General features: G+C 45.0%; 1 protein-coding gene and 1 pseudogene across 3 annotated transcripts; both read left to right on the top strand.

Moving 5' to 3' along the window:
• Positions 1–56,085: 56,085 nt before the first annotated feature.
• On the top strand, positions 56,086–203,555 carry AMOTL1 (angiomotin like 1). 3 transcript variants are annotated; one of them, XM_053923911.2, is made up of 17 exons: positions 56,086–56,192; positions 57,031–57,099; positions 62,438–62,515; positions 77,929–78,061; positions 89,146–89,196; positions 135,720–135,869; positions 140,085–141,009; positions 155,976–156,267; positions 161,849–161,993; positions 163,459–163,548; positions 181,912–182,057; positions 185,610–185,759; positions 189,538–189,728; positions 193,788–193,913; positions 194,581–194,807; positions 197,689–197,964; positions 198,892–203,555. In XM_053923911.2, exons 4-17 carry the CDS (start codon positions 77,977–77,979, stop codon positions 198,996–198,998), a joined length of 2,961 nt encoding a protein of 986 aa, XP_053779886.1. In that variant the 5' UTR covers positions 56,086–56,192; positions 57,031–57,099; positions 62,438–62,515; positions 77,929–77,976; the 3' UTR covers positions 198,999–203,555. The 3 variants fall into 3 exon arrangements, with proteins under 3 accessions (XP_053779886.1, XP_024430418.2, XP_024430419.2); XM_024574650.4 differs by lacking the exon at positions 57,031–57,099 and having other exon boundaries at positions 56,088–56,192; XM_024574651.4 differs by lacking the exons at positions 56,086–56,192; positions 57,031–57,099; positions 62,438–62,515; positions 77,929–78,061; positions 89,146–89,196 and adding an exon at positions 107,868–108,165.
• A 3,262-nt stretch (positions 203,556–206,817) lies between these two features.
• On the top strand, positions 206,818–207,070 carry LOC128781146 (U2 spliceosomal RNA; annotated as a pseudogene).
• Positions 207,071–261,367: the final 54,297 nt, after the last annotated feature.

The raw sequence follows: 261,367 nt of genomic DNA, 5'->3' as shown, positions 1-261,367 counted from the left end.
CCCCGCCCCTTGTTTTCATAAGTAAGCCCTGCCTCTGCGCTGTGGAGGGCTTTCCACCTGTGCGCCCACTCCCGGTCCCCACCACCCCACAGCCCCCGCCCCCAAGGATCCTGGTCTAGCACTTCTTCCCTCTCCCCTCCGCATCATCAGTTGCCCCCTCACACCAAGTCATTCCCACCAGCATGGTAATATGCTGCTGTTTTTTTTTCATTTAATAAACTATTTCTCCCTCCAGTTCTTCACTTTATAGAAGAACTTCTCAAAAGAGTAGTCTATGCTTGATGTATCAAATGCCTTACTCCAATCAGAGTTTCACAACCACCACATTAAGGTTGTTTTTGTCCAGGTCACCAGTGACCCCCGCTTTGTGGAATTTGATCATCAATTCTAGGTCCCCATTTTGCTCAGCCTCTTACAGCATTTGGCCTATTGACTGTTGCCTTCATCTGGAGACGCTCTGCGGCCTCGAGGATAACGCGCTCTTGGCGTCTCTCCCGCTGCGTTAGTCACAAGTCCTCAGTCTCTTTGCTGGTTTCTCCTCATCCCCTCATCCTTTTCACGTGAGATGCCCCAGGAATGAGGACATGGCTACATGCAAGATCTATTTGGATGAAGGAAATCAGAGTTCTACATTCTCTTCACAGAGAGAGATTACATGGAAGACTATAGTCAAGGGGAGTGCGGGGAGCCGAAGATTCTCTCTGAGGGGTGAGAAGCAGACCCCAATGCAGAAATACTATAAGGTGGCACTGAGAATATTCTTGTCTCATTTGAAAGTTTTTCCAGGCCTGGCAGCATGGTGCATTTCAGTAATAAGAGTGATAACCATTTGTGAACGTGAGGGTGGAGGGGGTTAATACATTCCAGGCAGAGCGCCAAGCCCTTTCCTTTCACATTTAGTCTTCACAGCATGTGTATGAGTTAGGGCTAGAACAACATTTTACAGATAAAACTGAGGATTAGAGATGCTATGTGGCTCACCAAAGTTTATAAGATTAGTAAATTGTAGAGTTAGAATTTGTCCTTGGGTGTGTTTGACTCTAAAACCTGTAAGATGAACCACAAGACTCTACTACCTTAATAAAAGGTGTGGTAAGATTTTAAAATCTTCTCCCTGAGTTCTTAGGCGAGGGAGTGCCTCCTGGTTTAAAGTTGGCAAGCAGAGGCAAGGCACTGCACCAATCCAGAGTGGTTGTGTTCCTGTGTTGATGAGGGTGTCTACTCCTTCCAAGTACGAGGATGCTGTAAAGCACCACCACTTACCAGCCGGCTTAAATAAAACTACATGCCGCATTTGGATTGATCAATACAGTAGCCTAGAGAGCTTTTTACCCTTCAAGTTTTGCCCAAGATAGTACTCCCTTGCCATTTTAGCCCACCAGGGGGCAGACAAGGACTGTCTGCCAGCAGAGCCCTTCCCCTTCGCAGGTGTGGCGCAGCAGATAGTGGCAGAAGGGTCCCTGTCAAGCTCCCACAGGGCTACATGGGATTAGGAAACTCTTCGTTTGACCTCTGGTTCAGCTGTGGGATTCTCTCTCTGAAACTCAGTTAACCAATCTGTTACAGAATAGACATTTAAAAGCTTTAAAAAAAATACACCAGATGCTGGTTCCACCTCCAGGAATAGTGATTTAATTCTAAGATGAAGCTAGGTGATTCTGAAGGTTAGCCAGAGTTGAGGACTTACTGGTCTAGGGCAGGACTGGGTTTGAATCTCAGAAAAACCACTTAGTAGCTACCTGTACATGACCTTGGGCAAGTTACTGAACTTCTCTGAGCCAGTTTACCTGTAAACAGACTTAACTAAGTCCACATAGTAGGGTTGTTGTAGGACTAAAAATACCAAATCTAAAGTATCTGGCTTTAATAGTGATGCATTATTACACCTCACAAAAGGAAAAGAATCAAATACCATATTTATTTTATTTTTTAAATATATTTTGGTTATGCTATTACAGTTGTCCCATTTTTTCCCTCCCCTTTATTATGCTCTACCCTGTACCCACACCCCTCCCACCAGCATTACCCCACCTTAGTTCATGTCCATGGGTCATACATATAAGTTCTTTGGCTTCTCCATTTCCTATACTATTCTTAACCTCCCCCTGTCTATTTTGTACCTACTATTTATGTTACTTATTCCCTGTATCTTTTCCCCCATTATCCTGCCTCCCCCTCCATGCTGATAATCCTCCAGGTGATCTCTATTTCTGTGAATCTGTTCCTGTTCTAGTTGTTTGCGTACTTCGGTTTTGGTTTTGGTTTTGGTTTGGTTTTTTTAGGTTCAGTTGTTGATAGTTGTGAGTTTGTTGTCATTTTACTGTTCATAGTTTTTGATCTTCTTCTTTTTCTTAGATAAGCCCCTTTAACATTTCATATAATAAGAGCTTCATGATGATGAACTCCTTTAACTTGACCTTATCTGGGAAGCACTTTATCTGCCCTTCCATTCTAAATGGTAGCTTTGCTGGATAGAGTAATCTTGGATGTAGGTTCTTGCCTTTCATGACTTTGAATACTTCATTCCAGCCCCTTCTTGCCTGCAAGGTTTCTTTTGAGAAATCAGCTGATGGTCTTATGGGAACTCCTTTGTAGGTAACTGTCTCCTTTTCTCTTGCTGCTTTTAAGATTGTCTCCTTATCTTTAATCTTGGATAAAGTGATTATGATGTGCCTGGGTGTGTGCTTCCTTGGGTCCCAGTTCTTTGTGACTCTCTGAGCTTCCTGGACTCCCTGGATGTCTATTTCCTTTGTCAGATTGGGGAAGTTCTACATTATTTGTTCAAATAAGTTTTCAATTTCTTGCTCTTCCTCTTCTCATTCTGGTACCCCTATGATTAGGATGTTGGAGCATTTAAAGATGTCCCGGAGGTTCCTAAGCCTCTCCTCATTTTTTTGAATTCTTGTTTCTTCATTCTGTTTTGGTTGATTATTTATTTCTTCCTTCTGCCTCAAACCATTGATTTGAGTCCTGGTTTCCTTCCCTCCACTCTTGGTTCCCTTTATTTCACTTTACATAGCTTTCACTCTTTCTTCTATTTTGCAACCATACTCAACCATTTCTGTGAGCGTCCTGATTACCAATGTTTTGAACTCTGCATCTGATAGGTTGGCTAGCTCTTCATCACTTAGTTGTATTTTTTCTGGAGTTTTGATCTGTTCTTTCATTTGGGCCATATGTTTTTTTGTCTCAGAGCACCTATTACATAGTAAGGAGTGGAGCCTTAGGTATTCACCAGGGCAGGGCAACCCACGTTGCTGCATTGTGGCACTGTATGTGGGGGATCGGTCCGAGAGGGAAAAATGTGCTTGCTCAGCTCTCAGCAGGCTTTCAGTCACTTCCTCTGCTACCCACAAGCAAATTGGGCCCTTCTGGTCCTGATTCCCAAGTTGGTGGGCTTGTATATATTCAAGGACCCTGTGGGTTTCTCCAGTTAACTCTCCTGTGAGGTTGGGAGTTTCTCCCACCGCTCCACCCCCCACAGATTTTTACAGTCAGAGGTTATGAGGCTATCTCCCCCACACTGGACCCCTGGATTGCACCATCTGTTTTGCTCCCCAGTTGTTCCTCCCACTTTATCCACATGCAAATGTGGGACCGTCCACTCCGCCAGCCGCTGCCTTGCCCAGTCTGCCAGATGCCGCCTCACCTGTCCCAGTCTTCCAGCTGCCACCTTGCCAGGAGTCCTCTCTGCCCTGGCTGCCCATCTCTGCCCCTCCTACTGGTCTGAATGAATGTTTCTTCTTTAACTCCTTGGTCTTCAGACTTCCATACAGTTCAATTTTCTGTCAGTTCTGGTTATTTTTTGTTTTTAAATTTGTTGGTGTCCTTCTTTTGACTATACAAGGAGGCACAGTGTATCTACCTAGGCCTCCATCTTGGCCGGGAGTCTCAAATGCCTAATTTAGTCAACAAATACTCATGGGTGCATATAATGCACTAGGCATGGTGCTAGGTTCTGAATTCTTCCACAGTCCTGCTTTAGCAAAAGCTTAATGTTTTCTCTAGATATAAGTAATCTACTGCTTGCTGTTTTATGGAGGAGGTTTTGGTTTTGCTTTTATTTTAGGGGGTGGGATGGAGACTCTTGAAGACTCTGCACCAACCCTAAGCTGCTGACAGCTTCTGGGTGTGGACAATGACTCAGCGAGAGAGGGCATTTAGAGGTAGCAAAAGTGTGCTCAAGCCCTAGTCTCTTTAGGAAGAAGGTTAGAGGTATTACCTTGACATTTCACTAGAAGGTAAAGTTAAAACGCATCTGGGTATTTTCTAAAAAAACATAAAAATTCTATCCATTAGTCTAGATTACTGGAAAGAAAGAAAAGAGGATAAAAGATGCCATCGATTCAATTGAGGACAAGAAAAGAGGAGACTACAGAAAAAAGAGCATGATAACTGGAAACACCCAACCAGATGGGACATATATTCAAAATTATAATTAATTAAAGAAAAAAATTATTTCACTTATCACTGAAGACTGAGAGATTGTATAAAAGGCACATCTGAAATAAAACAATATAAAAAGTTTTAAAATAAAACAGTAGGAAAAGATATACTTTGAATTGATAGTAAACATAAAGCTGGAATAGCAATATTGATATCGAAACAGAATTTAGGGCTAAAAGTAGGGCTATTACACATTTATAAAGGTAGCAAAATAAAAAGTGCAGGATGATGTTACAATCATAAATGAGTAGGCCTGGATTAGCATAACTTTGAGATACAAAAATAAAACTGAAAGAATTACAGAAACTTAATTCACAACTAAGTGAGACTAATGTATCTTTCAAAAACTAATCAAAAAGATGAAACAATTAGAAATTATATACATTATTGGAAAAAATAGCAAATATGATTTAATAATAGACACAAAGCAAATCTGTACAAATCCAAATAATTGATATATCAATACATTTTTTAACACACTTCTAACTTCGTGGCTTAAAGAAAATCATTGGAAAATTTTTTAATTAGAAAAGAGCACTACATAATACAAGATGTAGGATAAAGTTAAATTGACATTTTCAGGGAAACTTGTAGCTTAAATATGCATAATAGAAAACAAGAATGGAAATTATTTGAGTGAGCAGTTAAATGAAAGAAACTGAAGAACAGAGAAACCCCCCAAAAATAATTAGAAAACAAAGGTAAAAGCATATATGAGTTAAAAAAAATAGCATGGATTTTTTAACTAAAGAGACATTATGAAAAATAATCTGATTATTTTATTTATCTTTGTTTGCTTTTTATTGTGGAAATTTCCAAACTTTGATAAAACTAGAGAACAGTGTAATGTGCCTGCATTTTCCAGGCCTCCCCAGTCACCCTGTGACGGCCCACCTGGTTTCCTCTACACTCCCAGTCACTCTCATAGTCCTCACTGTGCCATTTTAAGCAAATCTACACATCTTTTAATTAAAATCTGGCTCTTTGGGGTGGGGAGAGTCATAGGACAAAGTTTTAACAAAGTTTTCATGAAGAAAGAAGAGAAAACAGAAATAAAAAAATACCTATTAGGGATAAAAAACAGAGGTTTCAAAATATCATGTGAATATTATAACACTATGCAAATAATTTTGAAAATTTGAAGGAAAGTTATAATTTTCTAGGAATGTGTAAATTAACACAATTTGCCCCAAAAGGAATAGAAAGATTTCCGTCTAGTGTAATGGTTAAGAACAGAGATTCTACAGCCAGACTGCTTGGGTTTGATTTTGGCTCTGCCACTACTGTGTGAACTTGAGCAAGCGACCTAACCCCTCTTTGCCTCGGTTTCCCGATATGTGAAATGGGAACAACAAGTACGCCTTGGCCGCTAGACTGTCGTTGTGTTGATTAAATGAGTAGTCGTTGTTGCAATGCTCCAACTGCAGCAGGGGCTGCTCTGTGTGGTGCGGCCCACTTCCAACTTGGGGTAAGAGAATAGGGATTGCTTGCTAGTCAAGCGCCCTCCTGAAGAAGGAAGCAGCCAGAAAGATTTACAATTGAGTTTTACTATAGTCAAGGAACAGACCATTCCTATCCTATACAAACTGTTCCAAAGAGTAGACAAACAGACAAAGATGTTGAATTTATTTTACGAGACAATATAATTTGATGCCAAACCCAGTCAGACAGTATAAATAAGGAAACCATATGCCAACCTGTCTTATAAACATAGATGTAAAAAGTCCAAGTACAATAATAACAAATCCAGTTTAGCAGAATAGAAGGACACATTTTAAGAAGAAGACCAAGCATGTTTACCCCAGCAATGCACAGAAGTTTCACCTTAAGAAAATCTCTCAATGGCAGTTAGCACACTGACAGGTTTAAAGGCACAGCCTACACGATCACCGCAGTAAGTACAGACCAAACACTCAAGAAAATGTAGTACTCATTTGTGATTTAAAAAGACAATTGTTAATGAAGTATATAAAAAGAAGGCAACTTAAACATCCTTGACTTGAAAAAAGGCATCTAACAAAAATCTATATCATATTATAATAAATTTATCATATATCAAAAATGCTTAGATGTTTTCCCATTAAAGTCAAGAACAGGACAAAGATATCTACTACCATATTGTTAATACTATTTATAAAAATATAATATGTAACATATCATCAATATATTATTATGTCTAGAATATGTACTTTATATTATAAAATGTTTATATTATAATATACTAATAATATAGCTATTATCAATACCATGTTAGAACTTCTAGCCAATGAAGCAATAGAGATACATAGATCAAAGAGAAAGATACAAAATTATTTACTCATGGTTTCATTATCATGGTATTCAATGATACCATGAATATCATGGTATCACTATTTATTCATGGTTTGATTGTCTATTTAGAAAGTCCACGAAGTTCTACAGAACAAATAAAATAATTCCACAAGGCCTTGGCTGGTATGACTCAGTGGTTGGAGCGTTGTCCCGTAATCGAGGGGTTGCAGGTTCAATTCCCGGTCAGGGCACATGTCTAGACTGTAGGTTCATCCCTGATCCGGGCTCAGGCATGGACATGTAAGGTCCCTGGTTCCAGTGTGGATCCCCCAGCCTGGGTGTATAGGGGGCAACTAATTGATGCTTCTATTGCATCGATGTTTCTCCCTTCCTCTGTCTCTAAAAAAGTAAATGAAAATGTCCTCTGGTGAGGGAGGAAATAAATAAATGAATAAATAAATAAAATAAGATAGATCATATAAAACTATCTTCAAAAACAAATAGTATTTCTATGAGTTAGTATTACACAATAAATTGAAAAAGTCTAATTTAACAATAAAAATAATTTGATGCATAAGAGTAAATAAAACAAAAACTTTCTGTAAAATTTGTTGCAGAGGAAACAGCTAAACTGTGCTCATGAGTAGGAATCTTTAATATGATAAAGATGGTAATCTTCCCTCCAATAAGCCTAAAACCAATGCAATTTCAATGAAAATTCTAATATGGTTTATAAATGGTTTATAATAACTTTATAAAGCTTATAAAGTTTTATTGTAAAGTTATTGTAAAATTCATGTGGTACCAAAAATACCCAATACAATTCTGAAAAAGAATAACAAGATGGGAAGGCTTATTCTACCAGGTATCAGAGTTTATTACAAAGCTAAACATAAAACAATGTAGCTTTGGCCAACCTATTGATAAAAGATCAGTTTAACAGATAGAAATATATGGACATATATATTCCTGCATATATGGACACATTTAATTGAGCTGGCATTATTGATCAGAGAGGAAAGAATGAACTACTCAGTAAAAGGTACTGGATAGTTGGACTTCCTACAGAATAAGTGAAAAACACAAAAATTTTCATGATTATTAAAAACAAAAATTATAATAACCAACAGAAAAATGTAGAGAATATTTTATATTTGGGTAGGGAAAACCTTCTTAAGCAATATAAAAAGAGCATAAATTATACAGGAAAAGACTGATAACTTTGACAAAGTATAAGTTTCTGAATGGCAAATGAGATCATAGTAATACTACATAACAAACAAGACTGGAACAATATATCTGTAACATATATATGTCACATATGTGGCCACACACATGAGGATCTGCAAGAAAGGTGATATTGTAGACATCAAGGCAATGGGCACTGTTCAGAAAGGAATGCCCCCCAGTGTTCCCATGGCACAATTGGAGGAGTCGACAGTGTCACCCAGCATGTGGTGGGCACTGGTGTGTGAGGCGAACGTGGTAAGCACTGCACTATGGAAACTCTTGTGGGCACTGTTGTGAACAAAAAATTTAAGGGCAAGATTCTCTCCAAGAGAATAATGTACGTGTTGAGCACATTAAACACTCTAAGAGCTGAGCTAGCGTCCTGAGACGTGTGAAGGGGAATGATCAGAAAAGGAAGGAAGCCAAAGAGAAAGGTACCTGGGTTCAGCTGAAGCATCAGCTGGCAACCCCAGAGCAGCACACTGTGTGAGAGCCGATGGAAAGGAGCCTGAGCTGCTGGAACCCATTCCCTCTGAATGCATGGCATGACAAGTGTAAAAAACAAAACAAAAAAACCTCTGTACTGATTTTAAAAAAAAAGAACAAGGAAAAAAAATTATCCAGTAGAGAACTGGGCCAGTAAATGAATAATCAATTCACAGTAAGGATAACCAAACAACTAATGAATAAATGAAGTGATGGTTAAGTTCACCGATAATCAGGGAAATTCAAAATAAAATACCAGTGAGATTTAATTTGACCTTTACAAGTTTGGGAAAAATTAAACAGTCTCCTAACACTGAGAATGGGGGGAAATAATGCTTGTGTGTGATTTGGTGCAGTCATATAGAAGGCCCAGACCAGGCAAGTCTACCTTGACATATATACTTTACAGAGTCTCTTGTACGCGTGTATGAGAAGGGAATGGATACAATACTACAGAATATTTATAGTCATACTATAGAATATAGCAGTTAAATGAGTTGGCTAGGTCTGCATAGATCTACATGAATCATTCTCAAAAACAGTGTTGAGTAAAAAAAATCAAGTTAAAAAATGATGTGTGTACACTCCTATTCATGGAAAGTTTAAAATACACACAATGCCATATCTTTCCTGGTTGCACAGGCATGCGTGTACACACACATAAAAGGAAAATGTGGAAATGAAACATCACACACGAAATAGAACGATTGCGTCTATGAGGCAGTAGAGTTGTGAGACTGTACATAGGGATGCTGAATGAAGGGACTCTAATTTCAATTCTATTCATTTAAAAAATAAATATTATACAAATCATAACAACTGTTAATTCTGGATTGAGGATATGTGCGTGCTTAAAGTTTAGTCTAAAAATAAGAAAAATATCAGATAGATCCTAATTGAAGAACATTCTACAAAATGTCAGACTACACTCCTCAAAACTGTCAAAGTCATCAAAAACAAGAAGAACTGAAAAAACTGTCATAGCCAAGAAAAGCCCAAGGAGACATGATAACTAAATGTAATATGGTACCCTGGACCTGATCCTGGAACAGAGGAACATTAAGAAATAACTAAGGAAAAGACTGCCGGTCAAGAGGAAGGCATAGGTAAACACGGCTCGCCTCCTCACACAACCACAGCAAAAATTACAACTAGACTATAAAACAAATATCGCCCAGGATTGTCAGAAAATTGAGCTGTATGGAAGTCTGACAACCAAGGAATTAAAGAAGCCACATTCATCCAGACAGGTAGGAGGGGTGGAGATGTAGAGAAGTGTGGAGACGAGGGGAGGCGCAGAGAGGTATGCGGATGTAGAGATGCAGAACACGTGGTCCCACACCTATATGTGGTGGATAAAAATCAGTAGGATACCTTGGAAATGAGGGATTCCAGCTCCACACCAGACAACCCAGCCTAGGATTCCAGTGCCAGGAAGATAAGTCCCCATAACTTCAGGCTGGAAAAACCAGTGGGGGGTTGGGGCAGTGGAAGAAACTGGAAAATTCTCAGGAGTCTCCTCTTAAAGGGCTTGCAATGAACTTAGGACTTATGCAGACTCAGTACCTTGGGCTTCAGCACCAGGGCAAAAGCTGGAAGGGCACCAATGGCATATGGGGAGAAATGAAGTGAATGGTATCAGGGTGAGTGCCAGGAGAGAGCTTCCTCCTGGGAAAAACTCTGGAGGCCAAGCAGTGGGATTGCCTAATACACAGAAGCAAACACAGGGAGGCTGCCAAAATAAGAATACAAAGATATATGGCCTAAATGAAAGAACAGAACAAAACTCCAGAAAAAGAACTAAATTAAATGGAGATAAGCAATCTATCAGATGCAGAGTTCAAAACACTGGTTATTAGGATGCTCAAGGAACTCACTGGGTACTTCAATGGCATAAAAAAGACCCGGGCAGATATGAAGGTTAAACTAAGTGAAATAGAGAAAAATTTACAGGGAGCCAACAGTGGAGTGGATGAAGCTGAGAATCAAATTAATGATTTGGAGCATAAGGAAGAAAGAAAACATTCAATCAGAACAACAGGAAGAAAAAAGAATCCAGAAAAACAAGGATGGGCTAAGGAGCCTCTGGGACAAGTTCAAATGTACCAACATTCAAATCATAGGGATGCTGGAAGGAGAAGAGAAAGAGCAAGAAATTGAAAAATTATTTGAAAGAAAATTTCCCTAATTTGGAAGGAAATAGACACACAAGTCCAGGAGGCACAGAGAGTCCCAAAGAAGATGGACCCAAAGAGGACCACACCAAGACACATCATAATTAAAATGCCAAAGGTTAAAGATAAAGAGGGATTCTTAAAAGCAGCGAGAGAAAAGCAGAGACTTACCTACAAAGGAGTTCCCATAAAACCTGATTTCTCAAAAGAAACTCTGAAGGCTAGAAGGGACTGACAAGAAGTATTCAAAGTGATGAAAAGCAAGGACATACAACCTAGATTACTCTATCCAGCAAAGCTATCATTTAGAATTGAAGGGCAGGCAAAGTGCTTCCCAGACAGGGTAAAGCTAAAGGAGTTCATCATCACCAAGCCATTATTATATGAAATGGTAGAGGAAATTATATAAGAAAAAGGAGGAGATTAAAACTATGAACATTAAAATGGCAATGAATTTACAACTATCAATAATTGAATCTAAAAACAAACAAGCAGAACGGAAACAGAATCATAGATATGGAGATCATTTGGAGGGTTATCATTTGGGAGGGGGGAGGGGAAGAATGGGGAAAAAGGTGCAAGGATTAAGTACAAATTGGTAGGTATAAAAGAGACAGAGGGATGTTATGAACAGTATAGGTAATGGAGTAGCCAAAGATCTTACATACACGACCCGTGGACATAAACTAAGGGAGCAATTGCTGGAGGGAATAGGGGGTGGTACCAGGTGGAGGGGGACAAAGGGGAAAATTGAGACAACTGTAATAGCACAATCAATAAAATATATTTAAAAATAACTAAGAAAATCTGGATAAAGTGTAAATTTTTGTTAACAATAGTGTATCCATATTGGTACATTAATTGTTATGTATGTGCCAAACTAATATAAGATATTAGTAATAGGGGAAACAGAGTGGGATATATGAGAACACTTTGTACCATCTTCCCAACTTAACAAATGTTTTTAAATTTTTTATTTTTAGCTTTGATTTTAGAGAAAGGTGAAGGGAGAGAGAAAGAAAGGGAGAGAAACATCGATGTGGGAAACGTTGATTGGCTGCCTCCCGTACGCTGACTGTGGACGGAACCTGCAAACCAGGCATGTGCCCTGACCAGGAATCAAACGGGATACGTTTCAGTTTGTGGGACAGTGCCCAACCAACTGAGCCACACTAGCTGGGCCCAACTTTTCTTTAAACCTAAAATTATTCTAAAATTTAAAAACTGTATCTAAAAAACAGAATAGGTATACAGTATTATTCCAAGTGTGTGTGTGTGTGTGCGTGCGTGTGTACAAAGAAAAAGATGGCAAAATATCAAAATATATCAGACAATGAGGCTCTGGCTGAGTAGCTCAGTTGGTTAGAGCATCATCCTGCTATGCTAAGGTTGCGGGTTTGATCCTCATTCAGGGCACATACAAGAAGCAACCAATGAAGGCATAAATAAGTGGAACAACAAATTGATGTTTCTCTCTCTCTTTCTCTCTCTCAAATCAAAAAATAAAAATTTGCCTGTGACATAAATATCCTTCTAGTGCTTTAATTTCCAGGATATCTTTCTTTTAATATAAAAAGAAATCTGCATTACTGTGATTATCAACCTGCCAAGAACTGCCAGATGATTTGGCAAGTTGTCTAGATTAAAGGCGGATGAAAATATTTTATTTTGATCTCTCAAGAATGTTCAAGAGTAAACTTTAATTGACCGTAGAATGAATGTAATACATCTAGATTGTCCTTTTCTATTTTGTATTATTTTAGGATTGGATGATTTACTTGTTAATTTTTACACTCAGATGGAGAGTGTTGTGTTTATCAACTCTTCATTTCATAACACACTATCACCATTAGTCCACAGAGGCTTCTCCTTTTCATTTTCTGCGTATGTGCATGTATATCTTTTTTATTTGCATGTGATTCTGCATGTATATACTCATGCATGTGTTAATGCATGGAAGTAAGCATGAATGTTTGTATTCTCTCTGATCTTCATTCCCCAGATCTATTCTTTTACTTTCCATAAAGAACTATTATAATATAAAATAAATAAATAAAATAAAATCATTAAAAAATCTTTAAAAATCAGACAATGATTTGGTCTGGATGGTGGGATTATGGGTGGATTTCATTTTCTCTTTCATTCTTTTACTTTTCTTTATTTTCTCACTTTCTACTTAGTTTTGATGTCAGAAAAAGTGTATACTTTTCAAACTCCTGCCATCCATCCTATGGCGGGCATGATGTATCGATACACGTCATATATCAGGACCTTTATCAAGGCCTGACTTTGTTCCTCACACACATGGGAATTACTGACCCCAACATCCTAACACCTGTTTCCTAAATTTTCCTAGGGTATTTGCTAAATAAAAGTACAGAACTCTAAGCTCTATACTAGAAATTTCTGGGGGAAAGGACTGAGAATTTATTTTTTAACAAGCCTTCAGTGTTTTTGTGTGCGTGTGTGCTGGTTGTTCAGATTAGTTTAGGAAACTGACTCAACTTATTCTCTCTTAGACTTTAAGACTCAGCATAGCTCTGCTATCTGTCAGGCTTTCTCCCCCCCATCACAGGCGTTTAAGATCTCCCCTGTCTGTCCTCACTGCACCACTTATGCATTTATTTCATTGGCTGTTTTGAATATTTTTGTCATCTCAGTGAGAGCATATGGTAGGCTCTCAATATGTATGATTTGGATTGATACACAGAAGGATGGCTAGATGGATGGGCTGCTTTTAAATAAATTGAGCGATACTGAGAGGTCCACCAGCATCTCCTTTTAAGCCCTTCCATCTCTGGTTGCTTTACAGTGGGTGGGATCAGACACTTTATGACCTCTGTAGAGTGAAGCATAGAAGAAGCCACAGGCATGAGTCCATAGGATCTGATCAGCCTTGTTAAGGACAGAATATTGTGGACATCACCCTATATTCATAGTCACAGGAGTCAGAGCTGATGCAATGGCATGTGGCACATAGAGAGAAGCATGGCAGTACTCACTGTATTCCGTATTACATTGCCTTGGGCTTGGATAAAGGTCAGAGAAACTGGAAGCATAAATGTGTTTCTGAATATCTAAGAAACTATTCAAATCTTACCTTGCATTTGGTGAGTAGTTTTTACAGTGAGACAAACTATTCAATGTTTAGAGTGTGCTAACCAATATGGCAGCCTCTAGACACAGGTGTCCTTTGAAATTTAAATTTAAAGTAATTAAAATTAATGAAAGAAAAAATTCAGTGCCTTGGTCACACATTTTCAAGGACTCAAAGGTCCTGAGTGGTAATGGCTATGGGGTGGAAAGTGCAGATACAGAACATTTCCCATCGTCATGAAACATTCCATAGGGGGGCTGGACAGAGATTACTCCTCTTTATCATTCAAACTCCAAGTCAGGTAACTTCACTAATACAGGCCTTTCTTTATCCCTTCCAGCAAAGTTCTGTTTGGTTCACAGTGCCAGACTGCCACTGGGCTCAGCCAGCCAGACACAGGGACTAGATGGGAGGGAGGGAAGAGAGGACTTCTGGGTATTTATTTCTCCAGTTCCCTCTCTGGGGACATGCAGGCTCCTTTCAGGAAATCCTCTCTTGTCAGGTTCTGGTAACTGCTCCAGACCTTGCTCCTTTAAGATGCTCAGGTTCCCAGAACCCTCGGGGCACAGCACTATCTCTGTTGATTTTTCACACTTTGCTCTTTTCTTTGCTGTATTATTTCCTGCCAGGACCCTTCTTGATACAAAGGTTTAAGGTGTTTGTTATTTCTCTGCAATTTTTGTATTTTGAAAACTACACCATATAAAAATTATACAATATAATAAAAGGTGTAGGAAAACAAACGAAAAACTATAACAAAAGAAAAGAAACATTAAAGATATAAGAATTTGAGGGAGAAGAAGCCAAAAAGTATGAAAAACTTCTTAAGGACCTGGGATGCCTTGAGGAACTAGACATGAGGTAAGAAAATAAGGACCCTCATGTTTGTGTTTTATATGAATCGTGTCTCACGCACCCCCCCCTCCTCAGATGTGCCACTCAGGAGTCCTGCCTTCTTTACAGAAAGCCAGGAACATTCACCCCTACACCGTCATCAACTTGACACAGAGCAGAGACGCCGCTGTGAGCCAGCAATGCACTCTCCCTGCTTGGTTTTGTTTAACAAACATGACTGAGCATCTCTGCTCTCTCAACCACTGAGCCAGATGCTGGAGGTACGGACTTGTCCATCACTGCTTCCAAGGGCTTTACTGCCTGCCGGCAGGACATTGCCCCAAGGGACCGGCCATTCCAAAATGAAGCAGATATTTTCATTTCATTTCATTTCATTTCATTTCATTTCATTTCATTTCAGTAAGAATACTTAACCTGAGATCCACCCTCAACAAATTTTTAAATGTACAATACATTATGTTAGACTATAGGTACAATGTTGTATAACAGATCTCTACAGCTTATTTATTTTGCTTAATCGAAACTTTACTCCTATTGATTAGTGACTCCCCACTTCACCTCCTCCCAGCAGCCCCAGCTACCACCATTCCACACTTTGATTCTATAAATACAGCAATTTTAGGTAACTCATGTGAGTGGGGTCACGTAGTATTTGTCTTTTTGTGACTGGCTTGTTTTAATTAGCATAATTTCCTCAAGGTTCATTTGTCTCATATTGCAGAATTTCCTTTTATTTAAAAAAAGAAAAGAATGAGTAGTATTCCATTGTATGTACGTATCACATTTTCATTATCTATTCACCTGTTGATGAATATTTAGATTGCTTCCACATCTTGGCTATTGTAAATTGGGCTGTGATGATCGTGAGAGTGCAGATATCTCCTCAAGATCCTGATTCCAATTCTATTTTTTTAAAGATTTTACTAATTTATTTTTTAGAGAGAAGGGAAGGGAGGGAGAAAGAGAGGGAGGGGAACAACAATGTGTGGTTGCCCCTTGCACGCCCCCAATTGGGGGCCTGGCCTGCAACACAGGTATGTGCGCTGACTGGGAATCGAACAGACGACCCTTTGGTGAGTAGGCCCATGCTCAAACCACTGAGCTACACCAGCCAGGGTTGATTTCAATTCTTTTGGATAAGGATCCACAAAGTGGGACTATGGGATCATATGATAGTTCTATTTTAATTTTTTGAGGAAACTCCATAATGCGTTTCATAGCAGTGCATCATTTTGAATTCCTATGAGGAGTGTGCAAGAGTTCCAATTTCTTCACACTCAAGTGTTTCTTGCCAACACTTATCTTTTGTTTTCTTTTTTTGTTTTTCTATTTACTTTTTAAATGTATTTTTTATCTAATTTATTGGGGTGACATTGGTTAATAAAATTAGGTAGGTTTAAGGTGTACAATTCCACAGCACATCATATGTATATTGTATTGTGCGTTTACTACCCCAAGTCAAGCCCCCTTCCATCACCATTTACTCCCCTTTACCCTCTTCTACCTCCCTGAAGTGTTTTCTTAATAACAGCCATTCTGACAGGTGCAAGGTGACATCTCACTGTGGTTTTGATTTGCATCTCCCTGATGATTAGTGGAGCATTTTTTCATGTACACATTGACCAGTTGTATGTCTTTGGAGAAATGTTTATTCAAGTCCTTTGCCTGTTTTTTAAGTTGGGTTATTAAGGGGGTTTTTTTTGTCTGTTTGTTTTTTACTCCTTAGTTGTAGGATTTCCTGATATATCTTGGAGATTATCCCCTTATCAGGTTAGGTATGGTTTCCAGTCAGATATATATAATTTGCAAACATTTTCTCCCCTTCCACTGGTTGCCTTTTTCACTCTGCTGATTGTTTTCTTTGCTGTGCAGAACCTTTAGTTTGATGTAGTCCCACCCGGCTTTCTTTTGTTTTTGTTGCCTGTGTTTTAATCACTGGGAAGACCAATGGCAGCAAGCTTTTCCCCTATGTTTTCTTCTAGGAGTTCACAATTTCAGGTCTTACATTTGAGTTTTTAATCCATTTGGAGTTGATTTTTGTGTATGGTATAAGATTAGTTAGAACCTATGACAGAGATTTGCCTTAGTCTCAGGAAGCATAGAGTCAAACTCAGTGAAGGCTTCCGTGCAGAAATGAACACTAGGCTGAGATTTACACCGAGAGTGTAATTGTTTTTAGTTCAAGAAATGCCTGTGGAACACAATGTGTATGATCCCGACATGGGTTCCGTGAGGGATGCGGATGAAGTTTCCACCTTTGAGAGCAGTGTCGCGCCCTAACACTTTCTGTGATGATGGGAAAATTCTATTCGCTACCACTAGCCACACGTGCATTTTATGCATTTAACCTGCGACGATTGCAATGAAGGAATTGAATTTTACATTTTAAAAGTTCTCTGTGGCTAATGGCAACCATACTTGACAGCACAGTTCTAGAGGGTCACGATCTACTAGGACAGATCGCAGATTATAATTACAGAGATTATATGATGTGGCAATTATAAGTAATTATTTTTTTTCATTCAATTAACTTGTTTTGAGCACCTAATATGTGCTGACACCATGATATGAAGATGAGTAGGCCTTGACCTCTGTCACTAAGACGCCCCCAAATTAGTGGGGGCCCTAACACCAGCCAGGTCAAATCCTGCCTCTTGAGAATGTTTTTATAACACATGAAACACTCAGATATAAATCAGCCTCTCTGAAACCAAGGTCTTCAAAGCCATGGGGCTGGTTGGCCACTTTGAGCATCAGAATCTTGACTGTGACCATTCATAGACACCATCTCCTCCAGGTGTGCACATTAACACAAATTTGACAGCACTGGAAATGATTCTTTAACTCTGAACCAGATGAATTTGCTGGTAACGCAGCCATGCCCTAGAGTGGGGGCCACACCCAGCTCTCACATCACTATATACATTTATATAAGCAGTTAGAAGACACATGAGGGAATCTGATATCATTCCCTCCCAAGTAAGAATTGGTAAGCTCTCTTAAAGAGCACAGCTGAGTTTAAACTGCTGGAGCCATCTGGGTTATCTTTTCTGTCTCACTTTGTTCTTATTAGAACATAAGCAGTATAGTCTGTGCTGGAACATTCCCTCCCTCCTTCAGGGCTTTTGGTTACCCAGACCTTTTTGCTTTCTGCACTCACTCAAAGCATTCCCTTCCTCAGCCCTTTGTAGGAAAGGTATTGTAAGATGCAGCTGCCGCTGTGCCCTAAATTGGGCCCCCTGTCTCTGCGTTCTTTGTTGTTGTCACTGCATTCTTTCTGTGGGAGGACCTTTCTTTTTTTTTTTTTTCTTAATTTATTTTTAGAGAGAGGGGAAGGAAGAGAGGAAGAGAAACTCGATGTGTGAGAGAAACAGCGATTGGTTGCCTTTCTCACACCGCCACCTGGGAACCTGGCCTGCAACCCAGGCATGTGCCCTGACTGGGAATTGAACCAGTGACCTTTCAGTTCTCAGATCAGTGCTCAATCCACTGAGCCACACCAGCCAGGGCTGGAGGACCCTTCTTTTAAGTGCTGTGGTAATGGGAGGTAGTTCCCCACCCCCTTCAAATGTTCTTGGATCACAGCTATTACAGGAGAGGGATCTTGGGGAGGGGGGTTAGTTTTTTTATTTATGTTTTTTTTTTTTTAAGAGAGGGGAAGGAAGGGAGAAAGAGAAGGAGAGAATCATTGATCAGTTGCCTCTTGCACGCCCCCAACCAGGGGCACGGACCCTGACTGGGAATTGAACCAGTGACCTTCTAGTTTGCAGGATGATCCCCAACCCACTGAGACATACCAGTCAGGGCATGGGAGCTAGTTTAAACTCATTTTGATAGGAGCAGTCATTTCTGGCTGAAAACAGGACCCTGGCTTATGTAGCCCATGGCACCACCCGTGGGATGTCAGTAAACACATCCCACCTGCTCTCTCTGCTGCTAGCTGAAGGGTCCCGCTGCCGGATCATGTACAAGATGATATGGAGGGCGCACATACTGCCCCTGATGACAGTGCCACACACCGTGCAATGGACAGCTTTGGGAAACCCAGCCTCTCTCTCTCTGACTCCCATATTTCCCCCTCTGCCTTGTCACCGTGGCTGGAAGCTACGCTATAGCCTGTGTCGTTCCCACTGTGGCCAGCGATGACTGCACTAGAGATGTGCGCCTGGCCCAAGATTGCTCCTCTGAGTATTTAGAACTGGGGGCAAGGAAAGAGGGAGGGAGAGACAGAGAGGGAGACTGACTCTGCTTACAATAGCATGGGGCTGGAACTGTAGGACATAAATGTAGAGCAGATAAGGTTGATCCACAGAGAGGGACAATGATAAAAGCAAATGCGCAGAGACACAGTTTTCACTGTGGCAGTTCACATCTTAAATTCTGTCCTTCCTCAGGCCAGCTGCATTATTAACCTCGGTCCGAACATCTTCATTTTCTCAAAACAAACTTCCCTAAGTTTGCTTAGGTGAGTTGGAGCACGCATACACACAATAGGAGCTCAGCAAATGCACCGTGTGGTAGGTAGAATTTTAAGATGGCCTCCCTGAATCCCGCGTCTCATATCCATGCTTTCTTGTAGCCCTCTCCCCTTGAGTTGTGGGAAGGAACTGTAACTTGTTTTTGACCCATAGAATATAGAAAAGTGAAGGGAGCTTGCAGTACCTAATCAGTGACTTAAAGTTAACCAAAGAAGAGATTATCCTGGGCTGGTCCAATCTACTCAGGTGACCCTTCAAGGGAAAAGGGTCCAGAGGTCAGAAACTCATTCTTTCCTGCTGGCCTTCGAGAAATAAGATGCATGAGTTCTGCAGCTGCAAAGAACTGAATTCTGCCAACAACCATGTGAACTTGGAAGAGGACCCCAAACCTCAGATGAGCCCCAGGCCTGGCTTACCCATTGATTACATGATCAGGAGGCCCTGAGCAGAGGACTCAGTTACACCATGCCTGAACGTCTGATTATGTTTCAAGCTCTTAGGTTTGTGGCAATTTGTTACACAGCAAAACAGAAAGCTAATACAGAGGGCAAATGAGAGGCTGTGTTGTTGTTTCTTATTCAAGTCCCCCTCTTCCCAGCTTTCTCCTTTAAACAACAACCAGCCCTGTCTTTCAGACCCGATCGGCAAAGACACCAATCTAATTGTCTGGATGGACCCTAAGAGGTCAGTTAGCTGTATTCCTACTTCAGCCTTTTACCTCAATGAACTCTTCTGAAAATCATTGTTCAGTTCTGCTTGCTGTGGAATTGGTGGCTTGTCATCAGGAATATCTCAGCCACTGGCAGCAGTGAGGAGAAAGGTGGGAGAGGGAGATTTTTAGGATACCTAGTGCCAAGGATTAAAACCCATGGGAAATTATACTGGCCCAACACAAAATGTAAACACAATGCGTACTGATGGGACTTTCCTCATTTCTTCATAGACATAGGGCTTTTGGGGAAGGCAGATAGGTACACTGCTTTGTCAGGAAGAACCCCAGCTCACTGCTATGTCTCTTTATCTAGCTCGCTCCCCCACCAGCCAGAATCCCCACGGTATTGCCCCCAGCAGGCCCCTGGCCATTCAGAACATTTCTGGAAAAAGTGAAGGAAAGCGGCTTGAGATTTGGGTATTGGGACTGTTGAATCCTTGAGTAACCAACCCAACTGTAAAAGAGTTATAATATATGATGTCCACATAACATTTTATAGATTCTAAGTTGCTTTAAGCTCCATTTATCATTGAGTTCTCTCAATCGACCTGGAAGCAAGGCAGCTGTTATCAACCCTGGTTTACAGGTGAGGAAATTGAGGCCCAGACAAGTTAAATGACCTGCTCAAGATCACACAGCTGAGTGGCAGAACCAGGATGCCAGGCCCTTCCTTACAGTGAGTCCTCACTCATTCATTCCTTACATGAAGACGTGCCCAGGGTCGTCCAAGTACGGGGCACTGTGCAGCACTCTGGGGATGTGGCAATGATCGGGGCAGACCTGGCCATCAAAGAAACTGCCACAGAAGTAATTAGTTAAAACATGATCCTGAGGGGCAGATGCAAGGTTCCCTGAGAGTCTATTGGAAGAGTCTGTAACTTATTTTGGAGAGTTGGACACGTTCTTTCTGAGGGCATAACATTTAAGCTAAGATGTGAAAGCCAAAAGTTGGTAACCAGGAGAAGATTGGCAGTAGGGATAGCATTCCAGACAGAAGGAATAGCCTGGCACCTCCATGGAAGAAAAAATATGTTTGTATGGCTGCAGGGTAGAGAAACGGAAACATGGGGCAAGATGAGGCTGGGGAGGCAGGCAGGGGCGAGGCCACGACGTGTTCTGAAGTTCTGGTTGAAGATTTTTGCCGTGATTAAAAGCGAAATGGGAAGCCTTGATGGTGTTTGTCCAGGGGAGTCACATACACATACTCAGATTTGTATTTTAAAAATACCACTCTGCCTGCCACGTGGGAGACAGACTAGAGGTTAGGGAGGGTGGGGGCGTGGAAACGGGAAGACCAATGAGGAGCAACCGCCGCAGTCCAAGCAAAGGACAGAGTGCAATGGGGGTGCTGGGAAGGGCCTGGGCTTCTTGACTGGATGTGGTGATGGTGAGGGAGAAACGGGGATCCGGGTATCGAAGGATCGAAGATGTCCTTCTTTGCATCTGTGTGTTATCTCCCAGGCCTAGGCTTCCTCTGCTAGATTTCTATCTCACAGAACAAAGGAAAAACCAGGCCCTTCCACACAGCAGCTGGAACACAAAGGAAGCCCAGCCAGGCCTTTTAGAATCAACTCAACTTTATTTTTTTTTAACATTTTTTCAACTCAACTTTAAAAGCTCTTCAAATGTTCCATTGTCAGGGATTCCCACAGTATCAGGAAAGCAGGCAAAATGTTTCCACTTGATGCTCACCTGTTTGATCAGACTCTTTGAAGATGACATTGAACTTCCCCCCAGGCAGGAAAAATAAATAACTTTTGGATAACAAAAATGGGTAAATGTCATGTTACATAAAATGCTCAAAAGACTATGTTGAGGTTGAGCCCATTAGTCTTACCAGTTTCTGAAACCCAAGACTCTGCTCTTGACAATGATAAGAGAATTGTTTAGAATATTTTTAAAAAATTGTTCTTAAGTTTTCTCCTAAAAATTCTGGGGGAGGGAGAGTTTGTAAGTAAAAAGAGCCAAGACACTACTGAGAGTGACAGGCTGAAAAGAGAAGAGTTAGGTGTCATTCAGTTCATGTCTGACGTCTTGTCGTGTCTTGAAGAGTGATGTACTGGAAAATACATGGGCTTTGGAATCTGAGGTGGGTTCGGATCCTGCTTCTTTCATGTCTTACCTATGTGATGTTGAGTATCAGAATCGCCCTTTCTGTATTACAATTGATAAAAACTGACAGAAACCTCTACGTCATACGTTATGACGAAAAGTAAGACAATACATTTGAAACCAACCTAGTACCTGGCACAGAGTAAACATTCAATAAATGTTAGCGACAGCATTGTCGGCATGCTTAGATTCAAAGGAGACAATGTGTTTTTGGTATATTTTGACTCTGGTGCTAAATAAAAAATTCTTCACTCTTATTAGCAATAATAGAAAAAATAAGTTCATTTGAAATCTAGGGCTCATAAAAGAAGTAGCTTGATTTAAAAAAATAAAAAAACTGTTGATATCTACTATGTGCTAATCATTTTGCAAGGTGATGTGAGAGACCTAACAAGGTAAAAGGCGAATGTACAGACCAGTGGATAAGGCAGAAACACCAAGAAAGGAAGCCCAGTCAGGCCTAGGTTGGCTAAGTTGCACATGAGGCTGGAGCGGGTGGTACTCACATGCATGAGATTGTCTGGGACAGTGGATGGCAGGGTCTAAATGATAAGACCCACTCTCCCCATGTCTGAATGCTACTCCTAACTGCTAGTTCAGAAAAAATAAGGAAGAACATTTTTTCTGAGCAATTAACAATTGTTTTGGAGTGGGTTAGAATAAAATGCAACAGCTTCAGGATGTGTGAGATTACTGCTTTGAAATTTTCTTGCAAAGTCGAAGTCATTTGTCCTATATCTAAAATGTATAACTCAGTGAGTTTTCAACAATAACAAAAAAAAATCTGCTTTAGAAGTAGCTGCCAGAGAAACTCAGCCAGAACGTACCCCACCAGGAGGGATTTGAGAGCTCACACCAATTTTCAGTTCAACTTAAAATCACAAGTATTTTTTGAGCATCAATTCTGTGCCAGACTCGGAGGGCACAATGCTCTGTTGAAGACCTCGTGGGCTAGTGGAGGGAACAGGCATGTGAACAAAATAGACTGTGCGAACAAATTAAGTTATGAAACAGAATCCCGAGTACAGCAGCAGAAATGTGTTCTAGGTTTAGAGGTCGTGCAGAGCATGGGTGCTGTCTGAGGAGGGGGTAGAAGGTGTTGGGGCAAGTTGAAGGGAGGACAGTAGGATTCAACAGAAGGATGAGGGACATGGAGGTATGAAAGGGCTGTTTGGGAATTACAAGCAGCTGGGAACTCTAAATGGGCTTCACTTTGGGGCTGACCCAGCTCACATATGGAGAAAGCTGTGGGCAACCTTTCATGCTTTCTGACTTATAGGACACTGAACCAACTCTGTCCCAAATTCCTGCTCACCATTATTCACTGCATCTACTTTTAGCTTCAAGTTTTGACCCTTGTTCAGAAAACAGACACATATTTTAGGTTGTTGATGCTCATTTGTACTTGAGTGAAGATGACTTCCACATGCTTTCTCTAATGAAAATTCGCGCGGCTGGGTAGCTCAGTTGGCTAGAGCACCATCCTGATGCACATATAAGACGCAACCAACGAATGCATAACTTAAGCAGAACAACAGAGTCTCTTTCTCTCTCCCCTTTCCCTCTCTCTTTCTGACAAATAATAAGAAAAGAAGATTTAAAGAGCAAGAATGCCAAGAGTTCCAAACTATAGATCTTGTTATGTCCAGCTCCTCCCTCCTTCTCACTCCCATTTGCTTCAACATCTTTGCTCAGTAAGGCCAGCTACTAATCACTCACCTATTTGAAAATTTGCAAAGCTGCTGGCTTTTAATGATGTACTGTATTTGTTGTCAATCTTATTTTTCTAGGATACATTAGTAAGAACCTCTGGAAAATATCAAGATGAGTTGCCTAATCTTAATATTAGCCAGAAGTTGGCCTTCAGTTACAGTGTGTTTCTTCCTTTCAGATATAGCCTTCTGAGGAAACAAAGAAAAATATTGTCTTCTTTCTTCCTCTTCTTTTTTTAATTAAAATTACCTGGAAATGTGCACATTGTGCTCCAATTCCTCCTGTGGCTCAGGCCCAGAATCTCAAAGGAGATTATACACCTGTTTCTATTGTTTATGTTACTATGTGAGTTTCCAAGCCATTTTCCCTGCCAGGCAAATACATATTTTGTGACTTGCCAGATATTGTGTGTTATTGTTCTTGGCAAATACTTTGTTCAGGCACTCTCCTGCTCAGTGGCAGAGAGGACAGAAGGACCTAGCAATCTGATTACTCCATATAAGTGTGGAAGTTTCAGGAACAGGAAAAGCATGTTATTGATGTAGCACTTCCATAAGATGTTCGGTGGAAACCTAAGATTGAAGTCTGGGGGAGGTTGGAGCCTTGGGAAGCCTCAGATCACAGCAAGATCGACCATGTCAGAGAAGTGGCGATGTTGCCGGCTTCAGAGAAGGGCTCAGAGAAGGGTTCGGGTATCTCTGGAGGTGGCCATGCACTTGTTGAATTATGAAAGAAACAGAACATACCTGAGATTTGGTGGGAAGAGGGTAGGGGTGTAAATGAAAAACTGACCCTCAATAGAAGGTCCAGAGAATCTAAAGCTATTTAGTTGGCTATTTTTTAAAACTTATTTAAAACTCTTTGAAAGCCAAGAATAATCACATTCTTAAATTCCTTCAGAGTCTTAATCCCTTTTCACCAATTTCAGAAATCACTGGTGCTCTTTGTATGTTCTCTGGTACATTCTTTTGGTTTTGAACATGGGTTGGATTCCTGACTTCACTTGCTAGCTGTGTAAATGTGGGAAAATTACTTCACTTAAGCCAATTTTATTGTCAAATGTCAATGGGAAATTACCAGTTGCTGCTTTAAACAGCACAAGGAGTTGGTAATTACCCAGATATTGCCTGTCTGTCCCCAAACTATTGACAGAGCATGGACTAAATTCACTGTACTCAGTGAACTTTTCCAGGCTCCTTTTCACACCCTCAAAAGAATCTGATTCTTCTTTGTTGTGATTTAGTACAGAGATAAGTCTGATTTTACATAGTTGATAAGTTCCCAACAAGCTGCAAATCCACACTCCATAAACTCAGTTATGTAAAATGAGGAGTGCTCACTCCTAATGAGACCCCAGGAAGGGGGCTTGGGAGTGCAGGCAGCTCCAGGTGTCTGCAGGGCTGTGAGAGCACTGGGTCTCCCACTTCCAGGGGAAGCTTCTCAGACTTCTCAGTAAAATGGGTGAAAAGTATCTAAGTCACAGGTTGCTGAGATTATCTAAAATAGTATATATAAAAATTATTTGTAAAGTACAATAGAGGTCTAAATGTTGGTCTGTGATTAAGTAGTAAAACATTTTCATAAATCGAAATGTTCTTCCCATAATTTACCTACCTTATAAGTCTGGATTTCACATACTAACCTGGATCATATTTTTGTGGTTGTTGCATTTTTATTCTTTTATCACCATTTCAGTTGTGAAAACATCATTTTTCTTGATGAGTTTATTCAAAGAATCAGCGTTGCAGGTCAGCAGCAGCTTTGACTGACAGATTTCTGAGTTCGGGCTTCACCAGATTGTTCAAGTTGACCAGTTTTATGGGTTGAATTCTGTCCCCCCTAAAAGATATATATGCTGAAATCTTAATCCCCAGTACCCATGAGTGTAACTTTATTTGGAAACAGGGTCTTTGCAGATATAATCCAGTTAAGATGAGCTTTGTAGGTGGGCCCTAATCCAATATGGCTGGTATCCTTGTAAGAGGAGAGACACAAACACAAAGGGAAGACCAAGTGACCATAAAGATTGGGGTTATATGTTTACAAGCCAAGGAATGCCATGGATTGCCAGCAATGAGAGAAGTTAAAAAAAAAAAAAAAAAAGCACGGAACAGATTGTCTCCTAGAGCCTTTAGAGAGAGATGGCTCTGCTGACACTTTGATTTGGGACTTCTAATCTCCAGGCCCGTAAGAGAGTAAATTTCTGTCATTTTAAGCCACCCAGTTTGTGGCACCTAGGAAACCAATGCAGCAGTTATCCCATGGGCTTGGTCACTGTGATGGGGACCATAACTGATTTCTCTATGTTTGATAAATGAACTGGCACAAGTCCACAGGACTGGTGAAAGACCAATCTAACCTTGAAATGCGCAGTCGGTCAGAGTAAAGGTCCCATCCATTTATGTTCCCAAGAAAGCAGGTAGCTGCTCATTACCAGCATAGAATCAAACCCTTTGCTGTTTTTTTTCCTATCTTATCACTCTTTTTCCACTTCAGTTATGAATGGTAAAAAAAAGAAAAAGAGGCAATTTGTTGTTATTTGATTTGTCTTACAATGTTAAATTTTTATTAGTGGAAAAAAATTAAAAGGAAAGCTGCATAACGCTATGTCAACCTGAAAGACATATTGTCAGAGAAAAACTCAGAAAGCAACTTAGTGACATGTGGTCTGGTAGTCCACAATTCTGGCCGCCCTTCACAATTGCCCGAGGCCTGTGAAAAATACCATCAGGGGTGGTATTCCACCCCCTAGTGATTCTGGATTAATTGCTATAAGCGGGGCTTAGGCTTTTGTAGTTTTTTAAGGGCCCCAAATGGTTCATATCTGTAGCCAGGAGTGAGAACCAGAAAGCTGGTCCAAGAAGACAATGTTGAGTCCAAGGGGTGCTTAGTGACTTGTCCAGGGTCAAAAAGCCAAGTGTCCTGCGTATGCCATCCTTGTCCCCAGAGTACATGCCCCTCCTTCTTCACCTGGATAATTTGTGGTTACTCATCAAGCCTTAGCTCAAGTATTGATTGCTGTTTGGGGCCTTTCCTGACCGTAGCCTCCCAGGCCAGGTCCAGGCCTCTCCTCTGTCCCTTCGTGTTTACAATTGCTGCCCTCATCCCATATATTGACTCGTAGGGCTTTCTTCCACTTTGGGCAGGAAATAGCCAAGTGGAAGAAAAATCATAAGAACTTCTTCCTTTTCATGTTTAACAATGGAGAATTTCAAATTACCTGCAGTTTCCTAATTTACATATAATTCTTGCCCATTTTCTTGTACTTACTGTTTATTGAGTTTTTCTGATTATAAAAGTAATTCATAGTCATGGTTGGAAATTTGGAAACACTCACAATTACATAGATAAAGTAAAATTCCCACAGAATCACCACTTGAAGGCTCATTGTGGATGTGGCTCCTTGATTAGTGAAACATTTATTGAGCACTTGTCATATGCCACTTGGTGTCAGAACACCTAGGTCCAAGCCAGCCTTTGACCTTTGTGTCCTCACTTTATTTGTAAAATGTTTATTCTCACAATTCCATAAAGTATTATTATTCCCACATGAGCAAACTGAAGCTTAAATAGATTGCCAATGTTTCTTACCTTGTAAGTGCCAGGTCCTGGGATTAGCACCTGGGTCAGGTTCACTCGAAGTCCAGGCCCTTTCCTCTATTAGACCCCAAGTTCTGGCCCCTGCCCACTCTCCAGAGTCTTTACCCTCTATTATCTCTTGTTTGCGGTACTCCTGATTACCCTAAGCTTAGCCATCATGAACTGCTACTTTGCTTTGCTGGTGTGGAAGATAATTCTTCCGCTCTCTGACTAGTTGCTATTCAGCAGCTGCTTCTTCAACAAGGCCTGCCCTGATCCTCACACTGAGTGCCTTTGCTCTGAGTTCTCATATCTTTGTTTTCCATACTTCTCTCAAAAGCAGTGACCAGTCGGTTATTTTCTTGGCTGTCTCAGTATTTCTGTCAGTGCCACCTTCAAGAGAGATCCCTAATCAGATCATTCCAGTGCTACTAGTAAAACACTAGGTCAAGCCACCACCATATTCGGTTTTACTCCCCCTATGTTCCTCCTCTACCTGGCAGTCAGAAGTAGCTTTCTAGGTCTAAATGAAGGTATACCACTCTGCTGCTTAAAACCCTCTATTCCAGGGACTGGCAAACTATATTCGGTTGGCCAATCTGCCCTTCGCGTGTTTTTGTAAATAAAGTTTTATTGAGACACAGCCATGCTCATTTGTCTGTGTATTGACGATGACTGCTTTGGCGCTGCAGCAGCAGAGTTGAGTAGTTGACACAGAACCCCTTTGCTCTGCAAGGCCTACAGTATTTATTATCCAGTCCTTAACAGAAAAACTCTGCCGATCCCTTTCTGTTGGCTTCCCAACTGTTTGAGTTATCTTGTTATATAAAAAAAATACCCTGAAGCTTAGTGGCTTGACAAAACAACAATCATTTCTTTTGCTTATGAATCTGCAATTTGGGCATGGCTCCCAGGAGCAACATCTCTCTCTGCTCCACGTGGGGTCAGCCGGACAGCTTGACTGAAGTGAAGGATTTCACTTCTTTTTTAATTTAATTTTTATTTTTTTTATTGTTGTTCAAGTACAGTTGTCTCCATTTTCCCCTCATCATTGCCCCCCACCCCACCCATCCCCACCTCCCACTCTCAATCCTAGAATTGCCCATGTGTCCATGTCTCCTAGAATCTTCTGATCCATAGTCAGACATGTTATCCATTGTGCCACTGGTCCGCACCTCATGTGTCCTTTATACATGTTCTTTGATGACCCTTCCCTTTTTCCCCCGTTACCCCCTTACCCCGCCCTTCTGGTTACTGTCAGTTTGTTCTTTATTTCCATGTCTCTGGTTATATTTTGCTTGCTTGCTTGTTTTCTTGATTAGGTTCCACTTATAGGTGAGATCATATGGTATTCGTCTTTCACTGCCTGGCTTATTTCACTTAACATAATGCTCTCCAGTTCCATCCATGCTGTCATGAAGGGAAGGAGCTCCTTCTTTCTTTCTGCTGCATAGAATTCTATTGTGTAAATGTACCATAGTTTTTTGATCCACTCATTTACTGATGGGCATTTAGGTTGCTTCCAGCACTTGGCTATTGTAAATTGTGCTGCTATGAACATTGGGGTGCATAGGTTCTTTTGAATTGGTGTTTCAGGATCCTTAGGGTAAAATCCCAGCCATGGTATTGCTGGGTCAAAAGGCAGTTCCATTTTTAGTTTTCTGAAGAAATTCCATACTGTTTTCCACAGTGGCCGCACCAGTCTGCATTCCCACCAACAGTGCACTAGGGCTCCCTTTTCTCCACAACCTTGCCAGCATTTGTTGTTTGTTGACTTGTTTATAATGGCCGCTCTGACTGGTGTGAAGTGGTATCTCACTGTGGTTTTAATTTGCATCTCTCTGATGGCTAGTGATGCTGAGCATCTTGTCATATGTCTCTGGGCCCTCTGTATGTCCTCCCTGGAGAAGTCTCTGTTCAGGTCCCTTGCCCATTTTTTAATTGAGTTGTTTGTCTTCCTGGACTGGAGTCATGTGAGTTCTTTATACATTTTGGAGATCAAACCCTTGTATGAGGTATCATTTGCAAATATATTTTCCCATACGTTTGGTTCCCTTTTCATGTTGCTGATTTTTTTTTTAACCATGCAGAGGCTTTTTATTTTGACAAAGTGCCATTTGTTTATTCTTTCCTTTATGTCCCTTGCTTTAGGGGACATATCAGTGAACACATTGCTGTGTGGAATATCTGAGATTTTCCTGCCTATGTTTTCCTCAAGGACTTTTGTGGTGTCATGACTTATATTTAAGTCTTTCATCCACCTTGAATTTATTTTTGCGTATGGTGTAAGTTCGTGGTCGAATTTCATTTTTTTGCATGTAGCTGTCCAGATCTCCCAACACCATTTGTTGAAGAGGCTATTTTTACTCCATTTCATGCTTTTGCCCCCTTTGTCGAATATTAATTGAACATAGAGACTTGGGTTTATTTCTGGGCTCTCTATTCTGTTCCATTGATCTATGTGTCTGTTCTTATGCCAGTACCAGTCTGTTTTGATTACAGTGGCCTTTAATATAGTTTGATGTCAGGTTCTGTGGTCCCTCCTACTTTGTTCTTCTTTCTCAAAGTTGCTGCAGCTATTCGGGGTCGTTTATGGTTCCATATAAATTTTTGAAATGTTTGTTCTATATCTGTGAAATATGTCATTGGTATTTTAATAGGGATTGAATCTATAAATTGCTTTGGGTAGTATGACCATTTTGATGATGTTAATTGTTCCATTCCATGAGCATGGTACATGCTTCCATTTGTTTGTGTATTCCTTAAGTTCTTTCTTCAGTGTTGTGTAGTTTTCTGAGTATAGGTCTTTTACCTTGGTTAGGTTTATTCCTAGGTACTTTATTTTTCTTGTTGCTATATCAAATGGGATTTTTTTTCCCTGATTTCTCTTTCTGATATTTCATTGTTGGTGTACAAAAATGCCTGTGATTTCTGAATATTGACTTGGTATACATGCTGATGTGTTGCTAAATTCACTTATTAGGTCAAGTAGTTTTTGGTGGAGTCTATAGGATTTTCTATGTACACTATCATGTCATCTACATCAATGACAGTTTTGCTTCCTCCTTTTCAATGTGGATGCCTTTTATTTCTTTTTCTTGTCTGATCTCTGTGGCTGGGACTTCCAATACTGTGTTGAACAGGACCGGTGAGAGTGGACATCCTTGTCTTGTTCCTGATCTTAATGGGAAAGATTTCAGTTTTTGCCCATTGAGTATGATGTTGGCTGTAGGTCTCCCATATATGGCCTTTATTATGTTGAGAAATTCTTCCTCTACTCCTACTCTGCTGAGTGTTTTTATCAGAAATGGGTGCTGAACCTTATCAAATGCTTTTTCCACATCTATTGATACAATCATGTGATTTTTGTCTTTCCTTTTGTTTATGTGATGTATTATGTTTATTGATTTGCGAATATTGTACCATCCTTGCATCCCTGGGATAAATACCACTTAGTCATGGTGTATGATCTTTTTAATGTATTGCTGGATGTGGTTTGCCAATATTTTGTTGAGGATTTTAGAGTCTATGTTCACCAGCGATATTGGCCTATAGTTTTCTTTCTTTGTTATGTCTTTATCTGATTTTGGAATTAAGATGATGCTGGCTTCATAAAAAGAGTTTGGAATCTTCCCTCTTCTTGGATTTTTTGGAATAGTATATGAAAGATAGGGATTAGCTCTTTCTTGAATGCTTTGTAAAATTCTCCTGTGAAACCATCTGATCCAGGGCTTTTGTGGGCCAGGAGTTTTTTGATTACTACTTCAATTTCACTAGCTGTTATTGGTCTGTTCAGGCTTTCTCCTTTTTCTTCATTCAGTTTTGGAAGGTTATATTTTTCTAGAATTTGTCCATTTCACCTAGGTTTTCAAACTTCTTGGCATATAATTATTCATACTAGTTCATTTACAATCCTTTGTATTTCTGTGGTATCAATTGTAATCTCTCCTGTTTCATTTCTGATTGTGTTTATTTGGGTCCTCTCTCTTTTTTTCTTGATGACTCTCTTAAAAGCTTGTCAATTTTGTTTATCTTTTCAAAGAATCAGCTCCTGGATTTATTGATCTTTTGAATTGTTCTTTTATTCTCTATGTTGTTTAATTCTGCTCTGACCTTGGTTATTTCCTTCCTTCTACTTGCTCTGGGCTTTGTTTTTGTTGTTCCTCTAGTTCTTGAAGATGTAGGGTTAGGTTGTTTATTTGAAATGTTTCTATCTTTTTTAGGTAGGCCTGTATCATTATGAACTTCCCTCTCAATACTGCTTTTGCTGTGCCCCATAAGTTTTGGACTGTTGTATGTTCATTTTCATTTGTTTCCAGAAACTCTTTGATTTTTTCCTTGATCTCATTATTAACCCATTCATTGTTTAAAAAGCATGCTATTTAATCTCCCAAATTTGAGTGTTTTAGAGTTTTTTCCTTGAGATTGGTTTCTAGTTTCAGGTCCTTGTAGTCCAAGAAAATGCTTGTTATGATTTAAATTTTCTTGATTTTATTGAGGCTTGTTCTGTGTCCTATCATGTGATCTCTCTCTGAAAATGTTCCATGTGCATTTGAAAGAAATGTATATTTTGCTTTTTTGGGATGAAAGGCTCTCTATATATCAGTTAACTCCATGATCTAGGGCATTGTTCAATGCCACAATATCCTTGTTGATATTTTGTTTGGAAGAGCTATCCATTGTTGACAGTGGGCTATTAAAATTCCCTAGTATAAGTATGTTGCTGTCTATATCTTTCTTAAAGTCCTCCAAGATTTTCCTTATATATTTGGGTGCTCCTATGTTGGGTGCATGTCTGCTTATAACATTTGTGTCTTTTTGATAGATTCTTCCCTTGAGTATTATGAAGTGTCCTTCAGGGTCTCTTTTTATGGCTTTTGCTTTGAAGTGTCTTTAGTCTGATATAAGTATTGCTACCCTGGCATTTTTTCCCCTCTCCATTTGCTTGGAATATTTTTTACAACCCTTCACTTTCAGTCTTTGTAGGTCTTTTGTTCTGAGGTGGGTCTCTTGTAGGCAGCATATGTGTGGCTCATTTTTTCTTAACCATTCAGCTACCCTATGTCTTTTGATTGGAACATTTAATCCATTTACATTTAAGGTTATTATTGATAGGTAGTTATTCATTGCCATTTTACTTCCTTCGTACCTGTGTTCCTCTCTCTCTTTTTTTTATTCTCCTTTTCTTAAAGCAGTTCCTTTAGCATATCTTGCAGAGCTGGATTGGTAGAGGTGTATTCTTTCAGCCTTATTTTGTCTGAGAAACTCCTTATTTTGCCTTCCATTTTAACTGAGAGCCCTGCTGGATAAAGTAGTCTTGGTTGCAGGCTTCTGGTTTTCATTACTTGGAATATTTCTTTCCATTCCCTTCTGGCTTGGAGCATTTCCATTGAGAAGTCAGCTGCTAGTCTGATCAGGGCTCCCTTGCATGTTACTTCCTATTTCTCCCTTGCTGCCTTAAGGATTCTCTCTTTGTCTTTGAGTTTTGCCATTTTAATTATGATATGTCTTGAAGTGGGCCTCTTTGGGTTCCTCTTGATTGGGACTCTGTGTTTCCTGGATTTGTGTGACTTTTTCTCTCATAAAATTAGGGAAGTTTTCCATCATTACTTTTTCAAACAGGTTTTCTATCCCTTGCTCCTCTTCTTCTGTTTCTGGTATCCTTATTGTATGGATATTATTTCATTTCATGTTGTCCTGCAGTTTCCTTAACCCCTCTTCATTCTTTTTGAGTCTTTTGTTTTTTTCTTGCACTTTCTTAGAGTTTTTTTCTACCTTGTCCCCCAGCTTGCTGATTTGATCCTCTGCTTCATCTAGCCTGCTTTTGATTACTTCTACTGTGTTCTTCAACTCACAAATTGTATTCTTCATTTCCTCTTGGCCCTTGTTGATAGTTTCTGTGTCCTTTTTCATCCTGATATAGTTTGCAGTAAGTTCCTCGTAGTTTCCCTGTAGTTCTTGGTAATTCACACTGAGCTCATTGAGCTTCCTTATAACCTTTGTTTTGAACTCAATATCTGATAGTTGACTTGCCTCTATTTCATTTAGCACTCTTTCTGAGGATTCCTCCTTTCCTTTCAGTTGGGGGTTGTTTCTTTGTCTTCCAATTATTTGTGATACTCTTCTTGTTTGCTTCTGCTTCTTAAATTGATCTGTTCTGACTCTCTGACTTTGTGGTTTGAACTTCTATCATAGGAGACCTGTAAGATTCAATGATGTAGTCTCCTTGATCTCCTGAACATGATGCTCTTGGGATGCCCCTTATGCCATTTATGTTGGTTCTCTGGATGTAATTGGGTTTTGATTGTTGTTGGGTTATTCTTTGGTGGGTCCTTCCCTCCAGCTGGTTGGCTGAGGGTCATTCTACTCACCACATCTTGTATCATGTTGTGCAGGTGCTTCCAGAACAAAACCATAAGGCCCAGGAAACAAACCCACATCTGCAATAATAACTTCCCCCTGCAATCCCACTATCAATAGCAAATGAACTAGTATTAATAAGGGTGTAAGGAAATTAAGACTATTATATGAAAGGAGAGAGATAAACTATAGTATAAAATCTAGTGACTTAATATGCACAAACTTGGTGGACAAGAAATGAATGTTAAAAAGCTAAGCAGGAAAGAAAATATTCCAAATTATGGAGAAGACCACAGTGAATTTTGTCTCGGTCATCTCTAATATTTACCACTGTTTTTTCTTTCTGGATCAGCCTCTGGTGATGTCACATGTTGACCCCATCTGACCTTAGGCAGCCTGTTCCAAAACTGCCAGGGATCTACTGTCTGTGGCTAACTCCTTCGGTTAGCCACAGACTAGAGTGACAATCTAGTCACTCTGCACTTAGCAGTCAGGTCTAAGCACCACAGAGCCAGGGCAGAGTCTCTCTTGGGATCAGGGCTACTGTTTCCCCTCAGCCTGCTGCTGCTTGGAGGGGATGGTCTGCCTGAGCAGGATCACTGCCGTGTGGGTGATGACTCACACAGGGATCACAGTGGCTACTCTCTCAGTTCTTGCCCTAAAGCCTCTGTCCCCAGATTCTCCTCAGGTGTCACTAGCCCACTCTGCCCCCATCTTTGCTGGAGACCAGGGTAAGTGGCTGCAAATGAAAATTTATGCATTGGCCCTTTAAGTGGCTCTTTGCATCTCTAGCAGAGAGCAACCTTGCTGCTTTTTGTCACCAGTTGTAATCTGTGTACTTTTGGGGATCTGGTGTTCGAGGCTGGGGATCCCATTTTAGGGTTTAGATCCCACACTTCCCAAGAGGATCCAACCAGTTGCTTAAATATCCCTCTGGCCCTGCCACCTGTGGGCACCCAGCCAGCCCTCTTGTGTCTCTACCACACACCTTATCAGTCAGGTTGTGCTGAAGCTGATTCCTCTGTCTGTCTGAGTTTGTAAGGCTTCTCTCTCGTTATTGTTCAGTTTTTTGTTCTGGGTAATTTCTCCACAATTTAGTTGTAATTCCAGATTTGTCCTGGGAGGAGGTTAGTGTGGCTTCCGTTCACTCCTCTGCCATCTTGCACCTCCTCAGGGTTCACTTCTTGAATGGCCCACTCACATGGCTGACAGGTTGACATTGCCTATTGTCTGGGAGCTCAGCTGGGACTCTTGTTCTAGATCCTCTCTATGTGGACCTCTCCATGGGACTGTTTGGATTTCCTTGTAGCATGGGTTCCAAGAGTAAGTATTCTAAGGGACAGGAGGTAGAAGCTGCCAGTCTCAGATTCAAGGGGAGTAGGTACAGATCCCTGACTTCTCTGTGGAATCATACATAAAATAAAATCAAGGCTCACCCTGGCCAGATAGCTCAGTTGGTTGGAGTGTCATCCCATGGACCAAAAGTTTGCAGGTTCAAGCCCTGTTCAGGGTACATACCTAGCTTGCTGTTTCTATCCCCAGTCAGGGGGCATATGGGAGGCAACTGATTGATGTTTCTCTTTCTCTCCCCGCCTTTCCCTCTAAAATCAATAAACATATCCTTCAGTGAGGATTTAAAAAAAAATCAAGGCTCTCCATGAGCCAACCACTGCCTCCCACTATGCTACCATCTCTGCACAACCCCCTTTATTCACTTTGCTCCAGTCACACTGGCCTTGCTGCCCCTCGAACATGCTGAACAGGTTGCATCTTGGCCTTTGTCCTGGCTCTTCCTCAAGCCTAATCCCTCTGGTGTCCTCCTGTCAGCTCCTTCTCATCACTCAACTCTCAGCTCTGTTGTCATCTCCTGAAAGCCTTCTTCCACCTTCTTAACTAACTCAGTCCCCTGCCACTGTTGGTCTTTCTCAAACATATTACCTTATTTTTCCTTCTTAGCACTTACCAATATTGAAGTTCTCTTGTTTCGTATTATGTAATTTATTTATTTACTTACTTACCTACTTACTTATTGTCAGCTTTCCCTTCCCTCCATAGAGTGTAGATAGAGGACTTCAAGGCAGAAATCCTGTCTCACATTTGGCTATATCCCTATTACCCAAAAGAAGCTGGTTTAAAGTAACACTTGATAAAAATGTGTTGGGACAATGACTGTTTCCCTGACTATATTGTAAGCCACTTATGGGCAGGGGCTACCAAGTCTGGTACAGTCTTGAAACACCATGGGTGCTTAGTAAGTGACTGTTGAGTGAATAGGGTTTTCATGTTCTTGAACCAGAAATGGGAACTACAGGGATTCATATCAATATACCGTTACAGATTAAATTACCACTTACAGAGTCTCTCCGCCAGTAGTTAAGACACGGCTCATAACTGCATGCCCTCTCTCCACCTCCCATCTCTCCCTTCTTATCTTTTTCTCTCTGTGTCTCTCAATCTCAAATGTCTCTGAGGCTGCCTGAGGATGTGGGCCTAACCTAGAGCCTCAGTACAGTGCAGGGGTGGCCCACAGGGTTTTAATAGTGCCCCATGGCTGGGATCTCATAGGCTCTGGGTATCTCTACTGGTCCTGAGATCTTCCCAAGTGTTTGGATTTGCTCCAGGATGGTGCCAAGATGAGCTTGAGACCTAGATCTCTGAGCAAGGCCAGAAATGGGGCCCTTAAATTTCACAAGGTGAGAGTTTCAGTGCTTAGCAATGAGTGGCTTAGCCCAACCAACATTACTGAGTAAGTAAGTGAATACTAGGGACAACCATGGCCCCACTCTGGTCAGATTCTCTATCCTGCGGTTAAACAAGGAAGGCACAGGCCTGGTATGAGTCCCTGGCCAATGGCTGCTCCATGTCTGCCTGGGACTTGCAATGACATGGCCCTTCCCCACCTGTGTCTCCTCCTTTCCACCCTTAGCCACAAACACCCATCTTTCTCCTCTCTATACTGCCCCTTGGGCTGGGAAACCATGAGCTCTGCTGCTGGAAACCTTTGGAAAAGAAAAACACCCATGCACACCTGTCCATTCAGGAAAAAGGGAAGAAATGGGCCAGAAGATCACTCTGGGCTTTTGCTCCAAGAAAAGAACAGCTTCTTTCTCCTTAGAAATATCTGCTCACTAAGGCATAAAGCAGAAGGAGCTTGGCAATTCCATTTTAAATAAAACCCTTCTCAATTATCATATTTCAAATTGGAATAACATCCCTTGCCCCCTCCCCCACCCCCGCTGTGGCCCCTGCCCCATTGCACTTTGTTTTGTGTGAAGACGCAGTGGGGAAATGTGAATTCCACTGATTAGAAGAAACCCGTGATGGGCCTGCCACCAGCTAGCTGTGAAAAGACACATCCAATTAAAACAGACATTTTCAAAGACCCCAGTTGGGCACTGTATCTCCTCAGCATTTTCTCCAACATGTCAGTGTTAACCTGCGGCAGTTCTTTCTCTCTTTTTTTTCCTCTCCCTTAATATAAAATTTAGGTCAGTGACTGCATAATCCACAAAAACAATGCTGGCTGCCTCCTCTCCCTCCTACCTCTGGAGTTGTATGTTTGGAAATACATAATTGGTCCCAAATGTTTCCCCCAGTTGACTTCAGTGTTTTGGGTGAGAAGTCAGCCCCAGGAATGCTGGCCTGCTAGCTGGTGGGCTCTGTGCACACAGGACATGTGACAATAAAAGCCTGGAAAATTGGTTTTGTGATTCAGTAATGAAACCAAGCCACGGTCCCGTGAGCTGTCTCTCCATGAGATTAAATCCTATCCCCTACCCTGAAAATCAATAATGTGGCCTCAGGGGAACCACCAGCCCTCTCTGAGCCTGTCTTTCATCCATAAAAGGAGGTGAGCTGGCCGGATGTCTACACTGCCCTGTGTTGCTTTCTTGCCCATACATCCCGGCTCCCACAGACCCTTTTGGAGGCAGATGCTCTCTCCAGGGGCACAGGCCCCTCCCACTCATTAGCTGAGTGTGAATCGGTGTCCACTTGTTCCTTTGATGCCTCCGTGAGAATCTCCAGATGCCAGAGAGATGGAGAGATGGGTGTCTGCAAAGTGGAGGCCCCCTCAGCCAAAGGAGGTGAGGGAACTGGCTTTCTTCCCACGCTAGCTGGGCCAAGCAAGCACTGGCCATAGAGACAGCACTATTTTCTTAAATAAGAAAGTAAATTCTGTGCTTGGAGAAGTGAGAGATAGAGCAGGCTAGCTGGAGCACGTGCAGGGGAAGGGAAATGTCTTCTCACACTCTTTGGCCAGCCTGTTCTGCACAAGACCTTTGGCATTTGCCAGGTGAGCTTGAAAAACCCTTTTCATTTTACATTTTCCATGGGAGAAAAATAGGAGAGACAGACGTAGGAACAGCCGCCCTGGTTTTGTCTGACAGGCCATCTGATCCAGTACTGCAGCCTCAAGAAAGCACAAGAACACACAGGGGGGTGGTCTATGGTCATTCATCCTCCGAGGGGTAAAACTCAGCTACAGGAACATATCACTGAAAAGATCTTAGGTGTGAGTTAGTCCATTATCTCCAATAGGCAGATGAGAAAACTGAGGCCCAGAAAGGGGAGGTGACTTGCCACATTCACACATAGTTGCTGGCAGAGTTCGTGGACCAGGCATTCCTGACCACCAGGCTAAGTTAATCTCTATTATCTTACAGCTTTCATCCTCTCCTAGTTTCCTTCTTCTTTGTTTGAAAATTAATAAAACTCAATTCAACAAGTGGAACACCTGCCTTGTTCTGGGCATTGTATAGTGTACCAGGGGTAGGGAAGTAACTAAGCCACAGGCCTGACCTCAAGAAGTTCACTGTGTACTAGCGGGCAAATTTCTGCAGGGAAAGAAGTTCAGGTCAGCATGATAAAGCCTCGCCTGAGCTCCCAGAGCATCTATACCTCCTTCAGTAATGGCACTGTCTACCTCGAATTATAAGTGACATGCATGTATCCCCAATGTCCAAGGCAGTGTCTAATACATGGTGGGTGCTTAGTAGATATTTGCTAAAACAAATGGGTAAATGCTTTACTTAAACATAATGCCTTGGCAAGTTATTTAACATTCTTATACCTCAGTTTTCTGATGCATAAAATAGGGATAAGTATTTTATTTTCCAACTCCAGTGAACTGGCTTTATTAAGATAATTCTCTTGCTAAGAACAAGTATAAAAACAGAAATATGCATATATATACTTAATATATAATAAAAATATCAATTCGAGAGTGTATATGTGTATATATTTACATATATATTATTCTTTAAAGATATTGTCAGGAACAAGAAAGTGAGGACTTGAATGGCCCAAATCCTAAAGAAAAGTAAAAAGAGTCATCAGCCCAATACTTGGAGCCAATTTCCCCCTTAAGGTATTTGCTTTTTTTTCTGAGGAGCAGCTAAGGAGCAGCAAATGGTGGTTAAGGGGCTAAGCAGAGCAGAGCTAAGTAGTCACTCAGGTTTCTGGGGAAGTAGAAAATTGGAAAAGGGCCCACCAGGGCCCAGGGAGGAACCCTGATAAACACATGGGAAGGCAACACCCTAGGAGCAAATAGGGATTGGAAACAGCAGGCATTGTGGACTGAGACACACTTCAAATCAGCTTAGTCTCAGCATCCGTTACCCTGATCTGGTCTCCTAAGTGCCTTCAGAGTCGGAAGTCCTCTCTGGAGAAAGATAATGTCATCTAAAATCTTGAAATATCTGTACCATTTTCCATTGAGAATTACTTGCATTTAATCTCAAATCATCAGACATACCTTCTCCCTTCTCCACTACAATACTATTTTAGAATATGGGACTCCAGGAATCAAGAACTAAAAGGATCAAAACCAAGAGAAAAACCGACAAGAGAAATGGACTGATAGGGGTTCCAGGCACAGACTTTGATATATAAAGCAGGTGCAACGGCACTCTGTACTGAAGGAGCTGGCACGTGTTTAATGCTCACAATAATGCCTGCTGCACAGTAAGCTTAATTTAAATGCTTGTTAAATATAAGAAATATTTTGGAGTTATGAGTTATCACTGATGGGGGGAATATCCATCATTCTGTGACTCCTATGAATACCAATAAGGTGAAGACTCAAACTTCAAGATGCTCACAGTTGGACAAAGATAGAAACTTCTCAGTATAGGAGGACCATTTACGGTTGTTCTAAAGACAAGAGGGAGAGAAAAAAATCAAAATATATTTGGCTAATGGATCTAAGTAAACAGAATAGAAAGGTAAATAATACAGCAGGCAGTGTGGCCAGGGGAGAGACAGCTGGAGTCTGACACGTCCCTAAAGCCTTTGGGCATTGGTGGGGACCGCCTCCCATTCCTGAGGCAGCTGTGACAGTTAGTAGCACCCCCACTTTTTACAACAGAAAACAGAGGCCCCGAGAGGTTATGGGATTTGCCCTGCATCAAAGCAGAGTTGCTACTGGAATCAGGACAGACGGTCTCCTGAATGCCATCCTTCTCCCTTCTCCATTACGGTACTATTTCAGAATATGGGACTCCAGGCAAGGCAAAGGCAGGACTCATAGAGCAAGAATCTCTCTAATTGTTTCCTTCTTTATCCTCCTCAACTTCTAAAAGGCTGGGGACCCAGACTGCTTCCCAGCAGAGGGTCTATAGATGGCAGCAGGCCTGCCTGAGCCTCTTTCTGAGCAGGAACCCCTCCAAATCAGGACACACGACTGTTCCAAAAGGCTAGGTGTCAGAGCCATTAACCCTCTGCACGCAATTTGCTCCAGTTTCAAAGAATGTTGCCACGGTCACTTGACTGTGGGAACACAGACCTGGGCCTGGAACTTTCCCCGCTAGCCTGCTGGTTGGAGGAATGGCCAGACCATGGCTGCAGACTGAAGGTTCCTGAGGCTGGAGGCTCCCTTCGCTCCCAGCCCTTACCTGTCGCTGTCTCAACTTGCTCTTGGCTTCTTGACTTGAAAAATAAAAAAGGCTGGGCCCAGAGAGCTGTGCTCCAAGGGAAGATAGGACAGCTTACCACTGTGCCCAGGTCCACCTGGCCAGGGTAAGAAAACATGCCCCAGAATGGCATTTGTGGAAAGTTAAGCCTACTTTGAGTAGAGGACTGTTGTATCTATGAGATGATCTCCCTGCAGGGGCATTGTCAACCCCTTTCAGGCAGTGAAGCGGCAAGCAGAGAGCTGAGCTGGAGGGAGCCCTCCTGAGATGTCAGGTGGGGGTGGCTCTGGGTGGGCGGATGGAAAGGACGAGTCACCCTGCCTCTATTTATGAGAGGACAGTAATATGAGACAGAGGAACATGAGAAATGCCATATGAGGTCACACACATGATGCACTGATTCCAGACACTCTCCCTGACATTTGTCCCTAGGGATTCGCTGACCGTGGAGCCATCTCACGAATGAGTGGTGCTCTCCCACAGAGCCTGGATGGATGTGTGGGAGGCCGGGAGGGCAATTCCAGCTTTGAAGTCCAGCCTCACTGCTTACTTGCTGTGTGACACTAACCTTAACATCTCCGAGTTCCAACTTCCATCCTGTAAAACAAGTATTATGGAACTTGCCCTACCGAACTCATGGAATTTTTCTGAGGGGCACAAAACCCTTGAACTTGGGTGAAAGCATTTGGTAAACTGCAAAGCCGCGGTTCGGTCCGTAGACCAGCTCCCTTGCTACAGACCATTTGTTACTAATTCCACAGAGGAGCTTGTGTCAGAACGTAAACCAGTGGTCACTAAACACACAGTTTAGTCCAGAGGACAGTCTGTTTATAACTAGCCTTCCTTGTTGAAGGAAGCAGTGCTGGGGCAAGTTCCATATCTCCATGTGGATCTGCACTTGGAGTAGCACAGCTGTAAACACTATATGTGTAGGCATCTCTCATCTCAAATGCCCTTGCCCCAGCTACGCTAGTCTCCCCTAGCCCCAGCAGCCTACCCACCTGCAGATCAACACCTCTCACACAGATCCCTGCAGGAGAGCCAGTCTCTGCCTCCCTAGGCCTCCACTGCATGGCAATTAGTAATGCACCATCTGTCCTGCAACTAGTCTGTGACATTTTTTAGGTCATATTTATCTCTGTGCCCAGATACTGGCACATAAGAGATGCTCAGTACGTACTTCTTGAATGAAATAAAGTTTAAAAAATGTGAGGTGTTGCTACCTCTCTGCCTCTTTCTTGGGTGGGTGCCATGAAGTCTGTGAAAGAGTAGGAACAACCTCCAGGTGTGTTGGTTGAGATGCAGTTCTGCCTGGAGGCTGGGAAATAAATGAGGCAATGATCCTTTGAGACTGAAAGATTATATGGAGATTTATTCAATCAACACACAACTATTAGTCACCTGCCATGTGCCAGGCATGGTGTAGAGCATTGGGGATATAACTATGAACTAAATGCAGTAGCTGCTCTCCAGAACCTGCAACACATAGTCTACATGTCAGTATTAGCTCAGAAGGTGGAGTGAGGCCTGTCTCTGATGCCCTGAGGCCCACCATTGGTGTGCCTGCCCCTTCATATTGGGCCAGCTGACTTCTTTGTTGGCTGGGTGTTGATAATATGAAATTAATCCTGAGTCTTGCTTACTGAAGAATGCCTCAGGGTGAGGAAGTACTCAGGGTGAGGAAGTACTCAGGGTGAAGAATGTACTCAGGGTGAGTACCTGCAGGTAAGGAAGAGAACTGTTATTTAGAAGGCAAAAGGGAGAGATAAGTGCCCAGGAAGAGCAAAAAGAGGGTGAGGGGGGACCGAGAAGGTGGAAGGGGATGGACAAAGGAAGGCTAAGCCTAATTTCCTCAGTCCATAGCACCTTTTCCCTTGATCTACCTGGCTATCCCTTGTCCTATGTCTAGATGCAGCCCCTACACTTATCGGTCCTTCCTCCGTAGGGCCGCCTCCCTCTGCACAGTTCACATCATTATGGCACTTACCAAACTCCTTTGTAATTATTTGTTTATATATCTCTTTCTCCTCCTAGGCTGTGAGCTCCATGAGGCACAGGCCAATTTCATTTTTTTAATTATCTTTTTGTCTAGAATGTTTATTTCTTGAATAAATGAATAATTATCTCCACTTATACAACAGAAGACCCAGGTTCAGAAGTGTGTCTTGCCTTATGTCAGAGGCAGAGGCAGAACACAAGCCAGACCTTCTGACTCCAGCCCAGGGCTCCTTTCCTGAGGCCCAGCCACACACAGCAGGGTGGCCCTGAGGACTATAATTAGAAAACCACTACTCTAGATCAACTTTCCTGTTCTGAGAAGTAGAAACTGAGGCCTAAAAGGGTAGGGTGACCCAGGATTTGAGAGTTTGAAAATAATGGCAAAGGAGAAGGCTGCATTAAGTTCTCTGATGTCCAGGTCAGTAAATCTGGAGGTCATTCTTGATGCCTCCTTCCCCTTGTGAGTCATTCCATATTCAATTATCACTAAATCCAATGGATTTAGCCTCTTTAACATCTTTCATTTTCATGGCCATTGTCACTGATTTCATTCAGGCCCTCAGCAGCCCTTTAACTACTCATCCGCCACAGTGATGAGCCTTACTGTTGAGCTTCCATACCACAGCCAGAGTGCTCTCTCTAGGAGGGAAACCCAATCATGCCCCTTCCCTCACTGAAACCTTCCCATGGTTCCCAGTGTCCCAGGGATAACTCTAAAGCTTTAACTTGGTGTCTTTTTCATCTGACTCCTCACATCCCCAGCTCCTTCTCACTATTGAATTCACACACTCAGGCAGTTTCCCAGGTTGCCTTCCTTATGTCCAACTCCAGCCTGTCAAACCCTCTCACTCAGCTCTGCAGTCCCCAGTTTTAGTCCTGAGGCCTTGAAACTAGATCTTTCTCTAACCAGTCCTTTTGGGTTGATAAACTTGCTACACATCTGTTTGGCTTTGGCTATCACTTCAGACTTACCCCGATGCCTCTAACGACCTCTGTGGGTGGGTCCAACGACCTCCCCACCCTTGCCTGCATCCCTACCCCACTCTGCAAGCTGCTCTGGCCTCTGAGTTGCCAGTCTGGATCTGATCATTGCAGCTTCCACATGACTGGAAGGGCTATCAGAGTGAATGAGTCAGTGAATGCAGTAATGAATGAGTAAGTTTCCACACTCTCTCTCCTTCTCCCAGTTCAGACACCGTCATCCTATGCTGTGGTTTTAGATGTGTACTGCTACAGCTCTCCTTCTTCCAGGCCTAATCTCCCTAAATCAGCCATTCTTCGAAATAATCTCAGCCTTCCTTTCTCTATTCCCAAATCAAAATTTCCCTCCCCATTGAGGTGGCTGATATAGGGAAAGGGTGCAGTCATGGGCCTCAAGAGGCATGGGATTTAGTCCCAGCCTTGTTCCCTAATTCCTATGTAGCTCATCAGCAAACTGTTCTCCTTCCCAAACTGTGAGGCTAAGATCATAAATGTAACAAATTGCCCGTTGTGTAAAAGCACAAGGCCCAGAGAAAGGGGATGCATTTCAGAGGAACGCTTTCTTCTACCTGATGCTCCAGGCCTGCCTGGCTTACTGAATTGAAGACCACCAACCCAATGCTTCTTTTCTGCTTTCCCAATTTTCATACCAAAACTAGGATTGGTAAAGTAGCTCTCCCAGTGAGAACTGCTGATAGAGCAAGTTCTAGCAACAGGCTGTCCTAGGCTTCCACTACGGCGCTTTGCCTTGTTTTATCTTTTTTAAAAATATATATATATCTTATTGAATATGCTATTACAGTCGTCCTAATTATTTCCCTTTGGCCCTCTCCACCCAGTACCCCCATTTCCTCCAGCAATCCCCTCCCTTTAGTTCATGTCCATGGATTATGCATATAAGTTTTTTGGCTTCTCCATTTCCTATACTGTTCTTAACATCCCCCCGTCAAATTTTGTACCTACCAGTTATGCTTCTTAATCCCCGGACCTTTTCCCTCACTCTTTGCCTTCCTCCTCCCAGATAATAACCCTCCAAATGATCTCCATTTCTATGATTCTGTTCCTGATTTTGCTTGTTTGCTTAGTTTGTTATTTGGATTCGATTATATTTTTAAGATTGATTTATTTATTTTTAGACAGAGGGAAAGGGAGGGAGAAAAAGAGGGAGAGAAGCATCAATGTGTGGTTGCTCTTGCACGCCCCTAACTGGGGATCTGGCCCCGACTGGGAATGGAACCGGTGACCCCCTGCTTCTCAGGCCGGTGCTCAATCCACTGAGCCACACCAGCCAGGGCATGGATTCAATTATTGATGGTTGTGAATTTATTGACATTTTAATGTTCATCATTTTGATCTTCTTTTCTTATATAAGTCCCATTAGTATTTCATATAATAATCGCTTGGTAATGATGAACTCCTTTAGTTTTACCTTGTCTGGGAAGCACTCTGTCTGCCCTTCCATTCTAAATGATAGCTTTGCTGGATAGGGTAATGTAGGTTGTAGGCTCTTGCTCTTCATTGTTTGAATACTTCTTGCCAGTCCCTTCTAGCCTGCAAAGTTTCTTTTGAGATATCAGGTGACAGTCTTATGGGAACTCCTTTGTAGGTAACTATTTGTTTTTCTCTTGCTGCTTTTAAGATTATTTTTAACCTTTGGCATTTTAATTATGATGTGTCTTGGTGTGAGTCTCTTTGGGTCCATCTTGTTTGGGACTCTCTGTGCTTCCTGGACTTGTGTGTCTATTTCCTCTACCAAATTAGGAAAGTTTTCTTTCATAATTTTTTCAAAAAAGTTTTCAATATCTTGCTCTTCCTCTTTCCTTTTGGCACCTTTATGATTTGGATGTTGGTAAATTTAAAGATGTCCTAGAATTTCTTAAGCCCATCCTTGTTTTTTTGGATTCTTTTTTCTTCCTGCTGTCCTGATTGAATACTTTTCCTTCCTTGTGTTCCAAATTGTTGATTTGATTCTTGGCTTCATCCCCTCCCCTGTTGGTTCCCTGTAGATTTTTTTGTAATTTCACTTAATGTAACTTTCATTTCTGCCCGGGGTCTTTTTCATACTGTTGAAGTGCCCAATGAGTTCCTGGAGCATCCTGATAACCAGTGTTTTGAATTCTGCATCTGATATGTTGCTTATCTCCATTTAATTTAGTTCTTTTTCTGGAGTTTTCTTCTGTGCTTTCCTTTGGGCCATATTTCTTTGTCTCCTCATTTTGGCAGCCTCCCTGTGTTCATTTTTGTGTATTAGGTAGAGCTGTTTTGACTCCCTGTCTTAGTAGGTGGCCCATCTGGATAAATGTGGTTTCTTTAAATCCTTGGTTGTAGGACTTCCACACAGCTCAATTTTCTGACAATTCTGGGTGGTAATTGTTTTGTGGTCTAGTTGTATTTTTTTGTATAGTTGTGTCAGAGGCAAGGCATGTTTACATGCACCTCCATCTTGACTGGGAGTCTACCTTCTTTTATCTGAAGTGATCTTCATAACATCTTTCTGAGTCAGGCAGAGCGTGTGTTATAATATCACCATTATATAACTAAGGAAATCAAGCTAAAAAAGTTGGAAGTACTTGCTCATGATCACAGAACTAAGTGGCAGAACCAGCAGGATTCCATGCTAGGTTTCTTTAACCGAAAACTGTATTGCTGCCCTTTGTAGACAAGGTACTGTAATTGACCAGAGTCCTCACTCCTTTCATTTCTTCCCTTTCTTCCTTCCATTTACTGGAATTCTGGGAACACAAAGAGACAGGCTCAGGGGCATAGGACTTAATCCAAGGTGATGTGAGCTGTCTTTGATAGAGACACAGACTTCACAAAGTAAAAACTTGTGCAGGGTAAGAAGGATGGGCAGGTACCCACTTCCAGTCTTCTCTGTTGGGGTCATTTTTCAAGAGCGGCTTCTTGGCATTGCATTAGAATATGACTGGCATTCCTCTATTAGGCTGACTGGGAGGGGTCTAGACGTATTTCAGCAGCTGTGGGTGAAGATTCTTGGCCCTCCAACCTGCAGAAGAGACTGTGACCAGCTTGTCCAGACAGATTCAGGCAGGCCCCAGACAGCTCCTAAAATGAGTCCTAGGTACCCAGGGGATGGCTCAGAAGTTGTCCTTTTCCAAGGAATCACCCACAGCACCATCTCTCAGCCCAGCTTCCTCCTACACACTCAACTCCCTGTAGCCCTTGAGAATCCCCCTACCTAGCTTATCCCCTTGGCTAGGAGTCCCTTAGACTTTGTGAGCCCATATGCCCCACATTCATTTCCATTTGATTCTAAATGGGTCCAATGATGGTGACACTAGCCCTGGAGCAGCCACTCACCAGTTTTACTTCACACTCTAGCCTCAGTTTCCATAGCTGTGAACTAAAGGGAATGATAAATCTGCCCTGCCCATCTCTCAGGCCTGTTGTAAAGATGAAATAAGGTCATCTAAGTTAAAGTGTTTGACAAGTTATGAGCTGTGATTATGCTGATGATTGTCGGTATTATGTTCACTGATCAGTTTGGGCCCAGAGACCCAGGGAACAAATCCAGGTGGAGTCTGGAGATGATTTGCCAGAAATAAGCCACAAGGGTTATGGGGATGAACTGATCAGAATGTCCCAGATTGCCATTTTTGAGAGAACGAAAAGGGGTCTGCTGTATTCACAGTGGGGTGTGCAACATAGCATTTCCTTGTGCTCTTTCTGGAGGGAGAGAGACGTAATGAAGCTCTGCTGTCGTTAGTTCCCTGCCCACCCCATGCTGCTGAGTACAGCTCCTGCTCCTGAGAACAGCCCCGGCACTTCCCGCTGACACTAATTGGTTCTCAACACAAGTTGGGCTGTTCAGCAGAAGTACTAAATGGCTGGGGAGAGCTCCTATTTCTGAGCCTACCACAAATTGGAGAGGCTAAGAACCCAGCCCCTATGTCCTTGGAGTTCTACTCCCAGAGCTGGACCCACCTGATCCATTAGAACAGGTTCCATCTGTACACAACATACAAGGTTCCCAGTGTAAGAAGACCTAGAAATGCCAACTAATCCATAGTCTGTGGGGCCAGTTTATGAATCACACCAAACTGGGTGGATTTCAGAACCAATTCAAGCAGCCTTATGTTCAAATCTAAGCACAATCTCCTGGAAAAGGTTAATATTAAGAGTTAAGTTTCTAGGGTAAGATACACTTGGATTCAAATTCTCAGTCATCTGGCCAGCATGTTAGGTCACCCATTTGCAAACTGGGAGGATCTAAAACAGTTGTCTTATTTGCCAAATAGCAAAAAAGAACAGTGATAACCTCTTTGGATTATTGTGAGGAATGAATGGATATGGAGGTGACTGACGAGTAGTCAGTAGTCAACAAATTCTTGTGGTTCTGAATTTCTTGACCTTAGATGCTTTCACTCTAGAATGTAGATAAGGTACAAGATTATAATTGTTTGTCATAAGACAATTACTTCAGTTGCCCAAGCTAGAAACCTATGTATCATCCTTGACTCCTCCTTCATCCTCATTCACTGAGGCCAATCAGCCAGGTCTGACTGCCAAATATCTTTCATCTATGTTCCCTTTTGAGCCCTCTTTATCAATCCAAGAAATTATGATATGCCCCCTATATTGTAATTTTAGCCTCTTCATTGATCAGTTTATTCATCAAAGTCATGCGCACAATTAGACAGTTAGAGCTCATCATATGAGACAACCAGTGTTCCCAGAAGAAACAAAATGATGGACTTGTAGGCAGCATGGCCCTGGGTCACTGTACCATTTAAAGAAGGCTGCTGAAATTTCTAACATGACTTGAGGATCCCCTTAACTCCTAGTATAATGGCTCTCTCTCCAGTTTTCCTTTTTGATTCTCCCCCACATGGTACTTTGCATGCTCATCAAACAGAATTACTTGCTGTCTGCTGGACAAACCATGCTTTATGTCTCTCTTTGCATGTACTGTTCCCTCTGCTCTTTAATTTTTCTTTCATTGAAATATAATTGATATACAACACTGTATAAGTTTAAGGTATACAGCATAATGATTTGGCTTACATATATTGTGATGTAATTACCACAATAACTTCACTTAAAATCCATCATCTCTTCCCCTGGATGGTGTGGCTCAGTGGATTGAGTGCTGGCCTGTGAACCAAAAGGTTGCCAGTCGGATCCCTAGTCAGGGTATATGCTTGGGTTTGGGCCAGATTCCCAGTTGGGAGTGTGTGAGAGGCAACAGATGCATGTATCTCTCACACATTGATATTTCTCTCCCTCTCTTTCTCCTTCCTTTCCCCTCTCTCTAAAAAGTAAATAAATAAAATCTTTTAAAAAGTCCATTATCTTATACAGGTACAAAAAATGTTTGTTTTTTTTTTTTTTTTGCCTGTAACGAGAACTATTAGGATCTATTCTCACAACTGCTTTTACTGCCTTTCAGCTTCTTCACCCGGGAAAATCCTACTTGTCATTTGGACTCGGCTGAGATTTTTACTTCCCCTTGGAAGCCCCTCTGGCTTTACCTACCCCCCCAACCTCAAAGATAGAGTAGGTTCTCCTTCCCCAAGTTCCCAGGACATCTTTTAATTCTTTCATAGTGCTTGTAACTCAGTGACCATCAACTTCTTTGCTTATTGGTTTTCCCCTGTAGATGGTGAGCCCCTTGAGGACAAGAATACATCTTAATGCCTCTTCGCATACTGCACTCAGAGTGGTGCCTAGCCCAGGGACAGGTGCTGCTAGCCATGTCTCATGATATCACTGATCTTGGGGAAGAACGTATCAGTTCTAGAATTCCCTCACAGGGCTGCCTTCTTGAGCTGCTTTACAGCCTCTGCCTATTTTTGTAACCACAGGTCAGTGGACAACGGTGATCTAGTGTCAGTTGACAGCCCAGAATACTTCTCCAAGGCAGTCCAATCAGATTGGACTGACTTGAGGCTGCAATTCAGTCTTTGTATTCCTAAGTCTATTTTGAATTTACCCATATTTCTGGGGCATGGCTCTGGAAATGGTAAAGTTCCCTTCTCCTTGACATGGTGAGGTTGGTGAAGTCTGCTCAGCCTCTTATCAGTCACTTTCCCCTTGGCTGCTCAGCGAGACTCCTCACACAGACAAATGCCTTGAGAAGAGAAGCATCTCCCACAGCCACTTTCGCTTTCCTGTGCTCCTCTTTCTCTTGATCCCTTTATTCTCAGCTCCCCCGTCTCTCATCCTAAAAGGACTGAGCTGGCAAATTCCTTGAGGGAAAAGCGACATCAAATGTCAGGCTTACCTCAAGGAGTTTCCTCTTTGCTCAGAGATCCTGGCCCCTCAAGCCCTGGTTTCCATGGTAGCACTCTGATGCCTTCTCCACTTTTTGAGTCTAGCTTTTGTGTTGTGTTTTTTTGTGTGTTTGTCAGTGGGAGGTTTGGCCTGTTGCAAAATAATCTCATGCACCTGACACTGATGAAAGTAAAGTCAGTTGTTTCTCCTTAAAAAAAAGGTTCAGTTCTGGGCAGGTAGCTCAGTTGGTTAGATCATGGTCCTGATATGTCAAGGCTATGGGTTCAGTCCCTGGTCAGGGCACATACAAGAATCAACCAATGAAGGCATAAATAAATGGGAAAACAAATTGATGTTTTTCTCTCTCCCCTTTCCTCTCTCTTTCTAAAATCAATAATAAAAAATAAGAAATAAAAACATTCCACTCAAAGGCAGTTTTCATCTAAAGAAATTCTGGGTGAGCTTTAAGATGATAAAAATTTATCTGAATTGTTGTATAATAATAAAAGTTCATTATGAATCAAATTCAACTATATGCACTTGGGGTCAGAGAGAGGAAACAACCATTTAAATATCATGGGCAATCCTCCTTCATAAACCATCTCACTTAATAGGGTGTTTTCCAGAAGGAATGTGAGATGGGACACATGAACCTCGTGTTCCCTCAGCAGGTCCAGCGCAAGCTTCTTGCTGTACTGAATGTGATTTCAGAACAAAAGAGAGTATCGTGTTTGTCTGTCTAAAAGCCAGCTACCTCAGCTGAATAAATGGCGGTTTACTTCTGAACAGGTTGCCACTGTCATGTTGGACTTTGAAAAGTAGTATTTCAGTCTCCAAAATGACGCCTTTAGAAGAGATTTCCTATGCTATTTTAAATTCTATGCAATTTTCACCTTGCCTGCTAACTCTCAAGGTCTATCTCTGTGTCAAGTTTAACTCAACCCATGGGGCACCCATTTTCTGCTCTAATTAACTCACAAGCCCAGTGCTGAGGAAAACAGCCTTTATGGGAGAGGAGTCACAGCGCCCTTCTAGAAGTTTGTGAGGTGGGGGTCACCATCAGGAATACAAAAGGATAAAACTCTCGAGGCACTTCCTGTTCCCACTTCAATGTGGAGTCTGGAACTGATAAAAAAGCCACTGAGAGATACCATAATCTTTAATTCCCACATTTATCTTTTTGATATCTTCAGCATCTTTTCCTCAGGAGATCAAAGTGAAAAGGGCTTCTCTGGATGGAAGGAGAACCTCGAGGGGTGGGAAGTCACAGCGCTGAGGGTCTGGGACCCACTGCAGGAGTTAGGGAGGGCGGGGAAGGGAGCCTCAGCAGAAAGCCTGGGCTTCAGCAAGTTTTTCCTTAAGATTTGTGGACATATAGTATGAATGTATAAACATTTACTTAAAAAATAATGCCTGGTAAGCTGTTTCAGGTGAAAGTGAGACCCTTATGCTTGATGCAAGATGAGAAATTTGCTTTTCTCTAAGAGGAAGGTGGGGGAATAATGAGGGAAATGGGAGAACACAGGGAGAGGAGACAGGAAGAGAGCCAGCAAGGCAGAGGGGCTAGGACCAGGTGAGTAGGAGATTCCATGCTCCTCCATGCTCTTCCATGCTGGGGATACTGAAGGAGCTTTAAGGATCATGTTTTAGAACATTCCCTTTAAAGCCCTATTGTTAGTTTGCTGGGCCTGCCACAGCAAACTACCACAGTCCGGGTGCCTCAAACAACAGAAGTGTGTTGTCTCACAGTTCTGGAGGCTGGAAGTCTGAGACTAAAGTATCAGTAGGGTCGGTTCCTCCTGAGGGCTGTGAGGAAGATTCTGCCATCTCCCCAGCTCCTGGTAATTTGCTGAAAATCTTTGGCACTCCTTAGCTTGCAGAAGCATCACCCTAATCTCTACCTTCATGTTCACATGAAATTCTTGAGTGTGGGTCTGCCTGCAAACTTCCCCTTTTTATAGGACGTCAGTCATTAGATTAGAGCCCACCCTAATGATCTCATTTTAACTTGATATCCTCTGTAAGAACCTATCTCCAAGTGAGATCTATTATGAGGTACCCGGGGGGTTAGGACTCAGCATCTTTTCTGGGGGGTGTGAGAGTGGAGACACAATTCAGCCCTTAACAGTCTTCTTCTTCCCCCTCACCGAATCACCAGTAGAGCCTGGGTTGTAACAGAAGCCCCACACCAGGGCCATGTGCAGCCAGAGACAGCACGGGCACAGGCAGGGCTTGCGGGAGGGGGCCGTTGGCTCGCAGCAAGCCTGAGGAAGGCTTCTCCTGAGCACTGGCCACCCACTCTGGGGCGCTACAGACAACTCCTCAGAAAATCCAGTTGAAATCACATGTCAATGTTTTACTCCAATCTTGCTGCAAATTAAAAGGCCTCCACAAGGCCAATTCAAAGATTCGCTCCTGGTAGGGGCATTTTGTAGGAAAAGAGAATGATTAGATCATTATTAGGATAAGATACCAAAAGAAAAGAAAAAAGATTGTTTGGTTTAACAACTGACTAAACACAAAGACAACTGACTGACTGACAGTAGGTAGGGGGTTGGGTGATTAGATTCCCAGAACAAAGCTTGATTCATTGAACTGATCAGAAAATTGATTAAGTTAAGCATTTTAGTATGGATGCTCATCTCTTCTCAGAAGTAGATTTAGAATTACATCAATCAAAAAGGTTTGGTCTAGACCAGATTGACAATGTTTTTTCCCTTATAAAGTTTCTCACCTAACAAACCCAGGGGTGAACCCCCCGGGCCGCACTCCCAGGACCCCACGTCCCATGGCACTGGTTTCACAGGCACGTCACGGCCTTTGCGCTCAGAGTCCATCCACTCCACACACACACACACACACCCCCCGCCCCCACCGCTGGCTTAATCCAGCCTGTCCTCACACTCCAAGAGTTGGGAGTTATCCCCTCTTACAAAATTCAGACTCCTTCTCGAGGTCCTGTGCACTCCTGCCTCTGTCTCTTCTCTCCCCTCAGTCTGTCTCCTGTAACCGAAACACAGGTCGGGCTTCTACATAAGCCAATACTGGCAAGCGGTTTGTCTGCAGATGCTGGCCACCTGGAAGATGGGGGACTCACGTTACAAAGCCCATCTCCACCTCTCATTGGAGGCAGAGGTGTTTAGAAGGAGGGGGAGGGGAGCCAAACGAAGAGATCAAGGGAAGGGTTGGAAAGTTCTCTACGTGCAGACAGGCACAGTCCATTCTGATAAGGACAGTGACAGTCCGATAAGGCAAGTGACAGTCTGGTGTGTGTCATCCCCGTTCAGTCATCCTGGAATTCACATCATCCTGGCTCCATGAGGAAGGTCAGGAAATCTCCCAAAGCTGGGATGCCTGAAGGTTGAGGTCTTTTTTTTGAAGTTAGTCCTTAGGATTCTTATGCAAACATGCTACATGTAGAAGCTACATCTTATACATCTACAAGCTACATGTCAGTCAGAGTCAGCACTTACAGAAACACTGTCAAAAGAGTGCTGGGGTGGGTTACAGTTTCCCAGTGTTACAATTTTCCACTCTTACGCTTCCGACTCAACGTCCTCCATCCGCACTGGCCACCCTTTTGCCCTTCATATATGTTAAGCTCTTTGAAGTCTTTGCACGTGCTATTACCTCTGCCTGGAGTGTTCATCCACAGTGCTCACCCCTCACCATTCAGACTCAGTCCCAATGATACCTCCTCACAGAAGCTTTTCCTATCCAAATGCCCCTCCGTCCTTTCATTCTGCTAACTTCACCCATCACCCGATTTATTTTATTTTTTCCTCTTGTCTGTGTCTCCTACCAGATTGTTAGATGCATATTGGGTGTCAACATAAGAAATATCCAAACCTGTAGAGAATTTTTATGAATTTATTTGAGCCAAACAGACAATTGCTGGGAAGCAAAGGTATCAATGGATTATGAAAATACTCTGGAAAATGGCAGCTTTGCACCTTATTTTATACATTAGAATCAAAGGAGAAGACATAAGGGAGTTACATGAAATCCACTGGTGACAGGTTAGGGAAGTGAGAGAAAGCAAAGTGGGAAATCTCTGAGCTTGGGTAAAAGGTAAACTGAAGAGACACATACTTCTTTCACACTGGTGGTTCCAGGAGAGTTACAGTTAACATTTACAGCACATAGAGATGGTATGTGGGAGAACTGGATAACAGTGAGAGGTTCTGTGGTCTCCTGCTCTGGTGGGAGATTGTGCCCTGAAGGGTTTGGCAAAAGTGCATTATTCTGACACTGCAAAGGTATGTTATCTGTTATCATAGACGGAAAAAAAAAAAAAAGACAATAGACAGGCTCAGTTAAGGCAAAGACTGACCTTTGTCAAGGAAGATACCGGGCAAGAACATGACTATGCACCATGGCTCTCCTTTAGTTAGGAAATTTTAATTTCCGACTATCCTATGTGTTTTCTTCTGGTCTCTGAGTAAGTGAGGCCACCACGCAGCCTCCCCTGCACTTGTCAGGTTAAGTAAGTGGTCCCTTTTTCATCCACATGGGATAGAAAATTGTTTACTACAGTATCCAAGTGTCTGGCCCATAAAATACATGCCCAGTAAATTGTTGGTGAGTGTTTAATAAATATGTTAGTGAATGTTCAATAAATGTACGGAGAAACTGTGGAGTAGCTGAGAAATTTGCATAAGATCACACAGCATTAGGTGTTGGAATGGGGAAACTAGTTTGACTCACTCTACAGCCCCTACTCTTTTCACTGTTTCTCTCTGTCTTATTTATGTCTGTAGGTGCTAATTTCCCTCTACCTAGGGGCCAAAAGTCTTCTCTGATGTTGTGGATCTCTGGACGGGCTTGTGATGCCCAATTTGCTCTGAGCTGGTTGCCCTCCTCTTGAAAGCACAAGATACTCACAGGGCGTCCTGCCCACCATAGAAACCTTTCATTCCACCCTCAGGCAACAAACAGTTATTCAAACCCTACTCTGGGCCAGGCTGTGCTGGGAGCGGCCGTGTCATCCCCGCTTCTCTCAAGGAGGGCTTTCTGTCACTGCACTGCTCCATCTCATTTCCTCTCAGTTTCTCTAAAAGACAAATAAAGCAATAACCTCTTCTATCTTTTCCCTTCATTAGCCTCTTCCCTTCAGGGTCTCAGGCCCAGGCCCCTGCTCACACCTGCCTGGTCCTGTCCCTGGGACAGATGCTAGCTGACAGCCCATCCCAGCTTAGTACAAGTATTAGCATATCAAAAACTGATTTACCTTGTTATTACTCCCACTCAGCACAGCACCTGAGGCTCAAACCCAAAGATTCTGAGGCTTAGTGTTTCATGTTTTATGTTTCCACGTAAGGTGTCTGACATGACACAGACACAAAAACCCTGCGGCAAAATCTCCTCAACTTTTCTTTGTAAACTCCACCCCAGATGCAAAGGGGGCAGGCTGGCCTTGCCTGGCCTTGCCTGTGTGGAGAGCAGCCCTGAACTAATATGGCGTCGGTCCTGCCGACCAAGAAGCCATGGTTAAAGCATGAGTAGTAGAGTCTGGGTCAAGAAGGACACTACCGAAGTCGTGCCAGACCCATCTGGCAGGGGAGTGTTCAAGATGCCTGCACATGTGACTGAATAGTCACACCTGTGGAGGTGGAGTGCCCCAGGATAAGCCCACTGGGCCATCCCCAACGACTTATCAAGGGTCTCAGAGAGTGGAGTACACTACCCTCCAGAGTATAAGACGTGGAGACCTCAGACTGCTGCCGAGACAGCTGAGCTGCACACACCAGAGTGCTGCCCTATGCAGTGCTCACCTCCTGGCTGCTGTGCTGCCAGAGGCTCTGCCCTTCTGGACCAAGAACTCTGTCTGCTCCACTGCCCGTCGGTTCTGCTAGATTCTGCCTTGCAAGATCCTGACGGCTCCCCTGCCTTCCCTGCTGTCTCCAGGGACCGCTGACTGAGACTCTAGGACTTGAGTTTGTTTTCCCCCAGTGACTGCTGTGTGTTATGTTCCTCCCAGATTGTTAGAGTGTGGGTAGGATTTTAATGTATATTGTTCTACCGTAAGTGAATTTGCATTTAATAAAAGCTAAGTGAATAGCATAGTTACCTCATGTAACTCTTGTTTATTCCTTGGTGCTGGGTTGCTCCATGGGCAGCCCACGGAACAGTCACCCGGCTGACTTATAGGAAAGGCTATAATGCGACCCCTTCTTCAGGACCCGGTTGGGGGCGGCCTCCGAGCATGCTGGAGACAGCCTGCTCTCAGATGTTAGTTCAGGACAAATCTAAAATTAGCCCCACCCCCTCCTGGAGCTAAAACTTAGCTGGGGCTGCGGCAACAGGGGGCCAGTTACTTTTAGAAACTGGCCCAGTGGGGCTTAGAGCTGAGCAACAGAAACAGGTGATGGAAACTGGGCCCAGAACCTTCAAGGCAGGAAAGAAGAGCCAGATCAAGTTCAGAAGCTAAGATCAGAATGTCAGATCGAGGGACCAGGGCAGCAAATCCAGGCTGATATCACGGTCATGGACAGATCAAGGAGAACAAGCACAAAACCAAGCTGGAGCGGCCCATAGCTCTTCCTGCAAGCTAAGGTAGGGTGGGAACGGGGGGCGCAGAGAGGGCAGCGAGAGGGTGCTTATTAGATACACACTGTGTGCCAGTGTCTTTGTGTGTCATTGTGTCTCAGTGGTAGGTCCTGTTATTTTGCCTCTTTTACTGTCAACTAAATGGAATATCAGAGATGTCCAGTAACTGAGCCAGTGTCACACAACCAGTAAATGGCAAAGCAGAGATTCAAACCATAGCCTGTTTATCATAACACCTGACACTTTGCTCTGTGCTGCCTTCACCAACAGCAGGAGGGGAGGTTTCAAATCCACCCACAGCCCAGGAGGATGGGCCATCGAGTTGCCTCACTGACATTCCTCACCCTGGGTCATATCCTAATTTCCTGGGGCACTTTGACAAAAATACCAGTGCTCCAACGTCATCACCCAGAGGTTCTAAGTTAACTGTTTTGGGGCAGGGCCTAAGAAAAGGTATTTTACAATATCCTGAGAGTTTCTGTTGTGCCACCTGGGTGAAAAACTAGGCTCAGTGCTTTGTTGCTGATGGATTCCCCTGGGACAAGCTGGAGAAATAGGTGCTGATAGATGTTCATGCCCAACTCACTTGGGTTCCACGCCAGCCAGGCTGATCACCTGGTCACCTGGTCACAATTCGGCAGCAATTCTCTGGTCAAGGGTGGTCTTCTCAAATTCTGCAGTCAGGTATAGGATTAAAAAACAGCATTAAAACCACAAAGAGAGAGCAGAGGCCAGGAACCCGGGGACTCAATAAAGCAAAAATTTTTCAAAAAAGGGAGGGGTAGAATCAGCATCATCTCTCATTCTAACGTGTCATTCTGTGCCCCTCTCTCCAACCTGATAGAGGAAACCTTTCTGGAGAGAGGAGACCCAATGCAATCGGCAGGGCTCCGCCCAGGAGCAAGCAGTCCAGGTGAGCTGCCTCTAATTGCTCTCAGGTGCGTCCATCCTGGGACACTTAACTTGCAGCTGCTACGCAGATGAGCACTTGACTATGCATGTTTGGTGTTTTTTTTGACTTCTGTTTTATATGTAATTACTTCAAATTCTATCTCCTCCGAGTTCTCCTGGAGCGCAAGGGCTATGTCACGTAGGGAACCGAAAATGACATCAGAGAAATGTTATAGTCCTGCCTGGGACATCTTCTAGGTCCTCTGGACTGCATACAGTTGACCCTTCCGCAACTTGGTTGTTAGGGGCGCCTACCCCACACAGAGGAAAATCCACATGTAATTTTTTTCTTTTTTATTGAATTTATTGGGGTGACAATGGTTAATAAAATTATATAGATTCTGAGTGTAACTTTTGACTCTATCGTGGGCCTTTTGCATCAGCAGATTCAACCAACCGTGGGCTCTAAAGAGTATTTTTGATATGCGGCTGGGAATGTGAAAATAATGTTTTGATTCAAGGTTGGGAATCTGAAGTTGGAAAACTGTGGCTGAGAATATGAAAATACTGTTTTCCATCCACGGTTGGTTGAATCTGTGGATATGAAACCCGTGGGTAAGAAAGCGCTGGGTGTATTTCTTGAAAAAAAGGATCTGTGTGAAAGGGGACCAGAGCAGTTCAAACCCATGTCGTTCAAGGGTCAGCTGTACTGCCATCCCCTTGGGAATTTAAAAAAATACTAATGCCTGAGTCTCAGTCCCTGAGAATGTGACTTAGTTGGCCTCGGGTGTGGCATGAACATCACAACTTTTCAAAGCTGTGCAGATAATTCCAATATGCACCCCAGGTTGGAAATAAAAATGTGAAGACTAACAAAAAGGTATGTGAAAAAATTGCAATAATGCTGATATCTGAGAGGTAAAAAGTGGGGTGATTTGATTTATTTTTGCTAATCTGTGTTCTATTTGTTTCTCTACATTGGTTATGTAATTTTAAATCATTACTCTAGAACAAAAATTTAACTGGATCAGGTACTCCTAAATTGTCTGCTTTTTCAGGGGTCAATCACCGATGATAACCTGTAGCAGGTCGGGGTGTGTCCCAACCGGACGGTATTCTCATTCAGTTACCAGATACTTACTGAGAGCCTCCTGTGTTTCACGTGAGAGACACTGGCCACACGAGAGTGAGCGTCACACGCATAATCCCAGCTCCAGTGAAGTTTACATGTAATGGAGAAAATTAACCACTAAACAAGCAAATACAGTACTCTGACTTCAAGGAAATGTTCTAGCAGGCATAAACTGCTTAGTATTAACATTAGTTTTGTAAATACCTATAAAAAATTGCAAATATCTGGCTTATGCTGACCCTCCTGTATCCAAGGCAGACACATGTGATGAAGCAGTATATGCTAAAATAATTGCTTGTTGATTATGTTACCCTTTTCTGTTGAAGCTCACTATTCTTTTCAACATTATCAATCAATCTGAGGTGGTGCTTGAAATGAAGCACTTAACATCCCAGGAAAGCACTGTGAATTATCTCGTCGGAGGCAGGCTACATGACTGAACAGGGGACTGAAGCCCACTGAGATGGCCAGCACGCTCCTGTTGGACCATAGCTCTCACACATAACAGCTATAAACTCTGGACAAAATATGAGAACTGGTTGAAGGTACTGGAGAGAGAACAAAAACCAAAACCAGAGGAGAATGAACCACTGGAAGAACAGACTGGAATGGGTTAAGTTTCCTGTTTTACAACTTTTAGTTTAAGAACAGGGCCCACCCTGTGATGTGCAGAGTAGAGGGGAAACCCTACGCTCTGTGGATAACCTCTGCCTAGAACTCCAGCTGACTCCTGACCCATGTAGGCAAGAAACAGAATCCTGGCTTCAGCTAAAAGAGCTGGACTAAAATTCCAGCTGCTCCAGGGGAGCTGCTGTAGGATTTTGCAGTTTGAGTTCAGCCACTTTAAAGGCCTGAATAAAGAAAAGTCAATACTCACCAGAATTGCATAATAGAATCTAGACTTTCTACAACATATCATTCATAACAACCAGGATACTCTCCAAAATTATTCAACACACAACAAAACAGGAAAACATAACTCTTTTTAAATAGAAGAGACAATCAACAGAAACCAACTGTGAGATGACCTGAATGATGGAATTAGCAAACAAGAATTTTAAATAAGTTATTATATCTATGCTCAAGTATATAAAGGGAAATATGTTCATAATGAATGAAAATATAGAAAATTATGGCAAATAAATATAAATTATAAAAAGAACCAAATTAAACTATAAAAACTAAAAAATAAATAGCTGAAATAAAAATTCAATGGAGGTACTTAGAAGCACAAGGGAGATCAAAGAAGACAAATCAGTGAATTAGTAGATCAGCAGAAATGATCCAAGCTGAGGAACGACATTTAATAAATGTACGGACTTATAGATATTTGTAGTAATACCAAAGGGTAGATATATCTATATCATCTATATTGATTTCTATGCCTATATCTATACATATATATCTCAGAAAAAAGGAAAGAATGCCATAGAGATATATTTAAATAAATAATGGGTGAAAGGTTTATAAATTTGGTAATAGACATATTATAGACACTAAAACCTCAATAAACACCAAGAAAGATTAATATCAAAAACAAACAAAACAAATAAAAATACTCAGGTATATCATAGTCAAAATGCTGAAAACCAATGGCAAAGAGAAAAATCAATGGCAAAGAGGAAATCAACAAACCAGTGCTGAGAGAAATTAAAGATGTAAATAAATGGAGAGAAATACCAAGGTAATCGATTGAAAGACTCAATGTTGTTAAGATGGCAATTACTAAGTTGATGTATGAATTCAGTACAATCCTAATCATAATTCTAGTATGCTTTTAAGTCAAAATTGGCAAGCTGATTCTAAAATTTCTATAGAAATGCAAAAAACTTAGAATATTCAAGAAGTCTCAAAAAAAAAAGAAGTCAAGGCGGTAGACTTACGCCACGTGACTTGCAGGTCCTCCTTAGAGCCACGGTAACCGAGGCAGTGTGGTGTTGACCCAAGCATCAGCAAACAGAGTGAGAGGGCAGAGTAAAGAACTCAGAAATAGACCCACATTTACACATTTATTTTATTTTTGGCAAAGATGTCAAAGCAACGCAACTGGGAAAGGAAAGTCTTTTCAACAAATGATGTTGAAATAACTGCTATACCAAATGTCATCAGAAGGATGTAAAACAACTAAAACTCGGGTACATTGTTGGTAGGAGGGGGAATGATATAAGCACATTTTAAAAAATAATTGTAAATAAATATTGAACTTTGGTTAATAACATTGAAGTATTCGGGGAACCTTTAATATCTGCAACTTACTTGAAACACAATAACAAAAATAAGTCACTGGATGAATAGAGGAATGGACAGAGAATCGATATATAATAAAACAAATATAGTAAAATGTTAATTGAAGAAACTACATGGTAAGTATATGGGTATTCACTGCAAAATTCATTCAATGTATCTCTAACTTTGAAAATTATGTGATAGAATGTTGAGAGCAAAAAGTAATTGAAGATTAGAGTCTAGCTGATGTATAGGGGAACAGGGTAGGCAAAATTTCCGGAAATTGACTTTCTTTGCTCTGTTCTAACATTGGCAATGAACCTGGGGCCTGGGAAAAAGCAAATGGCCAAGTACCTCTTGCATTCCTTAAGACCCACTAACTCATGCTCTCTGCAATTGCCTTGTTTACCAGATGGTGACTCAACACATCTGTTCCAGAAATCTGGAACTGGAAGGGGGCTGTCTGCCACTATTTACTCTCTACCTACGGAGCACCTACTGTGTGTTACTCTCTGTACTGGGCTTTGACAAGACTATAAGGAAGCGAATAAAAATGGCTCCTGCCTTTTTATTGATCTAACCATTGATGAAACTCCACCCCCTTCTACTTCTCTCCTTATTTACACCCTGACCAGAAGACTTGAAAGTCCTTTTACATGCCCTGTTGACAGTTTTTATATCTCTTACTGCAAAACCCCTTCTAATGTTCGACCTGAATACCTCATCTACACAGAAAGAGATATTTCCTTATATTACTTTCACTGCAATGAAGCTTGTCACAAGAAGATCCCAAAGCCTCAAAATGGCTCAGCAAGAAATTGAACACATGCCTACTTACCCAAAGTCCCCTATAGTCTCCTGAAGTAGAGGTGCAAGGGACGGGCACTGGGCTGCTAAGTTCAACCCTCTGCCCCACGTCCAACAGAGGTCACACCATTACCATTCCTTGCTCTGGCACCACAGCCAAAGGTCCTGCCCAAAGCGCAGCCCAAGCACACGGCATGAAGAAGTGCCTGGCCTCCTGGATGGCTTGCCCTGACCTTGAATCCCATGTTACAAAGTTGATTGTTCCAGCCTCACCTTTAATACACAAAAGAGAAAATTCCTTAAACACCTCTTTCCCCAAATCTTCTTGGTGCAATGTGAGCATGTATTTATCTGATATATTAATGTTACAAATAACCTTAATTTGGTTGAGTGGTATCATATTTTTAAACAAAATAAAAATTGGTTGTCTTCACTAGAAAGGCGACCACACTTCCTTTCCACAAAGTGACTCATCCCCTTTGCTTAACTGGATACCTCCCCCTCTGCAAAGTACAGGCTGCCGCCTGTTTGTCACCTTTGTACGCTTACAAATCCACCAGCTCGGAAAACTTCTTAGCAAGCTGATAATTTCCAGTTTCTTAATGCCACTCATGAAATATCTTTGCTTCTTCTCTACCTTCCTTCCTGAAGAATTTTTACCTCTCAGGAATTTAAGTACCATATCTTTCAGATTATAAGATGCACCCCCCCAAATCTGGGAGTAAATGGGGGTGTGTCTTATAGTCCAAATGTAGCTCACCTGGCTCATTGCGGGGGTGGGGGAAGGGGCGGCAGTGGAGTGGGGCTTTTTTTCCTATTTTCCTCCTCTAAAACCTAGGTACGTCTTATAGTCCGAAAAATACGGTACCTGTCTTTCCCTAGAAGCTGTTTTCTGGACAGTTGGATTCTTGGGAGAAAATGATATGACTCGGGGAAATAATGCACAGTTTTTCTCTCCCTGGTGCTGATTAAGGTGATTGGTGTTTCAGGACTTTCCGCAGCTCTTTGAAAACTGGGCTAGTCAGATTCCAGAGATTTACCTCCTGGAGGCTGAGCATGTCTGGGCAGCGGCTGCATAATTTGGATGGAGTCATCACTGATGAGGCAGAGTTGGCTCAGCCAGGGAGCACTCGTTGCTCTCTTCAACCCCACAGCACCCAGCATGAAGTCACCTTTCTTCTTTTAAAATCAACAGATTTTTCCTGTGAGTCCCTGTCGCTTCTATAAGAACTTGGAGTTTTTTCTACTGCCGGTCACGAGGACCTTCTCTCAGGTAAGGAAGCTCTTATTTTGTGGGTTTTCATCCAGGAAAGCTTGATTTGAGGGGAACTTTTTAGGGCATCTCTGGGTAAAGCTGGAGTCAGGTCAAGGGACACTCGATGCCATGAGGAGGTCGGTTGGTTCCCAGGCATCTGGTATCCACCTGTTGGGCCGACAGGCCCTGGGCTGACAGAGCAGAGCCTCACTCAGCTGGGCGAGAAAGTGGCAGATTCTCACGCTGGGCCGGGAAACCTAATCTGACCTTGGTTTCAGTGCCTGTTCTAAGAGTAGCGTAACAAGCACACCAGTGAAGCACGTACAGGTGGTTCCCTTTGGGTTGAGACTCTCTTGCCCCATCTGCCTTCCTAAAGATTGGCTTTGTGTTTCAGGTAGAACCTTATAGGGTCTCATGACAAAAGTTGATGTGCAGAAAAGCAGCATCCTGAGAGCCTTTATTTGCTCATTCACTGGCGTAATTGCTTCCCCTGCCTGAGTATAGCAGGAGACAAAGGGGCCCCAGCTTCCTGTCCAGACGTGCAGGCAGGCGCCTTGTGTAAACAATGGCTGTCCTGCTGTGTGGGGCAGAAGTGTGCAAACATGTCTTTGTGCCTGTCCTAAGCGCCAAGAAAATAAGCATGAGTTTTGGGGGTGGGGGGAGGTGCATGTATGTTTGTGTGCAGGTAGACATGTGGTCCTCGGAACCACTAAACTTTCCTTGCGCCACTTTCAGTGGGTTATATGAGTCAGTGTTGCTGATTGAATCGTACATGTCTTATTAGCTTTGGAAGGCTCAATAAAGACATCCTGGTTATGACGGAGGTGCCTGCAGGGTGATAAATGGCTTTTGGACAGAGTTTAACCACTGTGAAGTGAAAACACTGAGACCTGCAAAATCCTTTTATTACTAGACACAGAACCCTACTACACATAGTATCCAGTTCATTCATCCATAACCTCTGAAGGGTGCAAGAACCTCATTAGATAAGAGATGCTTGTTTTGTTATAAATACAATTGTATGCTGTCTGCCAGCACCCACTGGCATGTTCACCTCAAACTTGGTTCACCAGAATTCATCCTTACCTGAAATCTGCTTCCCCTCCTGTGTTCCTAGCTCAGTGAAAAGCATCCGGCTGTCCATAACAGATTTCTGGGCTTTACTCTTACCCCTCTTTTGTCCTCACATTCCCACATCTAGTCTGGCAACACATCCAGCAGATTCTGCCTCCATATTATCTCTCAAATCCGTCCCTTCTCTCACTTCCATGGCTAGTTTCCTCATCCAATAAGCACGTATCGTCTTCTTCCAGGCTCATGAAACTGCCCATTCAGTCTCCCTCTCTTTAGTCTTGCCTTCCTGGTACAGCCAGATGATTCTACAATGATCGATCGGCACCTGCACAATCCAGTCATTCACTAGTCTGGTGATTCTGTCTTTTTAATATTATTCAGAACTTTTCATGCCTCTCCATTCCACCACCACCACCGTGGTCCAACCCACCAACGCTCTTTGCCTTAGTTATTTCAATAACTGACCTTCCTGCTCCCAGGCTCACTCCCTTCCTAATATATTTTAACCTTCTTCCCAAGCTTTTAAAGGACATTTATTTTATAAGAGCAGAACTTGAAACACTCTCTGGGATTTAGAAGCATCAGCATTGTTATGATTCTTGTAGATACTTGAAGGACAGAAGCAGAGAGAATAGGGGAAGATGGCAGGGGGCTGTGTTGCCGTGGGAAGGTGGCCTGAAGAATGTATAAAGCTCAGGCCTTGGAGCCATCCGGGTCTACATTTGAATCCCAGTTCCTCCACTCCTAGTGTGGCCTTGACAAGGCAGTGGAACCTTCTTGAGACACATTTTCCTAAACTGTGAAGTGGAAATAATAATGCCTACTTCACTCAGTGAATGTAAGAGTTAAATGAGAACATGTAGGGAAGGCTCTGAAACACAGCAATTAAGAATTTTTAGTTCCTTTCCTTCTTTCCTTCCCTTTTAAGGCTTATGCTCTCTAACCGTTGTTTATCTCGTAAGTACCTCTGTGTATGTGTGTGTGTGATTATCTGTTTCTGACATGGTAGGAAGAAGGAGTGGCAAAGAAATACTGGGGTGACTAAAAAGTCCATTTAGTTCTTTTTGTAAAATAAAAGACATTTTTTCATTTTCACCAATAACTTTATTGATTTGGATATTTTGAGTATGTCTGCTATCTCCTGCTATTGGCTTCTAGTGGGTAGAGGCCAGGGTGCTGCAAAACATCTTCCAATACACAAGACAGCCCCACAGCAAAGGATTATTTGGCCAAAATGTCAACAGTACCAAGAAACTCTGCAAACCACTTTTGACACAGCTGATCAGTCACGGCACCTTCTCCATATACTGCACAAGTGTTTATTTCTTTTTTGCATTTCAGTTGCATTTTTACCTTTCTTGAAATAATAGAACATAATACACCAAAAATGTTAAATATTTTCTTCTATCTTAAATATTAAAATGGTTATACAAAAATTCACCAATTTTGGTAAGCTTTTTTTTTAAATGCACACTGATATGACAGCTGCACAATACAATCTAGCAAAATTGTTTCAAATAAAGTTAAAAACAAGCAAGCACTACTAGAGCCATCGTTCAGGAAAATCTAAATGAACTTTTTGGCCAGCCCAAAATGTGAGAACTCTCTTAAGGAATTTGCAGTTTACTCAGAGAAGTAAAGCAAACCTAAAGAGTATAAAAGCACGTATAGAACGGGAATTCTGCAGTGGTCACGTGTACAGTGCCAGCTGAGTACATAAGCAGGGAGGACTTGGATAAACAGACCTGTGAATACCCGCAGACAGAGTGCAAATAGATCTATATCAAGCAATTTTTAGATTTAGGATTTTTGAGGACTTAAAATTCATTAACCTCTCTGATGTTGAAATAAAACCTCCCTGAAAGCTTTATACTTTTAGAGTGATGTAAGGATACAGATTAGTGTTTTAGTGATTTTACTCATTCACTCATTTACCAAGTATTTATTGAGTACCTACTCTGTACCATGTCCTCTATTATACAATTTCTTTGCTACTCTTCCTTGGGACATGGACGGTAGTTCTCTTCCTCTGGAATTGGGGCTAGCTTTAGGAACTTGTTTGCCCAATGAATAAGAAGAAAGTGACACCCATGGCTAGGTTCTAAGAAGCTGTGCGTCTTTCTCTTGGGCTTCTTGGCCCACTCACTCTAGGGGAAGCCAAGCACCATGTAAACTCATGGCAACCTGGTTCTCTGGCGGGAAAGGAAAAAGCCTTGATTTGCAATGTTTGCCCATTTTCATGGTGAAAATACTCCCTTGCACCATGACCGATTTCAAGCTGCAAAGCAACAGCACTGAATGCAGAGGTGGAAAGAAGTACACAGAATCAGCTCCTACATGTTGGAACAAGCCAGTCCCAGGGCATGACTACTAATTCCTCTGAGACCACCAGGCTGTGAGAAACCCCAGGATAGCTAGGTGGAGAGGCTCCACACAGACAAGCCCAACCTGCCCCAGAATTTTCAACCATTCACATTTAGGCTCCAGGGAAGAAGCCTTCAGAGGACTCCAGGCCCAGCCACTGACTTCAGCTGTATGAGAGGCTCTGAGTGGGAACTGCTCAGTCAGCCCAGTCAGCCCATTCAGCCCACAGAACCCTGAGAGATAACAACGTGTGTTATCTGTTTGGAGGTAGTTACGCAACAATAGATTATTGGAATGAAGTGGTAGTCTTGTTTACTCAGAGGCAAGTCTAGATCAGAATCCCAGAGGGTGTGGAGGAGTAGGGAGTCCTTTGTTTTTGTATATTCTCAGGCCTTAAATCACTAAGGAAGAAAATGTTTTAATTTTAAAAGCCTGAGAAAGAGATTCGATTATTATACTAATTTGTTTTATCCTTATGACTAAATCAGTGAAAACAAAATCTCTTACACACAGACACACACTCTCTCTCATGCTTTTTTCTCACCATCCACCTCCATCACCTACCCACTAACTATTCACCCAAAGCTTTGCAGGAAGATCTCCCTCGCCTGCTCTTTTCACCCTGCTCCGTCTTCCACATGGAATGTGTTAGGGAAAGCAGACAGAGCAGAAAGAATAAGAAGTCACCTAAGTGTCCAGAGCCCTGAGGTGTGGTGGGAAGCAACTGAGACCTCTGTGAAAGGGCAGCAAAGAGGAGGATCTGAAACAAGCTTTAGGGAAGACACGTGGATTAGTGGTTAGGGCATGAATTTAGAAATCAGATGACTGGGTGCCAATCTGGATTCTGACATTTTCTAGTTGGCTGACCTTGGAGGGTATCTAGACATCTCTCTCCTCACTTGCTTCAACTTTAAAATCTGGATAACAATGCCATCTCACAAAGTTCTCATGGAGGTTAACCGAGATGATATTTGCGGAGTGCTAAGCATAGCGCCTAATATTGTACACCGTGCTGAATACACAGCAGTTGCCAGTAGGAGCAGTGCTAGCGTCGGTGTCTCACGGGCGACGCTGTTGTCACCCATTCCAAAGCCACAGGCTCCCAGCAGGGCCAGAGCTCCAACTGATCACACTATAGGTGCCCAACACATGTTCAATAAGCACTTAATTCAACGAAATATCTATATTCTGAATATTTATTCTACAGCCATATTTCTCTTGTTTGTCTCCCAAACATATTTCCAAATGCTTAAAAGGCATACATGTGCACTATTTCCCCTATATGTTAAATAATAAGAACTAAGACCATGTTTTCCAATTTCTTATAAGTCTTCTTCTTACCTTCTACTGTGTAGCAGGTAGTTGAGTAGTTTAGTGATCAATACATATTAACTATTATTATTTTTAAAATTCTATTTAAGGGAAAATTAAAGTTGGGTGGCTTTTTTGGAAGCTTGAGCCCAGGGTGGTCCAGAAATGTCAGGTTTGCCCATTTACACATGCCATCACTTTGGTACAGCCGAGACAAAGGATAGCAGAGTTCTTGAGAGCAAAATGTGTTGTTTTCTGTATAATAGAGACTTAGAAGTGAAACTGATGGATCAAAGGACATATTAGGGAATATGCCAAATTACCACTTTAAAAGTTATGTCAATTTATTTTTCTACCAAAGTGTGTGAAAACCCATTTCTTCAAAAATCACCATCTCTTGATATTAATCAATGTTTTGAAGCATTTAGATTAATAAAACGTTTTGATTAATAAATATTCATCGATAGAACCCCCGACAGCCTCATTCCCTACAGGTACGAAACTATTGTAGTTTCTTGTGTACCCTTCCAAAATTGTCTATACTTATGCAAATATATATGTATATATATGTGTATATATACACACATATGTATACTGAGGAGTGAGACTTTTTACTGTGGATCACTCTCTATTTTGTATGTATGCTTTAAAAAACAAATATGCAATTCTTTTGTAATTAAAAAAATAGTATATAAATTTTCTGCTAGAAGCCCAAGGCTGTAACAAGGGCATATTCTGGGTATCAATGTTTCTCAATTTCAATTGTGGCTACACATTCGATTTACTTGGGGAGCTCTTAAGAAATGCAGATGGCCAGGGCCCTGCCCTCAGAGACTCTAATTCCAGATGTCTGGGAGAAGGCCTGGGCACCCGCAGGTTTTAAATGTACCTCAGGAAGCTCTAACGTGCAGTCACAGTTGAGAACCACTGTTACAGACGATGTGAAGCTTAAAAGAGTCCCCAGAGGGCCACTGTGATGAGGTCTTTTGAGAGTAATTTTTTAGGAATGCAACCCAAAGTAATCCATCATTTTCCTGTCAGGCGCAGTGTGGGCATGAGACTGAGTGCAAACCAAATCCAGAGGTGGGGGGGGTGAAGACCTTCCCTCAAAACGTGTGCTCAAGCTTCCATCTCTGTGGCAGGCCTTTTTGCTGAACGGCACAGGCTCCCTCAGAACATAAGGGGTTCTTGTAAACTAGTCATGACCATAAGCACACAGGAATCTCATGGAAAACCAGAAACAGGAAAAAATCTGTTCCTCAGGAACCCAGAAATGTGGCTGGCATTGGAAGGTTCCAACAGAGCTCCAGGAGCCAGGATTATTTAGACACCTTCCCACTGGAGCCTTTTACAATTCTCTCATCTGGAGAAGTGCTTTATTAAAATCGAGTGGCTTTCAGAAGGCTGATCTGGAAAACAGATTGAAGCAGAACCAGCAGAAGCCTGAGGGTTGACTGGAAACCCATATAATTATTGCTGTTTCTGTTCTGTGTGTCTTCTTCAGTCGCTTCTCCCCATCCACAGACTGACTTGGCCTCTATATTCCTGACAGAGGCTCTGATTGCCTGGTCCTCATGGTCTGTCTCTGAATGGGTGGGATTTTCCACACCAAGTGATTACATGAATGGATGCAATCGTTCGCAGAGCCACATGCCTACTCTTGGTCAGCAGGGCCAGAGAGGTGGTGGGGAGAAGTGGGTGCAACAAACTGCCTTGGGATTGTAGGAGGCAGTCTCCCTTAGAATGGGAGAGTGGACACTACGTCCACCATGATTAAACTGTCCAGCCAGCCACTGAGTCAGCCCTCTGTGAGTGTTACAATGGAGGATAGTTTGCAATGGGGTATGAAACTGACTAAATTCACGCAAAGATGCTAAACGAAAACCTGTCAGGAATGTATAGATGTCCCTTGCATGTTAAACATCTCCAGAGGTCTTTTCTGGCTCTATGAATTCGGGCTTTTAAAGAGTGTTAACAGCCCAGGAGGTCAGGAGAATGGACTTCATTTTCCCTTGGGATTGGTTCTGCACCAAGTGGTTATTGAGAACTGGAGGTATGGCTCCTACAAAATTACAAGTGCTGTGAGTGAAAGTACACACTGGGTTTTAAAACATTGGTGTGGCCCTGGCTGGTTAGCTCAGTTGCTTAGAGCATCATCCCCATACACCAAGGCTGCAGGTTCCATCTCGGGTGAGGGCACATGCAAGAAGCAACCAATGAATGCATTGATAAATGGAACAACAAATTGATGTTTCTCTTTCTCTCTCTCTTTCTCTTCCTTTCTCTTTAAAATCAATCAATCAATCAATAAAGCATTGGTATGAAAAAAATCTAACATTCTCATTACTGATTTTTATTGTAGGTTGATTAAATGTCAAAATACTATTTTGGATATAGTAGATTAAATAAAATATATTATTAAAATTACTTTTAATCTATTAAAATTCACCTGTATTACCTTTTATTAATTTAGAAAAATTTACAATTATTCATGGGGCCCATATTATCTTTCCAATGGACAGCTGGGTTGCACGGTGACTCTGATATTCCCCTCACACAGGTGGAGCTGTAAAGGTCTGTGTGTGAACACCAGCCCTGTGCTGGGGGGGCCCTGTCAATAGCCTATTCTTGGCTCATAATTAGAGCTGTGGCAGTTTATCTTATTTTGGCTCTTTGTATCTTTGCCTCATAGGCTGCAGCCCAATTCCTTTTCTCAAATAGAACCACTTAATCCTCTCCTGTGGTTTCCCAACATCCCCCACCCTGGCAGCCTTGTTTATGGCTCTGCCTCAGCAAGTCCTCACACAACTTTTCACTGCCTCTTTGCCTCTGCCACTCTTTCCTGCCTAGTTTTCCCTCTTCCTTCCTATTTTGAGCAAAAATTTGAGCAAATTTTTCATGCTTCAATCTTACCCACTCTTCATAGGTTGTTTCCCAGGGAAATGTGTTTGAGCCAGCAGCCGTCCTTTGGGGAAAAATGGCTGTTTCCTAATGCCTCGTCACATTTCGTCCTGTTTCCCCATGGGATGACGTTTGCTGATGGGACTGTCACTTCCAGGGCTGTATGTACTTTAAGAGTTAATAATGATGATAATAAAAACAACTGCTATTGCCATTTATTGAATTTTATTACTGGCCAGGGTCTATAGTAGATTTTTGCATTTAATCCTTATATCAATCCCACAAAAGCGTATCCTATGATCCCTTGTTACAGGTAGGCTCAGAAACATTATATACCTTGCTCACAGATCACCGCTAGGAAATGGTGGACCTGGGATTTAAACCTAGTTCTGTCCCCAAAGTCCTTGCTCTTACCCACTACATTTACACTGCCTCCCACATGCTGTGTCGCCAAGCGATATCTATAAGTAAATTTGCTGAGTGACAACAGTGCTACGCATTTTGCACTGTTTTGAAGATTCTCCAGTTGACATTTGATACTCACAACACTCTGTTAATGATGGAATAAAGGACTTTGTGAGCCCTATTTCACACACTAGAAAAGCTGAGCTTCAGAGAGATGAAGTGATTTGTTCGTGGTTACTAAGTTAAGAAATGATCCCATACCAGGTAAGAACCTAGTTTTTTTAAAATATATATTTACTAATCTTTTTTCCTTTCTCATCCATGTATACTTGGGCATTGTGCTGCTTGGATGGCAGAATATGGTGACAAGCCTTTGGTTATAATTGTTGATTTAACCCTGAGTTATATGAAGAGTTTGCAGATACAAACTCAGTTGAGTTTCTCAGCCATAGGAATGTCAGTTTCATTCATTCAACAAGCATCGTCTGATCCCAAGTCTCCCAGGCACTGTGTGGAAAGAAAAGGGTGAATAAGATATGACTTTGTCCTGAGGAAACCACCTTCTAGTGGACAAGACAATCACTTTGTAAAGAGAACATTACTATCCAATGTGAAAGAAGTGTCTGAATGGAATATAGAAAGCTCTGAGAAGCACAACAGGGGAAGGAAACTCTGCCTGGAAAAGTTTCATGGTGGATCTGAGCTTGGTCTCAATGGATTAACTTGGGAATGAAAAGCCTACATTACTGAGAATTCTGCAAAGAACCTCATAATTTTATAACTTCACTAGGTTTCCTAAAAATATGCTATTGCCACAACTTTTTAGAGGGTAGTAGTATAAATTATTTACTGGAATACTGGAAATATTAACATCAATAAATCCCACAGTAGCTTCACATGTACTCTGCCAGTTGGATAAGTGAATTTCAAATAATGGTCTTCAAGTTACTCAAATGTTCCAATTCTACAACGTTGCTAAGAATTCTTCAAAATAAATAAGAAACCCAGAATAAGCATGTCAACTTTCTAAACATCAGCCATTTCAGACAGAAAAAGACTCTACAGCTCTGGCATTTTGTGTCCTTTTATTTACTTAAGGAGGTGTTTTTTTCAAAGTGGATACTTAGAGTGTTCTACTCTTCTCTTCCAGCCAAGCTTAAGAGTTTCGTATTGTAAGTGCCGCTGAATTTTATCACTTGAATATTAAGACCCAGACATATACTGTGACATGTTTGGACTATTTGGAGCTGGAAGGAAAAGAGCCTTCCAAGTTTAGAAATTGAAATTTATCAGAGCCAAACCCTTGAGGCAGTCCAAGGAGAGACTGCCCTGAGTTCTACTGTGGTCTGCTAGGTCACTGATGATTGGGTTTTTCTGTTAGCTCATACCAGGCTACACCTAGTACAATGGACTGAATGTGTGTGTCTCCTCAAAATCTGGAAGTTGAACTCCTAACTCGTACTGTGATGGTAGTAGGAGGTGGAGCCTTTGGCAGGTAATTAGGTCTTGAGAGGAGGGTGGCTCATGAATGGGATTAGTGCCTTTATAAAAGGGACCCTGGAGAACTCTCTGACTCTCCTTCTTTGATGTGAGGATGCAAGGAGAAGCCAGTAGTCTACAATCCAAAGAGAGTTCTGGCCAGAACTTGACTGTGATAGCACCCTAATCTTGGACTTTCCAGCCTCAAGAATTGTGAGAAATAAGTTTCTGTTGTTTATAAGCCACCCAATCTATGGTACTGTGCTATAGCATTCCAAATGGACCAAGACACCTAGAGCCTAGATAATGTAGATTTTAGCTAGAAATTCTCATTTGAGAAGGAAGATCCCATCATGTGACCTCTTCTCTCTTATGCTTCAATTTAGACGTTTGGTTTGTTTTCTGGGTGTGGCAAGATATATTTACACCCTGTGTTCATCAAGATGGAACGTTCCTTCTGATCCCTGACTTACAGCAGAAAGTCCATATCTGGAAGGCTTGGAGAGCATCAGAACTGGGGTCAAATCTCAATATTGATGGAGGGGTCACCCACCTTCAAGCAGCCTTTGAAGAACAGAACAAGGGGCAGGATGTCCTAGAACAGTTCAGCACCACTGAAAATTGTTGGTGAATATCCATATTTTGTTGAGAATTTAAAAATGAATTGCTTGACACAAGTGTTCACAAATACAATAGGCTGCCCGTGGAGAAGGTGAGCTCCTTCTCGCTGTACTATCAATATTTAAGTGTAGGCTGGCTGGGTATGTAGGGGAGTCATGCATAATTCAAGGGTTGGACTAAAGGCCCTAAGCACCCATCCAACTTCCAGATTCTATTATGTGCATGTCCTTGCTTTACCTTCTGTATGTTTCATGCCTGCACTTACTACATTGTTCTGTAATGTTATATCCAGATATGTGTCTCCCATGCAAGGCTGAAAACTCCTTGAAGGAGGAGCAATATTTATCCTTTTATATCCCAAGCACTTAGGACAGTGACTAGTAGGTAGGAGACACTAAGTAAATATTTATCAAATAAATGAGTAAATTCATTTTGTATATCTCTCTACATTTATGTATATCTCAATTTATAATATAAGTTATCAGGAAATGGACTTGCTTGCGGTGAGGCGTTCATAGTTTTAGAACGCGCGGTTGCTTGCATACCTGAATGTTGGCATACGCCTTTCGACTCCGCAAACATGCCTTTCCTCGGTAATTAATTCCTCCTCTACAGATGGAGCTATATCATGGCAGTTGAGGCAGAATCAAAGCGTAGCCACACTTTGTCTGCATTTGTGTTCCTAAATCAAGCCCCCTCTGTCAGAAATGCCCCTGGAGGTGTTGGTTAGAGGTTGAGGGGGAACTCAGCTGCATTTGGTTGGCAGGTGTCTGCTGTGTTGTTGCATCCCAAGCTTTGGGAGGGAGGCAGGTGTATGAGGAGGTCCTAGTGGCATTCTGGGCAGAGGAGCAGGTGTGCAATCTGAAGTGGGAGCATAGGTGGGCGAATCTCAGCAAGTTAGACTGGCTGAGAAGGTCAGAATGAGGTCAGGAAGCAGAGGCAGATAAGGTGCAGTTTTAGGTGGAGAAATTTCCAAAGAAGTAGAGAAGGAGGGTGGAGTTGCAAAAAGAATACTTTCCAAATGGACACGTTAAACGGAGATATGCTCCTATATTCATTTATTCAATAAATATACAATGAGTGCTTACCTTGTGACAACTACTGTATAAATGCTAGGGATGTAAATAAGTAGGATCTCTGCTCTCAAGTACATAAACTATGGACTAAACTCTAGACATATATTCACAGACAATTGCAGTATAATGTGATACATGCTGTAATGGGGTAAGCACAGGGAAGTCTGGGGAACACGTGACCAAATCTAAGAGGAGAGATGTGAATGGTAAATTGTAGTTAGCACCATGAGGCAGGAAGAACAATCTTGCCAGAGCCCCAGGAATTGCTGAATATACAAAAGACCAAATGGGGGAACTTACTCAAGGATTGCAAACACTTCGCTATTGTTGGACTTTAGATGCCATGTTCAGTGGTCCAGACTGTCTCCTGGAAACGATGAATCATTGGAATATTTTAACCAAGAAGTGATGTGAACATATTTGTGCTTTAAAAATATTACTACAGCAAGGTGTGGAGAATGAGTTGAAAGAAAAGGAGACCAAAGCTACAAAGACTGAAGTCTTTGTAGGATCTTAGCAAGAGATGATGGTGGCTGAACTAAGGCTGAGGCAATGCAAACAGAAAGAAGACGATGCATTCTCGAAACATTTTAAAGTTAGAACAGACAACACGTGGTAATTGATTGGATGTGAGTTGTAATCAAGCAAACAAGGATGGCCAGTTTCTGGCTCAGGCAGCCCAGTGGATGGTTCGCTCTAGAGGCACTCTGAAAAGAGAGGAAGATGTATTAGTTTAAGTTTTCATCATCAGAGAGCCATGGAGCTAAACTTCCTTAAGTTCACTGACCCAAATGAGTTCACATCACTCTCTCAGAGTAGACAGGACTCTTTTGGTAACTCAATGGTATCTAATATCTGACTAAGGTCCTTATCCACTGGTTATAATCATTTATCCACCCATCCAGTCAGCCAATATTTATTAAATGTCAATATGTATTCATAACATTCCAGTACTCCATAGATCCCAGTGTCCAACTATGCAGGTGTTTTAGTTCTTCTCTCTCCCTCTTTGTCCCCCACTTTCTGCTCTTTATTTTGTTTTTCTGCTTTATTGAGTTAAATTTGACCAATAGTATTTTAAGATATTTAAAGTGTACATCATGATGATTTGATATATGTCTGCATTGGGAGATGCTTCCTCCCATCTACTTGACACATCCATCACTTCACTTATTTATATTCTTTTTGTAAAAACATTTAAGCTCTACTCTCTTAAGAAATTTCAGTTATATAATACAATGTAATCAACTATAGTCACCATATTATACACTAGCTCTTCAGTATGTATTTATTTTATAGCCAAACATTTGCACACTTTTACCACCCTCTCCCTATTTCCCCTACATCCCTACCCCTGGTAACCACTTTTCTACTCTCTGTTTCTATGAGTTTTATTTCTTTCTCTTTAGAGACCATGTATAAGTGATACCATGTAGTATTTCCCTCTTTCCATATAGCTGATTTCACTTAGCATAATGTCCTCCAGGTCCATCTATGTTGTCCCAAATAGCAGGATTTCCTTCTTTCTCGTGCATGAACAATATTCCATTGCACACGTGTGTGTTTGTAAATGTAACATCTTAGCCACTCACCTGTTAACAAGACACTTAGGTTATTATCTCCATATGCTGGCTACTGGGAATAATGCTGCAATGAACGTGGGAGTACAGACATCTCTTCAAAAAAGTGCTTCTCAAAGTCAGAATTACAACTGGAAGTTTTCTATCGGCTTTTGTGCTCACGCCGCCCCACCTTACCCTACCTGCATAGCTGGAGCTGCCACGTGCTGCTTCAGAGTAAGGTATTTCCTCACTTCCTATTCCTATGGTTGCATTAATTTTTTCTCTTCCACACCTTCTTCATGGACTTAGTTATTGAGAGATTTTGACTTAACAATTTAAACACACTATAGAAAACCCCAGACACCTTGTTTTACATTGGCCAGTGGCCTGGAAAATATTTCCCAGGCTCCAGAGTTTCATGGGCAACTCTGGGGCTCCCTGTGAGCGAAGCGATTGATAGTGCTAGAGATCCAGTAACAGATGCGATTGATCAAAGTTATCCTGGAAAGACTTGTGTTTGCTGCAATTTCATTTCACACTTTATGCTTGTCTTTCCCAAACTTAGGTGTGAAATTCAGGCATCAGAGAAATCAGCAGGGTTTGCGGGTTGTATTTGTGGGTTGTTCACTCCATGAGTGAAGTTAATACAACACTCAATGTGAACCTGTGTAGTTAAGATTAATAAAATAAAATGCATGGATGTGAGAGCCTGACCGCACAGAGCTAGGGGATGCCATCTTGCAAATCTGTTTCCTAGGACCACTAGGTGCCTAGGCCCCTGGGCCAAGAAGGATGGAAAATTTACTTTGAAAACTACTCTCCACTTCGTCAGTACAGCTCTGTTTTTGTCAAACAAAGCTCTTAGAATTTCACTTCTCAAGGATACTGCAGGGATTAATGAAATGGTTTTAAGTGAGGTCTATTTTAAATAAGTGTTGCTTTTTAAGGGTATAGTGTTTTTGTTAATGTTATTTCATGGTTAGTGAATATGCAAGATGTTAATAGTTGGTTCATTTGATTAAATGATGAGACCAGTGTGATTATGGCCCAAGATTGGATTTCCATTCTAGACATGGAAATCCATGTGCAGAAAATGTTTTCATTTTTGCATAGAGAACATGTTCTCTTCCAATGGTAGACCATCTCTAGCCTCAGTCAGCCACATCTTACCACTGAGTAGTGTGTTAATAGAAAAATAATGTATATTTCTTGATGTGGGTGAAAAGGTTGCCTTTGAATGTAGAAACATTTTATTATAGGCTGCAAGTCTTAAAAGATTAAACAGGCCTTTGACAACATCTAGTCCTAATTTCTTCCTTTAAAATTAAGGAAATTAAGTCTAGAGAATAAGTGGTTTTCCCAAAGTCACCCAGTTAGTGCCAGAGTCAAGACTAAAATCTGGATTTATTGAAAAGTCCAACGTTTTCACCATGGTATTGTGCGATATCCACTCTGAACTAGGATTCCCTTCTAAAATTTTGAGTATTTGGATTGAACACAAATCCCTAGTGAGCCAGTACCCAATAAAGTACAGTGAAATCTTTGGTACCTCCTGATATTATACTAGAGACTTCTGGTTGTTTGTTGTAACTCCCAAGAGTACTACAGTTCTCTAGGCCGACGGCCAAAAAGCAACACATCAGACTGCCAGGTCTGCAGCTGGCCGGCTGTGCAAGAGTCTGGAGGGCGACTTTGAACCACATTCTGGAGACGGAGTCAAGCCAGGTGCTCTGATTACAACAAATGATGATGGCTGCCCATCGTAATTAAGCCAACAGGATTTCTGCCATGTGATGTTCTACGTGCTGCATTCGCTGATTAGGTCAATCAGTCATGTTCAATTATTTAGCCACATCCATTTAATGACCTGCTACCTGCAGAGTATTGTGAAGATCTCTTTGCAATATGGGCAAAGTTTGGCCCTGAGCTGTGATCTTCCCAAATGTAGTTTATAGGTAGACATTCTCCAGGCTGGACTTCTTGGGGGCAGCCAGTGATGTGTCATTTTTAGGAGAGCCAAGGGCCCTCGTGACCTGTGACTTTTTATAATAGTTTTCAAGAGGAAATGCAAAATTAGTCTCTATGGTCCTTCTTGGCCCTGAAATTTTTCTTTAAAATAATATTAATTAAAGATATTTTCAGACTATAAAAAAGAATGCATGTTTATTGTGGAAAATGTAGGAAATTACAAAGACAATAAAAATCACTCATATTTCCAATACAATGGTAGCTACTTCCAACTTTTTAGTTCAAATTTTTTCCAGGTATATATAGTATATACCTACTTATTTTTACAAAATTGAGAACACACTGTATCCAATCCTAAAATTCTAAAAGTCTACAAAAGATGCAGAACTAAACAGTAAGTTCCTTGCTAAAAGCCTGGCATGTAATAGTTGCTCAGTTAACAATAAACATTAGTTAACTGATGGAGAGAAACCATGGTTCCTGGACTTGAGCAGCCTCACTGGAAGATCGTACACTCAGGCCATGACCAAACCTTGACAACAATGTTTGCATGTTAAAGAAACACAATAAACTAGAAACCAGCTACTTTCCTTTAAGAAAGCCTCCCCTTCCCAAGAGAGCATCAGCAGTAATTTATCTCCATTTCTTTTGTGCTCATTATTTATTTTAGGAGATTTCATTTGATGTGAGAACGGCACATACAAGAGACTTGCTGAACATGGACCTCAGTGAAACATGGCCTTTGGAGGAAGGAACCTGGCTGTCTCATGCTGGAATTCATCATTTTGCCAACACCAGAGCGGGTATGGCTGCTTTCGATGTCCCTAACATGTATGCTATCCTTCACCTCCTGCCCTCATAGTGTCAACCCAGCCATACTGAGTTGTAGGTGTCCAGTGCCATTTGTCATGTCAAAAAGAGCCAATAGTGAGGAGAGGGCCTGGGCTTTGGAGTCAGGCAGACCTGAGTTCAGATCCTACTTACAAGCCATGTGGCCTTGAGAAAAATCTATTGTGTCCTCAGCTCAAACGTAAGAGTAAGAGTGCTCACCTTGCAGGGTTGTGATAAGGCCCATGAGTAAAGCAAGCTATCATTAGCTGAGCCCTAGCTGGGTGGGAAGTTAGTCACATATCTATGAACTCCTAATATGTGCCAGGTATTATGTTCCTACTTGTCTCTTCCTTCCCCTCCTCTCCTCTCCTCTCTTCTCTTCTCCCCAGCCTTGCAAGGATTAAGGCTGAGGATAATGCAACCAATATAAACAGAGTAGGTCAGTTCACCTCCATTCTTTTTCTTTGTCCTAGCATCTGATTAATGCAATTTAACATTGAATAATAGGGATGTTGTTACTGTCCTGGAGTGGAGCATAAGTGTAAGAACCATCATCCTGACACAAAGCTGTGGTCCTCTGTCAGGTCTAAGAGTTCAACCTTCCCCTCCTCTGCCCCTCCCCCTCACCTAGATTAATGGAAATCTGCTTTGATGGTAGGAGCCAGTCTATGGGTGGGGAGAGCAAAGCCCACCGAAGTCCACACTGTCACATGATGTTTTTAGTTAGGATATGCCTTCCATTTGTTTGCTTATTCATTCACTCAATAGTACTGAGTATCTACCATGTGCTAAGCACTGGGAATATAAGAGAGAGGGTGAGGTAGACATAGAGATCACCAGCGCACTCTTTCTGTTGTGCCTCGTTTCTAAAATAGGGTAACTTACAGAGCAATGAGCACTTACTAAGCTTCTGCACTGCACCCGCATACATCTTCTAACCAAGACGGTTGTACGCAATGGGTGATCCCCTGATACTCTGTGAGAAGAAGCTTGGATTCAGTCCAGCCAAAAACCAACAGCTGTCCACTCCTGTGCCCTGTCACACTACCACCCAGCCATGATTTTAAGAGTTTCTTAAGCCAGTGTCTCCAACCAGCCCATGGAATAAAGTGGAACCTCCTCCACTCAAACACATAGCCCTCCCTGATCTGACCTCTGCCTGCCTCACTAGACTCACCTCCTATTGCTCATCACTAAAAACAAATCCCTTTCTCAAAATAGTATCAATGCACCTATGAATCCTTATGTATTTCAAGTTCTCACACTTGTGTAAGCCTTTGCAAAGGGAGCCGTTACTGTTTGCCTTCTATTTGGCCAGCTCCTACTCATCTTTGAAGCTTCGGCTTAAGTCATCTGTTCTGGTATCTCTTCCTGCTTCTGCCACCTACTCACCCCATCCTCGTCTGAATACATGTCTCCAGTGTTGCCACAAAACTTGCAAAGTTCCTTGTCACAGTGCTTACCACACTGCATTGTGATTGTCTCTATTCTGGACAGCATGTGAGCTTCTTGAGACAGATGTCTGATTTTATTCTCCTTCACAGGTAGCTTGTCAAATACTTGATGTATATTTGATGACTAGTGGCTCGATGAATGAATAAATGGATGAACAGATGAATTAGTGGTAGCAGCACATCCTCTGCATACCTCTGCTTTCACTATTTTTCCACTGTGGCAACTCCAATGGTTGCACAACCGCTTCTGGCCCCACCTCATCACTTCTCCTTACTTTCAGCACATTATAGCATTTCATTCAATGACCGCAGGCTTGTTCACCAAAGCTGGAAGGCAGAGGACAGAAAGGAAGGAGGTGTGGTTTGTCTGGCAGTGCTTTTGTGAGCTGGCAATAGAATCATCCATCATAGAATTTTAGAACTCAAAGAAGCCTTAGGGATCACTAGAACAAGGGGTGGCTAGAAACTGCTTCTTGTGACTAGCTCCCAGGACTGCCAGGTCCCTCCGTGAGCTCACCATGTCATGTATCTACAATCTTCCGGGCACGGCAGCCTCCTAAGAAGGGGAACCAGGCCTGTGCCTAGATTGCGTAATGGGGAGGCACTGCTCTCAGGTAAGCAACGAGCTCCTTGGTTTGATGGGGAGCTTAGCTCTTGTGGGCCACAGACTCCAGGATATCTGGCCCCTGTTGAGACAATCAGTCTGTGATGATGGAGGTGTCCAAGGATGAGTAGGTAGTATCGCCGTATATGGGTGAAGCACCATAACAAGCAATCGGTGTGGATGAAATTTGAAAATCCTCATGGGCAGCTGGTGTTAGGGTGTTTCTCAGAGGCATGGGCTGGGGTTCGGAGAAATGGCTCAGAGGCAGAGTGCCCAAATGGGAACCTGGTGAAAAGTTGAAGTGGAATAAGATTATCTACACTCAGAAACAAAGTGGAAGCCCCACTGTGCCAGACCTAAGTCAGAACTGGACAAATTACAAAAAAAAAATTGTAATCATTTATTGGGTAGATACATTATACCAGACATTATGCTACACCTTTTTTTGCTATAGATATAGACAATCTCAACTCATTTTCACAACTTCATTTTCATTTTATGAATGAAGAAACTGAGCCAGAGGAGGCTGAGAAACTTGTGCCAGGTCATTCAGCTGGTAAACGGCAGAGTGGAGATTTAAACCTAGATCTGCCAAATGCCAAGTCACTGTAGGCTGTTGCCCCTCAACCCACCCACTAATACTCTACTCTGCCTTCTCAATTTCAGGCTCTGGTGGTCCAGTTACAGATGTTTGTTGCTGGTTATTTTATTGTCACAGTAGAGAAGGGAACTAGCTCTGAGCAGGGCTGGAAAATAAATGTGCAGCGGCAATTATCATCCAAGACCCTCCTTAGGTGGGCCACCTCACCTGATGTATCGCCAAGGCCTTGACCTTCCTGCTTCTGAGTATCTTTCCTCCACACCCACACCCCTGCCCCATCTCTCCCACCACGGGCTTGTACTAGCTCCTCCATCTCTGAGGCCCAATGTGGGCTAATGGGGTTGACATTTCTAGAAGTTTCAGGGAAAGTCCTGAAAGTGTCCAGGCCTTGGGGTTTTTCCTTGGCTTCATAGATTCCTTCGAGAATGGTGCTCTCTGCCAGGAAGGCTCAGTTATCCTGGTGAGTCACGGGCCTTGAGCTGGACCAAATCCACACAACATCTGCTTTTGTATTATCCTCAGAGCATCTCAGGCCGCCATGAAGGTGGGACAGCCTCCAGGAAAGTACATGGGGAGAGTCCAGGAGGTTTGGGGTGATACGAATTTTCTGGAAGGAAAGTCCCTCTACCACTCCTGCTTCCTACATTCATAAAATACCCTCAAGGACTTGGGCCAGTGGTTTTGCAAACTTCTTTTCCAAGTGAAACCACACACAGTCCCTGACACACAAAACAGAAGGGTTGGGCCCGGTCCCCGTTTCTCACTGTTGCATCACAAGCTGATGGGGCTGCTGCTTCAATTGGCTGGCTGCCACATCTCAAGTGTGGGGACTGGTGCAGATGGGGAGGCCTCCACAGCCCTTCTCAGTGAATCTACGGCGCCCTTTTCCTATTACAGATGTGCTCACTCAGCTCTTTGGGATCCTGCTGTCATACACACTTCCCAGGGGACTGTACCTGCTTAAGCTCCTCATTAGGGGAGAGGCAGGAAATCTGGGAAACATACCCTGGCAGTAGGGGCCAGGTGCATCTGGAAAGTCAATGGTGCTGTTCCCATTATGGTTTTAAAACCAGGATGTAGCAGATTTCCCTTCTGGTGCCTCTTAAGGTCAGGGAGAGTTGTAACACATCAGGAAGGAAGGAAGGAAGGAACTTTTTCTGACAGCAGTGTGTGTGCCAAGCGCTGCATGGATATTATTTCATGTTATTCAAATCCTCATTGAAATCTTGTCAAGTAGTTGTTATCTCCATTTTGCAGACAAGGAAACTGAGTCTTGGAATATGGCAAGATAACTAACTCAGGCTCATCCAGCAAAAGCCAGCCGAGCCCACAAACACAGGTCTTCATACTCCAGAGCTATGCTCTGTCCATTTCCGTTCTCCGTCAGTTTCGAAGAGCAGCACTACTTGGCATCTCTGCCTTTCTGTGATGTCGATCTTTTTTGTCTAATTCTTTTGCATAAGGTATGGTAAAAGGACTAATACAGTGCAATCTGCTATCCATGATCTTCAACTGGCATTTGTTTTAAACAAGTTTCATAGAGGCCTGTTCACTTTACAGAGCAGATCAGGGTCCAGGCAGCTTTGGAGACTTATGGAATATTAGTGGCAGAATTCGGGCTGGAACCCAGGCCTCTGCTTCTCCCTCCAGCACCTGTACTATGCTGACTGCTAAGACCTTAGCTTCTTTGAAAAGCCATTTTAACATGAAAGAATAGAGGCCCCTGTGCAGCCAAGAAGACTCTATTTGCAGTCCCCAAAAGAAGCAGTTCCCTGCCAGGCCTCTGTCCAGGATGATGGAATGCAAAATGTGAGATCAGGGTGGTCTCAGCATCTCATGGAAACACACATTCATCCTGGGGATTTCTTTCTTTCTTTCTTTTTTAATGGCTTAGCCATAGATTTCAATTGCTGCAAATGCTTTTTCGCTTAATCTTAACATGGGTTATTTTGTTTGATTTCACTCGGTCGATCTGAGCGTGAGTTGGCAGTGTATGATTTCCCTCTGCAGGGACCTTCTTCAGTGTGTATTTTTGGAATGGTTCTTTATTATGATTCATGTCCACACACACCTTCCAGAAGCTTCTTGGCTCAGCCAGAGTTTATTTCCTTTGATATGATGTTGAGTGAGGAATCTTTTAAATCTTCATCTTTATTCCATAGTTGGTAACAGGAATCCTGAGGGGCTGGATAGATTCAATTTGTTTATATACTTCATAAAACACCTTGTTTTTGTTAATAGCATCTACTGTAAAGTTATTTGAATTTTCTAGAAAACACATTTAGCAAATTTCACCAAAATGAATTTTGTCTTCCTGTCGGACTTAATGTCATATCATCTCTTGGCCTGTATTGTTTCTGCTAAAGAGAATGATTTTTTTTTTCAGGTTAGATATAGTCACCTGTTCTTCCTATAGAGACTGTTTCTTTCTTCTGGAAGTTATCAAGCACTTAAAGCAATTATTTTTCTTTTAAGGGAAATCAAGCAACTATGTTTTTTCTCGTTTTCATCAAGTATTATAAAAATGTGGAGTTGTGCTAAAAGACAAGAATATTAAACCCTAAAAGAAGGAGAAGTGTCCTTTTGGCCAACTGAGCACTGGAGCTAATGCTGTGACCAATTAAGTACAAATTCCTTCTGGATGAAACCTTATGGGTGGACATACATTTGTCCTTGGTGTCCTCTGTTGCTTTGTCCTAAGAGGACACAGATAGGAGATAGGGTAACAGAAGGGAGTCTGGCTGCGCTCAGGGAGCCAGGGCCCTCTCTTCCCTCCACATCAGCCCTGCTCACACTCTCTGGAGAGTGGGGAGGGGGGAGAGGGAGAATTGCTTCTCCACTTGTTCTGCCGTTTACTAGGGAGGACCTCCAGGACACAGGCTTCCTGCAGAGAAGATGCCAGGGAGCAAAGGGCAATGCCAGGGACCAGAGGAAGGCAGAGGGAGGGCTTAGCCCACTTCTTTCAGTCTTTCATGGGGGCTGGGGTTGGGAGGTTGTGTACAGATTCTAGTGGCCTCTGGCTTCCATTCCAATTTGTTGCTATGGCATTTGTAAAGGGTACTGATGATACACCTTAGCTGATAAAAAAAAACCCCAAAACCCTTCTCCCCATGTAGAATTTATCCCTTCACCATCTCTTGGAGGAGAAAACTATGTCCGTGTGAGTCTCATCTCCTCCTCTTTTCTACTGACCAAGGAGCTGTGTAGCCCCTGAGGACCCAGGAGTCACAGCAGCTCAGAAAGGCCACAGCAATAGGGGCCCTGTCTGCAGTCTTTCCTCCAAGCAGAGCCTGCAGTTAAGCAGTGCCTGCCGCCTTTGCAGCAGAGGCCGGCCAGGGGATGATGGCCTCCCAGACTTCTGTGGGCCAGGGTCCTGGCCCGCAGTGCGGCCCCTGCACACTAAGCAGGACGTCGGTAATGGACCTTGTGCTAAGCAGGCCTTTTCCACCCCAAAAAGCATCTGGGGTGGGCTCTTAGCTCTAGAAATAAAACTAAGAATACTTTTGATCCTAGAATTCTGGGATTATATCCAATATTGCTATATGACCATACTTCATTTGCTGAGGATTGAGGGTTCTGAGTTTTCCACGTAACTGAAGCATTACCCTTTAAATGCCTAATTTTTTTTTACACATTTTACTGTTTTCTAGTAGTTGATAAGACGTTTATTCTATGGTGTTTTATACACTTTTTTGCCCTACTAAATAGAAAATAGTCACACCCTACCTTATGATTGATGTTGGACCAATTTTTCATTTAGAAATGTATTATCTAATTTGGAATCTATAATATGATGTCCAACTTTTTAAAAAATTCATGTACGCATTTGGACATATAAGAAGCTGTGGACAGTGTTTCAGTTTGGGGATGGAGACTGGGAGAGGAGGAGAAAGACAACTTTCATTTTTCAGTTTATAACTATCTGTACTCAATATTTTTTCCTTTACCTTGAACATATATTATTTGCTTATATAAATAACATACATTTAGGATTATACATTATAACATGTATCTAATTTTATATGTTATATATATGAATATTAAAGTTAGGGGTTGGGTTCCTAGGCTAACCCCCAAAACCCCGTTTAACTTAGGATATAGCGGTGCAATGGTAAGAGTGGACACGAGACATCAGCCCCCTGTGTTAACTGTTTCCATGGAAAACCTGAGTCCCAGGAATATTTCCTTCTTGCTACTTTCTCCTTACATGTCCCACTGTCTCATAACTACTGCTCTAGAAATAGGAGGAGGGACCTTCCTTCTGTCTGCAGGGGCCATGGCAGCAGGAGGCTCACTTTCCTCCCAGGACAGTCAAAAGAGACATTCAAGCTTGCTGTGTGGGGGAGAAAGGAGCATTCACGAGCATCCACTGCATCCCAGGCAATGTGCTTGTTCTGTCTCATGCTTTACCTGTGTTGCTTCTCCCAACGATCCAGTGAGATAAGTATTATTGCTGGAAACTGAGATGGCTGCTTAACAACTGACAGCGCTGCGATTACAGCCTATCATCTCATGCGCTGTCCTTTACAATTCAGTGACCCTCCAGCAGAAACACTTCTTTATAAGAGGCCCATTAACGTCAAGTGTGGCTGGGCACTCTGGGTATTCCCTGAGGTTCAGTAAGGTCCTCTGTCATGGACTCCCTTATTGGAAGGTGAGCGAGTTGAGGACAGGACCCTGTTCTAATCACCTTTGTACCTGTGGTGCCTACCACAGTCCTGGAATCATGGGAAATTCCCCACAAATACTTGTTTTGATTAACAGGGAATATTATTTGCTTATATTGTTTGAATTATAAGCATTGAATTATATTATATTGTTTGCTTTGCTTTCTCTGATAGAAAATTGGCATCATATGTTTTAGAAAAATTTTCAAGAGCAAATACTGAAACAAGAAAAATATTTTCTCATTAACCACTGGTTGATTAAAAGATTCAAATAACTAAAGTGCTGAAAGGAAAGCTCTTACTTATCTGTTTATAGGAGGAACAAAGGGGAGTCCACTGGAAGAACAGGTGGCAGGTTCCAGAACCTAATCGCCTGGTGGAACATTCTGCAAGGTGCTTCCTATGGGGAATACCTGCTTCCAGCTCCATGTAGCCAACCTTCAAGCCAACTCTTAGGGCCAGGGACAATATAACATTGCCTTAATTTGAAGCATACTCTGTGGTTATTGACTCTTTTCAGTGACTCAAATTTGCTAAAGGAAAGAAAAAAGCTATCTCTCAGCTATAAACTATAAAAAGAATATGCCATTCAATACTAGTTAATATTTACTTGATCTTCACAATGTGACGGTCTATCTTCTGGGGCCTCTATGTGGACTAGTTTTATTGCACTCTGACCACAACCATATGAGTTAGGTACGATTATTATCTCCATTTTTACAAAAACTGAGGCTGGCAAAAATTAAATTACTAGCTAACAGTGGAGCTGGTATTAGAACCGCGGCCTGATTGACCCCAAAGCCCTCTGCAGAGTACAAAGGCTAGTTGCCTCTCCATATGATGGGAAATCAAGGAGACTGATCCTGCCGAAATTCCATCTGAGCCCATCCACTCATGGGATCAGGGAGTCAAAAGATGCTATTAGCACCAATAACTGACCATTGGAATTGGCGATGGCAAGGCCAGTCTTGACCTTGACAAGAGCTACTTTGGATGAGTGGTGAGCTGGAAGCCTGTTTGTCTAAGAGCAAAAGGAAGAAGTAAGTACAATGAATACAGACAATTCTTTCAATGAATTTTGCTGTAAAGGGCACCTGAGCACTTAGAATGGGAGGTGGAGAGAGAGGTGAAGTCACGAAAGAATATTTTTTAAAGATAGAAATATAGTAGCATGTCTGTATATTGATGGGAATGACCTAGAACAGAAAAAAACATTAATTTAGGATGGAAGGGGGAAAAGTCAAGTGAGGGGACACAGGATTTGCTCCACGATGGAGGAGCTGGCCTTAGATGGTTCATCCACAGTAACAGGGGAGCGGGAGAGTAAGTAAGCCAGGCAGATGTGGAGTGATTGCTGGGCTATACTAAGGCCCACTTGAGGTTCATGGTCACAAGTTGAAAATGAGCCCAGGAAGCATACTGGTATGCTTCTCCAACTATGTTTATCTGGATGCTGGCAGAGAGAAAGTGAAGAATTAGATTTTATCAGGGTTATGGTTTTTCCAAGGAAGTAATATGGAAAGAGAGGGACATGGATTTGAGTATGTATATAAATAGAAATGATAATAATGAACATGAAAGCTAAGGTAGATATAGGAGGAAGGAAGGTCACGAGGAGAGTAAGGAACAGAGAAAAGGTCATGGTAAAAGTAAATTATAGGGGCTGTTAGGGTCAAGGAGACATTGAATTAAGGTAATAAAGAGAATATGCTGGGAAGGTCGGAAGTGGTGGTTGGAGAGTAGAAATGCTTGACATTGAGATTTTTGGATGGCACCACTATGAGAACAGAGAGCTGAGACAGTTGGAGGTCAAGAAAGGGAGAGGATGTTGAAGAGTTGAGGGACCAGAGTGTAAGAAGAATCTGTTAGGTAGGCTTAGAAATAAGAATATTCATGGAAATTGTATTGGGGAAATTGACAGTGAGTGGGATGCTATATCTTCAAGGAATGAGGTAGAATAACCCAAGGGTTTGTAGTTGACTGCAGTAAGCAGGATAATGTGGGTAATGTGGTCTATTATTTTCAAGGAGAACCAGGTTTTGATCAGAGTGAGAAATTGAAAGAAACATTCAGATAAAAGGCTGACGATATTGGGAATTTTGCTGGTGATGAACTTCTGGGGGGCAAAAGGGAGGATTCTAGGAGGTGGGAGGGGAAAGAGTGATGTGTGCAAAATTCACCCAAACACATTCACTTCTTGGGGTTGGGAGCTCAGATCATCAGGAGTAGGAAAAAAGAAGGTAGACAGATAAGGTAGGCAGCTCAAGAGTGGCTGGTTCCCCATGAGTGATGCTGGCTAAAGTGGCTTCTTTCCACCCTCCAAGGTAATTTGTGAACCAAAAGCTGACAGTGGGAAAGCCAGAGATGGTTGAGTGTTTGCAGAATTAGAGCACATTGGCACAGGTCCGGGGACCTCAGGTTGCAGCAGTTGGTGATCTGATCACTTTGAGGTTTTAGAAGGCCGCCCAGCACTTTGCCCAGGCTATTGACTCCAATTGTTGGTCTCCAAAGACAAGGACGGGGAAACCATTTGCTATCTTTGTTTCTACCTTCCTCTTAACTCCTGCAGGCTCGCTCTGGGAGAGCACATCCCAAAAGCTCAGGGACCTCCTGGGCAGGGTAGTCGGTTAGTCCTGGAGAAAATACTTAATGCAACATCCCCAGTTATTCAGGCCACTGACCCAGAGAGGGAGATTCCCCAATCGGGCATGCATTACTTCAGGGACTGCGACTCTCAAACCATAACTCCCGTTTCTATATTATGTATTTGAAAAAGCTCAACTCTTTATACAGTAGAAGGAACACTGTTCTGCTCCCCTTAGACAGATAGACCCTATCCGTAAGTTACTTAACTTCCGAGGCTCAATTTCCCTGCCTGTGAAATGGAGACGTTACTTTCCCTGCTTGAACCAGGTGATTTCTTAAGGAGAACAAATATTGTCTGGACTCAATTTAGAATTCGGGTACATGAAGAAGGAGGGTATTGGGGTCATTTGAAGCTCCTCCCCCGTTGCTGCAAGACATATTCAAGCTCTAAAAATCTTGCGTCTCCCCATGAGAAGCACAGAACGAATGGTTTCCCAAGCATCGAAGTAGGGCAGACGCAGTGCAAATGAGCAGTAATCATTTTAGTACTGATTATCTGCCAATTTTTAATAAATGGTCAAAGGGAGTGGGGTGGGAATAAAGAGACGACACACTCCAACCCCGAGTTGGGAGCAAGCGCGCGCTCCGCTGCTGAGCGTGACGGCCGCGGTCGCCTAGCAACGGGCGGCGGGGATGCGCTAGGGACGCCCAGCCGGGTGGGCGCTGAGAGCTCGCTGCCGCCTCCGGGCGCCCTGGGGCCTCTCGGACGCCAGAGGAAACTTTGAGGCTCCTCGGCTCTGCGGCGTTGACGCGAGGCCGGGCAGATGCAGCGATGAGCCCCGCGGGCTGAGAGCAGAGGATGAGGTCGCTGCCCGAGCGCTCGGGGAGCCGCAGGGTCGCACCCGCGGAAAGTTGGCGCGCACCTGGCGCCTGGAGACGCTCGGTCCCCGGGAGTTTCTTCGGCAATTTCTTGTCCCCCATGGATCCGGCTTCCAGAACCCGCGCGGCCCCGGGTGCACGGATCCCGATCGCTGGGAGAGAGAAACCGCGCTTTTCTTAGGGATCTGCGCGGTAACTGATGTTTAATCGATTCGCCCTGAATGGTTGCGGTTCTATACTTGTTTTGTTTTTCTTTTTCCTCCAGACAGTGAGTTTGTGGAAGCCTCTCCCGCGCCCTACAGCTCGGAGGAGTTAGGTAAGTCTGCCCCTTTGCCTTTCTTCTCGAATTCCTCTCCAAAATAGCAAGTTTGGGGGGCGCCCAGAGGAAATCGGTGGGGCGGGGGGCGGGAAAGGGCCAGGGGACACTTTCAGGGCTGCGAGTCCCTTGGAGGTGAGAATTGGCTGCTTCTCGGCGCCTGTGCCCTGGGCTATGTGCCGCGGGAGAGCAGAGGGCCGGGGGTGCGGGGATCGGTGGCGGCAGGTGAGTGATGCTGCTCGCAGGAGCTCTGCGCAGCGAACTTCGGACCTGGGGCCTCTGGGGCCTCTGGGAGCATTCAGGCTCACACTGGCTGGAAGGACGCCGCCCGCGGCGGCCGGTTTGGTCTAGCTACACACCTTCCACGAGAAGGACATCGTGCGGGTATTCCTTAACCCGAATTCAGTAAAGTCGAAGACCAAAAACGGAGATCCAGTAATTAAATTCCAGACCCTGGGAGCTGCATCCCTTCCTGCTTTCTATTCCTCATGTAGCGTGTAGGTGTCTGGAAATAGGTCATTTCATCCTCCTACGGCTCTCCTTGTAAGTGGGGACTTGCGGCCGGTGAACTGCGACACTTGCCAAAGACTTCCTTGTATAAAGGGAGGAAATTCGCCTTGTTAGAATCCGTCTAAGTATTGCTGCCACCCAGTCTCACTTGGTAGCTTAATGGTTGTGTTCTTTTCTTTCCTCTTTTTCTCCTCTTCTTCTTTCTCCTCATCCTTCTTCTCTTCTTTCTTTCTCACTCCGGTTCAGTTTAGCCTCTTACAATCTGGTTTGTCAAGTCTGTCCTTGCTGTTCTCTTATCACCGGTTTAAAAATCTTGCCTTCCTACCAGGAATGACAGCTGTTTAAAACTGTTTATCCACAGTCCGCTTCTCAGCCTTGGGTACTTTGTTTCTGGTCAGCCTCCTATCCCGGGAAGCAGGTCCTTATGAAGTCTCACGCCACCTGAGTAGAATTCCATCTCAGCAAAGGCTTTCACTGACTTCTGGGACAGAGACACCCTAGGACCCAGGTCTGGATCAAGGATGGCATTCCGAGACAGAGAAGAGTACCTTGCGTTATTCAGAAGATGTGTGTCTGACAAGTTGTGAGGCAATCACATCTCTCTAAATGGAATCATAAGTTAAATGCATGGGCCAAACTAGCTTTTAAAGACACACTGCAGTGAATCCTTTTATGAAATGAAAATGACATCTAAACTATAGCTTTGCATGAAGTGACTCAGGAAAGCAAACTTTTAGTAATCTGCTCATGTGTATATAATTAATTGTGTATCAATGACACCAGTATGGCCACTCCACAGTGTGGCGGAAGCTATTTGGTCCTTTTAAGTTACAGATAAGCATAAGCTGTGGCAGGATGCCCATTCCTTGCTCTGAGAAACTGCCTAATTACTAAAACATTTGCATTCACAGAATGATTTAGGTACTGTACCAGAAAGGCTCAGGTGTGTGACCCTTTTGCATCCCCATGTCTGTCTCTGGGGCTGACAGGACTGCCCAGCCAAGTCACTGATAAATAGGGGAGCCCTTCAAATTAGTGGAGAGAATAAGAAAACCACCTTTTTTTCCTACAGCTTCCCTGTGGGAAAAGTCCAGCATTTCATGAGGAAATGAGAGTGTTATAGGACCCATGGGGGTGGGAAATATAAAACGCAAGTTTGAGAGTTTGACACCAGGATTCTAGCCCTCACTCTGCTCCATGTTCCTTAGTAGATATGTTAGCCAGCCTGTTTTCTCATTGTCCAAAAGCTAGCTAGGGTTTTGCCAGGTGATCTCTAAGGTGTTGTCCACTTCTAGCCTTCTCACACGCTGCGAGGGGCCTAAAGCCAGAGGATGCCCGTAGCTATTGAGTATTTATTATTTACATTCAAGTGCCACGCAGTTTGGGTGCATGATGTCTCCAAAGGGTTATTCTCTCCCTAACAGAGCAGATCACTGGGTGATACTGCATTGTTTGCATGCTATTCAGGTCAAAGAGGGAGCTGGCATCTCTCCCTTGGAAAGAATTGTGATAGGTGTTGGTAGGCACGGCAGGAAAAATGCCTCTTATAGCAGTTGATGAGCTTGTCAAGTAGTCACCCTTTCTGGAGCACAGAGGAACACAGGTTCACCCCCCTGGCTGGAATATAAGGGTAGAGGTAGAGGTAAGTCATAAAAACCTAGTTTGAATTGTATCACTGCACTTACTTGTGAACTTGGGCAGGTGACCAAAGTGCTCTCAGCCTCAGTTACCTCATCAACCCACTTGGAGACCCTGCATGGATGAAATGACGGTGCATGTGAAGTGCTATGTGCTGTATATGCAAGTATTCAGGAAGTATTTGTTGCTGTTGTTGTTATTATTATTATTATTGCTATTAATTTGAAAAATATTTATTTCCTATGCGTGAAAGATAGAATAGTTCTTATCAATTGTCCCACCAAGTAACCCAGACCATCTTTACTCCTACAAATTTCTTTGCAACATACCTAGTCTCCAAAAACAGATGCTCGAGGAGGGTGATCAGGTCAATTGAATTATTCAGTGATTTGTCCCTGGAGCAGCATGTGGGATGGTTTTCCATCTGAGGTCTTTAGTGACAATTCTACTACTTTCTTGTGGCATAATCGGCAGTCTGTTTCACCTCCAAATTTTACTTTTGTCTCCAAATGAACCACAACTCGCTCCTTGGGGAATTAATTCTGCGTTGTAGCAAGATTACATAATGATATTAAGTTCCCAAAGAAGGGTTTTTTTTTTTTAAGGCAGTATAAAAAGTGTATCTCTAGATGAATGCTATATTAAAGGCTGCCTACAATGGAGAGTCCAGAAATATACTCTCCATCCTGTGGCAGTTCCATTTTCCAGGGAGGCAAAGTCTACACCTCTTCAAAGCCTTTCTGTAGTCCCATCCACAGACAGAAGTAATCTCCATCTTAGGAGGTAAGAGAGAATGCATGGAGAGTTGGGATGAACTTGGATGTGACCATGTTTGCCATTGTCTAATAACCTTGATCGACCACCCAATACCTAGAGGACTGGTTCGGCATAGGAGGACCATCTGCATTTTCCCCACTCACTGTAACCTTCTGGTTATATTGAACTATGGGGCGGGCCTCTAAATTCAGATCTCTTCCCTTTGTCTGTATGCCTTCCCTCCCCCTTCCCCCTTCCTCCCATGGCTGGCTCCCGGTACTCCCTCGACACTAAGTCCAGGTGTTACGTCCTGCTAGTGATTCTCAAGCCTACACATTAGAATTGGGGGAGCTATTAAAAGTCCTGAGACCAGGTCGTAACTCTGACCAACTATATTAGAATCCTTGGAGTGTAGATCCAAGGACTCTTGGATCAATTGATAAGAACTATTCTATCCTTTATGCATAGGAAATAAATATTTTTCAAATTAATAGCAACCATCAGTGTTTTATCAGCATGGGTGTGTGTGTTTTAACTCACCTCTCAAATGGTTCCAATGTAGACCCAGAGTTGTGAGCAACTACCCTTGATTACAGCCTCCTCATTCTTCTTGGCCAATCTAGCAACCAACCAACACAGTACTTGGCACATGTAAATGTTCAGTAAATGCTTGCTGTACTACAAGTAAATGACACAGTCATTCACGGATACTGTGTCTTTTCATAGTTATATATCTCTAAGATTGGCCTTTCTGCTTGTCGTGACGATGCCTCGGGGACTGAATCCTTTCACCTGTGACCTATCTCTCTCGCTCCTTTGTCATTTCTTTGGCTTATAGGTTATCTTCTAATATTCTTAAAAATTGAAATGTTAAAACCATTTTGGGGGGTTAAGAGCATGTGGGTTTGATTTTTGCTCCCCCTCTTACTTGCTTTACAACCATGGGCATGTCCCTTAATCCCTGCCTGTGTTTCCTAATTTGTAAAATCAGGTGCCAACTATTTTATGATACTCTTCTAGACCCACCTACTACCCTTCAGCACTCTGCTTCGTGCCCTGGAAAACCTACCTTTTGGAATGGGCCATCTGGCTTCCAGTTGGATGTGGCCACTGAGAGGCACTGACAGGATAGGGGAGGGTGGAAAGAAACGTGTCTGCCCCCCTTTAGGCTGTAGAATAAGAAGGCTGTTTTATTCTAGCCACAGCTCTCTAGAGCAACCCTCTCTTACAGCATCAGTGCTGGCTGAGTTCAGAACCTCTGGCTTAGGGGTGGTCACAGCTCCCAACTGTGCCTGGCCCCAGGCCCTTGTTCATCGTTTGTTTTCCCTTAACCCCGCCCATCACACTTGGTCAGCAGTCCCTCCGTCAGAATTCTGGGCACGCCACCCATTTTCTGAGAAGGCCCTGACTGATACATTGGGGACGATAGCCATACCAGCTTCACAGCATGGTTGTGAGGAGTGAATGCACTTTGGGAGGAAAGCTCAAATGGAATAACCATCATTAAACATTTACTATGTTTTCACGTCCCTAGGCAAGTGCTCTGACACCTTCGGCCATGGTCAAAACCTTCTGGAAGATTTAAGTTTTGACATATAATTTAAAAAATGTCACCATTTATTTCCTCCTCCCCACCCCGTGTTGAGAGGATATGTCAAGACGCAACACTTATGAAAAATCTGTTTCAAGTTAATATATCACACATCCAAAGTTTCTTAACTCCCATACATGGGGATGAATAAGGAGAAAGGTCCTAGACTTAATATTCACCTACTTGGTGCCGGGCACTTAACATGTGTAAACAGTCTACTCAGCTTCCCAGCCTGGGGTTTAAATTATGTCACCCATATTAGTACCCTCAATAGAATGATTTCTGAGCACGTACCTCCCCGTATTACTAAGAAATCAGGTCTTTCTCTAAGGTTATCTCCCAAGTTTATATCCAAGTATTCTCAGGGGATGCTCGTTTGCACCCAAAGAGTAAGTTCTGGCTACTCCAGCCTTTTGCCAGGAAAGCTGGAATTCAGACACAGCTCGCTGAGGCTAGTGGACACTGTGATATCTGCTGCAAGTCCTCTCTTCTTCAGAAACCAGTGACCACATGTTTCCGGCCATCACTGCTGCTGCCCCTGCTCACACCAGAACTTGGAGGCATGGCATTCGCTTGCTGGGAGTCTGACTGGTTTCCCATCATCTTACCCTCTGTTGGCCTCAGGGATGAGGACACTACTCTCCTCTATACTCTTTCAGGCTCAGAATGGAACCAGGTCTTTCTAATTCGTACACAAGCCTAGCGCCACTGAGAATCTGGGATCAGGTTGGCTACATGGCTGGCTCTGAGTCAGCTTCCAGACAGCCAGGGCCATGCGCCCCACCCCTGGATCCACCCCAGATCTCACCACCCTTGGAAGATTATTTCTCCTGCCTTCCTCCTCCTGCAGCCCCAGAACATAGCTTCCGAGAGGGAGGGAGTTTCCATCCCAGTTGAACTTTTCTCAGGATGATTGACAGTGGAAAATTCAATTCCCTTCACAGGAAACCTCACCCAACTACAGGGGTGTGGTCTGGCCTCCTGGCTGCGACAAAACGTTCACAGAATTGTTCACCATTGTTAGAGTTCCCTAAATCTGGGCAACTCAGTCTCTTCCATTGTTGATCTTTTGGGATAAACTACTCATTTCATCCTCAGAACAAACTCAGCGAAGCAGAAGAAACTATTTTCACCTTACAGAGGAGTAAACGGGCTCAGAGATGTTAACTTATCTGTGCGATGTCACACAGATAGTTAGAGGCAAAGTTTAGATTCAGAATATAATCTCTGGCTCCAGAGACGATCTCAGTTTCCTGGGGAGGAGAATAGACAAGTTGCCCTCCTCCCAGGGAGATTGGGTTGTGGGTTAAATGAAATAACACGTGGAAGTAACTAGCACAGAGCCTGGCAGTACAGTATATGGCTGGCTGTTCGGTACCTTCTTGTTGAATAAATGAATGGTAGGTACTCAAAGGCATGCATTTTTTATTAGACCATCACATAGTGATCAGTATGTTCTAAAGGAATTTTATGTAATGGGATTTGAAGCAACAACCAGAAGAACTTCTCTCAGCTTCCTTTACTCACTTCCTGCTTTCCTGCTCTGTATTCCCAGTGTAGGGTACCTGGGGCCAGGAAGCCTGTCATGGTTTCTGGTGGCACAGATGCTATTTCTAAAGGAAAATAAACCTTTGCAGCAGCATAATTTGGGGCAGGTCAGTGGAAGCCTGGAGAGAAATCTGAACGCATTACTAAACATATAACTAAGGGCAGGTGGACTCAGTCTCGGGTGTAAAATTCACACCACTCCCCAAAGATGTGTTTTTGTTTTTGTTTTTTTTTAAGATTTTATTTATTTACCTTTAGAGGGGAAGGGAGGGAGGAAGAGAGGGAAAGAAACATCAATGTCCGGTTGCTTCTCACACCCCCCCTGCTCCCACCCACATCCTGACCAGGAATCAAAACAGGGACCTCTTGCCTTATAGGCCCACGCTCAATCCATTGAGCCACACCAGCGGGGGCAGCCCCAAACTTTTGTTTGAGAAGTGATACTACACATTGCCCAGGAGGTGGAGTTTTATTTCAGGGAGAGAATGGAGTAGGAAAGGGAAAATGGCAATAAATTCTGAGACATAAACGTTTGTCTACCTTGGATAAAAAAAGAAAGAGCAAGAAAGATAAGAAATATACATGGACACACTCACGAAAAGGGAAAGGGCATTTTCTTTGCCATAGAGATATATAATACTGTGTCCAGTTATTCCTGAATATGAAACACAACCACGACTATGTAGGAATAATGGCATTCCACCACTTGTTAGGGGCTACTGGGGTCTAAAGAGTGTTAAGTAACCAACTCCATCTGCTCAAGAGTACTATGGTTTCGGTTCCTGCGTCACATTCTTACTGGATGATCACTCTGGAACCCGTCCTGTTCATTTCTGTTTCTCTCAAATCCGTTTTGCTCAAGGTGGGCACATTAGACTGATTTGATATCATTTGTTTCTCTCCCGCTCCCTGGGACGCGTTCCTCTTTTCTCCCCTCTTCCCTCCTGTCCCTCTCTCCCTGCCCCATTTCTGTCCCTGTTTCCCTACGTCAGTCTCCTTCCCTTTCCTTCGCTAGCCCCCTCCTTCCTTTTCCCATCCTAGGTTGGAATATGAACAGAAAAGGCAGTGCTTGCCTTCCTGGGGCTCTCTGCCAGAAAAAGGATAAAAGACTGCTTTTTGGCAAAATGGGGAAACAGATGTTCAGGGTGGTTTCGCTGTCTCTAGCCTGTCTGCTGCCTGCTGAAACGCACTTTTTTCTGGATTGCTAGACACGGACGCTCCTCATCTGGACACACGCGTGGTTGTTTTCATGTCAAACATATACATCTATCTAATGCTGCTTAATTCTCTTCTCCACGTGACCTTTGTACTCGCAAATGCAGAGTTGGCAAGATTTATTTTTATCCTCTTTTCAGAGGGTTTTTAAAGACTACCGGGAAGAGTGGGCAGACACTGTGGCTGCTTTCAGGTCACTGTTTTACAGTCATATTTTACGGAAACTTCAGGTTCTTAAGAAAATAGAGAAAGCACCTTATCTGAAATGAGCCCTACGGAAAGTTTGGGGTTGAAGGAGGCTGAACGAGGAGGGTCTACTGCAGGCATTTGTAACCTGCCGGGGCTCTTTCCTTTCTGTCCCCAGAGGTTTGCTATTTATTTACTGACTGCTGAACAGAAAGAAAAGTCCATTGCTACAGTCCTTTGTGGTTGGCCAGCCAGAGAATTTAGACTATCTCATCCTTTAAAAACTTTTTTTTTTTACTCTAAAAGCCATTCTTCCCCAAAACCCAAAGGAGGGATTCCAGATTCTGAGCATTTGCTGTGGACTATGTCCTTGACGGACACCCGCTGCCTCCACCTCCAGTGGAGTTATTAATAAAAGCAATTATTATGGTGAGCGCAATGAGGGAAGCATGCAAGGGGGCATGGGGCCGCCAAGAAGAAGGGGCTCAATCAGGGAGGTCTGGGGAGGTCAGGCAGGCTTCCTAGAGGAGAGCAATTCTTCACAGTGTGACCTGCAAGAGCAAAGGTCCAGGGCAGGGCAATCACATCTGCCTTAGGATGGCTGGCCGGAGCCACAGTCAGCTCCTCCTCTAGGGTCTGGGTAATGGAGGGCTGAATAATGGAGTGCCAGCGAATGAAACTGAATCTTCTCTCTCATACAGTCTGGGGTTAGCATGGAAACTCTACAACGTGGGGCTGTAACCTTATTAACTCCTTTGTCAAATGCTGTGCGGCTCAAGGAGTCTGTCCCACCAGTAAAAGGCCCTTACTTGGCTCAGTGGGGTTCAGTGGGATAAAATTCATGTGAATTTCACTCTTTTCCCATTAGGGTCATCATTGTACTACCATCGGCTCTGGAGCTGACATTCCACGCTGTTTACCAAATGAGAGACTGAGGAATCCTTTAAAGCAGGGACAGGGACATAACCTAGAGTAGGAAGATATTGTCAGAATTAGCAAACAAAAATACAGGATACAAGTTAAATTTGAATTTCAGGTAAAAGACAATTACTGCTTTTAGCATATTTGTGTCCCCTGAAACATTTGGGATATACTCTGCTAAAAAATTTGCTTATCTGACATTCAAATCCAACGGGGTTTTTTATCTGGCAGCCCTAGGTATGGGAGCAGCATCTGGGCATGCTCAGCTCTTTGCATTGGACTTGAGCTCGCTTTGTTAGGAGGTGGAGAAGCACAGCTCTGTTGCTTCATCAGGTATTCAATCCCCACTGGACTCCATTTAGGTGCTTACAGCAATGAGATATACTTGCTGATGGGCGTCTTGTTTTATCACCTCAGTCAGAAAATGGATGCTGGAAATTAACCCTTCGTACAGCAGAAATCCTAAACAGCTTCAGGAATTTGATGTGTGCTCCATTTTATATAACACATAACATGGACTAGTCCCTCCTGCTGGGTTGGCTCCATGACTTCCGGAGTCTGGATATCGAGGTTTTGATTTTCTCTATTCTCTCTTGTGACAGAAGCTGAGGTCTGATCTACTCCATTTTGAAGAGTCAGGGCATCTTAGTATCCTCATTCCAGTGAACACTCAGGGTCCTTCTTCCCTAATGTGTGGTCACTCAGCCTGTGCTAGATCGTCACCAGAAGGGTGGTTGTATGCATGGGGGAGGGCGCCCTGCTCCTGAGAAAACCCTGTCTAGTGTTATGCAGTGACCATTCTTCTAACACTTTCTTTGCAGGGAGCTGAAACTTGACTCACTCTTCTTGCACGCTGTCCTCCATATTTTGCATTCTAGAGCTTTAAAAACACTTTTTTTTCACCCTGACTGTGTGGCTCAGTTGGGTATCCTCCCACAAAGCCAGATTGAAGAGTCGCCAGTTTGATTCCTGATCAGGGCAGTTCGGCCCCTGGTCGAGGTGCTTGTAAGTGATAGATGTTTCTCTCTTGCATGGATGTTTCTCTCCCTCTTTCTCCTTCTCTTGCCCTCTCTCTAAAAAAATAAAATAATAAATTTTGTTCACTGGGACCCAACATTAGTATACATTTACATTTAGACTCACATGTACAAATTTTAATATAAATTAAACTAAAACTGAAGTTTCGTGGAGTAGCAATTATACCCTTTTAGATGGTTATTTTCTATTATGTTTTATTTTATTTATTTTAAAATGCTGGTTAACCTGTCCAATTGATTTCCACTAATGGGTTGCCAACTACTGCTCTAGAGTGTTATATAGCAAATACAGAATAAGTCTGTCTGTTCCTCCTTTCTTTATGAAAGCTCTCAAAATATTTCAGATTGTATCTTAATCTTCTCCTCTCCATGCTAGTTATCTTTCTAATATGCTCTGGTTTCTCCATCCATTCCCATCCTGTTCAACATCGCCTGATTGCTCTACAGTTGAGGAAAGTTTCCCTTTAACCTGGCACTGAGAACTGAGCACATGACCTCATAATGTAACTCGACCAATACTTGGCAGAGTGGGGTTATCAGACCCCTTGATATCAACCTTCCACCCATGTTAATATCACTCCATGAATCAATGCCCATTAGCTCTGGTTATTTAATTATTTTTAATTTGCCTGGAGTGCACAATCTAGCCCATTTCCCCTCTGCTTTGTCTATAACGGTACCTGGAGATATATTTCTTAATTGGGATGGGGTATGTGAAATCAAGATGTCCATTGTTCATATTTCCTGGATCTACCAACTAAATATTCCAAAACTCATGACACGTAAACAGAAACAAACTGTGTGTCTAGCACAGTCTAGCACAGCAATAATTAAAAGTCTTCTAAAATGACCATATTTTGAAATAAAATGGATGACAAGTTAGAAATAATAGCTAATAATTATGGTGTATGTGCTGCGTGCTAAGCACTGTGCTGAGGGCTTTACAATGCAGTTGAGTCAGGAATTTCTCACAACTCTTTAGGGTGGATACTATTGTTAACTACTGCTTATTAACAGAAGGAAAATGGGGCTTTAGTAAAGTCAAGTAAGTTAGCTAGTCATATAACTAGTAAGTGGCAGAAGGGGAGCTGATCGCAGGCCCATCTGACATCTCAGCCTGTGTTTTAAAATACTTAACTGTGCCCCACAGATTGGGAACCACCTTAGGTGGTTTAGAAAGGGAGGGTGTGTGTAACACGCCTAGCATAGTGCTTTTGTGGAGGCTTAATAGATCTTACTCCCTTCCATAAGAAGGAAAAACTGTAAAAGTTCAGATCCCTAGCAGTGCCTGAGAGTCTGTGAACACCGTGTCCTCCCCTCACTAACTACACTAGGGTCAGGCCTCAGAGTGCTTTCCTGGGATGCTCTCCAGTCTGGAGCCAGGGGGAGCATCACTCCTGTCCAGGCAGGCTGGGAGGAGGAACTGCTTGCTTAAGAGGCAAAGTAATGCAGTGATTAAAACAGGCTTGAATCCTGGCTCTGTCGCTCACACACCACTGATCTCAGGAAATTCACATCATCTTCACCTAGACTCTTTCCTCATGTGTAAAACATGCATGATAATACCTGCCTTTGAGAACATCATGTACCAGTAAAATGAAATAACGTATGAAATCACTTGGCCCAGAGGAGACACTACTCTGTACATGCTAGTTCAAAACTGAAAACTGGGTTTTGATCATTCTTCTGCTATAGTATCTCTTGTCAATTGAGTTCACAGAAAGGTAGTTTCCCTAAATGTGCCACACTAGTAGTTCCCAAGGTATGATCCATGGACCAGCTCCATTAGCATCATCTGAAAACTTGTTACAAATGCAGTTCCTGGGCCCGTCCCTGACCTACTGAATCAGAAAATGTGGGATGGGACCTAGCAGTCTGTTTTTCATTTTTTTTAAAACAAGCTCCTCGGGTGACTGATGCAGCTAAAGTTTGAGAACTACGGCCTTACTAGTACTGAGGATCCTACCCTGGGTCTTCCCTTGTTTGTGTGTTTTTTCCCTCACCTCAGGACATTTATTCATTGCTTTTAGAGAGTCAGGAAGGGAGAGAAAAGGAGAGAAACATCGATTGGTTGCCTCCTGTATATACCCTGACAGGGGATTGAACCAGCCACGTTTTGGTTTACAGGACAACGCTCCAACTGACTGGGCCACACCGGCCAGGGCTCAGTCAAAGCCTCTAGAGAGATCACATCTTTTGTGTAAATATTGTGACCAAATACATAGACTGTGGAGTTTACTTTCAGGTTGTTTACATTTAATCCTTTTACTCTCTTTTACCCCAAATCGGTAATTTCCTAATGTTTCCTTTCTCTCTTGCACTTAGTTTGAAAGTCATTTGTATATACCTTATGTCATAAAAGTTGAATAGAAGGGAACCATTTCCAGACATTGAATAAAGGAGACTGGTAACATTGCTAAGGAATTCTTCCTGGGAACATCCCCAGACCGGATACCTCAAGGTCCTTTCTCCCTTTGCCACATTTAAGTTTCTCACACTCAATGAGCTTGTTTGTGCTTCGAGATCTTTGCACACGCTGTTTGGTTTGCTGAAACGCTCCCTTTCTTCTTTATTGCCTTGGAGAAGCCTTCCCTTTCCACCCACTCTAAGTAGCCGCCATTCTCCTTCATCAGTTTCTGTTATTGCACCCTGCTCCCTTCCTTCCTCACACATAGACAAATTTGTAATTTTATATTTATTTACACACATTTTAGTAGAAACAGAGCCCATACCAGAGTATTTGGGCAACTAGTGGACTGTCTTGTCATTCAGTGTAATTGATAATATTTTTTGAATGAGTGACCCATTGCAGCTCTCACATAGCTCTGCCTCTTTTATACTGTGGTGTGCTTCCAGTTAATTCTTGCAGTTAATCCTTCTGTTTAGGACTTAATTTTTTTCTAGTTATTACTAATTATTTCACCCCCTGCCTTGGACCTTCCTGAAGCCTGTTTTACATCGTGTAACACTGGCTCTATCACTGACACACAGTAAATACTTCCTGATTTCTGGATGAATAACTTACCATTTAAGATGTGAATTTTAACACCTCACCCCACTCTGAGTTTATTCTGTAAAACACATTTTCCTCCTGAATTGAACCATACAGAGGAGCTGAAGCCATTCGGAACGGTGAGAGCTTCCTCATTTCTCTTGCTCAGAGATGAGCATTCCTCATCTCTCATTTCTCTTCAAAGTACAAGACATGCTGGTGGTCATTGCATATTCTAGAAAGAGAAGGACTAGAACTGCTGTATAGGTTGTGGAGGGGCCATTCTTCTCATTGTTCTTACTAGCTGTGGACAGAAAGGACATGTTTGCAGAATAAAACACTCCAGCATCCTTTGCAGAATGGCAACCACAGGGGATCTTGAGTATGAACATTCTGATCTCAGTTAGGTACAGTTATTGTGACAATCCTTATTTTTTTTAGATTATTTATTTATTTATTTATTTATTTATTTTTAGAGAGAGAGGAAGGAAGGGATAAAGAGAAGGAGAGAAACATCAGTATGTGATTGGTTGCCTCTCACATGCCCCCAACTGGGGACCTGGCCCACAACCCAGGCATGTTCCCTAACTGGGAGTCCAACTGGCAACCTTTCTGTTTGCAGGCCAGCACTCAATCCACTGAGCCACACCAGCCAGGACAATATTTGTTTTTATTAGTGATTTTATGTTGCTGTTATTTTAAGAAATCAGTATGATCCCAGTTTTAGGGGGAAAAAAAAGGTGTCTATATCATCATTGGAAATAGGAGAATAAAAATGCTTAGTGTTTTGTTCACGAAAAGAGGAAAAGGAGGAAGCTATGATAGCAGAATATACTGTAGGATAAATGAAACTGAGGCTGCCTCCTACTAGTATGCAATTAGATTCACCCAACAACTCAATGGCATGATCAATACGGGCAGAAACTTGGGATTCTGTAATCTTGGCAATGTTAATTACTCAACTAATTCAGTGGTTCTTATCCAGGGGCAACTTTGCTCCATAAGACACATTTGGCAATGTCTGTGGAGGTGTTATTAATTGCCACAACTTGCGTTGGGGTGGGGGTGTTGCTACTGGCATCTAGTGGGTAGATGCCAGGGATGTCATTAAACATTCTATCATACACAGGGCAACCCTTCACAACAAAATATTCTTAGCCCCAAATGTTAATAGTGCCAAGGCTGAGAAACCCTGAAATAATCAACCAAGAAAAGTATGAGCTTTCAATAGTCCCAAGGGTTTTGTAGGAATAGTGGCAAGCAATAATTAGAATGATTATCACTTATTAAACACCTGTTATATGCCAGGCTCTCTATATTCTTAGCTACTTAGTGTTTCAGTCAGGATCTGACCTCGGGTTTCTTTGGGACTAATGTCTCTGCTCTTCCTCTTTAGCTATTTGATGTAGGTACATTTTCCCTGAACAAGATCATACCTACCCTCTCTTATTTTTCATGTAGATCAGATCATGTGTGTAGTGCATATTGGGTAATATGCGCACAGGAGAAAGCCATGAGGCAAGAAGAGACTGGTGTGTCACTATGGGTGTGAAGCTAGAAACATCCAGACAAACAGGCCCAATCCATAGCTCGCTAATTGAGCCAAACACTTGTGTAGGTTGTAGCACAGATCCTGGCCCTTAGTAGGTACCTAATAAATATTTGTTGGGAAGCTTTTCATAATCAAAGAGTCCCTGGATATGTTTCAAAAGGAGCAGGGTTTCCAGATGGTCCATTCTGTTGTACTACATTTAAATCCTCCAGGGGCACACCTGCAGAGGTGTCTCACCAGTGTATCTCCCACTTGCCTTTCACATCTTCCTCCTCTGAATTTGTCACTCTTCCATTCACAGTCCGCTTGGCCTGGCAAAGGCTCATCCCTTTCACCTTCCCTCTCACCACAGCAATATTCTCCCGGCACCCTCTACTTTAGGCACTCCCAGTATTCCCTGAATTTTGTTCCTGTCAACAGTTTGCAAGATGAGGGCAGGACATGTGTCAGAATCTCCAGAGGAGGCCTGTGTCATGAGAAAAAGCTTATCTGAGAACATGATTTTACACTTAGAACAAGCTGAAAAAATACACAACTATTGTCTTTGTAAAACAGAGGACTGAAAGAAAACTTGGGAAAATTCCCCTAGCCTAGTGATAATACAGGGGCTTATCAAATCTGGGGTTGGTGTGACCATTTGTGTTTATGAAAAGAAGAGATTCAAAGAAAAAGTGCTGAGAAGCAAGGCGATGTGTACTTTCCTTTCTCATGCCCATGCCTTTGCTAGTAATATCCTTCTCTCAGCACTTGGACTTCTTGGAACCTGCCCTCCCCACAGCTCTGCAAAATCAGTCACTCCTTTGTGCTCCCATATGCTTTGTTTTCACCTCTAATATGTCAGCCAATAGTCTTTATCTTTACCATATGAAGCTCTGATGTAGTAAACGCTTCTGAAAGCAAACTGCAAGAGCACCATAACTCCAGTGAGCTGGTGGAGACAGTCCGTGGCGCTCAAACTCCGGTGTGCTGGGAGGCACGACGAGTGGATTCTAAGACTCCAGCCTTAGCGATTCTGAACCTCTAGAATTTGGAGGTGGGGGCATCAAGAATTAAAAATTGTACATGTTTTGGTTTATAAATCATACTCTATGGAGCACTACAGAACTTGGGCTTTAAAAATATCCTTATATGCTCAAGAAGCAAAACAGTATCTTGATTAAGACAGCCTGGCTGTCTTCAGTCACTGGTTTGTTCATTCAACAGGCATTAATCAAGAGCTACTAATTGTAGTATGCCCGGTCCAGGGTGATGCTGCACCCTCTCTGGGACTGTCCCTTATGTGGACAAGCCTTTCCAACTCTCCTTTTGTCATTTGCTGTCTCCCTCCTAGCAAGCTCAGGCCCATTCTTAGGGCCTATTCCAGTCAAAGTAGTAGCTGATAAGGACTTCAAGGATGTATTTCGTCATTCAGAGAAGAGTGAGGGGGGAAGGAGATTTGCATTTTGAAGAAAATAAAATTCCTCATTACTTCAAATCACTGGAGGAGAAGGAAAGGGTTTCTACTATGAATTTCTACTATGTGCCCAGCACTTGACATATATTATCTAATAAACCAGTGAGATAAGTGTCATTCTGAACACACAGAGGAGGAAGCTCCAGTTCTTGTTAGGTTCCTCTCCATAGTTGGAAATAGGTGGAACCAGGACTAGAACACATGACTTACTGTAAGACCAGGCTCATTCTCCTCTGCTTGGATGCCTGTTACTTCACTCTTCTTCCGGCCTCTGTGCTTGTCTGGTGCATCTGGTACCTGCCCTGTTTGGAGACAGTTCTCTGAGCTGTCTCTAAGAGTGCTGAGATTGTTGCATCACTTTCCTACGTTTCCTAGGAATGAGTAAAAGACAGCCCGTGTCACTTTAGAGTGAGTGTGCAGATCCAAAGAAAACACCAACGCTGCCTTGACTGTTGTGGCTCTTTTGGTTGGGCGTCACTCCACAAACCGAAGGGATGTTTCTCTCTCATAGAGATGTTTCTCTTCCTCTCTTTCTCCTTCCCTTTCCTTCTCTCTAAAAGTAAATTTAAAAAATAATTAAAAAAAAAAGAAAGAGCACACATGCTTACTGGTTCACCAGGCTGCTAGTAAAATGGCTTTCAGTTTCTATTGTGAACATGCCTGCCTTCTGTTTGGCCCCTACCATACGTCCGAATCTCCAGCCAAACATTCGGTAAAGTGGTATTGATGATTTCTTGCTAGTCAGATCCAAAGTCTTTTTCTCAGGCCTTAGTACCTGAACAAGAGGTTCAGGTGTATTTGATATAGAGGATTACTCATTTTCCATATTTGATGTAGTGGTCATTAATAGTTGAAGCAGTTAAGGTGTATAGAGGGGAAAATTGGCCTCCAGCAGGTCTCCTTGCCCGTGCAGCCATGCATTTGACTTTTGTGTTACCACTTGGTATCAGTTTGAAGAGTCTAGGCCAGGTCCACCTAAGTGAATCAGAAGATGGTTGAGTCTACAAGCTGTGCCCGTCACTTCATCAGGAGCCAAGGAATCTGTAGCTTTTGAGAGAGGGACCAAATGCCTAAAATTTCCTCTATCTTTCATGCCTTTAAACCTGCCCCGCTCTCCACCCTCTTCTTCCTTCTTCTTTCTCTAATTTTTTGTTGTGGGCATTCTCCAGGTAAACCCATCTTCACAGCTTCATTATTTTCCTCTATACCTCTGTTCTCAACTTCTCACTCAGGCTCTTCTTCCTTATTTCCTCTTGCCCAGAGGACAGTAAGCATCTTAACACCTTCCTCAGACAAGTGTCCTCTCTCAGCTCTGCTTCTTTTGTCATTGGTCCATTGACCCATTCTTCTAAGAATGGTCCATTCTTCCTATGACCCAGGTTCAAAATATGGGTTAACTTGATTTCTTTGTTCTTTCTCCTAAGATTGCTATCTAGTCCATGAAAAGAGTATAATTTTGCTTCAAAGATATGGTATCTTTTTTCATTGTATTTGGTATCTTCAGAGATTTGGTATCCACATAGTATCTCTTCCTTTCCATCTCCTATGCCCAAACCTCACAAGTTATTGCTTCCTGCACCTATTTCCTAGATTCTCTCTGCCTTACAGGGCTATTGGAGGGTTGGTTGAAATAATAACAACAAGTATTTGTGGAGCTCTTACATGCATTGTGATATGTATTCTATGTTTGTTACTTTATTCAGTCCTTACAACCACCCTGTGGGGCTCAGTGCTATTTTCATCGTTGTGGAAACTGAGGTTTAGAGAAGTTAGGTGACTTGCCCAAGGTCACACAGATAGTGAGTGGTTTGCACTGTGACCTAATCTGTGCCAATTTTGTTCCTGGGGATGCTTGTAATTGATAAATTCTGTAGCCTCCTAGGATATAGTATGGTATCTAATAGAGGCCAATTAATAAACGTTCATTTCCTTCTTTCCTTCCCTCTTTTTACTGTCCACTACCTCTTTCCCAGTCTATACCCAAATGCTAACTGCATCTGAGCCCCACCAAACTTCAGTGCTCTCCTTTCTCCTGCATTGAGACCGTGTGTCCACCTTTTGCAGGCGCCTCCAGACCTTGTGTCATTGCTTTCTTGTTTTGTTTGCATAGCTTGTCTTCTTAAATAGATAATCTTTGAAGGGCTGAGCTGTTTCTTTTGTGTGCTGTCAAGTTCTAGGATAGCTGACTTTAAATAGAGTAGGTATTTGGTAAATAATTGTTAAATTACTGCATTTGGCTTTATATTGAAAGGTGAGGTTCCTGTGCTAGCCATCCTGGGAATCAGAAAAATAGACTGGAATCAGAAAGACACACAATTCACCAGGATTAACTGGAGGGGAAAAACTACTGGCAGGTTATTGAGGTAATTGTCCCAATCCTGGCAGGAATACCTAAAGGAATCCTGGTCTAGTGAAAAGGCAAGGAGAGGAGAGAACACCAGAGATGTGACGTGCCTGACTCTCTTACTAACGTCTTCCTCAGCAGCTGCTCTATTACCTGGCCTCTCAATCTCTGAGCAGCAGAGCTGGCCCTTGAAAGCTAGTGAGAAATGTTACGGGGTTGGGGGGGGCGGGAGTGATCCTGCTTTCCAGCTCAAGGCTGCGAAGGTCTGCTGAGTATAATTGAGAATAGGGTGGGTGAATAGTGTTACTTAGTCCGGCCTGATTTAGGAGTAGGGGAGAATCAGCAACATTTTCCCAGAGTCACTTTCTTTGCCTCCACTCTGGCAGATAACAGCTTGGGGGTTTGTGGCCACAGGATGTACCGCTCTCCCAATACATTTAATAGCTAAGGCTGTATGATCTCTTTTAGACCCTCTGCTTGTCAACAGAGCACATCTTAGCAGCATGTCGCCCAATCTCAGCGTGTGACAGAAACACTGGAGCCTGGGGAATGCAAAGAGAAAAGTGCGTGGCCACTTTTCACTTGGAAATTACACTTAAGAAAAATAATCCTAAACAGAACCTAACCTGGTCCTAGAGGACAGACAGATCAGGGAACCGATTTTTGCCAGAATTGGCCTGGTTCGAAGGAAGAGCAAGTCGAAGAAAGGGTAACTGGTCGATCTAACATTAAAAACCGCGGCAGTGGACAACGAGGGAGGCTATCGCCTTCCTAAATCTGGGAGACAACGTCAGCATGAGTTCCCAGCAACTGCAGCAGGCCGTCTCGCGGACCTGAGGGGTGGCGGGCGCCTGCAGACGGGCTCTAGGGCCCAGCGGCCCGGCGCCGGGGCGGGGGTGGAGTGTAGGGTTACATTGACGGGCCCGGACGACCCTCCCCGACCCGAGCTCTAGGAGGGGGGAGCGCGGGCGAAGGAGGGATCGCGCGGGAAGCTCTAGGACCCAGGAGCGGTTGTCCGGTTTGGGGCTGGAGGTGAAGCCCTGGCCTTTCCCCTCTTCCTGCGTGAATGGGGCTGATTGTCGGGCGCCGCTTCCCTGCGCTGCCCCACGCCATGCCCAGCGCGCTGCCTGGCGGCTGCCCTTTCCAACCACGGCGGTGAACTAGCCATGATCGCCTCATGTGGAGGGCAAAGTTACGCCGGGGAACTTGTGAGTCTGCGGTGAAAGGTAACCAGTCCCCGCTCGGGATGCACCTCCGAGGCTTCGAGATCTCCCGCGAGAGGGACCGGCCGTCCAGTGTTCCCTCGCCCCTTGCTGTTCCGGCTGGGGGCTCCTCTTCGGGTCTCCGGGCTGAGAGATAGGCTGGGCTCGGAAAGACTCGGGCGGCCGAGTCGGCGCCAGGGGCCGGGAGTGAACGAGCGCCACCGGAATCTTGCTCTCTTACCCAGATTTTTTCCCCCTTTTCCTTTCCTTTCTTTTTCTTTCATAAAGAGCAGAACTCCGTTTCCGCGCCACCCTCTAGGTCCCCAGTGCCAGCGGGGCGGGTCCTAGAGCCGCGTCGTCCCGTGCCCCATCGAAGGCTGGGAAGTTGAGTCTGCTCGCCGGGCCCAGGACCCCGGGGTGCGGGCGCGCCCCCGACGCGGAGGCCGTCCTTTGCTGAGGGGCCCGGCCATATGGCTGCACTCTCAGGCGCGCCCGCGCGCGGGTCTCCCGGCTGCGGACTGAAGGCGGAAAGGGGGTGGCGGCTGGCTGCTTCCCTCCGCGCCAGACAAAGGCGCGCATACCCACCCGCCAGACGGGCTGCGGTGCTCCGGGCCGGACCCTTCCTGCCGTCGGGGGAGTCTCGGCCTGGAAAATGGGGGCGACGGAAGGGTCGCGCCCCAGAGCCGAAGCTTGGATCACGTTAGCTATTACTCCTTTGTTCTCCCCAGACAAGTTTCTTTGACAAAAATAGGGGGGGTTACATCAGCTCTCCTCTTAGTGATGCCTTTAAAAGAATCTGGTTTCAGGGGGGAAAATATTAAATTTTCCAAGAACTGTTTTTCTTGGAATGTGACATTTGTGGCAGGAGGGAGATTGGCACGTCGGCCTATGACAGCCGAGTGGAGCCGAGGCCCTGCGCTTGCGTAGGGGCCGAACGTGCCCGGTAGTCAGGCAGGCTGGAGGGCAAGGCGGTGGAACTGACAAGCCCCGGCGCGCACCCACCTCGAGGGCCTCCGCCGCCTGGACTGTGCTCGAGGCGACGGAGACAAGTTTACCCCCTTCGAATCCCAGCCTGAGAATCCCGACTCCCGGCCCGCAGCTCCAGTGCCTCGCCACGCCCTGCTCTCTGGTATCTTTGATTGTGGCGTGGAACACTTCCCTTTCCATTTTTGTTGGAAGGCTTTTGCTTTTTTGGCTCGGTGTTGGTTTACTGTCTCCAAGTGGCAAATGCTTTGGAAAATGCCCGGCTTGCATGTAGATAACCTGGACTGGGGCGTCTTGAGTACACATGGGCTCTGATCATGCGGCCTCCAGAGGCTTTGTGGTTTAGACCAACATTTTGGGCCCTTGACCCCTCAGCTCCCTTGCCATCATGATACAGTGCGGACACGGTTGCCCATGATCTCCCTAAACATATTATGAGAGGCAAGTCCTGGGTAGTGGTGGCAGTGGGGTAGGGCTTGGGTAGAGAGCCATTTGTGATACCTGGAGGTGCTTTTGACTATTACAAACATTAATGCTGCTTGTCATGAGCCAGTAAAACCAGAGTGGAAAGATATTAATAGCTACTATTCCAAAAAAATTTCCTTCCATTTCGGGAAGTGAAAAGTCAGGGCTTGAAATATTGAACAGTCACGGCCCTCTGCTTCCAAAATTGCCCCCTGGGTCCCTGCCAAACTAAGATTTCCTCTGGCGGCCCACCACTCCTGGATCTTGTAAGCTCCCTGTGGTGGTCAGAATCAGGTTAACAGGGGTCTCTCTAGGTTACAAATTTTTGAAGAATCTGGACCGATGTGAAATTTATTTCCCATCATATTGCTCTGAGCATTATAGTGCCTTCAATATGATTGCTCTTTATGGGAATTATATGGGAACAATTCTTAAATACACTTTGAACTGTTTTACAGAGGAGTAAAGGATTGGAAACCACTGATTTGACCAGAATGAAAAGGAATAGGACATAGAGTAGAAGGCTTTAAAGATGTCTCCACTCTTCCTGATGAGCTGTGTTAGGAGAGTGTTTAGATTTTGGAGAAATACATTTTCTTTCTTTTTTAAAAAAATATTTATTTATTTATTTATAGAGAGGGGAAGGGAGGGAGAGAGAGAGAAACACAGACCCATCTATTGCCTCTCCCAGGGGTGACCAGGGACCGCCCTGCAACCCAGGCATGTGCCCTGACCAGGGATCCGACCAGCAACCTTTTGCATTGCAGAAGGATGCCCAGCCAACTGAGCTACACTGGTCAGGGCTTGGAGAGATACATTTTCAAGATAAACAAGGAAACCCTTGTAACCTCTGCAAGTGGATAGGAGGGAGAGGAGGTGCAGTACTTATAAAGTCCACTCCCCCTTCCTTTCTTTTTAAAATAGACCAAAGTCTTGGTCTTTTAGGTTCTGTGCAGATGGAGAGTAAGACTACTAATATATGGAGGGGCATGTGGAGATCAAAGCATTTAAGAATACATCTTTTCATGGAAGCTAATGGGGGACTTTCGGCTTAAATGAGATTTTAAAGTGCTGTTGTTAAGAAAGCACATGAATGCAGAAATGTGAGTGTTTTATGGGCAGGCACACTGCTGATTAGATGTCTGCCCTTGGCCAGCTAGTCTGGAGGCTCTTGTGGGTAGTGTTCTGCTTTTTTTTGATGTCTACCCTTGTAGAGAAGTGTGGACCCAGGGCCTAGGGAAAGATGGCTGAACTAATTGAAATTAGATGGCAGCCTGACTGGTGAGAGTTCTGCTGAAAAGTACAGCCCCTAGGTACCAGCACCGTGCTTTTCACAGTAATTTGTGAAAGTGCTTTGAAAATGATAAAGTACTACAGCACCCCCCACCTTCTCTTCCACTGGGTGCCTGAAATTGCACATAGTACTGAACCCTATGTATACTATGTTTTTTCCTATATGTACATACCTATGCTAAAGTTTAATTTATAAATTAGGCACAGTAAGAGATTAACAATAACTAATAATACATTAGAACAGTTATAACAATGTACTATAATAAAAGTTATATGAATGGCTTTGGGGCCATTATTAAGTAAAATAAGGATAATCCCAACACAAGCACTGTGGTACCAGGGCAGTCCATCTGATAACGGAGCCAGCTAAGTGACTAATAGGCAGGTAGTGCATCAATACACCGGACAAAGGGGTGATTCACGTCCTGGGCGGGATGGAGTGGGATGGCGTGAGATTTTTATCACACTGCTCAGAACAGCGCAAAATTTTAAACTTATAAATTGTTTATTTTTGGAATTTTCTGTTTAATATTTTCAGACTGAGGTTGAGCAGGGATACCTCGGAAAGCAAAACCATGGACTACTGTATATAATGCAAGGCATTACAGTATTATATTATATTATATTATATTATATATTATTACAATATATATAATATATATTATAATATATATTAAATATTATATTATATAATAATATATATTATAATATATTATAATATAATACATATGCAGTATTATATTTTAAAAAAAGAAAAAATAATGACTGTGAAACAAGGGAATTGCTAGTGAAAACTGTAGAACTCTGAAAGATTTTCCAGGCCTATAAATTAAAAGAAGTAACTTTGTAATCCCTGTTAGTATTTTTGATATACAGAATTCTCCAAAGTAGCAGCCCCGCTTCCCTCCACTGTGGCTGTTTGCATTTTAAGTGCATGTAGAAGCTCAGGCCAGGAGATTCTCTAGTGTTTTGAGTAATTTTTCTCCTATTTTTTTCCATTCATTTTGGTAAGGTCTTATATCCTAGAATTACTAGGCAATAGAATACTTGGAAAGCAAGGAGTAGTTTGGAGGATATATTTGATTATAAGCTTCGTTGGAAATAGTCTGAGTTTGTTGAAGTTTTTGTTAATTTGCTTAGCAATTAAAATTATTTTGTTGTTTTGATTTTGTTTTGTCTCGGAGGAAAGACAAAATTTAAATCTTGGTCATTGTGGGTAGGACAGGACACGACTTTCACTGGCAGGAAGCAGTGCCCGGGCTTGTTTCTGTATTGGCACCATGCTGAGTTCTCCAGTTTTTGAGGCCCTTGGTCTCCCTTCTTGTGAAACCCTAGGACATATTCTCTCCAAGCACTTAGGACAGGACTCCTGGACTCCCAAAGGGGCGCACACATCAGGCATTGTTTTTGTTTTTATGAGGGGGATGGGGAAATAGCTCTAAGGTGTTAGGAAATACATCCCTGTTAGGACTCTGGAGAATTGGACTTAACTTTTAAAAAAATGAAGTCACACGGTTCTACTGTGTATGTTTAAATCTGTGTTTGGGACCTCACTAGCCATTAGTGCAGTTATATACAACTCTTTTGTGTATTTTGTTTTTAAGTAAAATGCCTACAGTTCACTTTTTAGAAACCTTTTAATCTTGAACTGGTTATAGCTTTATAGGAAGTTGCAAAAACAGTAAAGAGGTCCCCTGTGCTCTTCACCCAGTTCTCCCCATGGGGAATGCTCATATAACCGTAATATAATAGCAGAACCAGGAAACTGACATTGGTACAACCCCCAGAGCACATTCAGATTTCCCAGTTTAACATGCACACGTTTGTGTATGTGTGTGTGTGTATACTTCTGTGCAGTTTTTTCACACAGGTAGATTCCTGTAGCCACCACCACAGTCAAGATACAGGACTCCTCCGTCACCTCAAGGACCTCCCTGGTGCCGGCCCTCTGCAGTAGCATCCATCTTCCTCCCGCCCGCCCGCCCCCTCTCTAAACCCTGGTGACCGCTCATCTGTTCTTCATCTCTGTAATTTTGAGAATGTTATATAAATAAAATCATGTGGTATGTGACCTTTTGAGACTGGCTTTTTCTCTCAGCACAATACTCTTGAGAGCCAACCAAGCTGTTGCATTTTCAATAGTTCATTCCTTTTTATTGCCAAGGAGCTTTTCATGGTAAGGACGTTCAGATGGTTTCCAGTTTGGGGCTCTTAATATTAGATAAATGCCCAGGAGTATGATTGCTTGATTTTATATGGTGAGTGTATGTTTTAGTTTTTAAAGAAATTTCCAGACTCTTTTCCAGAGTTACCTGTATTATTTTACATTTCCACGAGCAATGTATGAGAGGTCCAGTTCCTCTGCGTGCCCATCTGCCTTTGTTCATTATTCTAGCTGCTCCAGTAAGTGTTCTGGTCTTACTGTAGTTTTAATTTTGCATTCCCTAATGGCTGATGATGGTGAACATCTTTTTATGTGCTTATTTGCCATCTCTATTTTCTCTTTGGTAATGTCTGCTGTGTCTTTTGTCCATGTTCTACCTGGATTGTTGTTGTTTTTTTCTACTATTGAGCTTTGAGAGTTCTTTATACATTTTAGATACTAATCCTTTGTCAGATGTGTGGCTTCCACATTTTTTTTCAGTATGTCGTTTTGTCCTTTTGACAGGATATTGTGCAGGAAAAAAGGCTTTTAATTTTGACAAAGTCCAATTTATCAATTCTGTTTTCCTTTTGTGGGTCATGCTCTTGGGGTCACATCTACAAACATTTTGCCTTGGCCCATATCCCAAAGATTTTCTCCTATGTTTTCTTCCAAAATTTTTGTAATTTTGTGTTTTATAGTCAAATAGTAGTTCATTTTTACCCTCTTAAGCATTTGTATATCTTGCTATCCATCTAATAGGTACTTACTATGTTTTTAGAGGTTTGGAAGCTCACAGATGGATCGGGGAGGGCTCCTACTCGCAAGAGCTCACTGATTGGTGGGGTTGTGTGTGGACAGTCCCGTGTATTAAGTACCTCGATGGAGGCCGGGTGATGAGCACTGAGTGGAGAGGGCTTGCTTTGGTCCAGGTGGTCAGGGCGAGCTTCCCTGGGCGTGCTGCCTGAGCACAGTGGGAGTGAAATTGGTTCTTGCCTTTGGTCCAGTTTTTGGACATCTTTATTGCCACAGATTTGTCAGTGCGGGTTACCCTGGTTCTTGAGCATATGCTGAAGGACTTAGGGTAACCTGAGTTGTTGATGACTGTTTTTAAAATTGCATGTGGCATAATAGCTAAAAAAAAATGAAAATGCTGTAGTTAAAACTGAGTAAGATAAAAGAGTATGAAAAAGGTTAAATATATTTAAAGTTTGGATATGTATTTAAAAAAGGAGATAGTATTTTGATTTGTTTAGGAACAAATAGACGTCGTTTGCTTCCTGGTCCTGCATCTTCCTTGCTATGTAACTTCAGGGAATTTGACTTGCTGAAGCCTCATGGGTCAAGTGGAGCCAATAAGAGTTCTTACTTACCTCACGAAGCTGCTTTGAGGGTGAAATGAAGTGATGTATATATAGCACTTAGCACAGTGCTGGGCACATTGAAAGCATTCAATAAATGACTGCTACCATAATCATAATAATTATTATTATCATTAAAATAGGAGAGAGACAAATGGTTTCATGGTAATGTTATGTGTATTCTCATTTATCTCCTTTCTCTGAGAAACTGGAATCCCAGTTCTTACTCATAGAAGTTTACCTTCTCACAGTTGGGAACACTGTATCGTGTACCAAGTATTACTTATTGAATGAGGTTAGAAGCTAGGATACTGTATTCACAATCCAGTACTGCCTATAAAATATACCTTTTCCCACCTAAAACCGAGATTTTTCTGAAGAACAACTTCCTCTCTGCCCCGACCACAGGAAGCGGCAGGAGGCGTAGCTGCTGTTGTGAGCTAGTTCAGAGTTTATTACCTGAGGTTCAGGTGAGCCAGGACTCCTGTCACAGGGCCATGTCCCAGACTTCACAACCAGCAGCTCCCTTTCCTTTCCTGTGTTGACCAAGTAGTTCATCTCCCAGAGGAAGTGGATTAGGCCTCAGATGTACAGTTCTCACCGAGCTGTGCTTCTCAAACATGGGTAAGCATCTGAATTGTTGGGAGCACTTATTTAAACACACTGCTGGGCTCCGCCCCCAGAGTTTCCGTTTCATTAGGTCCTGGATGGGGCCTGAGATTTTGCATTTCTAACAAGTTTTGAAGTGATGTGCTGTTTCTGCCGCCGCCGCCGCCGCCGTTCTGAGGACCACACTTTAAGGACCATTATTTTAGAGTGTAGTTCTCTTTAAATTGAGCCCAGACTTAGGTGCTTAACCCTTTGAAATTGAGTCTATTCATGTTAATGATTGAGATTGAAATAGATTGATTTCTAGGGTTGCTGGTTGATGCACATAACTATGCTCTCTCTTTTAATCACTCTTTTGTGCCTTCCTCCTTCCCAACCCCAAGTTTTTCTTTTCTCAGTTGTCTTAAGACAGGCCAAGTTAGGGTGTATGGCTGTCGTATACGAACCACATTGCCTTAGCCAGTCACTTAACCTCTGTAAAATAAATGTGTTTACTGGATACTTACATCCTAAGGTTCATGAGGCTTAAATGAGAGACTGCATGTGAAAGGCTATGTAAGAGGTAAAGCACGGTGCGCAATCAGTTGTTTATTGTTTTGTGAGATCTCCGTTTGCCTTTGGAATAGTGTCCAAAGGGATTTGGGGATGGACTTGCCTCTCCTGATACTGAGTTTTATTGCTGCTGGGGAGACTTGGTAAAGATTTCATAGATTCAGGGGTGTCATGGAGAGGATCCTGGATGGGCCATCGGGCTCGGGGCGCAGAGTGCCCTCCACACAGGTATTGGAGGCGCGCTGATGTGTAGTTGTAGCAATGACCAAAGAAAGAAGAACTTAGTGCGGGAGCAGATGCTGGGCTATCAAGAGATTCAGCTTCCTTGTAGTCAAGAAATATAATTCTATCAAATTCTTTTTCTGGTGGCTTAGGACAGATGTGATCACACCCCCAGCATTTTTTTTTTTTAAGGTTATAGGTCTACTCTGTCCACAGTAACCACTAGCCAGATGTGGCTATTTGAATTAATTGAAATTAAAACTAAAAATTCAGGTCCTCCATCATCCCAGCCACAATCAAGTACTTAACCCTTTCCATCGACACAGCAAGTTCTGTTGGCCAGTGCCGTTGTAGAGCGGTGCCAGCTCAGTTTGTCTGGGGGCAACACCACTGGCTTTCATACGATGGGACAGGAACACATTTTTGAGTGAGATATATCTCTTCTCTCTCCCTTGGAAGTCTGGTGTGGACCTGATTAGGAGGGATACCAAAGGGTGACTGCTCTATCAGCATGAACCTGATTTTGCCAGTTCTGTCTTTGGAAGGTGAATCAGCAAGGCATTTGAGTTACACTGGGGATGGAGTTTGCTGGGATAGCAGGCTTTCATCAAGAGGTATCTACTGGTTTTGGTAATGTCTGAGGCTTTGGTTGAGTTCATGGGATTCTTCCAGGGATATGGTGCTTCAGAGAAGCAAATAGAAATGCTAGGGTCCATTTAGCAGTAAGAGGTCCTCCTGGAGAGGCTCCGAGGCCACTTGGACTCCTCCACCTTGGGTCTGTTCCACTATTGAACCAGCCTTTGTCAAGCAGAGGCAGGGCGCTGGCCTTGCTTGTCTTGCCAGCCTGGGCTTGCTCAGCTACCACTCCACACTGCGTCATCCTAACAGGTGCCTCCTTTGGAAGTGTCTGTAAATTGTAAAGTTCCTTTCCTCACTTACCCCACATCCAGTCAGTCACCAGGTCCTTGCAGTTGACGTCCCAAGTATTTCTTGCACACCGTCCCTTCCTTTGCATGTCTCTACAACCCAGCCTGTCTCCTGGACTATTGTGATAGCCACATAACAGGTCTTCCTACTTCTGTTCTCTCACACCTCTTCTGATATACTCTGCCCTTCCTTTGTTCCCTCCTTTCCTCCACCTTTTCCTCCACCCTTTCAGAACAGGCAGAGCAAGACAAGGATGAGAGATATCTTGTCCTCCAGGCTCGCTTTGCTTCCTGTGTGAGGTGGGCTTTGCCCACGCCCTGTGGCCCTGTGCCAGGGAGAAAGGAAGGCCTCTCACCTTCAGCTGCTGCTTCTTAGCTGTAACGGCTACTCCAGATGCTGTGACCCCCAAAAGCGGGGGTGAGGCAGATCCTTCCTAACATGAGCTATATGGTTTTTGTGAAGGGCTCTGAGAACCAAATTTCTTATGAATGAGCCCCCTCTGTCTGGGGGATTTGGAGAAAGAAGAGAATGTGAAATTCTCTGGTAAGGCCCTCTGTCCCGAGGTCCTAGTCCCTAAATATCATTGCGCATCCTTTCCTAGTCAAGGGAAAAGGTTGAAAGATAGAAGGGCAGACAAGATTGCCTGTCTGGGGTCTTGTTTGAGGACTGGGGGAGGAAGATGAGGAAAAATAGAAAACGAGACTAGGAAGCCTGCTTTTTCAGAATTATGGACAGTAGGGATGCAGCACCTGGGGACAGCGGTGAACCACCGCGGGGCGCGTGACACCAGTCCAGTTTCAGAAAAGAGAGCTGGGCTGCTGTTCTGTTATCTAGGAGAGTACAGGAAAATGTCTTTTGAAATCACAATAAACTTAAATTAAGACACCTGCGAAAGTAGTAATGTAAACAGCATCACAAAACCAATCATACGAACCTTGAAGATAATGGGAGTATCAGATAATAAGCAGGAAGTTTGTTAAAGGACATAACCCTGTCGGGTTTACCTTGCGGGACGGTGCCTGGCCTGGTAGACCCAAAATGAGTGATGGTGGATGAAAATGAATAAATTTACTTTAGCTAACTTTTAGGTTTGATCCTTCGAAATACTTCTCAAAAAAATTAAGAGCCCTGGCCAGTAGTAGCTCAGTTGGTCAGAGCGTCGTTCCCCAGTCAGGACACTTGTGAGCACCAACCGATGCCTGCGTGAATGGGTGGAACCGCAAATCGGTGTTTCTGTCTCTCTCCCTCTCAAAAAAAAAAATCAATAAAACAAATTAAAAAAAATTAAGAATGTAGGGTCTAAAAAGTTCCGCTCCAACATATGGATTATTTTAGTCCTGGACTTAGAGAAAAAATTTTCCAAAATTCTGAACTTTCTTACCTTCAACTTTCTCCAAAATAAATTCTAGGAACTTGGAGGGCGGGGGGGAAACCTGAAATAAATACAAATGTTTATATTTTAATAGTACTTATTAAATAACTAAGGTCACCTTATTAGTTTAGGAACATCAAATGGGTTATATGTAATTAAGCTTGGTCATGAAGTAAACAGATTTGTAGTATTAAATTTAATAGTTTACTTGGGCAGCTACCACAAATATTCTAATTGAATTTATTTGAAATATTTTCACTTTTTCTTGAGGAAGGTACATGTTTGAATATTAGGGAGCGTGACATTTCTTATTTTTGGACAGAATGTAACTCAGGCAAAAATTTGAGTTCAGGAGCAATCACTCCTCAATAAGTATGTGTTGAACGAGTAACTCTGGATTGTACAAGTCAATACTGAAGTGGAGAATCTGGTGGGAGTGCAAAACCAGAATACGGTTTCTCTATCTGATTTTTCCCCTCCATCTGGCCTTTAAATGTCTGTCAAAAGCCTGGCATTGGACTAAATGTGGGGTATATGCCCTTTGTTCCCATGGAATTTATGTTTTAAAAGGGATGTAATGAAGTAAGATGTTAAGAGTACAGAAGGCAGATGAACTGATTTATTCCACTGTGAGAAAGGCCCAGAAATGACTTATAACTGCCTTTCAAGTGTCCTCTCTTCACTGTGAACTGATTAGGAGGAGATCTGTTTAAATTACAGGCATCGTGACTTCTAGAAGTATGGAGGTGTCCTCTACTGGGGAGCTTAGGCAGATACAGCTGCAGCCACAGAATTACTAGGTGTGGCGGTGTCTCCTTCTAGAGATCTCTTTAAAATGAGTAAGTGTGACTTGACGCGGTCGTGTCTGACTGTGGGACATGGGCCTAATGGACTAGTTGTGATGTGTTTTTCTGTGGAGCTCAATAGTTAAGACCCCAGGGCTGGAAACCTAGATTCACTTCCCACCTGCGCCACTCACAGGTGGGACAATCAATACCTTTATAATTCTTGGACAAATTATTTAACTTCTCTGTCCAGTAGTTTCCTCATGTTAAATAGAGATAATACTAATACCTACCTCAAAAGATCAGTGTAAGGATTCCATGTACTATGTGAATGAAAACATGTCAAGCGCTAAGAACACTATCTGACACGTTGAAGGAGTTACGTGTTAACTGTCATCAGTGTTCCAGTTCCTGTTGCTGTGTAACAAATGGCCGCAAATCCTAGTAGCTTCAGACAACCATTTAACCATGCTTACAGGGTCTGAGGGTCTGGATTTCACGGAGGGCACAGTAGAGGGGGCTTGTTTCTGCTCCCTTGTCCCTGGGACTTCAGGTGGGAAGGAGGCTGGCTGGAGGTGAGTGGGTGGTTTGGGACTGGGTCATGAGGAGGCTTCTTCCTTCACGTATCAGGTACCCGAGCAGGGGTGACCGGAAGGCTAGGCCTGTACACCGAGTGCCTGCAAGTGGCCTTTGCACGTGGCTTGGCTTCCTCGCAGTATCAGGCCAGTCACTTTGTTTATCCACATAGATCTCCATTGAAAGAAAAAAAACAAACTTCAAGCTCATCAATACAGCAGTGAAATTGATGCTTGTGTGGATGAATGTCGTGCTGATTCAGACCTGAGATTCAGAATCTCTAGAAATGTTACATTATGCTCTTATCACATTGATTCGGACTTTTTTCCCAGAGAATTATTGAGTTATTTGTTGCATTGTACACTAGAGAAATGTTCTAATGGGTCTTCTGGTCAACTGGTAGTGCTCTGTATCCTGAAGTGAGATCAGCTGTTTTATTCCTTTATTTTTCATCTTATTGGCCGGGCCATTAGAGGACTCACTGTTTGGAGGATGAAAATAGCTTTTAAATTGCCACCTATGTTATGATCCCGAAGCACTAGGCTTTCTCCCACTTTTGGAAGTAAAGGGGTCAGTTTTTCCTCCATGGCCAGTGGAAGGGATAGATTCACCACAGTAGATGCAGAGAAGAGTTGTAGAGTTCACACCTTGACCTTCTCCTGTTGTACCACAGATAGGATGAAAGATACGGAACAAAAGTGTCCCTGGAGAGGAGCAGTTTTTTCTTATCTGTATTACTTAGTACGGAGAGCCTCTCCTCCCACTCCCAGTAACTACCCTGTTGTCCTTCTGTTTGAAGAGGGAGCCTCCTCGCAGCTGAGGGTATTCTGGTTAGAGTCCTGACACCTTCTCCTAGCCCTCCTAGCCCTAAACCTGAATGCCAAGGTGGCCAGACAAGTCAGGAGTTCTGCTTACTTACTCACTTATTTATTAGCAGGACCACAACATTAGCCTTATTTGCAGAGAAATTGTGTATTTAAGACTTTCCTCATTTCAAATTCTTGGAAAGTTGAAAATGTAATTTTAGTCTAGTTTTTCAGTCAGCTGAACAGTCTGACCTAAAAACCTCTAAAAGCTTTCATCTCTGATCTGCTTGAGCTTCTCGCTGTTTTTTCTTTTAAAAGCCTGCTCATTTGTTCATCTCTTGGAAGTGAACTCTAGAGCGTGATTCCTGCTCCATTTCCCTGTTTTCATAAAAAGAAGCTAGAATTTACTGAGCATTTACCATGTGCTGGAACACAAGTTACAGCCCTCTCTACTGTCTCATTTAATCCTCGTAAGAGCCCTACCTAGTAGGTCCTGTTACCACCCCCATTTACTGAGAAGGTAACGAGCACCAGGAAGTTAACTCATTTGCTCAAGTTCACAAAACTCATAAATGGTAGACGCTGGATTCTTGCATTGTTAAGCAGCAGATTTGCCAAAACAAAACAAAAAGCATGGCACATCTTTTTTTTTTTTTTCCATTTAGAAGATATTTTCTCCTCTATCTTTTTTATTCTTTTAAGTCTTTCTAATACTCCAGTCCTTTGGCTTGACAACCTCGGTCTCTTTTCTCTAAAGTCATCACGTCTTAACATCCTTCCCTTTGTCCAAGGATTGTCTGCCTTCCTGCTGGGCAAGTTATTACAGTTTATTTTCTCCCCACTTCCTAAAAGTAATCTCATGGAGACTTTTTGCTAGTGAAGTGTCATTGTAGCTTTGTATTCCTTTTTATAAAAAAATTCCTTGAGGGCAAGAAGATGCATTCATGTGCAGGTGTTTTCTGGAGGGGCTGCTATCTCTTTTCAGATGCATTTTCTTTAATCAGCAGGGTCCATTCATCTGACAAATAGTGTTCCAGTCACGCCCTCCAACAAAGGGCCTCTGTGTGCCTTCTTCAAGTTCACTGACTTCCCAGGGTGGGGGAGCATCTTCCTTTGCCTAGGCAGGGAGGTGGTAACTCAGTTGTAACTGGTTTGCAGCCATTTTCGTCTTAAAGTTTTCCTCAAGTTTCATACATTTTGGTCTCTTCCCTGTGGAAGAGGCTATATAACACAGAACAGTGTTTCTCAAAGTGTGGTCTGTAGAACCCTGAAGGTTTCTGAGATCTAAAAACTCTTCGTAATAATACTAAGACACACGAGCCTTTTCCACCCCATAGACATCTGTACCGGTGCCCGCAGTGCTCTCCTCACCGCATGCAATGCCGAAAGCCTGTCTTTCACTCATGCTCTTGTTGAAGCAGTACAAAGAATTAATTTTGATAAGTCTCCAACCTCAAGTATATCTTTTTAATGTCTGTGTGAAGAAATGGAAAATATACAGGAAGTATTTCTGCTGCAATCTGAGGAAGAATATTTGTGTGACTGAGTGGTGAGCTTAACTTTTTTTAAGTTATATTTTATTGATTATGCTGTTATAGTTGTCCCAGTTTTTTCCTCTTTGACCCCCTACACCCAGCATCCCCCACTCCCTCAGGCAATCCCCACACCATTGTTCATGTCCATGGCTAATAGTATAAGTTCTGTGGCTACTCCATTTCCTGTACTGTACTTACATCCCCATGGCTATTCTGTAACTACCTATTTGTACTTCTTAATCCCCTCACTCTTCACCCATTCCTCCACACCTCCTCCCATCTGGCAACCACCAAAACGTTCTCCATATCCATGATTCTGTCTATGTTCTTATTTGCTTTGTTTTTTTAGATTCAATTGTTGATAGGTATGTATTTAATGTCATTTTATTGTTCATAGGTTTGATCTTCTTTTTCTTAAGTAAGTCCCTTTAACATTTCATATGATAATGGTTTGGTGATGATGAGCTCCTTTAATTTGACTAATGATAGTTATTCTGAATTGGATATTTGGTAGGTATTTGATCAAAAATGAATAAAGGGAGCCTGTCACTTCAAGAAAGTCAGTGGACAGTATTTGTTGCCCATGATAAAACTGAAGCTTTCAAGTGCAAATCAGAATTTCTGAAAACCCTCATTTGCCACTGTTATCTCGACAGCTTCCCAACACTACATAACAGACTTTCCTGACGATTGGGACCCATGGTGTGTTAACAGATAACGCTTTCGTGGATATTACACCTTATATTTCTCACTGGATAGGAGATCTGCATACTTCAGAGAACCATTTTTCCCAAATGACCAATATATGAAGTTATAAAGCCCTGCCTGGGCAAATAAAGCTCCCTTCAAAGTGAAAGATGCACCAATAGATTTTAATGTAATAGACTATAGAGGCAGATCCATGACATGCTTTTATATTTCGCATTGCAGCTGCCTTTGAGTAATTACCACTGTTGAGTTTTGGTGTAGTTTCAAAGAGTTGTCACAATTTTCTGAAACAGCTATGAAAATATGCTTTCTTTTGCCAGCTACATATTTGGATGAGGCCAGATTTTCTTCATTTACTTTAACTAAAAATTGTATAGGATAGATTGACAACAGAAGCAAATATGAGAACACAGCTGTCTTCTATTAAGTCAGGCATAGAGAAATTTGTAAAATTATAAAGCATATAAAAACAGTACTCCTCGCTGCTTTTTGTTTTAGAAATGAGTTTTATAAAAAGTAGTTTATGTAACTTATAATAGGTTTATTGTTATTTTAAATAAATGAACATATATTTTAATGTTTCTCAATTTTAATTTCAAATACAGTAAATGTTGATAGATATGGCTTGCATGAACAGAAGCTCATTGGGTCCTCAGTAACTTTTAAGTGTGTAAAGGGGCCTATAACCAAAAAGTCTGAGCGCTGTTGGCATAGGGGTAAAGACTGTGGACTCTGGGAGCCAGACTAGCTGGCTTGAATCCTGGTCTTACCCTTTACTAATTGTGTGACTTTAGGCAAGTTACCCTCAGTGCCTTTGTTTCCTCATCTGAAAAGTGAGAATTATCTTCGTAGAGTATTTATGAGGATTAAATGATGTAATGTCAATTACTCAGAATAGTGCGTTTCACATAGAAAATTCTCAACAGTGTTTGATTACGCCTTTCCAAGGCTTCCCGTTGATACTCCTCCAGAACATTTTGTTTTGCAGCATGCCTCCTCTGTTCTCCCTCTCAGCATCCCACTGATTATAAATTAGGGGTTCTTACACTGGGATTTGTAGTCACCCCAGTGGGACTACACCATCGATTTTCAACCTTTTTCATCTCAATGGCACACATAAACTAATAGTAAAATTCTGCGGCACACCAAAAATATATCTTTGCTGATCTTACCAAAACAATAAGTATCATTTTGATTCATTCACACCAGACAGCTGTTGTTGTGTTGGCTGTTACCAGTTTTTCATTTGACAGTCTTAAGGGGAAAGAGGTCAGTGCCCCTGACTAAGTAGTCAGGCATTGCATATTTAAAAAATTCTTGGACCACATTGGTTGAAAATTGCTGTTCTAGACCTAGAGAGAAGCTCTGTAGCTCTTGACAGATTCTTTTAAAGGGGTATCTAGGATCCAAAACAAGAAGGCCAGAGAAGGGGAAGAGGCAGGTGTAGCCACTACACACAGTCCTAGATCCATGTGTGTGCTCTGAGAGGGATGCCAACCCTGCTGTCCCAGCTTGCCACTCCAGGGGACCTGGAGCCCACCTGTGTCCCTGCATCTCCGCACTGTTCAGCAATTGTCTGCTGTCCACATCTGCCTCCCTCACTAGCCTGTCAGATCTGGGTCCCCATACCAGGCACTACCTGGCCCATGGCAGATGCTCAGTGTCCTTTATCTCTGTGGAATGAATGAGTGGATGAATGAGTTACTAATTTGTGCATTTTGCTGCTGATCAAATTAACAGACCCATGACCCTTTATAACTCATAGGAGTTATAAGGAGCCCAAATACTATCACAAATATCTTGGTGTTTAAAAAGTACCACTGAAATTCTGTGGAATACTTTGGAATAGTCAAAATTGAGTTTGCACCTCAAGCTTACAGCTGTGAGCTGTGTGAGCCAGGTCATGTCATTCCTGGTTTTGTTTAGGTAAAGAAGAGATCAATGGAACCCCATTCTCAGGGTTATGAGGGTTTTCTGAGTGTCCGTATCATGTCCTGCTCAATGACGTTACTCCCTACGCCCTCTTTCCCTGTGGTTAGGTAGCTGCTCGTCTGACATGACTGGGTAGATGGCCGTGTGATTTTTGGGTTTCAGATCTAGCAAGCATTTATCACTGGTGGTAGGCAGCTTCACGGGCTTTTTTCTCATGTTGAATTAGATGTTGTTTTTGGTATAATTGCTTTGTTTTTGTATCTTTATAACAGTATTTTACTTGTAACCAAAATAGCTGTATTCCCTTACCAGCCATTCAGGTTAGCCATTATGAATATAGGGCACTAAAACTATTGACTTCAAATCTGAATTTTTGACAAAGTAAAAAACTTATACACAGGCAGTTCCAGCCAAGATGGGGTAGAAACCTTTCACTTCCTCACACGACCAAAAGGAAGATAACAACCAAACTAAAAACAATAAACAACCAGAAGTGCTAGAAAATCAAACTGCATGGAACTCCGACAACCAAGGAATTAAAGAAACAGTCAACCAGCCCAAACAGACCGGTAAGACGGAGGACAGAGAGAACTCAGAGCAAGGCAGCGGACCGCATGGGAGGGGCTGACTCAACGGGAAACTGAGACTCAGAGCTGACTGTGGACTATGGGGAGTAGGGGATTGCCGCTGTGGGAGAAACTCCCAGTCTCACAAGAGTTGGTTGGAAATTGGGGCTAGAGCCGAGCAGTATCGTTCCCTCTTGGACCTCCCCTACAGACAGCGCCGTAGGGCAGCAAGGAGGGTTGCCCTGCCCGGGTGAATTCCTAAGGCCCCATCCCCTTACAACTTACCAGGTGCGCCAGGACAAAGAAATATGGCCCAAATGAAAGAACAGAGCAAAATGCCAGAGAAAGAACTAAGCAATGAGGAGAGAGCCAACCTATCTGATGTGGAATTCAAAACATTGGTAATCAAGATTCTAATAGAACTGAATGAGCTTGGTTGAAAAATGAAAGAACAAATGAAGATACCCAAAGCGAAATAAAGCAAAATATTCAGGGAACCAACAGTGACAGGAAGGAAACCAGGACTCATCTACAATTTGGAACAAAAGGAAGAAATAAACATCCAACTGGAACAGAATAAAGAAACAAGAACTCTAAAAAATGAGGAGAGGATTAGGAACCTCTGGGACAACTTGAAATGTTCCAGTATCCGAATTATAGGGTGCCAAAAGGAGAAGAACAACAGCAAGAAATTGAAAACTTATTTGAACAAATAATGAAGAAAAACTTATAGAATTTGGCAAAGGAAATTGACTTCCAGGAAGTTCAGGAAGCCCAGAGAGTCCCAAAGAAGTTGGACCGGAAAAGGAACACACCAAGGCACATCATCATTAAGTTACCCAAGATTAAAGATAAGAGAATCTTAAAAGCAGCAAGAGAAAAGGAGACAGTTACCCTTAAAGGAGTTTCCATGAGGCTATCAGCTCATTTCTTAAAAGAAACCTTATAGGCAAGAAGGGGCTGGAAAGAAGTATTTGAAGTCATGAAAGGCAAGGACCTACATCCAAGATTACTCTATCCAGCAAAGCTATCATTTAGAATGGAAGCAGATGAAGTGCTTCCCAGATAAGGTCAAGTTAAAGGAGTTCATCATCACCAGGCCCTTATTATATGAAATGTTAAAGGGACTTATCTAAGAAATTAAAGATCAAAAACTGTGAACAGAAAAATGACAAAATCACAACTATCAACAAGTGAACCCCCCCCCAAACCAAAACAAATACTAAGCAAAAAAACTAGAACAGGAACGGAATCAGAGAAATGGACATCATATGGGAAGTTTTCAGTGGGGAGGGGAAGGGGAAGAATGGGGGGAAAGGTACAGGGAAAAAGAAGCATAATTTAGTAGGCATGAAATAAACGGGGAGAGGTTAAGAATGGTATAGGAAACAGAGAAGTCAAAGAACTTATATGTACAACCCATGGACATGAACTGAAGGGAGGGAATGCTGGAGGGCTGGGGGATGCAGGGCAGAGGGGTAATAAAGGGGGAAATCCTGGGAAAACTGTAATAGCATACTCAGTAAAACACACCAAAAAAACCTTACAGCATTCTTCACTTTATCAAAGGACTCAGTGCAGATTAGTTGGTTTGTTTTAGAAAATGTCTCCTTTACTTATTCACCATTATTTAGATTCATGCAATCAACGGATTTTGGTGTAAAATGGGATCTACTTACAAAACAGCTCACCGCAGCTTTTCAGGAGTGCACGTGCAGTGCAAGGGCCTGCGTGCGGAGGGGTACACGCTTCCGAGCCTCAGTCCTCACGCAACTCGCCTGAGGAGGGGCCTGAAAAATTCGTTTCTGGCCAACGCTTGTGGAAAAGTCCTTTTCTGCTCCACATTTGTGGAGATCCCTATATTACAGGTCTGACGTAGGGGCTTGGAAGTGACATTTCTTACATGTTCCATGAGTGGCAGACACAGCACGGGTTTGGGAATCACAGAGAGTAGAGACGCCATCAGAAAGACGACATGCCGCCAAATGGAAGGGATGAGGCAGGGGGCTTCAGAAGTTGCCCTGCTGCTCTGTTCTGGTGACTGGCAGTAGTGCGCTATTATTAGTCTGAGTTTTTATAAGGAATGACTCAAATAAAGTAGCTCTGGCTTCTTCTCTGCCTCATATATGCAGGGAGGGAAGCTTTGCTGGGACCTTCCCTCATTATCCACAAGCAAGAGCATTTCATTGAGACTCTCCCGATATTAGAGCAAGAAATTAGGCAGGGAAAGAGGGTTTAGGATGAAGCGAGGGATTCTTGAGGGCTTTGGGAAGGCATAGTAAAAAGAGCCTTCTTGTTGGAGGGGCTGTGCTGCTGGCTAGTTCTGCGACTCTGGGAGTTCCCTCACCTCTGTGAGCCTAGTATCCGTATGGACAGAATGGGAATGGGGTGGCGATTAACGATAATTTTATATCATCCCAGCACCTAACAGGCCCTCAATAAATGGTAGCTCCTGCTATTATTGATTATATTCGTATTGCTCAAGGGATGTCTAGGTTCTTGGGGAATATTGGTTGCCTTAAATTATGTATTTCATTAGGAGCCGATTTTGACTTCTGAGGGGGGTGAGTGTGGTGAGAAGAAACTTACTTGTCTCTTGAGAGTCCCAGTCCCTGTGAGACGCTGCTGCCTGGCAGACACAGCACTGTCACTTAGCTGTCACAACAGGCGCTGATGGGATCCGGAAAGCTGGAGGAGTCAGGCTGCTGGCCTGTGTGTCTGAACTGCTCCTCCCCTGCCTTCATGCAGGTGAGAGACGGAGCTTGGAGGAGCAGAACTGTGCAGTCACGTTGTCATTTTATGCCATGGGTTTATTTTAAGGCTTTTCGTCCTGTTTGTTTTCCTTTGCTAAAAAAAATATTAAGTACTTACTGTCTGTATACGGTGATAGAAACATGTTTAAGCACTGGAGCTTACCCACTAATAATAATTTTTCTTTCTCAGTGAGAACGTCATGTGCGCCAGGGCCGCCCAAAAGAGTACCTTTTTGGTCCTGAGATGGGTATAACCAAATATGTTTAAAGATGATTTAAACTGCAGTTATTTAATTAATATAGGGCTTATTTATTAAAACTTACCTGAGTGGATGAGTCCTAGAGATCCCCTATACTAACAATACTTCATTGTATACTTAAATTTGCTAAGAAAGTCGGTTTAGTTATGTTGTGTTCCTACCACAGACACACACAATAACAGGGCGGGAGGAGACTTTGGGAAGTGACGGAGATGTCTGTGGTCTTGACGGCGGTGATGGCTTCGCGGGTTGGCTTTCATCCCCAGACTCATGGAGTTGCACAGGTAGATGGGCGCCGCTTTACCTGTCACTCATTCCTCAGTAAAGTGGTTTTAGAAAAACACCTCAGGAAAGGAATCTCTGGAGTCTAGGTACTTCTGGTTTTAGCTAATTTAAGTACCAAATATATCAACACAAAATAGGAATTTTGATGTTTTAAGTACACTTTGAGTCAAGATGTTTAAGTAACCTTTGGATTTTATGTTCAAATCCAAATTTTAAAAATTATTGCCTCTTTGTAGATAAAATCCTTTTATTACGGACAGTCTCGGTGTACTGCTTTCTGTGACTCTGTGTGATCTTCTTGTGACTCTCTCTGATCAGCAGGCCTGGGATGATTTCTCTTTTCACAGTGGGGGAGCACATACCCTCCGAGGTCTCCAGGCTCCGCTCCTGCTCGCAGACCTGTGAAGGTCGCAGGAGCCAAGGGCAGCACTGAGGCACAGCCCTGGGTGGAGTTGCACAGGTGCAGTGAGACCAAATCCTGTAAATGCGAGTTTGTGTTCAAGCTGTGAAATCCCCGTGATGTACTTCCAACGTCATGTACAAAGCCCCTGCGGGAACTGGATCAGGGTTCACTTGTAATTAACCTGCTTTAGCACTAGATGGCTTTTTTTTCTCCCCCAGTAGCTTTTACCGGCCTTGGTCTCCTGAGGAGTTTGAAAGAGACACACTCACCTTTGAGTTAAGCTCTGTAAAATTAAGAATATGTTTATAACTGGTTATTTTTAAATGGGTCTTAATTCCACTGATATTTATGGAGTGCCCGTTTTGAGCTAGAAACTGCTAGGTCCTGCAAACCTCCGCAGACGATTCACTGAGGCAGTAAGTATGCAGTGAGCACTTCCTATGATCTTATTTCGTCTAGGAACTGAGGGAAAAACCTAGAGACATAGGGATCCCACATTCTGTGGCATAAATACGGATGACATGAGGTGGGAGCACCAGTGGGTGGCATGTGGGAAGGGAGTGGCGTATATACTGGGGGAGGAAGGTAGGTGGCTTCCTGGATGAAGTGGCACTAAAGCGGAGCATCAGAAGATGTCCAGAGTCAACTTATGTGTGTCAGCATTCCGTGTGTGCCAAAGCAAGAGTCTCCCTGACTCACAGGGAGAAAGGCCCTCCAGCTGGAGGAAACTGGGAGAACTGCCAGTGTTTCTCTAGGGTTTGTGCAAAGGCAATAGACATGAGTTGCTGTAATTCAAGGCAGATTGTGCAACGTCATTTGGTGCTTGATATAAAAACAATGCTGTGTTCTTAGAATGGGAATCAGTATTGGGAACTGCCCTGCCTGATTTCAGAAGCTGTAACCCCCATGGCTAAGGCTGAGTGAGAGACCTTGGGACCATAAGCCACTAAGGAGACAAAGCTTGTCTCCCTGGCAGGGGCACTGCCTCTGCTCCCTCTGCTTCACCCTGCTTGGCCCCAAGGCTGACCAGTTAGCCAGTGACGGGTAAGATTCCTCAAGGGAGGGATGACCTAAGACAGGCACGGTCATGAAGGGGCCCTCAGGGAAGGACTTAGGGGGCTATAGAAAAAGGGGGTGATGGACCCTCACCCCTTGGCTTTGACATAGTCTGAGTCCTTATTCTGTCTGCAAGAAGTCTCCTAATCTCTTGGCTGCCTTACTTCCCTTGCCTGATTTAAGCCTGAAGCAATGCCAGAGGGCGGTGCAGTCCTTTGCTGGAAAGGGCAGATTCCCCAGGACCATCAGGCCTAAGAAAGAATGCATAAAACCCTGTGAAACCTGCTTTGCTAAGAATGCCCTCAGTTTTCTGATAGGGGCCCAAGCATGAAATGAATTTGCTTCCCAAAGTTATATAGCCCTTTAGCTAACTGACCCTGACTCAGAATAAGCCCTCATAGTTCTTTGTATGTTATCTATTGTTTGATCCTTACTGCCTGACAATGATTGATGAGCTTTACCTGTATTCCTGTGCAAAGTGAATCCAATAAAAGCCCATTGAGGAAAAGGCTCCTGGTCCTTCTCCTTTGAGAGATTGGCCACCTTTCCTCCCCAAGCAGATCATGTCTTGGTAGACTTATTCTCATCTGTGGCGGCTGGGGGTGCCCTGCGGGCAGAGCCCCCCCCCCCAAATCAGAAAGAGTAATATTTTTTAAATTTAAGTCTTTATATCAGTTGGAAGGTCTTGAATAATTAACTTAAGCAAAACAGGAATTTGCTGGGAGTAAGTTGAGCAGCTTATAAATTAATGGGAAGGCTCAGAAAACGGACAGGAACCTATGTGAAGACACCGTGAACTCCGCCTCTTGTGCTGAGGGTGGGACCCACCTCAGACACCACTGCTCTTCCTGGATTCCTGGGGCTAGTGTCATGCACATGATTTGTCAGTGCCCTTTGTCTTCATGACAGTTCCTCAGGATTCAGGGTCTCCAGGTAGAACCTCCAGCTGACTGAGCTGAGGTTGTCCTAACTTCTAGAGCAGGGAGGGAGGTTTGGCTCCTACGGTGGTGGGTAGACCTACCCCCAAGGCTCGCACAGTGAGTGCAGGGTTCCCTAACACCAAAAGTAGAGGTGATTGACTCTCAGGAATATGGTACCTAGTAATTGGAAGTTGAACCATCTAATTTCTGAATTACTTTCTGGTTTTGTAGCGTTATGAAAGTAATGCATACTAATGCTTCTAAAAAGCCCCCTTCACTGGTGGATTCTGGGTCTGTAGATAGAGCTTCATCCTCTTCCTTACCCATACCCCAGCTACACTGAACTCTTCCATCCGTCAGGAGGTGCCGCACTCAGCAGCTGTGCTTCTCCTTTACCCCGCTGGAGCCGGATCTGTCCTCACTAGCACCCTCCCCACCCCCAACAGCAGATTAGCATACATCCTCCTCATTTTTTTCCAGTTCAGCTCACATGTCTCTTTTCCCTTGTCATTTCAACTCCATATCACTGCCCTCAATCAACAGGTAGTAATGAATGACTCCTAGGCCTCCAAAGCATTGTGTCCTGTTAATGGAGCACTTACTCTGCATTGAAGTCTGGGTGCACGTGGTCTGCAGAACCAAATCATAACATCCGCAGGTGGAGGACAGTCTTCCTCATGTCTGCGTTTGTAACTCCTAGCACAAACAGAGAACTCAGTTGCCTTGTGCCTTGTTGAACTCAGTTGTTACTTTAAAGGTTAAGCATACATTCTGCATTTGGGTTCATACTGATAATATCTCAGAGATACGTCTAAATAAACATTACAAAGTTGAACGTCACACAACTTAGATAAAGTTGTTCACCACAAGACATCCCAGTTTGAGAGACCCTAAATTAAATAGTTATTGGTGCATTTATTTCACTTGTTTTCTACGCTAGGTGGATTGGCCCAGAAATTAGAATTCAAGTCTGGTGCCCAGAAGACCGATCCATGTAGGGAATGGAAATCTTGAAAACCTTACCCCCTCCCATCTTGGGTTGCAAACATTGGTTCCTCAGGGCAAGAGAGTGAGAAAGCACGCTCCATTGTGTACTCACAGTTTAGTGGTGGAGCTTCCTGTGTCCTTTTGTGACACATGTGTGTGTTGCATGCGGGTGTTCATGGACCCGGCCTGTCTGTGCTTCACTCAGGCCCCAGCTTCCTGGAGCGTGAGTTGGCTGACACACAAGCCCTTGGTTTCACTCGAGGGCTTGGGAACAGACCAGCCCTTATATTTCTGGTACCCGTCATGGATTCTCTAGACTCCTTCCGAACCTTGCTTGTAGGGCATCTGTCTCTCTGAGCAGAGTATTCCAGTCCCCAGAAAAACCTGCCAGAATCTAAAGCCTTGGTTGCTTATATTTGGCTTTGAGGTCCCCGGTACCCTCAGCAAATTCTTGAGCTCTTTGAAAGGGAAGGTAGAAGCTGCAGAATTGGTTGTCGCTGTAGTTGAAATCTCTAGGAGGTTACACTAATTTAGACTGAAATTGTTTTTAAATGCGCTAGGAGGTTTGGGATTACATGGCGCTGGCTGAAGTCTGTGCACATTGGTGAAATAACACCTGGGAGTGGGTTCGCAGTTCCTGGAGGCTTTGAGGAATGGGCCTCTGGCCTGCAGACCTCAGGGCACCTCTGTCAGCTGCAGAAGGGAGGACATGTGCTCCCCCATTTCAGGGAACTGCACGGTGCGAGGAGTCGCCGTGCTGAATTGTATGCTTTCGGTCGTAATTGCTGTGGCAGTTGAGGGGAGGAAGGACAGTGCAGGACCAAGGTGTGGTGGTCAGCTGAAGAGGTAGATTGACCAGAGAGAACTTTATAGTAGTTTGGAGGGGACTGTGAGGCTAGCGGATGACATTCTTAGCCGGGATTTGGGGAATGAGGGTGACATGTTCGCAGGATGCTGAGCGGCCAGCGAGGCTGATGGAACCTAAAGGAGGGGTCTGACTGTAGATGGCCTTGAACCCAAACACAATTGGAACTCACAGCTATAGCCAGCATGGCTCTGTGCATGCGAGTGGCATTCCGGAAGAGGAGTGTAAGGACAGGTGGTTTCCCAGCTGTGTGAGTGTCAGATGACGGTGACAGTGTGAATGTCCTACAGTGTTCACACCTAAAGGAAACTTACGAGTCTGCTAGGTTGGCCAGGTCACTGATTCTGGGCCTGATCTTAGGGAAGTAAGTTGTTATGGTGGAGGTGAAGCAGATGAGCAGGTCGCCAGGGTTCCCCCAGAAAACTCACTTCATTTTTCCATCAACAATGAGGCCCTTTGTTGTTGCTTCTATTAAGGGGGACGAAAGTCTTGTTCAGGGTCACATTACCTAAAGGCCTCTAGACACTGACAAAGAAAGTAACAGCATAAAACCAGAATGGGAAGGAAGTTTTTAGTGCTTGAGAAGCAAGCCAAAAGCAGTCACACTCATAGAGAGAAAAGCAAAGATTCTTCTTGTTGACAAATGACACGCAGATTTTGTAAAGAAAAAGGAACTGTTCTTGGTGAAATGGGTTATAGTCAATATAGGGCAGAAATGTTGAACTGTCCAGTTAGAATTTCCGAATTTCACCCTTTGTCAAGTGCGATACAAACAGACCTGCAGCTTTCCCTGCGGGGCCGGCCCCTGAGAGCTGCACTTGCCCCTCCCCAGAGGGAGACCCCCAGAGAGCTGACTCCTGGACACTGACTGTAGCTTATTTGCCGTTGCTTTTGCCACTCTCCCCTTGCAGGGTAAAGCTGAGTGAGTGGAAATCCTTAGACAAGGTTGTGGTTTGAAAGAAACAGGCGACGGCAGGTTACTCAGTTCAGAGGACCTTACATGATAAGAGTGTTTGTAAAGCCCCCAGAGGCAACACATGTGCATGTTATATGCTGTTGAGCCAGCAGAGCCCCTGAGTGGCGTGGGCTCCCTTAAAAATCGGACCACTCCTTAGCCCCTGGGCCTGAGCCCAGCTGGAAGGGGCCACTGGTGGGGATGGTATCTTGAGACCCCCTTGGTTTCCCCAGCCTCTTGCTCCCGGGTATGGAGAACAGGGTGTGTTGTGGTGACTAGGGATAGCTTAGCGCAAAGTTCTTCCCTGGGCTCCATGTTAGAAGTGTGTATCTACACACACACATACACTCCTACCTCTTTTATAGGTACATGCACAGGCACATATATCCTTACTTAGGCCTCAATTTTGTTAGCAATCTGCTCTCTGTTACCACTTAGAATTCTTAGTCATGTGACTAGTATGACCCAGAGTTGTAACACGCTGGCACATGCCATTCCTGACCCAGATCCACTGTTAAAAAAAAAAAATTACACTTCCTTTTCTTGAAGTGTGTGGGTCCTTAGCACCTGTCGGACTCCGAGTGGGTAGGGGGTGGTACTCGGGGTGCCGAAAGGTGTTTTTGTGGCTTTTGTTTTTTTGCCTATGAGTACTGTTCTCCACAAGCATCGGGCTTTTCACTGCGGTTGCACACTGGAGGCATTTGAGGAGCTTTATAAAATACAAGTGTGTGGGCGCTGTCCCCAGAGATCTGATTGAAGAGGTCTGGGTGAAGCCTGCGTACTGGGATTTTTTAAATTCCAGCCAATTAATTGTATTGCATGGCCAAGGTTGTACCTTGCCCCTCTCCAATTTTCCACCACCATTTTCCACCTGCCCGAAGTAGAAGCCAGGTCAGGATCAGCCTTTGGATCTAGGCCATTATGACTCCTAATTTTAGCCCTAGACTTTCAGATCCGTTGATACAGAGGATGCGGCCCAGAGGAAACAGTTTCTTTCCAGGGCAGTCCTAGGGGGTTGGCCAAAAAGAGAACGCTGACAGAGAGTTGCCATATGCATCGGACCTGTGATTCTAGGCTGATGTTCACATACTATGTCATTCCCACTTGGTTTATATTCATCTTTAAGATGAAAGTTGCAACTACATTATTTAGTTTTAACTTCATAAGATGAATATTCTCGTTGTCAGAAGTTTTTTTCTCTCTAGTCCAAACACGCCTGTGATGCCTGAGAGCACACATATTAATGCAAGTATTTCATGAGGAAAGAAACTCAGAAAGATGATGAGTAAATCCCCGTCTGTGGCCTCAGAATAATTGGTTATTTACTACTAGCTTTGGCCTTGTGGGAAATGGGTAGATAACAAATCTAGCAAACTTGAAATTACCAGTTTGAAGTGATTGCTGAAAAACATTATTTTTCTCGTAATAGAACTATTGTGTAGGCAAGGACTTTAAATTTAAAAAATAGCATGATTCTTTCCCCCAGAGTAAACTAAGTTACTTTGCCAAAAAGAGCCTTAAACTGGGTGCCCACAGAGAAACCAGTGCAGGGAGAGAAATGGGTGCAGCGGACCGTCCTGCGAAGTGTTCCCACAATGCTGTGAGCAGTATCAGTGTTATGGTGGTAGTATCACAGGGTCGGTCACTGTGGGGTTGAACACAGTGTCACACTTAATTGAAGCAGGAAGCACAGTTCGGTTTGTGTGCGGAGCAGATAAGCTGGAGCCGAAAGTCCAGTGGTTGGCAGAGGGCCGGAACCGTGCCCCAGCTGCATGCTGCCACGTGAGGCTCCAGACACCTCAGAGTCAGACTGAGTGCTCTGCCCTGGGCTGGGACACGCTCCTGCGAACACGCGTCCTGTGGAGTGACCTCCCCTCTCTCCAGTCTCCTCACGTCCCTGTTTTCTGTCCCCCTCCTCGCCTGTCTGGAACTCTGTGACTTCTCCAGAGTTGCAGAGGACTTGACTTTTGTTGCTGGTGCCGCTGCCCTCCACACCGGGTTGTGTGAACGTGTCCGTGCCTTCGCTCAGCAGGTCTTGGAGATTGTTACTTTGACTTCATGGGTCATTTTGGTGTGCGGCTGGCCTGGTGATAATTCTGAGTAGTGAGTTTGGAATTTTATGAATCAAAAAGACAGAGCTCCCAGTGCAAGTTGCAATGTGGGAGAATGCCTCGTGGGCTCTTGTGAGTCACACAGGATGGGGGGGAGAGGAGAACTTTATGGCGCTAATGGGCACTTTGCTTTTTTCTTCCCTGCAGTTCCCGCTCCTGCTTGTTACAGTCCCAGTAGTCCCGTCCAGATTCTAGAAGAGCCCAGTTACTTTTTCCCAGACTTCCCGCTCTATGCTGGGAGGCATGAAGCGCCTGCTTTGACAGTGGAGCCAAACGGTACCATCAGGGAAAAAGTCGGTGAGTTCTTTCACTTCTTCCACTGGCACTTGTGTTGTAAACAGAGTGATCTTATGTGTCCCAGTTTTAGCTCTTTTGGCATAATTTTTTTCCTCTATGCTCATTTTAACAAATCAGCATATGGGGTTATTGGTTGTCTCTTTATTGGCAGATGTCTTATTTTTAATATTTGTGCTATGGTGTTGACAGACTATTTAGCTATAATTTATGACTCTCTCAACAGAGAGTTTCTAGGTATGTGGGAACTTTGGAATTATACCATTATTTTCCCTAACTTTTCTCTAATTCCTAAATATTTTTTGTACTCTTTCCCAGAATCTGTCCTTTTTTTTCCCCTTCTGTACTTTATTGTTATCTTTTGGCAAATAATTCAGAAGTTCAGAAGAAATTCAAAACTACAATAAGGAGGTAACTGCCTCCTTTGTAAAAACTTCCTGTCTATTTTTGAAATCTTTTGGGATTGGTAAAACTATGGGGGAATTTTTAAAACCACTTTAGGGAAGGATCTAAGGGTCCAAATGTGCTTATGAAAAGAGAATTTAGTAGTTTTCATGCTTGAGAAGACCTCATTCCTTTAAAAATATATATTTATTTATTTTTTAGAGAGAGGGTAAGGGAGGGAAAGAGAGAGAGAGAGAAGCATTGATGCCTCTTGTACGTGCCCTGGTCAGTGACCAACCCAAAACCCAGGCACATGTTCCAGCCGGGAATTGAACTGGTGACCTTTCGCTTTGTGGGATGGCACCTGAGCTATACTGGTCAGGGCCCCCATTCCTTTTATTATTCACCTAAAAAATATAATTTTCCTCTGGAAACATATTTTTATTTCAATAGAATTTTTATTCATTTTACTAAAAAATATTGATTTTTATTTGAATTTGCTTGTTCCATTAAGCCTTTTAGATCAGTTATCCTGAGGGTAAGGACTACCTTTTTACTCTCCTCCCCTGGCATCTGTCAGGATGCCTGACTGTCACAGGTTTCGGTCCATCTTTGCTGAGTAAATGATGAACCAGTTCAACCCACACCGATCACCTTTTCCTTGGGTTGTTCATCACTTATTACGATTATTTGGCACTCATCTTGTGTGGACTTTCAGTGGTCTGATTTTACTATTTAAATTTTTTACTGTTGAACTTTGGGTTTATATTTCAGTTACAAGTCCATTCCCTGAAGGTAAAGAGTAAGTTTGAATGTATTCCACATGCAGTCCTTCCGGGCACGTATGAAGTCGGCCCATTTTACAGAGGAGAGAGCTTCCGAGAAACCGAGTGGTTTGCCTGAGGTCACAGAGGTGTGATTTGGGGGAGACAGGGAGAGAGATGTGATCAGAGTTGAGCTTCCGGACCCAGTCTGTGAAGTTCGTTAGTTTCTCAGCGGTTGCTTCCCGAAGGCCTTCTGTGGATCGGGGTAGTATTCTATCTAGGCACCGGGGCGCTGCATTGGCTGTAACAGATACAACTTTCACCCTCTGGTGCTTGAATCCTAGTAGGGGAAGACAGATAACAAATACAGTGTGCATTGAAAAGAGAAGAGGCCAGAAGCAAGAGATACTAGGAGGCTGTTCAGGACAGCTGAGCCACTGCTAAGCAGAGCCAGAATCGGGGAGCAGCTGAGGGCGTGGAAGCTAGGGTTGCAGTCTTCGCAATGGCAGGGACACTGAAAATGTCATCTCCTGTCACCTTTTCTCGTATTTGAATGCCAAAAAGAGTAAGTGGTGCATAGCCCTCGACAGACCTTGCCAGTAAAAGACAGTGAACCTAATGAGACGTCTGTGTGCACGTGCTCACATATATGTGAGTACGTGTTAATTTACACATCTTGCAAGCATATCATACCACCTTTATTTGCCCTCATTTCACTGTGGACTAAGAAAACCTAGCGTGGTAGTTGATTGAATGTAGGGAGCAAAGGAGACAAAGGATCAAAAGTAAATCTGAAGTTTCTATCAGGCTGACTCATATGAGGATGCCATTTATAGGTGTAAAAAAAAAGGGGGGGAAGCCTGGGGAAGAAAGACGGTTTTGGGGGAAATGATGTGTTCTATGTATATACAGAAATAGAGAGCCATCGTTGCCTGGAACTGTAGAACTGAAGGCTGCTTAGAGATGATCTAGTTCATCTTCCCCAATTTATAGGTGAGGCTTTTGAGCTAGAAGAGAGTACGTGATTTGCTCAGGGTCAAGCCAGTAGTGAGTGGTAGAACATTTACTATCATAATGCTGTATGATATCCTCAATATACTACTTACTAGTATTGCTGTGAAATTTTACACTTCGTGGAAATCATGCAGTATTCTTTTACTGGTTAAAGGTTCGATCCCCCTCACTGGGTTGTGTGCTAGGGAGACCCAGATCAGAAGGCATGATCCTTAACTTTAAGGAGGTTAGAGTCTTGTGTAAATAAATAATTGCCATCTGCTGTAGTAATTACTCTACTGAGGTATATGCGAGTGCAGGTGGGCTCAAGCCTGCTGGGCCGCCGCAGGAAAGGCTTTCCTCAGAAGGTAGCTTTGGCGCCATCACATGTAGCATGTCTAGGGATCTCCCAGGAGGACATGGTGAGCCACATCTTTCTAGGCAGAGGGACAATGTGAGCAAAGGCCTAGAGGCCAGAGAGAGCCATCATGTCTGGGAACTATGTATGTTCTTAGGTATTGTTGGAGCTTAAACTCCAAGGGGTTGCTGGTGAGGGTGGGCGGTGGTAGCCTGAAATGTTGCTGGATAGGTACGGCAGTAGCTGCTGCACCGTGGGATAGAATGTCAGTTTCACCCTGTAGTTCATTATTGAGGGGTTTTGTGCAGGGGATCGGTGTGGTTAGGTTTTCCTATTTGAACAACCTTGCAGGGTAGTGCGGAAGATAGGCTGGGGTCTCAGGGGTGGGTTTGGAAATAGAAGTGAGACTAGCGTCAGAGAGATGGATGAGCAGGCTGTTGGAATGAAGGCTCTGGGTATGAGGTGCTGTGGGCTTACAAAGGCATGGAATGAACACATATTTTGTTGTGGGATGAGTCAGGTCCTGGCTCTGTCTCTTCCTACCTCTGTGACCTCTGGGATTTACCTTTTCTAAACCTCTCTCCTCATCTGTAGGATTGGGGAATTAATATCTACCTCATGATTGCATGTGGAATGAATGAATATATGGAGAGAATTTAGTACAGTGGCATATCATGTGCACTTTAAAAATGGTTCTTGTAGTTGTATGGTGGTTATTAGTAATCACATTGGAGATTGGCATGGGAATGAGGAGGAGAGCTGGGAGAGAGATTTTGGAGGTAGAATCGACAGGCAGTCACTGACTAGATGTTGTGGCTCAGGAAGAGGAAGGAATCCTGGAAAACTAGGCAAAAATTAAACAAGGCAAGTGATACGGGATTGGTTGGGTGGGTAAACCTTTCAGGGTGAAGAAGGCATGTTGAGTTTGAAGGACTCATGGGCCATCGGCTGGCAGCTGTGGGAATGCGGGTCGTGGGTCAGTCGTTGAAGGTGAGCAGTGGGTGTAGATGACCCAGGAGATTCTGCCGAGTGAGGGTGGAAGAGCACTCAGGGCAGAGCTGTGAGGAACACCAGGATTCAAGAGATAGGTGGAGAAAAAGGAGCCAGAGGAGTGGACAGAGAAGCAGGAGCCAGGACCTGGTTGCTGAGTTAGGAGAGCATTTCAAGAAGTGGGTGATCAACACGCCAGGTGCCTCAGAAGGGTTGGTTGTGTAATACGAGCACTGGAAAATTCTCACTGGGCTTGGTTACTAATCAGAGCAGGAGGGAGGGCAGTGCGTGGGAGATGGCTTACTAAGGACATTTAAAAGAGGAGGGAAGGAGAGAGGCAGTGTGGCAGTTAGAGGGACATATAGGCCATGAGAAGTAGGGGTTTTTTTGTTTGGTTTTGGGTTTTGCACGTATTTTTCTAAGATAGGAAAGACTTGGCATGTTTATATGAAGACGAGAAGGGGCCAGTGGGGATATTAAAGGGAAGGGAGGGGGTGAAGAATGGAGCTGGGCCTGGGAGGAAGCAGGAGGCGAGGGAAAGGAGAGTATAGAGACAGTTTGAATTGGCAAAACACTTCCATGAGAAACTGCAGGATACATGGAGCTGGTGGTGGATTTGAAATCTTGTTACCTGCTGCTGTGGTTAGAATGTTAATTATTTACACTTACTGACAGACCTATATTCCTGGGCGATAACCTGATACCTTTCTTCCTCTGTTTATCTTTTAGTTGAGGATCCTCTTTGTAACTTCCACTCCCCGAACTTCCTGAGGATCTCAGAGGTGGAAATGAGAGGTTCCGAGGATGCGGCAGCTGGAACAGTATTGCAGCGGCTGATCCAGGAACAACTGCGGTATGGCACCCCGACCGAGAACATGAACTTGCTGGCCATTCAGCACCAGGCCACAGGGAGTGCAGGACCAGCCCACCCTACAAACAACTTTTCTTCCACGGAAAATCTCACTCAAGAAGACCCACAAATGGTCTACCAGTCGGCACGCCAGGAACCGCAGGGTCAAGAACACCAGGTGGACAATACGGTGATGGAGAAACAGGTCCGGTCCACGCAGCCTCAGCAAAACAACGAGGAACTGCCCACTTACGAGGAGGCCAAAGCACAGTCCCAGTTCTTTAGGGGGCAGCAGCAGCAGCAACAGCAGCAGCAGGGGGCTGTAGGTCATGGTTACTACATGGCGGGGGGCACCAGTCAGAAGTCCCGGACTGAGGGGAGGCCCACGGTGAACCGTGCCAACAGTGGGCAGGCGCACAAGGACGAGGCGCTGAAAGAACTGAAGCAGGGCCACGTCCGCTCTCTCAGTGAGAGAATCATGCAGTTGTCATTGGAGAGGAATGGTGCTAAGCAACACCTCCCTGGCTCAGGGAATGGAAAAGGGTTCAAGGCAGGAGGGGGACCCTCCCCAGCCCAGCCTGCAGGTAAAGTGCTGGACCCCCGGGGCCCTCCACCCGAGTACCCCTTCAAGACCAAGCAAATGATGTCCCCAGTCAGCAAGACCCAGGAGCATGGACTTTACTACAGTGACCAGCACCCTGGGATGCTCCACGAGATGGTCAAGCCTTACCCTGCTCCTCAGCCCGCGAGAACAGAAGTGGCCGTCCTGAGGTACCAGCCACCCCCAGAGTACGGGGTAACAAGGTGATTGTCAAGCCTAGCCGTTTCACTCAGCTTTTCAAAATCCAGCAGTTGTGTTTTTAGCATTTGTTAACATTTTCAAGGCATGTTAGGTTTTTGTCATGCTTTTTCTCTTGTATATATTTAATAAGCTACTTTTTGGCCAAAATATATAGAGTGGAACAGAACAGAAGGCAATTGGGGATTCAGGAGTTTAGGGGAGGGGCCTCAGTTGTTGGCCATCCTTAGGAGCTCTGCCTGGTGGCCAGGGAAAGCAGGAATTTTCCTGGCCGCCTTTGTGGAGAACATCCAAACTCCCGGAACATATTAATACTACAGGGTTTTATGGAATCTTTCTTCATAGTAGATTTTAAAGGAAAATGTAGTCTTAATGTTAGAATAGAGGACTTACAGGGACCGTAGAAATCATATAACCCCACCCCCTTATTAAACAGATGACAAGCTAAAGCCTGGAGAGATTAATAAATTTCCACAGTACACACTCTGAGGCAGTTGGGACTCTTGGCTCAAGTATCCTGATTGTCAGAATCTTTCCCCTCCATTGCCCTAATTCCTCTCCTGACTGGTTGATAGGTTCAGCAGCACTCACTGAGAGTGTATGCTGTGCAGCCATGTGCCAGGGTCAGAGATAAAGATATGGTCTCAGGGAAACGGCATCTGAACATTGCAATGTGGTGTGCTGTTTTAGGTAGAAGTATGCAGAGAGCGCTAGGGGACCTGAGGGGATGGTGTGACTCAGAGCTGCAGGGAGTGGGGACAGCTTCACAGAGGAGGTGACATTTGAGTTGGATCTTCAAGGATATGTACGTACGAGTTGTGGCGTAGAGGTGAAGTAATAGGATGGATGGATGTCATCTCTTCAGATAAACCATTTAGGTCCTAAGTTTTGCAGTGCGCTGGAGCGCGCTGCAGTGATGCAGAGTGCGCTGGAGCGGGCTGCAGTGATGCAGAGTGCGCTGGAGCGCGCTGCAGTGATGCAGAGTGCGCTGCAGTGATGCAGAGTGCGCTGGAGCGCGCTGCAGTGGTGCAGAGTGCGCTGCAGTGATGCAGAGTGCGCTGGAGCGGGCTGCAGTGATGCAGAGTGCGCTGGAGCGCGCTGCAGTGATGCAGAGTGCGCTGGAGCGCGCTGCAGTGGTGCAGAGTGCGCTGCAGTGATGCAGAGTGCGCTGGAGCGGGCTGCAGTGGTGCAGAGTGCGCTGGAGCGCGCTGCAGTGGTGCAGAGTGCGCTGGAGTGCGCTTCAGTGATGCAGAGTGCACTGCAGTGATGCAGAGTGCGCTGGAGCGCGCTGCAGTGGTGCAGAGTGCGCTGCAGTGATGCAGAGTGCGCTGGAGCGCGCTGCAGTGGTGCAGAGTGCGCTGGAGTGCGCTTCAGTTATGCAGAGTGCACTGCAGTGATGCAGAGTGCGCTGGAGCGCGCTGCAGTGATGCAGAGTGCGCTGCAGTGATGCAGAGTGCGCTGGAGCGCGCTGCAGTGGTGCAGAGTGCGCTGGAGCGCGCTGCAGTGGTGCAGAGTGCGCTGGAGTGCGCTTCAGTTATGCAGAGTGCACTGCAGTGATGCAGAGTGCGCTGGAGCGCGCTGCAGTGGTACAGAGTGCGCTGGAGTGCGCTTCAGTGATGCAGAGTGCACTGCAGTGATGCAGAGTGCGCTGGAGTGTGCTTCAGTGATGCAGAGCACTGAGGGATGGGGTGTAGTGAGAAGTGGCAGAAGATGGGTTTGGACAGGGAAATTGAGACTAGTGTATGAAGGTCTGTAAGTGTCATGCTAAAAAGTTTAGAATTTATCCAGAAACAACTGTTTTTAAGTAGAGACTAAGTTGATGTTTGATAAAAAGGCTGGCTTCAATGGCAGAAAGGACGAATTGGAGACAAGAGAGAATGGGGGCCATGAGGACCTTCAGGGACAGTCTCAACAGTCCAGAAGAGAATTGCTGAGGGTGCCATGGGTTTGAGGCCACGGTACAGGGGAGCACTACATGCTAAGAGAGGCGGGGAAATAGAATTGACAGGATTTAGTGATTGTCTAGATAAGTTGAGGAATAGGGCGACTGAAAATAAGGCAACTGGAAATCAAGCTCTGAGGAGAGAAATTGGGTCTGAAGATACATATTGGGGATTTCCCAGCATTTAGATGTTGCTAAATTTGCTTATGGGGAGCGTGGAGCATGAGCAGAGGAGACAGGTGGCCACTGTCTATTTATTGGATATGTCTTCATTCTCACAAAGGGCTTTATTTATCTGTTTCTAAATCGAATGCGCTGCGGCTTGTGATGTGACCCCTGCGGCTATATGCAGGGCATACCTCAGCTGTACACCTTCTGCAAAGGGAGTGACTGGGCCTTGGCAGCCAGAGAGCTGGCCCATCATCCACTCACTTCCCAGCACCAGCACACCCCCCACCCACTAGGCCGGGGGTGCCAGCTTTGAAGCATATACTAAGATTTGGACTTCTGACAGGCAGCAAAACATCTTCTTCCTAAAGTGGGCATGGCCCAACTCCACTGGGGATTCCCAGATGGGGCTCTGGGGCTCCTGTTCTTACCCTTTTACAGCTCCTTAAGCCAAAGGAGAAATTTAAACTCAGAAACTGTCAGGTTTGAAGAGGGAAAAAAAGTAATCTTCAAATCTCTGGTATTTGTACCACATTGGTTTATCACAGATTACAGTAATCTATGGTGTTTACCCCAGAATGGTATCAGTGTTTGGTTTGTGACATTACATTTTTCCTGAATGTTTAACTCAACCTCTAGAGCTTGACAAGGTGAAAATACCCCAAATGCAGTCTCTTCCTTCCCTTTGGCTTTACTGTTTGTTAAATGGCAATGCATAATGTGTTTGGTTTGCTGCTTGTTTTTTAGGAAGATATTTATTTTTTCCATTTTTAAATCATTTTTCTTTTCTTTTTTTTTTAAGGTTTGTTTTTTGTCTTTTGGCAGTAGGTGTGATATAAGGTGGGAGACATAGGAAGGGGAGGAGGGAAGCACTGCTTGGAGATCTACCCCGTAATTTGTGGAAAGTGTCATTTGTCTCAAATTCGTGACGTCAAAAAGGGAGGACATGTATGAGGGACTCGAGTCACTGGCCAGGCTTGGCAGCTGGATGGGCATGACATCAGAATATCCCGGGAGACGTAACAGACAGGCCATTGAGGCTGGGCCCCAGAACTACAAGGCCCCTTTGTGAGCCTGGCAGTACCAGCCAGCCAGCATGGCTCCAGCAGCACAGCCCTCGGCTGACAGGGTAAACAAAGTTGCATCCACAGCAGTCCTGCTTCAGATGCTTTCGTGGTGGCCTGAACTCCAGGGGTTGGATCTGAAACTCAGCAGTGAGTGAGGTTCAAGCTATCTTTGCCCCCAAAGATGGGCAGGACTCTTTCCAATTTCATTGACATGTTCCCTTGTGCTTAAAGGGTTATCTGTCCTAAATGGTGATGGTTTAGGAGGCTGCAGGCTGCTGGGTCAATACATCATAGACTTCTGGATGAGAAGGATGGCCTCTGAGTGAGATCACTGAGTCCATCTCCTTGCCTGATGCTGCAGAAATGGGCTGTGTTCTACTAATATTTATTCTCTCACCTGCTCTGATCTGCTAAAGACGGAGATGTGGGTGGATTACTGTAAAGCACTTTAGCCTCCTTTCGTGGGAAACACCATGGAGAGGCCACTAGTGAAGGCCTAGTGCTCTACCCCGGTGTTTGTTGTGGGTGAGCTAGTGAGGCTGCTGGAGGTGGAGATACTACAGTGGCCTCACCTTACCGAGGTAGCTGGTAGGGATCTCCAGGGAACAAGAGCCGGCCATGAATAAAGGCTCTGGGTTGTTCTGCTCCATCTTCCTCTTTCTTCAACTTGAAAGTGGAAATGGGTAGAAATGAAGACAGGGTAAGGATGGGACAGGCTGTTCTATGGAGAGTTATACCTTTAAAAAAAAAGGCAAGCGTTTCGATGTTAATCTGTGAAAACAGCACTTTCAGAAGCTGCGGGTTGGCTTATGCTGTCTATACTGTTAACGGAAGAGAATGCGTGAAATGAGTGTCAGTGGGCGATCTGATGTTTATCAAAGCAGTTTGGAGTACAGTAGTCAAATGCGTGTTTATTTTTCAAAAAAACCTGCCCATATTTCCAAAGTGGAAACTAAAAATGCTAAAAAATTACTTAAAATACCCTACTTCCTTAATAAAACCACTGTTAACATTTTCCTATACAAATTAATTCTTCATGGTATAATCATAGATTCTACTCAGTTTAGTATCTTAGCTTTTTTTAGACGGTATTTTATCATGTTTTTCCCACGGTGTTTGTTTCCATCCTTTTATTGCTGCATTTCATAAAGTATATAATTTACATTCCTTTATAAATAATGTTGTGAACATCATCATGCATATCAAATTTTAATGGTTCCCAAAGAATGAAACCCATATTATGTTGGTTTCACTCTTTAGGAATCATTATTTAGAAATGCAATTATTGGGTAAAATTATAATGAATATTTAATGACTTCTGATACTGGATAACTTTGTAAAAATATTACAGTGCCTGTTTCACTGTACTTTGACCAACATTAGGTCATTATAATTAGAAAAGCTTTGCTAATTGGTATTAACTCCTTATTTTAATTTGCAGTTATCAGCTATGCTAAATTTGGGGTGGGTATATTTTAGTAGTTAGATTTATTTGACCTTGAAAATTGGTTCTTCATGTCTGTGTTCATTTGATTTATTATATATGTTCGATGGATTCAAAGGGAACTAAAACCTGTGTTCTCTGACGCTTGCTCTGATTTTCCAGTTTCTATAATTCTGCTTCCACCCTTAGCAGATAACAGTGGGGTGGAGGAGGCAGCCGGAGGACTAAACCTGCAAGTGTCTGCGGAGTGGGCGTTTTGTGTGGGTTGTCCTTAATTTTCACAACAGCCCTAAGGGGTGCATACCGGTAATATCCCTGTTCTTACAGATGATAAACTTAGGCTTAGCCAGATCCCCAGTAGGGGCCCCTGAAGAAGCAACCACACAGATATTTCTCTCCCTCTCTTTCTCCCTCCCTTCCTCTCTCTAAAAAAATAAGTAAATAAACTCTTTAAAAAAAAAACAAAAACTTAGGCTTAGAGAGAGAGGAAAGTGACTTGGTCATGGGCACCAGCTCAGAAGTGCACCTGGGTCTGTTTGTCACGCCGTGCATGTGGAGGCGAGGACGTGCGCTTCTACTCGCTGTCACTCATCTTGTGAGTTTCTTACCAGGTTTCTATGTCACACCTGGTGCCCAGCCTGGACTCCGCCCACCCCTCTGGCTCTTTTCAGGAAGACCAGAATACTGATTAAGTATGCCAGACTCTCAGAGGAAAGTCCTCTGGATACCCTTTCTCTCTGGACATCAAACTTGACCTTGCTGACAGCTGTGGCTGTGAGCTTCAGTCTGTCTCGAGTGACTTTGCTTTCACTTGGAAGGGAGGAATCGGGAGGGTATTGTTTATTGCCTTAGACTGTTTTTGTCTTAGCCTATTTTTAGCAGAATGTTTCACTTATGGAAAATAAGCACTATTTTAATGATTAATTTTTATGTTTCAGGTAGTATGAGTTTGGAAAAAGTCACTGCTGTTGGTAAAAAGAGCATTTTTCCACTCTTTGAGCCTCTCCATTGCCTTTTTGGCCCTCTACCTGGGCTGAATCTTGCCCATTCAGCATAGGGGGTTTGACTTACTAACTCCCTGGAAGCAGACAGAAGAGTGGCAACTGTCATTATTAATATTTTATCCACCTATGAATATGTGAATTTGAGTTTCAGCGCGTAGAAAGATACTTTATAAAAGCTTAAAATGCCTTTCTGTCCTAAGCCGATAAAAGCATCTTCTTATAAAATGGTGTCCGAGGCAGAGGTTCTCTGGCTTTCCTTTCACAGAGTGCGCTTGCTCAGTTCTCCCATCACCACCCCCACCCTTCCCATCCATGCAGAAGGCTTGCAGTGTCCTGCCTTAATGGAGGGAACCTATGGTGCGGCCAGTCCCCCCAAATCACTGATATTTTTCTTAAAAAAAAAAAAAAGCAATGTGTATTTCCACCCAGAAAAGCTCCTGGTTTGGTTTTATTTGAGATGGAGTCAAAGTTGTTGACATTCTCTTGAGACCATGCAGAATGACAGTGCAGGGAGGAGGCAGGGAGCAAAGGGGGACGGAGCCCAGGAGGCCATGTGGCAAATTAGAGAGAACGCCTCTCCCCAGGAAACCCACGTCCTTCCAGCAGTGCAGCCAGAATGTAGGTTAAACCATGAACAAGCATAAAGACATGTGCTGAAGAGCAGGTCATACTCTTGGTGGGCTTGAGGTTTGGAATGTGCTGTAGTGCAAGAAAGAATGTTTGGTGGTCGGTCCTGCCTTACTTGAGTCAGAAATGGCTGGAGGAGGAAGGAGAATTTTTGGAGTTAGTGTATGTTTCCAACGTGGTGAATTATGATTTGCAGTTTAAACAGTTGTGAAAATTGATTGCTGTGTGGGACCAGAAGGTAAGCCAGACCCATGGCTGTTGGATTAAAAACTATGCATTGCCCTTAACAAAAATGAGGCCGTAAAGCCCTATTTAAATTCTACCAGCTAAACATGTGTTTTGAATACCAACATAAGAACTCACGAGTTTCTCCAATTTGTAAACTGAATTATAGCTGGGTGAGCCAAGTAAAATGCCCTGTTTATCCTGAGAAACATCTCTGCAGTATGGGAATTTCAAAAGGCTAAGGTCAAGTTCAGGTTACTTTCTCAGGAAACCTAACACAATTCCAGCTGTAGTGAATTAAATGAGTGACTTCTCCAAACAAGAGGATTATCTCCATCCATCCTGCATAGCAATAATTATGAAATTAGTTTATCCAAGAGTCCAGTCTGAATATGAACTGTGGTTAGTCTTACGGTGTCTGCACAGACAAAGGGGACAACTTGGGAAGCTGTGGGTTTGGGAAAATAAGATTCAAGGGGCTTTGAGTTCTGGCTTTTCCACTTTGAGATAAATTGCATAAGTTCTCTGAGCTTCAGTTTCCTTATCTGTACCTTGTTACAGCTGAGTTTTCCTGAAATTAATCAATGTTCTTCCCTTCATAAGTAAAACTTGTTCGTCTAGAAACTTTAAAAGTATATGTACTTTCTGCTCCTCTCCCACACCAAAAAGAAGCAAAAGAAGGAAAATAAAAATTGCCTACAGTCCCATTATCCAAAGATAACCATTGTTAAATACTCTGCTTATTATGTTACTTTGAGGGTCAGAAAAGTATGAGGAAATATCGTAAGTTGGAAAGCTCTACGTAAAATGAGGTATTGAGTTGGCCAAAGGGTCTGTTTCATTTTTTCTGTAAAATAAGAGACACATTTTTCATTTTCAGCAATAATATTATTATTGATTTGGATATTTTGAGTATGTTGGCTATTTCCTGCATGGTAGAACATTAATTGTTCTCAATTAATGTCTCGATTTGATCACTATCAACTTCAACTGGTCTACCAGACCATGGAGCATCATCAGTGAGAAATGTCCAGCACAGAACTTTGCAAACCACTTTTGACACGTTTGATCAGCCACAGCACCTTCTCCACACACTGCACAAATCTTTTTGTGGGTTTCAGTTGCATTTTTACCTTTCTCAAAATGATAAAGCATAATATGCTGAAAATGTTACATATTTTCTTCCATCTTCAATATTAAAATGGCTATGCAAAAAATTCACCAATTTTGATGTGTTTTTTAAATGCATGATGATAAGACAGCTGTTAACGTACAATCTAACAAAACTGTTTCCAACGAAGTTAAAAGACAAATAAGCGCTACTAGAGCCATCTTACGGAAACAAACAAACAAAGTTTTTGGCCAGCCCAATATTTTTACTGAGTGAGAAGTCTTAAAATTCGAACCACTTCATAGCTAAGAAGATATTTATTATTTCATCTCATTTTTTAATTTTTTATTTTACTTTGTTTACTTTTTTCTGGTTATTAAAATGACAATACTGGTTTTTACTTCTTATTTTTTAATTTTTTTATAATGTACATGTATTGCTTAGATTATGGAATGTTTTTTTAAGTAGCCATCCATGTTCAATGTAGAAATTATATAAAGAATGGAAAACCAAAAGGAAACCCATAATCGCATCACCTGAAGATAGTCACTCTGAACTTTCGTCATAGTTCCTTCTAGTCATTTTTCTAATGAAATCCTAATAAGTATCATATCTCTTTTTTCCTTTTTACTGAATTTACTGAGGTGACACTGGTTAACAAAATTACACAGGCTTCAGGCGCACAATCCCACAGCACATCACCTGTGCACTGTGTCCTGCGTTCGCTGCCCCAAGTCAGGTCTCCGTCCACCACCATCTACGCCCCGGCGGTCACCACACTGTTGTCCGTGTCCACGAGTTTCTCTCTTTTGCCTTTTCTCTTATGTACTATATCTTGAGAATTTAAAAAGAAATCTTTGCCTAGGGGTTCAGTAAAAGCTTGTTGAACTGAATTGTTAGTGTTGATAAACTGAAAAAAGTTATTTTGACTTTATTTCTCTATTAAGTTCTTTTTGGGAAATGTATTTCACTGCTTCCATTTTTCTTCAAATTATTGGTCACATCCTCCATCTGTTTATCCATTGATGTTTCTTTTCCTGCCATGTTTTGAAAACTTTTTGCCAATCACAGGAGCCATATTTATTAAGTATGAGCATAATGTCCTAATTGTAGATAAACATCTAGTTTACCATATTGATCACCATTGATGCTTGGGGATCTGGGGACAACAGGGTGGGCACTGCCGCTCTGTTTGATGAAGTGCTCTGATGCTCACAGAATTCTGGAATTATCTCTCCAGAAACGAGGCCTCGTCACCTACAGGCAGCACGGTCTACAGCAGTGCTGTCTAATAGCGATACAATGTGAGCCACAGGTCTAATGAAAACTTTCTAGCAGCCACACTTTTAAAAACTTAAAAGAAACCGGTGAAATTATTTTAAAACATACTTCATTAACCCATATAAGACAATTTTTAAAACAGGTTTTAGTTAGCCCTGACTGGCGTGGCTCAGTGGATTGAGCGCCAGCCTGCGAACCAAGGGGTTGCGGGCTCAATTCCCAGTCAGGGCACATGCCTGGGTTATGGGTCAGGACCCAGTAGGGGGCGTGTGAGAGGCAACCACACATTGATGTTTCTCTCCCTCTCTTTCTCCCTCCCTTCCCCTCTCTCTAAAAATAAATAAAGATCTTTAAAAAAAACCAAACAGGTTTTAGTTAATCCATTATATCCAAAATATTATGACTTCAATAAAACAACATATTAATGAGATATTTTACATTTTTTTTTACTAAGTATTTACATGGTGATGTGTATTTTATACTTCCTGCACATCTCAATTCAGGCTAGCCACATTTCTGGTGTTTGGGAGCTACACGTGGCTGTGGCTGCTGTTTTGGATGGCACAGGTCTGGAAGGAGGTGAGGGTCTGTGCCGGAGAGAGAGTGTATGGACATCACCTTGAAGCTACACTCTTGTTCTGCTTTGCATTGGGAGAAGACGATAAAAGTGGGAGATTTTAAGGTGCTGAAGTCCACTTTGATTCCTCATTGAGGCTTTAGGATTTGGTGATGCTCAGCACATAGTGTCTGATGAGGTAGGGATAACCAAGGGAGCTGCTTCTTGCCTTTCTCCAGTGCATGGTAAAACAGCAAAGGCTAACAGTTATTAAATCCTTTCCTAGAGGTAGACACCATGTGCAATGCATTATCTCATTTAATGCTTACAACTCTGAGAAGTAGGTGCTAGTATGGTTACATGGCTAGAAAGAAGCAGAACCAGAAAAAAGAGACTCCGTATTAAGAACCGGTGCTGTCCTGTACCAGCGTGGGGAGAAGAAAGCCCTGGTGAGGTACAGTGTGGTGGGTTCAAGACCCCCAGTTTACAGTCCAATTTTTTGCTTTGTAAACACTGTAGGATCTCTGGTTTGTGAATCTCCTGAGCCTTAGCGTGTATACTTCATAAGTAGGAAAATAATATATAACATGAGAGTAGTAGACACCCAAGCTTGTGAGAATTAGACAGTGGATGTACAGTGGTAGGCATGGAACATTTACATACAGGTATAATGTAAATACATACATTTAATAAATAAGCTTATGTATGAAGCATTGCCGTGTGCAGAGAGGAGCTAATGGACTGCTGATTAGATGTCACCAATGACCTTGTTTTCCTAATCAAAACAGCATCGTCACTCTAGTTTTGAGCTGCATTTTGCGACCCCAAATACATGAGAAGGAGGACAGTGGCATGGAGCCTTATTGTTATATCGGCGACATCATGATCTGAGGTTCTACCTATGTTATCCAGAACAAACCTAAATACCAGAGATCTCTACCTTAATAATGCAGTGTTGAAGGTTTCACCATTCTTTGAAAGCGCATCGAGCGTATGTGGTCTCCTAACTTGCTCTTGCACTTGGGGCCAAATCAGCTGACAACAATCTGATGGCTATCAACTTAGTATAAGTCATAATTTTCTACCCTCAAACCATGGTCATGCTAATAATTAGGAAGAAAAGGCACATGTGTTTGAAAAATAAAATAATATTACACTTAAATAAAAATTCAAGAGAGGAAAAAAGTAATGACCGTAGCCAGTGGTGGCAGATTGTCAAGGAGAGTGCTGCAGGCAAGGTTCTAAGCGTGGAGGAAAGAAATGGGCGCAGATTCTGGGGTGGGGCTGTGCGCAGCATGGTCCAAGCTGTTGACAGTGGAGGACCAGCCCACAGGGCTTCCCTGTGGGGCCTCTGTTTTGTCTCTTAGATGTGGCTCTTTAAATGCTGTGATTCTTGTTTTTAATACGTCCCTGTGGACTTGGGGAGGAGAGGCTTCTTCAGCCCTGCTCAGACCTATTTAAATCACTGGGTAGTTCGGTGGCAGATGGAAAAGTGTCACTTTCTGTGGTGTTCCCAAGGCTCATTGGGTTCCTTGAGGAAAGGAGCAGGACGTGTTGGTGGTGCCTGCCCCCGCCTCAGTTTTCATAAGGATTAAGCAAGGTGATGAAATGTGGTGCCCGGCAGACAATACAGACCTCGATAAATGTTAGTTGAACGCTCTCTGTAGAGGAGACCTTCTGTGAGAAGAACGTTGAATATAAGTAACAGTTGAAGAGAACAACTCAGGCATGTTTCTAGCCTGCATGTTTCCCCTGAGGCTGCTGGAGCCTCCAAAGAGTTTTCTTGCTTTTGTGTTGGGGAGTGAATCACGGACATGGCGGTGGCTCACAGGAACCCGGGAGCAGAGGGCCCAAGGGGACTGCCTGCCCTCTCTGCTTTCACCGGTGCAGGGAAATGGTGAACTGCATAGATCCTGGAATCAGAAAGCCTGGGCTTGGATCTCGTTTATGTTCCTAATATCTCTGTTTTACAGGGGTGGGCAAAAGTAGGTTTACAGTTCGTATGGCAGATAATACAATAATTAATAAATGATAATACAAGAAATAGCCTGTTTCGTGTACTCACAACTGTACACCTACTTTTGCCACCCATGTATTTTGCAAGTTACCATCCCATGCCTTGTTTTTTCATGTAAATAGAGAGACTGCAATGATACTTATTTTGCAGGGCGGTTATGTAGGCCAGTACGAAATGATGCGTGTAGCAGCGCATACCACAGTGGCTGCAGCGTAACAAGTGCCCAATAAATGGTAACCGTAACAATTTTTATTGGACATTTCATGAATGCCACACTCAGTGTAGGCTCTGTACTGGGGCTGTGGGTAACCAATGGTAATTATAGTGATGGTGATTAGTAGCGAACATTAGTCCAGTGTTTACTTTGTGCCTGGCTTTATACATATTAACTTCTTAAGCCCTTTAACAATGAGCTAAATGGTATATAGTCCCAGGAAACCAAGACCCATGATATTGAATCTGCTAGCTTTCTGACTTCACAATCTAAGAGGGGAAATAGGCTCACCAATAGACAGTTAGAGCATGGAATTCTGTGTGCTAGTAGTTTCTCAATAAGTGATGGTTCCATTCCTTTTTTTCCCCTTTTCTCTGTGTCCCCAAGGTCATGGCACTGGTATGACCTTGTGTGAAGTTTTCCTATTCTCTCCCAACACTCTTTCCCCCTCGTTTACACCAAGCTCAAACCTGCCCCAGGTGGCTGAGTAGTGGGGCAGAACAGAGGTTTGCTTCCCTGCCTGCACATCATCCATTGTCACATGGAGTTTATTGAATGCGTAACCAAGTTATTTGTGAGGCCAATGTTCTCTGTTTAATAGAAGACTTCCCATTTTGGACAAGCTTATTCTTTCCTGTCCCTTAAGCTTGGCAAACACCCTTTTCCTGCATTGCCACTCAGGTAACTAACTAGTCACCATCACAGATGACTTAGGCTGGCATTAAGAAAGCACTTCCTTTTTCTTATATAATAGAGAAAGATAACTGAGAAGATAAGCCCAACATCGACCGTCAGTGAGTTCCAAATCCCAGAGTTCAATACATGTTAAAAGATAAGCCCCAGCCTGAAGCTGCGTGGGTCAGAGGGAAGCTTCAGAACACAGGACTGCAGGTCATCTGGGCCCCACAGCTCCAAGGGGACCACCGCATCTATCCCTTGCATTGGATGCAGTGTGAAGGGAGTACTTTAGGAGATGTGAATGTGTGCCTGCCTTTGAATTGAGGCTGTGTAATTTGTGGTTATTCTGCTGTTTGCCAAGGTAACCTCTTTCCATGAAAAATGTGCAGTAGGGTCTAGCCAGCCTTATTCAGGAATGCACTTATTCAGTACCAGATCTGTGGGGGGTTTTCATGCCTGATAGGAGGACCTCTGAGCATTGTGAATGGCAACTCGGGGACATTACGCTCTTGGGACAGGGTTGAACCTCATACACACAGACCTCCTCATACATGTGGGCTGACATTCACACACTTTAGTGTGGAAGGGGCCCAGATTCATCAAATGCAGAAACGTTTTATTTCTAAGGGGATGGCAACATCTTATGTAATAGGTGTGGAGAGACAGGGGGATGGTTTACATCTGACTTCACTCCTTTCTGAAATCTGAGGATGGCTGGAGGGTGAAGCTCACTTCCGGGACAGAGAATGACTTTGAGCTCAGTGGTTCGTCCTGCCTTGGGGAACTTGGATCCTAGCTGTTTTCATGGGGAGTGGAAGGGCACCTGGATGGAAGGTGTAAGGAAATCGAGTTGGGAGCTATCTTTCGAGCTCAGGTGGAGCCTCTGATGTTAGTAAGCTACCCAAGCAAGGCCTGTGGTTAGTTACTCTGTTAGACCCGCTGGGTTTATTCTGTGGTCATCTTTATGAGTGTCTACGTGTCCATGTAGGGAGGGCTATGGCGACTCTGAATAAATTGTCTTCTAGAATTTGACATTTAGCTGCCAAGAGTCAGCCTTCAGGGGGATCCTGGCTATAAGAAATGCTTATAAAATGAGAGATCTGGAGGCTGACAGGGTCCAAAAACATTCCAGCAGGTATATTGAAAATATAAGGCCATGTGACCTCTTGGGAAAAACGGGGGGTACCCTGAGAGCTCTGGCTCTGGATGGCCACAGGTAACAGGAGGTGACACAGGCTAACTACTAGGGATCAGAAGTAGCCGGATGTCCTGAGGACTCAGCCCTTTGAAACAGAATGTTGATGACTTTGGGGTTACTGATGATTCTTAGTGCCCCAGTTCCCAGATTGAGACCTGAAGGTTGAGGGGGGTCAACAAGAAATCTCGTTTTCCCCTGTCTCTGCCGAAGAGAGGCAGCTGTGGTTGGAGAACTAGATATGGGGTCCTCTTTGCTGTTTGTACCTGTGGAGTAGAGCCGGCGCTAGCTTAGGCAAGCGAAAATGCGACGGTTCTTAGGAAACAGGTGCAGAGGAGTGAGGGGGGCTGCTGGGGAGTGGAGACAGGAGGTGGAAATTCACGATCTACATGTAAGAGCTAGTACCTGGAATTCAAACAATTAAGGGACTCCTCTGTGTGCTTCTATTAACGTGGCTAAAATTAGACTTTTGGTTTGCAGGCCTCCTCACCCCAGCAAATCAAACCACAAAAAAATTATTTCCTTTCCCAGGACTTCCCCATTTCATAATAGTGCCCCTGTCCATTTGTGTGGAGGTCAGATTCTAGGAGTAATTTTTAAAATTTTTCTTCCCTTTCTTTCCCCACACCCATCATATATATAACATAGCCCAAATTCATCCATTATGTCTCTTCTGCTGCTACTTTGTGTGCTTTCATCAGCTCCCACCTAGACCACACCCAGGCCTCCTCAGTGGTCGCCTTTTGTCCATTCTTGCGGCCGTTCGTACCTTCTATACAGAAGTCAGAGTAAAGGCTTCTTCTCCACTGGCCTCTGTTTACACCCTAAGGAAAGGGCTGGCCTTGGTTTGCAAAGGCCCTTGTCCATCCCTCTGATCTTAGCTTTTACTGCTTTCGCTGGCTATGCTTGTGTCTGATGGCTTTCCTCTACTTGATCTTGCCCACACTAAGTCCTGCCTTAGGCCCAGAGCACTAGCCAATTCCCCTACCTGGAATACTCCTTTCCCTACTTCTCTACTTCCCCAACCCCAACCCCAAGTCTCATATTCAGACTTCAACTCAAGCATCAGCTTTTCCTGATCTTAGTGTGAGCTGGCCATGCAGTCATTCACTGTCACACTGCTCTGCTTTATTTTTGGAGAGTACTCATTACTTCTGACTACCCGGCTCTGTTCGTTTATTGTTTGGCGGCGTGCCTGCCTCTCTCCCCAAGAATGTAAGCGTCATGAGAGCAGGGGCCTTATCTGTCTTGCTCACTATACCCACTGCCCGGAGCAGTGCTGATTCAGAGGGAGACATTAAATATCTGTGGAATGAAGGACTGAACCTGCTATACTCAGCCCAGCACTGGAAAGTTCATTGATGACCTCTGGTAGTGGGGGCCTGCCTTCCTCCTCCACTGTTTCCCTGGGGTCTGATCACTGGTCTTCTGTTCCCTTGCAGCCGCCCATGCCAACTTCCTTTCCCGTCAACAGTGCAGCAGCACAGCCCGATGTCCTCCCAGAACTCCTCCGTCAGTGGGCCTCTGCACTCCACCTCCTTGCCGCTCCCACTTCCGGTGACCCTGGCAGCACCGCAGCCCCCGCCTGCCGCCTCCCCCAGCCAGCAGCTTGGTCCAGATGCATTTGCGATTGTGGAGCGAGCTCAGCAGATGGTAGAGATACTGACAGAGGAGAACCGGGCGCTTCACCAGGAACTTCAGGGTTACTATGACAATGCTGACAAGCTCCACAAGGTATGTGACTTCCCAAGGGAAATGGACGGGCAGGTTCTCTCAGAGGGACAACAAGTCTTTAACTGCTTATGAGGGGGTTGCTTCACTGATGTGCTCGTTAACTAGATCCCTTTTGATGCCAGGTACTATGTATGCAAGGCTCTAAGGAGACAAAATAATTTGACACGGCGTGCCTGCCTTGAAGGAACTTACAGTCCAAAAGGGGAGAGTTGCCTGAGCTAATACCTGCACTAGAACGTCAGGGGCTACAGTAGGTACAGCGGAGGTGGCCCTGGACTCAAGACTCAGAGGCTAAGTAGCATTTTCCCAGGTAGACAGTGTGGAATAGGTAACACCGAGAGTAGCACAGGGCATTGAGTGGAGAGAGACCAGTTTTCCTTTAAATCTGGGAGTCTCAGACAGCAGCCTTGGGATTGCCGTGCTTGTTTCATTAGGGGGGGTCTCTGGGAAAGCAGCCTTGTCTCAACACCGAGAGTAGAGTACAAGTTACTGTGCACTCTACGCCTGTGACTTGTCAGGTGGGAAGATGCTGTGTAGTTACCGTGGGAACATTAGAATGTATGGCAGCCTTCATCCTTTGGGCTTTACACTGAGAGCCAAAGTCAATAGGAACACATCCAGCAAGAGTGAACTGTCGCGGAGAATGATTTCATGATGACCCACGTGTCTGCACCTGAAATGCTGCAGGTAGATGATGTGAGGGGGCAAAGGTAATAGGTGTTTTAAGGCAGCAGAGCCACAGGGCCCTCGAGTTTCCTTTCTGCAGCCGAGGAGGCTTGTGTGATGGAAGGCGTCTTAGAAGGGTCCATCTAAGTGCCTGGCTCTGTTCTGGGCAATCAGGGGCTTTTGTAAAGAGAAAGGGTAGAAGCACAGATGCCGCCTGACTACAGGAGCGCTGTCATTTGGTTCTACAAGACAGTTAATGCTCCTGATGGCCATTTAGTGTTCACTATAGGGTACTGATCTCTCGTGGACAGCCTGCTCTTTTTGCTGCTCAGGGTTTGAGAATGGTCAGCGCCTCTGATTTTTTGTGGGCCGGCAGTGAACAGCTGAGAGCAGCGGGTTTGGTGATACAAATGTGCACAGACAGAATCTGCCCTGGCACGTTTGTGCAGAGCTTCCGCTGGAATGGTCTGGAGCTCCTGGGAGTCAAGACCAGGCTTGGCTCGGAGGGCTTTGGCTGCCTTTATTGGAGGGGAAAATGAGAGCCAGAGACAAACGGGCTGCCTAAATATTGCTGCCTCACCCCCCCCCCAGCCACACCCTTAGAAGGTGGGAAGCGAGCCTGCTGTCTCCTGGCCTTGGCTCTAAGTCACTGCCCAGGCCCAAGCTTGCCTCTGACACCTCCCCGGGCAGTCTCTTTCCAGGTATGGTCTAAAAATTGGAAAGGGCCTACTCAGCCCTTCTGGAAAATAAGCACTTCTTTCTTCTTGCTAACGGAGCTCTGGCAGACATCTCCAGGAGTTATGCAACCCACCTGAGGGCAGTTTTGAACAGTTACATGGAGCGTGCAGAAATTGGGAGGTTCTGCTATTCTTTATGACCTGTGTATTAATATATACTTTATTGACCTGTAGCATACATATCTTTCTTGATTTTGATGCATATTTCTATTTTGAAAAACAAAAATGCATCTCCCAGTGACTCAGTTTCTCTGCACAGAGGATAATTCTTAAATTTTGTGGCCAAAAGGATTTTGATGACTTCTGAAAAAGGAGAAAAATCAAAAGCTGTTTGCCTTCTGACAACCAAAACTCCTTTGGTACCTTGAATATCATAACATTTCATTTCATTGCTCTGTCATATACCACACTGGAATTTTCCATTTAAAAACCCAGATGTTGACGAATACTGGCTGTACTCATCCCCCCACCCCTCCCCCTGGTTCCATAGCTGTTCTCAACAACTCAGACCATGAGACAGAGGAGCTGCATGAACTCTGCGACTTAGCATTTCACAGCTTGTGTTCCCGAGGTCGTCCTTGGTCCAGGTCCCCCTTCAGCAGCAGCCTCACCGTTCAGTTGCCTCTCAATGGCTGCTTAAGCCTAAGGTCTGGGGAGAGAACCGTTGGATGAGGCGATGACTTTGCTTCGCAGTGATGAGGACCCCCACGCTGGGTGGAGCTGCTGTATTATGTCATGAAATGGTGCCCTGTGCCAGCAATAACATCCAGTCCAGGATCCTCATGCAGTGAGGCTCTTGGAGAGATTCACTGTAAGGGCAGAACCAAAAATAGAAGAATGTTTAATTGCAGGGCCTAGTCTCTGCGCACCGTGCCAGGAACATAGCAGGAAAGAAAGACTGGACTCGGAGACTGCTGCAGCACAGCCTGCACCGGGAAGACCCTGTTCCTGCTGGAGGTGGAACGTGGTTCGAGGACCCTCAGGAAGGGGTTGTTTTTCAGTATTTCCTTTTGGTCACTGATTTGCTTCTTTTTCTTCCTAGTTTCTCGAAAAATAATTAATGGATGGAACTTCCAGCAGGACCAGACAGTGGGCTACTGAGTGGGTTGGCTCAGAAGACATCAGAGCGTAGACGAGCATTTGAAGGGAAAGGCTTGAAGGCATTCGGTGGCTGGCTTCAGTGGAGACCCTCTTCTGTCAGCACAGCAGCGGTGGCTCTGGTTGGGCAGTCTGTGACTGGGACAGCAGGCCTGTCTTTGGTCTGTGCGTCCCTGAGCTGTGCATAGGAAGGTGCTCGGGGAAGGAGCTTGGAGTGGCTGAGATTTTTCAGGGCCATTCTCTGCCTGTTTGCTTCAGGGCAGCAGGGCTTTTGACTCTGCACGTACTTCCGTATCTGGGACAGCAAGTGCTTCAGAAGATCACACTCAGAGTCTGTACTGGCCCAGTTGGTTTTTATATCAAGGCCAGTCTGTCCAACCTTCTCTTCATCTTAACAGACGTCAGAAAGGACTTAAGATGCTCTAGACATGAGGGATTTGAAGAAGAGGCTGTGGTTCTCACTAGGAAGGACTGTGCAATTAGAAATCATAGAGCTTTGGACTTAAAATTTTTTAAATGATTCTAGTCCAATTTCCCACTCCTTAGGAATCTTTGCTTCAGGTCCCTAAAAGGTCATTTGTTTTTTACTTGAATACTTGCACTTCTGGAAAATGTAGTTAGGAAATGCTTATGTTGAATCAAAATCTGCATCTTTTTAACTTCCTGCTTTTAGTCATCGTTCTGTCTTCTATAACCACAATAAAGGAGGCTAGTCTGTCTCCTTCGTGACAGCTGTCATTTCTCACCGGAAATACCTTATCCTGAACTAAGATTATTGCCCTTTTCTTCTCGATTAGTACAAGCATATAAGCGTATTCAATTTCTTGATTGTGTAGTATTTGAAATTGTAAACTATGCCATCAGAGGGATCCTGCAACTTCCTTTTGTGCAGAGAGAAGTTGGTGGGGGGTTTACATTATTTATTGATTGATTTGAGATAGAAGAAAGGGGGAGAGAGAGAGAAACATCTATTTGTTATTCCACTTGTTTATGTCTTCATTGGTCGATTTTTGTATGTGCCCTGACCCAGGATTGAACCTGCAGCATTGGCATATCGGGACGATGCTCTAACCAACCGAGCTATCTGGCCAGTGCGGAAGTTCTCTTAATGAAAGGAAAAAATTCAAGACTGCTTTTAGGAGTCATACATTTAAAAGTTAATTAATCAATCGGTATTTTTGTCACTGGCGGGGCACACTTCTAGGGCTGTAAGGACCATTTCTGCTTTTAAGGAATTGACGGTCAAATCAGACACACAAAATGCACATGCGAATTCCAGTCAGGTGTCCACGGCCAATGAGCCCGAGTGAAGCCGGATGGAGGAAAGTTTCTGTGGGTGGCGGAGCTGAGGAAGGCCTCCTGGTTGCCCTGGGCTTGAAGCATGAGCATTTCACCACCACACCCCTTATCACGTGGCACTGTGCAAGCGTGTGTGTCTGGGTGCAGGCCAGCTCCAGACACCGAAGTTCCTGAAGACCAGAATTGTCTTACATATCCTGTATCCTTGGCACCCAGATGCATAGTAACTGTCCAATAGATACCCGTTAGGATGTATTTTATTTATAGGAATCTCAGCAGGGACTTTCTGCTCTGGGCAATTGGGGTGCCTGGCTCATGGTAACGTTAAGTGCCCTGTGGAGACCAAAAACATGGTGCAGGTCTCTTGGTGCCCAGTGAGGGGCGCTAGTGCTCTCAACCCTGCCCACTTTGCCTTTGATCCTGACTTTTAGCAGTTCATCAGGTCCCGTGTTTGCAGGCACTCTTCATCCTTCCTCCTGCACTTGTTACACCACAATGAAATGGGATTTATTGATCGCTACTTCCAAAAGGCACTGTTAGGTTAGAGTCCTGTTATCACAGTTACAGTTACTTATTACGGGTTTATGTATGCCATAGACTACATGCTCTCCTAGTTACATCTCTTGATATAGTGAAATACAAAAGGAGAACAACAACAAAAAATTGTTTTAATCCCATATTTTTCAATTCCTTCATACCAAGAGTTTTCTGTGGTATATTTGTTTATAATTAGATACATGTCCATTAGTCCTGTATATAGATAGTTCCGTTAAAAGGGGGGTTAAATGCTAAGTAAAGAAGCATCTCTTCGAGTGGGTTTTATGTTCCTTTGGGGATGGGTAGGAAGGTCCCCATCCCAAGGAAGAGCACTATACTTGGAATCTAGAAATTAGGGTCCAGTTGAGCTGTGGTCCTTCAGTTATTCTGTATTTTAATATTTTCCCTTATGTTCACCAGGAATAATAAAAATAGTTATAAATTGCCGTGCAAAAAAAAACCTTAATATAAAATATTAAGTTATGTTTAAACTCACCCCTTTCTTATATTGGTACAGAGGGATTTTTCCAAAGTGACATCAGATGGTCCAACCAGACTTGTGGGTCTGCTGCTTACAGGATCCTAACGCAGCCCCTAGAGGGCAGATAGGAGTGGGGGTGAAATCACTTATACCAGCAATTTTCAGCCTTTTTTGTCTCATGGCGCACACAAACTAATTATTAAAATTCTGCAGCACACCAAAAAACAATTTTTGTCCATCTGACCAAAAATAAGTATAATTTTGATTGATTTACAAAAATAATAACAGTAGTAATTGCCTACCCTTTTTGTTCCCAACTGACTTTTTAATAAAACAAGTACCTATACTTTTATATAAGGATTTCTGGTACCAAAAATTAACCAATTAGACTCAACCTTTTTATGCAATGTAACCAGTAAAATGCAACTCTATTATATGCCCTATATGTTTGCGGTTCAAGACAGGGTATTCACACCAGTCAGCTATTGTGTTGGCTCTTGTCATTTTTTATTTGACAATCTAAGGGAGAAGAGGTCAGTGCCCCTGACTAAATAGTCAGGAATTGCATGTCTTAAAAATCCTTGCTGCACACCGGTTGAAAATCACTGAATTACGCGGTTTGGGTAGACATGAAACTTGAGATGCAAAAAAAGGCTGCATTGAAGATACGACCTTCATACTTAGAGTGTCCAAGAGTTAGTGTAACTATAAGGCACCAATATGAATGCCAGAGTCCTACTTTCATGCCACTTCTTTCTTTTAGTTTGAAAAAGAACTTCAGAGAATTTCGGAAGCCTATGAGAGTCTGGTCAAGTCTACCACCAAGCGAGAGTCACTGGACAAGGCGATGAGAAACAAACTGGAGGGTGAAATTCGGAGACTTCATGATTTCAACAGAGACCTCCGAGGCACGTCAAGTTCCATTCATATCCTCTCTACCCCAAACCTCCCGTGTAGACAACAGCCCAACTTCAGGTCCAAGTTGTGTTAAATAATCTTGTAAATTCCAACAACATGGGGGAAGGGCGCTCGAAGAGCAGAATTTGTTTTTCTGCCTTGTAGGTTGTGGGTTGCAGCACTGAGCCTGAGAAGTGATAACCTGTGTGAGAAGTGAGTGAGTTTGTGTGCAGTTTCTTCCTGCGTGAAAGTATTAACAGTGACTTGTGACTGTGTGAATGGGAACATTTGAAAAGACAAATGTTGGATGCACAGCTCTTCCCACGTCAAGCTGAGTCACTTGGTATCATGCTTTGAAAGCCAGCACTTTACACTCGTTTGGTACAGTGTAGAAGACAGAGCTAGGCATGTGTCCCTCGTAGGGAAAAATAAAGGCCCACAGTATGAGTGTGTATACACGCACACTCACCCATATATACTCCCTGAAGGCTGGGAGCCACCTGCTGCAGGGTCTTAGCAACCTCCACAGGCAGAATGGTTTAATCCATGAAATTTAACTTCACTTTCAGTCAGCCACGCTGTTTTTCAGCTGCCTCGTATGCCAGCGTACTCAGTGTATTGGTAGTCTCTAGTAGCTAGACCCTACCTTTTCTATTACTACAAACCTTTTTATCTTGCATATCATATACGTTCAATGAAAACTTAAGCTGAAATATTTAATTGAATAAATAAAGATTTATTTACCAATTGGTTCAAGCAAAACTAACTGTAGAATCTTTGTTAGGTCATTTCGATCTTTTTTTATATCTACTTAATTGTTGTTTTTATTTTTTATTTTTTGGTGTCAAGATAGAGGTAGCAGTCGTGGGCTAAAACAGAGGACTCGTGGTCAAGGTTAGGCTAGGGCTGGGTTTGAGGCCAAGGAAAGTCAACCCCTTTGCAAGGACTTCAAGTCAGAGGTTTGCTCATCTGGCAGCAAAGTGGTTTTTTCTCAGAATCTGTTCTTGGCTGCCTTCTGCTGGTGCACGCCTTGGCATTCCATTGTATAAAAGCACAGCATGGCATCCGAAGACTTTTTCTGAGTTTGGGATGTATTGTTTCTCCCTAAAAGTTGTTCAGTTTGAGGCTCCTGTCTGAGCATCTCTCTCTCTCTTTTTTAAGATTTTGTTTGTTTGTTTGTTTGTTTATTTATAGAGCGGGAAAGGGAAGGAGAAAGAGAGGGAGAGAAACATCAATGTGTGGTTGCCCCTCACATGTCCCCCACTGGGGACCTGCCCGTAACCCAGGCATGTGCCCTGGCTGGGAATCAAACTGGCGACCCTCTGGTTCGCAGGCTGGCGCTCAGTCCACTAAGCGACACCAGCCAGGGCTGTCTGAGCATCTCTTCATACCAGCTCTTGGCTCATGTCATTTCTCAGTGGACAATGACTTAGATCCTCATGCATTTCTTCCTAATTGTTTTCTCTTTGTGCACAGATCGCCTGGAGACTGCCAACCGGCAGCTGTCCAGCAGGGAGTATGACGGGCATGAAGACAGAGCTGTGGAGGGCCTTTATGCTTCCCAGAGTGAGTCTCCACGCTTATCCCTCCTGAAGTTGGTATTTATAAAAAACGCGGCCTGGGAAAAGAATCATGTTCATTTTAAGGAGGTTTTATGCTGTGTGCTTTTTGTTTTCTAATTAAGCATGTAAGCTGTTGGGCCTCCTAGGTCTGCCAGACAAAGCCAAGGTTGTTCCATATGATTTCAGTAATGTTTATTCTGACCTTCTGACCTGGGCCACCTAAAGGATCACATCATGTAATCTCCACATGTGATGCTTGTTTCCAAAGACCAATGAGCCCACTTCTGCCCGGAATAAAATGAACTGTGGCTTCCTGTGCCTCCAGATTTATTGGGAGAATAGTGTATTAATTTCACCAAAAGCAAATGATAGAATCAAATGGGCTCTGAGAAACCATTGGCCAGGGTTAGAATTCCTGCAAATTCATTGTACAAATCAGAAATGTAAAAAATACAACTTTCTTTTTTTAAAGCTGTTTAGAGTTGAATTCATTTCTCTGTCATAATTCTCAAGAGCATTGCGAATTAAGTGCTTAAAAATTAGAGACAGTTCAAACAACAAAAGTCACTTATTCAGACACTGGCCATCCATTGTATAATGGTGGCATTCTGATGCTGGGGTCCTCCAGTACAGCCCTGCATTTTCAAGGCTGGGAATTAATTGGTTGAATTTTCCAATTCCCAGTACTGTTTGGCTGGGTTAAGCGCCTTTGTTCCCCCCAGATTTACTCATGATTGCACTCCAGTTTTTAGTCTCAGCTTCATTTTTAAAAGTCTGTTTTTGCAAATGGACACTCACACTGTCTAGGGCTTTTGCATCAATCCTTTGTAGTCTTGCAGGAGGTGAATTGGCCTGAGCTCCAGATTCACATAAAAAGCTACCTGAGCATCTTGAATTATTTACTTTCCTCACAGAATTTCTCTCTTCCTAAGGGTGCAGGAGATTGACCATCTCCTCTCCGCTTTCCTTTGAAAAATGAGTCACATGTACCATCTGCATATACATATACATTCCTTTCGGGTGATCAGATGCCCAGGCAGAGTCAGTGTCTTTGTGGCGGTTTTGCTAGCAATGTCACCCTGCTGATGCACTGCCTTTTTGTCAGGGGACGTTATTCTCCTGCTCAGTTCAGGCCACTTAGTTTCATCTGAGGGGCATTTGCTCTAGCCTCCTAGCCCAGGCTGTGCTGATGGAATGATAGGGTTTGTGTTGTATGAGTTCAGAAATGTTCCTGAAGATTTTAACCTTCTGGCTCAAAGCTAAAACATTAATAATGCAGGCAAAGATGCCCTTCCGGCTTTATAGTCAGTGTTTGTTCTGCACAGACATGCTCCATTGTGTCCCAAAGGCATAAACGAGAGAGTCCAGAGGCATTTTTCAACTGCTTACAGGTATCTCAGTGTTGACATGTGATGTAATTGAATCTAGGCAGGGCATTTGAAGCAGGCTTGCGGACAGTGATGCCTAACCAATTTTCCAGTACTTGGTCGCTTTGTGCCATCACCATGCTTTATAATTATTTGCATTAGCTTTTCCTCTCCTGGTGTGCTCAAGGTGTTATTTCAAATTTACAGGTAGGTTTTCTTCTTAGTGAGTTAGCATGCCCCATGCCATATATGTTGCAGATATTTCCCCCAGTTGTTTTTTTCTTAACCTTTGATCATGGTGTCCTTTATTTTACAGAACATTCTTTTAGTAATTATATTTATGCCTTCTGGGTTTTATGTCATGCTTAGAAATGCTTTTCCCATTCCAAAATTATAAAAATATTCACCTCTGTTTTCTTCAAATATTCTTATTATTTCATTGTTTGCAAGGCTTGTATTTTATAAGGTAGTTAGGGAGAAACAGTAGAAGAGAAATTCATTAGGAATTAACCTGGAGGCAAGCAGACTAGTTAACAGATACTTTAGTACCTGGGTAAGAAAGATAGAGGTCCCGAACTAAGACAGAAAGGGTGTTACCCTCTGTTGAGAGTAGGGGAAGATAAGCAAGTGACCAATTGAATGATGGCAGTAGAAGAGAGAGAAAGGAGTGTGACAAGAATAACTAGGTAGATGGTCAGTCTTCCAATAAAAAGCAGAAGGCACAGGTTGGGGTTAGATAATGAGTTAAAGTTTGAACATGTCGAGTCATCTCATACTTTGGCCTGTAGGTAAGCGAGCAGGTGCGATAACAATAGGCGCCCACGTGCCTCGCAGGCTGGCGGTGGGCCGTGCTCTCTGCCAGCCTGTCACTGTAGCGTGTGGGTCCAGAATGGCAGGCGTGTGTTACTACCTCTCTTCATAGTTATATTAATGTGTTCTGTTATCTCTGTATTCTTTTGAAACTCTATTATAAGAACACTTTTCAAATGCCTAGAAATCATAATTATAAACATTGCACACTCAAGAGGAGCCATCCTTTTTAAGTGAGTCTTGGAGATTCTAGCATTTAGCTAAGAGAAGGGCAAGACTGCCAAGCAGAGAGTGGAGATTTCTCTGGATGATGCATACTGAGGAGCTGTGGCTGACCTGGAGAGCCTCTGGCAACCCCCTTGGCCAGTGGGAAAGTTAGAGGGAAGGTGAAAGTAGAGAATAAAACCTTTGGCTTTTTTGCTAGGTACTCATAGGAGACCAGGTTCAAGAACACCCAAGGCACGCCGGCAGTGTGCCTGTTGGTAGGACTTCAGTAACGCTCTCTTAGTTAATGGACGGGGAAGGTCCTTCCTGGCCTCACTTATAAATTTCCTTGCTATCCAGGGTAGTTTTCCTTTCGAGACTGAACTCTGCTCTTACGTTGGAGCTTGAGGAAGGCCCTGGCGGACTGCCGGGGCCCGTACCACTTAGCTTGCGGGGTAAGATGAATATTAAACAGGGTGATCGTTGGGCTCCTCTCAATCATGTGGAAAAGCTCACTGAATTAAGTGCTTAGACTTTGCTGACTGTGGTGAATTGTTTTCTCTATCATGTCCTGGTGTCACAGTGTTCTCATTGGAGGAATTCAGAGCTTTGTGTGTTTGTTTTCTGGTTGTACTTTATTGTTTTTTTAAATATTTTTGCAGTCAAATTGCTCCTGAAAAACAGGACATCCTCTGTGGTCTGGCTGTGTGCAACTAGGGCTTCTTTGTCCTTTAACTTCTTCAACTTACTGAGATTTCTGGTTTTGCTAATCATTTATTTGTCACACACACAATAGAGTTCGGCAACTGTCCAGGAATGTCTGTCATCTTCTCAGTAAGTGAAACTTTGTAATCGTTTCTTTCTGAAAACTGGTAAGTACACAGAATTTCCATCATCATGAGGCCAGAAAGCCAAAAATAAAATATTAGACGTGGGGAAGCTAGATGGGAAGAGATGATCTTATTACAGTCTTGGGTTGAGTGGGAGCTGATTGGCTCTGGCATGTGTGTGTTGTGCCAGCATACAGCCAAGCTGTACTCCAGGACGCCAAAGAACTTACCGCCACCCCTTTGGGGTTCTTCAGGCCACCTGGGTTCAGCATACTTGGTTAAACCTACTTCTATGTGATTTAGATCCTGACTACTAAATGGTATCTCTCTCTAAGAAAACATTTTTTGAGCATTCAGTTATTCATTTAAATTAATGAGTAATGGGTATAAATGAGTCAGAACTTGTATATACTTTTGATTTTGCTCATAATTTCCATGGGTTTAAAAGTTTTAAAAAATGTGTGGGACCACACCAATTTATACATTGTTTTAAATATAATAGTAATTTACCATTTCAGTGTGTCTTGTAATCATCATCTTACCCTTGAATCTTATTTTAAGTACTTTGATTTTTTGTCTTGTATAGAATGTAAGAGACTAAAATAATTTTCTAAAAGAAAATCCCCCTGGCTTTTGTATTTCCATAAGGGCTCATGTGAACCACAAAGCAGAAATTACAATGATGTGAGCATTAATTCCGTTGACCCTCACGGGGCATAAGGAGGTTATTTTGAATTCTCGTTGCATTTCATTACATCACGCCGTGGGGCCCTGCAGGCTTCGTTAAGAAGGGCAGGTTAGGTGTTGTCGCACGTGAGCACACAGGTTTACCTCCCCTGGGTGCTTGCAGCTCCTCCTGACTCAGCGCAAAGCTCCTACTCTGTGCCTTCTGCAGGGGCACCATTTAGTTGCATTGATCTCCCCCACTAGATGGGAGACCTGCGGGCATTCTTTACCATCGTCCATCACCATCCCTCACGAAAACACCTTAAATCTTTAAGTACTCAATAACTAGCACTCAGTAACTACTAAGGCGATGGATAAACGTAGAAAGTCCTTGTAGCAATAGGCTTGAAATTCTCCTCGTGCAGCAACAGTATAAAATGTTCTTTTTCGCTCAGTATTTCCTAGTCATGTTGAGAGACGGTCCTGGTTATTCTCACTTATTTCCAGGCATTAGGCAAAACTATTTTTTTTGAAAACTGCCATCAGACTAAAAGCAAATTAATAATGCTTGAATTCTTTTTTGCCTGCCTTCTTCCTGCCTTCCTTTTTTTTTTTTTTTTTTTTAATGGAGGATATCCAGGTAAGGGGAATCTTTCAATGTTAGGAACAGTGGTGTTTTCATGAAAACTAGTTAAATATAGTTGATTTCTGACTCCCTTGATTCCTTTTCTTTTACTCTGGTGGAGACACGTTGGAGGTGGCAGCTGGCCGTGGTAGGTAAGGGTTTCTGTAGCAGCCGGCCAGATGCTTGCCCTGACCAAGCCGTAGACCATGCCAGGCACCACAGACCTGCCTGGGCAAAGGGGAAGGAATTGTCCATGAAGCCTGTCGAGGTGGCATCATTTACATAAACAAAATTTTCTTGTCCTAAATTTTTAACTGATTTTCCTTAAATATGACCACTATACTTAGTAGGACCGTGCAGCTCTAAAAAATGAAAAGTTTTGTAGGCACAGCCTCAAGCAAACAATTTTGGGTCAGTCCCTGTGTCTTCTAATTCCTGCGCTTTCACTAATGTGCTCAGTGACCTAAAGGTAGGTGACCTCCCTGCACCTCCATTTCCTCAGGAAGCAGAGGATTCAATCTCCTAACTCAGCCAGAGCTCTGAGGAGGAATCGATGGTAGGAAGTGTGAAGAAAACTTTATAAAATACATTTATTCTGCAACACGTCTTCCTACCCCCTTACATCCTTCCTCCACCTGTGTTAGCCCTCACCTTCTCTGGAAGGAGCTGCCGGTGTCCAGGGTTGGGGAACGGTCCGTGTTCCCACAGAATGCTGGTGTGGCTCACCCAGCCTTGTGAATTTGGGAGGCAGAGCATGTGCATGCTTAAGCCACTTGCTCAATCCTGACAGGTGGCACTGAGAAACATCAGGCCTACACGACAGCCAGACGTGCACCCGAGCTTCAGGGCATGTGTTTATGTTCCATCAGATCTTCTGCCCAGGGGTGAAAATTAGCATGACTCAGTAAGGCTGCTTTTCTGTGCTTGAAGAACCACAGGTGATCCAAGAACTGTCTCCTGGTCCTGTGTGGATGTCAGGTCTCTAGCAAGTGAACATGCCTTCTGACTTACTTATTTGCTTGACGTTCCTGTTTGGCGATGGAAAAGTCAAGTGTCTTAAACTTTATCACAGTCCCCATTCCTTGCACCACATAGCTAGTTGGACAGGCGGAGTAAGTACAGACTGAAAACCATACCAATGTTTATAGGCATTTCATGTGGCATCAGGGATCCCTCACTTTTCCTGACAGATCAGAGCCAGGAAATCCCCGTTCAATTCAGGTCTCAGCTTAAATGAAATGGCAGTTGCTCAGGGAAGTCTTGAGATAGGGCCAGGTCTTCCTTTTGTATAATCCCCCAACACCCCGTACTTTCAGACACTCATCACCCTGTAAATAAGTGAGTGGCTGTTCACGGTCCGTCTTCCCTGACTGAACTGCACGCACCATGAGGGCAGAGGCCCTGTCCGTCACCCTCGCCTTGTAGTCCCACGTCATTGCGTTTCCGGAACTGGGCACAGCACCAGGCACTTGTAGGCATTTAATAAACATTTGTTGGACGTCGAGTGACCTGATGGGCATTATCATTTATTCAAATAGTTGTTGGCTACCTCCTGTGAGCTAGCCGTGCTCTGGGCTACAGGACAGCAGAATTTTTCTGTGGAACTCCAGATGGTAAACAAGGTCTGGCTGCAGCCACTCAGCTCTGTCCCTGTAGCTGAAAGCCGCCGTGCATGATCCGTAAACAATTGGAAGCGCCTGAGCTCCAGCGAAGCTTGATTTGCAGAATCAGGCTGCGGACTGCAGGCTGTGGTTTGCTGACCTCTGGTCCAGTCATGGAAGGGAAGAAAAAGAAGGAACCGCAGCATGAGGAGGACGGAAAATAAAGAACTTCAGAAGTATTCTTGACATCTAATTTTATAAATTGCCCTAATTTATAAATTAGGACACAGTTGTTATTTGCTTTCCTGGAAGAGTCTTGCGGGCCGTCTTTTACTTAAGCCCTAATTGGGTGAGCATGATTATTTTGATTTTAGATAAACAGACACATACATTGTAGTCACAAACCTCAGTTACCCGGTTGGCAACCAAAATTGGCTACTGATGGAAGATAGGGCCAGGTGGGACTAGCCCTGCGGGTAGTCGTGGTCGTTAACTGCCTGGGTGGTGTCTCAGGGCTGCCCCTCTCGTCAGTGCCACAAATCATACCATAGCAATTGACTACAGTTCTTAAATAACAGACTCGGAGAGGACCTTAAAGGTCACAGGTCTGGTCCCCAGCAATGCGTGTGCCCTCTGAGTGGAGCTCATTAAGAAGCCATTTGATTGCCACTGTGAATGACAGCTCCGGAGGCTGTTGATCTGATAGTTAAAAGTTTATCCTCAGGTGGGGTTGCAGGTTTGCTCCCCTGTTTGCTCCCCTTCAGGTCCTGCCTCAGGCCTGTCCGGACATGGTCCTTTTACGACAGAATGGCTGCCAACACTAACTGTGAGCCTCTATAGCTACATTGTCTCTCATACAAATATTTAATAGATGAGGATGCTGAGGCACTGGGAGGCTGAATAACTTGCCCAGGGTCATACACACTGGTGAGCGGAGCAGGCAGATTTTGAACCCAGGTCATTCTGGCTCTGGATCCCGTGCTCACACTGAGCTGCTGTTGGGGAGCTACTTCTCGTATCAGGGGAGGTGTGGAGACATGGTAATGTGAGAGGTGGCAGCGTTGGACTCCTCCCCCTGGTTTTAGGACTCATTGAGTGAGGCTCCATCTTTCACTGACGAAGAAACTGCAACCCAGAAGCATCAAATGGTTTGCTCAAAGCCCCTTAGTTGTTTAATGGGTAAACCATAATGACAACGGGGACCTCCTTTTTCTTATTTTTTTTCCTTCTCCAGAGGCCATCTCTGTTGGCTCTGGGGGGTAATGAAAATTTCACTTTTTTACCCCTAGAAGAATTTGGTGCAGGAAGTAAATGAAAATAATTTTGTGCAGGAAGTCTTTGGATGCAAATTATTTAGCCCAGTACTCTGATTTAACAATGATGTATCCAGGTGTTCGCAGGGGAGTTCTAACTACTAGAATTCACAATTTGTCCTTCTGATTTCTACATCTGTTTTGAACCAGCGACAATGATAATAAATGGCCTTGTTTGACAATCTAGTGTCTCTTCAGGTACTGAAAAAACAAAACTGTTGAGGACAGAATAGAGTTTAGAGTCTTAAAAAAATGTTTTCTCAAAATGTCTATGAAATTAAATGTTTCATTCTCTAATAAAAATGAAATGTAAGCAGATACAATGAGTAACTCTGTGGTGTAGCTTCTTACAGCTAGTTTTTAAAACTATTTTTGGTTCATGAATTGTAGTGAGGTCAGACAGCTATATCTTAATGGAATCCCAAAACTTTGAGGGCATAAAATGTTTGGTTTAAGTCCAGAAAATTTGGTCTTAGACCATTAAAAATAAGCTTGCATCTGTTACTAATTTTCTTTTTTGCTTACAAAGACTTGTTTGGTAGAAAAAAGAGGAAAAAAAGGATCTGTTCAAAACAAGTTAACAAAAATGATAGTGGGAGGGGCTGCAGAAGTTAAAGGAAGGGAGAAAATGTAATCGCAGGCAACACATTGCCTTCTCCCTGATCACCCCAAAAAGAACCACTTCTTTACCCACATATAACAGTTTCCCCAGCCTGAACTTCTACTTTTGGGCCAGGTTCTGATGTTAAGCCATTCAAAGGGCCCATTTAAAAACCATAGTCTTACATATACATATTATAATGATGCCTTAAAACAAATCTAGGTATGTAATATATAATTAATAATATATACCTCTAAATATTTAGGTATTGATGTAGTTATAAATACCTAAAATAATATATACATCTGTATTTATATACAGTAAAATAAATGTGCACATTCTAAAAGTACAGCGTGATGAAATGCAACAGCCGCCACAACCAAGATCCAGCACCAGAGAGCCTGTGGAGCTCCTCCTTTCCTCTCCAAGGGAGCCGGCGCTCCCCACCTTCTGTCTGCCCAGGTTCACTTTTCACTACCTTCCGATTGATCGTTGCTGTTTGTGTTATGCCCAGGTTTTACGGTTGTTTTCTTCATGGGGAGCCCAATCATCTCATAGGGTCTTACTTTGTCATTCCTAGAAATAGAAGTGGCTGTTGTACATTTTTTTATATTAAGACAAGAGAAGGCCAAAAAAAGGACTTCTGTTCTTTGGTGGTTATAGAAAGTTTAAGTCTTTACATTGGTTTCTCATTGATTCACAAACATGTGTGTAGTCAAAACCAAATGCCCCATGCATCCTGTATTTATGCGGCATTTCCGTCTGTTGCCTGATTTGCTGTGAAGCTGTCAGCGGGGATGAGGAGATAGCAGCACACTTTTATTTTAAGCGAAAAGGAAAACAAAGTGGAAGGCCGAACAGTACATGTGGAGGCTGAACTGGATGAGTGGGTATGTGGTCCATCAAGCACGACTGCGAGCTACATGTGTAAAAAAATATATGAAGGTTAAAAAAAACTGAATTATACCTCAGTGTGTAAGTACAGTTTCAAGAAATAAAATGCAATAGGAAAAATGACTTGATAAGAGGAAATTACATTCAAGAGAACTTGCACTGAGATTCAGATAAATATTTTATCAAATCGTGCCTGAGACATTTTACTTTTGGTGCTACAAACTCACTTTGGGCCTGGTTACTAAAGAGCAATAGGTAAATTTTATAGAGTAATAAAAATATTATATGTATGTGAAGACCAAAACGTATGGTTTTCCTCCATTAGATCACTAGAAGATTTGATGGTTAGGCTTAGTTCTTTTGCAATGACAAGTATCTAAAAACTATCATTTTAAAATTTTATTTTAAAGATTGAGTTAGAATTTGATCATGTATCAGTAGCATCCTCTTATTCCATAAGCTGTTGCCTAAACTTGTTATATCTCTTCATATAAGAAATACTTTTGCCATCTTAGATTCTTACAATCCTACAAAGATACCAGGGTTTAGACACACTGTGAAGTAAGCCAGCAGGGATGGAAAGGACAGAGACAGCTGCCTCTGTACCTGGAGTACAGAATACGGCAGGGTATGGAGTACAGGCAGGGTACGGCCAGGATGCATTGGAGGGTTACTCCCCACACCCCAAAGCGTGTGTGCTGCCTTTCCTGTACGGGAGAGATCTGTCTTACTGAGGGAATCAGAAAAACTTCTTGAGTGTGTAGCTTTAGGATAGACCTTGAAAACTAACTAGTATTTTAGAGTAATTTTGCTGCCACTGTACTATGTAAAAAGGAAAAATTCTACTTTCCTTTTAAATTTGGGCAGCAAAGTTTGACTAAATCCTTCACACTTCAGGCCTTGTCTCACTTTCTCATATTGATTCATCTGTCCAGAAGACTTCTTCCCTACATTTTAACAACAGCCGTTTCCACTAATCTTTGTTTCTTTTTGTAATGTCTGAACCAGTGGTTTGGAAGCTCAGAAAGGTTGTTTAAAAGAACACTTACTTGGAAGCCCAAAATGTCAAATGTACAAAAACCAAAAAACATTTCTGGTTGAGGCAGGGGTGCATTTTTCAGCACCACCTACCTCCTGCTTGGCCCCGACATCTCCTCTCCCCCTCCCCTTCCTTCTCTTTCACCCAGGATTCTGGAGAACAGAGTTTGGTTTGAGCTTCTATTCTGAATTTTCCTTGTCATTTAATTCATTTAAAAACAGTTCACCCTCTCAGCTAGTGAAGACAAGCCCTCACTGGAGTGTTCCTGTGTTGGTTAATAAACTATTCAGCTACTCGCGGACTCACAGCCCGTCTCCCGTTGCCTGGCGGAACCATGGCAACCTGCAGTGGGTACAGGGACTGCACAGAGCTGAAAACCCTCTCCGGAAATAACAAGGTTCCTCACGGGGGAGACTTTATCAGCAAATTTTAAAAAGACAATAAAAAACCAAGTCAAAGGATTTATGGGGTTAGCTTTGTATGTATTACTTTTTCATTGCTGAATTAATGATTGTGGCTTTTAAAGGCAGATCATCTTTTACATTGTTTCGCATCAGAAAAGCCTCATATAAACAGATCACTCTTATATGATATAAGCAGTGCTCTGTTTGGGTTATATTTTGGGGATCTCTTTCTGGGTTCATCAGTTTGACTCCCACAGATGTTAAGAATGAGCTCTTGAGTGTAGAATATCTTTGAGGCAGAATGAACCTAAGTAGTTTCGTAAACAGTGAAGTAAATGAAATACCTTCCTGTTGACTTCCCACTCCCACCACCTCAGAAGAAAGAAATTACTCTTGGTGTCAACAAGATCATCCAGCGGAGCTAACCCTTCAAGTGCCCCATAGATCATAGCCAACCCGTGGAATAAACTCCGCACAGCATCTCTTCTGAATTGCAAGATACGGTGCCAGGGAACTCAGGGCTGAAGGAAGGATCCTTGAGGAGGAAGGAGAAATTTTAGGCAGGGATAATACGGCAAATAAGTATTTGGACATCTTTTCATAAGAGAGAATCCATTTATCAGCATGTGGGTTTCTTGTAACCAGAATTCATGCTATTAGTTGTTGGTTAGCATCATCTTAATCTTTACCAAACTCCCAAGTCCTCCTGGTGGAGAAGGGAATAGAGGTGTAAAGAACAAAGAAGAGTGTCTTAGTGATCTTTTCATTACAAAAGGAAAAACCCACTTGCACTAGCTGAAGCCCAAATACAGGGACTATTTTTTAAGAACATAGGTGTGTGATGGAGCCCCTGGGCAGGATGGGCAGGCAGGCCTCACAAGGACCAGGGGCCAGAGCTGGCGTCTCTGAGAATCACAGTGTAGTTCATATTTAGGGGTCTGTTTGTATGTGTGTGTCTGTTTCCCTCTCTCCTTCTTACCATAGACTCTCACCCACCTTTCTCCGCCCATCTGCTTGATTTTTCCCTTTCTACAGTACGGCTTTCTCTGTTCTCCAAAACACAAGCTGGAATGTGGCTGCTAGCCCAAGAGCTAGGTGGCCAGCCTGCACCACTGTGTCTCCCAGGCTCCTACTTGCACGTCCCGAGATGATAGACTCTGATTGGCCTATCTTGGGTCACAAGGCCCTTCAGGTTTGATCCTGTCAAATGGGAGGGGTGGGCAGGGGCTGATGAGAAGGGCTTTGTATGTAGACATGGATACTTGCCGGAATTTAGCCTTGTGGATGGAGGGCTGTGGTGGATAGCTGTTCAAAACAGAGTGCTACCTGAGCAGACACTGTGACATTTGTCTGCTCTGTGTAGATCTCCAGACTGGGGCTCACTTGCCTCTGGTGGGGCCCCTGTTGTACACACAGGTGGCCCGGGAGCTTTCTGCCACACCTCCTCAGCCTCTGTACCCAGCTTCTCCTTTGTCTGACCTCTTCTCTGGCCATGTCCTTTAAGCTGTCTTCACTGAGGGAGGCCCAGAGCTTCTACTCCTCACATCAGCTTCATCCGTCAAAATGAGACTTCCAGTCACCGGCAGTTTCGAGGTTTGTTGGATCATGCTGGCCTCCTCTTCCCTTAACTCTGTCACCACCGCTCCCTCCTCTTCCCACACCCAAGGCAACAAGGACCTACTTTGAGAAGTGCCAGAGAAATAACTGAGGACCAGACACCAAAATGCACTAGTCGTGCATTGCTGTGTGAGCTTATGGGACCTGGAGCTTGAACAGAAGTAGCTTAGTTTGTGTTTCTGTCTCAGACCCGTGCGCACACATGCACACACAGTGCAGGACAGCTGTAAACCTGCAGTGAACCCGCCAGTTAAAGGGCCAAACCTTGCTTCCAGCCGAAAGAAGAAAAGAGGGAGAAGACCCTTTTTTTATTTTTTATTATTATTTTTTTTAACCTTTCAAGCCTTCCAGTGAATAGTTACCCTTTGGTCAAGCTGGCAGCAACTGATGACTCTGCCCCTCCAGCCATATTGGGCTTAGGGAAAAATTCATCAAAAACCTATTAAATGAGGAAAGGCCTGGAAATTGATTCCTGTATGAGAAGAGCCAGGTTAAAGCTTTGCTCTCCTCATGAGCTCCAGCTCTCAGTTGGAGCACTGAATTAAAGACTAGCAACGCAGCACATGGTATTCGACACCCTTGCTGTTAGCCCCACACGTGCCCAGCCCTCGGCATTTCTTGGCAGAGGTTGCTAGGACCCACCATCCCATGGTTCGGCCAGCAATAAGCTTAGTGCTCATATAGTAACTCAGAAACAGTTTCAGGAAGGTGGAAGGCACACTCACCTCCTCCCAGGAACAAACTGGAATTAGAACTAAATTACTGAACAGTCATCCTGAATGACCAACTGAAGACTACCTAAAGAGAAGTCTTATAACAAAGGATTTACAGAAGCAACCCCCTGGAATCTGATCATCTTATTTGCTGAAATGAAAGCAGGAGCAGTAAGAGAGGAGAAGGGGAAGGGAGAGGATGCAAAGAGGACCCCTGGCAAGGAAGTCGTTTGGGAAGCTGTTTGTCCCCTAGGCAGCCCTTTGACTTCCTGCTATTCCTGTCGTTCCAGCTAAAGCGCCTTTCTGAAGAGAGCCCCCGCTGCCTCAGTTCCACTCAGAGCGTTGATGGCTACTGGACCTTCTTTCTGTCTGAGCGTTCTAGGATTAATAGTTTTTCCTACCTAAGTTAACCACCACAAAAAGCAGCCATCATGGGAACACCAGCCAGCACCCCTGGAACTTGGGTTTAAGCAGGCTGTGCTCAGCCAGGCCCTGGTATACACTCACATGCCTCAGTAATTAGCAATAAACCACTTTACTCACTGCCCGTGTCATTCTTGTTATCAGAGGTCAGCTTCTGAGATGACATCATGGTCTATAAAAGCATATTCTTCAGACATCTAGAAAGGTCCAGGAAATCACAATCCCTGGAAATTCTGGCCGGAGCTAGGTTTCCCCTGGCACACAGCGGGCACACCAAAATGAGATTTCCTTCCCCGGGCTGCCCTGTACCCCTCTTACTTTCTCTTCCCCCCAAATCATCACAAAGTCACATGGCCATTCTTTTTTCAGAAGCGTGCATACTCCAGATTTGGAGAGAGAGGTTAATGGAGCTAGAACAGTGGCCACCAGGTGGTTTTCGTTCATAGAAAATTTGGAAGGGTGATGCCGATCTCACTGTTTATGACTATGAGTCCAATCAATAAACGTTTCCTGAGTGCTTAGAAGAAAAACAAGAAATAGTTTCAACAGATGGTCCACATCAGACCTTACCCAGAAACTGGAGGAGGGGGAGAGTCAGATGCAAAGGGAGCATCTTTGAATTACTGGGCCCAGTACTAGTTTCCGTCCACTTCCCTTTCCTCAGCAAAGAAACTAACCTGTGGGCAGAGGCACAACAACTACCGTCTGACCTTGTATCACAGCTCATTGCACTTCAGTTTTCTCAGTTGTCAAAGGGAGTTGTGAGGAGTCGATGAGGTCCTGTTGCAAAGTTCAAGGCACAGTGCCTGGGACTAGTAAGCCCCCAGTAGTGCATGTTAGCTCCTGTTATTTAGGTATCTGTTGTGTGCCAAGCCCAGGAGTAGGTATTTTACCGAGTCATTTTAACCCTCACAGCAGTCCTGTGCAATCGATCTTGTTCGTTCCATCTGAGGAGATGGCTGCACAGGGGTGAAGCGGGAGTGAAGGTGCCAGAAGCAAACCAGGTCGGCCTGACTACAAAGCCGGTGCCATCGCTGTGGTTTCCAGAGTAAACAGTGTTCGAGCAGGCATCTCTGTGTAAGTGGGACCGGAGCCACCAGGCTAAACAACTCCCTGCTCCACGCAGTACAGGGTAATTCATATCCACTGAGTAAACAGACCATTCTGGGCAAGAGTTCCCTTGTGTCAACCCCCCTGTTCTAGGAATTTTCAGCATATACACTGGAGCCCAACCAAAAATTCAGTGTGAGACTGATCTTTCTTGAGATCCCTCCCAAGGGGCTTAGCTAATAATAAACTGAAAGGACCTTCCCATGAGGTGCTTTCACTCCTGGGACTTTCCCTTGACATCTTCCAAGAGATGACTTTTAAAACGGCTCTGACATACCTCAGTCCCCAAGTCTCCAGGGAGTTCGAGGGCCACAGTTGCCCCACCCTGTGGGCTCCCTGCTTTGACTCTCCCCTTCTTGCCCCCTTGCCTGAATTAGATGTCCTCTGTGTGTTCGCAGAACACCCGTGCAAGTGCCTGTTAGAGCAGCTCGTTACACTCCCTTTGCCCACGTCCTTGCCTCTCTTCCCACCCAGTTGAGTGCAGAACACTATGTCCTACTCACCTTGTAGTCCCAGAGACTGTCGCACTTTGCAGAGCAATAACAGTAACCACGGCATTTTCGTAGTTGACATTCACTGGACACTTTCTATGTGCATTTTTCAGCGGATACTGTTGTGAGCCTCACTTTAAAGGTAAGGAAACTGAAGCGCAAAAAAGGGCTTTATTTCTGAAGTCACAAAACCATAAGTAGGAGAGCTGGATCTGAACCCAGGCAGCTTGATTCCAGACCCATGCTTCAAACCAGTTTTCTGATGTTTCCATGCAGTAGATGCTTAATTATCTGATATTTGCAAATGAATGCGCACATGGGTATAATTGCTGTATTTTGAGAGATGTGGTATATGACCCATTACTTAAATCTGTGCAGTAATGAGCTGTGTTACAGTGGAGCTCTTCTATACTTCCTGCGTTTGTTCTGCAGTTCTTTACCTCTGCGTGCCTGCTCGGGGAGGGGGGAGGGGCGGCATAGAGCCACCCTTGTGAACACAGCTTAGATGAAAATGCAAGTTCTGGCTCTACCACTGACGAGCATCACTTTTGTGGGCACATTGTGTATTCTTAGTGTCACTTTCCTCAACTGGAAATGGGAATAATAATGGTGCTTACCTCATACAGTAAACTTAAAGGAAATAATAATATAAAGGGAATAATATGTTACCATTTTGGAATACACTCATTGAACAAACATGAACAAGATTAGTTATTGTTATCACTGTTGTCACAAATGCTTGTTTTTAAAACTTTATTATCGAGAGCACTACTTCCTATCCGTGGACAAGGAGTTCTGAGCCAGGGCGATACTGAGTGATAGTGCTTCAGTCTCAAGTCCAAAGTCAGCAAACTCTGGACGGTGTTTGATCCACGAATTCCAGAGACCTGCAAAGCATTCCAGATCTAATGGAGTCTTCGTCCATTACCCACATCTTTGTCCTGTAGTTTGCACTGGGAGGTTTCAGTAGCCTGGGCAGAGAAGGGAACTGGGGTTGTCCACTGTCTGTACCAGCCATCCGATGCATGGCGGTCACACAGCTGGAGTGGACAGCTGTGTAACAAAGGCTGTACAACAGAGACCGAATACCTGACATCCAGTGAGAGTTGCCATGTATTGTACATTTGGCAATGAACTTCACGCAAGGTAGAGAGTCATTTATTCATTCAACAATATTTACTGAACCAGACAATGTTCCAGGTTCAGGGAATCAATAATGACTGAAACAGATGCAGTCCTAGACATTTAGGTTTTTCATACTTCATGTGTATTGTCTCCATCAGCAGAGTAGTCACATAGTGCGGTGCAGATCTTACCGTCCCATTTGATAGGTGAGGGAGCTGCGGCCCAGAGAGGTTGAACACCGCACCTCGGAGCTGCCAGTAGTGAACCTAGGATGTGAATCCAGTTCTTCCCGATGCTGAAGTCCACTCTTTAGCCACAATGTGATACTGCCTATCAGAGAAATAGCAAATGCCGGGATCCTGTGCATGCACACACACACGCACCCGAGTGTGGGAGAGAGGGTAGAGGTGGTAGTTGAGAAATCTAAGTAGCTGTCACAACACAGCAATAATTGTGATCAACTTGCAAACTGCAAGAAGCTCTGGTTGCGGCTTCTCATCTTGAGCTCAGTCTATCGTTTTACTGCTTCTGGTCAAAGTCAATGTGTCCTTGGCTGCCCTCAACAGAGAGAATCCGTGTGCTTAGGTTGATAAGCAGGTAGAAGCTCTGAGACCCAGTGGTTCATTCACAGGCACGCCTGCTGGGTGCCCTCCAGAGCCTGGATGTGGCCAGTGGGCACCACGCCCACTGAGACATTGAGCCCAGGGAAGTGGTGCTCAAATGTCAGTGACTCTGCACAGAGCGAAAAGCACTGCTCTGCAGGGCTGTGGGTTTGGGGGCCCAGGGCCAGCCTGCCTTCTGCGTGCCTGTTCCCCATGGACTGGGAAGGAAGTTTTGGAGGCAGCATTTCCAATACCTCCAAGGAGAGGAGGTATTTGAAAAGAAGAAGGCGGGAGGGCAGTTGGACATTGCACTGGAGCATGAAGAGCCCAAGAGTAGTAATGCCCTGTTCTGGGTTGGGATCTTTGTGGCCTCATTTTGTCTCCAGGGGATGCTGCTGTTCTAGGCAGCGCAGCCAGTGCTTAGCTTTACAGGGCTACTTACTGTCAGTCTGTCCGTCTGCCATTTCCAAAGCTGTCCCACTGCACTCTGATCCCACTGACATAACCTCACAGTGCTTGGACAGTGCGGTCAGGCAGGAAGGGTACTGCAGTGGGACATCAGAGGACCCAGATTCTGGCCCTGGCTCTGCCCCAGCTGGCGGAGGGGCCTGGACAAGTGCCTTCACTGCTGGGCTTTCCTTTCTTCACCCAAAAAGCAAACGGGGTGGAACTGGACCATGATGTTTCCTGGGACTTCTTCCGGCTCTGTGTTTGTTCAATGAGTATTTGCTGTCTTAATGTGTTCTTTCTATTCTTCACGTTTTCTGCTCTTTAAGTACAGTGTTCTTTCTATTGCTTCAGTGCCATGGGGCTGGTCCTTACTGTTGGTACTTACTGTTATTTTAATGAATGGCTGTACCAGGAGATCTTGAATGAATGGATCTACTGTCACATGCTGGTGTTGCTTCCAGAGTTTGATTAATCGATTTCTAACTATTGCTGCTGCTATTGTAATTATATGCTCTGTTTTCTAAAAATTTGGAAGAGTGTGCATTGGGATTTGTTACCACCTGTTTTTAATAATGAAATTCTTTCTCATATTAATAATATTCACTTATTTTAATGATGGCATCCTGTCTTCTTATAGGGCTTACAGTAGTTCATTCACCCAACCCCTTAATCTTACATATCAGTCCACCCAAGTTTTTCCATATTATAATTTATTTTAAAAATAAAATGTATTGCTTTTGTAACAGGAAAAATGTTTCTGATGAATAAGGCCGATCCCGTGACACTGTCGGCCCTGCTTGCGCAAGTGAAGTGGTGCCAGGACGTCGACGGGAAGGCGTGTGAGGCACCGAGTACAGGGCAGCCTTCACTCCCCACCTGCTGAGACGTGATCGTCACCAGCTATGCTGCCGTTTCCCTAGTCCAAAGCAATGTCCCTTTTGGTTCTTGAACAGAAGCAGGAGAAAATGTGGGGCCAGGTCCTTATAGGAAGAGGATCCAGCCAGAGATGGGAGGCCCAGGTTGAAGCTCCCTTCTGCTGTCTTGCCCCAGACCAAGAGCTTAAACTTCTGGACCTTGGTTTATTTTTCTGTGCATGAGAATATTGGTGCTGTTGCTAGCACGGTCTGCCCTTTCATCACTGGTTTGGAAGATAGAAACGGGAGGCTGTGAGTATAAAATGAAACCATAAGTTAATTTGAAACATTAAAGTAAATGTTGCACAGAATTGAGTTGTTGGAAATATGATGTCACTGGGTTTTGTGTACCGTTCACCTCTGGAGCTGAACGTATCAGGAGTTAACAGTGCTTTTTGAGAAAATCCTTACCACACACACCACCGCTATTAAGAGGGAGCAAAAGCAGTAATTTGACCCTCGACTCTTTTCATGCTTTTTATTTTTAATGTTTGCCAGATGTAGACTGGCAATGAGCCCAGAGGGTGAACACCTCATAGATGGAGTTGTGTTCTTGTCTCCCTTGTAGACAAAGAATTCCTAAAGGAAAAGGAGAAGTTAGAAATGGAGTTAGCGGCAGTGAGGACTGCAAGCGAGGACCACCGGAGACACATTGAAATCCTAGACCAGGCTCTGAGCAACGCCCAGGCCCGCGTCATCAAGCTGGAAGAGGAGGTGAGACGGGGTGGGAGGGGTTGGGGTAGGGGAGCAGAGCCCCAAGGGCCTCCATTTCCTTTTTCTAACCAAGCGCCTATAACCAGAGCCAACTACAAGGAGCTGAGTCAGGGGGAGGGATAGAGGAGACTTCCCAAATAAAAATTAATGAAAACAGAGTTGATCCAACCCAGAGCCAGGAGAGTATGAAAGACATACATGAATGCCATCAGCAAGGGGCTCGCTCTCACCTCAAACCCAGCCTGTAGCCCATTGGTTGGTAAGTGTCCAGGGCTAGAAATAGGTGGAAGGACTTAGAGAAAAGAGATTAACATTTTTTTTTTTAATCATTCAAAAGCTCTGTCTTTGGACTCTTGATTGCATGAAAAAGGCAAAAGTCCTCTGACAGGGGTGGGCTAGGGTGGCCTTCGACACACCTGTCTCCAGTTTTCGGAAGTTGGCTTGCAATGACCTGCCTCCCACCCCCCCCATACAGGAAAGTTTGATCCCACTTAAGCATTAGGGATTAGTAGTTCCTGATAAAATTGACCATTTGAATTGTTTTGTAAGGTAGGCCTTTCCTCTCTGCCTGACTGTGGAAGTAGAATGACTTCTGAGGTCGAAGCCAGGGGATCAGGCTGTGGGCAGGGTCAGAAAGGGAGGAACGGTCTAGCTGAGCAGGCAGGAGCCACTCTGGAAAGTAGGAGCCCCGAGTCTGGGAGGCGCACGACCCAGGTGGTCTACGCAGAGTGCTCCGCTTGGTGCCTGATAAGCAGTAAAAACAGAATTGTTATCAATCCAGCTGTTGCTGTGATTGTTGAAAATCAAAAGCTGTTCCTTCCGAAAACATGATTCCAGGTAACTCAGGGTCTCAGCACACTTCAGCTTCAAGGTTAAAGCAGCTAAAGGGCTAGACTGTTAAGTCTACAAGGGTCTTGTCCATTAGAGGCTGGTTAAACCCCGTAAGTCTTACGCAGGAACTGCAGTTTTAGTGCTAGTACAGTCTGAGGAGTCTCGGGGCAGCGACCCCAGAGTGTCTTTGTTGTCACCTCTGAGGAACTCACTACACAGGAAAGCATTTGCCACAGAAAGTGACCTTTGCCCCGGCCGGTGTGGCTCAGTGGATTGCGCACTGGCCTGCGAACCAAAGGCTCACTGGTGTGGTTCCCGATGAGGGCACATGCCTGGGTTGCAGGCCGAGTCCCCAGTTGGGGGTGTGGGAGAGGCAATCCCACATCGATGTTTCTCTCCCTCTCTCTCCCTTCCTTTCTCTCTCTAAAAATAAATACATAACATCTTGAAAAAGAAAGTGACCTTAGCCCCTGAAGGACAGGGGGCCTACTATGAGGACAGGATCCCTTATTATTTTTATAACCAAAATCACTTATTGAGGCTCCTTCTCCATGTGTGGATTGAAGGAAAATAATAAATGTTTTAATCTTTTTGTTTTAATATTTCTATGAAAGTAGAAGTTGCGAACTCCTTGAAGACAGGTTCTTTATAATTACCGTTATGGATCTTTCTTGTCATGATAGTGATGTAAGATCTTTGATTGTGTGTAGCCTTTCCAAAATGTCTCATGTGTCTGGCTTCCAGGCACTCCTGCTTCTTATTCATGTTCCTTTTGAAGAGCCTTTTTCAGTCCAGCTGGCTTGCATAGTGTGCTTACCACAGCCTCCCAAGATGGCTTAGACTCGGAGCCCGAACACTGGGAGTTGGAATCGTGACCCCAGGGTGGATGCATCGGCTCTCTGACCTTGAGTAGTCTCTTCACCTCTTCAGTCCACAGTTTTCTCGTCTCTTCAATGGAGATGATAAAGCAGTTTGCCTTTTACTGTTATTGGGAGGGTTAATTGAGGTACTACGTATAAAGCACAAAGAAAGCTTGGCGTGGTGGTGCTTCAAAAATGTCGGATGACATAATTATTGTTGTTGTTAGTCATCATCATAAATATTCTTTGCTAAGCTTAAGGCTGATACAAAGGTAAGTGAGAGAGATCCATGCCTTCGAGAATCATCTTGCAGCTGATTAGGGATAATATTAATTCATTCACTTAACACGTATTTATTGAGTACCTACTCAATAAATGCCAGATACTGTTCCAGACACTGGGGACACCCTGTGCACTGCCCAGCAGGGACCAGAACAGACCAGTCTCGTGGCTTTTATGTTCTAGTGGCTACGCACTTAGACAATGACATACAATTCAGGGTATATAAATGGTGTATGAATGGTGTTCACAAAATACTTGATCGGATGAGACTTTTAGAGTAGGAACCTGCAGTTAGTAGGTCCTCAAGTGCCTATTAAATTAAATCAAGCAATGAACATACAGTGAAAGAGCCAGATGAAAATTGATCCCAGTAGCAGGTATAAAGAAGGCTGTAAAGCTGCCTTTTTTTCCACCCCCCACCCCTCCCTTTCACTCTGGTGGCTTCGGCTAGGACACAGGCACAGCTCACGGCAGTGCGGCCTGCTCGGTCAGAACCGCCCTTCACAGCAAGCTCCCCAATGACTAGCACGTCCCCACTCGCCAGTGCAGTCATGGCTGAACCCAGGGTCTGCGTCCCCTGCACGGCAGCTGCACGCCCAGATGCAGAATGACGGGAAACAGCAACCAATACTTCTCACTCAGCACCAGATAGGTACGTGCCTCAGCCTAGTGTTCGGCACCAGCCAGTTCCCGGAAAGGCAGAAGTGCGCCGGGGACTCATGGCCACGGCAGACTGCTCACTGACAGCAAACAAAGTCTGAGGGTGAGAACTTGAAGTTGTTCATCAGGATTCTCAGTCCACGCTGGATGTGACATTGACACCGATTATTTTTTCCTTAATTTCCATTTCGTGGATTGTGTTGAGTGTTCATTATGCCCTTCCTACCTCTTCAGGGCTGTCAGCTCCTTGTCTATAAAGACTCCTAAATCTTCAGAAGAAAGTTACTCTACACATATCTAGAATAAGAAATGTGTGTGTTTATTCACACATATACATGGGCACACATGCATATATGCACACACATTTCTCTATTATAGTAATTTATAATTATTGTGGGAAATTTGAAAACTACAGAAGAGAATAAAGAAAATGAGAGAAATTACTATTCAGCCATGCCAATCAACATGGTTAATGGTTTTGAGTATTTCCTTTCAGTCTTATTTTTCTTTATAGATAGAGTTGTGATAATGTTGCATATAATTTTTTATTCTGGACTTCTCAGTTAACATTATAGAACAAACGTTTCCTCATAACATCAAAAACTCTTAATCCCGTTTCCAACGCCAGCAAATGCTATAATTACTAAGCAGTAACCCAGGATCGAGCTCAGAGCTGTACAAATAATTGAAGGCAGGTGCCCCATAGGGTCTTCAATTCCAAGCATCCCAGCCGCGTTAGGTATTACTAGTGGCCGTGTCTAAACCTTTTCTGTCCCGGCATACATGAGTGATTGGGGTGGGAGGGCTCATGCACTGGTAGTTTAAGTCAGGTCTCTAGGTAATCTGACCCCCACCTCCACCCCAGTGCTGAGAACCACTGGTCTATATGCCGTGCTCCTTTTTTCTCTCCTCTGCTCAGTTACGAGAGAAGCAAGCCTATGTCGAGAAAGTTGAGAAGCTGCAGCAGGCCCTGACCCAGCTGCAGTCTGCCTGTGAGAAGCGAGAGCAGATGGAGCGGAGACTTCGGACCTGGCTGGAGAGAGAGCTGGACGCCCTGAGAACCCAGCAGGTGAGGGGGTCGGGGAGGGGACGACAGACAGCAGAATGCGCACATTCCTTCGGCAAACAGTTCTGGAGCAGAGTCCCTGCTGTGGGCCAGGCTCTGCCCTCTGCACTGAGGATGCAGAGGCAAAGGAGAACTCCCTGTCACAGTGAACCAATGCAGCGGCCAGTGGAGGGAGCCTGGCAGTCCGCTCACTGGGGTGACAAACGTCCTTGCAGAAAGTGGCGACCCCGGGACTGGGCGTAGGGGAATGTGGCTTTAGATGGCTTCACAGAGAAGGACATTGGGGTTGGCCTTTGAAAGATGAGTTTGTAGGGGTTCCCTGGGGAGAACATCAGAGGTAGAGGAGGAGCACGTGGAAAGGAGAGGGGCGTGCCGAGGTTCCGCTGGTTCAGCGTCCTGCTGGGTGCAGCCTGCTGGGGGAGACAGCCTGGTGAGTGCCTGGTGAGTCACTGGTGAGGAGGGGAAGGCCAGTTTGTGGAAAGCATTTGGTCAAGGTGAAAGATTGAAGTTGTTCCTATAAGCAAGAGAGCCAACAACAGGGACTTTTTAAGCTGGAGAGGACTATGGTACAAAGGATTGGGGAGAGCCCTCTGGTGGTGGCGGGAGGACCTGGTGGGGGCAGATGGTGCAGAGAGGAGGCCAGCCGGAAGGCTGTTGGTGCCATCCAGGCTGCAGTGGCAACGGGAATCCACAGGGGAGCTAGTGAGGGGGTGAGATGAGTAGGACATGACCATCAGTGCGGGTGCAGAGGTAAAGCAGAGGAAGGACTTCAGGACTGTCCCAGGAGTATAGTGTTGTCCAGAAGCTCCTAATCCTTCTGCCTCGCCTTCCTTATCCTTGTAACAGCTGTTAATGTAACTCAGGTACAAATAAGCACAGAGTAAAACAGCCAGCCCAGGGTCTGTGTGCCTCGGCAAGGGGACAAGCCCTGCAGGGCGGCCCTGTGGCTGGACTGGGATCCATACAGGCCTGTCAGACTCCTGGCTCCAGAGAGCGCCAAGGCCAGTGTGGTGGGCGAAGCCCTCTCTGCAGCTAATGAAGGGCGTGCGGTACATTGGAAACCGGGGAATGCAGGGCGGCTCCATGGAAGTATCTCCTGGATAGGGCATAGTGGTTGTGGTTGAAACACTTGAGAGCACTTGAAAGCATGCACTCAGGCCAGCCCAGCCCTTTCTCATGGCAGGCGCCCACAGTCCCCTGGGCGTGTGTGCTTGGAGAAGGTGTTAGTGACATTGTCCAGAACATTGAGAAACCCACCCGGCCTTCACCAGCTTGGCTCAGCTGATGGTATGAGGCAGCATGAGGCAGGGCGAGTCTGTCTCCGGACTCCTGCTCCTTCCGCCCTGTGCCACACGCCCGGGCCCTGCGGTCGCCCTTCAGCGGTGCTCTGTTGTGCAGTGGCTGAGAGCTTAACCTCCCCGACTGCAGGGCAGGCTTCTCTGATGCCGGGACTGTGCTGGCACCGGTGCTGCTTACGAACCTTTGGCCGACGAAATGGGCTCATCTCAATACTTAGAGCGAAAAAAGAGTTTGTTTCCAGTTACTGTGTCACCCACACCCTCCAGTGGGATTACTTATCTCTGGACCTTCCATTCTGAGTCAGTGAAACCAGACTTGACTGCGTTATCCCTGCTGTGTAGCAAGAAGAAATGTGAAGTTAGAATTATGTGAAAAATATCTCTATTGCCGCAGAGGGCCAGCACACTCCCGCCGTTATTTCCTCAGACTGCAGAAACGACGTCCCTGCTATGCAGAAGGGCTGCTGGCAGATTGAGGCTTACCCGCAAGGACGGAAGTTTCAGAATGAAGGCTCTCCGAGGAAATGACTTGGCTTGCATTTTGGGTTGAGTTTGAGGGGCTGATAGCAGACCCCCAGCTGTGTATGCCTGACATGAGACCAAAGGGAGGGGGGGGGGACCATCTTTAGAGTAAAACAACTTCGTTTAACTCGGCATTTATTTAAAAATAATGTTATCGGTTTTTTTAATGAGCTTGTTAATCCGTCTTTTGTGACATGAAAGAAGAATTCCTTGTTGTTTTTGCCTACTTATTAAAAAGATGACTATCACTTTTTTTCTTTAATACCTCTTTATCATTTTGCCAGTGCGTAGGACAGTGAACCAACACAGTGAGCATACATTATTTTATAACCCCAAAAGGTACAATTTTATTACAGATACATCCACTCAAAATCCTTGAGTTTTTAACGAGCTCCGTGTGGTATATACTATAAAATTTGGTCAAACTCCTGCCTGTGTGCTTCAGTGTTGAAATTCATGCATTTGCTTAATAACCTTAATGACCTGAATGCGGTGCTTCATGAAGAATGGCCGCGGTCCCATGTGAGGTCAGAAGGATTCTGCAGAGATAAGCCAGCTACAGTGGCCACATTAGGCTTTAGATAGAAACTGGCGAGCATGGAGGGCAGCTTAGCAAGGCTATGGGATCTTTTCCTTGGGACGTTTCTAAGAATGGGGGAGCTTCTCGTCCTGAAGGACAGGATGTCCTCCTGCCTGAGGCCAGGTGCCTGGCTGGAGGAGGGGTCAGTCACTTCCTGCATAGGCCAGTGAGGATGGTTGCGGGCCTTCACTCTAGTCTTGCTTAAACATTGGTCACTGGCGAGATCCTAGAATAATTTATTCGTAGCTTTAAAAAATTGAATGCAGGTGTATGGTTTACAAAAGCCCGTGGGCCCATTGGCTCTTTTTTCTCTGGTAGGATTAGAGTCCAATAGGGCACCTCCAACGCCCATCTGTCGCCCTAGGTAATCACCGTGGTGCAGGGTGAAGCGCTCAGGCACCTCTCGTCTTGCAACCAGAACTTGTGATCCCGGGAAACATGAGGGCACAGGGAGCAGCTGGGGGGAGTCACTCTCCCCTGAAGTCAGAGCCTCATCAAAACCCTGTCGCCCTCGAAAGCATGCTGTTCAGAGGAGGGAGCGTGCCTGAGTTGAAAGGGAAAACGTCTGAGACGGGAACATCCTCAGCTTGTGAGCAGCCCAGATGACAGAACTGCTGTGTTTCCCATCGTACAGACACGAGGGAAAGAAGGGGCTGGACTAGCATTAGAGGATTTTTGTCGCACTTTACTTTGCTTAGCCCTGTAGAGTTTATTAAATGCTTTCATGTGCATTATCTTACTTGATTCTCAGGCTTCTAAGTGGGCAGGTATTAATTCCTGTGGTTCCCGAGAGCTTTGCAGCTGGGGGAGCATGCATGTTAGGTTCTCTGGCCTTTACGCTTTATCTCCAGCCTTGGGGAAAACAAACACCTGGAATCACTTCCTTGAGCTCTAGGGGAAGTGCCCTAGACCAGCAGGCCAAGACTTAGTTCCTGTTCTTGCTCATGTATAAATTAACTGCAGGACATTGGACAAGCTACTTGTCATTCAGAGCTGCATGGACTCCCAGACCCACGTTCAAATCCTGACCCTACACTGCTGATTAGCCGAGAGACACGGAACAGTACATTTAACCTCTCAGAAGCTTTCAGAAGTTTTCTAAGACTGGGATAATATTTTCTATTTACATTATAAAGCTCCATGACTATTGAACGAGATAGAACACTTTGGTAGGTGGGGTATCTTGCTGTTAGGATCTGCTAAGTTTGGTCGTCCACACTGGAGAGGGAGAAAGAGTGTGATTGGTGGGAACATGTGTGAGTGTGCTGAGGGTCTGGGTGGACCGCGATTGCTCCGCGTGGGTAACTGTGCAGACTCGGTTTATGTGGTCTACTTTATAGCCTCGTTTCAGCATCAAGGTGTTATTTCTCCTGCTTTCCAGAAACATGGAAACGGCCCACCGGCCAGCATGCCGGAATACAATGCCCCGGCCCTTATGGAACTCGTGAGGGAGAAGGAGGAGCGGATCCTGGCCCTGGAGGCCGACATGACCAAGTGGGAGCAGAAGTATCTGGAGGAGAGCACCATCCGGCACTTTGCCATGAATGCCGCAGCCACTGCGGCCGCCGAGAGGTGAGACCAGCCTCGAGTCCCACAGGGGGGTTCCATTCAGTTATGTAAAGTACAGTCACATCGTGGAAACTGCATGGTCTTCGAGAGCGATGTGAAAGTCTATTTCACATTCATCTGTAACAGTGGGTATGTGTCAGAAGACCGGTTAAGCCTCATAAGAGCCCTGGGAGGAGGAACTGTTGTTACCTCCGTTGTGCGGTGAAGAAGTGAGGCCCAGAGAGGCGCCGCGGTGGACTCCAGTTCACACTGCGCCACAAGTCAGGGCGGGGTTTCTCTGACTTCCAGCTGGCTTCGCTAGGCTTGGAATTGTTTTCTGCTGCTGTCAGTTACTACCTCTGTTACTTTCTTTCCTTTTCATAGGGGCACAATCTTATTCTTTCTTTCAAAATTAGCTCAAAATGTTCAGTAATTCACAAAATAATTCTGTGAAACCCTCCTCTTGCCTGAGTAAGCAGCTCGCTCCCCTTGATTGCCGGGGCTCCCCTGCACGCGCGATGCTGTACTGCTTGAGTGGCTGTGCGTTCTCCCCGTAGAGTCTCTCAGTGCCTCCCCCCACTCCACCTTCCACCAGTTTGCTTTTTGCCCATAAGTTATATGGGGCATTTAATTCACAGTTGTTTGGAATTCACTAAAATTTAGGGTCAGTATATTTGGAGGAGATCCTCAGATTTCAGAGTTGCACCCATGAAACTGGGCTAGTCAGTCCCACGTTTCTTGGGGTGTGGTTTTTCTCCTTTCCTGAGGAAGAGAAGGCCCATTGGGGTAGCAGGGGGTACTTAGTAAGCCACTCGTGGGCTCTCATGTTCATTACTCAAGTAGACAAAAATCACTAGCAGTACGCTCAGGTGTTGCCTCCAGGGACTGGGAGAGAGAGCGGCCACCCGCGTGGGCATAGATGCCCCACTGGATGCCCAGCACACTCACACCTGGAGGGACCTGCAGTCTCGTGTGGAAAATGGAGCAGGATCATTTTCTAGTGCTCGACTGTTGTCTCTGCGTGTCTGTGCTTTGGGGGGAAGCACCCACGATATCCCACCCAAGCGAGCCTTCGGGAGTGGGAGCAGACCTTGGGGACGTGTGTTGTCATGATGTGAAGTGGAGGAAGTCACGGCCCCCAGGGCAGCCTTTGTGCCGGATGGGTGGGACATTGAGACTCTTGGGAATATTTCTTGATATTTACATAGTTGGTCGTCTTCAGCTTTTTGCTCTGTAAGGTGATGAGTAAATCTCCTCTCTATCCTGAGGAAGAGAACAAAGCACCGCATAGTCACAGAGGGATCTGGGCCGTGGGTGGTGCCTGTGACTTGTAGGAGAGAAGAACACTGCGCAGGGAGGCAGGACACCGCCCGCGAGGCTTCCCCAGCTGTGGCCGACCGTCGATGTGTGGCTCTGCGACAGCCTTTCTGAATGTCACTGACCTCATTCTGAAATGGAAATTAAAGTTCTTGGCTGGTTACAAGCAGAGAACCAGAATTGTTCACTGGTTGAGAACACAAAAGCCCCAATAACAGTGTCAACGTGTCGCATGGGAAGTGCAACCAAGGGGCCTCTGCGTGTCATTGTTGCCTCAGCAACTGTCGATTTATCAGATTAGATGCATGTTTGGGGCCTGGGGCCTGAGAACGAATGGGACTGGAATGGAAAATCAGGTGGGAAGCATGAGGCCTGTATGTGGGGGCACAGGAGTGGGGCAGCGGGGGCATGAGCAGAACCAGACAACCTGGCCACCGTCCGCCACTCACACAGCGCCAGCCCAGCCTTGTTCGTCACCCTCCGTGTGAGGCCAAATGCCTCCTGCCCTCAGAGACAGCACCGGTGGAGCGAGGCCCTTTCCCCCTCTCCTCCCTTCCGCCCTTCTTCGCTTCCACGTGTGCTTACTGAGCATCCAATAATTCTGTGGGGACCACCCCCCTTACTGACCATCCTTGCCACAGTCTTGAGAAAAATCATGTGTTTAGCTCCAATCTTAATGTTCTTTTCAAAGAAAACCTCCGTAATTTCAGCATTGCTTTTCTGTTAAAAGAAAGATTTTTTGAGAAAGGTCAACATTCGGAGCTCTTGTCTGAATGCTAAATGGCCGCTTACACGTTGGTAAAAATTAGCATTTCCAGTCCTTAGTTTTGTGTCTTTCAGCCGCTGATGAATACTTCCCATTTTAAACAAAGAAAATGATTTTTGTACCAACTGATTTTGCCTTCCTGATGCACCTTGGCACCCTGGATCAGAATTTTGAGTGATTGGGCCTTTTTTTGTGGTGTTGAAACTTTTTACAGATTTCAAAGCAGTGTAGTATTTTTGTGAGAGTCTTGTGTACTTGCTTCTAAGTTGTTTTTGTTTGATTGTGCCTGCTGCCCTTACTTGGCAGTAAACATGAATTTTTAAGTTTGTTTCTGGATCTGAATGAGTTCTCCAAAAGTAAATTGGTTGAAAATGTTTCTCCAGCCACTAATTCCTGTACCGATGTTTCTTGTGTACCATAGAGTGAATTTATGTTTTTGCCAGTACGTTTAAAGCATTTCTCTTCTTTTCCACATTACTGAGCTTTTTATGATTTATTTTGAGCCACTGTTTGCACGTAAGCCACATTCTCAGGCAGGCCCACATTATGGGTTTATTTTACCTACGTGCGTCTTTGCCGAGGCCTTCTTCATAAAAACACGGGAAACGTCTGGAGTGCACGGTGATGGTTAAAGGCATGGAGACTGGGGAGTTAGTACCTACCTGGGTGTGAACTGCTTTCCACCTTCACTCCCTGGGTGTTCTTGCAAAGCCACCTGCAGAACGAGGATGGTAACACCTACCGTACATGTTGCTGAGAATCAAATGAGATGCCAGTGTGACGTGCTTTCCCCAGCCCGCAGCATGAGAGAAATGCTCGTTCATTGGCAGCTGTTGGTAAAAACAAGATTAAAGAGAGGGCTCTTGTTTCCTGCTGTTTTTGAGTGTTCTAGAAAAGAGATGTTAGATTTTAAATATGACTGTAGCACCGGATTATGCATTTTAAGAAATGTGAACTATTTGGCTAGACTCGAGGGTGCCCCCCAGGCTGGCTATGAATGTGGCCCAACACAAAATCGTAAATTTACGTAAAACCTTTTTTTTGCTCATCAGTTTTCGTTAGTGTTTGTGTATTTAATGTGTGGCGCAAGACAACATATTCTTCCACTGTGGCCCACAGATGCCAAAAGGTTGGACACCATTGGCCACTAGATCATTTCTCATTAATTTAGCATCACTGATCAGAGACATTATTGCGCCTTTCAGTCAGAGATACACGTAGACCAGGTGGTGGCGCAGCTCTCTCATTTTCACCAGCCGTCGGTAACTGGGGGGATTAAATTGCTGGAACCAGCGGCAGGAATAGTTCTCTTTGACCAGCTGTTTTCCATCAGACGCCTGCTTCCAGCTCCACTGCGTTTCAGTTTACCTGTGTCCGTCCCTCCCCTTCTGCCACCCCCTGCACTGGACTTTCCATGCACAGGGTGTGTGTGTTCTTCATCTCTCTGCTGTGTGACCAGCGTGGCTGTCACACCGAGTGGACCTGAATCCTGAGCAGGGGCCTGTGAAACAATCAGTGAGCTAGAATGCAAACATGATGGAAGATTTCAGCTTCAACCTCAGGACCAGTACAGTTTTAAGTATTTACTGAGTCTTCATTTCACCGTAAAAATACTGAAATAGCTGCTTTGTGGATGAGGAGTAAAACTTCAACTCTGATTGAGAAAGTCAGAGGATTAAGTAAGTGTGAGAGAGAAACACTAACAAACACAGTAATAGTGCCCGTATGTCAGTGGCTGCACAGTGTCCACATTGATGGCGTGCTACATAGCTTAACATACAATGTCGTTAGTAGAAGGGGCGGGGAGGTTTTTCTTTAGGATTTTATTTTGTTTTCCTTAGGTACTGTCTTACTTCTGTCAAGTTGAGGGAGAGAATCGGCCAGGATTTGGGAGAGGGAAAGGGAGCGAAGGGGTTTGTGGGGAGATTTCTTTGGTGTGGTGTCCTCGGACACCTCCCCGTGAGCATTTGCATCACTCCCTGTGTGTCCTGTGTTGCCAGGGACACCACGATCATCAACCACTCGAGGAGTGGCAGCTACGGCGAGGGCTCGCTGGAGGCCCACATCTGGCAGGAGGAGGAGGAGGTGGTGCAGGCCACCAGGAGGTGTCAGGACATGGAGTACACGTAAGGGACAGCCGTGCGCGCGGCCGTGATACTGGGCTCCACTCTGGGCATTCACCTCTAGACCCCAGTGACCGACGTTGGTGCTCACACGCCAGCCCTGTCCTGCTCGGGACGGCTGATAGGCTCAACCGGTCACTCTCCACGTTGTGAAAAGCACTCCGGTGTTTTCCAATTCTTGTTTTTGGCCATCATGGGAAAAATTATCTTCTCCCAGAAAACCTGTTCATCTTTTAATTGTTCTTTTCAGAAAGTAGGGAAATTAACTTCCTTGGAAAACTGACCCTGTGTGAGGCTTCATAGTTCCCGTGCTTCCTGCTGCTCCTTCCCTGCACCCCGGTCCCTGGGCTGGTCCCTGAGCTGTCCCTGAGCTGTCCCTGAGCACACCGTGGTCCGGGGGCCCTGCTAGGAGGCCACAGTCATTTGAACCTACATCCTCAGGTTCCCCAAAGCCCCAGAGTCTCCTGACAGACCAGAGAAGTTGTACCCTTTTGATCTACTTCAAAAGATCCATCTTATACAGTTGGCAGATTATAAATGTTTGAAGACTTGACTGCGATTCATTCTCCATCCTCAATTATAATTCAAGTCCCTGGGGCTGCCTGAGAGCAATGCTTCAAGTGTTTCTAGGCTTTTGTTTATGACGGTTCTATTTTGTTTTGTTACACAGCATTAAAAACCTCCACGCCAAAATCATAGAGAAGGACGCCATGATTAAGGTCCTCCAGCAGCGATCCCGTAAAGATGCTGGGAAGACGGACTCCTCGAGCCTGCGGCCAGCCCGCTCTGTCCCTTCCATTGCCGCCGCCACTGGGACACACTCCCGCCAGACCTCTCTCACCAGCAGCCAGTTAGCTGAGGAGAAGAAGGAAGAGAGGACCTGGAAGGGGAGCATAGGTGAGCCCCATGCCTCCTTCAGCCTCACATCTGGAAAGCAAGAGCCACACCAGCACTGAGAGGCAACCTTGTCTGGTACAAAGAGCCCTGCCACTTTTGTAGTTTCGGGCTCTGTCACTCATGGGAAAAGAAATGCCACTGAATACTTCCAAGTCTCAGTTGACACATCTGTGAAATGGGGAGGAAAATCAACTCTCCTTTGGTTGTGGAAGTTAAATGGGCTTTGTGGGAGCAATGGCTCTACCACTAGACTGGCATCAGCCTCAGGTTGACTCATGCGATTATTAGCATGATTGTTGAAAGCTGAGGTAACCGACCCTTACAACATAAAGTGTTCCAGTAGGAAAAGCCCTTAGAAGTCAAGCCCCTGAACTTGGCCCTGCCCCAGACCAGTCGTAAGACTGCTCCACCTCTGCTTCTGCACCTACAGAAGCAGGGCAGTGTCTGCCCTGTTATCCCTGGGGCTCTGGTGAGGGCACGCTGAGATACTGGGCAGCGAGCACTTTGGAAGAAGCGTGCTAGAGCAGAAGAGGTTGGTGGTCGTTGTTCTTTTTGTATTGTCACACAGGCAGAATTTAAAGAATTCTGCAGATGTGGCGTTAGCCACGAATGGGTTTTCTGGGTCGAGGGCCGGCCTGTTGACGGGCCCACTGAGTCCAGAGAGGAAGTGGGCAACGCCCCCTGGCACACAGGCAGCATTCCCAGACACACATTTCCACTCTTTCTCCCTGTACTCTGGCAACTCTGGGGTCTGGCCCTCCTTTGATGCATGGTCCCTGGGTCAGAGCGTGCTTTGTTTATCTGTGGAGCTGAGAGCCAGTTTTTGTCAGCAGGGGCCTGGCTGCTTCGTGCCAAAGGGGGTAAGAGCTTCCAGTATGAACCTGACAGAGTTGGGGGGATCAAAGGCACCCAGCCAGAATCCCTGCTTGAAGTCCCTCCACGGGTTGCTTCAGCAGCCCCTGGCCTCCAAGGAAATGCACTTCAAAGAGGACGTGCGTGGACAGCAGCTGGGATCATCAAAGACCCTCCCAAGGACTCTTGCTCCCAGCCCAGTGAGAGAGCCCGGGAGTCGGTGCTCAGACGCCTGGTAAAGAGCCTGAAAGGCACTCAGGCCAGTGGTGGCGTCCAGCCAGGCAGGCGTTTCTCTGGTGTCTGTGCCTCTGTCCCTCAGCGTGTGGCTCATCTACACCAGGCCTGGGAGCCGGACCCAGTCTGCAGGGAGAGCTGCTGTGTTCTCCGCTCTGGGGTTCCATCACTGTCATGTGACTGGTGTCCACGTGTCTCAGAAACAGAGAGGGGCTCTGGCAGGCCCGGCCGAGGCACACATTCCCGGGCCGCTGCCCAGTTCCCGAATCATTTGCACAGTCTTGCCTCATGGGCTCTGGAAGGACGTAGAGGGGACAGTGTAGACCTTCCTGGTGGCTCATGGGCCCCCAGGTGACATGACTGCCTAGTGACTTAGTTCCGCACGAACATCCTTGTCTGACTGCAGAGCTTTGACAGGTGGCTGATTAGGTGGGAAGAACACAGGCTGGCATAAAGTCGGGCACAGCTGGGCTTGGATCCCATTCCTGCTGCTTCTGAGCTGTGAAAAGTTCATTTCACTGAGCTGCTATTTGCTTGTCTCTAAAACAGAAGATAATGAGGACATGTCTCATAGGACAGTTATGAAATACAAAGGGAGGTGATGTGTGTGAAGCGCTTAGCTCAAGACCCCGTCTACCCTACGTGTGGTCTGGCCCAGCGTCACCGGCATCACCTCGGAGCTTGTTAGAGAAGCAGAGTCTCACCCACTGAATCGAATCCTGATTTAACGATATATCCAAGTAACTAATAGGCGCATTACATTCGAGAAGCAAGAGCTGTAGACAAACTGAATTGCTCTGTGTTGAGTTATGAATGGGCACCTTGAAACAGCCCTGGTGAGGATACTTCATGAATTGCTGGCTAGTTAAGATACGTGAACAAATAGTTGATTGTGCTGACCACATTTTCTACAGGCTAGTGTTCTGGAGTGCTGGCTCTTTTCTGAATGTGTGCTGTGTTTCATTATTTAAAAATAAAAAAGTTGCTCTCCTGTCCATCTCTGCTGGGAGACGTTGAGGGGAAGGAAGAGCACTGCCCATCTCGCCTCCCTTTCCGTAGGCAGCACACCCTCCTCGCCCTGCCCCCACCTGCCTACTCTGGGGCAGGAAGAAGAAGAGGCTGAGTGGCTCTTCCCGAGAGCCCAGCTGGTTTCCTGCTCCTTGGGGCCGTGGCTCTCAGTTGCAGGGGTCTCTTCTGGGTAATAATGTGGACAGCTCGGTGTTGTTCTGACCGGGAAACTAGTTTGTATTTGAACCTGGCACTGTGGGAAGCCATCCAGTGCCAAGGGTGGGGTGGAATTGTGGGCCACTCAAGCACCGCGGGCCGGTAGGACCATATCCAGGATCAGGGAAGCCTTCAGATTTTCTTAGGCACACAACCGCTGCACTAGGCCAGCCCTCCCGGGCCATGCTAGATGAAGCAAGCGTGGACTCTGAAAAGCCTTGCAGGAATGCCGCGCCCCCCACCCCACTGGCTATCAGGCATCTCGAACCACTTTAGAATAATTTTATCCTACTGGTTATCACATAACCAGCTTACTTTACAACTCCTGCCCTCAAAAAAAAAAAAATACAAATTTTTAGGGAGGAGACTAGATCTTTTCCTTTTTAAAAATTTCCTTAGTGCTTTTCAATGTATCAGACACATAATAAGTGCTTATAAATGCATTTGGTGAAGGAATCAATGAACAAATACAACAATCTTCAGTCAAGAAGGAAATCATCTCCAAGACGGGTTTACTTGTTTTGTTTTATGTTAAGAACTAACATTGAAAAAGCTGTCTTTCTGCCCCCAGGGCTGCTGCTGGGGAAGGAGAACCATGAACACGCTTCCGCCCCTCTGCTGCCCGCCCCGCCTGCCGCGGCACTGTCCCCCACAGTGTCCACCGCATCGGCCAGCAGCGCCCACGCTAAGACGGGCAGCAAGGACAGCAGCACCCAGACAGACAAGAGCACTGAGCTCTTCTGGCCCAACATGGCCTCGTTGCCCACCCGTGGCAGGCTGGGCATGACCCCTTCCAACAGCCCGGTCCTGAAACACCCAGTGGCCAAAGGGACAGCAGAGAAACTGGGTAAGAGGTTCTGGCCTCCTTCATAGAAACCGTACAGCCCTCTGGCCTGAGAGAGGGGCCTTTTGTTGAGCTGGGGAGGTGGCAGAGCCACCAATCAGTTTTCACTTCATGGGGTGAAAACTTTTTTTTTTTTTTTACAATTATGGTTACCCTAAAGCACGTAGACTGTTGCTCTCATGGGAATAAAATGTGTATAGACCCTCTTAATTTATCACCCTTCAAAGGATCACTTTGAGTGTGCCCTTTTAGTGTGTTCTTTTAGCCAGCCCTTCCCTACAAGGAGCAGAAATAGACAGGCTCTGAGGGTGTTGGGGAGCCAGTAGCACCCACCGGCTGCATCAGAGGCATGGGGTACATGGATGCGGCCTTACTCGTTACGGATTCGGGGTTGGGAGTGCCTCCTGAATGAGGGAGAAGGCAGGTTTAACCACCGAGGAGGGGAGCTTCTGGCACCACCCTCAGGCCAGCACCAATGTCACTTTAAAACTTGTCAGAGAAGACAGCTGAAGGCAGGAGCTTGCAATGAGTCCGGAAGCATCTGGGTAAAGAATAGACTTGACTTCATCTTGGGGACTAATCTTGGTCCTGGGGATAGTTCTCTTCAGGAATTCTTTTGAGGAGCTGGGGTTATTGGGGTCATAAATTCACTGTTTCAAGGGAGTTCTTTATTTCATCCTACAAAATAGACAAATATATACCGCATTGTCTTTTTTTTTTTTTTTTGAGACTCCATCCCTGGAACGCCCTTTTCCAAGAAGGCAGGGGGAGTGTGAAAGTACCTGGCTCCAGCAGGGCTGGTCATGTGGCCCTTGTCACGTGCCCTGGGGGTGAGCGGCGGGATTTGAAGTGGTTCCATTGCAGAGAGACCTGGTAAGACCCGTGTCCTTCCTGAGGAGTGGGCTACTGATGTCCCTTTGTGTTTGGCAGAGAACTCTCCTGGCCACGGGAAGTCACCTGACCACAAAGGCCGCGGCAGCAGCCTGCTGCACAAGCCCGAGTTCCCCGACGGGGAGATGATGGAAGTCCTCATCTGACCCTGGCGTCCCTGTCGAGTGCGGTAACTGGCGTTGAGAAGCAAACAAGGAATGTGGCAAAGAAGGAGCAGAACGATCAGGAAGGTTGTTGGTGGACAATCAGGAATGATTGGAACTGATAAAGATGTTAGATTAGTGAGAACACTTTTTATAAATGTTAAAAAATTGGGAGACCTACCTGAATGAAGATGAAGAGAATGCTATGGATTTTTATTGCATATGGTGGAAGAGAGACGATGCATGTAGGTTTGGAAACAAGAAATGGGAAATAGAATTTTTCATTGTACAGAAAATGTATCTCATGGGGAGGGTCTGTGTACACCCATTTTCTGGTTATAAATGGATAAACCTGAACATGAATCTTCCTTGGAATACCCCCATTCTCCTTGCCTTTTAGCATCTTTTTTGTTTCAGAAGAGCCTCCTAGAAACCTGGGAACCTGGGCATCAGTGTAATATCACCTGTACCCTCTGCGGGTGTCCTGGGAATGTGTGCTGGTGACACGAGCTGAACGCCGCGGGGTGACAGCGCGTCTAAAACGTGGTCCTCACCGAATTACCTGCCTGGCTCAGGTTTTTCAGGAGATTGTGGGGCTGCTTAGCTTTTGTGGACTCGGCCGTGCTTTCTAAACCAAGTGGGAGCATTATGGTCTTGGTGCTCATCCTTCCCAGCTTCCCTGGCTTCATCCCTGTTTTTGCTTCATTTTCTTTAATTTTACTCTTTCTTTCCCTTCGCTGTTTTTTAAACTTTAAAATGAGCCATGGCAGAAGAGGTCCAGTATTGATCAGAGCGGCCTCTGACTCGTCGCCGTGCCTGCTGCGTTCAGCAGGGGGGTGGGGTGAAGCCTGAGGCTGGCTTCCTGGCTGCTCACGCAGCTCTGACCGTGCTGGGGAGGCTTTGGCGAGGGTGGAGACCCGCGGCCACTGTGACCTCTTGCGTTAAGGTCACAGCCCTGGCTTTTTTCTCTCTCACATGAGCTCTTTTGCACGGGGCTGGGTACTTGCACCCCAGGAAGCGAATGGCACTGGACTTGGTGGTGCCCAGAATCTCACCAGACACGGGACACTTTCTCGAATTGTGCTGGAGCACGTTCTGCACTCTCCCCGCCCCTCACCCTGCTCTGGTCACTGTTGATGAGCACGCAGACTTTCGTGACTGTCAGCACACGTGTGTTCAGTTCTGTCACTTTCCTCTGTCGTGAACTTGCTTTGGAACCTAACAGGCCAGTTATATATGCAGTTTGGGGCAAGATTTCAGTTTGGGGCAAGTTATCCAAAGTAAGATGAAACTATCACATTAAGGAGCCAGGAGCGAGTGCAGCAGCAGGCCCCTTGTCCCTGGGCCTGAGGGTTCATGTCTGACTGACTCCTCAGACGAGGGGCCTTCCTTACCAACTGGGAGGCGCTGGGTCAGGAAAGAGGAGCAGTGGCCAGGCTGTCAGAAGTTTTTGCAGGGTCCCGCTGTCTTTCACGCTCCAGGCCAGCGGGATGTGTGTTATTCCAGGTCACTGTCCTCACCTCCCTTAAGGAAAGAAAGAAAAGCCCTGGCTCCGAACGAAGCCTCACCTAAAGGAAGCCTGAGCTCAGCACTGTCCAGGAGGTTTGGCTTAGGTAGCTTTTTTGGGTTGGGCTTTAGAGTGTAACCTGGGTGGAGTTAGAGCCTCCCCAAACTGAGGGGTTTGAAGGATGACAGAAAGTGCTGAAGAGGGAGGGTTAAAACCAGACCTTTGCCCACAGGGGCCTCAGCTGTGACACAGTAAGCTGGAACGGACTCTCCTAAGCAGCTCTGCCGTGGGCACTGAGCCTGTGCTTCGTGCTTGTTGCCTCCTTCGGTCCCAGGCCGAGCATCGCTGAATATTGTGCAGCCTGGGAAAGCAGAGCAGCTCTGGGGCAAGGAGCTCACTAAATGCCCTGGGGTGTGGGGAGAGGGCACAGAGGCCCCACTAGTGAGGAAAAGGTTGCTGTGCATGGGACAGAGGGTCCCCGTTGCAATCTCTGCCCTCTTCACTTTTTATGGGTGATGCAGTGCAGTAGATGGCACCCCCCATTAATGTTGGGATGCACCAGGAGGGAAAGAAAGTGTCTAGGGTAGGAGGGCAAGTTTCCTCTGCCAGCCCCAACCCTTGCCTATGTCTAGTTCACCCCAAACTTGGTCTATCTCCCCTAGAAATGGGTGAGAGTGAGACCCGCAGCCCAGCTTCCCCCAGACCTCGCCTTCATGCTCTAGCTCCCCTCAGTGGCACCCTCCAGCACGGGGCAGCACGCGCGCCTCCGTCCCCCTGGATTGCCAGGCGTGTTAATTGTCAGCAAGCACGGACGTCGCCATGTCTCAGTTGTGCTATGGCCTTTGGCAATCTCTTTTTTCTTCTAACCTGCTAAGACTCTTCCATAAGAGAGGGGATCTATAGCTTTAAAAACTCTTCTTTTGTGGGAGATTTCCTGCCACACCAGGGCCCCTGACACTGTACATCTGTCGCTTTCTGGAAGCCTTGCTTGCATGTAGGAGAAAGGGGTCGCCAGTCCTGAGCGCCCACTCTGCATTCTGGGCAGTTTACAACAGATGATCTCATTCGATTTTCAGAAGAAATAATAGCAGCTCTAGTTTTTAGTGTTGACTGTGTGGTAAGCCCCTTTTAATGAGTCCTCCAGACACCTGGAAGCGGGGGCAAGTTTATTCTCCTGTTTCACGGGAGGAAACTGGGGCTCAGGGAGCAAGTCCCTTCCTGAGTCCCGCAGCCAGGAGGAGCCGGGGTCTGAACCACGGGTGAGGAGAGGAGCTGGGCTTCCTCTGACGGGGGGATAACTATCTGTCTCTGCCAAGGCTCGGCCCGCTCTCTCCCCTGTCTGTGACGTGCATCTGTGCGCACACAGCTGCCCCACTCTCAGGAGCTAAGAAGTCGGAGCAGACCCAGAGCACCTGGAATTGCCCACAAACACCAGGCATAGGTGGAAGTCTTTGTATTCTGTTACACATATGGCCACAAAACCATGTAAAAAACACTTGTGCATTGTCCAGAGGCCTGGGCTTCTTCTGAAGTTCCTGGTGGTATCCGATTATGGAGCTTGCAGGTCCTATCAGTGTGAAGGGTAAAGGCTTTGGCTTTGTGTGCAGACATGTCAGAGTGATTCTGCTTCCTTCTCAAATGTGCTGTCGGGCAGCCTCTGTGTGCTGCCTAGGGGCTAGGAGGTGTCTCTGGATTCCAGCAACTAATTGCAGTGCCTGTGCATTTTCTTCCCAGTTTTTCTTCTGCTTCCCAGAGGTTGGCAGCTAAGGAAGGTGTTGAGTTCAGCCTGTTCCAAGCAGGCATGCAGGACTAGGCTGCCACGTCCCTCCCAGGGCTCTGTTTGGAGGGCAGAGAGTGCTGGGGCCTCCTCTCTTCAGTCCTGCAGGGCTCGCTCTTTGCAGTTCACGTATGAACTTTGCTGTACGGGGCTTGGATTGGATATCGAAGCAGTCGCTCCACATGACTTGTGAACTCGAACAGTTCGGTGGTTGTGTTGCTCAGGCGAGAGGCTGTCAGGACGTGCCCCCTGCAGAGAAGCCGGTCAGTGCTACTTGTTTCCGCTCCAGGGTGTGCGCTCAGCCCCCTGTTTCTGCAGGAGGCAGTGGCTAACGGGCTGAGGGCCTCCACTGCACAGCCCGCTGAGGCCCCGATACTGGTGTGAACACCCGTGTCAGGTGAGGCCGGGCTCCCAGGAGGAGAGAAGCCTGGATTGGGGTTTAGAAAGTTTCCAGGCAGAGAGCTCATGCACGTCCTGCAGGGAGCTGATTTGGTGAAAGCCGTGCACTTTCCAAAACCAAAGCCCTGCTCCACGCCTGCTCGGGCGCCACCATGGTCACGGAGAGCGGGCACCCGCCAACGTCGTTAAGCGGCTGAGGCTTTACGGAGCCAGAGAGCATCCAGCCCACAGTTGGCTCCTTCACATCCCTAAACCTGAGGCAGCCATGGTGTACGCTCTGTAAATGCTGGCCTGCGTGTCTCTTCTCTGGTTAATTCATCAGGGTGTCTAAAATGTCTTCATTCAGCGTGGAATGGGTTTGCCTCTGATGTGTGGCTCCATGGGAGACGGGCAGAGTAATTAAGGAGTTACCAGAAGCTGATCAGCTGGGAGCATATAAAGGGCAGCATTTGAGTAAATGGATTTCTTCTGAAACTAATTAATGAGCAATTTTTTTCTCTTCCTTGAAGTAGCATACCCTTTTCTTGTTTAGTAATTTAACGGTATACGAAGACGTGTATAGGTAGGTGCATGCCTGTGAGGCAGGGCTATGAGGTTGTGTGCCGAGTTGCTTTTCTGAAAGCCCAGAAGATCCTGTGTTTCATCTCGCCTCGCCTCCCTCAAAAGGGGGCCCTGTGGGGGACTCCATACTGATCGCTGCAGGGCTGCCCGGTTGCAGCGCTCTGCAAACGCCTCTGTTGGCAGGGACTTTGGAGCCTCGCGTGTGCGTTTGGTTATCCTTAGACATGAGAAATCTTTGTCCTTGAAGATGGACTTACGTTTGGAAATAATCCCAAGTCATTCTCCCAGTTGGATAAATAAAGATGTGTGATGAGGTCACCCCATTTTAGCTTAAAATAAAAACCCTAAGATGTTCCTTGGAGTGAGCCTTTGCACTCCAAGAGCCTCTCAAAGTGACCACGTCTAAGGGGGGCAGTCGTCACGAGTGCACGTAACTTCTAGTGGATTCATTTTAAAAATCTGTTCCAGTGCCGTGTGTCGTATGTGTTCACATCTCTGCACACGCCCGGGTGTCAGTGCGTCCTCGCTAGTGCACGCCTCCCGCGGGCACCCTGCAAAGCTGTGTGATGCTTAGTGCATGTTACAGTCATGTTACGCTCTGAGTGACGTGTTTGTCATGAAACTTGGCTTCGCTGCAGAATTAAAGTATTGTTCTCAAGATAATGAAGCACATATACGGCATTTTCTTGTATCAGCTCCAGAGGCTGCGATGCCCAGTGGTGTGTTGACATGTGATTTTGCCTAGGACTCTGTTCGCATATAGACACCTCTGACTATTTATTACAAAACAGAATGTAAGCAGTTTACCCGCAGTGGGTTTCTTGGAGTTCCGGTGTTTTTTCCCTTTGAGGAGTGACAGTGGAACCTCCTCCTCCACAAAGCACTTACAGAATCTGAGAGATTCCGGGAACAGGGCAGGTGCCTGCAGCAGCCTCAGCCAGAACCTGACGGCACCGGGGCTGCCGCGCCTGCCGCCTGCGGTGTGTGTTGCTGTGCTTGGTGGCCACCACTGTCTGCTCTGCGGTGGACTCCGGTGTCACGTCGGGGCATCTGAGTCTGCTGGCCTGTGCTGAAGGGCGTGCAGAGCTGCACAGGTGGGCGGGTCTGGGCACTGAGTCGGGCGAGTCCAAGAACACCGTGTGTGTCCCCGAAGATACCGATACTGTTGGTCAGCCAAAGATTTTCCTCTTCTTTGCTGCTTAAACTTGTGCCTTAATATTGTATATAATAAATGGATAAAATAGCTCTTCTTTCCCTCAAGCTTGCTCCTTTCTTTTCCAAAGAACTTGCATACTGGGTGCTCAATAACTGTTTGTTGAATTTCATTTCATTTTATTGCTTAGAGGCAGCCTTGCTGGCTGTTTTGTTCCCAGAAGCATCTGGCGCCCCCCTCGGGGGCCTGGCTTCCACTAACACACACTCTTGATTCGGAGAAGGAAGTGAGTCATCCAGACCACTGGAGCCTGCCTCTGCCACTCCCGGCTCCTCCACACAAATGAAAAAGAAGAAATGTGGGGAGGCTCGGCCTGGGGACACAGTGGCACTTTGATCTTCTCTGAGTGTCCTCTTTTGGGGCTCCTGGGTTCAGAGCCAGCCAGTGACCATTGTCACTCAGGAATGAGCCTAAGCAGCCTGGGCCCAGAGTCTGGGCTGGAGTCAGACACGTCTGTTCCCCAGATGGACACAGAAGACGTAACTGCGTTTTTAGTGTCTTAAGGTCACAGGAAGTGGGTGGGGGCTTTGGCAGAAAGGGGTCCCATGGTAAACTGGTCAAATACAGGTGAGAGCTCCGGGACTGAAGCAGCAGAACAGAATAAACCAAGCGAAGGCCCCTCCCAAGAGGACACTGTTAGGGAGGAGGAGGTGCCCTCTCTTTATTCTCTGATGGGGCCTCTTTCAGCGGAGAGAGTGATATGCAAAAGGTGGCAAAGAGGTATTTGAACGCAGGACGAGAGGCCTGTGGACTTGCAGTGAGCAGGGGCAAGATGCTGGGAGACAGCAGAGCTCAATCTCCTATCCGCGTGGGTTCTTCCCCGTCCTGCCTTCTACCCAAAGGAATTCTCTGCAGGGGCCCCCAGAGCTCTGCCTGCATGTGGAGGTGACTCCTGTAGCATAAGGAATGAACTCTGCAGCCCCCTAGCCACCACCTCCCAGGACCACTCCACGAAGACAGCCGGCAGACCTTATTGCCTTTAGGGCTCAGCTGAGGCCCCCTCTGAGCAGGTGCCGCCTCTGCCACCTCCCTGCCCTGACCCAGCTTGCAGCTCTTGTGAGGCGCCCCGAGCGCGGGCCTGTCTCTTGGCTCCTCGTACACCAAAGGAGAGAAATCGCATCCCCAGCAGTCCTGCATAGTTCTTCCAGGTGGTGCCCACACTACCCTGAAGGGATGCCTGGCCTCTGTCCTGGGGTCCTGGGCTGGGACCTCCAGGGACTGCAGGGGGTGACCATGCCTTCTGGATTGCCTAGGCTCTTCCTTATCAGGAGTGAGGTCCAAAATGAGAAATGAATCAGGAGCTCTGAAATTCCCTTCTTAAAAAATAAAAAGTTCCATGATGTGAAATCAAATATTTCTGTCATTAAAGAATGTCGCTCTTTCATTGTTTCACCCTTTTATCAAGTGTGACTGTGTGTGTCCGATGTGCTTCCTCTACCTGCCCCCTTCCTGGCCGGCACGTCAGTACCACGTCCAGGTGAGCCTGCACTCTGACCAGTCTGTCCCTCCCGAACTTTCTGCATGGAGCCTGGGAATGGCCCTCCCCATGCGGTGTGGATTTCTGTCAAAGGCGGCTCTTCCTAAGGTCTTGATGTGAATCAGTCCTATTGCTACAAACTGATATGATGTAACTTGACATCCAGATTGGTTTCTGCCTTCTGAGTGTCCAGGGAGGGCCTAACATTTATTGAGTTGGCGTTGGAACGTTACTTCCTTTTAGCCACCCCTGAGGCAGGTTATCATACATCCTCACTCCCGAGTTTCAGATGAGGAGACATGCTCACGAGAAGTGCGGTGCCCACTCGGGCTCTGCCGTCTGGCCCAGGCCTGTCCATTTCTGAGTCCTGTTCTGTCCGTGCACTCCATCGTGGCCTTTGACTTCCCTTCATTTTTCTTTTTAATGGCTTGTTTGCTTGCTTTTGTTTTTAATCATTCTAAAGGAATTGATAGGCAAATGGCTAATTGAAAAAAAATAATGCTGTAGGTGATGGAGCATTTGATGGCTGAATGAGTCGGCCCTCGGGATTTAATGAGAGCGGAGTTGTAGTGTGTCCACACATAGCGGGCCCCCCACCAGTGACAGCCCCGAGCCTCAGGGCATCTGCTCCAGGCCCTGCCGCGGGCTGCCTCCTGCCGTGGCGACCACACGCACGCAGGTCCCGCAGCTCCTGTCTGAAGCGGGAGCACTGTCTTCCACCCAGAAGAGATGCTCATTAAAATCTGAGCTAAATGTGAATTATCCCAAACTGCTTGTTGCATGTTCAATGACTGTTCAGAGGGAAACTAAAATCTTATTTACAAATAAGCAAGTACTGCACGTTTGTTCTTTAAAAAACATGATATAGACGTACATCAAACAGAAGCCATCGCCTCGCAGCCTTTTGGCTAAGATCAAGTGTAGTGTCTGTTCCTATGACTTCAATAAAATAGCAGCCACTCCCTCCTCTAAATCCCTATTATTAGCCATTGCTAATATTCCCTATATGTAACCAAATAGGTATATAAATATGTATGAATGAATATTAATTTTAAAAATAAGATCATGCTATTTCATACAACTTACTTTTGCCAGTCAACAAGAGATCCTGGGGAGATTTCTCTCCCAGCGTCTCTCTCTTACTATCCTTCCGTAAGTGTTCCTTTGCCTGGAAGAGGGGACTTTATTGACACCCAGAGTGTGGTCCTTTGCTGCCACCCAGCTTCCCCACAGCTCTTTCCCAGGAGTTGAGAGCTAAGAGCATGGGGAACCTGGGAGGTGTTCGGTTTTTCTGCTAAGAGGGAGGCTAAATTTTACTGTAGTCAGGCTTGGCCAAGTGCTGTCCCCAAGCCCCTCCAGTGCGTCATACCATTTCCAGTTTGTGCATTTCCTGGTCGTTAATGTCACGATGTCGTGGGGATCCCAGGGACTTGACGGCGCTGGGGCCCAGCTGACGGCTCAGGCCCAGCCTGGCCAGCCCCGTTTCTATCCAGAAAACCTGTCAGCTCTCTGACTGAGGGGCTGACTTTCCATCCAACATCCTAGCGTTTGGCCTAGAGAAGAACACGTTCTCCTGGCCTAACCCTACTTGTGCTGGTCTGACTCTGTCCAGGCTGCTGCGGGCCTCCGTCCGTCCCTGGTCCCCAGCACTTTCATTCTGTCTATCGGGGTTTTACAAATACTTCGTTTTAGGAATAGCCCATAAGCAAAAGCCCAGTTTGCAAATCATCTGGTTCTTACTAAAAATTAATTATGCACCCATCACATTTGAGATGCTGGAGGGAAGCAGAGGGCATAGATTGCTCGGCCGTTCCTGCCCTGAAGGAGGGGCAGGAAGGACTGCGGTGAACTGAACGCCTACTGTGTGCCAGTCATTTTACATCAATCACTGCATTTGGTCCTCATGACAGCAAGTACACAGAGAGATGCAGAGAGATTAAGCAAATGATCCAAGGTCCACATTTATCCAAGGAAGTGCCAGGGTAGCATCTGAGTCTACGTTTAGCTGACTAAACAAGCTTGTCCCTCCATATCACGCAGCCTCCGTGTTTAAGTCTAATTGAAGTCACAAGGTACATACAGGAAACAGTTTGCTCCTTCCTCGTCCTTGTAGGGGCATGTGCTCCAGGCGCTCTTGACAGACCTACTAAAACTCCTCCACCCTGGCAGACCCCAGGCCCGAGCGGGCAGTGTGGACAGCCTGCCCTGGTGAGAACAGACAGGCTCTGCCACAGTTTGCACGTGGCAGCCTCACGGTTGGGACACATTTAGAGAGCTCACACTGAATTTCCCCTCATGCTGTCTCTAAGAGTTCCTCCCCTCTCTGCAGGGGGCAGTCCGCTGTCCTTCTCAGCCTTCCCCGAAGAACCACTGAGACGGCTCCACTCAGGGCCCGTGGGGTTTCCTGCCCTCTCCTCTTGTGGGTCCATTTACCTTCTCAGTGTGACTGTACTGGAAGACGGTAATTGGAGGCAGTAACCGGAAGTGTCTTTATTAAAAAACAACAAGAACAACCAAAAAACAACTTAAATATCACCCTGGCCAGTGTGGCTCATTTGGTTAGAGCATCGTCCCATAGACCAAAAGTTCTCGAGTTCAATTCCTGGTCAGGCACATGCCTACATTGCGGGTTCTGTCCGAGGTCAGGGTGTGTACGGGAGGCCACTGAACCAACCGATGGATGTCTCTCACACATCTCTCTCTCTCTCCCCCCCCCCCGACTCTTCCTCCTCCCTCCCTTCCTCCCTCTGGAATAAAAAATAAAACTTAAATATCAATAATTAAATTTTTTAACTTAAAACTTGGTTTAAATTTTTAGATGTTGTTTCTATAACAGTTTGTATCTTAGTAATTAAAAATCCCCCTTGCATTTTTTCCCTCTGCTACATCATTCACCACTGCGTTCACAAGCCCCAGCCCAGACACACGCACAGCCTGCCGGGCACGCACAGCTGATGCTGCACGTCCGTCTTAAACAGGTGGTAAGAAGCTGCAAACAAAGGCAGCTGCTGCTCAAGCCAGATGTGCCTCTCAGTCAAGCCCATCAGTGTCCTGAAGGGAGAGACGAAAGCTCACTGTGTCAGGGCTTCTGGCAACAAACGAGACACCGCCCCCACAGGTGTTTCCTGTAGGGTAATTCTGGGCCTTCAGTGAGGGGCCGGTAACTGTGAAGTCTCTGCGTAGCAACATCCCCCACCCTGTCAAAATGCCTTTTCCTAAAGGGCCTAAGTGTGTCTTCTATGCTGTGAGCATGGCCTGGAGATGGCTGTCATGACTTTTCTTCACACAGGGGGAGCCACTGGAGCCATGCAGGAGACCCATCACACGGCCCTTCGGGGTTCAGGTGGGCGGGGAGCGGAGGGGAGTAGACTTTACCTCTTCAAGTGGAAATGGCAAGCTTCTGGAAGAGCGTGAGTGACTGGAAATACTGCTGGGGCTGTGACCACTTTGGAAAATAAAATGCCACCCTGGGCTTATGCCAAACCCAGTATTCAAAGTTTCACGTCCATTGTTTCATTTTATTCTGACCTCTACTTCATATAAGGCAGGCATTGTTCTGCCATCTTTTACATACCAGGGAAGTGAGGCCTAGAGACAGCAAGTGGTCCACCTAAAACCAGACTCCAAGCAGAGACAGGGCGGATCTCCGTGGGCAGGCCCATGACCCTCTTTTCCTCTCCCCACTTCCGCTTCAGCCCGGGAAGGAAAGCAGGTAGACAGACGAGTTCAAAGGTCCTTGTTCTGCCCTGGAATGCTGTCACCACTAAAAAGGGCGGGTCAACAGATCTAGCTGACCAATTGAATCTGTGCGGTACCTACGTCCTCGATGCTGTATGGCAAGCATTTCTGTGGTCATTGCAAATACCAAGGGGTCAGCGTTAGCAGTTACTGACCACTCACCTCTGTGCATTATTGAATTTAATATTCACAATAACCCTAAGAGACAGGTGTTGCTGCTGTTGCTCTTGTTAGGCTTGAAAACATTCATTAATATTGCATGCAGAGGACCTCGCCCCCATCCTCCCCCACCATGCATCCTCTCCCCACCCAGCACCTTGACACATGAACAGGTGCACCAACGACCCCCCTCAGGGGCACCACCGGCGTGGAGTAGTCAGGAGGCCTGCCTCCAGAGTCAAACTGACCGAGTTGGAAAGTGGCTCTGCTGTCCACCAGCTGTGTGAGTTTGGGCCAGTTACTTAGCCTTTTAGTGCCCTGGTGTCCTTACCTATCACGTGAGGACACAGCCCCTTTCTCGTCGAGGTCCGCAGCGGGGGTACAAGACCAGCCTGGGCAGCATCCAGTGCAGGCACAGGGAAAGCACTCGATGGACATCAGCTCCTGTTGGGGGCGGAGGCTGGCACCTGTGGCTCCTGGGGATTGACTCGCCGACTGTGAGCTCTTATGGTCGAGGGATTTGCATTGCTTTCTGCAGAGGGCCAGGTGGCAACTTGTTCGTGTTTTGCTTGTTGGGTGGAAGTGGGGTTCACCTGCCCAGCACTGGCAAGGCATAAACCAGCCAATGAAATGGGGAGTGAGTGGGGTGCAAAGCGGGCATTTTGCAGATGCTGTGCAGCTTCATGGATGCTGTAAAGTGTGGAGAGCTGGCCGCACACCCAGGGGTGGGCTGGTGCACTGAGGCAGGGCCCAAACACCTGTGCCCTGGGGAGGGCGCGGGGCTTAGCCACAGACAAGGAGGAAGGAGCCCCTGTAACTGTCAGCGTCGTCCTTAGCCAAAGGAGAGAGGCTTTCAGGAGAAAAGGAGGGAGCTTCAATTGCTGCACAGAAGGAGGCACAACATAGGAGGGTCTGCCTTAGACTTGGAATTGGGCCCACCTTTCCCCAGCCCCACCCAGAGTCTTCTGTGGCACAGAGAAGCGTCCTGGGTGGGGTATCATCCTGCTCCACAGACAGGCTCCTCCTCAGAACTGCAGGCAAGTGACTGCAAGGACCAGCCCACAGCCAGAATGGAGGGAGGGCCAGAGCTCCCCAGGTGGGCTTTGCAGGCTGCATAAAACTCCACAGCTACTTAGGGAAGAATGAAGAGTGAGAGCCAAGAGCCCAGATCTCCAGGGCAACCCTGCTCTCTGGCTGACACACTGTGGGGGACACCCACTGTCCCATCACCTGGAGAACCCAGCACCTCCCTGACACCTGCCCTTTTTGGGGGCTCTAATCACATGGTTCCATAGAAGTGGCCATCATGTCCAGGCCTCACCTCCTGTCTGCCCCCAACAGACCTGGGCTTGTTCCTTCGGGAATGGTCCTCTTGACCTCAGGTGACACAGGTGTCTGTGTGGGATTGTTTAGTCACAAAGTCCTCGGGCATTCTGCATGTCCTCCAGGCTGGAAGACCTGAGGTCTGTCAGGCAGGTGCCCAGAGCTACGGAAGCAGGGCTGAGGCAGAAGGAGCAGAGAGGAGCGATGGGGAGTAGCCTGGCTGAGCTCCTGCCCGTGGTTCTTCATGTCCCTGGCCTGGGGCTCTCCTGTCCTTCTCGTGATTGGCTGATTTGGTTATGTGAGCCAAAACACCTCTCCTCTTGCGGAAACTGAAAATCTGGGTGGTTCTGGTCCCCCATTACTGAGTCCTGAGCTATGCAAACACCAGAGGCTCCTGGCTCAGCCAAGCTTGCCCCCCATGCCCCACAGTAAGGGTCGTTGGGAAAAAATGCCACGGCCCAAGCCCGCGCGGGCTTCCTTCCAAACTCTTCCAAACCAGACTGTCGTGAGTGATCCCGTGGATGCCGCTGTGAGACCTGCTGAGGCAGCCTTCCCATGGTTCTGGCTCCTTCCCTCTTTCTACATTAGCAACTCCACAGGCTTTCTTGTAGCTAAATCTGCTTTTCATTCCTTTTCTTTTTGAAAAGTGAAACTCAGCATTAAAGACTAAAGATATGCCTGAGTGTAAAACACAGCCTTCCGTATGAGAGTGCTGTGACGAGAAATGATCCCTTACTTCCCGCCGTGCATTTCAAGTTCTGAAAATCTCTGTCATTCCCATCCTCACCTCCTTTGAAGGCCACCAGCATCTCCCTCCAGAAGCAGAGTGGGGGCTCTTCGCCTCTCTGACATTTGTCTGCATGCCTGTTTGTTGTCTTTTATCTTTCCCTCCAGGATTCCAGGCAGCTAACAGCAAAGTACACACACAGAAGGGTTAGTAAAACAAAAACAAGAGGCCTTTGATGGTTGTGACTTTAAATTCCCAGTTCTGACTTTCCCTTAATAATGCTGAAGATGGGTGAGGCAGAACAGGCCGCACACTCCACAGCCGATAGTGTGGCAGGCCCTCGCCCACCCTCCCCACTCGCTCTCCAAGCCACCCCACCCTCCTGCAGCACACAGCTGGCGGCACCATGGCCTCCCCATCCAACTCAGCTGCCTGCCTGACTCATAAGGCCCATCCAGGGCCATGCTGATGCCAGAGGGGACAGGTGTGCTGATAAATTTCAGTGTGTGTGTTCTTTCTCTTACCTGGCCCCTAGTGTGTTCGATAGTCAGATGTAGCTTCAAAAACAAAAAATTTCTAAATGAGAAACCCCCATAGTGCCTCCCCTCAACTAGAAGGGTTCTAAAGCCTGGGTCTGAGGTTTCGCCCTACTTCCAAAGCAATGATCTAGCCTGGTCCTGTTTCATGGATGCTGGCTGAAGACATGACACTCCCGATCGGAGACAAAGGACTTTGTTATCCACGGCAGAGAAAGCAGCGTGAGCATCATGTGGGCGTCAGTTTCCCTTGCCCCGAGTCACACGGCGCTGCAGAGGGCCCAGGGTGATGCTGTCCACGCGGTGCGTGTGCAGCAGGGCTGGGGATCACTGAGCGTGAGGAAGCCACTGCTTTTATAGAGAGCGGTAAACAAGTCTGCTCTTTGTCATTGAGACATTACCTCCCCCCTCAAGGGTGCTTACTACAAATACAACCTTGAAAAACAGTCTGGGTAAAGAGCAGTCAGGGCCTTGTATCCCTGGCATTTCTCACAGGAATGTGCAGGGGTGCTCAGTGCCCAGGACAGAGCATCTCCGTCCACATCCTTCCTGTGAAGAATTTGGGCCGGGATGCCTGGATGGGCCTCGGTGAGAATGAGGCTCACTCTCCCCCACGGCCCAGGCTCCTAGGGCTGCAACCAGGACTGCGAAGGGGTTCTCGGCTCCAGGTCTGTGACTTCCGCGTCCCCAGCCTAGCCCCTGGGTCCGCCTGCCTGCCTGCTGACCCGACATCCAACAGCAGTGGTGGTAGGGACACTTGGTGGTACACTGACTGCCTCAGGGCCAAACCCTCTATATGTGCTTTTTGTATAATCTACCACCATTTACAGATGGAGAAACTGAGGCTCAGAGAAGCTACGGAACTTGCTGCCTGTCATCCAACTAGTAAGTGCTGGAGCCCAGATTTGGCCTCTAGTCTGGCTGGCTCCAGAATCTGTTTGTTTGTTTTTTTTAGTTTTGTTTGCTTTTTTATCTGTTGCTTCTGCTCCTTTCCTGGTCAATAGGGAATTAATTTTTTTTCTTTTAACTTTTTGTCTTTTTTTTTTCTTCCAAATTCTTCTTCACTAAAGGGCATCTTCCTTTGACCTCCAGCCTCTATCCGTACCCCAAGTCCTGGCTGGGATTTAGCAGGTTCTCAGATTTTGGAATCAGCCTGAGAAAAGGTGCATAAGGAGGCCCACTGAGCAGGAGCAGCCCTCCGGGCTGAGCCTCGGAGCTTCTGAACTGCCCGTCAGGGTCAGGGCTCCAGTTCCTTGTGAACAGAGCAGTGACTGCCGCCACACCAGGGCTTCTGAGGGTCAAATGGCACTTTTTGCAAAAAGACAACCTCTCTCAAGACATTTGGTCATCAGTTGCCATTTGCTGAAAAAGTGTGACTAGAGATGTACACATCTAGGGAGATGCCTAAGTGTGTGCTGCCTCCTGCAGCTGGATGGTGCGCAACCTGCACAGCCATGCTGTTCACTCTGGTTCAGATGCCGGTTCCGCCATTGCAGAGTCCTCCAGCTGAGTGATCTTGGGCAGGTCTGGGTTCTCTGAGGCTCCGTTTCCAGTAGAATGGAGGCAGTATTGGCCCTCCCGCAACTTGTCCACAGGAGGGAAAGACATTGCTTAACGCCGAGGGAGAGACATTTTCCTCCTAGGATGCGGCGGAAACATTAACACTCAGAGACCAGGGCTGGTCCCCAGGGGGCATGCGGCCCGTCCAGCCTCCCTGTGCAGCCACACGTTGCACAGGGGGAATCCTTTTAAAGTCCTCACACGTCTTTCTTGTCACAGTAAAGGAAGAGTTGGCCTAGGGACTGAGTCTTATCTTCAGTTCCCTCTGCTCTTCCTTTCCAGTGACGTGTTCCTTCCATAAATCCCACCCCACCCCACCTTGCCCCTCTTCCCATTACTCACATATTCTTTCTTCCTCCTGTTCAAGCCCTCTCTCAGAAAATGACTGGCAAGGCTTAGTAAGCCTTTGGAAATTTGCCTCTGAATAACTAGGTCAAAAAAAAAAAACCCATTGAATCTAATCAATGCCTTTTGATCTCAGGGAGATTTTGGAGCCAGTGGCTCTATAGTAAATGAATAAATCACCAAGAAGTTGGCCATCTGTTCCACCTTCAGAAAGCATCTAACTGCAGGAAACTACCCGGTGTCAGAGCTCGCTGCTCTGACAACAGCCCCCTCTAGTGGCCTACCATGGGAATGGCCACCCTGCTCTCTCTTGGATCCCAGCTGGGAAATTCTGTTACACCAATGGTAGTGCTGGAACCTGTCTAACCCTTTATACAGTCATGGCAATGAGGTGAGACATGATTTGGGCCTGGAAGTCACCCTCTGATGTCTGAAGGGCATGAACATCACACTACTCAGATTGTTCAGGAGCTAAGGACACCAGATCCAGCCTGATTGTTAGCTGGAGCACCTCTCTGAGCCACAGTTTCCTTATCTGTAAAATGAAATTAATGGTGCAGGGTACCTCTCTCACAGTATCAAAGAGACAATATGAAACAAGAGAGGTAACAGCTCTTTGAAAACTGCATCCAGAAATAAATGTAGTAATGGTTCTGATAGGCTACCCACTACAGACACCAATAGCCATGGTGACTGTATACATTTAAATCAATTAAAATTAAATAACAAACCCAGTGCCTATACCTCACCAGCCACATTTCACGTGCTCAGTAGTCACGTGTGGCTAGTAGCTGCCATGTGAGAGGGCACAGCTCTAGAACGTATCTGGCATCACAGAAAGTTCTATTGGACAGCCCTGAAATCTAGCAAATTGATTTGATCAATAAGCTTTACATTTCCCAATTCTCCTCTGCTCCTTGAAGAAGAAAGCCCTTGAGTAAGAGCAAGATGCCCGGATCCCAGTCACCGGGTGTTCTTTACCGGCATTAATCACCTACATGATTTAACCCTCTCAGCCCAGGTGTTAGGCATAAGGCCATCTTCCATTTACAGATAAGGGTATGAGGGAAGGCCAGAGAGCTTAGTTCACTTGCCTAAGGACACACAGCCAGGAACTGGCTGACCTAGAATTTGGACGAAGTTTAGTGCCAGAATCTATCCACTTCCCTGCTTGTACGGGGCCAGCTCTCTGCCGCTCTCATCTAGCTACTCGTGCTCCTAGAACATGCACATGATATTGCTGTTTCAGATGACCGAAACTTATTTCTCACATATATTTGGTTTTCATCCACTGTTCCTGGCTCACAGCTTCCAAAACCCTTGGAATTACCTAAGTGGTAAGAGCTGTGGGAGCACCATTTGTTATATTTGGTCTCTTCTCCTCAATTCCTAAAATCAGAACCATAAAGGTGAAATGGGAGTCTTGTTATTCTCAACAAGCCCCTTTCCCACAAGTGGGTTTATGTTAATGCTGTGACTTGGGAAAGCTCCTAAGGATGGGAGCTGGTTGCCAGGGAAGTCAACCATGGATAGGGGAGAGGGGCTGAAGGTTGACGTGGTCACCAACAGCCAATGGTTAATCATGCCCATGTAACGAAGCCTTCATAAAAACCCGAGGAGGAGGTTCTGAGAACTTCCACACTGGGGAACCCGAATGCCTTTATGTGCCAGGCCCCAAGCTCCCTGAAGACAGAAGCTCCTTTGTTCAGGACCTCATCCTACATCTCTGTTCAGCTGGCTGTTAATTCATATGCTTTAACATCCTTTGTAGTAATCAGTAATCTAATGATCAAACAGGTGTCCTGAGCTTTGTGGACTCTTCATAAATAAATCAAACCCCAGGAGGGGTTTGTGGGAACCTCAGACTGACAGCCAGTTGGTCAGAACACAGGTAACAGGCTGGACTTATGACTGGTGCATGAAGTGGGGTGGGGCAGGCTGGGGGAGGGACTGAACCTCAAACTGGATAGCATCTGATAGCACGCTAACTCTGGGTAGACAGTGTCAGAATAGACTTAAATTATAGGACCCCCAGCTCATGTTCCAAGAATTGCTCAGTGGTGGGTAACCCCCCCCACCCACTTCCCAGAACACATCCACACTGGAATTGGTCCTGGAACTTCTGATGCATTTAGATTATTTCAGAAAGTCATAGGAGGTGGCTCCCTGCCCTTTATAACTGGGGCTCTGCTGACACAGCAGAGCACAGGCCCAGTGAAGCGGCCGCCCCATCTCTTCCTCTTGCCCCCAAAACAGCCTCAGTCTGTCATCTGTGGCTCAGAGGATGGGCTATGGGGTCCGAGGGACCTGGATTCAAACCTTGCTTTTGATGTTCATACAAGCTTTGGACAACTTAATCTCTCCACTTTCAGCTTCATGCATCTGTTTGAGGATGCATTTGTCTCCTGCAGCTGCTGATGGCAACCTGTAACCTGATTACTGAGATGACCCCCATCAGGTTCCCAGTACAGGCCTGGTACGTACTGAGAACTCAGTAAATGTCAGGTATGTTCATTACCGTAACAGAGTGAAGTGCTCGGCCTCTCTGAGCACAAACTGCGTCGTGTTCAAGCCTGCTTTGTTCCCGTGGCCGTCTGGTTAGTAGCTTCTGCTTAGCCTTGCATAGAGACATGCTGATCATTACAGAAGTTCTGCTTGCAGGTTGAGTTTTACAAAACTAGCCCCGTACCAGAAAGTGCCTTTCCTTGGGAGATAAGGAAAGTATGTATAGAAATGATTGTCAAAGATTTGCAAAAACCTCATGACTGGACTCACCTCAACTCGAATCAATGGCACAGGAAGATCGAGAACAAAGAAGTTTTACAATCTTCCTCGAACCCCTGCTGGTGCCCAGATGTCTGTGGTCATCCTCACCTCCTGCCCCTCGCCTTTCCCCTTCCCTGGACATTAAAGAAGGCTGGATTCTGTACTTTCCTAAGATGGTTCTTCAGGACACTCACCTGCCATCTTCTTGGCTTGCTGGCTTTTCAAGTAAAGTTGCTTTTCTTTCTCCAACTCCTTGTCATGAGATTTATCAGCTGTCGTGTGGCGAATAATATGGACTTGGTTACATGACTAATTTCACTCTGTAGAGATGTGGCCAATCTGCTCGCAGGGGGAGGCTAGCACAGTAAGGACAGAGGGGGGCACAGGAGGTGGAGATGGAGCTTTCTCCTCTCTGTGCTGACTATCCCACAGCTACTAAGGAAGAGCATGCAGGCAGCTTCTTTCTGGAAGCAGATTTCTTATGGAAAATGGGCCAAATGACCTCAGAGAGGCCCTTGGCTGTTTAAGGAAGGAAGTGCTAGGAGGCTCAGGCCCCGCACACCCCAGGGAACACCCGTTTCCATTCAGATTTTGTGAGCATATAAAAAAACTTCCTTTGAACATATCTGTAGGATAATGTCCCCAAATATCTTGTCCAGGTGACAGAGGTATCTATTAATAGATCCAAAGAATGGCTACACCCACGCATACCTCATCCTAGCATGATCTTCTTGATAATCCACCTATTCTAAAAAGCAGTGCTTTCTCAACTGAAGCCTATATAATTGTATTAACCAATGTCACCCCAATACATTCAGTACAGAAGAAAAAATAATGAAGTCTCTCGTGGCTCTGAAACATTGGTGCTTTCACATCACTAACAAGGGCTTTCTAGGCTAAACCTTGAAAAGTCTCAAAAAAGGGTGGGTGGGGGCACTCTTTAAGTCATTTATAAATACTTTACATGGTGGGATTCTGGTACTGTTTTCCAATCCCTGCTCCCTGGGGCTTCTGTTAATTGAATGCCAGTCACGTGCCAAGAATCGTGCTAGGTCCTGAGTGGGCGCGGGTGAGCCTGCCAGATGGAGCTCGGGTCCAGTGGGGGATCACACTCTCACGTAGACGGTTGCGACGCAGGGACGACCTGAAAGAATGGAAGAGGGCAGTGCTGTCTGATTAACGAGTAGAGCCGTTTACCCAGAGTGGGGGCAGAAGGAGGTGTGGGGCAGCATGGGATTGCAGGCTGGGTTCTCAGAAGAAGACGCAGGTGGAGTTTGGGGTACAAGATGTTTAGTAGGATCGACACCTTGAAAGAAAGGTGGGAGAGGCAGGCGTGGACCTCAGAAGAAATCCTGCTGTAGTGCAGTCCCAACAAGGCCTCAGCCCGCCAGGCGTGGGGCTCCGGAGAGAAGAGGCCTGTCGCAGGCTGACACTGCTGGGCTTTCCCTGCCCCTGCCTTGCCCGTGTGCTGGATGTGGGCTGACACATGTCCTCCCAATGGGGCAGCAAGACCTGCCTTGAAGGAAACATCTCAGTCACCCAGTGTCCTGTCTGCCTCCGAGGGCAGCTTCCTAGAATAGGTAACATCTCAACCGAGGACAAACTGCCAGGGGGAAAGGTGGGGTTGGTGCAGTGGAAACTGGGGGAGGAACCTCAGGTGGAGCTCATGTGAGGGGTGGGGATGCCGCGCACAGAGCTGAGCTTGGGAAAGACAACGGGCCTCGTGAGCCATGTTAACAGGTCTGGACTTCATCCGAAGAGCCTGGAAGATACACTTACGGACGAGTTGTAGAATGTCTGCTGTGGCCTGGAGGTGGGACATAGGCTGGCAGGTGAGGCTAGATGGGGCTCAGAGGGATGGAGACAGGAGGCCCTGCTGGCAAAGCGTAGGTCTCCAGGGAATGCCCCCCATGAAGAGTGCCCCGTGAGGACGGTGCCTCCCCCCGATGTGGAGTGCAGACCATCTGGTGCTCCCTCGAGGGGGGACAGAGGCCCATGTAGCTCAGGAAGCCCTGGCAGCCCCTGCTGTGAGCTCTTGGAAGAAGTCCAGCCACACCACACTGACCAACTCACCACCTGTCTACTACATCCTCGCCCTCACCAACCCCCCTTTCCTCACATGATCTTGAAGCCAAATCCCTAAAGAATAAGAATGTTTTTAAGAAATACAGCCACAATGCTAATATCACCTAAAGAAACCTCATAGTTTCTTGGTGTCAAACGGGTGGTGTTCAGACTCCCACTTGTCTCAGAAATGTAATGAATGTTTACTCTTTCCAGTTGGTCTGAATCAGGACCCAGGCGAACTGCACTCACAATGATTGGCTGAGGCATTATTCTAAGTCTCTTTTCATCTACAGGTTCCCTTCCATCCCTTCTCCCCTTCCACCCACCAACCTCCCCCACTCCTGCAATTTATTTTTTGAAGAAAATGGGCCATTTGTTCCATACCATTTCCTTGGAGTCTAGATTTTTCTGACTGTGTCCCCATAGGTATGTTTAACATGTTCCTCTGAACTTTCTCTAAATGGCCAGATGGATGAGGGGAGTTTTGAATCTGATGAGGTGGCCTTTTCAACAGGGCTAGGCTGGGCTGGACTTTCAATACCTCAGCTTCACAGCCGCGCCGTGGAAACTGCCCAGAATGCTGTTAACAGAAGGGATGTGAATACCGTACACATTCTCATATTGATTTGCAGCTCCAGGTCCCGCTGATTTTTTGGACAGGCAATGGATCCTTTCCTCTGAGTTCTGGGCTAGTCTCGCCCCCGGTAGCACGCTCTGGGCAGCCGCTGCCCTGTAACAGATCTTGTTACTAAATGTTAAAAAGTCTGCCTTGGTTATTGGTCAGAATTCCTTTTTCGTAGCAAATATCATCTGTGTGGTTCAGACTTGCTTCTCTCTGACACCCTTTGCATAAAGCTCCTGATTTCTGCTCCCTGCGAGGTAAGGTCCCTCTCTCAATCTGCCCTCCGGCTACACGATGACTGTTCTGCTTGCTTTTGGTGAGGGAGCGTAATTGCTTTAGGCCAGATGTGAGCTTAGAATGGATTCCCTCCTCTGAGGAGCTTGGTACAGCCTCATGAGGCACCCTTCCGTCCACAGCAGCCCCCAGGGTTACCACGTCAGTGCTGCTCTCCAGGGGATGTGGCCACCAGAGCGGAACCGCTGTGCTGAGGTACTTGAGGGACTGCCGTGCAGTGAAGACTGTCTGCCCATCTGGGCCACTCCAGAGTAGGCCTGGGGGCCCAAGTGTGGGCTGACACACAAACAGATTTGGCTACACCGTAAGGAGGACCTTTCTGATGACTAGAGCAACCCATAAAGAGAAAAGGTTCACTGGGTGGGAGCGGCCTGGAGGACTAGAAAGTAAGAGTCTGCCCATCTCTAAAGTTCCCGGATTCTACCACACTGGTCCCTGGCTGAAGTTTCATTCCTAGGGGAGTTAACTTGTACCTGCACAAGGTCATGGTACCTTTCACCCATGACCTTGACCTCATTTATACCTTTCATGTTATTCTCAGAATCAGCTCCCCCAGCCCAAGATCTCATTTCCTGGACAGAGACACAGCATGCTAGGAATTTAGTCTGAGAGAGCACAGCGAAATAAAGGAATGCACCTTAATAATCCAGCCTTTGTGGACTGTTTACAAAGTGCTCTCATGCACATAATTTACTTTATCCTCACCACAAAGCCAGGGAAGTGGGCTGAGCCAGAATCATTATCCCAAAGAGAAGGGAACTCAGAGAGAGAGGCACTTGTCCAGCATCACTCAGGTTGAAATTGGAAGGATCAGGCCCCCCGCCTTCTGCAGTAAGTGAAAAGACAGGGCGGAGCGTCGCCCAAGCTGGTCAGGGCTAGAGAACAGAGGTGGCGCTCCCTGGTCAGGGTTGGCCGCTGTCACAGGGCGAGTACAGGTGTGAGTGGGCTGTTGCCCACGGAGCAATGCTGGCCATCCACTAACATGCCTGTGCCACGAGAGATGCCACATTCCCTCTGGCAGCCTTGAATCTCAGAGCTGGGAAACCACCCGTCCCGTCTACTCCACTCTCTAATATGCAACATACTAAGCGCGATTTCATTAATGTTGATTTATGTGATTCACAGTTGTATATTCTCAATAACTTGTTTCACTTGTTTTTCTCTCTTCTTCCAAAATTTATTCAGCACTAATGTGCCAAGCATTCTCCTGAGCAGTTTAGTGATATTAACATTTAATACCAATAGAATTTCTCATTGATAATTATAAATATACCTTAACTTCTGTTATAAGTTAATATGAATAATGAGAGACTGAATATGCAAATCGACAATGGCCAGACCGTCTGTACAAAGAGAACTCTGACTCACAGCCTGCAGCAAACAGCCCAGGAAGCCAAACCACAGCCTCTGGAGCAATTAGCCCAAAACAGTCAGGACTTAATCAATAACTGACAGCTTCCCTAATTTTCCAACCTAGGACCAACCAGAGACAGCCAAATATGCTTCCTTCCCTAATCAATCACTCAGGATGCCCTGCTTCCAGTTAGCCCACCTCCAGCTTCCCCAGGCCAACAGCCCCCAGTAAGGGTCCACCTGAGACCTTCCCCTTCGTCCACCCCAGAGCTTTCCTACTCCCTGCTGCGTGGAGCCTCCGCCACACTCAGCTGATGGTGCCTCACTCCCCGGTGACTGAATGGCCTCCGCCAGTTCCAGTCTGGGTAGTCTTTATTTCCATAACAGCTGCCGATGAGGTATGTACTAATATTATTTCCATTTTATATGAAATAAAACTGAGACACAGAAACACCCATCCACTCAGGCACTTGCGTCCAGTCTGACGGGTGCTGAGGCCTGTGCTCTGAGCCCTTTTACTCTGTCGACCTGCCAGACTTCCGCTGAGCCTGCTCCCACCCTTTCCGCTGGACTATGTAGAAACTCACTTTTGTCCTTCAAGCCTCTAGCTACCTGCTCTTCTCTTCCCCACCAAGACAGGGTGAATTCTGTTGAGTCTCAGTGTACCCTAGTTTCTCCTCTTTGCTGGTGCCTTGGTGGTTACTGCTAATCAAGGGAAAATAGGGCATGGTAGCAGTCACGAAACTTAAACAGCACTTACTCTGAGCCAGCCATCGCTTCACGGGTTCTAAGTGTGGCACTGCTAACCCTCACGACAGCTCTAGATGGTAAATGCACTACTATCCCCATTTTACAGACACGGGAACAGGTATAGAAGAGTTAAGTTACATCACGCTGCTGGTAAGTGGCAGAGCTGGATTCGAACCCAGCTGATCTGAATCCAGAGCTTATCCACACATTATATACACTGTGCTAGATATTGGAAGCACAAATACGGGGAAGTTACAAAGGTGCCAGAATCTCACCAACCCTTACACCCAGTAGATGCTGCCTTCCTCTCGCATGAGCCCTCCACCCCCAGAACCAGTCTGTCTAGTCATACTCCCCTCGGAGGGCCTTCACCCAGGAGAAGCCACTTCTGCCGGCCCCATCCCCAAAAGGAAAGGCCTCCTGTGTTTCCTCACATAACCAGAGCCCAGGACAGAAGAAAAATCTAGAGAGCTCTCTTAACAGTCTCTCTGGCCCCCTCTGAGGTTCAGCTGACCAGGAAGGCGAGGAGAGGGGCATCAAACTGGACTGTCTGGGCCAATGAGAAAGTGGGTGAGGGGCCGGCAGGAGCTGCAGTGGGGGAATGACGCTGTCCAGTTGCTGGGACAGTCATCTCTGCCTTTCATTGGGTTTTCCTACCTGAACTTGGCTAGAGGAGAGTGGGCCGGGGGAGGGAGGACAGGCTCTCTGGAGAGTTCTGGGAACCTGGGAGAGTCTGGTTTAGTTGAGGTCCAGGGCAGGCGCTGGCTTCTCCGAAGAGGCGGGCAAGGCCCAGGGCCTTGGACACAGGCACACCAGTGTTGGGGGTAGAGCCACGTCTCCCAGACTTGCCTGTCAGCAGGAATCACGGGGGGGGGCTCATCTAATACACAGGTCACTGAGCATCTCGCCTGGAAAATCTAATTCAGTAGATCTCTATCGTGTCCCCAGAGACTGTTTTAAAATATTTTCCAAGTGACCTTTATCCTCAGAAGAGTTCGAGAATCCTGAAAAAAAGCCATTGATTTTTTTTTTAAGTTGAGGGGGTGACACGCCGTAATCAGATCTGCAATTGGGGGAGGGGGGGAGGTGATTTGGAAGGAGAATCCAAGGGACCGTGGGAGTCTGTGGAAAGGCTGCTGTGGTCGTCAGGTGACAAACCACAGACGCTTGCCCCAGAGCAGCAGTGCTGGAGACGACAGTGGGGCCTGGCTGTGCAGGTGGACGGCTGGCCAGGCATGGGCTAAGAGGAGTCACGCTGCAAAAAATGAAAAAAAAAAAAAAAATACAGGGTCCTATGTTCGTTTTGAACAGGTTGAGTTTGAGATGCCACTGACATGTTTAAGTGAAGACATGAAAAAGGCCATTGAATAAATACATCTAGAAATCAGAGGAGATAGGAGGTATCTGGGCTGAAGAGGCATGCTGGCCATTTGTTTGCAGGTGGGAATCAAAACTCTAGTTGGCCTGACGTAGTTGGGGGAGAGCTCCTGGAGTATTAAAGAGGGTGTGGGCTGAAGCCTTGAGGGACCGAATCCATGGCAAGAACTGAATGAGAAAGTTGAGTCTTCAGTGGAGACAGAAAAGGAAAAATCAAAATGGGAGAAGGAAAACCAGAAGAGAGTGGTGTGTCGGGGGCCACAATTGGATCTGTGTTTTAGAGGGATCCCCGTGGCCTTTCTATGATGGATGATTAAGGTCAGGGAGATGGGTTAGGTGTGCTTTGCATATTCCAGATACTGATGTCCTTCAGCCCAGCGAATAAGCAGCCTGAACCTGTGGGACCCACTTCTGGCTCACTGTTTCACCCCACAACTGAGGTCTGCTGCCTGCAGGAGTGAGAGTCTCCCAGCTGTCAGACTACCGCTTAGGGATTGCTCAAAAGAATTCTTGATCCTGTGGCCCTGCCTTCTTTGTTCCTTTCAAACACAACTTTGCTACACTGAACTCATTTTAAAATAGTTGTGTCTCCAGAAAATGAGAACTAGAGAGTAACAGGCTCCTTTCCTTTAAACCTCTCCTAGCTTGTTAATTCACATGAAGCTGTAGCAATTATGTTTTTATAGGGTCTTCCCTGTTTCAAAGTACATTTGAAGTCCCCATGCAGTGAAGATGAAAGAGTTAACCTGAAAAATGGAGACAAAGCCACATTTTGTTGAAAGGAAACCAATTTTTTTAGCTCCAGCTCCTGCATTTAAGAACATTTGATGCCCCAAAAAGGAAAGGGCTCCTGAGAAATGGGGTAGTGCTGAGAAGTCCAGGAAACTTCGTCCACCGTAGCGGCAGCAGACACTTTTCAGTGAGGACGTTTGTCAGCATTCTGCAGGAGGCAGTTTTCAGAAGCGTTAGCCATTTGTTCAGTAAATATTAATGGAGCACCTATTTTGATCCAGGCATTGGGCAAGGCACTGGGACGATTAAAGGCATCTCCAACATTCCCTTTCAATGCATAACTCTGTGCAGGTGCAAACAGGAACTGACTTTTGAACAATTAAAGTTTGCAAAGTTGAAAGCACTGGCATAGCTATGACAGGAAATCTTTGATTATCCCGAGACTGCATCAGCAGATCCACCATGAGCCACGGAAGTCGTCTCTGCTGGGGACTGAAATGTACCAGAATGGGATCACGACTCACGAGGGTGACGCGGAAACAGAAGAACTGAAGGACAGAGTGCAGGCTTGGACGCGCACAACTCTAGCCACCTGCCTCACCGATTGTAGAGAAGGCTTGTTCCTAAGGCTTGGCGTTGGGCACGCTGCTTGTGCTCTGTGTGCAGATGGTTGTGCATTCCAGGAACCCTGGGTATGCTGACCTTAAGAACTGTACAAATGGTAAAGGGTGAAGGGGCCAAATATTTGGTGACAGAAGGTGATTTGACTTTGGGGGGTGGGCACACGATGCAGTGCACAGATCATGGATCACAGAAATGTACACGTGAAACCTGTGGGACCCTATTAACCAATGTCACCCCAATAAATTTCATAAAAAAAGAACGACACAAACAAATGAAGGTAAAACATTGCTATTTTCAACATGGATACATCTTGAGATTAGTATGCTAAGTGAAATGTCAGATGAAAAAGGACAAGAACTGTATTTTACTCATGTGGAATATAAACAAAAACTAACAAATGAACCAACAAATGAAAACAAACTCATAGACACAGACAACAGATTGCGGGTTGCCGGAGGTGAAAGGGGGCTGGGGAAAGGCAAAGTGGGTAAGGAGGGCGAATATGTGGTCCTAGGCGTCGTGGCGAGCATGCAATACAGTACACAGATGCTGAATTATAATCCCTACACCCAGAAGTTATATCACATTATTAACCAATGTTGCCCCAGTAAATTTAAATAAACAAATAAATAAATATTTCAAAAAAATGCACAAACACTATCACATTTCATATTCACAGCAACCCTATAAAGTGACTACTATTATCACCCCCATTTTACAGAACAGGAAACTGCGGCCCAGGCAGGTAAGTCACTTGCCCACACTCAGCCCAGACATCCCTGACTCCCAGGCTCGGGCTCAGAGCCACTGTGTGACTGCCACCCAGACGTCATCGGCCAGGCCAGGCCGGCTCCACGGTAAGTGTTTGTTTCAACCCCCTTCACCCTCCTGCAGTTCTTACGTCCTGAATTAAAGAGCTCTTTCAGGTGTTATTCGGGAGAAGTTTCTGACAGGACAGACCAACAGCTGGAGACACCAACCAGCAGCTGGAGTCCCCAGTCCAGGGCCAAGGCAGGGATGGACAAGGTGAACAGTGGTCTTCTCAGAACCATCCTGAACAAGGCTCACTTCCTCACTTCACATGCATTTTGTCCTCCCAAGACTTTAAGAGGTTGATGTTACACCAGTCGTGTGCCAGCAGCATATGCCGAAGCTCAGGAAATAAAGTCCACAGCCGGCCCATGGTGGTGCTGCCTCTGTGGCTGCTCCTGCGCACATGGCGAGGGACAGGTGCCTGTCATTTCCACGTGCCCCATTTGGAGAGAAAGTCCCTGATCGGGCACATGTGCGGCCAGCCAGCGGTGCTTTCTTTTATTTGTCTTTTGAATCTCTGGGATGAACACCTGGGGGTTTCTCTTAAATCTGAGCATGAATGAAGCCTTGGGAGAGATGAGTTTGGGGTTTAAATCAAGGCAAGGCTGGTTTCGTGTTCACTGAACCCTGGGTGTAAGTCTTGGTACCAGGTGTGAGCATCTTATTCTGGGTGTCTTAGGGGTGTCTTATTTTTCACTACTTGGAAAATACACGTCTCGGAATGTCTGGCCCTTCACCTGGGTTCTTCCCTGCATGTGTTTTCTCTGGCGCTGGGCAGAGTTTGGGGCCTGTCCTGAGGCCTGCCGATCCATCCATTCAGTCAACTCACTTGTCACCATATGTTGAGCACCTACTCAAGGCAGTTTGGGTGGACACTGGAGCCTGTCTGCCTGGACTGGAGTCCTGGCTGGTCTACTTTACTAACTGTGCAAACTGGTTAAGTCCCTTAAATTCTTTATGCCTCAGTTTCCACACCTGTAGAATGGACATAATAATAGCTCCTAGCCTGTGAACTGGTATTAGGAGTAAATGAGTGGCTCTTTAAGTGTGCAGAGCTCTGCCTGTGAGTGGGCACCGTGTGAGTGCCTGCTGGGGCTGTTGCTCATGATGGGCTCTGGGTGACCCAGAGGTGCACACACATGCCTGCCCTCAGGGGCCCACCGTCCTGCGGCAGAGCCAACGCAATGGAAACACTGTCGTGTGAGGTCACGGCAGTACACATTCCGAGACAGGGGCAGCAGAGCCTCATTGAGAGGATCCTGGACTTGATGGGCTGTTTCTTTTTCTAATATTTTTTCTTAAGTATCTGTTATTCCCTGTAGTTTCCATGATGTTATTTTCTGAAGCACAGCATTCTAGATGTTTAGAAAAAGCCACTTCTAGTGCAAACTCCTTATTTTACAGCAAAAGTAACCAAGCCTCAGAGAGGCAGAGTGAACTACCCAGAGTCACGGAGCTGTTTTAACGCAGGATGGGTCCAAGACCACTGACCTTTTCAATTACTCCAAACCGTGTCTGCATGTGGTGAGTTCTTACTGTGTAGGACTCAGAGTGCACCTTACGTGACACCTGTCAGCTAAGCTATGATGTTGGTAGGAGATAGACATTTAAAATCTGTAGTGTCAGGGGGCTTTAACGCAGCCCCCCCGGTCCGCCACTGAAGAAGAATAAGACTACCAAGACATGATCTGCTTGGGGAGGAAAGGTGGCCAATCTCTCAAAGGAGAAGGGCCTTGATCCTTTCCCTCCATGGGCTTTTATTAGGTTCATTGGCATAGGAATGCAGATAAACTCATCAATCATTGTCAGCCAGTAAGGATTAAACAATACAGGATTTACAGAGAACCTTGAGGGCTTATTCTGAGCTACAGCCAATCAGCTAGAGGGCCATAAAACTTTAAGCCAGACTCATCTCAAGTCTGGACCCTTATCTTTTGAGCTGAGGGTACAGATTAAGTAGGCTTCACAGGAATGTAGTATTTTCCTTAGGCCTGATTCCCCAGGGAATCCGCCCCTCCCATCACAAGACTGCACCTGCCCTCTGTTATCTCTTCAGGCTCAAGTCAGACAGGGAAGTAAAGCAGCCAAGAGATTAGGAGACTTCTTGCAGACAGAATGAGGACTCAGGCTATTTCAAAGCCAAGAGGCGAGGGTCCATCACCCCCTTTTTCCACAGCCCCCCGAGTCCTTCCCTGCGAGCTTATCCCTGGTGACCAGAGACTGTCTTAGGTTGATCCTCCCTTGAGGATTCTTACCCGTCATTGGCTAGCTGGCCAAGCTCAGGGCCAAGCAGGGTGAAGTGGGCAGAGGTGGCACTTCTGCCAGGGAGATAAGCTTTGTCTCCTTAGTGGCTTATGGTCCCAACTCTGACTCAGCCTTAATCATGGGGGGTTATAGCCTCTGAAACCAGGCAGGGCGGTTCCCAACACTGTAGGATGTCTATAACTCTCATCTGGGCTCAAAGGTTTACTCAGCGCCCCAGGAAAAGCCTTTTTCAAGACTTCCAAGGGCAGGAAGGAGCCCAGAGAGGAAGGGGACATACATACATGTGCCATCCTGGAAGACGTGTAGAACTGCATTTGGTGGCTACAAAGGCGGGGCACTGTGAGTTTTAATAATTAGTTATTAGTGCCTGCAATGGCCCCGGTACTTTGCTAGACATGAGAGATGCCACAGTAAACAAGAGAGCCATGGACCCTGCTTTCTCAGAGCAGTGGCTCTCCACGTGGGGCCGTGCTGCCCTTGCCTCCCGGGGACGTTGACAGCGTCTGCAGGCATTTGTGATTATCATCATCTGGAAGGGGGTAGCTACAGGGATGCTGCTGAACATCCCACAATTCCTGGGAGGACCCCCACAACAAGGATTATCCAGGCCAAAATCTCCACAGTGCTGAGGTTGAGAAACCCAGTCATTGAGCAGAAAGTCTAAACAAGTAGTTAAAATAAAGTGTGATTAGCGTGACGATAGAGGAGGCTCAACACACTGTAAGAACCTATCATGGGAGAACTTAACCTAGAGCTCAGGGCAGGCCTCTGAGAGTGGGAAGTGTTTGAACTAAATCCTCAAGGATGAGTGAGAGGTTGCAACACCAGGCAGTGGGGTCTGGAGACCCAGGAAACAGGGGGCTACAAAGACCTGGGGAAGAATAGAACTTTTTCAAGGAATCAAGAGATTTGGGATGGTTGGAGCAGCTTGAAATGGAAGTCACAAAAGCTGAGTCATGGAGGTCCTCGTGAGATCACCCATCAGCATGCTGTAGGTGTCCACTGGGTGCCATGCCCTGTTCTTACTCCTGGGAGTCCCACCTGAACCAAGTCATCCGCTGTCCTTGAGCAGCTTCTAGTCTAGAAGAGAAGGGCTTGACTTTTATCCTTTGGGGCAGTGGGAAGACATGAAAAGGTTTTATCTGGGAAATGACAGAGTACAACTAGCATTTTGGAAAGGACACAGAAGACAGACTGAGGGCAACAAGAGCTCAGGCAGGAGGACGAGTCAGAAGCTGGGACAATAATCAAACCAACAGATGTAGAAGGGCTGACCTGGGAGAGACCTTCTTGTGGAGGAAAGACAGATTCCAGAGAAAGGAGGTACGGTGTGGGGGAGCTTCATCCAGCAGAGCTCCCCTGGCTGCCACAGATGAGAATAATTCTACCAACACAGGATCTGCTTGGGGAGGAAGGCTGACCAGTCTCTCAGAGGAGAAGGGTGATTTAGCCTTTTCTCTCAATGGGCTTTTACTGAGTTTAGCTTGCATAGGGATGCATATCAAAGAAAATAAGTATGGTTTACAGATAATGTTATTGGGATCAGGGCAGTCCTTTTGAGTCAGGGTCTAGCAGACAGGGTGATGCCAATCGGCTGTAAAACCTTGGGAAACAAACTTTTTTTGTGCTTGGACCCTTAACATTTAAATGGAGGACATTCTTAGCCAAGCAGGTTTCACAGGATTTTATGCATTCTTTCTTAGTCCTGATGGCCCCCCACTGGGAACCGCCCATTCCGGCACAGGGCTGCAGCCCATATCAGCATTGTTTCAGGCCTGAATCAGATGGGGGAAGCAAGGCAGCCAATAGATTAGGAGACTTTTTACAGATACAATGAAGACTCAGGCTATGATAAAGCCAAGGGGTGAGGGTTTTTTGTCCCTTCTCCACAATCCCTTACGCCCTTCCCTGATGGCCCCTTCGTGACCATGCCTGACTTAGGTTGTTCCTTTCTTGAGGAATCTTACCTGTCATCGACTATCCACTCATCCTCCAGGGGCCAAGCAGGGTAAAGTAAAGGGGACAGAGGCTGCTCATCTGCCAGGAGGATAAGTTTTGTCTCCTTAGTGGCTTATGGTCCCAAGGTCCCCTAGCCATGGGGCCTGTTCGCCTGTCAGTAGGGTCACAGCCTCTGAAGCCAGGCAGGACGGTTCCCAACAGTACGGTATACATGTATATGTGCATGCGCCTGACTAATGGTTTAAAAATTACATTCAAGTACAGACTACCTCTCTCCCCTGAGTTTGTGGCCACCCTGAGTTTAGACCGTAGATAGCTGGTCACATTGTTGATGAGTGCTGACCACAGTTCCCTCCCTCACTGTTCTATTTTCCTTTTCCAACTGTTTGCATGGGCTGGGAACACTACTTGAGACTACTGACAATGGCTGACGCTGTTAAAACCTGAAGGCCAGGCCCTTCCTCTCTCTCCAGGCAGCCTTCTTCCCACGCTGCTACCGGCCTTACTCATTCCAAGGAGCCCATCCTGCCTTTAAACGCCAGGTGCACAGAGGTCTAAAGACTGATCGCTCACTGGTGGGCCCTGGTTTTCTGGTCCCTTGGCTTCTGGGATAATAACTAACGCCATGACTGAAAACCAGTCCTTCATGAGTTTCCCAATGCCACTGTAACAAATGAATGCAAACAGTGGCTCAAACCATCACCCATTTACTCTCTTACAGTTCCAGAGGTCGGAAGTCTGAGTCAAGGTGCTGACCGGCTGCACTCCTCCTGGAGTTTCCAGGAAAGAATCCACTTTCTCGCCCTTTCTAGCTTACAGAGGGCGCCTGAACTCCTCTGCGCAGTGGCCCTGCCATCGCTGTCATACTTCTCTCTGTCCCTCTGCTCCCATTGTCACGTGACCTCGCTGACTCTGGTCCCCCTGCCTTCCTCTTAGACAGACCCTGGTGATTACATCAGGCCAACAAGATCATCTAGAATAATCTCCCCTATCTCAAGATCCTTAACTGAATCACATCTGCAAAGTACCTTTGGCCAAGGTAACATACTCATAAATTCCAGGGATTATTGGGACACGGACATCTCTAGGGGAGGACTTTATTCAGCCTACAACGGCTGCATCGTTGTGCACCACTGTGAGGACCACTCCCCTCCCACCACCTCCTGGTGGGTAAGCCCTGTGGGTTCTTCTGGAAAGGCCAGTCCCATCCCTCCGTAGTCACACCCAGCGTGAGTGCTCAAGGTGTGGCTCTTTCAGTTCCCACCAATGTGCTCAACTGTTTTCGAAACAGGCTTCCAGGCTGAGACCCACATTTGCCCCCAAGACTATGGCAGGGTGCTGAGCTGGGGTGCAGACTCATGCTTCCATTTGTGTATTCCATAGTTAAAGAAGAGGCTGGAATCTGGTGTGTCTTGATGTGTATTTAAAAAGACAGAACCCCCCCCCGACTTAAAATGATCAGTTATGCTTATTTGAAGATGCTGTTGTTGTCATGGTGACCAGAAGCTGGCAAGAGCAATCCGGTCACCTCTTTCTCATTTTCCACCACTCTGTACATTTCCTTAGCAAAGCTTCTTTGTGTTCATTTATGGGTATCTCAGGGGCATTCTCCTTCCTAAATAAAGTACTTTTTCTGCTCTCTGGAAGTGGGCATCCCTGCGGCCTGCAAGTCCAGCCCCCAGGACTGATCGGGAACAAGGTGGCACATCTTGCTCTCCCTCTTCCAGGCAAACACAGAAGGAATCAGCTGATGTGCTCTCACTGAATACATAATGAGCACCGTGCTGCCCTGTCCCTGCATGCTATGCGTGTCAATGCCTGGAACAGGGAAAGATGGAAGGAGGGGTCCAAGGAGGACAGTGCTGACCCAGGGCCACAGAGAAGAGGAGCCACTGAACCCACTTGCTAGGCCCTCTCTTCTGCACCACTTTCCAGGTGACACACCGAGCTTCATGACCACACACCCCTGGCCCCACCACCATGGTCCGAGGTCCAATCAAGGCCCAAGAGGCTGGACTGAAGACAGTCAGTTGTAAGATCTAGGATGAGAGATGCAGATTTTTTAAAAATAAAGTTCAAGTTTATTATGAGGTATACTTAAAAAAATTAATCCTCACCCAAGGATATGTTTAGAGAGAGAGTGAGGAGGAGAGAGAGAGAGAGAGAAGAGAGGAGAGAGAAACATTGATGTGAGAGAAAAACATCGATTGGTTGCCTCCTGTATGCACCCCAACCATGGATTGAACCCACAACTTAGGCATGTGCCTTGACTGGGGATCGAACCCGCAAACTTTGGGTGTACAGGACAATGTTCCAAACAACTGAGCCACCTGGCCAAGGCAGAGATGTGTTACAGTTACCATCTGTGTGACTGCAGGCAGTGCAATCTCCCAATCACAGCTTCCCCACCTGTAAACGGGGATCAAGACCCGGCCCTGCCTGCTTCCTGGGATCCTTGGGAGGATCAGTTTAGATCACTGTGTGAAGGTGCACTGTGACCTTGGTGTGGGACTGCAGCCATGACGGTGCTGGTGATGATGATGATGGTGGTGACAATGTCATAAAATTGGAATCATAGCATTGTATGGATATATCACACTTGTTCACCCATTTACCTATTGAAGGCCATCTTGGTTGTTTCCAAGCTTAAGGCTGCTATGAATATTCACATGCAGGTTTTATGTGGATATAAATTTTCAACTCATATGAGTAAATATTTACAGGCATGAGGACTGCTAGATCATATGGTAAGCTTATGTTTAGCTTTGTAAGAATCTGCCAAATTATCTTCTAAAGTGGCTGTACCATATTGCTTCCCACTAGCAATGAACGAGAGTTCTGTTGTGTCGTATCCTTGCAAGCATCTGTCATTGTCAGTGTTTGGGATTTTAGCCATTCCTTTATTTTTAATAAAGTTTACCTTTTTAAAAAAAGATTTTTAAAATTTATTTAGAGAGAGAGGAGAAGGGAAGGAGAAAGAGAGGGAGAGAAACATCAATCAGTTGCCTCCTACACACCCCCAACTAGGGGCCTGGCCTGCAACCCAAGGCGGGAATCAAACTGGCAAACTTTCGGTTTGCAGGACAACGTCCAACCCACCGAGCCACACCAACCAGGGCGGATTTTCGCCATTCCAGCAGGTCTGTGTACTGTCTTGTTTTAATTTGGAATTCCCTAGTGACGTACGACAGTGAGCATTTTTCGTATGTTTATTTGTCATCTGCCCATCTTTTGTGGTGAGGAGTCTGTGTAGACTTTTGGGGCATTTTAAAATTAGGTTATTTTCTTATTGTTGAGTTTTAGGAGTTCTTTGTGTATTTTGGATAATAGTTCTTTATGAGATATATGTTTTGCAGAGAACTTTTTCCTAGTGCGTGCTTGTGTTTTCGTTCTAATAACAGTGTTTTTAGCAGAGCAGAGGTTTTGAATTTCAGTGAAGTAGAGTTTGTCAATTTGTTTCTTCATGAATTGTGCTTTTGGTGTTGTGTCCAGAAGTTTTATAGTTTTGCATTTTACATTTAGCTCAATAATCCATTTTGAGTTAATTTTTGTAAAAGATGTAAAGTCTATGTCTAGACTTATTTTACTTTTTGCATGGGTGTATCTAGTTGTTTTAATACATTTGTTCAAAGGACTATCTTTTCTCCATTGAATTGCCTCGGCTCCTTTTTCAGAGCTTAGTTGACTTTATTTATGTATTTATATTTATATGTATGAGTATTTTTTAAGGTTTTTTCCTGAGGCACTGATAGGTTAGTTGACTATATTTGTGTTGTTGCATTTCTGGTCTCTCTGTTTTGTTCCATTGGTGTAGTCATCTGCTCTTTCACCAACACCACGCTTGAGTACTATGGCTTTGGTTGCTACAGCCTTATAACAAGCCTTAGACCAGTGCCGGTCCTTCGACTGAGTTCTTCAGTACTGTGCTGCCTATTCTCAGTCTTTTCCCTTTCCGTGTTAACTTTAGAGTCAGTTTGCTGATATCCACAAATAACGTGATAAAATTTTGATTGAGGTTCCATTGCATCTACAGACCCAGTTGGGAAGTATCGGCATTGTTTTTGACATTATGGAGTCTTCCTATCTATAAACATGGAATACACAGGGCCTGGCAGAAGTAACATCCTATGTGATGTGCTTGAGTGTGATGTTGTTATGTTACAGAATCACATGCTTATGCTTTTGTAATAAAAAAGGGGCACTATTTGTGCTGGATCCTGTATATTTCATTTATTAATTCTTCAATTTCTAGCATCCATGTTTTCTAGTTCTCCTCATACAGACTTTATACAAATTTTGTTAGGTTTACAACTATTTCCTTTTTCTGGTGATAATGTAATGGCGTGTTTTTAATTTTAAATTCCAATCGTTCATTGCTGGTAATTAGGGCAACAATTGGCATTGTATTTATTCTGCAGGCTTGCTATAATCACTTATTAGTTTCAGGACTTTTTGTGTAGTTGTTGTTGATTTTTTGAAATTTTCCACACACAGACGATGATGTCATCTGAGAACAAAGACAGTTTCCTTTCTTCTTTGCCAGTCTGTCTAGCTTTTATTATATTTTTTCCTGCTTTATTATGTGAGCTAGACCTTCCCGTGCGATGTTGAAAGGGGGGCAAGAGGGATACCCCTGCCTTGCTCCTGATCACAGGGGGGCAGCGGCTAGTCTCTCCCAACAGGTGTGATGTTGGCTGAATGTTTGGTAGACATTCTTTGTCAAGCTGAGGAGGCTCCCTTCTGTACCTAGTTTCCTGAGACTTTTTATCATGAATAGGTGTTGGATTTTGTCAAATGTTTTTTTCCTGCATCTATTAATAGGATTATATGATTTCCTTCTTTAGATTGTTGATGTGATGAATTATATATAAATGACTTTGGAATGTTAAACCAGCTTTGCACACCCTTTGGTTGTGGTGTATAATTTTTTTATACATTGTTGGATTTCATTTGCTAATATTTTGTTGGGATTTTTACATTTATGTTCATTTTTTCCCTCACCTGAGGATGTGTTTATTGATTTTGAGAGAGAGAGAGAGAGAGAAATACTGGTGTGAAAGAAAAACATCAATCGGTTGCCTCCTGTATGTGCCCTGACCAGGGATCAAACCCGCAACCTTTTGGTGTTGTATAGAATGATGCTCCAATCAACTGAGCCACCTGGCCAGGGTTCTAGTTTCATTGTTTGTTAAGCCCCAGGTGAGCCCAATATACAGGTTGAGAGACACTGACATAGAGAAATACTCAGCCATGTATTCTGAGAGGTATGTCTAGGGATATTCATTGGTGTATTGCTTACAGTAGCAAAATATCAAAAGTCACATCAGTGCCCATTAACAGACAACTAGCTAAATCAACTACAGTGCCTTTGTACTGTGGAATACTGGCAATTAAAATGGGTTGGGTAGATTTATACATACTGACTTGTTAAGATGTCTAGAAGATATTTTAAGTGAAAAAGTACAAGTTGTAAAACAACTGATAACACAACCCTATTTTTATTTACCTCCTCAAAATTACACAGTTCTCCATGTCCACAGATGTGCGGGGGTGTGGGAAGAAGGCCGGGCAGGCTGCACACCAGGTGATCACTCTGCAAAGGGAAGAGAGACTGACCTAAGATCAAGAAGGACTTACCTTTATTGCTTGGAATTTTTACTGTGAAAATATATTAGTATAGCATTTGTGCAGTACCATGCATTTTAAAATTAAAATGGCACTTACTAAGTCCCAGGCATTCTGAAAATTGTGGAAATTCCAAAATGAATAATATGTGGTCTGTGTCCTGAAGGGATTATAGTCTGATGGGAGAGATAGACCTGTAAAAAGAAGGAAAAAAATAATTGATGGGAATCTGTATGGGCCACAGTGGGAGCTTAAAGGAGGACAGAATAAATTCTGCCTGTGGGTGGATGGGGGGGCTGAGGAAAGGCATCACAGAGGCAGCACCCCCTGAGCTGAGTCTTCAGAAATGAGCAGTGTTCAATTAACGAAGGCAGGAGACCATCAGACTGAGGTGGCCCTAATGTGCGGCAGCCAAGGTAAGTAAAACAAAACCTAAGCCAACGAACACCTTAAGGTTGTAAAATCAAAACCAAAGCATAACCACTCACAAACAGCCAATTCAGCTTTAAGCTATAGTCAATTAATAATTTCCTCACTTTGCTTCCACCTTTTCTGTACAAAAGTCTCTTCCTGTCTCCTGTAGGTGGAGCATTCCAAACCATGTCTGGATTCAAATCAATGCATGCTCAAATAAACTCTTAAAAATGTGATATACCTCATTTTCTCTTTTAACAGCAGATAGTTGCCAGGCTACTGGGATGTAGGGTTGAGGCGGTGTGGTGAGCACTGGCAGGAGGCTGGATGGGAATTCTAGGCAGAGGGAGCTCATGAACAAAGGCAAAGAGGCATGCTCACTGGGTTTGGGGATTGTGTGACTAGGCCTAATATTCAAAGAAGGTGAGACAGAAGCAGGACTGAAGAGGGAGCTCCAGAGCTCAGGGCATGGAGAGCTTCATGGGCAGAGTGGCTCCAGGGGTGGGGCGTCATGCTGCACGTGCAGTGTTGGGTTTCCATGTCCTCCAGATGGACGTGCATGGAGAGCTTTGGGAGAAGGCGGGTTGTTGTGGTGGTGGATTCAGCTACACTCATGTTCTACATCCAGCTGCCCCCTTCAGAGCTGTGTAATAGTTCTCAAATTACACCTGGCCCCCAGTCTCCTCACTTCTGAAATGCAAATAGGTGTAGCTCCTTCGTAGGGCTGTCTTGTAGAGCATGTGGTACGAAATACACGAAGCACCCTGCCTGACACAGCAGAAGAGCAGCAGATGAGTCCCCTCACGTCCCTCTCCCACACCTTCTCCTGTTCTCCCCACAGGCGGGGCCCTACTGCACACAGACCCTCCTCCATCTCTCCCCCACCCCAATTCAAGAAGCTAAAGGAGAGCGCTGCCCCCACGGGGGATGTGGGAAAGGGCCCCAGGAGTGGCGAGGATTTCCTGTGTCTGGGGATGAGAAGTTGGTGGCCAAGGAGATCTGGGCCAGCTTCCTGACCCTCATGGGAGCTCCAGTCCCTCCTCCTTGGCTATTTCTGGGAACTGTGCCTGCAAATAGTTCTCTCTGGATCCATCTGTGCTTTCAAACCCCTGAATTAAAACATTCTAAAATACTGTGAACTAAGAACCCTAGAGTCCTTGTTTAAAGGTCACCTTAAAATCTTTCCAAGCAAAGAAATTCAGCTTTCCTCTGAACACGGCGTCCTTAATAATACTCCAGAGCACTTGTCTTCATGTTGTACTTTTCAAAATGCCCTTGGATTCTCATAGAACTCCATCAGGTAGCAGGGGCAGGTATTACCAGCCACAGTTAATAGATGAAAAAACCAAAGCTCAGAGAGTTTGTGTCAGTGGCAGAAATGAGATCATTTCAGGGCTCCTTCCCTTCATATAGGACAGGACCTGGGCCCACAGAGCCACATGGCCATGGGAGACAAGCACCCTTCTGGGCAGCTAGAGTACAAAGGGACAAATTTGGGAGTCAGACAGTGCAAAGTGGGGGTCATAGCTGACTCCATAATCTGTGTGGCCCCAGACAAGATGCTCTCCAGGGCTTAGCTTTCTCTTTCTGAAATGGGAACAGCACCCCCTGCCCAGTTCATGGAGTTTTGTAAAACCTACACAGCATGATGCCAATGAGAGTGCTTACAAAATAAGGTGAGTCGGCTATTTCAAGGGATGAGGATGCTTTGGACTGTTGTTGATCCCAATATTAGTATTGACAGTAACGGCTGTTTGGCTGGCCATTTGGAGGAATGAATGTATGCAGAGAGCCTGGTTCAGTGCCTAGTAGGTACTTGGTAGATGGCAGTTATTTTCATTATGTGCTGTGGCTTAGTAACTTCCCACTTGGCCTCCAGTTTTATGTCTCCAGGACCAACTGAGGACCCCTATTGTCAGCTGGAGGCAGACTGGTTGGGACCTCACAGTGTAGGTCAGCAGGAAAACTGGCAATTTAATAGGCTGGTAGAGTGTGATCCATACCTCTGACCCTACAGAGAGACCAGCTGACCTGAGGCCAGGTCAGCAGGTTCAGAGGGGGTTCTCCTACCCTCAAAATGCATGTGATGAATTAATGATGCCTTTCGGTTACTCAGAATTTGTAGAATATCTCTGTTCTCAATGTTGCTTTTTCTTCCCCGCCTGCAGTTCTTACTGTGGCTCCTTGGCCTCTGTGACTTGGTGAACAGGGGCAGGCCAACTATCTAAAATCCACAGCCACTCCATTGACATGAATGGCTTGTGTTATTTTGGCAGACTGTGAAAACTGGGCTCACAGGAGGCTCCAGAACTCCATGGAATTTTCCCTATTCATGCCCCAGTTAGCAGGGACAGTAAGGAGTTGTTTCTGTGTGTGGCTTCTCATAGCCAAGCTGGAGGCAACCCTAAACAAGCTGGGGACGTGACTTGGCTGGACATTCTCTTGACATCGGTGTTGAAGGACTGGAGTACGTTCAGTCCGCGTACACTCATCGGGCCCTACAAGCTGGGTTCTGGTGTTACGGCAGTAAAAATAGAGTTCTCTACCTTAAGGAATTTGTAGTTTATTACAGAATGCCAATAATTAGCCAGGCAGATACAATTCAGAGAGATAGAGGTCTGTGTCAGGGAAGGGTCATGTGAAGGGTGAGAAAGAGGAAGCTAAAGATGGGACCCAATGCAACAGTTAAGGACCAAGCAGAGCTAAGAGGAAACTGAGCAATAACCAAAAAACCAGGAGAAAATGGGAAGTACAAGCCAGGGAAGAGAGAAAATCAGGGCAAAGGGGTCAGTAGGAAGCTACCAACTGAAAAGTGCCTACTAGATTTGGCCATCAGGTCAACAGAATACCTGTGAGCAATTTCACTGGGGCGGTGAGGGGAAAACCCGGTCCTCGGGGTTGCAGATGGAGTGGGAAGTTGGTATCCATCACGTGTTTGGGAAACCTGGCTGGAAACATGGCACTATCTTGAGTCTGAATAAATTCAGTACATGGGTGGACATTGTACTATTATTCTATTCTTGTTTGAAAAATTTTATAATACTAATTTTATTGTATTGGCTGAAGGAAAGGAGAGCAAAATAGCAGGACGTAAGTTGAACATAGATTGGGCAGAGTGTTTGTTTGTTTGTTTGTTTTAATGAGCGAGGCTTGAATATATGTAAATCCTGATCAGAAGATATAGGTAAGAAGAGAAAAATAGGATTATTAAGTGAGGAAAAGAGGGGAGTGAATGGAATCAAAAACACAAGGGGAAGGATTTGTCCTAAGGAGTAGGAGAGAGACTTCTCAGAGAATGGAGAAAACAGAAGGGAGATTGTGCATAAACAGACAAGTTTGTTAAGGGTGGGGACCAGAAATTTATAGAGATCCCCTTGATGGTCTTTACTTTCTCCATCAGATAAAGGCAAGTTTGTCTAACGAGAGTGATGGCCAGAGGAAAGTTCTAGAACAGCTCCTGGAGGGAACCGAAAAGGCAGAGCAAGTGCAGGTGTGTAGTTTTGAATTTTACAAAGATGTTTCTCCAAAGCACACCCAGCCCCGCCCCCAACCCTGAGTTCTGCATAGCGCAGAAGAGGGGTGACCTTGCCATTTGCCCCAGTGTTTGGTGTGGGATAGATGTGGCCTGGCGCTGAGCTGATGACTACAGACCGGTCAGAGGCTTCCCCGACAGCGCTGAGACCCTTCTGAATTTGGAGACCTTGTGTTCATTGGCAATGATCTCAATCTGCACACCAGTGTATGGCCTCTCGCCATTCTTTGGAAGTCTAAGAATAAGAAGAGATAAATCAGATGGGCTGAAGTCATGCAGAGTTTAAAGTTTTACCGGGTGAGTGCAAAAATAATGTCAGTGGGATAAAAGAGTTGGAAATGTAACCGGAAAGGTAGTACCGCAGGATGAAGGATGAACACTGCAGAGTGGAAGGCGGGAAGACAGGCTGCCAGATGGGAGCAGGAGGAAGAAGGATTGCTGGGGGGGGGGGGGGGAGCAGGGAGGCTAGGATGAGGCCCAAGGACAGCCTGTGCAAGTGAAAATTCAGGAAGGATGGAAATTGGGGTAAGAGATCATTACGTGGTATTTAACGACAAAAAGCTGTCACATTTCTTTTGTAGAAGAGTTACAGGTAGTGACAAAGTCTAGGTGTGGCCATGGAGTAAAGGGCTAACGTGAAATGCAGGTGAACGGTGATGTGACTGTCAGAGAGGCGGGCCGGGGGCGGATGGCCTGTCCTCAGAGACACCAAGCTTCCCTGGGGACGGCAGACCCTGAAACAGATGCAAGTCCTTCTTAAGTGTTTGTGCGTGTGTGTCTGAAGACCATATAAAGACTGAAGGTGTTTCTTGTCCTTTTTATAGCAAAAGTATGTTATTAATGTCAGCTGGTATTTCAGAAAGCTGCAAAGAAAAAATCTTTTCTTTGGAGCACCCACTGTTTATACACAGGGTTGGTTTTGACTATACTGCTGTGTCTATGAGCTTTATGCAGGGGCTAGAATGTGGACACACATTTTTGGGGGGAGGCAACGCTGAACCTACTATAGGAGGCTAGGAAAGGAATTCAAGCATTTTGCAGGGGATGGCTGAGCTTTCTTTTTTTAATTTTTTAAATTTTTAGACAGAGGGGAAGGGAGGGAGAAAGAGAGACATCGATGTGTGGTTGCCTCTCATGTGCCCCCTACTGGGGACTGGGCCCACAACCCAGGCTTGTGCCCTGACCAGCAACCGAACCAGTGCCCCTTTGGTTTGAAGGTGGGTGCTCAATCCATTGAGCCACATCAGCCAGAGTGGAAAAGCTGAGTTTGATGTGAACAGCCAGGGAGCAGAGAGTGTACACACACAAAGAGAAGGGATGGGGGAGTCTGTACCCAGGCCTCAGCCTGAGCCTGCTGTGCTGTTGCCATAGTGACCAGTCCCCACAGCTGCTAAGGAAGCACAGGCCTGGCTCTACACAGGCCAGGAGGAAGGCGGCTGCAGAGCTGGGCCCTGGCTCCAACGCCATGTTTCACTCCCACCTTTGCCCGTCTCAGTCAGCTTGGGTTGCCACGACAAGTTACCAGAGTCTGGTGGCTTAAACAACAGAAATGTATTTCCTTACAGTTCAGGAGGCTGGGAAGTCCAAGATCAAGGTGCTGGCCAGTTTACATCCTGGTGAGAACCATCTTCCTGGCTTGTAGAAGGCCTTCGTGCCAGGTCCTCACATGGCCTCTTTGTGGTGTGTGCACTCGGGACGAGAGAGAGAGAGAGAGAGAGAGAGAGAGAGAGAGAATAGACACGAGAATTTGGGCGACACATTCAGTCCATAATTAGTCCTTAACTGCCCTCGTCCTTCCAGGCTGGGGAGACTTGTCTTCTTCTATCACCCAAACCTTACAATTACTTGGACTTTATAAGGAACATTTTACTAAGTGTTAAAAACGCCAACTTTGAAAATAAAACCCAATTGTAGTCGTGTATTCATTTTTAAACACATAGCAAAGCCCTTAATGTGTATATGGCCGAAAGAGAGTGTTCCAGCTTAGGTCAGACACGCATCTTTCCTGCGAAACGAAACTCCTAGGATATGAAGGGAAACAGCCTGGTCAGACTAATGGAGTGAAGCTGATTTTCACCTCAACTCCCTTCCTTCTAAGAATCCTAGCAGTGAGCAGAGGCTCCAGGAGCCATAGGAAGAAGCAACTGGTCAGAGCACTCCAGGGTCAGAGGCAAACTTGTAGCCAATGAAAAGTGATACATTCTGAGTCGGGGGGCCAGTGAAGCCTACTTCAATTCCGTTTCTGCTTCTGGTGTTAGCAGTAAGGTTTGGTATTCCCTGGATGCTGCGCCTTCCTGGTCTCTGGGATCTGTGCTTTCCCTGCCTTCCCAGCTGCTCTCTCAGAGCAGGAAGGGAAGAAAACCGGGAGCCTACTGAGAATGTGAAGGGTGCCCTCCCAGCAGGGGTGATGTCCCACTGAGCAGCCACGCTGAGCCCAGGTAACCGCTGTCGGCTGGGCTCGCCCAGGTAAGATACCCCTCCCCTCCTGCAACTATCGGTTCCATCATTCCACCAGAATTTCTTGAACATCTGTTCTGCAGTAGCCCTGGGCTGGCTATAGCTGAACGCCCGGAGTCTGCACTCAAGAGTTCGTGAGCTAGAGAGAGCAGCATCTCCGCCAGCAGTTTAACACAGTGCAGAAATTCACGCAGCAGGACAAAGGGAAGAAAGGAGCAACCAGCCCGGAGAAGACTTCCGGGAAGAGGCAACCCCTTAGGGAGGGAACGGTGTTCAGAAAGTGCAAAGGTGGAAGGGTAAACAACATCGCGGCATGGTATTGCGGTAAGTCTTCTACGTGCAGCAAGCGACTTGCTGAGAATGACTGAACTCTCTGAGGAACAAGAACCGTAATGCTTTTCTGTATAGCGTGTGTCATATCTGCACACTAACCACAAACTATAAAATGTTCCCCCAAATGCCCTCCCTACAAGGAAGGATGTCCAAGAGAAATCATCCAAGCCGACCAAGTGCCCATAGTCAGCCCAGTGCTGTCTACTTGCCAGTTCCTGCTTCCTGCAGACTTGATTCACCCGTGGGCTCTGTCCTCCCGCTCACCGCACTGATCTGGGCTTTGCAGTCGGGTGAGATCATCCTGGTATTCGATCCTGGCATTGGCTTTCTGGACTGATTAGGCTGCCTATATCCTGTATGATGGCGCCCCCTGCTGGCAGGAGCGACGATTCCTCCCTGTTATTTTCCGTGTCCCATTTGTTGCCGACAGTTTAGGGGCTTTGCTCTGCACAGCTAAGATGTGACCGATGGCTGTTACTGTCTTTACAGAATCACAGCTGCAAAGGAAGTGTGTGGTTTTGCCCAGTAACTCAGGGGCTACCTGGGAAGAGAGCAGGAGGCCCCCGACGCCCGGCCCCTCAGCCAGCCCAGCTCTGTGTTCCTGGTGGTATAAGGTTCCAGGTAAAAGTTCTGAAAATCAGTGCAGCCGCGGAGCTGGAAGAATTTCACAAGCCTCCCTGATGCTAGCCAGAAGAACAACCACTTCTGAGCTGAGGGCTGTTTGGAAGGTTTACTCTCACCTCTAGCCGTGTCCTTCTATGCCTCTCCTCTTCACCCTGCTGCCCTCGCCCCTGCCAATTCCTTAGTATTTATCAGTGCTTTATTTTAGGAGTACCTAACAGCCTCAGAGACTCACTACAGTAGATACAGTTGAAAACTTTCCACTCATCGTGTCTGTGGAACTATTGATACCTACTTGCATATGGTCTACATCAGTGGTTCTCAAACTTGAGTGAGCATCTGAATGTTTGCAGGGTGGCTGGGCCCTGTTTCCAACTCATTAGGTCTCAAGTGGGGGCACAGGACCTGCCTCTCTATTTGGTTCCCATAACATACTCTGAGAACTGCTAGTTTATATGAATACAATCTAAGCTTAGTACAAATCATTCTTGAGATAAGAATTCAGATAAACGTAAGAACTCAAGGAGGAGTGACACAGATTAGTGAGTGGTAACTTTGCTCAGCTGGAGGTGGGCCCCAAAAGGTGAGCAGATGAACGAGAAGAGGTATTAACAAAGGGGATGGCTGGGGGTCGGAGGTGAGAGTAAAGATTGCGTGTGATATGTAGAAAGTGCCTGCTTAGCATCTTTCATATTACAGGAACTCAAATTATGCTAGGTCCCATATTCTTGCCATGAAATGATATAGAGATAAAGGGGATTTTAAAATATTGTCATGCACGTCCATTCATTGACTTGTTTCATTAAATACTTGTCTACTGCTTTCAGAACATAATGCAAGGGCACTGTGGATGCAGAGACACAAAGTCCGCTTTCCTATGGTAGGTGAGCCCGTGAATGAACAAACGCAGTGTGGCGTGGCAGCGGAGGCCGTGCTGGTGGAGGCGGTGGCAGTCTTGGTGGCTGTGACGCTGCAGGTGCTGGAGGTGGTGTTGTTTCTGTTGCTGTTGTTGCAGGTGGTGGTGGTGCTGGTCCTGGTGGAGGTGATGGTGGTGGTGGGACTAGTAATAACTTTCTCTACCAGGCTCTACCTATGTTTCAGACACAGGGGTAAGTACTCCTCATACCTTATCTACTCCCCAGCAACACTGAGAGACAGGCATTATTATCCCTATTTCATAGATGTAGGAGCCTACTTGTCCACGGCCCACAGCTCTAAATGAAATGGCAAAGCAAAACTCACGCCCTGACCTGCCTGACTGCAACCCCCCAGCCTCGCACCATCCTGACCCTGCCACTGGGCTGTGCTGCCCCAGAGGTCTGTTCTGGGCACAGGGCCTCAGATTGGGTCTGGGGAAAAGTGTGGTCACATCAAGCCTGCTCCAGGATGTACTCTGCCTGAGCCGTGACCCCGACAGAAAAGGCGGAGGAAGCCTTTCCAACAAAAAGAGCAGTGTGTGGAGTTTGAGAGTTAAGTCTGCTTAAAGACAACTGCTATTTTTTCCTGAGTATGAAGGTTAAAGAATGCAAATGTAGCCTGGCTGCCCTGACAGAAATGCTGGGAGTGGGCTTCAGGGCATGACGTACTGGTCCCTGGGAAAGTGGAGAGGAGCTGAAGTGGGCCAAAGGCCAACTATGTTCACACAAAGAACCATCAAAGTGAAAGCTGCAGCCTTGGAAAAGTCTGGAATTCAGAGTCGTGGGAGCATTAGCCAAGGAAAATCATAATTTAGAAATACTCCAGAAGTTGCTTCTAAAAGGTGTATTCCACAGATGGAACTGCTGAAGAACTTCCATATTTGCAAATGGAAATTCAGTTACTGCGGCTGCCCAACAAGTCATTCCAGCTCAAGGACATAAAGCAACTGTTCATGCTCTCTGAGTCTGTGGGTCAGGAATTTGGGCAAGGCATAGCAGGGACAGCTTGTCTTTGCCCTCTGGTGGCCTCAGCCAGATGACTCAAAGGTCCAGGGCTTAAACTCATTTGAAGGTTTGTGCTTCTACGAGTTGGCCAGTTGATGTTGGCTGACGGCCTCCTTTCCTCTCCACGGGAGAGACCGCTGCTGGGCTAGTGTGGGCTTCCCCGTGGCCGGGACCTCAGTTCCCAGGGCGAGCCTCCTGAGAGATAGAGGGGGAACCGGGTAGAAAACATGTCCTTTTGTACGATCGGTCTTGGCAGTCTCACAGCAGCATGTCTGTCTGTCGAGCCACCAGCCAAGGCCAGTGCAGCTTCCAGGTTCACCTGATACAAATAATAACGCTCTAGAAAATATGTGGGACTGGAAATACTTCGCTAGTTTTGGGAAAGTTGTCTGTTGCAATGAACAAAAGAAGTAGACTCCATACCAAAATGATCTATACATGCACTTTAGCCCTCTTTCTGACTCAGCGTAGCTACGGGGACATAAGCTGGCACCCACAGACCGCATATGCCGGCTGCTGCTCACGTATTCTATTCAGCCTCCACGGCAGTCAAGACTGCGGATCATCTTAGAAACTCTGAAGTTCCAGCAAAGTGAGCTGAAATTCTCACATGCCAACATCTGCAAGAGCAGAGTATCAGCTGCTCTTTTAAAACCAAGTATGTCCTCTCCGTGTTACCTGTTCACTACGAACCGTATCATTTGAGTGTTCTCCATGCATTTCGGCCTGTTTCATCGTGCTCTGGGTGCCCACGGATGCTGACTTCATGATCCTTGACACAGAAGGTTTGGCTGCCCTTAGTCTAACCACCTGTGGTGACCAGCAGACGAGATCAGATCTAAGGCTGAGCTATGAAGGTAGGAATGCAGGTGAAATCATTCCATTTAACAAATGTCAAATCGGTTACCACGTATGCTTGTGTTTGTCCTAAATTTCTCCCCCTGAGAGCTTATAACAAAAACAGTATTTGCTCTTAGCTCTAATTGTCTTTGATTTGAACAAAGATCTGAGGAGGGGTTTGGGCCTCAAAAGGACAAATGAGGATTAGAAGACCTTTGTGTTCCCAGAGCTGAAGGAACCCCATTAGGTGAACCTGGAGTAAGGCTCTCTTATCCAGGAACTAGGGGTTATAAAGTCTGTGAACCCCCAAATTACCATACATAATTGTATGTGTATGTGGAGAGAGAATACATATGTATAGAGGTTTCTCAAAGAGCCCCCAAAGTTAAGAATATCCGGAATGTCTGGAGACAGAGATGGGGAAGTGGCCAAGCGTTTCAAGGACATTTGTTGCATAGAACAGCTGAAGGTGGGGTCCAGGAAGGGGACGCAGAGCTCAGGGCCGGCAGGTGGCTGGAACACAGACCCAGAGGCCAGAGCGCACTTACCTGAAGCTGGTGATATTATCGAGCCCCCTGGATTTAAATAACACCTATATCCTGAAGATGCCCACATTTTTCTCTACTTATGTCTATTACATCTTTAACCTTAACATTTCTTTAGAATTCCATACGTAGATATTTAACCACCTACTCTGTCTTCACAGGGATGATTTAAAAGGGATCTGAAACTCCCAAACTGAACTCTTATGCCCCCCCCCCCCCCCCCCCCCCGCTTTCCACGTCCCCCAGCCAGTCCCTCCCCAGGGCTTCCGGTCTGCAACGCCGGGAGCCCAGAGCCCTCTCTTGCATCATGTGGCGCTGCTGCTTCCCTGAATTTTTCCTACTTTGGAACCAGGACTGCTACATCAGATCCAGGGAGCCAGAGATCACCTGGCTCGTCCCATGCCTCCCACGGCAATTAAAGGTGAACAAGGGAAAGGAAATGGAGCTTCCTGCTGTTGTTCCACAGAGTGGACCCCAAATGGGGTCAAGTGACAGATGGCCAAGGACTAGCCCATCCTACTGGACATCTCGGCCATGGCCCTCTCCCAGAGGAACTCGAGGAACAGAAGCACAAGTGATGTGAGCCACAGGTTGCACTCATTTTAGGAGAAGGCTCATGGGGGACGTGCATGATGTGGAGGTTGTGAAGGCAGAATATGAACAAATCGAAAGAGTGACACAATTTGAAGGAAATTCAGGCTGAGCAGGAGACAGGTGGTGACTCCCCCCAAGGAAGGGGTGGTGCCATGGTCGTTAGTGGGGTGCCTGCTCCTCATACACTTATTCCGATAATGACCTGCAACAAAAGAAAGGGCAAGGCCCTGATGCACTCCCCCATGGGTCCCAGAGAAGCATTCCGAGATGGGTATTGTTTATGAAGTGCTTAAAAGGACCAGACAACAGGCCTGAAGCTATCGTTGTTGTTATTTCTGATTTGCTGTGTAGGTCTGCCATGTATGTTAATAAAACAATTTGGGAGGCAGCTGGTTCCTATAAAGCAACACTTCCCTGGAACTCACAGGGTTTCCCCGATAGCAGGTGATAAGTATAATGCCAAATGTGTTTCCTTTCCAAAGGGCTCATTTTGCACATTCCCGGGTCCTGTGGGTCTAGGTCTTGACATTTACAAGACAGGTGAAGGATCTATTTTTCTAGAATGTCTTCCCTATGCCCATCTGGAAGCAATTTCTCCGTCTTCTCTATTCTCTCAGCACTTTATCCAGTCCTCTACAAAAATTATCATGATTTTCTACCCTTTATGTAGTTACGTTTGTGCCTGTACCTTCTCTGCTCTTAGCGCTTGGTCTTGTGGAGAGCAAGAACTCTGATTCTCTGTGTCTGATTAATCTTTGAATCTCTGGCATTTACCATAGTGCCTGACACCCACAGATGCTCAACAAACATTGAGTAAATGAAATAATGGGAAGAAGAAAACTAAGGCAGAGACTATGTTTAACAATGCTCGTGGTAGAAGCAGCTACCATTTCGATGTGTGGATCTCTCAGGCATGTTGGTGTTTTGAGCTGGAGATCCTTTGTTGAGTTATAGTTGTCCGACTTCTTATAAATTTAAGGGAAAAAACAAAAGAGTCTTCTCACTTCACCACCCTGCTGACATCATCCTCCCATTTTGAATGGTTACTATGTATTATGTTTGAAGCTAACAACTTTGTGTCTGATTCCAAAGCCAGACAATAAATAGATACCAGCCTAATGAAATGATACAAAGGGTTCCTTAAAGCCTTTGCCAAAGTGCTCAAAATTCCTACTAGAAATTTTCTTTCTTTTTTTATATATTTTATTGATTATGCTATTACAATGGTCCCATTTTTTTTCTCCCCTTTAGTCCCCTCTGCCCTGCACACCCCTTCCCATTATTTCATTTCCATAGGTCATACATATAAGTTCTTTGGCTTCTCCATTTCCCATACTATTCTTAACCTCTCCCTGTCTATTTTGTACCTACCATTTATGCATCTTATTCCCTGTACCTTTTCCCCCATTCTCCTCCCTCCCCCTCCCCAGTGATAACCCTCCATAAGATCTCCATTTCTGTGATTCTGTTCCTGTTCTAGTTGTATGCTTAGTTTGTTTTATTTTATTTTTTAGGTTCAGTTGTTGATAGTTGTGAGTTTGTTGTCATTTTACTGTTCATATTTTTGATCTTCTTTTTCTTAGATAAGTCCCTTTAACATTTCATATAATAAGGGCTGGATGATAACGAACTCCTTTAACTGGACCTTATCTGGGAGGCACTTTATCTTCCCTTCCATTCTAAATGATAACTTTGCTGGATAAGGTAATCTTGGATGTAGGTCCTTGCCTTTCATGACTTTGAATACTTCTTTCCAACCCCTTCTTACCTACAAGGGTTCTTTTGAGAAATCAGCTGACAGTCTTATGGAAACACCTTTGTAGGTAACTCCCTCCTTTCCTCTTGCTGCTTTTAAGATTCTCTCCTTGTCTTTCATCTTGGGTAATGTAATTATGATGTGCCTTGGTGTGTGCTTCCTTTGGTCCAACTCCTTTGGGATTCTCTGGGCTTCCTGCACTTCCTGGAAGTCTGTTTCCTTTGTCAGATTGGGGAAGTTCTCCATTATTTGTTCAAATAAGTTTTCAATTTCTTGATCTTTGTCTTCTCCTTCTGACACCCCTATGATTCGGATGTTGGAACATTCAAAGTTGCCCTACAAGTTCCTAAGTGTCTCCTCATTTTTTTAAATTCTCGTTTCTTCATTCTGTTTTGGTTGGATGTTTCTTTCTTCCTTCTGATCCACACTGTTGATTTGAGTCCCAGTTTCTTTCTGCTCACTGTTGGTTCCCTGTACATTTTCCTTTATTTCACTTTGCATAGCCTTCACTTCTTCCTTGGTTTTGTGACCATACCCAACCATTTCTGGGAGTGTCCTGATTAGAGTGTTTTGAACTCTGTATCTGATAGGGTGGCTATCTCTTCATCACTTAGTTCTATTTTTGGAACTTTGATCTGTTCTTTCATTTGGGCCTTTTTTTTTTTTTTTTTTTTTGTCTTGGCATGCCTTTTATATAGTAAGGGGTGGAGCCTTAGGTATTTGTCAGGGTGGGGCAACCCAAGTTGCTGTGTTGTGTGCTGTATGTGGGGGAGGGGTCCAAGAGGGAAAAATGCTGCTTGCTCAGCTCTTAGCAGGCTTTCAGTCACTTCCCCCACTACCCACAAGCAAATTGGTCCTTTCTGGTGCTGATTCCTGGGTGGGTGGTTTTGTGTATGTTCTAGGACCCTGTGGGTCTCCCCAGTGAACTCTTCTGTGAGGCTGGGAGTTTCTCTTGCCACCACAACCCCCACAGGTTTTTACAGCCAGAGGTGTTGAGACTTTACTTCCCCGTACTGGAAACTGGGGTTGCGTGGTCTGTCTCACTCCCTAGTTGTTCCTCCTGGTTTATCCACTAGCAAATGTGTGACCTCCTGCTATGCCAGCCACTTCCTCACTCGGTCGTCCATCCACCACCTTGCCACATGTCCTCTCAGCCCCAGTTGCCCATCTCTGCCCCTCCTACCAGTCTGGATAAATGTTTCTTCTTTAATTCCTTGGTTGTCAGATTTCCATACAGTTCGATTTTCTGGCAGTTCTGGTTATTTTTTGTTTTTAAATTTGTTGTTGTCCTTCTTTTGGTCATGCGAGGAGGCAAAGTGTGTCTACCTACGCCTCCATCTTGGCAGGAAGTCTTGAGAAGTGCCTTCTAGAAGTTTTCGAGTAGGATAAATTGAAATGCAAAGTTTCAAAGACAAACGTGTTAATGGGTGACACATCATATTAATATGATTTTGACAGAGAACTGATTAATTTTTAATTAACTATTGACTGACTTTCTTCATGCTGCTCTCTCAAAATACCATAGAATGGGTAGGTTATAAACTAGAAATTTATTTCTCATAGTTCTAGAGGATAAAAGTCCAAGGTCAAGGTGCCAGCATCGTGAGGTCAGGACCCTCTTTGGGGCTGCAGACTTCTTGTAATATCTTTACATGGTGGAAGGGAGGAAGGGAACACATTAGGGTCTATTTTATAAGAGCTCACACTAATCCTATTCATGAGAGCTCTGCTAACCGCCTCCCAAAGGCCCCACTTCCTAATACCATCACCTTAGTGGTTAGATTTCAATATAGGAATTGAAATTGTAAACTGACATTTACGAACCAGGTGAAGGATATATTTTCCACAATATCTTCTCTGAGGCTCATCTGGAAGCAGTTTCTCCCTCTTCTTTTCTCCCTCTCTTAGCACTTTGCCCAGTCCTCTACTAAAAGTATCATGATCTTCCACCCTTCATGTAGTTAGTTTTGTGTCTGTACCTTCTCTGCTCTTAGCACTTGGTCTTGCAGAGGGACACAGTCAGACCACAGCAATTGTTAATTAATATTGTCTGAGAACCTGTGATTCTGTTATTTCCAAAGCTTTGTTCTAAGTGCTTCACATGTAGCAATTTTTCCAGCCCCACAAGATAGCTATTATTATTGTTATAATTTTGTAAATGAGAAAACCAAGGTACAAAGTTCAGTACTTTGTCCCACTTCCCACACAGTTCATGGGTATTGGATTCAAGTGGTGGACCCCCACAGTTTGGCCTCAGAACAGAACTCTGAACCACTTTCCTATGACAATCATTTCTTGGAGGGGACATTAAGGATCTAAGAAAACAGGACACAGAATCTTAAGAACAGAATGCAAAACAGCTGAGTTTTGATGATGGGAAACTGGAAGGTTCAGAACATGGGCACTGCTTACAGAGATTTCTGGATTGCAGTATATCGATACCCAGTCTATAGTTAGCTCGATGCTGGGGATGCCACAGCCACTCAGGTGGCTGAGATGTGTGTACTCAGAACTCCCTTCAAGAGAACCTGCCTTGAGAAGGATAGGTAGGGCCCACCCAGCCTGCTGCATATTTAGATCTCCCCCAGCATTCATGCGGAGGCTGTGCTCCCCCAGCCATTCACAGCCAATGACTAAGAGGGCACAGCCTGGCTGTCCCTGAACAATGCACATATTCAAAGTTTCCTCTGGTGAGAAACTTTGCCTTTGCCCTGAGCTCCCCAGTGGCCTGGCTGAGACTCTCCCAGAGCTCAGGCAGTTGGAAACCCCTCTTACCCGGTGTTCTGTGCTCCCCCTCTCCTTTCACAGGTGTCAGATCTACCTGAGGGACTGAAGGCCCCACCTACTTACTCTTGCTCTCTCACCCCTTTATCCTCCACACGTGTTCCTCCCCACCGCCAATAAATCTCTCACACGTCTAATTCTCTTGTGGTTCTCAAACTGACACAATGAAAGATGTAAAAGAAGTGAAAAGAAATTTATACTCTATTTTAGTCTGGTCAGGCTGCTGTACCAAAATACTATAAACCAGGAGGCTTACACAACAAACATTTATTTCTTATAGTTCTGGAAGCTGGGAAATCCAAAATCAAGGTGCTGGCAGATTCGGGGTCTGGTGGGAACTCTCTTCCTGGTTTGTAGTGGCCACCTTCTGGCTACTTCCTCACATGGCTGAGAGATCATCTCTCTCATGTCTTTTCTTATAAAAGCATTAAAATGTTTTTCTAAAAAGCAATAAAAAGCATTTTCTTATCAAATGCTTTTAATCCCATCATGGGATTAATTTCCTAACACAACCACATTGTACATTAGGTCTTCAACCTATGACTTTGGGGATAGAGGCAAACACTTAGTCCATAGAAACCTCATTCTGTTTTGACTATACTGTACTTAAGAACAATAAATTACATACAAGAAATTGCTAAGAAACCATTCAAGCCATCCTATAATTTTTGAAATGTACTTAGAATTTTCTCCTTTTTCTAGAAAGGTTGTGTGGTGCTGACAAAAGTATACATTGACAAAAGTAAAACAATAAAGATGGAAGGAATTCAGGCCAAAGAAAAAGAGTGTTGCGGAGTGACTGGTGAAGGAAGTGTGGAGACAGGTGGAGTGTGAGATTTCTGCTCGTGTCTGCCTCAGGACTTACTAGTGTTCGGCAAAGAGGAGCTCCTGGCCTTTATAGGATTTACCAAGTCTGTGAGACAAAAGCAATGTAGTTCCAAGTTCCAGCCAAGATGGAGGAGGCATAGGCAGAAATGCCTTCCCCCCTCACACAACCAAAAGAAGGATAACAACCACATTAAAAACAAAGAACAAACAGAACTGCCAGAAAATCATTTGCATGGAAGTCCAACAACCAAGGGGCTAAACAAACATCCAGGCTGGTGCACCAAGTCAAAGAATATGGCCCAAATGAAAGAAAAAAATCAAAACTCCAGAAAAAGAACTAAGCAACAAGGAGATAGACAACCTATCTGATGCAGAGTTAAAAACACTGGTAATGCTCACAGAATTGATTGAGTTTGGTCAATGAAGGAAGAAATGAAGGCTACACAAAGTGAAATAAAGCAAAATATACAGGGAACCAACAGTGAAGGGAAGGAAACCAGGACTCAAATCAATGATTTGGAACAAAAGGAAGAAAGAAGGAACAGAATGAAAAAACAAGAATGCAAAAAAATGAGGAGAGGCCTAGGAAGCTATGGGAGGGACAACTTTACCCGTTCAAATACCCGAATCATGAGGTGCTAGAAAGAGAAGAGGAAGAGCAAGATAATGAAAACTTATTTGAACAAATAATGAAGGAAACCTTCCCCGATATGGCAAAGGAAATGGACTTCAGGAACTCCAGGGAGCCCAGAGACTCCCAAAGAAGTTGGGCCCAAAGAGGAACACACCAAGGCACATCATCATTAAGTTGCCCAAGAGTAAAGATAAAGAGAGAATCTTAAAAGCATCAAGAGAAAAGGCAACACTTAGAAACCTTGCAGGCAAGAAGGGGTTGGAAAGAAGTATTTGAAGTCATGAAAGGCAAGGACCTACATCAAGATTACTCTATCCAGCAAAGCTATCATTTAGAATGGAAGGGCAGATAAAGTGCTTCTGAGATAAGGTCAAGTTAAAGGAGTTCATCATCACCAAGACCTTATTATATGAAATGTTAAAGGGATTTATCTAAGAAAAAGAAGAAGATCAAAATTATGAACAGTAAAATGACAACAAACTCACAACTATCAACAACCAAACCTAAAAACAAAAACTAAAACTAAGCAAAGAACTAGAACAGGAACAGAATCATAGAAATGGAGTCATATGGAGGGTTATCAGTGGGAAGGGAAGGGTGAGAATGGCGGGAAAAATATAAGGAATAAGAAGCATAAATGGTAGGTACAAAATAGACAGGGGGAGGTTAAGAATAGTATGGGAAATGAAAAAGCCAAAGAACTTATATGTATAACCCATGGACATGAACTAAAGAGGGGAGGAAATGCTGGAGGGGGTCCATGCAGGAAGGAGGGGGAGAAAGGAGAGAAAAAATTGGGACAAATGTAATAGCATAATCAATAAAATGTACTTAAAAAAAGAAAACAATCTAGTTCCTCCAGAAGATGCACTGCTTTTCCAGCTGCGAAGGCCATGGAATCCAAGGTCCATGAGGAATCCTCCCCCAGCTTCTCATCAGGGAGACCCATTGTAATGAGGTGTGGGGGACATCCTAAACAACACCCTAGAAAAGCTTCAAGCAGATATTGCCCAGGGCAGCTTCTCACAATGCTCAGGAGAACAACAGCTCACTCAGTGAAGGTGATTCTACAAGGGTCAAAATCATTGGTCCAAGAGCATATGGCCTTGTGTGATCTAGCCAATCCAATAATAAAACTCATAACACAGAGATGAATGAAGGAACTAGGTGTTCTTCATTCATCCCTCCATAAACATAATTGCTCATAAATCAGGCTCTTACAATGACTGGAACGTGAATGAGTTCATGATGTTAACCTTTTGTAGGACCTGTGGTGTAACTATTATTTGTTGTCATGAGGGGTAAATCCATGTGCTCTTCCAGTCACCTAGCAAGGGCAGGGTTAAATTTCTCCTTAGAAAATTAAGGGACTGAACCAAGACAGGTGCCTGGAAGTGGTATAAGAGGAGACAATCTCCAAACAAGCACTAAATTTGCACTTAGAGGGAATGTGAAAAAAAGTCGATCAACTATAGTCTCATTATTACCCCATGGTTTTATTTTTTATTTTTATTTTTTTAATTTTTATTGCTATTCAATTACAGTTGTATGCCTTTTCTCCCCATCCCTCCACCCTACCCCAGCTGAACCCACCTCCCTCCCCCACTTCCACCCTCCCCCTTGATTTTGTCCATGTGTCCTTTATAGTAGTTCCTGTAATCCCCTCTTCCCACTGTCCCCACCCCACTCCCCCCTGGCTATTGTTAGATTGTTCTTAACTTCAATGTCTCTGGTTATATTTTGTTTGCTTTTTTCTTCTATTGCTTATCTTCCAGTTAAAGGTGAGATCATATGGTATTTGTCCCTCACAGCCTGGCTTATTTCACTTAGCATAATGCTCTCCAGTTCCATCCATGCTGTATTTTTATTTTTTAATAAATATTTTATTGTTCTATCAAAGTTGCCCCAACTTTTCCCCTTTTGCTCTCCTCCCCCCATCCCATCCCCCACTCCCACAGTCAATCCCCACTCCTCTGTCCATGTCCATGGGTCATTCATACATGTCCCTTGACTAGTCCCTTCCCCTTCTTTCCACCATTACCCCCCTTCCCCCTCCCCTCTGGTTGCTGTCAGTCTGTTCCTTGTTTCCATGTCTCTGGTTCTATTTCAGTCATTTGTTTTGTTCATTAGGTTCCTCGTATAGGTGAGGTTGTATGGTATTTGTCTTTCGCTGCCTGTCTTATTTCACTTAGCATAATATTCTCCAGTTCAGTCAATGCTGTCACTAAAGGTAGGAGTTCCTTCTTTCTTTCTGCTGCATAGTATTCCATTGTGTAAACGTACCACAGTTTTCTGGTCCACTCATTTACTGATGGGCACTTAGGTTGTTTCTAGCACTTAGCTATTGTAAATAAGTCATGACACCATAAAAGTCCTAGAGGAAAACATAGGCATAGAATTTCAGATATCCCATGCAGCAATATTTTCACATATATGTGTGGGAAGCCCTGTCCCGTGGAGCTCTCCCAGCCACCGTGGATGAAATTGAGTCGTCCTGGACACAATCTGTTGTTCCAGCGGGAAAGGGGGTGGCAATTCCCTCTAGTGGAGAATGCCCTGAGCCCCTCTCCAGAATGGCTTTTATTAGGATTGGTATGTACAGGGGAATACAGTATACATGCATAGCTTATCAATCAATGTCCAAAAGGTTACAGTCATTAAAAAAATGACATTATCTATAGATGAGAATTAAAGAAATACAGAGATCTGCCTCAGGTCAGGGTCTGTGAGACACACTGATGCCAGATGGTTGTTAAAGCATATTTCATGAGATAAGGAGTTCACTCCTTATGCTTTGAACTTAATACATCAACAGGGCTATAGCAAAGCAAAGCAAGCTTCAAAGGATACAATGTATCCTTCAGGCCTGATTTCCCACAGGAACCCTCAGTGTTAGTATTGTGTCGTGCCTGCCACCTGCATTGCTGGTGTTCTGGTCGAGACTTAAAGGCCTCTCTCAAGGCCTCGCTCTCGTGGCTACAGTCTCTGATACCACACAGAGTGGTCCCCAACATATATGTCCCCTAGAGCAAGGGACAAAAAGGAAAGAATAAGCAAATGGGACCTCATCAAATTAAAAAACTGCAAAGCTAAAGAAAACAGTATTAAAATGAAAAGAGAACCAACTGTATGGGAAAACATTTTTGCCAACAATACCTTGGACAAGGGTTTGATATCCAAACTATATAAAGAACTCATACAACTTCACTCCAGGAATACAAACAATCCAATTAAAAAATGGGCAAAGGACCTGAACAGATACTTCTCCAAGGAGGACATAGAGGGCTCAGAGACATATGAAAGGATGCTCAGCATCACTAGACATCAGAGAAATGCAAATTAAAACCACAATGAGATACCACTTCACACTAGTGAGAATGGCCACCATAAACAAATCAACAAACAACAAGTGCTGGTGAGGATGTGGAGAAAAGGGAACCCTAGTGCACTGTTGGTGGGAATGCAGACTGGTGCAGCCACTGTGGAAAACAGTATGGAATTTTCTAAAAAAACTAAAAATGGACCTGTCTTTTAACCCAGCAATACCACAGCTGGGATTATACCCTAAAGATCCTGAAACACCAATTCAAAAGAACCTATGCGCCCCACTGTTTTAAATGATAGTGTAGGAAGCCACATTTTCCAGGCTTACCCAGCCCTAAGGGGCAGAGACAACATCTGAGCCCATGCTTTCTACGACGTTAATCTGAATGATAAACCCAGGCACTGATCACTTTAAGTAAAAATATGGTTGTGCCATGGGCTCAAATTTCCAGACTATCTTAAATCACCACTAGAAGTTTAGTCTAAGTTGAGAGAAGCAAATTGAGTTTAATGGAGAACTCAGGTAAGGAAAGCGATGGGATTCTATGGCAATCAAGTTCTTCCTGCATCTCTCCCTCTGTATGACTCATAATCATATCATTTCTACTGCCTCTCAGGCCCCATTTCTCTAAACTGAGAGAATTAGAACGGAGAGGTTTTCATGGAACGTTATCTCTATCTCCCTGAATGCTTTAGCAGTGGGGAACTGACAGCTCCTTTTCACCAAGGACTAAAGTAGGTGAAAGAGGAGGTTTAAAGGATGCCCTGGCTTTGCAGGACACGTGCTTGCCTCTCTTTTTCAGAGCGAGAAACCCCAGGGAAGGAAATGGGGTTTGTAGCAATACAAAGCAACCTCCGTGTTCCCCTTTGAGTTCACATTTAGCTCCACCGAGGGCAGCAAGTTAGGCAGCCTCTTGCCCTTCTGGAAGCATCTGCTATGGAATTAACTGCTTGATAAAGAAGGTAGCAAAGATGATATTATTGCACCAAATGCTAATGATATTAGCCACTAACACTTGCAAAGGAATTTGCAATTTAGTGGATTCCCACGTCATCCCAAGGGCAAGCTGTCATCCACCCCATGTGACAGCCAAGGAAACCTGGGTCCCATTCCTGAGATTTATGACCTTGCTGAAGTTCATCCTGTTAATGCGTGCTGGGGCTAGACCTTGAACCCAAACACACAAAATTATGCTCCTCTGCTCCTCACTACTGGAGATTTGATGGGGTATAGCGAACAAAGGAGTAAAAGTGACATTTAAGGATCCAAGACACTGTCCCACAGTCACTCATAATGTAGGAAATAGCTGCGTAACTCTTTCTCATGGGCCCATATGAAGACCAAAACATGGCAAACAGAAAATGATTGTAAATTGGATTTTCAGTTTTGCTTGCTTGTTTTCTTTGTTTTTAGAGGAGAGAAAATAATGTGTACTTGCTCGTGCAATTCAAGCAATTAAAAATTAAATATTGAGCCCTATGTTTTTTTGAGGGTGGGAGGAAGTGAGAATAAATAACACCAAGCCTCTATGACAGGCCAGAAGCTCCTAATCTAGTGGGAGAGAGTTACACGTGTGAGCTTGCTAATGAACCTAACAAGAAAATACCGTGGAAAGGTGGACGGGGAATTGCTGATTGCCCCTGTGGGGACCTGGGCAGGTTGGTGGTAGATTTAAGCTGGATCACGGTGAATGGGCACACTTGGGAAAGACTGGCTTGTAACCGGGAGATGGCAGTCGAGGGCGAAGCAACAGTGTGAGTGAGGACAAGAAGCAGGGAGAGTGCTGGAATATTTGAGAAATCACGAGCAGACAAGCATAGGGGCTGAGTGAAATGGTGATTGTTATTATCTTGAACAACAAAATTTGCGCCATTATTTAGGAAGCGAGGAAATTCCAAGTGAAGCTTGGAATGGCCACAAGGGACAACCATTGATCTCGTAAGTCACTGACTATAAAAGTACAGAACTCCCAGAATCAGAGCCTTCAGTGTTGAAAGCGGGTAGAGGCGGTCTCTCCCTCTTGCCAGCTTGCAGCACTGAAGAACCATCTTCCCTAACTCCAGGGGCAAACGTTCATCCTTCATTCTCCCCCTCACCACCGCCAGAGGGCGCTTCTCTGTACCTTAACGGCTCTGCAGGCAGAAGCTGAAATCTGTCTAGGACCAGACCATCAAGTCTCACTCCAATACACACCAACAGCCTCCTACACAGATGAGTACAGGCCTCCGACCCCTCCAAGCCTGAATCTCTTCTCTTCTGAACCAAATGTGGGGGTCCTTAAACAGTTACATTCACCATTCTTGGGGTTCTCCTCCGAACATGTTCATTTATTTCTCCTAAAGTGCAGCTTTTGCACTTTGACACCTCGCTCCCTTTGCCCCACCCCCATGTCGTGTGCCAGTGCAACCCTCTAGGCACTAGGAGCACAGCAGTGAAGAAGATAGCTTGTTGCTGTGAGGGTGGGAGAAGGTGGGTGGGGCAGAGAACATCAAGCTTTATTGATCTTTTACTACGTACCAGGCATTACGCAAGGAGCTTTTCATGTTTTGTCCTATTGTTACAAAATGTAATCATTACCCCCATTTTTCAGATCAGCAAACTGAGGCTCCAGGAGATGAAATGACGGGACCAAAGTCAACTAAGTGGTGCCCTGTGATTCAAACCCACCTCTGTCTGACCCCGGGCAGGGAGACAGCTGTGTCAGAAGACTAGCACTGTGTCAGATGACTTATATATTTGGCTCTCTGACATTTAGAGCAAAGTCTTCATAGTAGGTGCTCAGTTTTAAATCACATGTTTTAGATTCACCTTCTAAAAGCACTATTATAAACAAAACACCTCATAACTGTGTTTCCTCCATATTTCTCTCTCTCCTCTCTCTCTCTCTCTCTCTCTCTCTCTCTCTCTCTCTCTCTCTCCTCTTTTCTGCCTCAAAACCACAGACTTCTCCACATGCCAATTTGCACTTTTCCTGGTGTGCTGCTTTGGTGCTCTCAGACTCCTGATAACCTATTAAATAACTATGTTCTGTCTTCACATATTCTATGAGCCTTTTCCAGTAACCCAGGTCAGGAGATACTGGGAGGATGGATGTAGTAGTGTTTGTCCGGGCTGATGCAGCCTGGTAATTTCCAAGTGGAATAAAAACTGAAACTCAAGAGAAACTTGTTTTCCCTCTGATTCATTTGGCCTCTTCCTCAGCCTGGTCGGTGCCCTCCGATACATAATCAGTTTCAGCGTGCCCTGGACTGGCCCCTTTGTATGGTGACAAGAAAGCCAAGATGAATCCAGTCTGCTCCATGATCATCCCTCACCTCATCTTGCCTCTCACGTGAGGCTTGAGCAATAAAGAAGTGGTAAAACATATCAACTCTGAGTATTACTTTCTCCTTGAGACTGTCATGCCTGACTTTTCTATCTAAAGAACATTCCCTGCCTTTAAATGCAAGCAAATTGTCTTTGGCAAGTCTACACATTTTGCTTTTTCCCTAAATTGAGAATTTTCTTCCCCAGGAAAAGAAAGAAGGAGGGAAAAAAGGAATTGAGAGGGACAGAAGGTGAGGGAACCAACATTGCTGGACACCTAGGCTTTTAAAAATATACATATATATATTATTGATTATGCTATTACTGTTGTCCTGTTTTCCCCCTTCACTCCCCTCCACCCTGCACCCCCCTCCCACCCACATTCCCCCCTTTTAGTTCATGTCCGTGGATCACACATATAAGTTCTTTGACTTCCACATTTCCTATACTATTCTTAACCTCCCCTTGTCTATTTTCTACCTACCATTTATGCTACTTATTCTCTGTACCTTTTCCCCCTCTCTCTCCCTCCCACTCCTCCTTCATGTGATCTCCATTTCTATGTTGATAACCCTCCATGTGATCGCCATTTCTATGATTCTGTTCCTGTTCTAGTTGTTTGCTTAGTTTGCTTTTGTTTTGGTTTTAGGTGTGGTTGTTAATAACTGTGAGTTTGCTGTCATTTTATAATTCATATTTTTTATCTTCTTTTTCTTAGATAAATCCCTTTAACATTTCATATAATAAGAGCTTGGTGATGATGAACTCCTTTAACTTGACCTTGTCTGAGAAGCACTTTATCTGCCCTCCCATTCTAAGTGATAGCTTTGCAGGATAGAGCAATCTTGGATGTTGGTCCTTGCCTTTCATGACTTTGAATACATCTTTCCAGCCCCTTCTTGCCTGCAAGGTCTCCTTTGAGATATTAGCTGACAGTCTTATGGGAAGTCCTTTGTAGGTAACTGCTTCTTGCTGCTTCTAAGATTCTCTCCTTCTGTTTCATCTTGGGGAATGTAATTATGATGTGCCTTGGTGTGTTCCTCCTTGGGTCCAGCTTCTTTGGGACTCTCTGAGCTTCCTGGACTTCCTGGAAGTCTATTTCCTTTGCCAGATGAGGGAAGTTCTCCTTCATTATTTGTTCCAATAAGTTTTCAATTTTTTGTTCTTCCTCTTCTCCTTCTGGTACCCCTATAATTCAGATGTTGGAACGTTTCAAGATGTCCTGGAGGTTCCTAAGCCTCTCCTCATTTTTTTGAATTCTTGTTTCTTCATTCTTTTCTAGCTGGATGTTTCTTTCTTCCTTCTGGTCCACACCGTTGATTTGAGTTCCAGTTTCCTTCACATCACTATTGGCTCCCTGTACATTTTCCTTTATTTCATTTAGCATAGCCTTCATTTTTTCATCTAATTTGTGACCACATTCAATCAATTCTGTGAGTATCATGATTACCAGTATTTTGAACTGTGCATCTGATAGGTTGGCTATCTCTCCGTTGCTTAGTTGTATTTTTTTCTGGAGTTTTGATCTGTTCTTTCATTTGTACCATTTTTTTGTCTTTGCACTCCTGTTACGTAAAGGGGCGGAGCCTTAAGGTGTTCACCAGGGTGGGGCAACCCAGGGTACTGTGCTGTGATGCTGTATGTGGGGGAGGGGTCCAAGAGGGAACAATGGTGCTTGCTCCACTCTCTGCCAGATTTCACTCACTTCCCCCACTACTGACAATCAAATTGGGCCCTTCTGGTGCTGATTCCTGGATGGGTGGGCTTGTGCACACTCTAGGCCCCTGTGGGTCTCTCCAACGAACTCTCCTGTGAGGCTGGGAGTTTCTCCTGCTGCTGGCGCAACCCCCACAGGTGCTTTCAATCAGTGGTCTGAGGCTTTATTTCCCTGCGCTGGAGCCCTGGGTTGTGA

The sequence above is a fragment of the Desmodus rotundus genome, chromosome 5, assembly GCF_022682495.2.
Source record: "Desmodus rotundus isolate HL8 chromosome 5, HLdesRot8A.1, whole genome shotgun sequence".
Classification (NCBI taxonomy): Eukaryota; Metazoa; Chordata; class Mammalia; order Chiroptera; family Phyllostomidae; genus Desmodus; species Desmodus rotundus.
This window is presented reverse-complemented; position numbering and strand designations above follow the sequence as displayed.

Bases quoted from the DNA above. Each gene is read 5' to 3' on its own strand.
- AMOTL1 (XM_053923911.2), top strand. From the start codon at position 77,977: ATGGACCTCAGTGAAACATGGCCTTTGGAGGAAGGAACCTGGCTGTCT. The intron at 189,729-193,787 runs GTGAGACCAGCC...CTGTGTTGCCAG, and splicing joins GCCACTGCGGCCGCCGAGAG to GGACACCACGATCATCAACC. The intron at 193,914-194,580 runs GTAAGGGACAGC...TTTGTTACACAG, and splicing joins TGTCAGGACATGGAGTACAC to CATTAAAAACCTCCACGCCA.